This window comes from Hippoglossus stenolepis, chromosome 24 (assembly GCF_022539355.2).
Source record: "Hippoglossus stenolepis isolate QCI-W04-F060 chromosome 24, HSTE1.2, whole genome shotgun sequence".
NCBI classification, from domain to species: Eukaryota; Metazoa; Chordata; class Actinopteri; order Pleuronectiformes; family Pleuronectidae; genus Hippoglossus; species Hippoglossus stenolepis.
Genome location: NC_061506.1, coordinates 6,172,630 through 6,455,318, shown reverse-complemented (window position 1 = coordinate 6,455,318; position 282,689 = coordinate 6,172,630). Strand labels below are relative to the sequence as shown.

At 43.5% G+C, this 282,689-nt stretch overlaps 21 protein-coding genes and 1 non-coding gene across 37 annotated transcripts in view; 11 read left to right on the top strand and 11 right to left on the bottom strand.

Annotated features, from left to right (window-relative positions):
• Nucleotides 1-4,847, top strand: part of gucy1b2 (guanylate cyclase 1, soluble, beta 2) — a 6,978-nt gene extending 2,131 nt beyond the window's left edge. The window contains exons 5-18 of the mRNA XM_047339213.1: nt 11-171; nt 1,013-1,112; nt 1,243-1,415; nt 1,510-1,606; nt 1,871-1,974; nt 2,064-2,165; nt 2,289-2,382; nt 2,462-2,658; nt 2,737-2,860; nt 2,942-3,090; nt 3,226-3,372; nt 3,738-3,892; nt 4,038-4,246; nt 4,458-4,847. Coding sequence (XP_047195169.1) covers nt 11-171; nt 1,013-1,112; nt 1,243-1,415; nt 1,510-1,606; nt 1,871-1,974; nt 2,064-2,165; nt 2,289-2,382; nt 2,462-2,658; nt 2,737-2,860; nt 2,942-3,090; nt 3,226-3,372; nt 3,738-3,892; nt 4,038-4,246; nt 4,458-4,600 — 1,955 coding nt within the window. The 3' untranslated portion in view covers nt 4,601-4,847. The remainder of the gene's footprint in view (nt 1-10; nt 172-1,012; nt 1,113-1,242; nt 1,416-1,509; nt 1,607-1,870; nt 1,975-2,063; nt 2,166-2,288; nt 2,383-2,461; nt 2,659-2,736; nt 2,861-2,941; nt 3,091-3,225; nt 3,373-3,737; nt 3,893-4,037; nt 4,247-4,457) is intronic.
• Nucleotides 4,848-37,095: 32,248 nt separating this feature from the next.
• Nucleotides 37,096-46,478, top strand: LOC118103176 (muscarinic acetylcholine receptor M4). The gene is made up of 6 exons (XM_035149807.2): nt 37,096-37,695; nt 37,936-38,090; nt 38,675-38,876; nt 38,987-39,076; nt 39,484-39,753; nt 41,689-46,478. Exons 1-6 carry the CDS (start codon nt 37,225-37,227, stop codon nt 41,932-41,934), a joined length of 1,434 nt encoding a protein of 477 aa, XP_035005698.2. The 5' UTR covers nt 37,096-37,224; the 3' UTR covers nt 41,935-46,478.
• A 10,154-nt stretch (nt 46,479-56,632) lies between these two features.
• Nucleotides 56,633-71,378, bottom strand: LOC118103680 (midkine). Its single transcript, XM_047339217.1, has 4 exons — nt 71,253-71,378; nt 64,049-64,122; nt 62,956-63,123; nt 56,633-62,045 (listed from the first exon to the last, which is right to left on the bottom strand). The coding sequence occupies exons 2-4, from the start codon at nt 64,119-64,121 to the stop codon at nt 61,795-61,797; spliced, it is 492 nt and encodes a 163-aa protein (XP_047195173.1). The 5' UTR covers nt 64,122; nt 71,253-71,378; the 3' UTR covers nt 56,633-61,794.
• Nucleotides 71,379-75,101: 3,723 nt separating this feature from the next.
• On the bottom strand, nt 75,102-153,101 carry LOC118103520 (diacylglycerol kinase zeta). Of its 9 annotated transcripts, none has more exons than XM_035150565.2 (37): nt 152,633-153,101; nt 151,439-151,551; nt 123,574-123,682; nt 123,081-123,176; nt 122,287-122,364; nt 121,801-121,863; nt 119,345-119,401; nt 119,146-119,214; nt 118,848-118,919; nt 118,596-118,712; nt 118,414-118,485; nt 117,867-117,965; nt 116,719-116,801; nt 116,228-116,288; nt 116,008-116,121; nt 115,732-115,869; nt 115,064-115,142; nt 114,909-114,964; nt 114,458-114,520; nt 114,295-114,368; nt 113,472-113,583; nt 112,882-112,968; nt 112,680-112,792; nt 112,490-112,590; nt 108,771-108,850; nt 108,453-108,497; nt 99,006-99,072; nt 95,984-96,024; nt 95,180-95,322; nt 89,386-89,475; nt 87,919-87,975; nt 86,955-87,004; nt 81,965-82,005; nt 81,501-81,621; nt 80,736-80,772; nt 80,223-80,322; nt 75,102-77,446 (listed from the first exon to the last, which is right to left on the bottom strand). In XM_035150565.2, exons 1-37 carry the CDS (start codon nt 152,753-152,755, stop codon nt 77,330-77,332), a joined length of 3,138 nt encoding a protein of 1,045 aa, XP_035006456.1. In that variant the 5' UTR covers nt 152,756-153,101; the 3' UTR covers nt 75,102-77,329. The 9 variants fall into 9 exon arrangements, 8 of the variants coding, with proteins under 8 accessions (XP_035006456.1, XP_035006449.2, XP_035006450.2 ...); XM_035150558.2 differs by lacking the exons at nt 151,439-151,551; nt 152,633-153,101 and adding exons at nt 125,504-126,724; nt 136,186-136,291; XM_035150559.2 differs by lacking the exons at nt 151,439-151,551; nt 152,633-153,101 and adding exons at nt 125,504-126,724; nt 136,186-136,291 and having other exon boundaries at nt 81,501-81,615.
• Nucleotides 153,102-158,108: 5,007 nt separating this feature from the next.
• cryaa (crystallin, alpha A) lies at nt 158,109-160,652 on the top strand. Its single transcript, XM_035150479.1, has 3 exons — nt 158,109-158,662; nt 159,054-159,176; nt 159,941-160,652. Exons 1-3 carry the CDS (start codon nt 158,465-158,467, stop codon nt 160,148-160,150), a joined length of 531 nt encoding a protein of 176 aa, XP_035006370.1. The 5' UTR covers nt 158,109-158,464; the 3' UTR covers nt 160,151-160,652.
• A 153-nt stretch (nt 160,653-160,805) lies between these two features.
• LOC118103481 (heat shock transcription factor 2 binding protein) lies at nt 160,806-165,130 on the bottom strand. Its single transcript, XM_035150478.2, has 9 exons — nt 165,000-165,130; nt 164,470-164,605; nt 163,905-164,008; nt 163,523-163,672; nt 163,278-163,416; nt 163,002-163,119; nt 162,104-162,207; nt 161,459-161,658; nt 160,806-161,068 (listed from the first exon to the last, which is right to left on the bottom strand). The coding sequence occupies exons 1-9, from the start codon at nt 165,039-165,041 to the stop codon at nt 161,039-161,041; spliced, it is 1,023 nt and encodes a 340-aa protein (XP_035006369.1). The 5' UTR covers nt 165,042-165,130; the 3' UTR covers nt 160,806-161,038.
• Nucleotides 165,131-165,409: 279 nt separating this feature from the next.
• LOC118103480 (ankyrin repeat domain-containing protein 10) lies at nt 165,410-173,157 on the top strand. 2 transcript variants are annotated; one of them, XM_035150477.2, is made up of 6 exons: nt 165,410-165,658; nt 166,560-166,712; nt 167,396-167,487; nt 171,800-172,029; nt 172,360-172,440; nt 172,588-173,157. In XM_035150477.2, the coding sequence occupies exons 1-6, from the start codon at nt 165,410-165,412 to the stop codon at nt 172,917-172,919; spliced, it is 1,137 nt and encodes a 378-aa protein (XP_035006368.2). In that variant the 3' UTR covers nt 172,920-173,157. The 2 variants fall into 2 exon arrangements, with proteins under 2 accessions (XP_035006368.2, XP_035006367.2); XM_035150476.2 differs by having other exon boundaries at nt 172,585-173,157.
• A 789-nt stretch (nt 173,158-173,946) lies between these two features.
• LOC124851408 (coiled-coil domain-containing protein 14-like) lies at nt 173,947-175,817 on the bottom strand. Its single transcript, XM_047339131.1, has 6 exons — nt 175,533-175,817; nt 175,257-175,395; nt 175,078-175,151; nt 174,839-174,982; nt 174,598-174,700; nt 173,947-174,503 (listed from the first exon to the last, which is right to left on the bottom strand). Exons 1-6 carry the CDS (start codon nt 175,669-175,671, stop codon nt 174,092-174,094), a joined length of 1,011 nt encoding a protein of 336 aa, XP_047195087.1. The 5' UTR covers nt 175,672-175,817; the 3' UTR covers nt 173,947-174,091.
• LOC118103479 (extensin) lies at nt 175,761-178,006 on the bottom strand. Its single transcript, XM_035150475.2, has 6 exons — nt 177,866-178,006; nt 176,793-176,848; nt 176,625-176,697; nt 176,442-176,514; nt 176,235-176,339; nt 175,761-176,071 (listed from the first exon to the last, which is right to left on the bottom strand). Exons 1-6 carry the CDS (start codon nt 177,959-177,961, stop codon nt 175,761-175,763), a joined length of 714 nt encoding a protein of 237 aa, XP_035006366.2. The 5' UTR covers nt 177,962-178,006.
• Nucleotides 178,007-178,566: 560 nt separating this feature from the next.
• ddx4 (DEAD (Asp-Glu-Ala-Asp) box polypeptide 4) lies at nt 178,567-185,088 on the bottom strand. Its single transcript, XM_035150706.2, has 23 exons — nt 185,002-185,088; nt 184,127-184,157; nt 184,005-184,053; nt 183,833-183,880; nt 183,704-183,754; nt 183,408-183,428; nt 182,552-182,605; nt 182,158-182,202; nt 182,031-182,057; nt 181,870-181,926; nt 181,749-181,781; nt 181,619-181,654; nt 181,495-181,539; nt 181,266-181,408; nt 180,750-180,902; nt 180,518-180,672; nt 180,279-180,408; nt 180,032-180,198; nt 179,785-179,930; nt 179,603-179,702; nt 179,262-179,532; nt 179,054-179,161; nt 178,567-178,968 (listed from the first exon to the last, which is right to left on the bottom strand). Exons 2-23 carry the CDS (start codon nt 184,145-184,147, stop codon nt 178,885-178,887), a joined length of 1,944 nt encoding a protein of 647 aa, XP_035006597.1. The 5' UTR covers nt 184,148-184,157; nt 185,002-185,088; the 3' UTR covers nt 178,567-178,884.
• A 975-nt stretch (nt 185,089-186,063) lies between these two features.
• Nucleotides 186,064-196,219, top strand: LOC118103309 (ubiquitin-protein ligase E3A). 2 transcript variants are annotated; one of them, XM_035150110.2, is made up of 11 exons: nt 186,064-186,309; nt 187,022-187,066; nt 187,683-187,987; nt 188,104-189,353; nt 189,467-189,611; nt 190,134-190,339; nt 190,432-190,596; nt 190,772-190,927; nt 191,028-191,101; nt 191,535-191,678; nt 192,221-196,219. In XM_035150110.2, coding segments are annotated over exons 2-11 (2,568 nt in total). In that variant the 5' UTR covers nt 186,064-186,309; nt 187,022-187,064; the 3' UTR covers nt 192,342-196,219. The 2 variants fall into 2 exon arrangements, with proteins under 2 accessions (XP_035006001.1, XP_035006000.1); XM_035150109.2 differs by having other exon boundaries at nt 186,064-186,361.
• Nucleotides 196,220-196,647: 428 nt separating this feature from the next.
• On the bottom strand, nt 196,648-201,135 carry LOC118103310 (cyclic nucleotide-gated channel cone photoreceptor subunit alpha). Its single transcript, XM_035150111.2, has 8 exons — nt 200,873-201,135; nt 200,354-200,407; nt 200,147-200,245; nt 199,642-199,698; nt 199,243-199,329; nt 198,858-198,962; nt 198,665-198,771; nt 196,648-198,579 (listed from the first exon to the last, which is right to left on the bottom strand). Exons 2-8 carry the CDS (start codon nt 200,401-200,403, stop codon nt 197,225-197,227), a joined length of 1,860 nt encoding a protein of 619 aa, XP_035006002.1. The 5' UTR covers nt 200,404-200,407; nt 200,873-201,135; the 3' UTR covers nt 196,648-197,224.
• Nucleotides 201,136-205,771: 4,636 nt separating this feature from the next.
• Nucleotides 205,772-205,844, top strand: trnar-ucg. The gene has a single exon. It is a non-coding gene; the product is annotated as a tRNA-Arg (tRNA).
• A 2,816-nt stretch (nt 205,845-208,660) lies between these two features.
• atp1b1b (ATPase Na+/K+ transporting subunit beta 1b) lies at nt 208,661-215,071 on the bottom strand. The gene is made up of 6 exons (XM_035150614.1): nt 214,828-215,071; nt 211,918-212,046; nt 210,852-211,007; nt 210,577-210,761; nt 210,358-210,441; nt 208,661-210,213 (listed from the first exon to the last, which is right to left on the bottom strand). The coding sequence occupies exons 1-6, from the start codon at nt 214,916-214,918 to the stop codon at nt 209,956-209,958; spliced, it is 903 nt and encodes a 300-aa protein (XP_035006505.1). The 5' UTR covers nt 214,919-215,071; the 3' UTR covers nt 208,661-209,955.
• A 14,700-nt stretch (nt 215,072-229,771) lies between these two features.
• Nucleotides 229,772-232,553, top strand: LOC118103426 (DDRGK domain-containing protein 1). Its single transcript, XM_035150357.2, has 8 exons — nt 229,772-229,991; nt 230,432-230,581; nt 230,756-230,883; nt 230,974-231,075; nt 231,174-231,296; nt 231,378-231,416; nt 231,500-231,605; nt 232,123-232,553. Exons 1-8 carry the CDS (start codon nt 229,904-229,906, stop codon nt 232,281-232,283), a joined length of 897 nt encoding a protein of 298 aa, XP_035006248.1. The 5' UTR covers nt 229,772-229,903; the 3' UTR covers nt 232,284-232,553.
• A 234-nt stretch (nt 232,554-232,787) lies between these two features.
• On the bottom strand, nt 232,788-237,435 carry cars2 (cysteinyl-tRNA synthetase 2, mitochondrial). Of its 2 annotated transcripts, none has more exons than XM_035150354.2 (15): nt 236,971-237,435; nt 236,841-236,891; nt 236,625-236,742; nt 236,351-236,422; nt 236,072-236,177; nt 235,908-235,988; nt 235,562-235,691; nt 235,289-235,422; nt 235,009-235,076; nt 234,844-234,910; nt 234,353-234,491; nt 234,053-234,176; nt 233,684-233,782; nt 233,115-233,303; nt 232,788-233,027 (listed from the first exon to the last, which is right to left on the bottom strand). In XM_035150354.2, exons 1-15 carry the CDS (start codon nt 237,183-237,185, stop codon nt 232,932-232,934), a joined length of 1,689 nt encoding a protein of 562 aa, XP_035006245.2. In that variant the 5' UTR covers nt 237,186-237,435; the 3' UTR covers nt 232,788-232,931. The 2 variants fall into 2 exon arrangements, with proteins under 2 accessions (XP_035006245.2, XP_035006244.2); XM_035150353.2 differs by having other exon boundaries at nt 233,115-233,306; nt 236,971-237,433.
• A 32-nt stretch (nt 237,436-237,467) lies between these two features.
• Nucleotides 237,468-242,158, top strand: atg3 (autophagy related 3). 2 transcript variants are annotated; one of them, XM_035150356.2, is made up of 12 exons: nt 237,468-237,663; nt 237,917-237,958; nt 238,054-238,103; nt 238,619-238,689; nt 238,814-238,921; nt 239,051-239,094; nt 239,250-239,340; nt 239,433-239,467; nt 239,556-239,708; nt 239,803-239,930; nt 240,322-240,390; nt 240,557-242,158. In XM_035150356.2, the coding sequence occupies exons 1-12, from the start codon at nt 237,592-237,594 to the stop codon at nt 240,636-240,638; spliced, it is 945 nt and encodes a 314-aa protein (XP_035006247.1). In that variant the 5' UTR covers nt 237,468-237,591; the 3' UTR covers nt 240,639-242,158. The 2 variants fall into 2 exon arrangements, with proteins under 2 accessions (XP_035006247.1, XP_035006246.1); XM_035150355.2 differs by having other exon boundaries at nt 239,042-239,094.
• A 522-nt stretch (nt 242,159-242,680) lies between these two features.
• On the top strand, nt 242,681-248,643 carry slc19a2 (solute carrier family 19 member 2). Its single transcript, XM_035150269.2, has 6 exons — nt 242,681-242,916; nt 244,267-244,827; nt 244,929-245,175; nt 245,369-245,561; nt 246,096-246,237; nt 246,619-248,643. The coding sequence occupies exons 1-6, from the start codon at nt 242,794-242,796 to the stop codon at nt 246,784-246,786; spliced, it is 1,434 nt and encodes a 477-aa protein (XP_035006160.1). The 5' UTR covers nt 242,681-242,793; the 3' UTR covers nt 246,787-248,643.
• Nucleotides 248,644-248,974: 331 nt separating this feature from the next.
• Nucleotides 248,975-250,735, bottom strand: arl6ip6 (ADP-ribosylation factor-like 6 interacting protein 6). The gene is made up of 4 exons (XM_035150271.2): nt 250,452-250,735; nt 249,834-249,887; nt 249,484-249,616; nt 248,975-249,368 (listed from the first exon to the last, which is right to left on the bottom strand). The coding sequence occupies exons 1-4, from the start codon at nt 250,636-250,638 to the stop codon at nt 249,275-249,277; spliced, it is 468 nt and encodes a 155-aa protein (XP_035006162.1). The 5' UTR covers nt 250,639-250,735; the 3' UTR covers nt 248,975-249,274.
• A 586-nt stretch (nt 250,736-251,321) lies between these two features.
• On the top strand, nt 251,322-263,678 carry arhgap1 (Rho GTPase activating protein 1). Its single transcript, XM_035150270.2, has 13 exons — nt 251,322-251,443; nt 255,649-255,892; nt 256,282-256,380; nt 256,573-256,660; nt 257,438-257,569; nt 257,705-257,791; nt 258,725-258,823; nt 259,010-259,117; nt 259,327-259,403; nt 259,507-259,584; nt 259,693-259,821; nt 260,191-260,294; nt 260,377-263,678. The coding sequence occupies exons 2-13, from the start codon at nt 255,769-255,771 to the stop codon at nt 260,542-260,544; spliced, it is 1,293 nt and encodes a 430-aa protein (XP_035006161.1). The 5' UTR covers nt 251,322-251,443; nt 255,649-255,768; the 3' UTR covers nt 260,545-263,678.
• Nucleotides 263,679-265,873: 2,195 nt separating this feature from the next.
• On the bottom strand, nt 265,874-279,260 carry LOC118103527 (calcipressin-1). 4 transcript variants are annotated; one of them, XM_035150574.2, is made up of 6 exons: nt 279,028-279,260; nt 278,577-278,737; nt 268,784-268,957; nt 268,504-268,663; nt 268,240-268,412; nt 265,874-266,080 (listed from the first exon to the last, which is right to left on the bottom strand). In XM_035150574.2, exons 2-6 carry the CDS (start codon nt 278,697-278,699, stop codon nt 266,063-266,065), a joined length of 648 nt encoding a protein of 215 aa, XP_035006465.1. In that variant the 5' UTR covers nt 278,700-278,737; nt 279,028-279,260; the 3' UTR covers nt 265,874-266,062. The 4 variants fall into 4 exon arrangements, with proteins under 4 accessions (XP_035006465.1, XP_035006464.1, XP_035006466.1 ...); XM_035150573.2 differs by having other exon boundaries at nt 278,882-279,259; XM_035150575.2 differs by having other exon boundaries at nt 265,874-268,412; nt 278,882-279,258.
• A 680-nt stretch (nt 279,261-279,940) lies between these two features.
• cenpl (centromere protein L) overlaps nt 279,941-282,689 on the top strand; it is a 2,890-nt gene continuing 141 nt past the window's right edge. The window contains exons 1-5 of the mRNA XM_035150570.2: nt 279,941-280,102; nt 280,853-281,027; nt 281,121-281,375; nt 281,609-282,181; nt 282,290-282,689. The exon at nt 282,290-282,689 is cut by the window's right edge and continues 141 nt beyond it. Of these exons, the coding sequence (XP_035006461.2) occupies nt 279,978-280,102; nt 280,853-281,027; nt 281,121-281,375; nt 281,609-282,181; nt 282,290-282,364 (1,203 nt within the window). The 5' untranslated portion in view covers nt 279,941-279,977 and the 3' untranslated portion in view covers nt 282,365-282,689. The remainder of the gene's footprint in view (nt 280,103-280,852; nt 281,028-281,120; nt 281,376-281,608; nt 282,182-282,289) is intronic.

Here is a 282,689-nt window from a genome sequence, read left to right as displayed (position 1 = left end):
GTGTTTTCAGATGTCCCTGCGGACGTGTTCCTGAAGCTTTTTGGAGAACACTTCTTTGTTTTCTGTAAGAAAGCGGGATACGACACCATGCTCAGGACCCTGGGGGGAAATCTGTTTGATTTCATCCAAAATCTGGATTCTCTCCACAGCTACCTGGCTCTGTCCTATCGGGTATGCACGTGTCAAGTCAAAGCTCATTTGTGTAGCACAACCAACATTGACAAAAGTGCTGCAAAGGCTTAAGATGAAAAGAAAAGATATGAAATATAAAATGCAAATTAAAAAGGATGAAGAAAATGCCTGGACTATTTACATAAGGCCGGTTGGCTCCATGGTTTAATTTGAAACTGTGCCCTACCTCCCTTAGAGGGATTTTGTATCAAGAAGACTAAGACTCTATTTGTCATGTGCACAACTATTCCATACAGCAGTCACTGGCTCCCTCTAACCATGCTTAAATATATTATGGAAAGAGAACCACACAAGCAAAAAATAATTGATTAAAGAATGAAATAAATAGAATAAAGCTAAAGTAATAAAATACCGCTGGTGTTGGTGCAAATATTACAAGGTGCAAGAGGAGTTTAACAGTCTTATTGTCAGGGGTGAGGTGGACCCACTATGCAGCAGCAAGGTTGACAAAGTGTGATTTGCAGATCTGCATCACCAACATTAACATCATGCACAGCTCCACTCCACTTTTTTATCCTAATGCAGCCTCCATTTAAAATACTGTGGCACTTAACAGGTTTCATGTAATAGTTTGTGTAGCATTCCGCATTATTTTGCACAATATTATGCAGAGATGAGTCTGTGTGGATGCTATGGTCAGAGGTTCGTCATCTCTTTATCCTCAGCTTGGTCCTGACGTTTCTGTCTGTTTTAAACAAACAATATCAATAGGATTGGCCAATCTGCAAAGTGGCACGAAAACACAAAAGATGCATCCACCTCTCACCAGGAGTTAGTGTATGACTAGTGTTACATTTTCATAACTTCCGTTTTTAAACAGGAAATGAATGCACCATCTTTCCGGGTGGAGATGACAGATGACGGGAATATGCTGCTTCACTATTACTCGGACAGGAAGGGTCTGCACCATATTGTGCCTGGTAAAAAAACAACCACACCGAGTGACGTCCTCACTCCACTGCATTCAGGATATATGTCCTGCAAAAACATACTGATCCAGTGTCTGTTACTCCTTTTCATTCCCCCCCCCATGTTTCCTTCCTGCTGCAGGCATCATGGAGGCGGTTGGCAGAGACCTCTTTGACAGCACAGTGACCATGGAGGTTCTGAACCAATCGGTAGAAGACGAGCGGACGGGGAAGAGGGAGCACGTTGTGTTTCTGGTCAAACAGACCAGCCGAGCCTGCAAGAGCACAGTCCAGGTCTTCTGCAGTCACAGAGAGGTGAGTGTATATGTTCGGTCTTTATATGCGCTGTGTAGATTATGTGTGTTTCTGATTCTTGGCCCACTTATGGTATGTGTGATTTATTCCCCAGGAGGAATTTTTCAAAAGAATGAGGGACAGATATGCGTCACTGGCTGGGAAGAAGAGTGGCTGGGGCCTGATCAGAGCATTGGCTCTCTCAGAAAAAGGTCAACTCTATATATTTGTTCTTAGAATTAATGTCTTAAACAAAAACAAGCCGCACTGACTGACCTTATTTCGTAACCTGGGCTGGAGAGGAGGGCTTAGCAGACAGATAATCAGTTGAGTAAACAGCTTCGTGTAAGACATGAAGAACAACTACATTAAAATGAGTCTGCTGATGCCTGACGGAATGGAGTTATGTTTACACAGTATATATTAAGAGTAGATTATCCAGCCACGATTTAATTGGTGTTTGATTTACTTCCTAGGCCGCCACCAGAGCACCTTCAGTCCATGTTACCCAGACAAGCTGTGGATGGAGGAGAAATCTTTCTGCAACGCTTTTCCCTTTCATATCGTCTTTGACAAAGATGTAAGGCTCCATTCAACTTTTTGGAAGCACTGGATCTATATATTTATCTATTAAATTAATCGGCGTATTGTCCGTCTGCTTGTGGACAGCTGAAGATAAGGCAGACTGGCGTGAACATACAGAAGTTTGTTCTGGGTCTTCAGGCCACAGATGCTACACTGGACCAATATTTCATCATTGTACACCCACAGGTAAAAGATGGTATTTATCTAAACCAATATGGAAAATATACATCTCCTCTTCCTCCAATTTTACAATCATGAAGCCAGAAATATCTTGGATTCGGGAGCTTTAAGATTTTCTCTGTCCTCCAGGTTACCATCACCATTGAGAGCATCAGGAAGTTCATCAACAGTCAGTTTGTCTTGAAGAGCTGCAAAGACACAAACTCCAGCCTCCAACTAAGAGGTGACCCTGCACAGCAATACATAGAAGAAATGTAAAATAAAATCTAAATGTGTACCCCCTGTATTCATATAATGTGCAGGTCAGATGCTGTGGATGGATTCTCTCGGCTGCATGCTGTACATGTGTTCTCCAAAGCTGAGGAGCCTCCAGGAACTTCAAGATGTGGGCCTGCACCTGGCTGACCTGGCCCAGCACGACGTCACCAGAGACCTGGTTCTTCTCAACCAGCAACGCCTAGCTGAGATGGAGCTGACCAACCAGCTGGAGAGGAAAAAGGTAGGACAGTAGTTTTTTTTTGCGATAGTATGATCTCTGTGGTGTGATGCACTCTAAAATCTGACTGCGTGTCCATAGGAGGAACTAAGAATCCTGTCTCGGCACCTTGAGGCTGAGAAAGAGAAGACAGAGACTCTGTTGTATGCCATGCTTCCACGTCATGTAGCCAATCAGCTCAAAGATGGCAAGAGCGTGGAGGCGGGTAAGTCGGCCTGCAACAACCCAGTCGTCCATATCATGCATATCCGTCTGTTGCTATGTTAAATTGTTTTGTCTTTTCCAGGGGAGTTTGAGGTGTGCACTATTCTGTTCAGCGACGTGGTCACCTTCACAAACATCTGTGCTGCCTGTGAGCCCATCCACATCGTCCACATGCTCAACTCCATGTACTCCAGGTTCGACCGACTCACCAGTATACACGACGTCTACAAGGTATCATCGCTCCTCTAACATTTGTTCTAGTCTTTTTTCTTTACTAGCTGAAGACATCCGCAAAATTACGATTTAGAGGGAACACAAAAGTATAGTTGATTTATAGAATAAAAGGTTTCTTCACTTTCTAAAAAGGTTGAAACTATTGGTGATGCCTACATGGTGGTGGGTGGCGTTCCAGTCCCGACAGACACCCATGCTCGCAGAGTGGCAAACTTTGCTTTGGGTATGAGGATAGCGGCCAGAGAGGTCACCAACCCTGTAACAGGCAAACCCATTCAGGTGAGTGTGTCGAGTGCTTTTTAATCTGACTTGACAGAGCTGGGTAGTAGCTCTCGTTCCAACCACATAAAAAATAAGTGTATAAGATGTATGATCTGGCCTGGTAAACTCATGCAACTGGTAACTCTCAGATCTCCTGTGAACCGATATCACGGCACTACTTCAGTCCAGACTATGCTACACCAGTGGTATATTATATAATCCACTTGAGATCTTTACCTAATTAGCTTCCACTCTCTTCAGGCCTCTGAGAAGAAAGTGTGCATTAACCAGAAGCAAGAATCAGGGCCACATGGGACGTCCCATTGTTTTCTTGTTCTCCGGCTTGTATTTCTGTGCTGACACGGCATTACTGTGGGTTTCAGATCCGTGTGGGCCTGCACACCGGCCCGGTGTTAGCTGGCGTGGTGGGGGAGAAGATGCCTCGCTACTGCCTGTTTGGAGACACTGTTAACACGGCCTCCAGGATGGAGAGCCATGGACTACCTGACCACATTCACCTCAGCCCTTCCACATACAGGTGTGTGTGTGTGTGTGTGTGTGTGTGTGTGTGTGTGTGTGTGTGTGTGTGTGTGTGTGTGTGTGTGTGTGTGTGTGTGTGTGTGTGTGTGTGTGTACATTTATCTTCTCCCACTTCTTCCCTCATCCCCTCACGCTTTCTGCAGTGAGCTCAGAGATACCGGGTTCAACATACAACAGCGCGGGCAGATTGAGGTGAAGGGTAAAGGCCTGATGACCACCTACTTCCTGCTGGGGAACCTGTTGGCTACCGAAGACGACATCATGGGAAGAGAGGCCGGGAAGACGTGTCTCTACAAGGACGTCCTTCACGGCCAGAGCGAAAAAGGTAAAGAGGAAATGGTTGTTGGAAGTTGTTCATGTCTGTCTTGAAACAATCAACCATATTCCCATGTTAGAGGCTTTTCTTCCTCTGACATCATGCTCAGGATGGAAAGCTCAAGTCATACTACTGTGATTCAGGTTTCGAAGTCATGAAAACACAAGGAATCTGACATATGGTTCGCTAATGGTTCACTCAATTTTAAAACTTTAAAACGTCTTTCATTTAGACCCTGATTCGAGAGCTGACACGCCCACTGATGGAACGAGCACCCCCCAGGCCGTCACCCCCTTCGCCTGGGACATCAGCCCCCCATATGCCACCAACCAGAGCAGCATCCATACGCCTGAAAACAACTTCAACAGCAGACTCTGTGTTTTATTCTGACAGAGGATCACTGAAGTTTGACCTTTACAGATTCTGTCTTTATAAATCCCTTCTTGAAATGATTATTTTATGAAAGCTTTGACTAAAGTGGGACATTGGCTCTTAGTTACACTGACTAATCCTATTTTTGTATTGATGTCAGATTTCATCGTTCACTTTTCTCTGCCCATGTACCATTGGTTCATTGCCACCCCACCAAGGAGGTTATGTTTTCACCCCTACTTGGATTGTTTGATTCTAAGCAAGATTGCACATAAACAACTTATTTTTATTATATAACTGCAGATATAGGCTAAATTCTTAATGCAATTAATAATCTATGAAGACAGATAAACAGGCATTTGAGTATCTGGATTACAGTTGCCTGTGTTGATGTATTTGGAGATAATGTTTCATTGCTTTTTCTTGCAATAATTAGTACAATGTGTCTCTCTGTGTCTGTCCCTGTTTATTAGCATGAAATTGCCTGTCCTTTGAGAGATGGATATCAGCGTAGGGTCACTGATGATAGCTCTGCTCCATTTGCACGTCCATTTGTCTGGTACAGCCCACAGATGTGTTTACAAGATTAACTGTTGGCACTTTTACACAGAAGGTTTTCCTCTTTTTGGGTGTACCTCAGTGGGTTCTTTCATTTTGAGCATGAAGGTCAGTACAGTCATCCCTAAGGTTATTACACCACCATGTGGTGACTGGGTTGAAATACATATAAAAACCAGACGGGCATCGAGATGAATACAATAATATTTCTAAATAAACATATCACATGAGTGTACGTGTTGGTGTGAGGACGATAAGAACCATGACAGGGTTCTGCACCAGGTCGGCTTTGTTTGAGCGGCTTGTGGGTTTTACAGGGAAAGTGGTTGCTTCAGTTGTGTGTTTCACACTCGCACACTTCATCAGCTCAGCAGCCCTGCTGACAGAGAGGGGCCAGGAGCGCTGCTTTATTAGTGTGCAATTTTAGAAATGACTTAAAATGGCACATAAGCACATGAGTAGTGTGGGTGCACGCACACACACACACACACACACACACACGCGCGCGCTCTGTCTCTTCACTGTAGTGGGTTGTATAAGATGATAATGGCTGAGCCAAAATCAGCCCACTTCAGTCCATAATGACACGTGGTGTGTGTGTTTTGTTGCAGAGGTGAGTAGACCATAGAGTTTCTTATGTAAGCACGTCGGCTTGAACAGATACAAACACAAATTGTTACTCCTGCATGGAACAAGAAGTGCGTGTACCTTTATAATGTATGAAGCTCTTACAGTTCTTAGAAATGTACGAGCATCCTTTTGTCACAGCAGTTTAATTAGATCTTGGCCTCAAGTTTCAAAGAAAACATTACCTCCCATCGGACGCATTAATAAATTATTAAAAGTTTATATTTTGTCCACCCCCTCTCTATGACTGAAGGAGATGAGAGAAAACCCGTCTGTATAATCCAGTACAGCTCAACAGCAGCAGATTATTTCCACCACATTAGATTTTTGCAAGGTGAGGTTTGCCTACAACTGTCAAGCGACAGAGTTGGGATTTTACTGAGAGAAACTGAGATGAGCTGAAACGTTATACAGATGTCATGAAGCATTTGACAGCAGTGGTTGTCCGTACTGGTTTGTTTGGAGTATATGAACAAAGCGCTCCTAGAAATTGAAGAGGGAGAGAGGCAACAGTGACGAGGGACAACGGGCTGCTGCATCTCCTTGAGCGAGATGTAATGTCACCAGACTGCTTGGCAAACACCCAGAATACAAATTTGAGCCTTTTATTGGTGACCTATAATGAACATTTCATGGACTGTCACTGGTGTCCCATTAGATTACATTGTAGCCACAGAGGCAAACTGCTGGACCAATTTCAAAAGTTTATACACCAACAGTTATAAAAAGAGCTTAAAATACCCCAAAACTTGGCTTACATGTGTTGGGGGTTTAGGTGCTGCCCAGTATTCTTTAGCTGTGATGCTTCTTCCCGAGCAAGTCAAAGGGAACATGGGGAGGATGGTGTTGAACAGGGCCTGTACATGACCTTGGTGCTGGTGGCCCATTCTATAGCTCATTGTCCAGTTAAGTGCCCGTGTCCTTGTAGGACTTTAACTTGTCCACATCCCTGGAGAAGGTGGGCCTTTTCTCTTTTCCCTGAAATGGATCTCAATATCCTCTGTTGTGGCCGGATTCAGCTGCAGATGGTTCCATCCATCCATTCCTTATCTCCACTAAATCCTCTTGAGGGTGGCAAGGAGCAAATCCCAGCTGACTTTGGGCGATAGGCATGGTGCACCCTGGGCGGATCTCCAGCATAATCACAGGGGCCAACGTACAGAGACTTCACACTCACAATTAAACTCTGATTAATCTGACCTCGATCTGCAGAAATGCCACGCAGACACAGGGAGAACATGCAGACTGAGCATGGAAAAATGGTTGAATAATGTGAGAAATCATTAAACGCAGATTAGAGCAACGCCCAGCAGATCAAATGATGACGTTAGATACTGTGTGATACTGAACAAATGATGAATGGTACGGTTTCACACCAAAATATTTAGAGAGCATCCGTGTACAGATAGAAAGCTCAGGAAACACTTTAGTAGTAGTAGTTGGGATTGTCTCTCACTCATGTTACAGACGAGAACTTCTCTCGGGCTGGAGAAGAACTCCCTTGTCTCAACAGTATAGTATTTCTTCCCTCTTGTGCCCCCCCAGCCTGTTCCTATTCCTGTACGTTGGATTCCCATTTATCATGCACCAAAACCCCACAGTAACTTTTTATCTGATTTCCCTGACTTTGCTGCTGCTGCGTTTGTCGAGCACGACAAAGTGATTATGTTTGCTGATTTTAATTTGCATGTAGATGATACAACAAATCCCCCAGCGAGTGATTCTTTCTTATTGGTGTAGCTGAAATCATTGGGCTTGACACTGGATGATTCTATCTGTGATCACAGACGTTTTTTATCTTTGATATCATTTTACATCCGACTCTCTCACACTTTAAAATGACACCTCACTGGCAGTTAGTCTTCAGATGCACTCTCTCTTTCTTCTTCTTCTTCTTCTTCTTCTTCTTCTTCTTCTTCTTCTTCTTCTTCTTCTCTCTGTGTTCAATCAAAGTGGGTCATCATCTTTGCATATTGATGACACGGTTAACCACTTTAATGATATATGTGCATCTGCTCTAGAAGCCGCTGCCCCTCTCAGGACCACATCGGTTTCTAAATCCGTCACATCTCCCCGGATAAATGATGACATCCACATGCCGTATACGTGGAACACCGCATGCTTGTCCACTGCACTTAAATGAAAAGACTTGATGATCCTGCTGAGTGAAGAATAATTAAACACGTGCAAACTTCTTCTTTTATTCATCTCATCGCCTCCAACAAACACAATCTCGGTTTTTCTTTTTTTAAACCTGCTGACCCTCTGTTAAATAAACCAGCCTCCAGCATATAATCCCCACCTTTAGCCAGATTGTGAGGATTTTTTCCTTGTAGATAAAAAAATAAATATCAACAGAGTAAGAGCATCTCTCAACACCCCCCAGCCTCACAAGCCCCAAATTCTGTCCCAGCTCCCTCAGGGATTTCATACCATTTCCAAACATGTATTCTTGTCCCTGTGACGTTAAGTCTCCCAAATTACTTTAAAATAAGACATTTACATTATGGCTCAGATCTGTCAGACTGTGTTCCTGCAGTGCTTACGTCCAGTCCCCTTTTTAAATTTAGGATACAAGTCCATATCCAGCCCCTTAAATCAATAAGACCTTGAATAATCTTACTCCAGGGTTCATCGGTGAACTATGAACTATGCCTGGAACCTTCGCTCCCTCAGGTCCTCTGCGCTGCCAGGCTGGTTGCACTTCTTTTCAGGCTGAAGACAGAGGGGGACTGTGTGTTTGCTGTCCTCAGTCCGAGGCAACTAATTAACGTTGCAGTCAGACATGCACTGAACTCCACAGATTCATCCGGAGGAGGTGCATGTGTGAACGCAAATGTCCGAGTTAGAGTCCATGCAGTTTCTGAGGACTTTCTCCACCTGGCCTCCAAGTATAAAGTCGGTAGAAATTCAGGAGAATACGATGTGTGAACACTTTCTTAATAAAAATGGTTTTAATAGAGTTGTATCCAGAGTTGTGGTGGTGTTTGATTGGGGGGTGTCATCGCGGAGCAGTTGTCCAATAACGCCCCAAGCAAAAGGGACCCTGGTGGGCTCCACATCAAAATAACCCCAAAAAGAAACGCATGATACAGAACCACATCTTTCCAATCTTCAAATGATTGGTATCAAAATGATATTTAAATAAGGTCCATACTGTGCACACACACACACCTAACAGTAAAGTTGAAGTGCACCATCCCAGGCTCATCACACTCACACATTTCGACGTTGTAGTATTTAACTAAACATTTAAAACGATGGAGCTTTTGGCAGAGGACTAGTGGCATGGGGCCTCATTAGGAGGTTTCCCACCATGTTGTCATTGGAGTCTCCTGTACAAAGCCAATCACAGACTTTTTAAGGAGTGTTCTCACAAAATTGTTGTTGCTGTGGACTAATGTAATCAGCTGTTCTTGGCGGTCCCCTCAGGCAATTGCCTACTTTACATTTACACAGACATTTATCAACTGACTTTGGTAAAACAGTTAGAAATGCGAGCAAAGATAGAATAACCACAACAAAACCTGGATATTCAGTAGAAAACATTGATCATAACATTGCAATGCTTTGTGGATGGTAAGACAGGAGGAATAATGAGGTGAGAAGAATGAAAAGACCAGCACACGGAGCACGATCCTCACTAGAGCCCGAGGGAATCACCAACACAGCCACACGCAATTAACCTCCACAGGTGAGGGTCAGTGTCGCCTGTTTGCATCCCTTGTTTTACTTTACCGGCTGAATAGAGTCTGAACAGCGACCAGCACTGGTGCACTGGGACCAAAAAGGAAATACTGTGGTAACTGTGTGAAAAATGAAATTGGATTTGTGTGAAAATTCATAATTCTTATCAGTCCCACAGACGGCAAACATGAACACTGACACAATAATCGCTGATCTGTGTGCAACCCGGACTTTCTGGACTCTGCAGGAGATAGAGGATGATGATGATGATGAAGATGATGCCAGGGTGCAGCTCTTAAGTTCCTCCTCCTCAGTCCTGGGTTTCAATTCACTTTTCTCTGACATACTAATTGTGATGACAGTAAATAGTTGTTATTACCTCAGCCAAGCAGGTTATGTCCTCAGTCTGGATTTACGCAAAAGGTAACATTGCGATATAGCATATTTTTCAACATTTGAACACGAATGGATCTTCTTCTAACGCTGCTACACACAGTGCATGCTCCCTGCACATGTGGATATTTTCCATTAGTCAAAAGTAGTTGGGATATTCACAATGTGATTTTTGGTAAACGCCGCCCCTCCGAACCTCCTGCTGCTGTGGGAAACAATCGAAACCAAGCAACCCTGGCATCACGTCGGTTCGATCAATAATCCTACATGGAACTGAAATAATGAATAAGCTGTGTAACCATAGTTACGGTTGTCATCATATTTTGGGTTATATTTCAATCATAAGTTATTGTCTTTCTTTTTGAGCTGTGTAGTTTACTAGTTTCATTGTCATTCAGCACTTTAATCATTGTTTCAATTAAGGTTAGTGGTACATTTGTTTTTGACAGATACAATTTACAGATCCAAATGACAGTGAGTAAATGTGTGGCCTCGGGGCCCCCGGGCTGTTTCCCCATCTTGTTGGAAATCCAGCCTTGGCCCCAAGAAATGTTGGCATGTCACAGTCCATCAGCAGTTTCCCACAACACAGACGTGCAGTGGAGACATGTGATGGTTCGGAGAGGAGGCTGGTGGGACAAGGGCCTCATCTGCACAGTTGGCTCTCATGATGCTGCAAAGTTGGTGGGAGCAGCCTTGGAGGCAGACCTTGAACCTCTCGGGCTGCAGCCAATGCTCAGTGGAGCTTACAGCAGGCCACAATGGGTATGAAGGGTGAGTTGCTAGGCAACGCTAGCGCACAGAGTGTGCTGTTGTAGCGGGCGAGAGAAGCTTGCAGCCAGTGCGAGTCCATGTCGGATTGGTGCAGGTTCACTGGCTGGGCTCTAGCAGGCTTGAAGAGCTACAGCACTCACACTGTTGGCCAAGAGGCCAGAGGTGACCAGGGGCCATGACTTTATAAATGGATGAGAGAAGTGTGTCTGTAAACCTTGTGCTGGAAATATGACTTTAACCTGCTACACAGTGCAGTATAATTGTGAAACTTGTTTTTCATTGTCATACATCTTTCTATTCCACAAGTCACATATTCTTAGTTCTTCTCCCTCAGTGGAAGTGTCATGGAGGTGTCTGATGCAACAGCCCAGTGGTTTAGTTTGTCTGAGCACATTGTAAGAACTGAGGTTGCAGTCCAGTTTTGGTTAAGGCCTTACTACCCTAAATGTTGCTATTACATAACCTGTAGTAACTAGAGGACAGAGGAGGGTGACGTCTGTTGCCCTCAATAAGGGGCGACCGGACTGATTGGATGAGAGGTCAGTTTAACTAAGCTGTTGTTGAGTGTACTTCACTGAACAACCATTTGTCCTGGCTTTAATGAATAGCTTGCTTATTGGCACAAATTGGGCACTGGATTAAAATCAGCATAGGTTTAAAATCAGCATTCTGATACACTTCAACCTCAGGAGTTTAGTTCATGATGTGTGTTGTCTCTTCAGGACCCCATGTTCGTCACTAAGGCTGAATCTCAACGTCTGCCCCTAAGGACTCAAGCCCTAAACCCTCATAGACCTATACGACATCAGCTGGTAAGTGATTGAGTGTGAGAGGCAGCAAGGGCTCGAAATGGTATAAATAGATTTGGACAGCTCATTGGAGCATGTTACGCTACCTTGACTGCAGCAAAAAGACCTGAGCCATCGAGGACACACAGCAAAATGTGAGCCTGAGAACCAAACTCAGCTCAAGTCAGTGTTTGTAACAACGGCAGCCTCTCTTTTTGCCTTTTGAGTCCACACCTTTGTGTTCAAAACTGTTGGCCATATTGTATCGAGTGGATTGTCCCAGTTCAGGAAGTTCTCAGAGCCATGGGAAGTGCTCTCCATGGACAGAAGACCTGTAGCTACATACTTCCATCACAGGCAGCCTTCTGTAGATCTCTGCTCATCATACTTAGCCGTTCAACCAGCTCTAGCCTGCGGTCTATGGCATATCGTCCTCCAGCCAGCTCTTTACCCCCCAACTGTTTCTCCCAACTCCCCCTGAATGTTTCTCTGGTGTGTTGATTGACCTCCTTTATCCCTGCTTGGTTTCCTACACCGTAAAACATCTTGGGCTGAGGCATTTGGAAATCTACTTGTCTGAGAGACTGGGTTAAAGAAGGTTTGTGGTCATAGCACACCGGGGAAAGAAGCAGCAGGGGTCTCCTCACGCTTCACCATGTGGGATAGTTGGGGTCTGGACCTTAGCTGCTGAGAGTGGGTGGAACACTTCCTCTTTGTTTGATGCAGTCATCCATGGACTTCATTAAAGATGAAGAAGCTCTCCACGAGATCCCCATCCCCTGCTGTCCACATTAACATAAGTCTCCAAGAGAGAAGGAGGGAGAAATTACAGGAAGGTTCCTTCTTCTGCTTTACCAGCTGCCAGAGGGAAATCTTCACCGAGCTGTCATCTTCAGAGCCCCGGAACTCCCTCACCGGGGGGCTGGAGCTGTGTTAACGACAGGGGTATCTGAGGGGGGAAGAAGACTAGTGCATGACATTAGTGCTAAATTAGAGTCCTTTCATTCTATGGGTTAAAAGATGGCAGTTCTATTTAAATAGTCCTTTCATCCTGTTGTCATAGATGTATGTGCAAGCAGTTGTTGATGGTGGACCAGAAGAAATGCTGAGAAATGTTGCCAGCTAAGCTAGGACATCTGATAGTGGTATGAAGCCTACGTCAACGTGTCTTTAGTCTTGTTGTGTATACGCTGACAAACAGCTCAAACTTCATGTTGCAGCTTCTTAATCAAACTTTAGCTGCTGTCCTTTGTGTGCGTGTAGTACATTGTCTCAACTTGTCAAACTTACTGCAGATCTTGCATGGAGGTGACAAATCGGTGTAATCTGCTTGTTTCCCCATTCAACTGCTGCCTCTACACACAATGGGACAGCTTCCACACACATCTCTGGATGTGTACAATAGTGTGAGCAAGAGTGGAAGCGGAGTCAAGGGTAGTTTGACGATAGCTCGCTACAGAAAAGTGTGCTTGTCAATCACCCATCAGAGATACCAGGTTTAATCCTAAATGTGCAAAACAAAATGCCAAGGAAAAATGGAAGAAACAATGAGTAACACAAGCTGGAAGTCAAGATAACTTCCAGACACGACAGCCTGCTGTCACCACAAGTGAGCAGTAAATTACAAAATGTATGCAAATAGGAAACATCAGGTCCTTTTGTAGGACAGAATACTGTTCTGAGATCAGATGTAAGGAGAGCTACACCTCCACTTTGGTGTCATCTAACTGATGTCCATGTTTACCTGTAATAGAAAAAGGCGCTGATTGACTTCCTTGACACGCCCCCTGGTGTGGAGGAACTCATACAGATCATGGATCACTTCAGAGCATGTTGTTGCAGGAAGGAGCTAGTGAGCATTGATTCTTACATCATCATTTATATCTTAACTCCATCCTGTGGCTCGGGGGACGGAGCAGATCGGCCACAAACCGGAATGTCAATGGTCCCTGACTCCTCGGGTCTGCACGCCACAAGAGTCAAACATAAACACAACCAACAGCCAATTAGTAGAACAGACACAAACACAGGGTTGTATTGCACATAAAGAGAGTTCTTGTCACAGTCTATAGATTGGATGGGACCCATTGATTTACCGACAGCTGCTTCATCATTAGTGTCCATCATCAGTCATTAAACTCAAAGCTGTAATAGTTGGATTCAACCCCCCTCACTCTCTCTCTGTCTGAAATGTTAAAGATTAACGTTATGGGAGCACCGACATGTATTTTGGATTTATTAAGCATCAGCAGGGTCTTTGTTCACAAATGTTTTATTAGCAGCACTGCGTGTGAGGATGCTGACTTCACAGCCTGGAGGATCTTTTTAATTAATTTAATACATTTTCCATGTCTCTGTGTGATGGGTGTGGATCCTCCACGGGTGGAATGATGCATCACCCACCCGTCACCAGCACAGGCAGCTGAGACCACCCTATGCTGCACACGGGTAACTTGGGAACACGGCAGCTGAGATGAACACGTACAGTTTCTGGGTGAAACATTTCAGTGTTTTTTTTCCACCATATTTTGATTTAGAAATGAGACGCTGACTGAGATTAAAGCACTGACTCAGCTTTAAGCCTCGTGTGTTCACATCCTTTCTTTCCTCTTGGCTCAGCGGTCCATCTGAGCTCTCAGCAGGCCGTGCACTGTGAAAAGTTCAGCCACACAACGCAGCACGGACAGCTGTTGATGCATGTATAGCCTGAGCAACATATCTCTTCCCACAAACAGTAGGGCGGATTGATCTTTGTTTTGGAAGATCGAGTGCAGCCTGTGCACGCTTTGCTCCTCCACTGCTGTTGTTGCGTTGTGTGCACACAAATATGCATCATGCATGCACGGGTCATGGCTTGAGGAGATGACGAGCTATGTTACAGCTGTATATGAAAGCATTGCGAAGAGTGATGTATGTGTGGAGCCCGTTCACTGTGGCAGTATTGGCTGATTGTTTGAATTTGTTGCCAGGACGACCGCAGCATGTGAGGTTTGAGCTGATTGGAGCTCACACAGAAGAGGAGAGAGAGACGCTGGGTCTGTGCTGTGGACAGGTCAGTGTTAGGCCTGGAGAGCCCCAAGGCACTATGTCATTAACACACACAACACACACACACACAGACACACACAGACACACACAGACACACACACACACACACACACACACACACACACACACACTCCAGTATCTGTTGTTGATTAGACATGATTTCCAGCTTATAGGCTGTATTTGTACAAAGCACTTACTTTGACTTGGAGGACCAGAACTGCCAAAATTAAAGAACGAATAAAGAAATAAAAAAACAACAACTCCATAATATAAAAAAACAAATGCAGATAGAACAAATAAAATTCATGAATAATGTAATAATATAAACATTGATTAAATCCTGTTTACTTCGTGGCTGTGGCGAACAAAAGTGACAGCTTTTGGTGAGACTGTATATGCAGTACATGTTTTAAATAAACACTAATATGTTGCGCATGGTAATATTACACATTACTGGAACTACTTCACATGAATAATATTAAACATGAATGGTAATACTATGAATGGTAAAATTGCATGAGTGGCTGTATTGTATATGAAAGGTAATATTGCACATGAATAGGTAATATTGCACATGGAAAAAGTAACATTGCATTTCTATTGTATCTTATTGTTTGTATATATATATATATATATATTGTATATGAAAAATCGACATAACAAATACATATTATCAAACCAAAACAAAGATTCAATCAACGAGGATTGGCGGAGGGAAAATGACATCACAAGTCTCTCTCTCTCTCTCTCTCTCTCTCTCTCTCTCTCTCTCTCTCTCTCTCTCTCTCTCTCTGTGTGCGTGCGTGCGTGTGCACGCGCTTGCCCGCCCGCTCGGAGTGAAGCGCGCAGCTCTGGAGCGTCTGGAAACGCGCGGCAGAAGCGCAGCGGACGCGCACATGATTCCGGGAGAGTCGCTCAATGGCGAAGAAGTGAAAAAGGGACGAGTTGATATTTTGTTCTGCTTTCTATCATTTGCTCCTGTGACAGATTCTTCATCATCTTCATCCTCATCATCATCACCAGCCCCAACAAACTGGTTCTAATCAAAGAGAAGAGAGATGATAAGAGAGGGATCAACAGTGAGGAGGAGCGGATGAGCGCGTAGAGAAATAAAAAGGGATACTGGTGGAAAAGTTGGAGGAGAGAGGACCAGGGTCTCAGGTCGGCTGCTGCTGCTGCTGCGCCATGCACCATGAGTAACGACAGCACCGGAGCTGAGGGGGTCGAGCCCCTCTGGAACTTCAGCGGTGAGTGATCGACTCAAATCATTGAAGTTCTCCATTTAAAGCGTGGACCATAAAGACCATGCATGGAAGTGTGGGGGGGGGGGTCAATAATGCGTGGCAGGTGGGATTCTAACCCCAGATTATGCATAGAAATACAAAAAAAAGTTCTAATAACACTGGTGCATTTCTGTGTGTTGGAATAACCACCATGACCCTTTTAATTAATATAGAAAATTAATATGTCTGCATTTATCAAATGATTATTCTTATAATACTGACAGGGAAGACACAGCATTGTGGTAATCTTTTGAATAATTGAACAAGGGACTGTGTGTGTGGTCCATGATTATTCTTTATTATTATTTATTCATGTTCAACCCTTAAAACTAATGGTTGCGTGATAAAATCCTCTTAAAAGGGCTCAACAGGTAAAATATAATCTGACACAATCCCCAAAATATCAACATCTATTTTTTTTATGTTAACGGTGGAAGTTATTATTTCTTTTCTTTTAAAGGCAGCTCAGGGCAAAGAGAAGAAGAAAAAAGGGAGAGAACGGAGCGCAGGCAGGCAGGAGGTGGAGAAGGAGGTGATAACGAAGCAGAGGGAGAGAGAGGAGCAACAGAATTAGGTTTTGGGGAGATTAAAAAGCCTGAATAATTACCTCCTCCACCCTTTTCCTCTCTGCTGCGCTCCTCTCTTACTTTTCCTCAACACTTCTTCTTTCCCCTCATCCCGTCTTTTCCCCTCCTCTTTTCGTGTCTTTACCAGTAACAAGGTTTGAAATGAGAAAGGTACACGAAAGACATTAGTCCAGAGGGAATAAATGCATATATGCGGCTTTTTTAGGTGTAAATACAGTCGCACTGTGCAGCTCAGTGCAGCTGATTGACATGTTGTGAGGATCCCACAGTGTGTGTGTGTGTGTGTGTGTGTGTGTGTGAGAATCACAGACCTAAAGAGGTGGGACTGTTGTTGTTGAGGCTGTTACTTCAGATGTGTGAAAACAACTCAACCGTATTTGTTTTTAACGTTGTATTTAATGGTGTGTTTGCATTAAGCTGTAAGATACTGGTGCATTTTTTTTCCTAACGCATTTATATTTAGCCTACCGGGTGGAGAATATGCACAATATTAGACACACCCGACGACGTAGTGCCGTCCAGCAATCAATACAATCATTAACGGTAAAAAGTCAATAACCTCAAAACTAAAATAAGTGTCTCAGGGGGGTTTGTTTGGATTGGTTGTTTTGATTTTGTGCAACTTGGTTTTCAGTGCTTCTGTGTCACCATGTTTATGATAGTGTGTAGGCAAAGGTATTCATCACTTCCCCTGGTGACATGGTGACACATACAAACGACAGGTGAACGAGTTACTACTTTGTTATACTCAAAAGACGCCTTTTTTCCTCCCGGAAGGAGAAGAGCTGCAAGGCTCTGTATGATCGAATGATTGACAGCTCTGAGTTCTGGATAAAACATCAGGGGGTTGATGTAACATCCCCCCCCTCCCTCTTCTCCTTTTTTTTTTTCCTTTCTCTGATTCCTCCCTCGTCTCCTCCCCTCCATCAGTGGCTCCTCGCCTCCCTCGTTCACCTCTAACATCTCTTCCTTCTGCTCTCCTAATTCTCTCCTATTTCCATCCTTCGCTTCTGCGGCAGAAAAGATCCCCGCGGTGTAAAGGCGTGTTTGTTTGTGCATCTGTATGCTTCAGTGTGAATAAAGAGTTCTGGATGGGGGGGTGTGCACATGATTATATGCATAAAGCATGTAGGAGGGTAAATGTGTGTTTGTGTGTTTAAGCGTATATCTACTGTAGCAGGCATGTGAATTTGTTCATGGACAAGGTCATTTTATGATGAGTTTTTCTTTTTCCCTCCATTTAAAACAATCCATCATGTACATAATTGATATTTATTTTTTAATTATGTTGCTTGTATATTCTGGTACAGGTTATGCTGCCTTATTACGATTTTTTGATGGTGCATAATGGTTTAAATTCACGGGAATTGAAATTGTACTGCACCAGCATGTCCATCAACAGCCGCCTCTGCACAGGGAGCACGTACACATGTATTTATTTCAGCAGCAGCCATTCAGCCCTTTCTGCTCGTGATGGAAACAATACATGCACAGAGGGGCACAGGTCTGAAAGCTGCCTGGGACCAAGGTCCAGAGCAACGGACCAAAATATGGTCCGACCAAAAGAGGTTGGATCAGTTTGGATCATTGGCATTTTTTGTTTTGAATTAATAGAGCAGCATAATTTGATAATGCTACACCCCAAGGCTGTGGCCATTGGACAATATGAAGCTCAGACAGAAACAGTATATATCTTGGTACATTCTTTCATCAGACGTAATCTCTAGATCTGTTTTCTGTCTGACCGTGTGTGCATATACTGGAAGTTGCACCGGACTTTTACCAATTCCTCTTCTTTTCTATTTTGTACATCGCTTTCGGTCATTTCATTGTTTCCAAACAAAACCGCATGGGCTATCCACCGTTTTCCACACAGTTTGCTGGTGAAAGCTGATGACAATGGAAAGTGGCGTCTTCCTCTTCTCAACAAGGCACGGTTTAGTGCACCGCTGCCTCCCACTGCTGTAGTTACATCATTGCCACTTAAGCTCCGTGAGGGCTCTATCAGTCAACACGATATTGTCTAAATCCACACCACAGGGCACATTTATTTTTGGTGTACTTTCTACATTGTTCTGGCTGGGCGTCAAGTTATTGTTTCTGGAGCCTGGGTGATTGGAGTGAGTGAAACTGAACCCGCTGAAAAACAACTGGTCAACACCACAAAAAGGTGACTCTAACTAACTAGTCGTTCCACCCCAAAGCCTTTCTTGTCAGATAACTGCTCCTAGTGTCGTAGTTCCTCGCAATGGCTTGTGGGAGGATAAGGCACAGGGATGACGTTTCATCCATGATGACCACTGTCAGAGCACTGCCTCCACCCGGGCCACCAACTGGCAAATGGTGTCGGGACTGGAAAAGAAAGAGGCAGGGGTGCACAATGCACCTGCTCAAACCACAGGGAGCAGCATTGGTATTGTGGTTCCAGTTGAAGTGCCCATACTGTAGAAGTTGGCAAAAGCCAATAATCACTGAAGCGGCTTTCGGGGATGCAGGAGTCATCGACATTGTTTATTATGGGATGGTTCATCGGGGTGCTTCCATCATGTTCCCAGGAGGGACAGAACACACACTTCTTTGCTATTAACCGAAGCATGGTTCTCCAGCAGGACATCATTTGTAAACATGTTTCACCAAAGCCTGCGACACATTGTGGACATTGTGGACTCCTTAAGGCACGACCAGGTTCTCAGAATGGTCACTAGAGGTGTTGAACACTGTTTTCCATTAGTCCCCTTCTTGAATGCAGTCTAAATGATATTGTGTTTCTTTTCAAGGAAGAACCAACCCTCAGCAGGGGACTCATTTAGGTACTTTTCTATGTGTTTGGTTTTGCGGCAGGACAGGGAGTACAGATCAATTTGTCACTTTTTGATGTTTTCATTATGAAATAAATATCTTTTACTATTGAGATGTTGCTCAGACAGAACAAGATATCTGAACATGTTGCCTTCGGAAGTCAGAACTTATTACTGGTATTTTTTATTATTTTCCAATGCTTTTATAAATTGATTCATCAAAGAAATAAGATTGCAAATTAACTGTTAGTTGCAATCCTAGTTGAAATGCCTGCTTCCTGTATTAGAAAGAGAAGAGTAAAATGGAGGGGAACAGAGCTGATGGCTCTGACCCACATTTCTTTCCTCTAATTAATTTGAAGGAATTATTGTGTTTTCATCTTCTGGCGCTGGGGCAGAGGAGAGCTGTACATAGGAATAATAGCATATTGTAATGACGCCTTTACAGTACCAGTATCATCTCATACAACCGGTAGTTTTGCTGCAACTCTATTAATTTGTTTCCAATGTGTAATGGCCCCAGTTGCCACGTGTACATGTATGTTCTATGGCCGCGTCTGTGTCCAGGAGTGACTGAGTCAGCCCCAGATGTTATTACTGGCACGTTCCCTGTGAGCTGGCATCCAAACGGGCACAGACGCGTGTGAAGTTGGAGAGAGTGTGTTGGATGCAGGGGGCCGATAGAGGAATTAAGAGGTAGGGGTCTGACGAGAGGCAGATGAGGATTTATTCCAACTGTTCACAGCAAGAAGTGACAGCTAGTCTGCTATAGGATTAGAGCTGATTGTGCAAACATTGCTCATATCTTTCTTAATTCATTTACCCATCATTAAATATAAAACATTGTGCCTATGTGTGTATAGATGTAATAAAAAAGGGCAGAATGGGCTTCAGAAATATGAATAATACTAATTCTCAAATACTGACAGATACCTCAACAGTCAGCGTTTGAACCTGGGATTTATTTGACAGTCTTATCTCAGCGACATGCCCCCCCCCCCACACACACACACACATTTCCATGATTCATAGGAATAATTTATCATATTTCAGGGAGAAACCTGCTTTTCAGATGCAAAGTCAACGTTTCCTCCTCGTCTGCCTAATTTCTGGGGGAATTCATTGTGATGCGCGTTCTCGGAATCCAACGTTTTGTGCGACATTGACGGCAACCTCACAGCGACTAATGGATGGAAATGAATAGGGCAGGATAATGGAGCTGTGGGTTTGACTTAATTCTGTTATAGCACAGATAGAATTAGTGCTACGGAAAGGTATTTGAATTCCAGCTTAACTGAATACATTCTGACGGCTTATTTACAAATATGTTATATACCATGCATTTCCAACAGTTTTCATAAAGAGAGAAAATGATTACAATAATTATCAACATAAAATTGTCTATAATGGTAATATAATAGAAGAATTATGGATTTAATGCACCAGTTTAAAGGTTCAGTGTGTAGAATTTAGTGACATCTAGTGGTGGAGTTGCATGTTGCAGCTGAATACCCCTCACCTCACCCTCCCAAAGAGGAAAGAGAACCTGTGGCTCCTTCAGTTGTCATAAAAACTGTTTAGTTTGTTCAGTCTGGGCTACTGTAAAAAAAATAATATGGCAGCCTCCATAGAGAGGTCCCACTCCAGATGTAAATATAAAGTATTTTAATATAAAAGGGCCATTATAGGGTGAAGGGTCAATTTCAACAATTTAGATGATTACACACTAGTTTTACACACCGAACCTTTTGCAAATATTAAAAGTATTTCACAAATCTGAGGAAGAGCACTGAAAACGATTGTCTCCTCCCTCAGTAAATCAAAAGTTTGCGGACCATTAGCCGGTGCCTAATGACGCCCAGTGTATAAAGGCACAGACACAAAAACGATGGAAGCAGAGAACTGACTTTCTCTGAGGACACTGACATGAAGCACTGTGCTGATTTAATGCAGATAAGGTCAGCTTCATTGGAAATGAGTCTGTGCAAACCTCTGAAGTGACAGAGGGAGTTCAATGGAAGAAATAACGCAGCTAAAGTCATCTCACTCGGCTCCGTTAGAACTTGTGCTGCTGAAATTGTTGCCATTGATGTTAATCACAGAGCAGCACTTTCACAGCATTAAGAGTATTCTGTTAAAACGGCTCTAGAGGAGTCGAGCATAGAACAGAACACGGCTGATTAATGGCTTCTTGAATAATGTTGCCATAATTACCCCAAATCTAATGTGACAGTTCTGCTGGACTAAGTTTAGCTCCGATATCAAACTTGAGATCCCGCGAGGCAGTGTTCAGGCACCGGCTCAGTAGTTGTAGAAGGAGCAGCTGAGTGTAACAGTGCAGGAGTTTGTGCGTCGGTGCTGCGTATTTAATTTCGAAAAAACGCTGTTTTTATGTGAAAACTATTTTTGGTGGTGCCCCAATGTAGGGGCTGCATCTTTTGTTTGATTAATTCTACCCACGAAGACCACCTCCTTCAGGGCAATGATGGGATAGGTCGGGCTGGGATAGATCCACCCCATTGGAGCCTTAGTTTCTCAGGGATGGAGGGACGCATTCGAAGGAGCCTTAGAAATAGGACGGCCTAGTCGCGCTGCTGTGATGCAATCGGTCCTCAAATGCAGCCTCTGTGGACACATGTCTCTCTAGCTGTGGCTTCAGATGCGTCCAGATCTCTTCTTCTTTGCCCTCATTTTAGCTGGCAAGGAAAAGGAGTGTTGCACTGCCAACATCTGGAGCGGTGAACAAACAGCTGGCTGAAAACATTCAATCATTCTGGTAAAAGACGTTGTTTTACAAATCTGAATAAATGCTGATCAGTGTCAACAGCTGTTATATACAATGGGATCAACGTGTAAAATACTGTATCTGGTTTTTTTGTGACACCTCTACACACATTGTGTCTGTTATTGTGTTTTAATAAAAGTTTTCTGCTATCACAACTGACCAAGGACACTGTATAGAGAATAGTAATCTGCAGTCATTTTCAGGTGGAGGTTAGATAATCACATCTTCTAAGAAAATAAACATCAGACTTCCATATTAATGAGAACAGCTCTGTCTTTTTTTTAGCTTTACTGGCTCACAGATTCTAACCCACTGGGCTGGCTTATGCCATCATTTGGAAAAAGCTCTGTTTATCCAAGGAAACACCAAGCTGGAGTTTGAAGGATTTACACACTCTGGAGGCCGTTGTGGAGAAGCTCCAGATTCGGGGGGGAGAGGAGCAGTCAGAGGGATGAAACCGGCTTAATGTGGGGGTGAACCGCTGATTCTGTTCACATGGGGGACTCAAGGATGAGCTCCTGGTGGCTGGTGAGAGTGTCTCCAAGGTTCAGCCAATACACCTTTTGTTAAATTGGCAAACCAGTCATGGGCAAACCAGTCATGCCGATACAAAGATGGGTACACACACACACTGCAGACAGGAGAGAAGTACTTCCCGCAGATTATAACACAACTTTACCAGAATCGCTTATTGACCAGTGGAGTAATGCTCATCCTTGCTGTCGAGGGGTAAAGGCTATAGATCCAGCAAACAAGTCTAAACTGGTAGGATGTCAAATCAGTGTGGGGAGCACTCAGTCTGATTTTGGATTTGAAATAACAGCAGCAGTCTAAAATAAATCATGAGGCTATTGAAGATGCACACCACTAGAAGAAAAAACTAAAATCATTCATAGAAATAAAAAACTGTAAAACAAAAAACCTTTGCGGGCAGCTTCAAATTGTCGTCTCTCATTTTAACTCGACTTCTTGCTGTAAAACAAATACATTCTGGCCGTGCTTGTCTTGGTTGGTTGTTCCGGCACATTTCAACAACTATTGGATGGCTTCTCTCTTTTGTGGCCATTGGCTCTTTGTTTTGTTTTGCAATAGACGCCAGCAAATGGAAGTCGGTGCAGAACCCAGTGTGTGAGACAGATGAAGCACATTTTAAACAGCATCAAAGATGTTGCTCTGACTTGAGGGAAAGCCAGCCATTGTGTTGAGGGATTATGCACTTGTGTGTGTGTATGAGTATGTGTGTACGTGTGTGTGTGTGTAGTGGCTGCACTTAAACTCAGGGAGTGGGGGTGTAATTGGGCCACAATACAAAATATTTGGGGGGGAGATATGGGTGAGAGAGAGAGGGAAAAAAAGGTATTAAGTAAGTTATCTGGAGAAATAATGCTTGTAGTGAGGTAGAGAGGCTCCATTACTGTGTGTGACTGTGTCAAATAGAATACCTAATGTTGCTGTGCGCGCACACACACACACACACACGCAGAGAGCAGATCGCTGCTGGCTGCACTGTGAAGTATGGATTGGCAATGCTATGATGTGCTTGGGGGGTGTCAACTCTTTCTCCCCCTCTGTCATTCTCTCTCTCTCTCTCTCTCTCTCTAGCCACACACACACACACACACACACACACTTTTAAAATTCAAAGTGGAACATGAACGAACCAGTAGCTTTGCCTTTGCCAGAGGAAAAAGAGATGAAGAGATGAAGCGAAAGGGAGGAGAGAGTGGAGTGTGTGCAGATGGAGAGACAAACGGAGTGAGGGGGGGGGACGCAGAGGGAGTAGGTTCCTGATCACAGCATCAAATTTTATCAAACTCCCTCTGACCTCGGTCACACGTCATCAAAGTAGATTTCATTGTTTGAATGTGTGATCAAAGGTGTTGTCTTAAAGCTGAGGAATATACGCCGTCACGTTAAATGTCAAAATATTCAAATATAACCTACTTATTGCTGTGAATGGAGCAACAGCAAGATGAAAAAAAACATCCCCCTGTCAGGTGAGCACATTTTTCATTTGAAATCCCGGCTGAAAATGAGCACAACTCAGATATTAAACTCACCTCTTTTTAAAATACTCACAAATACTGACACGGGAGGAAAATCCAGCAAAACACAATATTCCCTCTCATCAGACATACCAGCCTGTGATGATATAATAAGCATGGTTTCCTGTAGATATACTGATGGCAGCATCGGTACTTGGTATCTTCCGATCCACGAGGTCTAGGTATTGTAATCGATATAAGAAACTTACTGTAAACTCGTAACTCACATACTGAGGATCAGGGGCCGTTTGTGGTGATTGTGTATAATTAACAGTCACTCTCTCACTGACTCCTTTTACTCTGAGACTATTGGCCAGGATGGATTTTTTAACTTTTTTAATTTTTTAATTTTTCTTTAACTGTTCGGTCCGACCGCTACCAAACTGTGGATCATTTGATCAAGTGTCATTACAACATGTTCATAACAGAGTGGAGCCATATCTGTGAAACTAATTTAGTATCACTCAACAGGGGGCGCCACTAAGTGCACGAGTCTGGAATAAATTGTGCAAAAAAAATCATCGAATCTGTCGAATCATCGCAGAAACGTAGGTGTTATGCCCAAATAAAGTAGAATTGGCCAACAGCTTGCACCTCAGATGGTTTCCACATGGCCGTGTATTATTTCTGTGAGGCTTTTATTTTGAAACTGGGCCTCTGTCCAATTGGTCTCGGTAAGTTAAGCATTACATTTGATGATTTTATTTGAGGAATTTATCTTCTTCTGTCTCGCCATGTGCAGTTTGCCGGTCTTTAGAGTAGTGAATAGACATATATAAAATCTTATGTATATATACACATAATAGAAATAATTGTATGGATGTTGTGTGAGTGTGATTATTTTCTCTATTTGTTATTCTAATAATGTTTTTTTAACTTTTGTGCTAGACTATACTGAGCAGCGATTGTTTTATGTGGGCGGCGCATTATCCACACTGCCACCCACTGCTTCCACGTTGTGAGGCCCTGGTCCACACAAGATAAGTGTTTGACAGTTGTCGGATAAAGAAAATCTCTTCAGCTCATGTGCTCTTAATGACGCTAATGAAGTTTCTTCTCCGGCTGTTATCAACTAGGATGCAGGCGCCGCCTTCGACAATCTGTCACTCAAACTGCAGCGCAGGTGGTCTGTGTGAAGCCGTAGAATCCTGCCTGTGCTTTTACCGCCTCTCTCCATTTTGTCGGCTGTAGTGTTTTATAATATCATCACTGGTGGCAGCGGAGGAAGCCGCCTCGCCTCCTCAGTTTGTTTCTAACTCAATTCTGGTTTTATTTTTACTTCCTCCTTTTGGGATTGTGGTTACCCATCATCACTGAGCTGAAACCCCCGGATCTGTGTGTAACACTGCCCTGACGCCTGAAATACCCCTCGTGTTACCGAGCCTGCACTGGCCCCCCCGGCCGCTGCAGCAGAAGCTTTCAGGGATTATGGATGTCAGAGGAGTCGAGTGCTCCCTACGAGGCTCACAGAGCAAAAAATACACTCCAAATAGAAATAACATTATTAGGGAGACACGTGTAGAAATCTGAGCAAAACATGTAATTAAACACATGTTTTTTTAATCTAGAAGAGTTGAAAATCCTCTCGTGTGCACCAGGCCTATAATGCTCAGGTTGTGTAGTGTGATACAGACTTCTCATGCCCACTGATCATTGTTCCTGATGGCATCGGAGCAGCTGGAGTCTGATCCGGTTTGATAGCATGTATGAGAGGGTGTGTTCTCCCTCCTCTGATGTCTCTATACTGTCGCAGGTAATTCACGTGCTGTGTGTGAGCCAGTGGAAGCAAATGGCTTCACTGAAAGGGAATACAACCTCTGTGTGTGTATGTGCACAATCACTCATAAAGCATGGATGGGTTTTTACTGAACTTGGTGATTAACTGTAATGGTAATATAATAGAAGAATTATGGATTTAATGCACCAGTTTAAAGGTTCAGTGTGTAGAATTTAGTGACATCTAGTTACACTCCACATAGATGGTCCCAATGCAACCACTAAGATTAGAGCTAATGTCCATAGAAATCCAGGAGAAGTCGATGTGAGGTTCGCATCCCCCTGTTTATGTGCATGTTCAAATATTTTGTAATAAGCATCCAGTCTTTAAAGACACTGCTCCATTGTGCAACTAGAAGTCAACAACTCCACACGGTTGTATTAATCCGAACTGTTACTATAGTTGTGATGAAGAGGTCAGACCCGTCTTCCTCCTCACTGCCTCTCTCCCTCTCTGTATTCAATTCTGCCGTAAAGTTTCCACCTGCTACACCCACACTTGTAATTACAGTTCCCTCTGCTGCAGCGCTCCCACTAATAAATCTGTTTAAATTAATTTATACTCCTCTTTTCCACATTTTTGCACCCTTCACCGAACACATTAAAATACTGTAAATGTTGCACTTTTTTTGCATATGAAAAAGTGCTGCAAATCTGTAATCAAACTTTTTTTTTTATCACTCCCTGAAAAAGAAAAACTTTCAGCAACCTCAGTCATGTTCCAATCCCAAAAGCGTCTGCTGCTCAACACGGTTTGATTTTCTGCCACTTCTGCCTTCTGGCATTTCCCTCTGGCAGTGCTTTGGCTTCATGACACTTGGGCATCTCCGTTACCTTCATCACATCCGTGGTAACAACCCGGCACCCTTTTCTTTATCGATCCACGTTCCCCACTCCTCGTCCCACAGCTCCTGAAGGGAGAGGATACGCGAGACCTTCGTTCACCGCAGAAACTGCATCACCGCCAATTTATACTCCAGAGTTTTAATAAAGATTTTGATTGGCATGGTGTCGTCCAGCAGCAGGAGCGAGGGGTGGAGGTGGAACTATCGCCATGTTTATCTATAATTACCTCGTCTCTTAGCCCACACTCATGCGGAAATGTTGCAAAACTAACTTTTCCCTTATTTGAACCTCTCATCCACAAACAAATGGTCTTTTAAGTCACTAACACTGAGATTTTTTACGAGCACATTCCAAAGTGCAAATTTGTATCTTACCCTAAAGTCCTTCACCTTCTCGCCTCCTCCTCATCCTCCTCACCTCGGCCACCTCCAGCTCCACCTCCTGTCTTTTCACCAGCACATGTGTCAGTACAATCTATTATCCGTCTGTCGCGAATCGCTCCTGACACTCCTCTCTACTCCCCCACCATGTCTGCACTCTCCTCTACATCTTTCCTTCCACCAGTTGACACCCAACTCGTCCCCCTTCCATCTTCCCCCCTCCGTCTTTGCTCCTACTGACTCCCACAGCTCCGCCTCACCAGGTCTCCCATCAACTTGCTCCGCACTCGCACTGGAGATCGCCGTGTCGTCCGTGAACATCACGGCCCATGGAGACCCCTGCCTGACCTTGTCTGTCAACCTGTCCATCGCCAGTGCAAACAAGAGACGGCTCAGAGCTGATCATTGTAATTCCACTGGCACAATGCAGAACTCCTACATGCTCCTGTACCACTATACCCCCTCTGGCACCAAACGGCCTTATACTTTCTCATTATATATATTCATATAGTGTATATTAATCATTCAGTCTGTAAAACTGAACTGGTATTGTCATTCTCTCTGCTCCAGTTGGCTTATTTCCTTATGATGAATAAAATGTACTCGCATTCCTGAACGTATGAGGCTCTGGTCTGATCGCCACATGTGTTTCCCCCTGATGTTACTGTGATCAGTTCAGTGCCACGACAAATGAAGATGAAAGCCACAAAAATAAAGGCAATGTTGTAAAAGAAACCAAAGATTATACTCTCATCATGCAGCCACGCTAATAGAGACTAATCTTATTTCACATAGTTACTTTTTACCATCTGGTAGGAGGTAATAAAATGTGTTTTCTTGTTCTGGCAGAACAAGCATTGTTCACACCAGTGGTCTCTCTCTACCAGTGACGCCTGCACACAACAGACCCATTGGGCCAATAATTAGTTTGATACTGTGGGCTGTGCATTGGGACCCTGTGGGTTTCGTGTGGATTTGCTCTAGTCCACATTTCTGAGAAAGAAAAAAAACAATAGTGGCCCCACGGGGGCTTGTTTGCTAGAAAATTGCTGGACCAGCGTTCTTCCCCGAGGAGCATTTTGGATCTCTTCTTCATTTTAAACCTTCTTTTCTCAAATTTAAGATGAATATTTAGCTTTCAGCATTGAGGTGTAAAGAGGGAGGTAACCTCACTGCTCACCTCTTCCTCCTCTGGGGAGGAGATTGGGAATAAAGACAAGAAAAAGATGCCGGGAGCGGTAACAGAGCAAGGAGCATAAATATTCTGAAAACACATCCAAACGAAGACAAACCTCGCCCTTACAAGATATCAAAAAATGATGTGGTGGCAAAGTATTTATTCCAGGATTCTTCAAATGCATCCTAATATTCACAGGTCATTCTATGTTATTTGGCATAGACTCAGATTTTTCTTTTCAGATCCACAGCTGCAGGAGGTGAAAGAAGTGAAATTGGAACATCTACAGTTGTATAATTTAATATAATCTCTATTTTAGATGAATATTTCAGTAGATTGTTGGCTGCTAGTTTTCTTCACAGTGTGTGTGTGTTAATGTTAGAGAGATATAAATGTTGCAACAGTGCGCTGGCTCGAGTCTGGTTTCTGCGATGTTGTTTATGTATAGACGAGTGTGTGAGATGATGGTGATGAAATCAATGGTAATGTGCTTCTCATCTGCCTGTGTTGTATATTTCAGAGAAGATCTAAGGCAGTTCTTCTGTGGGCAGGGGCGTGTCCTGTTCTTTTTATTTTGGGAAAGAACCAAAAGAGAAGACAGACGTATTAGACCATGTCTTCTATGGATGACAAGAATATTGTCCCTGAATAGTGAGAACATGAAGTGTACAATCCAGACTATTTGGTGGCTGTGGCAGTAGACCGTGCCGTGACACAATGAGGTGCTAATAGACTGTAATTGAGGCAGACTTTAGGGGTTATGAACCTGTCTTGAAAACATAGCACATTACGAATGAATGAATTTAACTCTGCTTGCTTTTGGATTTGCATCTCACCACCTCTACCTGTTTGTGGTGTTAATGGGAAGCCTGGGTGAGAGAGAGAGTCTCTGGTCTGGTAAACCACATAATTCGGTGGTTCTGTATAGGGTTCAGCAGACTGTGACCTCCAGTCCTCACTGGGGCGGTTGAAGTGGTTTGGGCATCTTATCGTGGAGAGTTGTATGTGCCCTTTGAAGAAGCTCCGTGTCTCTAAGTCAACACTTACCAAGTTTAAGTTTTGTACTCGACCAATAGGATCCTGGCTTATAAATCCAAACTTAATAGCTCTCGAACAATCAGATCTCGAATTACAGAGGGTTAATAATGCTACCGGCTCCTGCGGCTTATCCCGCTGATCTTATTTTTCTTATTCTCACCAGGTAAGATCTTATAAACCCGAACATTGTAGCATATCCAATTGGGTGAAGACCCCATGGTAGACTCAGTACAGCTGTCTACAGGGGGTCCTAGATGTCACAGGGAGAGACAGGAAGAGGAGTAGAATAGAATAAACATATCAGCTGGGTACTGACAGCAGATTCACCATGTGAACAGTGAAAGATCAGAGAAGTGGACAAAAGTTTGTCTGCCACTGTCTGATCTTGGTTTCAGCCTAAAGACGAAAAGCTTAGGCGCTGAAAACAGTACTTCAGGATGAACCCAGGTCAAAACAACAAACAAAAGAAATTCTATTAAATCAAAAAGTAAACTTACTAACTCAAACAAAGGATAGACATATTCAACTTAACTTCCAAACAGTGCCACAGAGAATTGCACTTCACTCCCATGTTTCAGTGCTATTTACAGAGGGAAGTAATCGATATACACAGAGTTAAATCAAAACACCTTTTAAGATAGTCCAAACAGAACCTCACGCTAATAAGGAACAAGCTGGAGGCCGTGATCAGTCAGAACCGGGGGTTAGATGCTGTCCAATCTGTCTCTCTGGGAGTTGGAGATCTGGAGATTTTTTAATTGGATGAAATTGGATTTGGAACCAATCAGTGGCCGACAGCTACTCAGGCCAAGGCCATGGATCCGGCCCTTTGGGGGGGGGACCCAGAGGTGGAGCCGAAGACCCCCACCTGTACACAGAGCAGCCGCACACACAGAAACACACAGGAACAGAGCCCTAAAGCCTGGAGGCCATTCCCAGATCAACCCTGAGGCACAACAGGTCTCTATAAGCCCCCGTCATACATGTCCATACCATTATTGCAGGTCACATGACAAGTGAGCAAATAACTGAGCATAGAGACTTGAGTATTACATCAACAACAAAGACCGTGGCCGACAGAGTTAGCTCCATTAATAATGCATGAGAAATGTATGTGGCTCTGTGTGGACTTTGGAACATCACGGACCCAATGTCACTGAGTAAGAAATTCAAACAGAATTAACACGGATCTAAGATTATTAAAAATGTAAGAACGTCTTCCTAACACGGTCTTCCTCCATGTACCTGCTCTGAGTACTAGTGTCCCCTTCACCCCTCAGTGTCCACGTGAACCTGGTCTCCAGCAGCAGGTGATGTTGTGGAACGAAAATGCATTGGCTTCCTCCTTTTTTCCACTTGTCCACGCAAGAAAGAGAATTAGAAATGCTCTGCAGCTTAAACATTTGATCTGCAATGAAAATGAGTTCTTTTAGATTCTCTTATTCATCCTTTATTTATAATATATATTCTTCCCTCTCTGTATTTCTCTCTTACACTAATATATGTCCAATTTTTCCTTTTTATACTAATGTTTAACCTGTATTGAAGATTTTCTTTGCAATGTTTGGGTGTGGTTTTCTAAGCCATTACTGGTTTCTACAACACCCCACAGACGTATTTTCCTTTATACATCTCCTGCCCATTAACCAAACAATATTCCAAATATGCACATAAGCATATAACGTATATGCATCTGTGTGCGGTGTTTGTTTTGTGTGCCGCGTTGGCATCGTTTGTGGCTGCACATGGGCATTGGCGCACGTTGTTAATTACTATTCCAACCATGATGATTATGTCTAATTACAGCTTGCAGTACATCTCGTCCGGGTCCGTTCCATCTGTCAGCAGAGAGCGTCTCTCGTCTGTGTCCTGTTGTTATTAGACTGTTAACCTGCAGGTCAGCAGCTTTATTAACGGGACCCAAATATGTATTTTGAGTAAACTGTGCTGCACATGAAGCACGAGCACTGATGAAGAGGAGTTCATGTGAGCTGTGAAGCAGTCGGAGTATTAAAGGGGTTGAAAAGAGAGAACAGTATCATAGTTGTGCACAGAGCTCGGTCACACTGTGCCAGACATGCTTTGATGTTGAATTTCACATGGCTAATGACTGTTATAGGCAGTATGCCTTTCATAATGAAAAACACTAAAAGACATAACTGCATTATATTGTTTATGCATAATGAGAAATAAAGCTTTCACCTAAAATTCAAACCAGCAGGATCCAATATATTATATATAAAGTATTTCTCCGTTTCATATTCAGAGCTGACCTGTCCTACCAATTTTCTGATTTATTTAGGAGATATGGCTGCTGTAACTATGTCTAACTATAACTTAATGTATAAATATGTGTAGATAAGTAGGAGGTGATTAGTTTGTGAGGTGAACTCAAACATGTTCCTTTCTTTTCCCTGGAAAATAGAGACATTTTAGTCGGAGCAGGTTTATTTTATTTGGTTTGTCACATGAATTACTAATGATCAAGCAGCTCTGTAGTTGTAGTGTTTAAGATTTAAAATATATGCAGTTTCCCCGGCGCGTGTATCATTGTGACGGAGCAGCATGGCGCTCCTCGCACATGCAGGATACACATACATGATTCAAACACTGCGGATACATTACATCCATGTTTAAACACAGGCTCGCTCCCCCCACTCTCACTCAATGCCTTTATATGGTTGCAGTACCAGCAGGGGTGTGTTGTGCTGATCACCTTCTGAACTGTGTGTATGATGTCCGTGCTTTCAGAATGTGCTCGTACTCCTTCACTATTTACACACTTGATTTTGTAATAGAAAAAAAAAATTCCCCACTGATCTACAGAGAGACAGAGAGTGGTCCACTGACGAGAAGGTCGGTGGTTTGAACCCTGACTCCTCTTGTCCATTGGACATTAACAATCCCCATCCACACACATGAAAACGTATATCAAGTGACCATTCACGTGCACTGGGCATGTGCGTGCTGGTGTACACAGGAAGCAGATTGTCCACTCTGCAGTTACTCGCTTAGTGACAGAAAATACTACATACGAGAAAACACAATGGGGAAAAATTAAAATGAGGGATTTATTTTCCGGGACCAGCGATGAGGTGGAGCTGTTTACTCACTGCTGGTCGTCCCATGACGACTCAGAACCAATGGGAAGGCAAATGCGGGGGTGATTGCGTCATCGTTTCCTGCCACGCTGGCCCCGCAGTTCAGACACCTCGTCACGGGTTGGAGCCCTGAATACTTTTATCAAATCGGCTTTCAACCTTTTATTATTTTGTATTGAACAGAGTTGCTATCGAAACAGTGAACTGTCTGTGTGAGCTGTCTGCCGCGATGGGAGAACAATGGACACCTGCACAAAGCCCCTTATCTGCATCAGGAGTACAATCAATGTTATTCTTACATTGAAGGTTTTTACATTGTGTGAAATACTTTATCGGAGTAGGACAGAAACAATAGACGTGTTCATTTCTCACACTGTCATTCTTGAAAGATTAAACACATAGGCTTGAGGGTGTTTTTAAAAATTGCTTTATCTATTGCTTTTCGATCATTTGGCTTTTTTGATGTAGACTTGATGACGAAGATTGATTGACTCGCGTATTTAACAAAAGCAAGGCGTTCTTCTGAAATGCAGAAATGGTGGATGAATGATTGACTCTGATCCATGTGGGAGTCATTGCAGAATGTGGGAGAAGCTGAAATATTAATTTCTAGTGTGACTGTTGAGGGAGAGACCACAGAAAATGGGGCAGGACAGGGATTCACCTCTTATTTTATAATGAGCACATTTGTATTTTGGACACAAAAAATATTAATTGACCACCACGAACAGGAACACTGCAGGGTTTATGCTTAATTCTCAGTCGCTGATGAATAGCTGGAGTGTTGAAGATACCACGTGTAAGTCATTAGGCCGACCTGCCTGTGTAGTGTGTTGGCTGGAGACTGGTGTTGTGGGGCTGTGACATTAGAGACAGGCTGGAAGTGTTTCAGTATTAATGTAGAGCCATGTGCCGGTGAGGGATGTAGAACTAAAAAGGCAGAAAATCCAAGAGTTACCCAATTTTTAGTGATGGAAACAGTAGGAGGTAACTGAAGCGAGGGCAGAATCATTACTTGGTGATGCTAATGGAAACAGCAGGTGGCTACTGAAGTGAGGTGAGATGAGTCCGATTTACTGGCAGTCTGGTGGCGGCAGCGGTAGGAAGTCAATACATTCAGATGAAAGAAAAGCCGATTTGATAAATGGAACGTCTGTCAACCCGGTGAGAGCAACGCAAAGGCCAGGAAACCACATTGAAATCTGACAACCAGCAGGTCGGCAGTTCGATCCCCAGTCTTCCACATCTGCAATTGAATTATAATCAAATTGACTCCACTCCCATTGCCAGTAGAGGAGTTTGTCTGTCTTTCTCTAGTGCTGTAAACTTTGAGGCTCTCTCACCTCGCTGTATTTGCCATGACTACGCAAACTTTGATGGCTATTTACAAACCAATGCCCCGGAAGTTCAATTACTGCTGTGCAAAAAAAAAAGTGCTGTGTCAGCATCTAGACTACAAAAATAAAGTCGCTAAAAACCCATGTCTACTCCAGAGGCTTTAAAGACTTAAAACGTGTCAGTGGCAGTTATTGGTGGGATTTGGGTTTGTTGCAGAAACATTTCTGAAAACACTGAGAATTGGAGGTTTGGAGATTTTGTGCGGATGAGAACAAAAAGGGCACGGGAGCAGGACGGCTTTATTAATATTAGAAAAAGTGACCCTGTGCCTGAACCTCAGCTACAGTGATTTCCAATAGGCGGTAGAGTGATGCAGAGGTTATTACTGTTGCATGGTAGCAATTTGCATGACTCATCTGTGTGGGTTTCCACTGGCAGCGTGAACACTTGCCTTGAGTTTAAATGTGAACTCGTCCTTATGCCCAACGTGAGTGGTCCTCTCGTGATCCTGCAGACATCGGGTTTGAAAACTGAATGTTCGAATTGAAGATTAAAATCTAATCTAAATGGGGCGGCTGTGGCTGAGGGGGTAGAGCGGTCATTCTCCTCTGACTAGAAGGTCAGCGGTTCAATCCCAGTCTTCCCCCATCTGCATGCCAAAGTGTCCTTGGGCAAGAATGGGCAAAATGTGATGATTTGACAAGCTGCGGAAGTTTTAAGCAAACTTTCAGAGACAGACGTCGCCAAGCTTGGTCTTTGTAGTCAATCCTATTGTGTTTAAGTCATTCTGCCTCCATTTGAGTCTCCGTCTTGTATTTTCCACTCCTCTCTGCCTAATTACAAGATCCCTTTGTGCAGATTTTAAAGTTTTTATTCAGCCTTTATCTCCACTTAAAATCACTGCCTTTGTACATTTAATGGCAGTTTTAACCTCCGTGCCAACCAGTATGAAGCAGTTGATTTTGAAGTGAAGGCGCAACACAGTGATTATAATAATAGAAAGTTTCTTAATAGAGGGTTCTCTTTGAAAGCACAGCCCGTTTGGTGCAGTCAAAATATTTCTTCTTAACTACATGTAGACAAATTGGCTGTTTTATGGCTTTTGTGGGTTTTAAGAGAAAGCAGTGATTTATCTCAGGTTACATATCCTCATATGGTATTCTTTATTAGTCATTACTATAAATTTACCTCAGTATTAACCTGTGATCTGTACCTGGATGTGTTACTGAGCTCAGGAGGAACACATGCACTGTTGGGTATGAATGTCGGGGGACTGGACTGTGATGGGATCTGCCAGACCGCTTCATAACGTGATTGGACCTCAGTCAGCTAATCGGTTAGCCAATCAGAGGCAGGGTAGGGGCAGCAGTTATATGATATAAGCATTTAAAGTAAAACAGGTGAAATTACTACAAAAAGTGACAGTTTAAACGTTCACAAACACATCACAGCAAATTCCTTGCATGTGTAAACCTACTTGGCAATAAACCCTTGATTCTGATTGTATATCGTTGTGGAAATTGCCATTTTGGCAAGTTTTTAAAAGATAAGATTTGTTTTTAGTTGGCGTTTGGGAACTCCAACCTGTCCATTGCTCTGTGGTGTTATTGTAGTCGTTTAAACCTTTGGTGCCTCGCTCAAACACTCTCCCAGAATGCTCGGCAGTATATCGGAGAAGACGTCGAAGGTGGAAAATCAGAGTTGTGCTTTAATGTTTAAAAAAAAGGAAACACGACCATTCCTCCTGCTCTCCATCACCTTCTGCAGCATTTGTTTCTTCACCAAATCCACCCAGTGAATGCTATCAGAAGCAGCCAGTCTCTCCCTGTTAAATGAGTTTGAATATCAACTGAATGACTCTGTTGACTCAGCATCTTGTTAAAAAAAGAACCATACACTGAATTTCGACCACAGCATGAAAGGAATCCACAGCGCAGATTGGATGGGGGCTGTGCATTAATTGCCAGTATATGTGTAGTGCTTTGAAGTGGTGCCGGCCATGAAAGCGCATACGAATAGATTTGATTAGCATGATGTGTTGGAAAGATTTGAACATTTCATTTCAGCCATTGACTGATAATATTATAATCATGTATATTCATATAGGCAGGTTCCTCCTCAATACGAAGCTGGGAGTGTTTCCAATCAAATACTAGACAAACATATGCAATTGCCAACACTTCACACCATTAAACTGATGAGGGCCCGTGAGTCATGACTAAGCTGCTTGATTAATAAAAATACATTAGAATTAAAGCAGATTCACAATTAGTTTTTATTTTATTTTCACTACCTAACTGCTCCCAGCAAAACAACACGACTGTAAATACTGTTAAACGAGCAACAGAACAAAAACCTACACCGACAGTGACTGAGGCAAACAAACTGGCAAAGTATCAGCAAAATGCCTGAAGTGGAAGAGCACGCTCATATCTGCTCGTGTGCCAGGAGTATATTTGATTGAACAACTCGTCGATTCGGGGATTTTTACACTGGATCTCTGTCTGTCAAAAAATCAATTAAAACAATGTCATGTTGGGTTATGGATGGTTATGGATGCGACCTTTCAGATCGCGCGAGGGAAAGTCTTCTGTCTCCAGAGGCCAAACTAAACCTGGAGTCACAACATCCACAGAAAAAACTCATGTCTGCGACGTCTTTGAAATCAAGGCTAAACTCTTTTCCGTTCCCACTGCCCTTTGTTAAATCAGAATTAATTTCCTACGCTGCACAGTAACCATCACTTTTCTATTTCCTTTTCAATTTCTTTCTTCTCTCCACCGTCTTCCATCTCTTACGTTTTGCCTTGATGCCGTTTGATGGAATGAAATGTGCTGTACGAATACAGCCGCCTTACCTTGAAGTACCAAGACATAATGAATACAGCATTGACCCATTGTGTCCAATCACTTGTCCATTTGATCTGGACAAATCCAGCCACTGAAGACAGACAGTAAATAAGTACCGTCATCATTGGCGTCCAAACACACCGTTAAAGTATAAAACATATTTTGAAGTATGAAACATATTTTGAAGCACAGCCGTCGTGATGAGGAGAGAGGACTGTGAAACACTCAGGATTCCAAACTGGATTCAGACCAGTGACCTCGCACAGTCAGGGTTTCTCCTCATACATTTGTTGAGCAGCAATTGCAGAGGCAAACTCAATTCGACTGCCTAAAAATCAGCTCACAGGCTTCACTTTATTCTTTTTAGTCGTGATCAGACGATCAAACAGAACTGAAACGTCAGATCATTTCCCACAACTGCCGGTAAATCTAAATCCAACGCTTACTGTGCATTTACATGCTCCTTTGCATAATAGCAAAGATCAGGTGTGACAGAAGATGCATGTTAATCATAAAAAGTTTATATTGGCCAAAATGTTTGGTGTTGGGTGCTTGTGAGAGATGGACAAAGAGGTAGTTTTGAAGTTAGAATGAAAATGTCCTTTGTCTATCCTCTCCTGTCTCTCCTTCTCTCAGGGTCATCGGTCAACCAATCAGCTGACCTGTTCTCCAACTCAACGTGCAACGTGTCCACCAATGACTCGTCATCCTGTTCTCCGGTGGACGATGGATTGGGCGCAGGAAGTCCATACAAGGCTCTGGAGATGTTTTTCATCGCCCTGGTGACGGGATCTCTGAGCTTCGTGACCGTCACCGGAAATATTTTAGTCATGCTGTCCATCAAAGTGAACCGCCACCTGCAAACTGTCAATAACTATTTCTTGTTTTCGTTAGCCTGTGCCGACCTGATCATCGGCGCGTTCAGCATGAACTTGTACACAGTCTACATCATCGTCGGCTACTGGCCACTTGGGCCGGTGGTCTGCGACCTGTGGCTGGCTTTAGACTACGTCGTGTCAAACGCCTCGGTGATGAATTTGTTGATCATCAGCTTTGATCGCTACTTCTGCGTGACCAAACCCCTCACGTACCCGGCGAGAAGGACCACTAAGATGGCGGGGTTGATGATTGCAGCGGCGTGGATTCTGTCGTTCATCTTGTGGGCTCCCGCCATCTTGTTCTGGCAGTTTATCGTGGGACAACGGACAGTGCCCCCTGGAGAGTGTTACATTCAGGTACGGTGCATCACACTTTTATGGATTTTGTTTTTGACATCAGGGACAATTTAACTAAATATAAACATGAATAATCTTCTCTTGCTAGTTTCTCTTCAAGTAAATAAATAAAAGTGTCATCGTTCTCATTACATTGACAGATTCCGAAATACCGATAAAGCGTCGGACCTGTATCTGCATTGCACTGCCGCCCCATGACTCGGTGACTGAGGCATTTCTCTCCTCCCTCTGTTTCCACAGTTCCTCTCTAACCCTGCAGTGACGTTTGGGACCGCGATAGCCGCGTTCTACCTTCCTGTCATTATTATGACTGTCCTGTACATCCACATCTCCCTGGCCTCCAGGAGCAGGGTCTCCAAACACAAACCAGAGAAGAAAGAGAAGAAGGGAATAAAGTAAGAGCTTCGAAGGAATTGAATCTTGTCACCAGTGACCAAAACATTTGGAAAATATGGCATGAAAAATACATATAGCATATGGAATCACATTTTCCTTATGCAGCTACTTATGTTTTATTCCGTCTAAGGATGTAAAAGTTGTTGTCTCCAGAGATTTCTAACACCGACTTTGGATACAAGGCAATCTGATGATGACTCGTTGTTTTTGAGGAGAGAAATGAGCCAAAATGTCCAAATAACCTTATTAAACTGCTCCTACATAATATTATAATGATCTACACAGTTAACTACAGTATCAGCCTTCTTTATATTTTAAGGAATGGCCGGACTGAATGGGCTGAACACAGGGAGATCGACATGAGAGCAGTAAAAAAAAAACAAGAAGTTATTTACTCCAACTCAAAAAGGAGATAAAATATTCAGATATATTATATAAATGTTCATATTTATATGTGTGCATCATACTAGAACATAACGGCCAGTGTCTTTGGCACGTGCAGAGAATTCCATAACATGCAGGGGATTTGAGCAAACAAAAAAAATCTGTTCTCTGCTCAGTTTCATGATTTTTGTTTTCCCAGAGCTCCCAGTTTGATGAAGAGTCACCTGTTGAAGCAGAACAACAACAACGAGACCAGTCCTCAGGCCAGTCCCCGCTCCACTCCCAAACTCAGCCTGGACTCCACCACCACCGCGGTGGAGGCCGTGAAGAACGGCCGAGTGGAGGAGCCGCAAGCTGCTCAGCCGCACCCTGCAGCACAGCCCAGTCCAGGCCTCACACAGGTGTTGACTCACAACATCCCTGCTTCGGTTTGTTCTTCAGTGGGAACACACCAGTATTTACAGTGTTTGAGCTGTGGCTAATCAATCAATATATGTATTGATCTATCCAGGAGGAAAAAGAGAGCTCCAATGATTCGTCCACAGCTTTCATCCCCCCGACAGAACCGAAAGACGCCGCCAACAACAAAGTGATCTCTGAGGTCGGTGCAACTAAATTCATGTCCCTTTCATTAAACTCACCTATATTTCGATCTGCCCATAGTCTGTCATCCTGTTACCTTCTGATCAACATATTTTGTGTTATATATTGTGTTAACTGTGCTGAATTTGATTTTACTACTGGTTTATACAAGTATTTACAACAAAGCGTTTTAGAGTATACTTTCACCTCTGACAGTCTTAACTTCAGTTATGGGGGAACATGTCGTTTTTTTGTTAACAGTAATGAACTGAAGATTAAATATTGACAAAAAAATATATACCATGTGCTGCAGTTCTCTCCCTCTGATAAAGGATTATAGATTTTAGTTGAGGTGCACATGTTTTTCAAAGTTTAAATCCATGAGTCATGCGCCCTACAAGGCACAAAACATTATTCTCCTTACAGGCTGCAACAAATCCAAGCCCGGTTGCCACGACAACAACCAATCCTTCAATGGCCAAAATGAGTATCAGCTCGCGGTGGTCGAAGATTAAGATCGTGACCAAGCAGGCCGGGGACGAGTGCATCACGGCCATCGAGATCGTCCCGCCTGTAGAGGGAGCCGAGAGGCACTCGATCCCGATCAGCCGCCCTCGCACCGTGGCGAGAAAGTTTGCCAGCATCGCCAGGAGCCAAGTGAAGAGGAAAAGACAGATGGCCGCCAGAGAGAAGAAAGTATGTTTCATGACAGACACACTAACGTACTTGTATTGTTTGCATTGCTGTGGCTTTAATTCACGAGTTCTCTCTGTTTAATTCAAACGGTCCCTAAAAATATAACTCAGGTTCCTCTAAAGTCTGACGAGTGGATGATGGACGCGGCCTGCAGCGATACTCAGGTTCCATCTTTACTGATCAGACAGACAGAGCAGAGTGAAGTCATTCATCATTAGAACAGAGACAGCTGAGAGGAGCGTCCCTGCATGGCAGCATCTGCTGCTGCTGCTTTACAGGTGGGACTCGATCCACCCGACTGTGGATTGCACGAAGCAGCTGGTTCCTAAGACGAGTTGCAGTCATTCCACTTAATTACGGCTCAGATTGACAAACGTTCCACTGAGACTTTAAAATAACAGGATGCATCCTCAACCACTCCCCCCCCCCTTTGTTTTAGACATTTCCTTCTGGCTCACTGGCCATGTTTTGAAAGTCTCCATGGGTCGAATTCAAATCCTCAGCAGCGAGAGAGGATATTTGTATTTTGGGGGATTTTACTAAATCAACAATCTTAATTATCCCGGACAAGTCTTTACACCGACTTTAAACTTCCTGCATTCATTAAAAAATGTCCCGTTTCATGAGAATTCAACCGTCTGCATTTTAAATTCAGTCCCACCAATAACAATTAATGAGCATTCACTTAGTGTTTCTGCAAAAGTCAGGCACTTAATCTTAAGTGCTGACGCGCGCTGAGAGAGTCACTTGGCATATTTATCTTTGCCTTGAATAAATTGAAGCGTTCTACTTCAAAAAAAGTCAACTTGTTGAGCGGCTGCTGGAGGGAGACGTTGGCACTTTTTCTAAATGTTATGAATATGTACATCAGAACTCTGCAGACCCAGACAGCGAGAGGGCATCCAGACAGAGGAGATGAATGTGTACACGCAGCCTCCACCTCGCCCTCACTAGTACCTCACTGTTTTATTGATGATGCAGCCACCACCCGCAGAATAAGCACAAATATATTGTTGTACTTTTACATTTGTCACACCTTGCCCACCATTAACCTTGGTTTCAATCACCTTCGTTGACAAAATACTCCATTAGTACCTCGCATATTTGAAATGCACAGTCCTATGGTATTTATTTAGTTCAGAATTTGCGCACATAACCACACCCGCACACATCAGAGGCCACACAATAGTATCTGCCGGTGCAAAGCCATACTCAGGATGGGAGCATTTCTACTCTCCACGTGCACAGAACAGTATCTGAGAGCGGAAAGGCATACTCGCTGGTAGCCAACCATTTCTGCTCCACGTGCACTCGTGCACGTGGAGCGCGGTCCAGCGCTCGTCAAGTTGAATTAATGAGACTTTGGAGACGGGGATAGTGGCTGATGCTCCCCTCCTCTGATTGGTCACTTTGAACCCTCCAGTTCCCCGCCTCTCTCTGATCGTATCGCATGTTTTTACACGAGCACATTTTGAGACTAAACAAACAGAATACAGTGCTGCAAAATGAAAGCCTGAAAGTGGGAGTTACAGTGCATCACATATAGAACCTGAAGGAAACATCTCTTCAGGTGCTAACACATAGACAGTGGAACACACGGGGCTGTGCTCCACTGTGCGTCTTCACCAGCAGAGAAGAAACTGATCAATTACACGAAAGAGAATAAGCAACATCAGCTTCAAAGACCATAATCACATCATTAACCATTCCCTTTGTAGCTGGGTGAGGAGATTATTCTACAAGGTGGATAGAAGCAGTGTGTTAAGTGAACAATAATAATAATAGACTGTAAGAGATCAGGCACAGTACCCACTCATTGATTAACTACCGCCAACAAGTTTATTCTGGACTTATCCGCAAATAGATTTTCATACCCCTGCAGTGAAATTAAATCTTTGTTCTGTTCTCCTCACTCTTCCTCTCCATCTCTAAAAGGTGACCAAGACTATCTTTGCCATCCTGCTGGCTTTCATCATCACATGGACGCCATACAACGTCATGGTGCTGATCTCCACCTTCTGCCAGTCCTGCGTCCCCGACACCGTGTGGGCGATCGGCTACTGGCTCTGTTACGTCAACTCCACGATCAACCCGGCTTGTTACGCACTGTGCAACGCCACATTCAAGAAGACTTTCAAGAACCTGCTGCTGTGCCAGTATAAAAACATAGGTACAAGATGAGATGGAGGGAGAAGACTGAGGGTGGGATGGATGGGGGGAGAACGGGGGAAAGAGGAAAGACTGCCGACAGGTGAGTGAAAGAGAGCTGAGGAGAGAAATGGATGGAGAAATGGAGTTTAGCACAAGGTTCCTTCTACAGAAAGCACACATCAGTTTGCTGGGGATGAGCAACCATTGTCTATCTTGCAAATGAATGCCAGTCTTCCCAGTTGGTTCCTATGGACTCAGAGTGTAATGCGAGTGCAGACCAGGGATTGTATAAGCTGCTCAGCTTCCACTAAATTGGAACAAACACACACTGGGTGGAAACATAGTTTCACAGAAACAGGGAAAATAATTGCAGCGGGCGAATAGAGGTTTATGCGAGCAGAGGGATGAGAGAATGGAGGAAAAACAAACAGATGGGTGGAGGGATGGATACATACATGATACATGGAAGTGGTCTTTCTGCATAGCTTGGATGTACATACGATTTATAGATGGATTAATGGATGGGACTGTGTAAAAGGTCACAAATCTGATTCAATTAATAGCAATAAATAAATAAATATGAAGGGTGGAGGTCAGCAACATATTTTGTAGGAAGAACACAAATGTAGACGATATGGATGGGTGGATAAACTCTGCGGTAATGGAGGATGTAGAAAATATTGGGTTGTGAGTGAAAGAGATTGGTGGCACAACTCACTGAAAAGGGACATCTGCAGGGGATGTGAAACCATGATTTATTCCACAAATTAACTGCCAGTAAAATGAGACCGTGCACCAGGCGTTCTTTCACCTGCACAGAACTCATCGCCATAGCACAAATTACAGCTGTTTCCAGCTGTGTCCGGGCACAGCTTGGCCACCAATTAAAATCTGTGTGTCTCCACTATCAGAACAGCGGAGCCGTGGCCACAGACATAATCACAGCTACAGTCTGTCACAGTCAGCCAATCAGTACAGAGACGCGTGTTAACAAGCTTCTGCTGGTTAGCTGCACAGACTCAGACTGGACCCACCACAGCACAGGCTGCTCGTTCTCACACTGTGGTCACAGCCACTCATTTTACACACTGCACAGCATCATATGCTAATGTGTCCATGCTGTGAAAGCGCAGTATCACCAGTAGCATAGAGGAGAAGAAGAAAAATGCGAGATCGGCCCCAGTATTTAGAAGATAATTAAAGCATGGCATGTTTTAACAGGAGGTAAAGGATTTATGGTTTGAGGTAGATGACGGGTGTAGACTAATGCATGGGAGCTTCAGAACTGGAGAAGCATCATGCTGCAGTGTTCACTCTGCATGGGTCGGTTCAGGTGCCGTGTTTTGGAATGGGTCCAGTTTTCCGTCGGTTTATTTCACACCACAGTTCAGTGAACTTGTTTGATACAGAGCAACAAATATTCAATGTTACTCCAGAGATGATAAAAACGTATTAAATTAAATGTGTTGGTTTGCTTTGATTTCGGAGCTTAAGCAATGATTTTTTTCCCCCATTCATAACAATTTCCATTTCACAGCTTTCAGTTAAAATACTATGAAAAGCAGATTATTGTGCAGATTATTTTTCCAGAGATGCCAAAGAGAAAACATCTGGGTGACAGGAAATTACAGGCGGGAGAAGGGAGAAAGAGACGAGGAGGAAGGAAGTCAAGAAAATTACGAGCTTGTGGGAGAAAAGTAGGACACAGAATAGATACACAGGAATTCGTCATTTAGTCCTGCGCTCTATTCCTAATGATCAAGAGGGAGACGAGTTATCAGGATATTATAAACTGTTCTACTGGCTTAATGATGCTGCCGTCTGATGTTTCCCAATGAACGATCGGTGTTTTGGTTTGTTCTCACATCGTTCGTTATTTGTATAAACGATGGAGGGCATGTCAGGTTTTTGTGCGGATCTTAGGATTTTTAAGGACACTGGCATTATTTGCGCTCAACGCAGATTTGTAAAAAAAAAAAAGGCCCATCCCAAAAGTCCGCCAAAGTGCTGAGAAATCTCCCATGAGTCAGCAGGACTCGGGTCGGGGTGCTGCGTATAATGGGACTGGTGTCGGCTTAGCATGGCTCAGCAGCTCGTCAGGGAAGTAGTCAAGCACCTACAGCTCAGACTGATGAGAAAAATGGTGCAAGTAAGAAAATGATGACACTCCGCTCATGCATGCTGGGACAGAAGAGGAGCGACCAAAGCATGGGGCATACTCGCACCGAGCACTTTACTGGGAATACCTGCGAGGAGATAATCAGCCAATCATGTGGCAGTGGTGCAACGTATGAAGTCTCGTCCGTCTGAGTATTGTTGCCGACCGTGTTCATTCCTTCATGGCCGCAGTTCACCATCTTCTAATGGCTACTTCTCCGTCTCATGAAGAGCGACAGTGAGTTCAGTGAATCCAGCAGAAGCTTTGTGACGTGATAGAACACGAGAGATTGTGCTGCTGACAAATCTGCGGAGACGATGTGATGCAGTCGCGTTAACGCGGAGCCGAACCTCACAGCAAACATAATGTGGCCCCTCTGGCTGAAGCGTCACTTCAAACTCCGCTTTTTATGTTCATTAATGATCAGGACCACTGCTGCCGTCGCTTTGAAAACTTTCCTCTGATCGTGTCTTAGGGCCAAATGCAAAGTCTTGTGTAACCCAAAGGGAGGAACGACCCAGTGTTAGCGTGGCGCTCCTAGTTACGTGAGGATGTTTCAGGCACTGTTTAAGATCGTGTTGCTCTGAAAAATAAACGTACAGCTGTTACATCAAGCAGCTGTCAATTCAAACATTCACACCAAGTTGTGTTCATGTAGCTTCACCCACTACCTCAAGATGTTTAAAAGGGGGAATTCCGATATTTTTCCAAACTATCCTTCTAAATTTGACGATGTAACTTACAAACACTTTTGGAATTGGTCCGGTAGAGCGTCTCAGCCGCAGCACAGTGGCAGTAGCTAAAATCTTGTGGAGCAACTGTGAGAGTCCACGAAAAGTTATTTTTGTCACCAATAAATTGCAGCAGCCCTCTGTCCCTCCTCTGCTTGTTGCCTCTCTCCATCTCGTTGTTTGCTCTCCGTCAGGCTCAGATAAGTGGGGGCCGCCCTCGGTCAAATGCTTCATTGTCCACATGCGAGACGTGCAATGTCTCTTAGCAAAGAGCCAGAAGAAGAATTTGAGCATTTTATTGGTGGACTGCCGCGGTCGCCCCCGTAAGATTACCTTGAGCCACTGCCACCTGCAACCTGTGGTTATTCCCCCCCTCTTTTATCACTCTGCTCCCCACAGGGTCAAAGCAGCAGGACGGAGGAATCATTACACATTTCAGCAACTCTTTACACCTCAGTGTGTTTAGTGTTGGGAGCTTTTCCTGCCACAAATTAGAGCGATAACGGCTCACAGTGGTCTTTAATGTTTTGCCGTCGCTGTTTTAAAGAGGGCGAGATGGAGCAGAGACGTTTCTACTGGAGTTCACACACAGACGCGAGCGGACAGGACTCTAGAGCAGTGTTGCCCAGTAGGAGGAGCTATTTTGGGCCGCTCAGGTTCCATAAGTGGGTCTGCAAGTAGTCAGTGGGAGGTGACTCACAGCTCTCTATAATGGGCATGAAAGTCAATATGCTCTTGTTAATAAATGCAAAGTTACAAAATGTACAAACATGTGCATAAAACCACCACTTCTAGGTTGTAGTTCAGCCAGAAACACACGATCGTAGCTTTAAATTCTGTGACAGGCGACAATCTGCAGTTTAAAACTGTTTATTTTGGAAATCTGGCTACATTTTGGAGGAATTCAGCAACGATTTGTTCACAAATTTAACAGTGAAACATTTTGAAAAACAGGCTCGTCTGAGGATAGTTTATAATTCAGTGTCTCCTGTCGGCCGTGTCTGAAGGACAGAAAGAGAGCCAACAATTCAAACTGGAGATCATGTAAAAAAAATGGAATAAAGAATAAGAAAAACACAAATCTACCATCTCTCCCACTTTAGAACTCTATTATTCTAAAACTTTTGAATTGCTTCAGACAGAGTGAAGTTAGGACCAGAACTAGCAGAGTATCTCTCCACAGCAGCTTGACAGCAGACACTTTCCCGGCTGTAATGACCAGTGTTGCTGGCAGATTTTATCGGCTGTCACCAGCTCGCTAATTAAAATGAACTTCACATGTTGGTTGAATCCGCCGTCTGACGGAATTAGTTTTAAAATGAGGAGACTGCAGCCGCCAGTCTGCACTTGATGGACGTGATTCTGTGCAAACACAGAGAACTACAGCAAAAACTGGGACGTGCTGTTAGATCAGACAAGGTTTCTCTTGAAATACCCCAGTTGGCTGCTTATGATACATAGATTATAGATTTGCACTTTGTTTTACTTTTGAAAGAAGAGAATATCAAGTATGCTAGACAATTGTAAATTGACTGCATTTATAAAAGTATAAATTTATGTAACATTTATATAGAGCTTTTCTAGTCTTAGCTACCTCAATATATTTTACATTAAATTTAGCCATTCACACATGCACTTGAACAGCACCTCTATACATAGACATACAACACAAGAAAAACAAAAGATAGAATAACAGAGAAATTGGACCTGGAGTCACAGAGAACAGGGAGTGAACAACACAAAACCAACAACACAAACTCAGCGGACCAACTGAAGGTGTTGATCCTCTGACAGCAAACAACCAGCTGAATAAGGAAGCCCCCCCTCCTTATGAAGCCTCCCAGCCGCAGGTGAATGCCCCCAGCTGAGGGAGATCCCAGGTGCAACCTGTTGCTCCAGATGAGCTGGGGAACCCGTGACCTGGATCTCCATGTGATCTCCATGGCCAGGACTTAATCCTATCTTAAACCTATTTCTAACACTATCCTGAAAACCAAGTCTTAAAGGTTCAGTGTGGAGCATTAAGTGAAATCTAGTGGTGAAGTTGCATGATGCAGCTGATTACCCCTCACCTCACCCTCCCTTCCAAACATGACAGAGAACCTGTGGTACCTTCAGTTGGCATAAAAACTCAAAAGGTGTAATAAGGTTTGTATTTAATTATACAGGGCCAATTCTAGGGTAAAGCAAATAAAACAATTTGTACAAATTTAAATGAAACACACTAGTGAAAACATCACAAGGATTATTTTATATTCAATACCTGCCTGTAGATTCCTTTCACCTGAATCCTACACACTGAACCTTAAACCCTCAAACAGCTTAAAATAGTCCTCGCAAAGATATCTGTACAAGTACACACAAGCACAAATGCACTCGCACCGATGGTACGTCATCAGGGACAGTTCGGGGTTCAGTATTCCAGTTGCACATGCACACTGGAGGAGGATGGTACAGAGATTAGCCTTAACTAACCAAGTGGAACTCAGGAGACTTCCTGGTTAAATAAAGACTAAATAAATAAGCATGAATATTGTGCTGCAGTGGCTGTTACATTCCTGAGGAGGCAAAGATGCTGGTGTTAGAGCACACACACACCTTACATTACACAAACAAGCCATTTCCTGACAGACACAGTGTCTGACACCTGTCTCACTTACTGCTTTACATCCAATTCTAAAATCTGAATGGACCAGTCCTGAGTCTTCTCTCAGTTTCAGAGTCTCCTTGTACTGAGCAGGTCTTTTGGACTCTCAGCCTCTCACTCGTCCCCTTATTACTCCGGTTCTCCACTTGTCTCAATAGATTACGCTGCTGCTTCCTCTTCAATATATTAAATCCCATCTGACTCAGTCACCTCTGATCGGCCGGTCATCTCACTCTGTAGAACAACCAGATCCTAAATGGTTCTGACACATCTTCATCCACTCGATTCCCCTGGAGTTCTGACAGACAGATCGTACCACATCTCATTTTCTGTCATCTTCGGAGTCTTTCATTATCCTCCCATCTCAGATTTCTCATCTGGTGCTTCCTCTGATACTTTATTACTCCCTCTCACTCATTTGTGTGATTTTCTTCTTACTGAAGAGCTCTCCTTCTTGTTGGCGCAATAACTTTGATGGGTCTGTTCATAGCTGTGTCTCAATCCAGTCTGGTCTACGAAGGCGTTCCATGATAAGCATTGCGACAAGACGAGAAAGACAAGAACGTTTTAGTGCCCTTTTGTTTTTTAATATGTGAATCAGTAGCTACTTGGCTGAGTTGAAGTACTGTATATTAGTTGAAGTCATTGGATTGCTTAATTAAAAAACATGTCTTCACTAAAGCGGTTGTATCAGTAACGGTCCACCCATCGGAGCCTTCGTTTCTCAGGGAGGAAAGGAAGAATTTTCCGGCCGCATTTGAAGGAGCCTTCAAAATGGGACAGCCTGGTCTTCAAATGCAGCCTCGGGAGGATGCAGCCCCTGAATTGAGACACAGCTTATACCTTTTGGTCTCAGGTAAAGAACAGGGAAGTGTTGTTTTTTTTTATCTGACTCTGCACAACAGTAGAATTTAAAGCCAACTTGTTCTCTTGTAGTCCCAAGTTCTGAATCAAGGGTTGGTCTCCAGACAATAGCCTCTGAAAAACAAACCTTCTGGTGACTCATCTGCTTATTACTTGGATGCCTGCTTGGCACCAATGGATTCTGCAAGTTCATAAACAATTCCTCGTGTCTGTTGAGAAAAGTTTCTTGTTGTAGATCCACAGGCAAACCTGCCTCACGCCCAAACATAAGGTCGTACTGCAGTAACCCGGTGGCTTCATTAGAGGTGCGATTGTATGGACAAGATGTCCAATATGCTGACTCCACTGTTTCTTCTTGTTTGTCTCAAGGGTCCTGAGCTTGTTTAACGGTGCCCTATGAAATGTAAAGACTGGGTATCCCTCTGTGGTGTAGCTCCCCATTTATCAATCCCAAGTGCACACAGCAACTCCTGGATAAGGCAACTCTATAAGTCTCTTCCTTGATCTGTGTGGCTTTCCACAGTGAACAAGGTGTTTCTCTACCAACACTTATTGAAGAGGCGTTTTGGTTGGAAAGGCTTGAGTGCAGCACGGAGCGTGATCGGTAAAGACCAGGACATTTTCTGATAAAAGAATCAGATGTCTCCCCTCCACTTCCTGTCACCTTTATTTCAAATCAAAATGTAAAGTTGAGCAACAACACCCCTGTGCTGTGGTCGTGCACATCTTCATCCTCATCAGCAGTTTTCCGTGCTGTGTCACAACATGTTTTATTCCTCAAAACTCATCATCTAGAGTACGAGTATAATTTAGACATAACTGCGAGAATGACACAGAGGACGTGAACGCAGCAGAGACGTTATGAAGTGGAAACAATTCCCTTTATTATCAGTTGTTCTCAGAGAGTCGGCACGAACATTTGAAAAGCTTTCGGGTAATTCGCTCTGTTCCCTCCTCTGCACATATCTCCTCAATTAATCATTACTCTTCATGCTCTCTTCCACCTCATGTCACGTTGTGTCTCTCTCTCTCTCTCTCTGGCTGTGTTTACATTTGTCTTGCAAAGTTTCTGCTTTGTCGATGATCGGAAAAATTACTCTAGGAACATTTCCGAGCAATATACAACCAGTAATTTCACCAGCAGATTAAAATCATCACTCTCTCTCTCTTGTTTGACACGTTTACCAACATAGGCCATTGGCAGATAGTAAAATCCCCATATAAAGAAGGTGGCTGCAAGACTGAAGTAAACTCATTTCCTTAATCTCAGCTCTGCTCTCTCTGTTTTTGTCTTGGGGATATTGTCTGGTACTTTGAACCGTTGGAGACGACTCTGGTGCCGGATCTTTTGTGGATTTCCAGTTTTTATGGTCCTAATCAAACATCCCACTTTTAACTGTGTGTGTCAGGGATGTGGAACCTTTTTCCTTCGAGGGCCATGCCAAACTATTGAACACATATATCACACTCGCCTCTGTCATGCGAGGGCTGGGACTGCGTCTCTTCGGTGAGATGTTTGGAGTTGTATTCACAGCAGCGTTTTGTCCCAAACAGAGATGCAGACTTCATGTAAGTGGAATAATCCTCAGGACGCTTACGGAGCTCAAGCAGTGGGAGGCTGTTGTAGCTCTGAGCTCGTTGCAGCTTCGCAGCTCAGTGATTTCATGTTGTACGTTGCCATGCCCATCAGCTGGTTCTGCATTTAGCAGCGTGTTCACTTCCCTTTCTTTCATTTTCGTGTCCGGAAACCTCTTGTCAAATGCCTGAAACAGTTTCACACGCTCACTCAACAGAAAATACAGTGTTACCTCTTTCCAGTCGCCCTCACCACAACACGCATGGCTCGCTGAAACACAATTTCTCTCTCACATCAAACTCGAGCCGACACACACAAATGTCTAGTTTTTTTGTATTTGTTATATCTGCTGTTTGATCGCAGGCCACAGATAAAATGTGGAAATGTCTTTCCACGTCCATCAGTGTTTTTTAATATCGACTTTGTCCTTTTTATCACTTTGACCATGTCCCTGTAAACTAGACACATTGGATTTAACTTCATCATTCCACAGCCACCTTTGCTGTATTTTGACCATACTTGTCAGTGATGACAAATTTCATTCATGCAGCACCTTGTAGTTTTGGTTTTGAAAAGCGCCACAGAAATGAAGGATTATTACCAACATAATTATTGTTATTATTATATATTCAAGTAAGAACAACTGAGGCTCATTACTGACTTAATTCTTCTATCATCAAAGTTGTTTGTCCCTCATAACTAACTTTGCACGTTTACTTGTTTTCCTGGTCATGAAAGGCACCGATTTCCGTTTGTGTTTTCACAGTGAGAATAAATCCTGTATTTAGAACACAGCTTTAGAATGGGTGCAATATAAAAAACAGAAGAGTGTTGACAGAGAAGGAAAGTGAGTGGCTGTACTTTGTTTTTCAGGGACTTTACGAGGACAAATAGCTCAGACAGACAGAAGGATAAGGGGGGCACCGGTTGGTTAGCTCATATTCTTAATTGACATTGTGAATGGTTGACAGCAGAGTTTAAAGAAATTGGACGTGACTGCCTCGCTGCTTTTCACTGACGGAAAGAGTGAGAGCTTCACCAGGCAAAGTATTCATGAGAACCTCCATCCATCCTATTAACCTAAATTGTAAAACTGGGGTGGAACCGACGAAGGGGCCAAACATTTACCCTAGAAACTGCTGGGAACACTGGGATTCGCAGTCATGAATAAAACCATTACCAATCAATATTTTCTAAATCTACCACAAAGATAATGGAAACACTCATGGTCCAGGTGAAAAGAAGACAGGTCATCCTCGTGGTCTGGCAGTTTAAGTTCTGTTCATGAAGGGACCAAGCTACAGTATCTCTGCCTCCATTTCTCGCCAGCTCTCTTTCACCCAGTGCGGCACTGCTCTGTTCAGAAAAAGCTGAACTTTTTAACTCCCGTGGTTTGCCGGTGTAACTCTCCTCAGTTTGGAGAGCATCCATGACACCACTTATCCCTGGGAGCCCCGGGAGGAGGGGAGGAGGTTTGTGGTGGTGTGGTGGCGGCCGGATCAGGCCCAGAGTCCGACCCACAGAGAAGAGGAGGCGCTTTGAACCTGTGGCTGCACAATAAAGTCTAATAACTGTGATTGAGCTTTTTTCTCACAGCGGAAAAACAAATCGCCGGACACTTCCAACAAGCCCTCGCCAGCTCTATTGGTCTGTCACCACACACCGCCACCAGGAGCTCGTGGCTGCAGATGGGTATGGGATGTTAATGTTCTCTGAGTATTCATCGACTGCACTAAAACCTTGAGGACATTCTCTGATCAACCAGTTTCGTGGTGTTATTACGTGGTTTCATTACGTTTGTGTAAAGAAAAACAGGAAAAACCGAGGCTGAGCGATGCTAAGATTTTACAAATGTGTTTATGTCCATGAAAGTTAATTTTGAAAATGCAATTATCTTTTAAATATCACGACAAAAATCAAAACTCAACCCTACCCATAGCTGAGAGTCCATGACACATTTATAAAATACAATATACACTCAGTGAGCACATATTCTGCTCCATGTTGACATGACTGCATCACATCGTCTCTACTAAAGTTCCACTGGATTCACAATTGCATGAATTAGGAGGCGTAAAGGTGTTCCTAATAAAGTGCACGCTGAGTGTATATCTGCTATGTGGAGAAACAGGAGCCGTTGACTATGTTTACACCAATATTCCGACTATTGACCGTACTCAGGATAAGAGATCATTTCAATTGTGGAGTTTACATGAGTTGCCAATAGAATATTCCACTATTCAGACAGTTGGTTATCGGCCGTTAGTCGATGTTTCGCAATTATTGCTCATTCAGAGGATGACATTATTCAGGTTTAGATGATCAGAAACTGCTCTTTACATGGGCATGTCTTTTTCAGACCATTGGTTTAATCTGGTTATTATAGGAATATTGGTGTGCATGTAAATATAGTCAGGCCCAGTGGGTGAAAGTAGCAGAAACCATCCATAGACATCTGCTTCCAAGAAAAACTACAGTGAGTAATACATTTGAAAGCACAGTATTATAACAGGTGAGAGAACCAGTGGCCAGAACGTTAAAATCCCAGTTTTAAGTGCAGTTTTGAGTGAACACATTTATTTTGTTGTCCTCCTAAGTATTAATTAAGAGGAAGAAAAGCTGAAAAGGTTGAGAAAGGTTTTCCACTGTTGTGTGCAGTGGCCTGTAAAAAGCCGACGCACAGCTCAGGGTAGTTCACACTGTCTCAGAGGACGATGAAGAACCACGACATCTTGTTTCAGAAGATTGTCTGGATACACAGTGATGACCGCTGATGACGGGTTCGATCTTCTTTCCACAAGAAATCACACAGAATGTATTTTCCCTGATGGAACAATGTCACGACAGCTGAAAATGACATTTTTCGTAAAAAACCCAAACTAAAGGAAACATCCGGAGAAAACTACATTGCATGGTGTTTCTTTTATTTTGATAGTTTACAGTAAGACACTGTTTTAGCATTTTCTTAAGATCTCTAAGTAAAACTCGATGTAATGTAAAATACGAAAGGTAGTAACCAGTCACTAGTTTAAAAACAACATCAATGTAAAGCACATTTCTGTAAATACACAATCATTCTGAATATTTGCTCTAAATATATCACATACTGAATCATTCCAGGGGGAAGAGACGTGGTCCTTGTCTTCTTTCAGAGTATATGAAGTATATTTACCTCCCAATGTACAGAGCATGTACTTTATAGTGATCTAAAGACATTGTGAATTGTAGTCTCATTGGTTTTTTTTGGGTCAAATTATTGCTATTAAAACTCAGTGGCATCAGTTAAGTGAGAACAAAACCTTTTCTCATGTTGAAAAGCAAACTGGTACGTTCATCAATTTCCCGTGAAGAGTACACCCCTGCTTTCAATGTTTTTATCCAGAAGCTGGAAACCTGTTATACCAAAACTAAAGGAAACAGTGACACACAAAGGTCTCTGTGATGTTTCCTTTATGTTGGCAGCAATTTTTATATGTACTGTAAATGCTTTAAATCTAAAGAGCTGCCCTGCCAGACCAGAGTTCCCAGCGACTCACAGGCCACGAGCAGGAGGACTCTTTAAAGTGTAAATCAACACGAAAAAAAGTAGCAGTAGGTGTTTGGGCTTTCACACTGAACGTTTCGAAGCGAATCCATGAAAAGGCCTTTTCCACAACTCGAGCCATAACTCAAGGTGTGGCGTTTATTTCCTCCCAAAATTGATATGAAGGTCAGCTAATCTGAAAAATGTCCATCACCATCAAGCACCGCGATGAAAGTGGCTCTAATGAAAGAGAAGGAAGGCCGAGGTTTCCTCTGCAAAACGAGAAATCTCCAATTAATGGAACACATCAGTGAATCCCGGAGTTCAAGTAGCAGACGTATCTCGAGTTGAAGAGTGTGGAGGAGGCGAATTGGTACTTAATGGGCAAAGTGCTGCAAAGAAAACAACAAGAGGAAGGGAGTTACTACTTGAAATCTGTAGCTCGGCCTGATAATGACACTGAATCTTTGTGTGGGGGGGGGGACCCAGTAGGAGATTGATGGTTTGAGATGATATATTCCTAAAGACCATTGGGAGATTATCCTGGGTGACTGCTTTCTGAAGCTGGGGTAGAAAGTAGGCCTCTTTTAAAACCATAAAATATGAAACAATTGTTACATAATTCAATTTGGGTTATTTCAGAGTTTAGCTGTCTTTGGTATGGGGGTGAAATAATAGAAACAAAGGAAAAACCATTGAAATTAGAAGTTTTAAAACTTTTAAACTGCTACAGCGCTGTGTATTTGAGGCAGCGCCAAAAACATAGACTTTACCCAAGTTCACTTTAAAAACGGCTAAGAATACATAAATGTGAAATTAAATACAGTCATGCAATTTATTTTACAGCAAAAAAAACTAAAAAACATTTCAGTGTGAATTTAATTACTGTAATTCTACTTTAGTATGCTGCACAAACCTCATTATGTAATCGAGGTTGCATGTAGCTCGAACATGAACTTAACTCCAGCACTTTAGGTAAAAAGAATTTGGTTATTTCCCACGTGGGTCATAAAGCAGCGAATCAGCGGTTTACTACAGGTTTTATGGGTCGCAGTTGATTTACTCTTTAAACCGATGAGTGCGAACACAAGTCCTCTCCTCGCTTCAGTTTCCTGTGGTGGCTTTTGGGGGGAAAACCCCATCTGGTGGTTTATTTTGTCTGTATAATGCTTTTATGGCTGTTTGTACATTCTCTTATATTGTATGTATGTATTTAATGTAACACACCATTTTTCGAAAGCTGACACGGGAACATCGCCTGGCACAGTACACGGCTCGTATGACTTTTTAAATGAAACGTTCTAAAGATAAATCAGAAGCTGCTTGTGTTGATAATAAACTGTAATGCTAATAAACACCTGCTGTTGAAGGAGTGTGCACTGTGTGTTGTTGCCCACCTTACACATGGTTTAGAAGAACACGTTTCATTCAGGGGAATTATTCAAAGCAGTTTGACATTTTACATGTTATTACATTATATATACATTTAGGAACTCTCCTCACTCAGGAAATGCAAAGACAGCGACGTACCTATTTATAGAACTAAGTACATAAACTTTTTGGAAGAGTTGCACAGCTATAATGTAGGCACATATTGCTTGATGTTATATCAGCTTTACAATTGTAACTTCACATTAACAACCTGAATTTACATTTTCAACTTTGAAAAAATGCTTTGTTGAGCCTGTTTGTGTTTTTTATAGTAACAAACAACTTACTTTTGGTGCGTTTTGGGGTCCAATACATAGATATAGTAAGTGAAAGGTGAAAAAATAATAGTCTGGTCCTCCAGGCGATGTTAGCGAGATAGCAAACTACATTATGTGGTATACAAGGGCACAAGCACTGAAGATAGCCCTTCACTTCTGAAGGTGAAGGAACTTAAAGACACTTATCTGTGTCTGGTATGTTTTCATCCACAGGTTCAATCACTAAGCCCAATATTCTTGTAAACTCAGTGTCTCACACTTAGGAAAGTTTCAAAAATAGTTGTGATGGCACAAAATCCTGCAGATGTGTCTAAATCAGAGAACCCCCCCATAGCAGATTAAATAAAATGAATCTCTGCACACACATCACTCTGCTCAGTGGATTTCTAATAGAGTTTTATCTATTTAAGTGAGCATCAGTTTGGGACACCGGAGATGGCCCCTCCCACTGGCACTGTGCAGTCCACGTCAGGCTGTAACCATGGCAACACAGATAGAAGCTCCACATATCATTTATCCCGAATGTCGATTCCAGTGGAATGGAACACGGAGATCAGAACATGAGAGCTGACCTAGATCTGGAGAGGCAAGTCGTTAGGAGCCAGAGAGATGAGCCACATGGACGAAAAGCTCAGAGTCGATCACAGATGTTATTATCAGATGTTCTTATTATTTCAGAAAGCGAATGGGTCGTCTTGTCCTGGTCAGAATGGGACACATCTTCTGTTACACTCTGACCTGAACAGACACAAACAACTGCATCGCACACGGTTGTAATACAAGATGCAAAAAAATGGCAGTCGCTGGTATTTAGCAGTCACTCGCCCAGGGAGAAGTGGAGAGGCGGTGCGTTGCCATGGCGAGGGTGTGATCATCGTCAGAGTAACTGTCTTATTATGAGGACGGATAATCATCATCAGGAACGGGAAATGGTAACACACACCCCATCATAAACACATGTCAGTGTATGAATCAAAAAACGAAAGTGTGTAATTTCCATAATACACACACACACTTACGTTCTGACTACTACTTTTATATTTAGTATCATATATTAATCTGTTCTATAGTCACATATTCGCATAATACAGCAGCCTAATACTATTACTGTAATACTAGTAATTGTGCTACACTGGCAAGGTTGAGATTTCATTATACATATGACTGGGATTTTGCCTTAGTGGCGTTTTAATGGCTGAACCAAATAGTTGGATTTCCTCCTGAAGGAACCTTGTGGCAAAATCTGTGAGTCTCTGATTTCACTGTCAACTGTCAAATTCAAAACACAAAAAACAAAATGCCCCCAAAAAAAAGGCAGATCTCATGTCACATTGTCCAAGTGCAATGAGCTGAGGCAATAGTTGTCTTTAGTTCAGCATCTCTCTGTCAGTGATGTAACCGCAAGTCAAGTCTTGTGTCTGGTAATGACATCATGGGCTTCGTGCAAGAACCAGTCGTACAAACAGAAGATCAGTTTTTTCTAGAATTCTCTCTTAGGTACAAACACAATTCACAAGTAATCATAATGATAATAACTTTATTTATAGAGCACTTTTCAAATTCTAAGTTACAAAGTGCTTATGACAGGTCATAGAATCAAGAGCACAGCAAAAATCAAGGAATCACAAATATTAAAAGGCGTTATTCATTTAAAAGAACTCTTAAAAACATGAAATTCTTTTAAATGAATTAAAAAAAATAAAATTCAATAAGATAGAAATAAATGTTTAAGCTGGTAGTGTGAGTGCAGAGGATCAGGATGCAGGTGTTGATCTTTCACATTCAATCAGAAGAATTTATTCATGAAAGGAACAAAATGGAGAAGCAAAAATCACCACAGAGTCAAAAACCCTGCAACTGTGCGAGCTACACAACTGTTTTATGGGTTTAATCTTTTCATATTTGATAATGACGTGCGATGTATTTTATATTCTAATGTGTGCTTATGATGTGCATTTTATATAATAGTGTATATAAATATGTATCTGCTGCAAAGAGCAGCAGCAGCAGAAAGTAAAGTGGTTGAGCCATAAAGTGCATTATTTATTCAGTTTTTTAAATCCTATGCAAAGTGTTTTTTAAAGATTTTGAGGCGACTGTATAAATAATATGTATTATTATTATCTCCTGTTACCTGTGGCCAATCGTTAGAGCCACAGATCAGAGCCACACGTGCTAAAGTCGCCTCAAGTGTTAATTGAAACGGACGAACCCGTGTGAGCGAGAAGACCAGACCCAAGTGAGATGACGACTTCAGCAGCATAAATTCACATTGAAGTGTGGATGAGATGAGCAGAGGAAAGTGCTCCTTCATCTCAGCAGACAGACCAACACTGACCCCCACGGAATCACACACTGGGGATGGAGGAAGTCGGCTCCATGACAGTTACAGGGCCAAGGATTGTGTTCAGGGGCAGCATGTTTCTTTCTTTCCTTCTGAATGAAGCACTACATGTAAGGACTGACATCCTGGCACCTGGCATCCTTCGGTTTTGCTTTAATATAAAAAAAAAAACAAGTGTCTGCAGTGGTTGTGTCCTTTTTCCTTTTTACACCAGACCAGGATCTTTCCTTATAACCTGATCCAAGAGTCTTAACAAGCGTGAAACAGTATTTTTCTCCTTATCATTTTAGTAGCAAACACACAGATTGTGGATTTTTCACAACGGCAGTGCATTAGAACTCATTGGTGATCCACAGAGCCCGGGTTTGAGTGACACATCAATGAGCTGGAAGACATATCAGACACCGAGACACTTCACACGGGCTCCTAATACCACGAGACAGGACTTCACAACGCTGGAAAATGATCACACCGGCCATTATTTTAGTCTGTGTTATGATTGTGAGATAAAACATAATCACCAGCCTGATTCCAGACCTCAGAATGGTTGATCACGTTCCCAGTGGGTCCCACCAGTGGCTCAGAGTGAGGCCTGCGAACACGTTTCCATTTGACAGGCAGCGGAGCGCGCTGTCTTTCACCAACCACTTTCTTCACCGAAACAAAAGTGACCTCTTTGACTTTAAGTGTCTTCTATGTGCTCTTATCTAAAATCCTGAGCGTGGAAATGTAGAACAAAGGCTCATTAAATTTTGACAAGGCCGTGCTCATTAGTAAATGAGATAAAATGTCCCGCGGGGCTCCATCGTGTAAGAGTGTGTGATTTTCCTGCCAGGCTTTCTCTGAGGCCTTCTCCATGAGGGGCTCATCCCTGTAGCATAACTACTTAGATATCCCTCTGTAAATTTCTCATCTCTCTTTCTCTTCTAACCGCAGATATTATTCTTATTTACCACTGCATTCATGCATGATGTTACCCTCTGCTTTTCCAAGACAGCAAACGGATGTGGGCAGTGATGCAGCACTTCCAGCCTTCTTGTGGTCCAAACAAAATGGCTGTGAGCTGGAAGTTGCACAAAACAAGTCGGGGCCGCCTTTGGCCCTTTGCTACGGCTGATCTGTGGCCCAGCTCAGGCAAACAGGAGCAGACCGCCCAAGTGCCATCATGGTGGTATGTGGCCCAGATGTGGGATATTAGGATGCAGTATGCAGGGCCAGATCTGGGCCAATCCAATTTTGCTATGTGGGTTTGTGTGTTTGTGTGTAATTACACTGGTGTTTGAGGAAATAAGATTAAAACCCGATATGGAGAATAAAAAAATGTCGCAATAATGAAGATTTGACAACTAAAAAAGACTGGATGTGTTTGTAAACTAAAGTGGCTGTAGAGAAAATAACCAAACTTGATGTAATGATCTAAGTTTGTGAAACTATAAAAATGACTTATAAACAAGTGGCAAAGATATAACCTAACTCCGAACCATAAACAAGGGGAAAAAAGGTATATTTGTAATTATTATTAACATTATCATCATCTCATCAGTGTGTTATCACCACCGTTCTTTGCACGTTATTTATTTGATCTTTCATTCTTTCGTATTTGTACTTCCACTGCACCTTGAGTGTTTTCTTTTCTTATTTTATAATTATCACCACGTTGTCCAACAGTCGTTTCATAGAAAGCATCATCATCATCTTGCATCGTCCTGTGAAACTGCCATTTGACCAGTTCCAGTAGAGTCACTGCAGCGACTTGTCCCACTTTCAAACTTCAAACTAGACCGGACCAACTGTGACGAGTCGGACTGGAAGTAAGGGGAGAGAGCAGGGGAAAGGTCCACAGCTGGAAACCAAGCCTGCAGAGTGCTCTAAAGCCATGTACTTTTTATATTAGATTTAGATTCCCTGTAATGACTAGGTATGACTCAGGTAAAATATCTTTCTCCTGATTTAGTAATAGGCTACATGTATGAAGGGGATTTACTCAAATAGGACGTTAAGGATCAAATAGTTCTCTGTTCCTGAGTTATGGTGTAAAGATATGCCCACAACATATTGAGGTCACCGTGACGATTCTGTCATATTAAAAAAATCTTGAGTTCCATGTTTTGTGAGGTCACAGTTACCCTGACCTTTGACCACCAAAGTCTTACTAGTTCAACTCCGAGTTGTTTTTACTGAATTTGAAGAATTGTGCAGCTGAGGAGACACGTGTGCGTTACTGGATAACACAACTGCAAAAACGCCCCAACACAACAGTGAGTAATTCAGTTAATTTCATGGTCAACATCCATTTCTGTTGTGATTGTGCTTCTGTTGTGTGGTCTTTGCAGTTGGGATCACCGTTACCGCGCTCGTTTGAAATGCCTCGGCTGCGTTAGAAGAGCCCTCGAGGAACAGACAGAAAACATAAAATCAAAAGCACAACCAAGAGAATGAACTTAAAGTAGAATATTGCGAGAAAGGAAGTTGGGAAAATCTCTTGATGGGGAATGGAAAAGGTCACAAACATCTGGATAAACAACACAAGCGGCGCCTCAGCCAGATGCGAGTCGACGGCTGAAATTAAGACAGCGGAATAAATCTTCAGCGGGGAGCCGTTTATTTATTGATGAAAGCTTTCTTCTCCAACCTACATCAAAGGCATGACTGACGGATTCTAGGTGTGTGTAGGTGTGTGACAGCGTGTGTGTGAGACCGACTGTGCAGTGGAGAGACAGGCAAATCAGGTCATTAAAACCAGTTCAAAGTCACATGACGCCGTATCATCGAGATCACAGGCGGCAGAACTTAGCGTCACAGTGAGAAATGTGTCAGCCTTTAATAATAAACAAATAATAACAGTAATCGGTGTAATATTGACGTCACAGTTACAGCAACTCAACAAGCAAGAACATTCGGAAACCGGATCAAAGAGATACACAGAACTATAAATGCTTTATTGGTCCATTTTTCATACAATCGTGAGTTGCTCGACTAAGTTTTCAGTAGCTGTGTTATTTCCTAAGAGATCCTGTAGTCCCGTATTAGCAACATTCAAAGTGAAATTAATGTAATGGTTTAGGGAGAGCTGCTGTGGTCCTAAGGCAATTTTGATTAACTAGTGACAGTGGTGGTTAGATTTATAGAAGAGGACGGTGTTTATTGAGCCACAATCAGCTCCAGCTCTCCGACATACAGTAAAAGAAAAGTTTGTCTGCTACCGACACATCCCAGATTAATAAGATAGTTCCAGAACCAAAGCAAAGACGAGCTGAGACAACCTGGAAATTAAAATAGCTCCCATCTCCAGCACGGAGCGGGAGCCCACGTGCATTTATCCTATTAAAGGTTCGGCGGTGAAGGCTCAGATATTGAGAACGCCCTAGGCCAACATTTTTCACATTATTTAAAGTGGATGGTGGCGTAAAGGAAGATTAATAACACAAATATCCCTTCGATTTAGAAGAAGCTGCGATTGGTTGGTCATAAAGCTACGGGTCACGCTCGCTTCATCGTGTGGACTCCGTGCTGCTGTCATGTCTTCGTCGTGGTTGAGGAAGGCACAGGAATATGTGAATGGGAATCAGGCTATGAATCTCTAAGTGTTGGGGCCACTGTCCAGCTGTCAGACCCACAACTGCTTCTGACAGTTACTGCTTCGTTTCTATTTTTTGGGGGTGAAGAAGAGAAGAATATAAAAGTATCACAAAGCAATAAAGAGAACAAGATTATGTGTGGGTTACAACTCGATACACATAAGTACTGGACAGAGCCCAAGAACATTTTTCTATTCTTTAAAAGTCAAGTTTGCATTAGAGCAAAGTCATTTAGGCCTTTTATATCCTCATGGTTCATATCACAATAGTAGGGTTTAGCTCAGTAAACAGCTCCTGTTGTACAGTATTGTAATTGGCTGCAATTCACCAAGAGGGCGCTCATGAGACAGTCCGTAATGACCTAAAATACTTATTTACACCTGCCTCAACACAAAAAAAGATATAGATAATATCGATCATATAGGAACGTGAATGAAGTGAACGAGCCAGATGTAAATCAGGCTAATGTAGAAGCTGCTAACTGATCATGGTGGAGTTAATAACTATATTCCACATACATACATACATAAAAACGCTCGGGTGAAACTAAAATGCGAATGTGTATTGTTTTGCTTGATGTCACAAATGCAGAAATCTCATCTAATGGAACTATACATATTTTTCTACATCAAAAACATCGTGTAAATTATGTAAAATAAAAAAAAAAGGTATAACATCAAAGTTACGTTTTGGGTCTACAGCTATCATTCATTCTGGAGTACCTCACGAGCGCCCCCCCCCCTTCACATCCAATCAGCCATTAACTGCTCGTGACTGCAGCTGAGGCCAAAGAGTTCCTTCTTCTCGACTGAGACTGAGGAACGTCCAGCTGGGAACTCGTCAGTCTGGCCTTTGTTTGCTTTCTCGGTTTTCCCTGGCACGGTTTGGAGACAGAAATTGTCTGTTGACACTCTGCGTCGTAGAGGGCCCTCTTCAATGTCCCCGTTCGGGTTCTTGAGCCAGAGCTCGGATCACAATGTCCCCAACTTCCAAACCGATATTTACAGTCAGCTGGAAGAGAGAGAGAGAGAGAGAGAGAGAGAGAGAGAGAGAGAGAGAAGGGAACACAAGCGATGCAGCTTTTCAATTGTTCAATTTTCAGTTTCTGTTTGCAGGTGGGTCCAGTGGGAACTGGTGTATCAGGGGCTGTAGATAACAGATACATTTTTAACATGCTTCTAAGGTTCTGGATCAGCGTTATTTAATTTTTACCTGTCAAACATAAATCAATATCCTCTGAAAATAACCTGTTTTAACATTCCACAGTTAACTCTGGTGTACCTCAAGGTTCCACCCAAGGCCCCATCTGGTTACACATACTAATCAGATATAACTCGTGCCCCAACACTCACACATGCATATATAAAGATTTTATAAGTCTACCATCAGTCTTTAATCCATCAAGGCAGCTTTTCACCACCTCGATAGCGTTTACATATTCCATCAACTTCTATTTTATTCTGAAATGAAATTTTTAATCACATTAATTTCTTTGCGACGTATTATTGTATTATTTTCCACTCTGTCCTGCCTTAGACAATTATTAAAAGCTCTAACTGACCTTGAACCACTGAATTCTCACACATATGCCTGCATGCTACGTCCATGTGATTATGAAAATTGCTAATCCTTCCCCATTCACAGGGGGCGATTTAAAATAACTTGCATACTCTCAATTAAAACACCTTCTTTGGAAACCATATCCCACGTATCAATTGCTACCACCTACATTCTCTGTGCTGCAATGTAAAACCTCCCACCATTGCTTCCATTGTCAGTTTGTCTGGTGAGGAACACGAGAGCGAGGTCACATCTGATACATTGATTGTAGTTGCAGACTTTACATTGAATTGCATAGATTGGATCTCATCTAATCGCTCTCTCGCTCTGTGTGTGTGTGTGTGTGTGTTTGTGTGTGTACCTCCAAAGTCCTTTTTCCAGTTGCATGGTACTTTACATTTCATCTTGTTGGTCTGCTGGTCACATGACCCCTCTCTAAATCCCGCTCCACAGTCTCCGTTGCTAGGCACACAGTTGCCATAGCGCCAGTCGGTGCATTCTGACCCATACTGGGAGGGTTTGTTTTTCTCTAAGAGCAGAAGAAAAGTCTATTAACAAGTGGTTTTAGACGAGACGTGCATAGTTATAAGTATTATTCCAACGTGCAACGCCACGCGCTCCGAGACAAACGGGAGCGATGAGGTGTTTGGTGCTGTGGTGCTGTAACGGTGGAAGGAAATGTACGAAGTAAACATACATCGAATAATCATGCAAATACATGTTGACTAAACATGCATGTATGCATTGAATAGACATCCATTCATACCGTGACTAACCGTGACCTGCATACATACACAGTTTGTCCCTACAAAAGAAAATGCCGACCTTTAGTTTGAAAAGGGAGAAGAAGTGTGTCAAAGCATCCCAACAACCTCTCTGTATGTAACAGCACTTGATCCTTCTGTGCTGCGGTCATAATTCATTTTTAATTGCTTTTTTATTTTTTACAGTCAATGATCCCATTTGCTGTCACACATGACCCCAAGATGTCCCTTAACAATAAAACTTTGCTAGTGTTCCTAATTATCTGCTTTAGGCTTGACCGTCCATTTGAGTTTCCAGAGGATTTTACAACGCAAACTGTCGTTGTTATCATCTCCTTGTGTCAACTGAAAAATAACAATATTCTCCAAAATGTTGAACTATGAGGAGCAAAACTGAACCTGTGGCCAGTAAGAAATGCCCAGATTATTATCCCATAGGTCCTCATACTGGAAGTAATTCAGTAGCACTCTGCAGCCTTGGCTACCATTATAAAGATTATCAAACTTTGGCAGTATATAAATACAGTAGATATAACAATATGCAGGACATCACTGTATTCAAAATAAACAATAATTTTTAATGCATCCCACTGAATGCAAAAATATGAAACAAACATTTTGATTACATGAACTTATTAGCTGTAATAACAACAAAAAAGTGACAGAGAAACAGATGGAATGAACGGTTACCTTTGTTTTTCCCTCCAGCCACGGTGGTGATGAGAGCGACCAACAGCAGCAGCAGCAGCGGTGCAGCCCTCATCCTGGAGAAACACGCAGCAGTTGGGGACAATCAACATCCCCAAAGGTTCACATGCATCACATCTGCTGAGCCACTAGGAGTTGACCCTCAGCCCAGGGTCAGTGTGTGTGTGTGATCATTATCTGCTCCACCCACAACCTCCATCAGTGCTCGTAACAACGCGACAGGGGACTGCTGAACACTGGTCACCTTCATACAACAAGGAACCGCTCTACAGTTCGACAATATACTGTCACTTTGTATTGTTTGTGTGTGCAGAGCTTTTTAGAAAACGTCTATGGTGCAGATTGAAGTTAGAAAAACTTTGTGTTCATCATACCTGGTTTATCTGTGTTTATGTTTACATGCTACTGGAACTTGCAATATACACAACGGAGAGAGAACACGTGCTTGTGTCAGTTCTGAACTAACTCTCACTCTCTCTCTCTAGCATAAGATAAATATAAAAATACCAATATGTACAATATGAACAGGATTTGAATGAATAAGACATGAAGTTCATTAGCATGTGTAAGGGATTTCACTGATGTATTATTCATGAAGAGTCCAACACCTCCCCTACCATGATGTTTTCTTCAGTTATTAGGGTGTAATTAGAGCTGTTGCTTAGAAGGTGCGCAGATATTCCACCTGTATCCCATCACATTAACTTCTACCCACAAAATAGTATTTCCATGTTTCCAGAAACAGTCAAATACTCCTTCGTTGAGGTACAGCCTTGCTGCACGGCGAACACATCTCCAGAAATTATGCTTCACTTCGACGTTGAAAAAAATAAAAGACCATCAGAAGATAGATGCCTATAAGCGAGCCCACTTTTTTCACTCCACAAAACTGTTTTATCTTCAAACTCAGACTTGAAGTTTTCCAACAGGCATCATTAACCATCACTAGCTTTGCCCCACCAGCCAGCAGCACCAGACGTCTCCTGTATCCCCCCCCCACCACGCCGCCTCTGATCTGATCCGCGTGGTGGAAAAGTTTCTTTTTCTTTTTGAGTGGAAAAAGTGAGTAAACTAATAATCTGTTCGTAGAGTATGTTTAACGTACAGTCATGTTGACACCTGAAAACAGGACATACAAGATTCACTTGCAGTAGTTTACAATGTATAAACCTACTAATTCCACAAATATCTGTGAATCACAAAGTGAATTTGTTGCTGCAACACTACATATTGAGCTGACTTCAAAAGTTGTGAACTTGGATCTGGAGATTGTGGATTGCTTATCAGACGCCCTAAATAACTAACATGCAATGTATGAAAAAAAAAATATATATATATATAAAGTATAAACCACACACATGAATAGTAAAGACGTTCATTGCAGATAAACCAGGTAGGATGATGCAAAGTTTAAACTGTATATGAAAAGCACAGACAGTATATTGTGTAACTGCTTGAGGAGGACGCACTATAATCAGGAATAGTTGTGAAGTAGCCCCAGAGCTTTAACACACACACAAGCAAACAGCCAGGTTTAGAATTGGCTCTGAACTACATGTGTAGTTTACATAGATTTTCCAAACAGTGTCTCTGCAGCTCAAACAAAACATTGTCGTGACTTTTGTCCCAGTGTCTCTTTTTCAAGTCGGTAACACACAGTGTGAAGCAAAGCTGGTGGAGCACGATGGAGTGGATGTCTCACACACCACCAAGGCTGCAATTATGCGCTGCCGCTCTAATAGCCCGTCCAGGGACTGGAGCTGGAAAGCACCGCAGCAGCGTCCCATGAGGACACCACTCCGAGCTTTTCCAGGATCAACTGAAGTAGCAGCGAGGGGGATAGAGAAAATATATATATCTGTGGCAACAAGGGTTTTTAAAATCATGTTGCTGATCACAGAACAGTGGAACAACTGAGATATGATGAGACAGAATTGTGATTTTACTCCTGAATTTTTGCGTTTTCGCTATTGATCTTCGAATTGTTTTACTATTAATCCTTTTTGTAAATGACCGCCAAAAAAAATCCACAACATCATAGTAAATAATAAGGGTAATGATAATGAATAACAGGCTTATTAAGAGTGACGGTCAGAGGTCACTGATTCCAGTCGGTGTTGAGGGACGACCAGTGGTTAGTTTGACATCAGAGGTTAACAACAGTCTGCCCAGGATGCATGTGCAATATAAGTAACATATTATATAATATTTTACAGCAAATTTCATATCATATTTTAATAATGCAATAACAAAGGTATAACACATACACATGCACAGGGACCACGTATGAAAATAAGGTAATTAAGTGATAAAATCAGTCGCATTGTTGCTGACGATGCTATAAAGCTGCAGCAGCAGAGGTATTGTGTGCACGTGTATCATTGTCGCATCTCACATTGAAATGAACAGGACATTTTTATTAACTTTCTCAATGGCTCAGAGATAAGGGTAAATATTAGGTGTCATGGCTGCTACCAGCTGTTAAGAGCCGACGAGAGGCAGATGTTATTACCTCCGCCGAGGGATGTGTGTGTTTTCATTGCTGTTTTGCTGCCGTCAGCAAGAGGACTCGAAAAACTACCGAGCAGATTGCCGTGACATTTTGTGGAGAGGTGGGACATCACCCGAGGAGGAACCTGTTCAAATTCAGAGCGGATCCAGATAAACAGGCCCTTTTATTCACATTCACACAGTTGTTGTGCTGTCATTTCATTTGTCACTTGGAACAAGCTCCTCGTCTTCTAATTGTTTCGGGGACAAGCTCAAATATTCAGAAACGTTGGTAGAAAAAAACCATTTTACATATTTTGTCCTTCTTATGTTGATAGAAAAGTAATTCAAACTTGCGAGTTTTCCTACGAAACCGTTGCTGTCGCAGTTTAATCACAGAAATGTCACTTTAGGAAATGATATCGTTGGACCCTGGTATCTCCAGGAACAGCCCCGCCCCCCCGGTCTTTGTGGGTTCACAGAGGACCCCTGCATTGGAGGATTTGTTTGCATAACAGCTTTGTAAAATATGGCTGCATACGAATGTGTGTCAACACTGCTCTCATTTATGTCCTGCGTGTGCTGCCTGGCCGACACAGAGTCTGCACTGGGCTGATCAAACCTTTATAAGGACGCTCGGCCTACATCTGCCAAAGGTTTACTCCACATGACATATTCTGTTTCTGGGCTTTGTAACTAGATGCTGTATATATATTGTATATAGATACTGTGGAAATTATATATATTTAACATTTGAATCAGAATCTGTGACACTTGTGATGCCTGAGTTGCTCTTTTGTTCAAATCTTAATACTATTTCAACTTCTCCCCCAGACTTCAACTTTATTTGTTGATTACTCAGTCGTACCTACTGAATAGTTCAGATAAATACTTGAGATTTCAAAAAGCCTTTTTAAAAAGGTCCGTCATTTGGGATTTAGTTCAAGGATAAAGAAAAATATGATGCGCAGATGATTATAAAGATGTGGCATTTCTTTGTGTGCGCTAAGCTACTGTCACTGTGGGGATGTGAAAGGCTGGAGCGACCAGAGAGAATATCCCTGGTCATCAGACAGAAAAACTCTAAACTCCCTCGAGTGACTTCACTCTGCTCTAGATCTCTGTGTCAGCGCCTGGAGGTCCATCTGCCAGAAGACACAACAGGAAACCAAACACTCAGACTTTCTTACGAACATGAAAGCAGACACAAGAAGAAGCTTTCTTCTGGGTCGTGATGGTTATTTCCGGTGGAATAAGTTTGTCAGAGAAAGGAAATTAAATAATTCTGTTCCCCAACATTAAATCTGGATATACCCATTGGCCATTTAATCATCTCTTTCTCTTTTGTTTTAAAGTCAGTTCTGTTGAACCCTTCAGATTTACTGCAATGAGAGTGAAGTTAAAGAAAGTATTATTTTATAAACACACATTAAACATCTTCTCTCTGTATCACAGCGACTGACAGCGACTGACAGAGTGTAAACACACTGAGCCTCTTATTCGTAATGAGACTAACTGTGTCGTAAAGAGAACGACAGGTTGTAAACTCTGTTAATGTGTAATAACATCAATAAAACATTATATGATCTGATTCATCCATGTAGCGTTGATCAGTCAGGATCAGAGTTGATTTTCAACCTATCCGCACTTTTATTGTAATAATCTACAATTCTTGTGTTTGTACTTTTTGTGCTATACTTGTAAATTAAGATCACACACACACACACACACGGAGTGAAGATCACGTTTATCTCCTTGTTACATAGTTTAGTATAGAGGGTTTTGTCTGTACTGTAGAACTGGGATTATAACTAATAGCACTCACACACACACCTCCTATTAAAAGGGTGACAAAGTGAATTTCTGTGGCATGTTCATTTTTTTAATCTGACAAGCTCTGCTTAATAAGAGCTTTGAAAAAGACCAATTTTGCTCCCCAGCCACCGGAGTTTGAAGTTTGGATTCTGTCCAGCACATTAGAAGTGTGGGGGGGTTGGGGATGAGGGCTGGAGCTTTGAGAGTTGGTGACACAGCATGTGTGTGTGTGTGTGTGTGTGTGTGTGTGTGTGTGTGTGTGTCTTTCTGTTGACTCTGTAATTAGGGATTTTGACAGGCAGTCGAGTGGAAATGACTGTTTTATTGCTCCTTATATGACCCTCTATACCAGAGGGGTTGCAGACCGTTTCTTTGGGGGATCACACACACACACACTGTTTACACAGGACATGTTTTAGGCATGTTTTTCAGTTTTTTGTCTCACACCTAAAGCTACAACGCAAAAAATCTTCTTCCGGACAGAATGGACTGTGTAAAAGACAAAAGGAAGGAAACCACAAACACTTGACCATGGAACAGATAACATCTGACTCACAACCAAACAGATTACTTTGGACCTGGAACAGCAGAGACCTGCGGGTGCTGAAATCATTGCAAGAGGAACTCAACCCCTGAATAATACTCAACAACAAACATTATTGACTTATATAATAAGACCTACTGGGTCTCAGAGTTTCTATTTATATTACCCTGTGTGTGTGTGTGTGTGTGGGGGGGGGGGTACGTAGAGATAATTAACTTTTGGAGCTGGTCGATAAAAGGTCAAGGTCAAAAACAAAACATGGTCAGAAAAACACATTTTCCAAGATATCTCTGCAAATAATAGAGCTTATATTGATCGCATGATGTCATATTTTAAGTTACAAGAAGAAGTCATCCTGCATAACTTGAAAAAATCTACGCATCCAGGACTTTATAAACGACCTAAAGCTTCCCTAGAGCCAAAAGTGATTTATGATCGTATGTTGTTTATACTAAATCACACATTAGATCTAATCTCGCTGCATGACATCATCACTCCTGTTTCCCAGCAGACATTCTCTGGTCTTTATTTGTAATTAAGAGTTTCTTGTTGGTTTTGATTCTATTTAATTTAGAGATAAGACTGCTACCTCAGAAAATGGAGTGAGGCAGGACTGAGTTGGATCAGAATTGTCGAGAGCCAATCTTGCTTCATTGGGCTTTAAACCATTAATTCACTGTAATGAAAACCATGGGGTCAGAAAGTGTTTGTAGGGTTGAGTTGTTTATAAGTTGAGTTTTATATTAGTTCTATGTGTGTGGCTCCAGTATATCTTTCTATGTCCTCTCTACTTTTAGTCACTGCTCACCAGTTGTTAAGTCGCCAAATGAGCAAAAAAGCACTAATAACATGTAATTCTCTCAACCGTGCACCCAGCTGCCTGCCAACACACACACACACACACACACAAAGACACACACACTGGATATGTTCCAAATTCAACACAACCAAGCTGCCTGCATCAGCAGGAAGCAAAAACACAATGTAAACATTTTTAATCAAACCCCTAAAATGTGCTACAACAGCCCGACACACACACACACACACACCAATACCCCAAATTCCCACCTCTCTGCCACATACAGAATGTGTGGAGTGTGTATAGAAGAGCTTCACTTGCAGAATTTCAAAGTTGAGACGAGGGGAAAGGGCTGGGATGTGGCTTAGGAAATGGGACAATTATATAAAGACTAATGAAAGCCAGCGGGCAGATGATAAGCACCAAACAAAACAGGGTTAGAGGAGCAGCGGAGTGAGAGTGTACAGCACGGAGCTTTATATGAATCTGAAATGTGTGCCTTTGAAAAAAACAAAATAAGAGTCTGCTCTTCTTAACACCTAATTCCGAAAAACACAAACACAGAAACCACAAGTAATTATGAGTCTTGGTGGAGAGTGTAAGAAAACAACAATTTATCTGAAAGCTATTAGGAAAGCTAATATTTTTTCTTTTGTATTATTCAGTGCAAGTTCTAAACCTGCCTTTTTGCAAAGGGCTTGTTTTATGATATACTGTCTTTTTTATTGTTTCTGTGCTGGATGTTGTGTGCAGAGCTTTTTAGAAACACTACAGAGAGATGATATAAATCTTGTCGTTCATCCTCTGTAAATACGTTCTGCATAAAAAATGTACAGCAATCAAAGAAGACAAATTACTAAAGAGTACTGAGTGATTCTAGGAATGTTGCTGCCATGATGCACATGCATTTTACTAACAAACAGGTACGACAACAGAAAGACTAAATGAACCCTGGGAAATCCAACTAAACTAAATCATACAAGAGAAAGAAAACACACACAACGAAAACACAAGACCAAGCTACGACGCTGGGCAACTGCTGACCTCACAACTGAACCGATCTGCAAAACACACAAAATAAACGTCCTGACTGAAATGTAATCAGAGCAGCAGACTTCAGACCATTCTGAGTCAGCTGGAGTCCGCCCGGCCCCTCCTTCCTCCCAGACCTGATCATGCAAACCTGCTGTCACTCAGCACTGATCGACCCACATCCCGAAAGCAAAAAGGAGCAACATCACCAAACAAAATAAACGGTCAACACAAACTTGCTGGTAAAAGAATACAACACACAACTCAACGCACCAAAATCAGCAGTGCACCTTCTCTGGCAATTTACAAGACATGCCAACTGTGAGGCTGATAAGATAAATGCTTCGTGAGATATGTGTTCCACAGTTAGTTGGTAGCTGGCTTTTCTAAGGGTTAACTCCATAAAACAAAGTAAAAGCATTGCTGATCACTTGGTTTGGTTTTGCAGCAGCTACAGTTCAGAGGATCGCAGGCGAACGAGGAGCAGAAGAGAGCGGAGCACTTACTTGTGTATCAGGCGGTCGGGTCAGGGGGAAACTTGTCTCTGGTCTCCTGCCTCTCTCCACTCGTGCACCTCCTCAAGCCCCCAGCTTTTGTCTCCCAAACCAGTTCATTCTGGTTGCATTAGCCTCGTTCACCCCACATCCTCAAACACACACACACACACACACTATTGACCCAGACACACTTCACACTGCAAAGTTTGGTTCCATGAGACCAAGCAGCCTCTGCAGGCCGTCAGGGCAGGAGCTACAGGTTCTCACTTTTAACCGCTGCGAGTTCATCTTTTCACCCACTTCGCTATTTGTTGTTTTCTATAGATCTGCAAATGATAAAAGCATCGCTGGAGAAATCCCATTTCGGCGTCTGTTGTTTCTTTTGATCATCGTGTATCTTTGTCTCATATCAGCCGAATCAATTCGAGCGTCTCCTTTCATCTCACACCCATAATTTGGGAGAACGACGAGAGAGACAAAGCAAAGCACAAGAAAGAAAGAGGGACAGTAACAATCTTAAAGTGATAATGCATCAGAGTTCGATGGTATTTTAAACAGCTTTGTGGTAAACTTTCTGGAACTAAACAAAAACTAAGAGCGTCACTCTGAAGACTGAAAACCCCGAAACACAACTGAAAGCAAAAACATAAGTCCTAAGTCATAATTCTTTCATGAGCCGGTCCATAATAACCCTTGAACCATCAGTTTACAGTGTTATTAAGAGTGTGTGTAACAAGTAGCTGCTACAGTTGCCATCCCCTGCTGCACAGGAGATAATAGAGTTTGATTAATCTTTGCAAATGAGCATAAGAGCAGCTGGCAGCGTGTCAAGCTCCTGATCAAAGACGCCACAACAACCTCGGAACCGGCGCTTCAATTATTCACGAGAACTTAGCTTGCACTCGTCAATGGGAAAATGAGGAGCGATTTCACAGGACTGAGTGCGGCGGCATGCATTATGAAGTGCTCTCGCAGAACCACAATCTGAAATCATGTAACGTCTGTGCCTCATCCCATCACTGACATGTGCTGCTGCATCAATCGGGACTCAAACCCATGTGTCACAGGGTCAATTTGAATATCGACTTATTTCTCGCCATGTACGTAGCATCTTTTTTATGAAAATTATTAGTTATATGAAATAATAACAGCGGTTGAGTAGTTAAACTTCTACTGTATGTAAGGCACACATGTTAGCAGTATAAAAAAACAGTAAAAACCAATAAACCAGGTAGGATGAACACAAAGTTGTCGAACTTCTCGAAAGCTCGCAACAAGTCCTGCACGAAAAATAAAAAAAAGGATTATTGTAGAACTGTTTAAAGAACTCACTACGAAAAGAATAATTCTGATGAAGGCTATCGAGCATCAACACAGGAAATTCACCCCCCACCCCTCTTTGGATTGGTCTACATTTTGGCCCTGCAGCGAGGTTTGGTACATTTGACAATCAACACATCACAGTAGCTTATTGTGCTGTAGTTATTATGATAGAGATTCAAATGTTGTGCCTCCGCTGCACTAGCCGTCATTGAAAGTGGAATCAGTGCGTCTGTGCCTCAGCAGTGAGAGTGGACTGTCCACTGACTGTGCTGGTTTGATTCCCAGCTTCTGTCTGTATGCAGATGTCCAAACAAGATAGTGAACTACTGCTCCCACAGATTTGACCAGTGCAGTGTGTGTGTGTGTGTGTGTGTGTGTATTGTTGCTGAACCAAAGCTGAAAGGAGGGTGAATACAGAAGTTGGAAGTACACTTGAATAACACACACATGCCACAATTCAGAAGACATTCAGTGTGTGAACTTGGATACACCAGCATCCTTCATCCTTCACTTTGTGCCCCTGGTGTTTGGCCTCCTCTGTGTACACTGGCAGATTGGCATTTATATGCTTAGTTCACTGGCATAATTATAAGAGGGGAAATGTCAGAGGTCTGTACTCGACTCATTCAAACAGCAATTGATTTTTGGACTCGATAACGCCCGGTGTGTGGATAGAAAGACAGTGTCCTTTGTTGTAGAAGCTGTCCTCTGTAAAAAAAAAAAGAGTGAGACCTCTACACCGCTCATAGAATAACACTTACACAAGTAATCAATGAAGAGAAAATAAGCAAAAGAGGATATTTGCTTCGGGGAAAACAATACAGCTGCTCATTAAGTACTGACAACAGTACGCCGTGATCAATACATCTGATCTGGAGGGAGGGTGTGAATGATTAAGTGTGAAGTAACCAGCCTGCATGGACTCATTAGGAACTCTATTGGCAAGTGGTATTTAAACCAAGCTCCTCTAAAGGTGAGTTGGTCCAATTAAGGATCAGAACAGAGAGGAAATTGTTCTTTTGCGAATAAACGACTAACTTTGAGAAGAACATTTCTTTGGTCACTGAAGGGACCTTGAAGTGACCTCGGCCCGGCTTGATGTGGCGAGTCACCGGTGGCAAATGCAAATGTGGGTTAACACAAAAGGCGACAGGACTCTGGTTCAGAAAGACGAGGTTGAAGAAAATAAGTGAGACACTAATTGGCATTTATCTGCTGTTCTGTGAGCAGCAGGGATCTGATTTGTTGCCGCACAGTGAAAGGAGCTTGTGTCCTGGCCGAGGAGTCGGAGGTGAGCCGCCTGTCGCCTGGAGCTCTTCATCTGACAGCTGCTCCTGATGCTTCCATCACTTCCAGGCATATCTCAAACTGATCTGCTGTCAGGACAATGCACACATTGCAATGTTTTGTTTTGTCTTGCGGACGCATGGCAAGTGCTGAGGTCACTGAAAAAAAACCCGTTGCAGTTCCATTCAGTATTTCACAATAAAAGTCAACTCTGGCTTTTAATGTGACGCTGCAACAGTAGGAACCGAGAAGAAACGGGCAAACTCTGAAGCCAAAGAACTGTCGACTAACAAGATGGAGATTTTACAGAGATATTACTCCCTGGTTTGGCTATTGACATTCTCCCCCATTGTAAGTTCGTGCAATCAATATGATTGTCTTTTCTTTGCACAGCTTTGAATCATTCACCCACATTTTCATAATACAACAGGGGATAAAAGGGAAGAGAAGCTCGATGCTAATTGTCCTGTGTCTCTTCACAGCTCCCCCCGATCGATACCATAATCGATGCATATCACACTTCATAGCTACACATGTTCTAGTCAGTTGTGGCTTCCTGATAAAAACAAAATAAGACTTTTGTTCAATTCACAGTCTCTCAGAAGAAAACAACATTTACATTCACTTGATGTTTGATGTCGGGGAGAAGGCACGTGTCTCTCCTCGCTTCAAACGCAGCCTGACAGACGGAATCAATTACCATTTTTATTTGCACTTGAATCTCTGACTCACCAGTACGAGGGTGAATCAGGTAAAAAGTCAACTTTAATGCTGCAATTTTACCGTAATTCAAGTGATAAACAAAAAAAGTTATGCACGTTTGACTTAAGCTCAGACTGTTTGGATTGAAGCACACGATTTATTGGGGAGATGAGGCCTCTCGCAGACGAAGCCCGAGGGCAAAGAGGGAATGACAGTTTGCAGGACGCAGCCACGGAATGCTGAGCTGTGAGCGGGGCCGGATGACTGAGCAGCAGGCGGGGGGGAGAAGGAGCCGGGGGGTGGGGGGGGCAGACTGACGATGGCGAGCTGGTGACCAGTGGAGACGAGCTGGTTATCTTGAGGCACTTTATAGACTGAGGGAAGTCATCACCTTATATCATCGTGAAACAGGGATAATTAAATGCTAAATTAATAGTGTCTAATCCCATTTCTTTTATTCTCTTCATAGCGACTGCAAAACAAATCGTACAAATATCAAAGAAGGTAAAAACAAGTGCGGAGAGGGAAATATAAAGAGAAAGAAGATTGAAAATTAAAACCATTTATTTTATCACAACTTGTTTACAAAAAGCAGAATCCTAAACATGAGAGCATTAACATTATATGGTCCTCAGATGTAATAATAAAAAAAGACCTATCGTGCTTTAACCACTGCGATGCAGAACATGTAAGAGTTTACTGTCAAAGCAAAACGAATCTGAAAACACCAACACGGTTCAAACGCTAAATTCCACAGGCAAAACTAAACAAGAAAAGGTCAGTGAAGTTAGTTTTTTCTTCGGCAGCTGCTGTGTTGAATCAAAGTCAGAGAATCTTTTAATAATACACTGTACAAAACAAAAAAAAGAATATCATCAAACCCTCAAAACTCTTGGCGCACAGAAACTTTTTTTTTTTTTGCCATAACTATAAAAGAATTGGAGGTTGGTTCACTTGCTGCTCAGCTTTGATTTTCATCCCAGCAGCACGTCAGAGTTTTGCATCTCGGAGCTGTGTGTGTGTGTGTGTGCGTGCGTGCGTGCGTGCGGTGCGTGCGCGTGGCCTTCGTCACCAGCAGGGTGACATGATGGCTGACAACACACTGGGAATGAGCTGGATCTTATTGTGTTCAGTGAGCAAGAAACCTGTGTAAATTACTTACTTGTAAAATAAAAAGCAAATATTTTTGAAAAATGTTGATCTTAAATAAAAAATGTAATTTGCATTTCAATGTGTGATCGCGAATAACAGCAGAAAACGAGGAATTGTCTGAAGTGAAGCTTTGAGCAGAATTACACCATCGCACGTAGAGACACAAAACCCTCAGGCTCCGTCCACACTACTGCGTTTTATAAAATGTAATCTCTGTCCACACAAGCGTTTTGGCTCCATAATCAATACCAACATACTTGAAAATGCATATCACATGACCACTCACATGCACTGGGGCATGTCGGTGTACGCTGGAAGCATTTGGTTGTCAGTTACCGAATTGTTGCATATTCCTGAAATATAAAAGCTCGTCGCAAAATGCAGAATTTAGGGGGTCATGTGATAGGAGCCTGACGAATCAGCAAAGGCTACTTCATGACAGAACCAATCAGCTAGCGGTTGTGTCTACGTCCTTTCCAAACATTTCAGTTTCTGTGTCACTGGTAGAGATCGGCATTGATCTGGATTTCTTGTTGTACATTTCTGTGAACTCCACGTTTAACTGTTACGACGATTTAAAGTTTGGCACAACAAAATATAGTTTGCTCAAGTTTAACAAAACCATAATCAGACATGTCTATTTGATCCATTGCTGTACCCCCCCCACCCCCACACATAAATAATAATTATCATCTCTACAATATGTCGACAAACACTGTCAACAAATTACAGTATGTACAATAAAATTATAATGTTGAATAGGTGAGGTAAGATAAAGAAGTAAAGCAGGTTCACAACATAACTGATGGTCGGGTTCATGCTCAGTGGAAATAACCACACAGCTTCATTCCAATATTCACTTCTCATGGCAGAATAAATGTGATCCTGATGATGGTTATGGTTTCACCTGAATTTATCCCCATCATATCAAAATGTCAGCACTTTGGTCCATTGCAAGGTTTTTCATAGAATGCTGGTCTGACACCAACCTGAACTCAGCTGTGGATATTCATGGCCCCCTGAAGATGAACCCTTCTGGTTTTGACCCTGTGATATTCCCGTCACTGTCTTCTAAAGTTTCCCAAGAGGCTGGATATTCAGTGAACTCATCCAGTCTATCGCTGCGCTCACTATTCATTTCATAATTCCGCCCCAAAGAAAAACTCTGATTGGTGCGTTTGGGTTTTTTAAGGCTCAGCTCAGACATTAACACAAGAGAGACGGTCTAACCCCACCAAACGTTGCAGTATCATTAATTCATGGCAGATGATCACTTTTAGTTGGAATTAGTTTGAGATGAAAGAGTTTCTATCAAGTTTCTGTCCACGGTCAGAGTTGGCTTGGACTTTCTTGAAGACTTTTTATCACCAAGCTGCTCAAAAAGAAGAGGAAGGACTTTACATGTCTTCGTCTTCACCCTCATTAACACAAGCTCTGTGTCACTGTCACTGTCATCATATCCGGTAAACGCATATTGGGATCAGATCTGGTCCACCCCCACTCCTCGGCCTCCACTCTGGAATGACACGTGGAAGCCTCAGTCTCATCGTGATGAGGAGGAGGAGGAGGAGGAGGACGACAGCATCTTCATCTCTGCCCTGCTCATTGAGAGTTTGACAGTTTCAAACAGCTGTTTCCTGGTCCTCTCTCTGTATCATCTGGTAATGCTGTCTGTTCTCCAGATAGGCTGCTAGCTCAGCGTCTTGAGCCTTCTCTGCTCGGTTCTTTGGCGTATCACCCTGAAGGGACACAGAGACACTTTCAGGAACAGACAGTTACAGATCTGTTATTGGTAATTCAAGCTCTTTGACCTGCAGCCCAACATTTACAGTCCACATCAGACTAACTCAGCAGCAACATGAAAACCCCCTGTCCTGTCTGTCTTTTAGTTTAGTTACAGATTTGTATGGGCTGGATACAATTTCTCAAAATTCACAAACCATGTTTCATATCATTTCTTATCAATTTTATGCACATTTTAAATATACTACATTCGAAACTTGAGGGAAATGTCCAAATAAAAAAAAAATTGCAATTAATATCAAACTGCAATTTCACAGACACACAAACACCAGTAGTAAAACAAAAAGGTAGTTTAATCAAACACAGGTTCTTGCAGAAAACAAGGGTCAAAAGCAAGCACGGCCCAAAAAACTAGGTTAGAAGTACCAAAATAAAACTGAAGATCAAAGGAAACACTAGAGACACCATGACACTGGAACGGTAGAAGGGATAGACACTGACTAACTGACAAAGGGAAGCACAGAGACTTATATACACCGGGGTTGATTGAACACAGGTGAAACACATGAGGGACAGGTGCAGACGATCGCAGGACAAAGACAGGAAGTGGAGAACTCGGGGGAACAACTGAACACCAATCTAAACACAAGGCAACACAGGTAAAAGTCAATAAACCAAAAGAGTCCATGATCAAAAGCGATAGAATCCTCATATCATTTAGTTTTAAACTCAATAAAGACATTTGAGTTTGCAGTATCACTTCAACTGAAGCTCCTGACCTGTATCTGCAGGATTTCTACACAGCACTGTTGCCACACTGCTGGCTGATTGGATAACTGCATAAATTAGCATGTGTACAGGTTCCCTAATAAAGTGCTTGGTGAGTGTATCTCAGTATAAAGCGGGAGCACAGCCCACCGGCTGCCTCCCTTCATCTAAAGAAGCCTGTTTTTTGCTCTGAGCTGAGCGGTGAGTGCTCTTACTCGTACTAAAACTCCCCCTTATTACTTAAAACCTATCTGCTGAACAAACAGCGCAGACGATTTGTCCAATTTGAGGTATCTTAAAGTCTAATGGGCAGATTGGCAGCGTGCTGAACACGCTCATGCTCCTCAAGACGTGGATTTAACGAGCCCGTCGTCTTTCCTCTTTTGACGGCCTCACCACGAGCGCGGTCGGACCTCCGCTAAGCCTCCGACAACAGCATCAATATGTTGTTCATTCTGTCAGACGCTAAGCCTTCGGGCTTTGATTCCTCCTCATAACAAAATGCGCTTTTGTTCCAGTCTGGCTCCCACTTGCCACAGTGACCAGTCTCTACTCGGCGCTGGAAACACACCGAGGTATTTCATTAGGCTCCAGCTGCCTGTGTGATAGTGAGTTTACAGGCCTGTGTCGACAGCTTTTTCCATTTCTTATTTCTGGATAATTGAAAAGTGCAGTTGTTGTTGAAGTAGCAGTGTCTCCGACTGATAAAGCGGAGATAATGAGAAACAGCTGAATGTGAAATGAAATACGCAGCGTGTGTCCTTGGAAAGAAACGGAACACAACACGTACTGTATTCTAAGCGGCTGTTTATGGGGAAGGGGCCACTGAATTTAGAACAGACACTAATTAGTTGGGTCCAGTGTGTGTGTGTGTGTGCACATTTGTCTTTGCCGTTTATTTGGAGACATTCCCAGGGAGAGAGCGAGACAGACACCAGCACAACACAACTGTTCCTGACGCCACAAGTTTGCATTAAGCATCCAGACAATGAGCGAGTATCTCAGAGCGAAAAATGTTAAAACCATGGTCTCCCCAGGTCATTTGTCTCTTTCTCAGTGTCTCTCTCTCCTCTGCACTGTCTCTAACTCGCCCTCCCTACTGTCTTTCTTTCCCTCTCTCCCCCTCTTCCCTGTATCTAGGTCACTGCTGAGTCCAGACAGTTACAGGAGCTTTTCTACACGGTTGAAACCTCCGTGGAAAACCCAACACAAACGAGGGAGGACGCAGCACCGCCACGCACACGGCGTCGCCGCCAATGCTGAACTCTTAATTTCTGTGCCGCGTTCATTTGTTGGGCCCACAGTCACGTACAGTGCTCCAACTCATCCACATCCACTATGGTGCTCGACCTCGCTGAACTGTACAAAGGAGTGTTCTCCATAAAAACACACACACACACAAAAAAAGAACACTACAAACTTTTCCGAGGACAGCAACGTGAGCTCGGGGAAATAGTTCCAGAGTAAAATGACTGTAATAAATGTATGAATGCAGTTAAAGACAATTTCACTTCTTTCTATGCTTCTTGTAGATGTCAATGTTCTGAGCTTCATCTCTTTCTGGTCTGATCTCTTTTTTTTCAGGTCAATACCTGTATGGGTTTCTTCAGTCTCTTTATTCAAGCGTGTGATCTTTCAGTTTGAGAGAAAGACTTCTTGATTTCACGTTCAGATTTTGTAATGCTTTCACTCGAAACCCTCACAATCGCCGACTTCACACTTGGCTGCAAAAAACCATCCCAGCGGCTGCAGACGAAGTTAGAAGAACTTCATCGTGCACAAAAGAAAAAAAGCAGGAATCCAATCTCAGGTGCCCGGTTACAGGTCACCACACCTGCACAGTTTCAATGCACAGGCAGATGGAGATGTTAACCAGCTCCAGCGATCCCATTTAGCCTTCAGCTGTTACTCTTGGCCTCAGTGAACAACCCGTGTAGTCGGTGTAAAGCTCACCCAGGAGCTGCTTTCTTCTTGTGTACAAGGGTAAACGGCGGTCGAGCCTACCTGCAGGTCTGTTTTCATCAGGGACGCCCCCGCTTCCACCAGATAATGACAGATGGTCCTGTGGCACAGAGACGCAGCTCGATGAAGGACCGTCTCCCCACTGGTGGTCCCCACAGTTCAGACACACAGGGAGAGAGAAGGAGTGAGTGAGCATGAGGTAACGGCGGCTCACGTCTTCCAGGAGTCAAACGCCACTGACAGGCGGGCGCCCCGCTGCTTCTGTTTGCTTTCTGATGTTTATTCTCTTTAAAATTTGCTTTACTAGTTCAGCTGCCCCGGCACATATAGACAGAGCAGGGCCCACCGGCGCTCTATCAAAGCTGCTGCAGCAGTCACACAGCAAGAGTTTCTCCCATGTCCATGAAACTATTTGAATTTATTGTGACAGAATAAAAAGAAAAACTATTTTAAGATAGGCACTTTAAAACCTCTTTATAATTTATTCAAGTTAACATTAAATATTTGATATTGTTGCATGGTTTAGATGACAACAGTAACCATGACGGCACTTACTGAAGTTTTTCCGTGACATCCAGCAGGTCGTTTGGAGCTGAAAGACACGAGGATCACACTGTGAGTCAAAACATCTGCTCTTACAGGATTTATCAAATTATACGTGTCCTCTCTCCCTTGAATTCTCTGTGTCATGTTGTCAACTTCTAATCAGTGTGATGGGGAGCAATGATTATTTAGCTGAGACAATGTGATTTATTCTGCCTTCAAATGGAACTCATGGGCTTGTAATGATGAGCGTGTGAAGTCGTGTACACAGCGTGAGAAACACTGCTGCTAGGCAACAGCAACATGGACGCTAATGTTAGTTTCTGTTGGCGTCTAGGAGCCACGGGAGCTAAATATTTAGCAAGCATGCAGTCGAATGACATGACATCCATGTTGTGAAATTACAAAGAAAAACTTTATATTAACCAATTAACCCTTTTCTGAAAACATCCATTAGATACAGTAAGCACGGCCCCATTTGAAGGCTGTATGAAAGCTGATTGTATATATTTTCTTTTCAAAGTTAAAATGTATTTATCTAGTGATAAGCGATATTGTTGCTGCTTAAATTTTTTCGGACCAAGGACAATTCTTTCCTGGTTTCACCTCTGACATGTTCACATCTAACCAATCACAACCATCACATTTTGAAGAAGCAATAAAAGAAAAGCATCTTCCTCCTCTATCCAGTCTGATCAAATATATTTGTCGATTTATTCAATAAATGGTTATGTGGTAATCTGTAATTCACAATGGACGCTGGTTTGCTGCAGTTACCGTTGTCCAGGATGTAGCGGACCGTCTCTTTGCTCCCCGTGCTCACGGCGTGGTGCAACAAGCTGCAGTCCGATTGGTCCAGCGCCGTGAGGTCCGCCCCCTTCAGGTGCAGCTCCTGCAGCTTTTAGTGAAGGAGGGTCAGATGGGCTTTGAAAATGAAAACAAGATGCAAGTGTCGAGGCAACATTTTTGACGGACAACTACAGAGACACAGAAACATCTCTCCTCTTAAAGATGCATCAGGTTGTTTGGCCACTATCTGATGTGTGATCCTATAAAGCTGACATCCTGAATGTGCTCTGTGTGCCCTGTTCACTCTCCTATATTAAACTGTATGTGCCTGCAGTGTGGTGCCGAGCAGCAGGTGTTTTCCAGTAGCCTAGAGCCTCGGGCCGAAACGATGCATGTCGGGGATGAGTGTCAAAATGCAAGATGGGGATTGGGTTAATGAAACTGTTACTCACCCCCTTCACATCCTTGTTCTTCACACACTCAATCAACATCTCTGGCAGGAGAGAGACAGAGAGGCTGTTAGAGAGGAGTTGTCATGATGCCAATGCAGTTTATGGTTTAAGAACATGTATGAGAGCTTCGTGCGGATAAATCAGGGACAGAACAACAATCTTTTGAGCTTAAGATAACATGAAGTCACAGGAAATGATGGCAGGTTAAAGAAAACAACACACACACACAAAGTATTAGTCCATGCCCTCAAATGAAACGTATCTTGAATTCTATTGCGACAGTGAAAGCAAAGAGCAAGCTGGCCAGAGGGATAGAGTGTAACTACGCCTTAAAAAGGCCTAGACAAGCCTTAAAGCATCAAACACCCGATGGTGCGTTGCCACGACTATACTATATGATATTATACATTATATCATATTCTTGTTAAAGCTCGGCATCTCTGTTTGAATTACTTATCTCACATTGATTGTCCTATACTGTAACTGATTGCTTTCTAGGAATAAAAAAAGAAATGCCAAGTAGCAGATATTGCTAAAATGAATATAGTTTACAAACTTAGTTGCTTTTTATTTCATTTTATTTAACCAGGAAGGGACCATTGAGATAAAATATCTCTTCTACCAGGGAGTGCTGGTCACGCAATGAAATAAATAGTTTCAATTATAAATACAAGAAGGGATAAATAACTAATAAATACAGCACAAAGGTGAGACATAAAAACATACAGGAATAAATAACAAAATGCTAGTTTAAGGAACACTGTAGTCTGTATAATACAAGGGTCCTGTATTAAATCCCCTTTCATGTAGGGAGGTAATGTTCTAATTTAGCTGTTTGGCCGAGGAGCTGATTCAACTGGATGATCCACTGAGGTGTTCCCATTATTTTGTTCACCCCCTCTATGCCATTGGGGGCAGGTTCAAAACATCCCCGTGCAAACGCAACTCAATTTAACACAACACAGCCTCCACCTGCCAAAAACAGCATCATGACTGCAGCGTACAGGACATCCTAATCCACACCACTTCACACACACACAGACAGACACACACAGTGTGCTCATGTCACTGAAACACACACCGCGTGCTCGTGTGCTGGAGCACATTGAAACACAGGCTGTGTGTATGGCTGAAGCCAGGCTGGGATACGAGATGAATGTTTATTAGGCTGACCTCAATACTCGCTCTCACTCCTTCTCTCTCTAAATAGCTGAGTCCTAATCCAGTTATGTTAGGCTTAGTGTGTGTGTGTGTGTGTGTGTGTGTGTGAGCGAGAGGGGGGACTTCAAAAAATCTCTAATAGCTTTTGTGGCTGCAAGACAAATCAAAAACAACACACAAACCACAAAACCCTACACACTCCCTGAATGTAGAAATTAAATGAATTTAGCCCAGGGACGGAATTAAGGAGACAGGAGAGGAGAAAGAGGAGGAAGAGGAGGAAGAGGAAGGATTTATGAAAACATAGGAGCAATGCATAGACCTCCCAGACTTATAAATTGGACACATCTCTCTGTCTCTCCTCCCCCTCTCCCCCTCTGTCTCTCTCTCTCTCACACACAAACACACAGGCGTCACTTGCTCCGTTGAGCTCTTGAGTTTGATGCAGTCAACCTGTCTGACCCTTATGGGAGATTGTGCGTGTGGATTAAAGTGAGAGGTGGAGAAACAGAAGACGCGTGCGCGGCAGGAAGAAAGAAAGATAAATAAAGGATTCTGTAACTAAATCTGTTCCTCGGAAAACAAATAATGCAAATGAGGGAGAATAGAAACAGAGAGAAAGAAGAAAAAGAGTTGTTTGTTGTGTGTGAAGTTCAGCTGAGGCTAACACGAGGTCTGCAGCCATGTTTACAGTTTCTTTTACGTTCCTATTCACCGAGGGATTCCGTGCCACCTGACGTGTGTGTTTTGTATCACGGACAAGGATCCACACTCCCAGAATCCCATATTACCCTGAGCTGAACTTTAATGTGACTGTGTGAGTGTGTGCTACTCTGTGTTTGTGTTTCACCACCGAATATAAACTGAAATAACAAGGAGCCCCAAGGTAACAGTTGTATTATTGCTTTATATTGAATCCTGTAGTACGGCACAGAAGGTGAGTCCTGAGTTCAAATCCACTTTTAAAGCCTTTATCATCGAATTTATATTAATCTTACACGGAGCATATATAAAGACTAATAAACACAACATGTCAATAGTGGGGTTTAAATCAATACACATACAGATGCACCTAAAAGATTGAGAACATGAAAAGTAACTTTGTTGTAGTAATTTATTTCAAAAAAGTAAAACTTTGACATATTCTAGATTCATTACATGTGAAATGAAATATAATTTTTTTTTTAACTTTGAAGATTACGGCTTACAGCTCATAAAAATCGAAAAAAATCAAGTTGCCCATCTCTAAATATTCAAATATTTCCCATGCAAGATCAATCATAAAAATAGATTACATTTAAAATTCAGAAATGTCCGACTTCTGACAAGTGAGTTCATGCAGTCGCTCCTTTAGCACAAATGACCACCTCGATGTGGCGTCGCGTCTGAAAAGACTTTGGCCCCCCGAGCGTCGGCCCAGGTCAGACACCTCTGAGGTCTCTGGTTCAGGACCTGATACGATAGGAATGTGACAGTCGTCGTCCATTTGCTGAAGACGTGTTCTCGATGCACTGACTCCAGCCTCAGTCCAACTTCCCATGAATATGCTTTGATGAGGAGCTCAGCGATCAGCGAGGACCTTATGCGACTTGTCCTCCGTCTTCTAGACAACTTTTAATACAAACACTGTATTTATACGATATAAATAGAAATGTACTAATGAAATATTGTAATATTTTTGATACTTTTTTTTCCCAGCTGTAGGCCATCATTATCAAAATGCTTGACATTTTACTTTACATGTAATGAGTCTTTCACTTTCTTATATAACTGACGGAAAATATGTAACTTTTTCATGATATGCAAATTGTATTAATTGCATCTGTCCTGATTCTCAACCAATCACATTACTGATCTCATGGCTCTGAAACATCTGAGCCAATCGCAGTGAAGTGTGACCACCACGGCTCGACCAATGACGAGCCAGGCCTTCTCATTGGCTGTGTTCGAGGTGGACTCGGTCTGACTGGGGGGCGGATTTTCATGCGACAATGTGATATGGCGGCGGCAGGAGGGTGGAGTATAAAACAAACAGCCGTCAATTCGGACACTTTCTACTTCCTGTCGCGCATCAGACAATCGATCTAAAGTCTTTTCACATCTCAATTGAATCAAAGTACAGTTTCACTTAAAGACACAGGGTGATGGGTTAAGTTATATGAGGGGAAAGTTACACATGTAATAACTGTAAAGGTGTACTGTAAAAAACAAAACACAAAACCCCTCTAATCTATACCAAAGATATAGAAATATATAAGTATATATACACATACACGTACTTTCATACATGTGCTTTATGCCTTTTTTCCTGCATGAAAATGTTCCTTGTATAGTTTGTTTACCTTCTCAACAACTTCCAGTTTGTTCGAATTTAAGATTCAATAAAAAAAAAAAGTCAAAGATAAAAATACATTCCACGAGAGCATCACTTATTTTTACAACTAATCCGTTTTAACAGCTTGAAAATTAAAATCACTGTATAACGTGTGTAAACAAATAACTGCCAGAAAGAGAACGAATACATCACAACCTTTTTTTTCGGAGAGAAATAAACAGCAGATAATGGAACTGGATTTCTCAGGATAAAAAATGTCAGACGGGTCATGCGTGTCAGTGAAGCTTTCAGCCAATCAGGGCGAAGTTGCGTCGTCACAGAAGCGGCTCCCCTGGTGCTGCAGTTGGAGGAGAACATGTTTTTAAGATCGCGTCGACACGCCGACGTTCTGCAGCGCTGGAAAAAGTCGGACAGTATTTCTAACCAGCATGCATTGTGATAAAGTCCAGCATGCATCACATTAACAAAGTCCAACGCCTCTTTTGGGTGGATGGTGCAGAAAAGCATGATGGGAACTCAGCCATCACATTCATCCACAGCATGAGGAGTCCTTCTATGTACATTTTAAGCAATATTTTGTTACGACTGTATTTTCTTTAAGCATTGAGTTGAAAAATAAATTGGCAGTCGATAGTCGTTGGTTTGGGACTCTGCGATCACCTGTTGCACCAAAACACCACAGACGGGCACGGCTAACTTACAGGTGAGGGAGATACCAAAGGGTCGGAGCGCTGCCTCTTCTATCAGCCTTAAAGGACTATTATATAATAATGAGCGCAATCATTGGTTCAGATAATCTGGATAAACTGTTTCCTGTCGCTGTAATCCTAGATATTTGACTCTGGGATGTCTAACTAACACATTATGGACTTAATTAAAAAACAAGAGCCACGTTATAATTGTCATTATCCTTAAGGATGCCACTGTTGATGTGTTCACAATGCCTTCCCATGAGGCAGCTGGCTCTTTCAGGGAGCACAGCAGGACTGTTGCTGCAGAATGGGGCTGATTTCCACAGTGGCACAGGGAACTGGGTTACACTGGGCTCACAACAACCAGAGCTGGAATCAAAAAAACTCACCACCACGACAGACACAACTGGAGACAATGCAAGCGCAGGCGCAGACGCAAATTGCGGAGTGAAAAATGTACGTGTTCCCGAAGAGAACAAAAGCACGGCAACACTGACAGACAGGAACGAGGGCTCACACACACAGACTCCCAGCATGCACTGGGAGCGCGGGGAGACAGAAGCTGGGACGATATGTGTCAGAATAAAAGAGTTTGTCTGGAGGAACAGATGCTGTCTTACATCTCTGTCCCCCCACCTTTCAGGTTCAAATCAGGTTAGGGTTTTATCAGTGAGGGTGTTGACAAGTGTTCAAAGTGAGTGTGTGTGTGTGTGTGTGTGTGTTGTGTGTGTGTGTGTGTGTGTGTGTGTGTGTGTGTGTGTGTGTGTGTGTGTGTGTGTGTGTGTGTGTGTGTGTGTGTTACCTTTCTCAATCTCTCCGTCGGTGTCGCCCGTCTTCTGGCTCTTCTCTCGTCTGTAGAGACAGCGAGACTGTCTAACCACTTCCTGTTTCTGTTCTCTTCCCCACACAAGTTACACAAACTACACAGACCCGATGCATCTCATTCCTCTCAGGATCAGTAGCTTTATAGTGTCAAGCGTCTCTTTGGCAAACTTCAGGTGCAGGGATGTTTTTAAAAAAAGAGTTTTCCTGACATGGACTCTGTGATAGTATACATGGCCAACGGAGACGTTAACCAGCTTCCTGTGAGCCACACAGTCTGCAGTTATCAACAGTCTACTCTTTGTTGACTTTACAACCAGTAACCGGTCATGCAAAGCAACAACTCTTCTGAGATCTCTTCTTAGCAAAAATCATAAATCAACACAGCTATTCGGGGTTGGGCGATATGCTAAAATCTTCCAATAGGCCAACATCAGCTCAACAACCATTGTTTTACATTGTGAGCATGTGCAATTATGGAAGAGCTCTCTGCAAAGAATACAAACTCACTCATTTGGGATTATTGTGGCTTTTAAATTAGACAAAACCAGCAAGATTAAGGACCTAAGTGTAGTAATTTGTCTTTAACTTTATTATGGGATGTCAACTCCCTGCTGTATATGCAAATAATCACGTATGTCATTTGTATTCACAAGTGGAGTCAGGAGGGGAGTGAATGAATATATAATAAGCACCAGTTCCTAGATAAATTGAATGAATGAATTCTCGAGGAGGCACCTCATTATATTAACAAAGTAAAGCAACAAATCCACAAAAGAAACAACCAACAATGGACACAACAATGAAACAACCCTAACAGCTCTAACACACATCTCAAACCGTATGAAGCAGTAGGACTCCGTGTTTTCTAATGACTGACTCCACTTAGCTCTTTGTTGAGAGCTTCACACCGGTGTAAACAAACAGTTTGCAGGTGTACTGACCTCAGTCTTGGTTTAAAATCGGCAGCAGTGGTGTTGGAGCGGTGGATGCAGCCGGCCCTGCAGAAAACAAACCAGTGACGCATTATGACAAATAGTAAGAACGGGGAGAAATCATCCACTGATAGCAAATACAAAACAGAAGAGTGTGTCAGTGCCCAGAAGCTGCGGCTTTTGAATCACCTTGTTCCAGATATCGTCTCCACGGCACAAGCTGACATTTGGTGTTGTCAGTAGAACACAGATTGTAAACGAAGATTATATAAGTGTATATATAAGTTTATAAAGAAAGATCACATGCAGTATCTCCAATTCCTCACACCGTACAAATTTGAAGCCAAGTTATCTCGGGTTGATACAGGTGCTGCCATCTTGTCAATGTCCTGCTGAATTTATTTTTATAGCATCAAATAACTAAGATTATCTTGCTCTCTGGTGTTCGGCAGGTACTTCAACCGAGTTAGTGAAAGCAGTGAGAACAACCTTTATACAGCTTCCTCAGGCTCAGGTCTATTATTTGTGTCGGCCCCTCTTTGGTTATTTCCTGGAACCGAACCAGCGTTCGTGTGATGTGGGGACCAGAGTCGAGGCCGAGTCTGTGTTTGTGATGATTAGGCAGCTTGGTGTAAAGCTCCTTTTAACACCAAACTGAGTTTCCCCTTTAGAAACCTGCTCAGACTCACCTCTGGTCTCAGCAGCGTGACTTTGTGAAAGAGCGTATTTAAATCAGTGGACGTGGCGACAGGTCAGGATCCGACATTAAGTTTCAGTCTGTTTTTCTAAACTCATAGTCCAGCGGCTCATGAGTCATGAACTCCATTAAACTCAACCAATGAGTATGTTTTGTTTTGTCAGCAGAAAATGATTAATTAATTCGCATTTTGTCTTTGTCTAATATACAATAAATATTGGCCGTTTTCAGTTTATACTCATAGAAGCATATCCATGTAGTAAACAACATGAATCTTCAATCTCTCAACATGAATCTTCAAAATCTTCAAACATGATATTAGGGCTGTTTAATTTTCAAGGTATCACTGGATGAAATAATAAATATTTTAACTGTATTTTAAATTCATGCTGAGGAGGAGAGCCACATATTTAAATCCATTAACAGCTGCCCCACTCCAGTCACTTGGCCATCGTCAACTTATTCGGAGCAATGCATGTTCAGTTTAAGAGTGTTGGGTAGAGTGTTTATTTAAAATGTATTTAAACTCTCTTCAGAGTTGCATCCTGATTTGTAACTCTGGTCACAGAAAATGCGGAAAACAAAGCCCTTTATATGTGTGTGTCTGAGAATACAGTCCTTGATTTAACTTTGATGAGTGGGAGGAATTTGGGGAATCATTTTTTGAAGCAGGACTCCTCAGAGAGCCGGGGGTGGGTGGTACTTTTCTGTGCTTACGTCTTATTTCACTATACAACCAGCAGCTTGGACACGTAACACCACACGTTGAAGACACTAACCTGGTGAGTTTGCTGGCCACGGGCGCCTTGTTGAGCGCGAACGCTTCGGCTGCGGAGCTGTCGCTGTTCACCCGCTGTCTCTGAGAGCAACTGCAGCAGAACACAGAGGAAACGAAGTCAGTGAGGTGAGCTCGCAGCCTGGACTCAATGTTTCCTACACGGAGTTCTGGATGTTCACCGAGGCCTTCAGCCTGCAGACAGCTCGGGGACTGTTCTGTACAGAGGGTTTGATCCATGTGGCCTGTTTTAAAGGAGCCTGTTCTGCTCATTTGCAGCTTCCTTTTTGTATTCTGGGATTCCGCCGGAGCAGCTTTGCGTGATTCACAGTTCAAAAAGGTGCTTATTGGTTCCAAAGTGCCTGTTGTGCTGCCCCTCGGTTTAGCTTATGACTGAAATAGGTGATATTAGCCCGGGCCTGCTGAGGGGCAGCACCACCTCATCCTCTCGACAGGCTGGGGGTTCTGAAAGCAGACTGTTAAAACATGGCCCTGTTCAGACCTGGTATTAATATCTGTCCTGAGAGATCCGATCACAAGTGGTCCGCGCTAAGTACCCGCGTTAACGCCCGGTGTTAAATTCGTTTTCTGAAGTGTCTCCTGTGAGCACTTGTGATCGGATCCCACTTCCCCGCTCTAGATGCAAATAATCCCAAAAGGTCATTTGTGTTTGTGAAGACCAAATGGTGTTATTTTTTTTACCCAGTCTGAGTTTACGGATGTGTAGGAAATACAAAAACTAATGTTGTGAGGAAAATGTTATTGAATTGTTACAAAACCAGTGTTATTTGCACATTATACATAAGGTAAGAAACAAGGAAAGGTTTTTCAGGGTCAATTTAATTCTTCTAAGACTTTTAAATGAAATGTTTTCCCATAATAAATGTATCTCTATTCAATAAGGGAACATTTTCACTTTGAAATCCCTTATAAGGTTAATATGCTGTGTATCAGGATGCAACACATTTACAGATACTGCACTTGCTAAGATGAAATGACGACCTTATAATGACCATATGTGAGGTAGATTTGTGTTTTAGGACTTTGGCGATGCATGTCCGCCTTCGAGCCTATTGTGTCCTTGCGCTCACTTAGTGGTAAAGCTTGGATCCTCGCTGGATAAAGAATTAGAGAGCTGAACACTGGGATAACGAGCCTGAGCGAGATAAAGGCAGGAGGAGAGAAAAGGAGAAAGAAGAGAAAAGCATTTCTTTAAGGGCATTAATGCAGGATGAGCTGAGGGAAAAGCAGAAATATATGAAATTCTCTTTGAATTTCAAGTACGTGAGGAAAGTATCACAAAAGAGAGCCTTTGGAGAATTCCACCAAACTGCAACACTTGGAAAAATTAATGGAGTGAAGAGGATGTATATGATCTGAGTCTGAGTGAGGTGCAACAGGTGTGCAGGAGCTTCTCCACCCTCCAACGACCCGTGGCCATGTTTACCCCGACGAGAAACCTGTTGTGGTAACGACCGTCCTCTCTCAGGAGCAGAGGTGGAAGCAAAGTGATGCTGTTCTAACAACGCCAATTACACAGCAGTATCTGACTGCTTTATAATTACAATCACGTCTTTCTACATAGTTGTTACAGGACATTAAACAGGCCTGTTTGATCAAATCAAGCTCCCCTATGTCCACTTTCAGGGGATCCCTCTATACCTCGGACCTTTTTGTGCCGTTTCAATTGTGTATGGGCTCCACATATGTACAAAAACTGACCAGGGGTTGGTAAATATATAATCGTTTAAAACGCAGACATCCCGAGACACCACCAATTGAAACTATACAACTATAACTATAAGGATCTCACTAGCAGAATGAATACGTTACGTCTGGTCCCCTTTACACCCTTGGAGATTTCTGTGGAGAATCTCCTGCTGCGTTATTTACATGTGAAAGACAAACTACGGAGAAAGTCCGGACCCAATTCTACGGCTATCCTCTGGAGTTTATGTCTGAAAACAGCTACGCAGTATAAATCCAAGAGAAAGTCGAGCATTTGTTTTGTTTCGCTCGACAAACTCGAGAATAGTGGAAAAACACACAGGGAAGTTATTTCTCACTCGTGTGAAACCTCCCACAATTAGTCCGAGTCAGGTTTTCTTTCCTGAAATAACCGATCGACAAATTCTCCGTCCTGTGGAGATCCAGACTCTCGCCTGGTCAGATGTTCACCTGACGCCGAAGTGCAAACTGACAGCATGTGAGGCTAAACTCATTTTCCTTTTTAAAAAAACAAAATGTTTTGTGTGTGGGCGGCGTTCCGTGTGTTTGACAGAGAGTCAGAGAGAAGCAGAAGAGAGAGAGGTAATTACAGTGGGAGGAATAACGTTCACCTCTGGCCCTGCGTGGGCACACTGCTGCACTGTTTGAGTGTGTGTGTGTGTATGTGTGTGTGTGTGTGTGTGTGTGTGTGTGAGTACAGTAGATTGGTGTGACTCTGGAGTGCTCTGACATGTGTTCCATCTCTCTCTCTCCATCCACTGTTTTTCTGACTCTTCCTCCCAAACCCATCTCTCCCTCACTCTGCCCCTGCCTCTCGGCCTCATCTCTCCTCCTCGTCCTCCCACTCAGTGCACTCAGCATTGCAAATCAGCCCGCCAACACACACGCACGTACGCACACACACAAATAGCCAAGGGGAAGTGATGTTGGGATCAGAAGGTTGTGTTGTTCTGCCTGTACTCGCATTGTACCTGTTTATTTATTCCCTCTTTTGTATTCTGAAGACTGATCTTCCGGCACCAACATTAAAAAACAGTTTCATTTTAAATCCGCACGGGAGAAATATCGTGATCCTGAAAGTGTCCGTTTCACAGCGGAGTTGTTTTCCAGAGCCGGTGTTCGCGTGTTCAACTTGAGGTGACCGCAAAAGTAAATAACAGATCCTGGCTCTGAAGCAAACACGTAGCTGCTCGCTCGGGTTAATTAAATAAAGCTCCGCGCCCACTCGTGTTTACACTGATAACCGCCATTAATTATTGAAATGGCCGCAAAGAGCTCTGCTGCTAATGTGTGAACTTGTTACATCCCGTGATCAGGAGGGAGAGCAAGTCACGTTATCATGTTTAACGGACCAGTTCTCTCTGGCAGTTTGATCACTGGTCACGTTACAATGTGCAGTGATCACCTATTAAAAAACAATCCAGGCTAATGTGCAGTTTTCTGAGCTACAGTTGATATCGTGAGGAGACAGTAAACACCCACTGCGGTGGCATGTAAACTCGCTTCGTTGTAAATTCAAAGTGATTGTTCTCATAATTGCTTCGCTTGTGCTTTTTCCTTCTCCTCCCACACACACACACCTCATCTCTTGGGCGCGCCAGTGATCGACCGATGTCATGAGCAAAGATGGAAGTATTGGGACATTGTGATATATATATATATATATATATTCTAACAGCTTTTTAGGTTTTAGTAGCATTTGTTAAAATCCACAGTGAGTGAGAGAGAGAGAGAGAGAGAGAGAGAGAGAGAGAGAGAACATCACCTAGCAGCTGCTCTAACTGGTTCCTGTAGGTGAGAATTTAATCTGTGTGAGAGTGTGTGTAAATATGGTTAAAAGGATTTAATATGGAGGCAGGGGATGAAAAATATGTTATCCACAAACACACAAACACACACACACAGCAGAAAAATGCAGACAGAAATATTATCATTAAATTAATATTAATAATATGTATTTATACATGTATTTACATACACCTACACATAAACATACAGTACACACGCACACACACACACACTCTGATGCAGTTCTACTTCATGCAGGCTTACAGCTCTAACAGGCTCAATAGGCAACACATTACAATTTGCATGCACAAGCTTGACCAATGAGAGCGAGCGAGCCCATCCCACACTGCCTTAGAGATGATGTCATAATGCAACTATACAGTGTACAGTATGTGTTTTCACCTGGGAACAGAGGAGGAAGATGAAGGAAAGGAGGAAGAGACAGGGTGAACAAAGATTACAGAGTTCTGATTAGAGGGGCCCTACCTAAAAATGTGTTGTCCATAGTAACTTTTAGTTTGGGATGTAACACTAACTTGTGTTACATTATGGATGCATTTTGACACAAGTCGGGTTTTACAGACAAAAAGGCAGGGGGGTGTCAGAGGAAACAGGGAGTGGAGTAGAAACCAAAGACTGGCTCATTAAAATGGAAAAGTAAAGGTCAAAGATTGACAGTGATGTAAAAGTGCTATTAAGTCTGATTACAATGCTGCTTCGCTTTCCTGCCTGCTGGTTCCACTCAGGCTCCGAGTCGATATGATTGGTTCACGGTGAAAGAAAAATGTGTTGGGCACTATCTTTGCACTGAGCAGCCCCCCCCCCCTTTTTTAATTAATTATTACATCATTTGATCCTATAGACACTCCTATAAGCCGAATACTGTTGTTTGACATAATATGTGACGACAGCAAATATATAAAAAGGGCAAGAATAAAGACGTAATATTACAAGAAAGTTGTTTCATTCAACACACACACTAACACACACACTGGTTTTATTGTCGGCCGGACAGAATCAGGATTAACAAGTGATTCTTACCAGCTCTGTAATCCTCATCAGCTAGTATGATGTTATCTACAGGACATTTCTCTGACGAGTCTGTTTACAAAGAAGTTCTGAAGCCAAGTATCTCTTCCATCTGCCGTCTCTAACACAAGTGATAACGCACACTATCGAAACCACAATCGGAAGCCGCAGATCTGCTGGGCACGTTTTACACGGATGTTGCCTCACATCCACAAAAGCCTCCTGTGGACATCCAACCTGTTGCTTCTCGTGCTGATCAACAGGCGTGTCGGACACTGATTCATTAAAATCTTTCACTGACGCCTCCCTCAGGACTGTCCATCCCCTGCTGGTGTTCCCGCACTGTCTGAAGCCCCTACATTTAAAATTTGGATGGACAGAATGGGATTTTCTCCCCTTATTTTTATTCAAGAGCTTGGTTTTTCCAGTTGCAGAGCAGGACTTGTTTGATTTCACATTCAGATTCCGAATTGATTTCACTCAAAACCCTGCGCTCGCATTCAAATAGCCTCTGCTTGTGCTCAAACTGCGCTTGCATGTTCTACCTGGAACTTTATTTAGACCCTGGTTCCTGTGAGTTCCTGCAATGGTTCCACGTTCTGTTTCCCTTTTAGAAAAGCCTCCGAAACCTCCTATGATCATGTGTTCTGTCTGATCCTCCCCCCCCCCCCCAACCAGGTTGCAGGTGGGCCAGGCTCACCAAAATACCACAGTGAATTTAGCAGTAGCCTGCAATCTGTGCTGCGCTGCAGGGTTCATGAAAAATACAGGCCGCGGTGAGACTCTTCTTCTGTGATGTGCCCCCATTTCAAAATGTCATCCAAAGTATCTCTGTAGAAGTGAGACAATCAAAGAGCCATTTTCCCACCATCTCCTCCATTTCGGTCTGATTTGGGATTCATTTACAAACGGTAGCGCAGTCTGTTTTCTGTGCCTGCTTCGTAATCAGTTCACTCTGCTTTTCATTGGGCTGGTTAACAGGAGTTTCACAGTTGCAACCCTTTCCTGCAGGTGTCCATCAAACACATCTGCAGACTGTGTAAATACGTGATTTCCTGTGAGCGTTCACATTAGCACTGTGTCTCTGTGGAGAAGAGATAAACTGATTCTGGAAACTGGATTCCCTCTGTAAAATCACAGCTGCCCTTTTTTTGCCAGGGTAGACAGTGGCTTTGAAAATGTTCAATATGATACGATAATGTTCTCTAGCTTTTTTCAGGGTTAGGGTTAATCCAGTGGGGAGGCTGACTCACCTGCTGTTCACCAGGCTGGAGGCAGGGGTCGCTACGTCAAGACTGGCAGAGGGGGAGGTGCCTACGGTCGTGGTAACGATGAGCTCAGGGTCCAGGATGAAAAGCTCTTCCTGGGAGATCTCGGATACGTAGTTCAGATGCTCCTGATGAAGCAAGACAAACAGTTTTATCAGATATTATTCCTTAAACGATTTCTATAGAATAATCAACCTCATTAACCAACCACAGAAACATCTGGAGCTGAAGCAGAAGTCACTTCAAAACTGGTTTTCTGTCATATTTTCTTGTTTTATTGGCTACATTTATAATAAAATATAATATTATTTGGTATCAAAATGAATAAAATCCTGTATCACAGTTTATACACATAATACATTTGATGTTTTGGGCTGATCTATCAAATCAAATGGTTCATTTGTCACACTGGGACAAAAGTCATTAAAAATGATTAAAAACAATAACTCTTATTCCTCTTCTACACCAGAAGTATCAGGTTTACACCGGCTTTTGAAAAGGGTGATTATAATTCATTTCCCTTTGCCAGTAGAGAGTTTGGCTTTCTCAATTTGAACAAAACAACCATGCTGGAAACTCTGAAGCTTTCTAACTGTCGCATTTTGCATGATATAAAGAAAACTAATTGTCGTTGCATGTTGTTCCCAAGTATAACATTTTATAACTAAAATGTTCATGGCTAGTGAATCCTGGGTATTAGTGGGTTTAGGACTCTACACACCTCAGTCGTACTGTACATACTGAATATGTAACTTAAAGCTGGAGTCAGCTGAGGAGGGACAGACGTACCTGTGCTCTGTCGATCCTGTAGAAACGATCCGCTGTCGTAGCTGAGGAGACAAACGCAAAAACACACGCCGTTAACCGCCGAGCACAGGAGACGACTCCCAGAGTTCATCGGCTTCTAAAACAAGAGAGTTGTCAGAAGTTGTTTATCTGCTTTTTTTTACTTGACAATCTAAAAGATCCCCCGCTGTGATGTGGAGCAGGTCTGTCGTCTGATACTACAAATGTGAGTCAACGTGTCACGGATCGTCAGCGGCTGCTACAGACGGTGAGATAACGTCACGCTCCTTTATATGCACCCATTCAAACAAAATACACATTTTTCCAGTGTGATTACTCTGAAATGTTATGCTAGTCTGTGCTTTAAAATGAAGATCAGGCCTGGTGCTGTCATCAGTGTTACAGCTCATATACGGGGCCTTTACTAACAAAACAATGTTACAGTCACTGATCTCATACTTCGCATCTTTTACGTTGGCATGCTTGTTAAGCAATACATCCACTAGAGGGCAGCGCAGAGCCAAGAGTTCCTTAAAATAAACATGGCGATGGTGGATGTGGTTGTGAAAACGCATCCCTTTGCCAGGGTGAAGTAGCATCATATGGACGCATGTAGTATCTTACCAACCCTTAAAGGTTCATTGTGTAGAATGTGGTGAAGTTGCATGTTGCAGCTGGTGTTATTGCTCTGTCTCGTCTGTTTTGTCCGTATCCAAGAAGATGTGCACAATTACGGTAGAAATGAAGAGTATGGGTAGAAGACTCTGTTCTTTCTCAAAAAGGGATATCTAATGTAGAGCATAAATGAGCCTTTAAAGGACCAAGACAGGTCAGAGGCGAAAAACAGGAAATGAACATATCTTACTGCTGGTCCAACTGTGTGGCTGATGTATGAGGTCACATGGTTAGAAGAGGTCGTAAAGAGGTCACTTTAAAAGAATGTATGTGAATGTAAAGCACTAATATTGGTTGGAATGTCCCTGTGTAAACTTTTAACACTTCTCTCTTCTCGCAAACTCGGAGCGATTGTGTCTTTTTTAGTCTCAACTTCTCGGCGGAAATTCCACCAGGACTCTGCGCTAGAGGAGTGTGTGTGTGTGTGTGTGTGTTTAAAACCCAGTTTTTTTCTGTGTGATATTTTTGGTAAGCTGATATTAATATTCATGACTGTCACCAATAAACAGGAGCTGATGAAACTGTGCTTTTGTTATTTTTGAGGGGAGAACCACAAACAACTAGAAATGTGATTCAATGTCACTAACGACACCTGAACCACCTTCGCAGTCGTGGCCATCGCTGCTACTGGTCCTAATAACCCTGCTTCAATCCGAGGTTCTGCTTCACAGAGGTTTTAAACCATTAAATCAAAACTACAATGGATCCTTTGAGTATTACTCAGACTATATTTCAGTTTTTTGTTTGTGCCAGCCAGAGACTGTGTGTATCTGTTTCTGCCGGTCTGATCTAGTGGTAACAAGACTGAGAAGGTGGGGCCGCAGAAAAATAATGATCTGTGTGGGTTGTCACTCTGCCCCCTTCCTTCTCTCAGCTACTGATATAATGAACCTCATCATCGTCTGTAATGTGAACTATGGCTGAAGAAAGCCTACATGAATGCATTTTAATAACGAAAACATTTGCATGTCTTCTACTGACTTCTGCAACTTCTCAATTTATATTATCATTCTTCTTTAGCGGGTGTAGAGGTTAAGTCAGCCCCCCCCCCCCTCAACCACTGCCTGCATGATGCATTACAATGTGTCTACAAGTCAGTCTCTGTCCAGGTCAGTGAACTGCTGCCATTGACACGTCAGATGTGTAGTTGTGCTTATTTTTAACTCCATTTGGAGGAGTGCCTGCACAGTTGGTGCCCTGGCAGCACAGTGGCCACACAGGCCGACGTTGAAACAATTGCAGAAGAAATATCGAGATGTCATATGAAGCGCAGAAAAAGTTATAATTTAATGAGAAAATAAGTAAATATTAAGAGAATTGAGAAAAAAAATCAGTGGAAAACTTGTGCTCACCAGAGTTTCATTCCTACTGGATCTAAATCTACAAAATCCCTTAGAATAGAACATTTCCTCCAGAACAAAAGAGGCGATTTCCTCCAAGTCTGTTTGGCTCTTTCTTCAGAATAGACACAGTTTTTCTTATAATAATAAGACTTTTTTGTGCCAAGTTTTTCTCTTTAAATGGCCCCAATACTGCCTCATAGAAAGTTACAGTCTATCTGAGTCACCCAAGGTTACAAAGTCCAAAACTGGTCTCATGAAAGTTTCCAAAATCTGGTAGAATCCAAAGTGAGTACGACCCAGTGTTAGTGTGGTGTTCCTAATAAAGTGAGTGTTCACTATACCTGCTTTCTGACCTCAAAAAAGACACAACAAATACAAAGAGGTAAATAAGTGAAAGCAAATCAAATTGCTGAAATTATCTTTTCTGTTCTGATAGTTCACAGATAAGAGTCGCACTGAAATTAAGAAAATATCTTTTGTTATTATCTCTTATTATTATTTATTTGAAAGAGATCATTTTGATGTAATAAGCTGTGATCGGTGATTTTAGCAGTCGCCCAGGCAGGAAGCCCTAACTACCAACACAGGACCACGAGCAGACAGTGATCGTGTGGTGACGGATCAATGCTCCATCAGGATTTAGGACAAATTGTGTCCTCCGTCATTTCAGAGTGATGCAGTCGTTGCCACGGAGACTTCATTCTCTGTGACATGGGATGGATAATGGATTTGCTGTGCTTTCAAATAATTGTTTTCAACATTTTTCCTCATATTAACATTGGTTTACATGTGAGTATATTCAGTACTCAGGCGCCATTCTTGCCTGAAATCAATGCACACGGTTCCTGCATGTAACCCTACAGTGATTCATTAGTAACTTCCAGCTCACTTTTCATTTAAAAAGCTCTTTAACATTGTACAAGAGCTACTGAGGCGAGGGAGTCTCAGTAATGAACAAAAATCCAATCAAGGGGAAAAGTGCTTTATTAAAAATGGGATTTACTTACAGTCAAGGAAACACCACTTTGGAGATAACCTCTGCGAGGAGAGGATCTTTGGTTTGCCGGCCTCCTCCTGAGTGACAGAGAGACAGAACAGTGAGATGCAGGACGGCGGATCAAGCGGTGAATACAAACGACCGGACCAACGAGGCCACTGCCCAGGGGCCTCTGATCGTTGGGCTCGCATGCTAACTGCTAATGCTGGTGGTTTTGATCAGCTGCGCCTCCTGTCCACACATCCTACAAGACACACAGGACCCCAACCTGCGTTTTCTTTCTGTGCAACAAATCTGTCAAAATTCAGAATGCCAGGTGTATTTCAATTTCATCATGCAACAGATTATTTGAGCGCAAGCGTGTAGCTTAAAGATCTAAGCACAAGCGGGGGTTGTTTGAGGGATATTTGAGTGTGAGCGAAGGGTTTGATGTGCAAGCATTACAAAGTCTAAACATACAAAATAAATAAGTCATGCTCTCAAGCCGAAACACCAGGCGCTCGAATAAAAATAAGGAGAAGAACCTTTGCACATCACGTCATCATGTGATTTTATGAAATCTAAAAACAAATTATCTCATCAAGAGGTACTATCCGTGAATATCTTTCCCAAAGGGTGACGTGCTTTCTAAAGCTCTCAATAAACTTTGCCTTAAACATTTCTTATAACTGTTTGGAATCTTGATGCAGTGTTTTTCGTCCTCGTCTCTCTGTCTCTCTGTCTCTCTGTTCGCTCTTGGAGTTTCAGAGTGCACGCTCTGCTGCGTCCCTGAGTTGAATCAGGTCACTGCCTTGATTGTCTTGTATGTGAGCAACTTGCTGTCCTTGCTGGGATCAAGGCCTCCAGCAGAAGCGTGTCAGTAACATTATACTACTCCTCTTCTCCATTCATGTTTTACTCTACATTTACCCACACGATATCCCTTTTAATATCTCCTGTAGCTCCACACACACACACACACACACACACACACACACACACACACACACACACACACACACACACACACACACACACACACACACACACACACACACACACACACACACACACACACACACACACACACACACACACTTGCATAACACAGTTGCCAAATACCATTAAGTTACAGTGTGTGTGTTTCCCCAAAGTAAATACAGGTGAAAACTGCTTAAAGTTATTACGGACATAGTGATTAACAGTTTATATGGATTAAAAAGCTTGGGACAGAATCGTTCCTAAAATAATGACTTAACTAAATTAAGTTTCAATCAGCTTTGACAGTTTACTTCAAGTTTTGGTATTTTAGTATCATCCAGACTTTTAAAATTTGTTTCATCCTGTCTCCAATTAGTGCAGAATGCTGTAGGAACACTTTTAACAAGATCAGAAAACAGACAGCCTCCTGCTCGGCTGCCTGTTATGTGTAGATGCCTGTTATGTGTAGACGCCTGTTTAAAACCCTGCTCTTTGTTTGCAGAACACTAAATGTTCTCCGCCTGTGAAGTCCTGCCCCCGCAGCACACTGCAAGACTCCTCAGATCCTTGGACCAAAGACTCTCGTCCGTCCACAGGTCAGGGGACTAAATGATGTGGTGCTGGATCTTTCTCATCATGATGCCAGAGAAAGTTATAAAATCCTCCTCCATCATTTTCGTCTTCTCACTCGACTGATGATTTCAACTTAAAAACACACTTTCGCTTTTACATTTCTCCTCCAATCTTTTCACCTGCATTGTTAAAGTTAGTTACAGCAGTTCAGTAAATCATTCAAACTAATAAACTTATATAAACCACACACATGAACAGTTATAAAGCAAATTCAGTTATATTTATAGATAAACCAGGTAGAATGAATAACAGTTTTCTAACTCTGAAGTGGCCCTGAAGCATTACCACAGGCCGAACAAAACAGGCACTGCACTGGTCCTATCAAATTGTGATAATCGAAGGGGTTATGTAAGTCTATCATACAACGGTGGCGGGGATATGTTGTCAAGATGCTGTCGTCATAGAAACGAAACCCACTCGCTCCCCAGCGTCCTGATAATGTTTTGGTTTTTTTGCCTGAGAAAATGCACACTGGCTTCTCCACAGTAACAGAGATAACATCCTGCAAGAGGGAGATTCAGCATAAAACTCGGCAAATGTAAAAAAAAAAAGCATCAACACAACACAAAACCAGGTATTTCAGTTCAGCACAGCAAGAAATATCTGAATGTAAAAAGTCCCACTTCAACAGACGTGACGAGACGGAAAGAAGCCAAAGAAAGTGAAGTTATTTTCCTTTCAAAGAGCAAAGCTTTCGTGCAGACTGTGACAGAAAGTCTGGCTGAAGTAAACACCTCGACTCTCGCTCTATGCGTTTGTCTGTATTTATCTAAATCTGCTGTCGGGTTCAGCGGCAGTCTCGAGCCGAGTAAAACGCCGGAGGCTTTTACAGCAAACCTACAAACACTGAATCAAACGCTGAACTTGTCTGGCTGACTCTTTTCTTCTACACCTCCTTTCTTCCTCTGTCTCTTCTCCATTCACTCCCGCTCGTCTCCTCGCACATGAAGCTGCCGAGTTCCTCCTCTGCTGTGGTCAGCGTTGGTTCTCCCAGATTCGCTCTGAGCGCGGAGTCGGACGTGCTTTTTATCAAAGGGGCCATCGAGCCCTGCAGTGCAGCTGACCTGTCAGTCAGGTGTCAGCTGTGAGACGTATCCCTCTTCAACTCCGCTTTCTACTTACAATGCCAGACAAATCCTCGCTGCATCCACAAGTTCACGCCATTTTCAAAAGGCCTGTTGTAAAGAAGTGCAGCTAAAGATTGAAGTGGTGGTTTGAAATAACTCTGAATATTAATAATTACAATTTTCTTGATAACGTTACTGCTTTAGGAGGAAATAGCACCACTTAGGTAGAGAAGCTGAGTATAAAATAAAACGTACTGTTTGAATAAATAGGATTAGTCAGTGTAAATAAGAGCCAATGCCAAGTATTTGTAAAAGCTTTCACAAAAATAAGAGCTTGAAGAATGGATTTATAAGAGTGTAGACTTTAGTATGTCTCGGTTCAATGGATAGGGAGTTAAATAATGGGGGGGACAAAGGCAAAGATAGGTGACCCCTTGTTACGAGAGGGACACCTGGATGTAACCAGCAGGGCTCCATCCGCTGATCCCATTGGCCGAGAGGGAACATACCCTAATCAATTTCTCAATTTATTTTAGAGTAAAATAGAAACTAAATCATTGTATACATTGGGGCGTGGATACCGTGTGATTGACAGCCTGTACCGTCCAATTGGTGCATGTCGCAGGTGTTGGTGTCCTCAAGCTCTCAGTCAAGCTCCACCCCCCACTCCTCCCCATATGGTTACTTCTGGTTTGAAAATAATCAACGAAATGCCAAACCCCAGGCTACAAAACAGCAGTTCACACACCAATGAATTACCACTTGCTGTTTTGTTTGAATGTAGCCCACTGAATACCCTGCAATCAACACATACACTCACCATCAGAAATAAGCTTTTCCTCTCAGTCACCAGCGAGCAGGCGAACAAATGTTACATAACTTTGGTTGCTATGCAACACAAAGTCTGACAACAACTCATGAGCTGTCTTCTCAGTACCTGTGATCTAACACATACCGTGTTTAAAAGTAGTATATTTGTGTTATAAATAACATTGATAGAATAAAGTGTGGCTCCTGAAGAGCAAGATGAAAAGCTATCTGGGAGATGAAGGCTGTGGGAACATGACATCCACATAAAGAGAAGAGACACAGAGTTTCCTCTCATCGACGGCATCTGCCTAAACACAGCATGTTGAAGAGCTGCTTTCACCTTCACTGCAGTTACATGTACTTCTGTAACGGGATTATCTCGGCTTCTCAGCATTGTGCCGAGGTTTGGGTCGTTGTGTAAACACAGTAAACAGCGTTCTGCTGGATTAGACGCAATTACTCTTCACTGGGCTTGTTAATGTGGACGGAACATATCACTGATGAGAAAAACATAACAATAACACTGACGTTTCACAGACTAATTTACTGAGTTGTCTGGCGGAGGGTTTCACCTCTGACCTTTGCTGACACAGCCTGGAGTTCACACCTACATTATACAACAGGAAGTTTAATTAAATTCAGATTCAATACAAGCTTGTTGACTGTAGTGAAAACAGTTCCTGCCAGTTTTAACAAATTCAATATGAAGGACCACAATGAATGAAATTTAAGATCTATGTCAAGTACAACTGAGGAAATATCAGAGTCACAGAATTACTTAAGCCTCCGCGCAATTGAAGATAAGGTGAAGTAGGCAAGTAGAGAATAACTCTGAATATGCCACGTTATCTCTCAAACTACAGGCAGAGACACATTGGTCTTGTTTGTAGTTTTATTATAGATAACATTTAACATTTTTATGTAGAAAAGTTCCATACTATTCCTTAAAGTCACTTTCTGTAAAGCAGAGCATTTAAAAAGGACTTCAGGGGGTTATGCTTTGCGAACACCTCTCAGGTTGCTATAGAGCAGCAGGCTGTAAAAGCACAGCAGCCCCATCCCCACACCACACGTCAGGGTGACAGAGCATAAGAGTACAGAGGCTCCGTGTCCACTGAGAGGTCAGAACCAAAGGGAACAGACAGTGGAAAAAAAACAACGAGAATCTTAGAGAATGACTCACGGGAGCGGTGAGCAGCTTCTCTTCCCTCTCCTCCACCACTAGATGCTGTTTATTTCAAAGAATCTTAACAAGGTCATCGCAGATTGTTACTGGCCAGTTTATAACAAGATACTGCTAAACATGTTTTTAAAACATATTAAAAAGCACAATACTCTTTGTATTCATATTCTCCTACTAAGCCAGGGAGTGCATGATCTTTCAAGAAAAGGGTTTTCTGTAGTGTCTCTCGGGTCCCAGGAGAGAGAGAGAAGAGTGGGAGTGAAAATGTACTGGATGACCTCGGGGTGGCTTCTCATCCACACTGCCTACACTGCAGCCCCACTTGCTTCAATCTTTGGTAAATGTTTTTTAGAAGTTATTGTGCAAATTATTATGAATTCATCTTTGCTGTCAGGGCCCTAAGCCTGTGGAATAGTTCACCTGAGGGTCTTGAAACTTAACTGTCTGTTTTTAAATAATCTCTCAAAACTCCTGATTGGCTATTACGACTTCTTTTTAGCTATTACTATTATGCTTATGTGTCTTTATTATTATTAGTAGCAGTAGTAGTAATAGTAGGCAACTCTGTATAATGTGTGTTCATTCAAAATATCAGATATGCACATATGCTGTATATACCCAATTAAAATTATTTGGGAGAAAATCTGTCTATGGTATTTCGTACAGCATCTGTAGCTTGTTGTGTACATTTCACCGTGATTAATGCAACGTCGGGAAAAATGTTTGGGTGAAACAAACCTGGTGCATAACCAAATGTTCTGTGACCTGCTGTGCGTTTGAATTCGGTGGCTTAAAGCTTTGATAACATGACACCGAAAGCATTATTTTTGGTAGCGGTGCAACGACCAGCGTGCACCGCGCTCTAATCGTTTGGTATTTTCCTGAGCTTGAAATTGGCTTTGCCTACATGGGCGCATTTGTAATACGAGCGCAGGGTGCAGGGGTGTAAATAGGTGCAAACAGGTGGGAGGTTCATTCAAATGAAGCCGCACAAAGCTGATTTCATTTGACAGAAACGACACTGTGCTGAGTTGTCTGAATTATGTCCGTTGATATGAAATAATATCGTTATGGCTACAGCTCCTCTTACAGATCATACCGCCTGTGATGAACATGAGGGAAATTGGGAAAGTTCATGTAATAAATGGAGCTCGTACTTTGAACGCAGCACAGGGACTAATTAATCCTTAAAATCTATAGCCTGTGAAATAAAATGAATATGAAATACCCTCTCTTTTGTGCAGAGGACATTGACATCCTGTATATTATTTTATTAAGTGTGGTACATGGTGAATTAAAAGAGCAAAAGAACAACCTGGTGCTGCAAGACTTCATTTTGTAGTCAAGATTCAACATCAAAAGAAACTTCTTCTTTGAGTTTGATTTCTCTCATTTATTAATAGGTTTTCTTTGTCTGTTCGTGTCTCTCTGCTGCCAAACAGTGAGTTTCCCTGAACACAACAATGAAAAGGCGTCAAACTTCTGACGATACTGGGACCTTAAGAAAGACAAGCGGATTAACCTCGTAATTAAACCCAGGAAAAAATAAAAAACCTGACTGACCTTTCTCTGCACTTCCTACATCTTTCTTCTCTCCCTCTTCAGACCCAACAGGATAAACCGCCTCCACATTATCGGACAAACTCACACTTTCTAAAAAAACAGGTCACAACAAACGCGGCCACACAAACACACTCGCACATCAAAGAATATAGATTCCATGAGCACACTATACAATCAATACACTAAGCAAAGGTCTCGCATGCAGATGCTCAAACACAACGGTCCATGCATCGTGCGGTAACACCGAGACACACGAGGGAAACTAACCTCTGAGAGTTTAAGTAATATGGTGTCACCTGAAAGAGTGTGTGTTGGTTCCCTCTTTTCAGTTTGACTGAAGTGGAATGTGAGTCAGAGTCACGTCACTTGAAAGATATGTACTCGAAAAAGGTTTGCAAGTGACAGTGGAGCGTGATGAAAAGGGGGATAATCAAAAGCAGAGGAAAGATGGTTTCTCCATGTGTAAAAGTGTTTGAATGGCTTTTGGAATTGGTCTTTTCAAGTTCAAATCTTTGATGCAGATGTCTGAGCGTGTCATTAGTTCATTACCGTGCTCCTGACAAGATCACGAAGCTGAGAAAGTCAAGTATTGCTGTATATCTTGAGGTACCATTTGGAGGATCCTTTAGAACTCAGATCCTAAATAGAGTGGAAAGGCCCCTGGGGTGTTGAACAGGCCCCTGTCAGAGCCACCGTGGTTTGACCAGGCTTGGGTTTAGTCAGATAAAGTTTTGGGACAGAAACCGTCTCTGGGACGCGAACCAAGACCCTGGGCAAGGTCCTCAAGTCAGATCTGACCGAACTGGGAAGATCAGGGCGTCCATGAACATTCAAGGCCTGGATCTGTCAACATGGAGACCGAACACAGACTCTATGATCCCTGCTGATCTTCAGGCTTCAAAAGGAAGATCAATCACTTTTTCAAAAGGTGGCTCATACCCCCCCCCCTGAAAATAAAAAAGCCTAGCCAGCATCACCGGGGTAAAAGAACGAGCTCTGGCTACCCTTTAGCAGATTGACTGAGGAGTTCTCGGTTGCCTGCGAAAGGGAGGTGCTTTATAGAGGCTCTTCAGAGGTAACAGTCTTCAGTGATCGCTTCGAGGGCAGAGCAGGAAGTTAAGCTGGACTTGCTTGACCAAGTCTTGGCTGCATTGCTGCATGCTGGCTGTATCAGTGGCATCTGTGCAGAGAAGTCAGCAGATTTCTTTTATAATCAGGCCTGAGCCCCAAACCTGAGGTTGTATTGTCTGTGTTAGTCTGACACATGTAGATCCATATATTTTGTCTCGAGTTCAGTGAGAGCACTGTCTGGACTGGGTTTGGCTGAATATAGCCACGTCAGGACATCTGTAACATCTCTCCTTTCATTTATCTGCTCAAGTAATGGCCTTTTCAGCCATGGGTCTCCATTAAGGAGATGTTACATAATGACTGCTCCAACATGAAAGGACCGTAATGGATAGAGCTGCAATGCTCATGTGATATTTAGGGTCTGACACAAGACAAAGGTCTTTAAAGGTCCAATTTCTTTCTCCTCGCCACAAAATAGACCCCATTCGATTTTGGCGCAGGTCTGGTGCATATCCACACAGATCCAGGATTGTTCCTTTTTAACATTTTGATGTTTTCACCGACTTCCCAGGGAATAAAAGTATGGATCTTGATTTCAGGGCATATTAAAGTAAGAGGCACGAGTCGAGTGTCACGTTGGTTAGTTACCAGCATCTCTGGAGGTCTCAGTAATGTCACTGTGTTACCAGATCTCGAGGAACTGAGAGGAATGGTGGTTCAAACTAGAGAAACCAGACCCAAGTTGTCGAGTTATTCTTGAGGTGGTAGCAGACTGACTGTGCAGCTACACGAGCAGTAACAAGCCCATTTTAATGAGCGTTCTAGCACCATACAAAGTTAGGATATCTACATTTTCCTCGGATGTGAAATGACTAAGAGGGTGTTTTATTATTTTTTTTACCTGATGCCTAAAACATGTTTTTTGTGTATTTGTGTGTGTATATTGTGTGTAATACAGTAGCTGCTCTGTTGGTGTGTGGGTGTTTTTTTTTTTTGTGTGTGTACGCGTGGGTGTGTGCTTGAGGAATATAAAGCAGGATTTCATGCTGGTGGGACATTTAGAGCCTTCAATAACAGACGTCTTCAGCTGCCAGTCTCAAAGCTCCGGTGTCAGGTGTCACCTTTCTACCAGAATCCACAACTGGATTCAGAGACAGGAGGCTTCATTCAGGAGTTTATCTTTTTTTTTTTCGGGAAAGGAACAGCAGCAACAAAAGTGAAGCAATCTGAATGTTTCCCTCCACAGATTGAATAATATTGCCTGCACGTGTTTTGCAGAAAAACAGTGTATAATCTTTGGGGATACTTTGCCCACAATATTTCATGTTATTATATAATGTCTTGTTTGGTAACTACAAAAAAAACAATATACTGACACTACAGTAACTTTCTTAAGGGCCTTTATGATAGAAAGCGGTTTTCAGTTTCATCTCCTCCAGTGAATATCCCTGCAGAGCATTTTGAATGGTCAATAAGACTAGAACAGTATATAAATACAGTCAATTGACCATTTAGATAATGAGAGTCAGGTCTGCAGCCACTGATAAACACCAATCGGCTGCTTTGACCCTATTGAGTCGTTTCGTCTGCGATTGGTCCGATCGGCGGCTCGACAATATGCTGGAAGTCAATTTTACAACCAACTGAATATGTTTTCAATATCCAGTGTTGTGTATTAAACCCGACTGCTCTCCGTTTTCAAAATCATTAAAAGACGCCCACACCAATATTGATAGACATGTTGTGTTAGTGCCAACACACCGATGTAGAAGGTATTGTGCGTATTCCTCACAACTGAATAAACTGAATATAAGTTAAACTAGTTTTAACTGTACACTGTTGCATGTACATACACATTTAATATACTATTTCTTTTATCCTGTAAAGCACGTTGTGTTTGTACGAAAAGTGCAATAGAAATAAAGTCTGACTGATGAATTGATTTGCTCCCTTGATTTGAAACCTTTCAACTCTGCCATCCAAAAAGTCTGTTCTGTGTGTGACTTTATTTTCTGCTCCTTGTTTGTGATCGTTGATGCCACAGAAATCAGTGACTGACTGTTGTGATCATTGTTGTAATCGGAAGTGGGAGTGGTAGCTGTTAGTTTCCCGTGTGCCTCTGAGCCAAACAAAAACCACACTGCGAACTCGCGAACGTACAACCACCAACCTGCTGTCCCAAGCACCTAAAGGGAGGATGGACAGAGCAGAAGTCCTAGAGAAGAAGACAGAAGCGTAGGAGGGTGGAAAGTAGAGTAAGCCAGATATTAAGAAGGTTAGGATACACACACACACACACACACACACACACACACACACACACACACACACACCCAGCTTAATTGGCTTGGCTTCCAATTAATAAAACAAAGTTTTTCATGCTTCCTCTCTTCTCGGTGTCACTGCCTTTTTTCTTTTCTTTCAGTGACACGGAACCGTGACCTTTTCATCTCATCCCCTCCCCAGCTCCCTCCCCTCTCCGTCTTACCTCCTGCAGGCGCTGGATGTGTTCTCGGCAGGTTTCTAAGTCACTGTCACCAGGAACCACGATCAGGCCCAGAGGAATGGCTGGAGAATACAGAAGGAACAAGACAATTATCCAGCAGCACTTTGACTTCACACGGTCCGGCCCTCAGGAGCCCGGAGAGCGCCGGCGACTTTTCGCTCTGCTCTGACGGAGACACGGGACTCCAGATGTAATTAAATAAATGATGGTTGGGGCTGCCAGCAGCACTGAGGGTGCCGAGGACCCCCAAAAAGTACAAAAAAATTACCAACAGCGACACGTCAACTGATATTCAATCTTGCTGCTTCGAGTGTTGCGGGACACAGAAACACAGCAGTGTTACTTTGAGGGAAAAGCGAGTGATGGTTGAATATTTTCTATTTGTGAAAGAAAGACAGAAATTGCTGATGAGGTCAGAACCAGAGCTACTCAAAGCCCAGCGGCAAATTACAAGTCAAGGGGGATTTAACGTTCTTTAAATTCGGGTGATGATGCAGCTATGGAGCTTATTGTAGGCAACAGTGTTGATCCTGTCCACGTCCTCATGTCACTGCTGCTACAGAGACTCCACTGGGAGACTGCTGCTGCAGGTTGTTTTCTCTTTTCAATGCCGTCGAACCGTTCACAAGGATCGGCTGCTTTTCAACCAGCACGCGTCTAACAAAGACGTCTCAGCTGCAATGCCACCATCACTGCTCGGCATCACAGCCGATAAAGGAACGTATACAAGCGTCTTCCCATTCAGGGATGAGACAGAGCTGTAAAACTCCAGCTCTGGATGAGCCAAGTTGATGTTGGCGCGGCTGTCTTTTATTTTACCAAATGAGCCTGACTAAGCCGGCTCGTCATCAATGAGCCAACGTAGGTCGCCGGAACAATGGAGACAGTGCCTTCCCCGAGGATGCGCGGGCCGGCCGTCCGCCCGACGCACCGCTGCTGGCTGAACATCACACGGCTCATTGTGCTGGAAGAGCTGTCAAATCGAGCGAGGAGATCCTGAACCCACACACAGACGCATACACACACACACGCCTCTCATTGATACTAAACACCTTTGTGAGGAAAACAAAGGCTCCACTGGGAGTGAACAGAAAACCAGTCCGATTTGAGAGCTTTTAGTGTCACTTGTGTTTTTTGTTAATTCACGTATCTCAAACTGTTCCTCAGAGATGGCAGAACAGCGTTTCCTCATTTAAACAAGGAAAAATATGAATAATAAGTTCAGATATTCCCAGAATGTGCAATAAAACACTGTACGTACAGTTTACCAGGAACACATGTAAGTCAGTCGAGTACAACCTGTAATTAATCCTCCTTCATTCAGGTTGTAATGGACAGTCTGTCCTCATTTATGTCATGGAACCGAATGCAACACACACTCGTGATCACATAGTCAAATCAAATGCAAACTCAACATTATAATCTCCATGACGCAGGATTTATTCAGACAGTAAGCCGATGATATATGGACTAAACCAAACCTGCACATTTTTAGGATGATAAAAACTGAATATGATACAGATCAGGGTGTTTTCCCTTTGACTGTGGAAACTCAACGATACGTTAACTTGGAGGATTCATTCAACTTGTAGAAAGCCAGTTTCATTTTGTCCCTTGTGTTTAATAAAATACATTTAGATTTGTAAAGCCCATATTCACAAAGTACAGTTTGTCTCATAGGGCTTAACTATCTGTAGAAGGTGGTGCATCCTCTGTCATTAACACTCAACTCGGGTGAGGAAAGGGGGGAAACAAAAGAAAAAGGTTTATATAGAGTCAATTTATAAATATGTAATAGTTCTGTATCTCTGTGTGTGTGTGTGTGTGTGCGTGTGTGTGTGTGAGAGAGTGTGTGTGTGTGTGTGTGACTCCTCTCTTTTTCCCGACAAGTTTTATAAATGTTCCACTGTACGTATATTAGGTTTTTCATTTTCATGTTAATTGGCATGAATGGGTTATATAAGGATATATATATATATATATATATATATATACACACAAATATATATATTACTTTATTACTTTGACAGTCAAATTATAACCTGCTGCAGCATTTAGAATTAATATGTCAATTTTATCACTTGCCTTCTCTTTAGACATCTGACATCTGCCTCATTTATCATTTCAAATCTTTAAGTGACTGAAGATCAGGAAGCTGTGTTTGTCCTGGTCGGTTGTTAACTCGTAAACTAAACCTCTTACATGATAAGAAAACTGTGCTCGTGACAGGTTTAATCCGAATCTCTGCTAATAAAGAGTTTGTATAATCGCTTCATGTTCGGGGACGGAGAGCACGGTGAGAGAATCGGCTTTGAGAGACGACAGAACAGCGGTGCCTCGGGCTGAGAGACGTATTTTTACCATCTCCCCGAATGCTGCACATCCACCAGTTGAGAAGCAGTGATTGATTTGCATAATGGGGGAGCAGACTCAGACTTCAAAGAGTTAGAACAAAGGATGAGCCTCAAAAAAAAGATAAGAATCGTTTCGAACTGATAGGAAGAAAAAAAAAACATTTTGGAAATAAAAACATGTGATTATGAATTATTGATGTAAATTAGGGAGAGATATGTATCCATATATATTTATTTCCGACACAGATAACGTGGGCTTAAGTCCCAGGATAGATGATGTGAAATAGAGAAACAAGAAGAATAATGTCTACTTTACCAGTATTATAAAACATGCTGTGTCCAGGATTGTAAAAGGAAATAGTGCCACCTTGTGTCAACACTATGTACTCATCCTGACTGTGTGTATACATGCTGTGTGTGTGTGTGTGTGTGTGTGTGTGTGTGTGTGTGTGTGTGTGTGTGTGTGTGTGTGCGCGTGTGTGCTGCTGCTGCAAGACCAGCTGAGTGTAACTGTTCTTAATGAGAGAGACAGGGAGCTTTCTTCTGCTATATTCCTCAAACATGTGCATGTGTGTGTATGACTGTGTACGTGTGTGTGTTTGTGTGCATGTGCGCGAGTGAAGAGGATGGAGGGACAGCTGACAATGATCTCCTTGACCTTCACATCACTGCTCCACCCTCCAATCATTCCCCACTTGAAGCTGAAGACGCCGCCGTCACTCAGGCGGCTCCGCGTCACAAAGCTTTTCCACAAGCTGACGAGCAACAAGCAGCCGAGTGTGAAGCGCGCGGTGACGCATTCGTCTTTTCACGTATCTAAAATCGGACGACTGGGAATGATCAGCACCACTCAGCCTCTTGATCTTTTGATCGGCGGCGGGTCAGATCGTCAGCTCGACAATACGCTGGAAGGCGACATCACGGCTGATCAGAATATTTACTTCAACAGGCATTATTGTCTGTTAAAGCCGACTCAATAAATGTTTCTCGTTGAGATTTAAAGTACTGTTCAGGTCCTAATAACTTCTGATGAGTGTAAAATTTTGCGCAGGCCTGCAAGGTACTCCTGCACGGTAAAAGGCAACTTGGCTTTAATTAGCTTTTGCCCAAATCCTGTGGCAGCTGCGGTAATAAAATATGACCAGAGCTGAAACCCTGCACGTCACAACTGAGTAGATTAAATTAACTTCCTGTGAACATGCTATAACCTAAAATATGTAGTGTTTACAGTTGTGTTATTAACTGAACAGTAACAGCATGTGTCATTTTTCATGTTGTCTTGTGTGTAGCAGTAACATCATTGGCCGCACTATGTACATGGACGAGTGTGTGTGTGTGTGTCCTTACATGCTTGCCGTAGTTTGTCCTTGTCGTAGTGCAGAGCCTCATAGTCGGTCATACCGATCCTGCTGACTCTGATCCTCAGCCTCTCGGGGACCTGCTGCTGACTGACACGCAAACGGCAACACAACGCTTTTAACAACACATACATGTACACGCCATAACAACATAAAGCTAGTGTGTGTGTGTTTCTTACTCGTTGAGGTGTGGCAGTGAGGTCCGTCGTTTGGTTTTCAGGACCATGTTGGCCTGGTTCCTGAGGCTGATGTGGATGACAGAGGGAGCCAGTCTGCACGGTTCTCCGTCCACCTGAACATAACCAATATCAACCCATCAATCAATAGCATAATAATCATAATAAACAGTCATCATCATAGACGTGTATGCTCAATGTGTACCTGTACTGGGAGAGGCTTAATGGTGGTGAGGGTAACTTCTCTACACTGGTTCAACCTCTCGCCATGGCCGCCAACTTGGAGAGTAGCCTACACACACACACGCACACACACACGGATCCTTCAAATGAATGAGTATTTATCATATACTACACTAATTTATGAACTTGTGAAGCTTTAAATCTCTGGCTCCATCTGTCCGACTTTGTTATTGTGACATTAAAGAGCACAGCATCTGTTTTTCTAAAAGATAAATCCTGTGTTATTTAAAAAACTCAACTCGCTGCTGTTTTTTTCCAAAACTTCTCAGAAACTTTTCTGGCCATCTGGAGAGAAAATTATTCCTCCCACTGCACAAAAAATATGATTTTCCTCTTTTTTTTTACATGTTTTCCAAGTTGTTAAAGAAAATATTACAACTTCAGCCGCTGTAAGGGAGATTTTTGAGAATAAAGACGTAATATTAGGAGAAAATGTTACATGTCATCACAAAGTTGCATTACATTAAACAGTATATTTATACACCAGTTGTCCCACTACAGATTATGGGCCCTAGTTCCCACGGCTACCATGTCACGGCGAGAGCTCCGTACCAGTGAAGTCATAGTGAATCCGATGACCTCGATGTATCCGTCGTCGTGGCGTTGAGGTTCAAAGTCATGATGATCACCGGGATTTCCCCACGGTGTTGTGCCCGCACAGTACCTGAAGTTCACACACAGACAGACACACACATTCAGGTTAACTTCATCAGAGGAGCGACAGTCACCCTCATCATCGTCGTCGTCTGATTTGAGAGATTTCAGGAGAACTCTGCCCATCAGAACACGGACGTATGACGAGGCTCCTCCGGCCGATCACTGCTCCGACACCACACAGTCATTTACCAACGACAACAAAATAGATTTCACACACACACACACGAATGGTGGCTTCTTTCCTCAGTGTCATTACAGCTTGTGTAACATCAGGCTCTTCGCAACAAAACACAAGCGAAACAAGGGAATCAACTCATTAAAACACAGCAGCAGCAGCAGCAGAGAGGAAGCTACAGCTGAAGTAAAACACACTGAATGCTTTCGGGCTGACTGCTCTCCCTCCTTCCTGTGCTAAAAATAAACAACATGAACCACAATTTCATAATTTAAATGAATAGTATCCCCCTTTACAACTTGATGGAAAACAGCTGCTTTCTGTTGCAGCTGCTCCGAGTGACGGGAGAGAAAATATTTATACAGAGCCCTGTGGATTCCAGTGAACCGATTAGTCTGATGGTAAACAAAAAGCAAGGACGCACACAAGTGCAATAGATGTTGCGTATAACTGAGAGTATTTATAACATTGATGAGAAGTATAAAGTTAGTGTGTGAAGTATCAGTGACTGTGACAGTGTGACTTTTAACGGCACTGGCTGACCTGGGGATGTTGAGGAAGACCAGACACTGCAGCTTCAAGTCCTGAACCTTCGATGTTATATCAGTCCCATCACACTGGACACAGAGAGAGACAATCAGAGAGACAGACAGAGACAGACACAGAGCAGATTCGACAGCTACGTGCTTGATTGACAGCTACTCACCACCACTTTGATATGCTTCGACAGGTCTTTGGAGCTTCCCATCAGGAAATCTGAGAACGCTGTCTGTGGGAGAGACAGACAGGCAGACAGGTGAGCAGGCAGACAGACAGGCAGTCGAGCAGGGCGCACTCAGAGGACCGCATCATTAAATAAAGCCACAGTTGGATGCAGTTATCTTCCAGCGCCTCCGGCAAAGTCACAGACACAATGTGCTCCCAAACGGCAACTGTCACCGCTGCAGAGTTATCATGTAGTTGTGTATCTTTCAGCACATGCAGCAGCCTGACTGTACCACACACACACACAAACTGAGCAACAAAGATGTAATTAAGTCTGAATAATAATAATAATAATGTCTCCCAACTTTAACCACATGTTCCTTTAAAACTGAATACTAGCGGAAATATAGAGGATACCATATAAACAACATGGATATTTCACATGAACTCACCCCAGCATAGAACATCTTATTCCTAAATCGACTGTTAAACTTCTCTGGGTTGGCCTCTGAAACAATGACAGACAAGAGTAAATCACTTCATGTATACACTTTACAATCAATTCACACATCAGTAATAATGTGGACAGTGTTAGAGCACAGTGTACCTCTGGATTCATGGAACTCTAGAGTCACATGGGCATCGAATCCCAGACTGAAGTAATTGTTGAAAACATCTAGAGGAAGCTGAGAGAGGACACACACACACACACACACACACACACACACACACACACACACACACACACACACACACACACACACACACACACACACACACACACACACACACACACACACACACACACACACACACACACGGGTTAAAAATCGCATCTTGTCATAGTCTTTAGTGCTTGTCAACAAAATATTGTGGTTTGCTAGTGGCACTGACACGTTGACACTTCCAGGTTCATAACAAAAGTTTGTTTTCTCTCCCACAGGGGGCAGCTGTAAAAATACATTTTTCACATGAATGTGTGAGCAGAGCCAACAGGAAGCCAGAGGCGGCCTCGACCAGCTCGACTGCAGGAGGACAACAGTGCAAATGCTTTATGGGCCAAAAAATGAAGATATTTATTGGCATATTACTCAGTGAGCAACTTTTATAGGAAAGACTGGACACTGGCTTTATACACACACAATTCAGTTTGAGACAAAATCCTGAGAAACATGTGGGGAGTGTGTATGGAAAAGATAAAGATACAGATAAAGATACAGATACAGTCTGAGGAGTTTCTCAGAGTTTCAGACTCTGTGCTGTACGTGCACCGACCTTATCAGTTTGTTGTTCGTCCAGTTCAGCCGCTGCAATGAGGTTCGGTTCCACCTGCAGATTCCACCTGTCGAGCTGGACAACGGTGCCGTCCTCGACGTGGGACAGGATCTTAGACAGAGGTTCGTCTGTGTAGCCCTGGAAAAGACACGCACGGTTATTTATAAACATATGAAACAGGTGAAAGTGAGGTGTCGCATGGAATTGTGACTGGACTCTGTAATTCCTCATAGAGTTTAGTTGTGTGAGGGTTGTGTTTGTCAGTCTTGTACACACCCCTCCCCAGTTGAGGGTCCTAGCGAGGTCATTTCCTGTCCCGAGGGGCAGCACGGCGACAGGAGGCTGAGGGTTTAATGCCAGCTCGTCCAGACAAGACAGGATCCAGCCCACCTGTGTTGAAACACACACACACACAGATATTGTGCTTTTTGAATTCACAGTACATGTTACTATTAGCTCATATAATCAGACAACATGATATTGATTCATTACTCACAGTGCCATCTCCTCCACAGGCCATGATCCTCAGGTTGTTGACTTTACGATACAGCTCCAGGCTACAAGATAAGTAAATGGTCTGTAAATGGTCTTGATCACCCCTTAAAGCACTTTACAGTTCAGCTTTTTGCCATCCACACATTTACACACACGTTCACTCAGTGCATCTGTGGGCAGCACATTTTCTATGAGGCAATTTGGGGTTCAGTATCTTGCCCAAGGACACTTCAGCATGGGGAATGGGGGAAGACTGGGAATCGAACCGCCGATCACAAACAGTTACAAGGAGCTCTGCACTAGGCCATTTATTTTTATTTGATTAAGTTGGTTTGGTGGGAGAGAACAAGACAATTATGTCTTGTGTGTGTGTGTGTGTGTGTGTGTGTGTGTGTGTGTGTGTGTGTGTGTGTGTGTGTGTGTGTGTGTGTGTGTGTGTGTGTGTGTGTGTGAGAGAGTGTGTGAGAGAGTGTGTGAGTGTGTGAGACCTACCCTTCCTTTGGTCCTCCTTGGTTCAGGTCAAACACCTGTCTTGGGTTGAGATACCACATGAAGGACTGCATGATCTTAGTTCCCTGTGAGACAGAGAAACACACATGACATCAGACATGACACCTAACTAACTAACCAACCAACTAACCAACTAACTAACTAACTAACTAACTGACACGTTGTTGTGTAACTCTTCAGTCCAGTTTCAATTGAGGGAGTAGATTAATGTCTAAGGCCTAAATGTTGGGATTTCTACATCAGCTGGATCCTCAGATCCGTCTGTCATCCTGACAATAAGGTTGTTCTTCATACAGCTTGTGTTGCTACAGTTTTGACCTCTTGTCTTTCATGTCATAAACACATACACATGCTCTCACACTCGTTCATATTCTTCATATTCTTCTGACTCGACTTAGATATAAATCAAAAGTTGCCTCCAGCTCGTTCAGAATGCAGCATCGGCTTCATAGACGACTTATCAGCCCAATCCCGGCTTCGCTCCATAATTCACTCCCTGTCTGGTTTAGAATTGATTTTAAGATTTGACTCTTCGCCTCGGTCTGGCATCAGGACCCTTCGGCTTTGACACGACCTGCCTGAGGAGATGAGGCTTGCAGATTTTCTTTTAAATCACTTAAAACACATTTTTAGAGACTTGCCTTTCTGTGAGGTCATCTTTTTATTAAATCTTTTAATGTTTTACTGCTTTTATTCTTTTTCTTTGTGTTCATAAGCTTTTGATGCAATGTCATCTTCTTTTTCTTTGTAGTTGTAATTACTGCTTTTAACGTGATGCTGTCTTGTTATTGCTTATTTATACATTTTTATCAGTGTAAATGTCACATTGTGAACACTGTTTTTGAAGGTGCGGTATAAACAAAGTTATTATTATGATTATGAGGTGCATGTAAAAGTGTATGTGCAGCTTTTAACATGAGTCACATGATTTTGAGTCTAAACCTCTCTGATTTATTGGTTTAGTGCCTGATGACGTAACTGGCTGATTACAGATTTGCAGTCTGTTCTGGTGTCACCAGGACGTCACAGCTAACAAGTCGTCCAATTTGCTTCCAGACTGAACAACTGTGTGAATGGACGAGTGACGAGCACAAACACAGGAAGACCCAGCAGCTGACCAACATGAATACCTGGTTCCCTCCACTCTTGGGGTTGACAAACACCAGCAGAGGCTTCATCAGCGGTGAGGGGATGGGTCGGATGATAAACGGCCTCCACATGCGTCCTTCCTGTCAGAACAAAAACATGATCCGCTCAGAGACTCTGCGGCAGGACGTCGAACCTGCAACTGGTGTCCGAGCCAAACATGGAACCCAGGAAAGATAACAAACAGCTCTTCACCCTCATCTGCAGTTCTATGCATATTACGAGTGACATATACAGTTTCACAACAAGTCGTGTCCCAAAGAAACATCTATAAATGCATACACAGTTAATAGGAGTATATAGCATGATGCTTATGAGGGGTTCTTACTATAAAAGTAATGAAACTGGGGGTTCATTTAAAGATTACAGTTTGCAGTATGTGATTAAAATACTATTGCTCCGCATTGGGGAAACCTGATCTGTGAATGAGAAAACCTGATACAGCTGAAGTGATGTGTAGCGGTGTGAGGATCCGTTGTGTGGTGGCACAGACAGAGACACAGTCGTATCATCACACAGTGCAACACTGACCTCTGCCCCTTTCTTGCTGCATTTTCTCTTGAACGACGTTCTCTTCTTCTTCTTGCTCGACTTCATAGACGACTGTTAGAGACATTGGAGTCAGAGACACTGGCTTAAACATATACCCGTACTTTTGTTCTCCACACATTAAGGTCACTAGCAGATAACACGGTGACTGACGGCGGGGTTACCTGATTGCGTCGGACCCGGATGACCCATGTGGGCGGAACTATGAGGGCAGCGTGAGCTCCGATTGGACAAGCCTCCTCAATTTGCTGCAGCATGAAGCAGGAAACCTTGTTGTGGTACTGGAGGGAAACACAAAATAGAAAAAATATGTATTTATGAATGGAAAGACCATCATTTGGGTTATGAAAAAGATGGTTTTATGGTAGTTGAGTTCAAGTTAAGTGGCAGGGTTTTTGTCCCAGTGAATAACTCACAGCCTGTTTGCACCAGGAGCAGCTGATGGCGACTATCTCTTTGCTGTGAAAAGCAAACTTTTGCTGGAAGCCCTGCGAAGACAAACAAGAAGAGAAGTTCTGCTGCTCTGCTTTTTTAAGTACCATTTACTTATACACCCACATATTTAAAAATGGGGCCCACACCAGGATTCCATTATTCGACATAGAAAAAAAAAAAGGTTTAAACTGTTTTTACTAATGTAAGATAAGCAACAGTTGAACAAATCCGAAGGTAATGGATGCTCAATACACAAATCCTCCCAGAAAGACCACTTACCTTCCCACATTGTTTGCATTTGCCTTCTTGCCGTCTCCGATGCACCCAGTGATGACGCACCACAATGGGCTGAACACAGAAATGACAAGCAGAAGAGCTAATTTAGGATCAGACAACAACAAAAACATAGTACAGAGGGGAATGAGTTCCAGCAGCAGCACTGTTATGACGCCAAACAACAGGAAAGCAAAGAACTCACCTCTCGAATGTTCCTAGAGCCCGATTCTCTGAAAGATGGTTTACACCTGAAATTGATCTGGAGGAGAGCGGAGAGAGACAGGCAGGTGTAAGAACATGGATGACAACTGGGTTTGTGAAGCTGCTGCACGGACCACAGTAGAAACCGGAGGAGGTTATGATGGAAAAAAACAGACAGCTGCTTCCCCACGGACGCACCAGTAGATGATTGCAATGATTTCAAGTGATCATTGTCAGGTATGACGTGTTTGAGGAGGAAGAGGCCAAAGAGAAAAAGACGTGTGGCTCTGTGGCAGTGGAGGTGGAGGTGGGCTCCATGATTCCCAGTAATGAAGAGTGCACGGAAAATTAGAACCAGAGGAGGTGTTTCTCAAAGCCAACGATGTTAGACTGTATGTAAACAGCCTTTTTCCAGGTTTATCGGCCACTCAAAATACTTTAAAGTAAGTTGCATTCATCTGATCACACACACACACACACAGCCATCAGGGGAAATTTGGGGTTCTGGAGGAGTTTGGGATCGAACCTCCGACAACCCTCTTTACCTCCTTATCCACAGCCGCCCATTGATCGTTCACACGATTAATGTGATGACAAGGGAAACAGCTCACTGGACCGAAGACTCAATAAGACAACACTTTCCTAAAGGTATCCTCAGGCCCTGCATCAACACACTCACTGCGAATTCACAGAAATGATCTGAAATGTGTCCGACTTGAAAATACTCGATATATATTCAATAATGTTTCCACTAAGTAATTACAAACAAGGAGTCTGAACCTGTAATGTTTCCCATGAAAAACTAATCAATGCTGCACAGAGGGAAGGGTTTTATTTCTGTGTTGTACACTAATTGCAAAGAGGCAGTAACCATGGTGACAGGATGGGTCTACACAGGCTGCTGCCTCTCTAATGTGATTCTGACTCTTTTCATTTGATAACAAACACGCTTTATGGTCATTCTGCTTACTGCTGATGGATGTGAACAATTAAAAATGATGATCCCTATACAGGGGTTTCATTAGGTTTTCCAACCACTCAAGACTTTAATCTCTCACTGACAAACTTATTCTTAATGATAAGTAGTTTGAGCAGAAGTAGGCAGACATCAGCACAAGGAATTCATGGTGATGGGCAAGTAGCTTAAGAGTTGCTGATTATTTCTTTAAAAAATAACCAAGTCTCTTTAACAATTACTACATAAAAAGTAAGTAGTCATTCAAGAAACGCTCACATTACTTGTGAGCCCATAAAGTCAAGTGACGAATGCATTTGTCTGCTATAATCATTACATCAGTAGTTGTAACTATGATACCTAATCTAAAAAGGTTAGTTAGTCTATAAGTTATTCCCGAAAGCAATGGCATTACAGTGACGGCTTTATCCCTAAACTGGTCACAGAGACGGTGTGGTGGTGAGTGTGAAACATCATTTATGGGAAAAGGGAAGACAAGAGGTCAAGGGTCATGGACCAGGAGTCAGAGGATGTGCAATTAAATATGGCTCCACTCCAGTTAAATCCTGAACCTCTGCTATGATACACCTGCTCTGGGTCTCAATGTATGTCTGCTGTTAAAAAGGTGTGTGACACGGATTACCTCTTAACAGCGAAGCAGGTCTGTCAGTATGTTGGATACCGTAGTCAGAGCAAAATATCCTAAACCTCCCAGGGATCTCCTCACTCTTACGGAGCGCACGCATGGCAGCTTTGGAGGCAGTGTTAGCAAGCAGCAGAAGTCGGGAAAAGCTCAGGTTTTCAAGCAGCAGCGTAGTTTATGTCCTGTCTGCTTCCCTTTAGCATTGCACAGGGAGCTAAGCACTGCACGCTCATATGAAGCCCGGCTATGTTGTGTGTTCTGAGTGGGAAACCTGGGTCGGTCGTTGTTATGATGATCGCACCAGCACCAAGCATCGGGCACGCCCCAAAGACACGGCCGTCTTTGAACCAACACGTTTGTGTGAGTGCTGCATTAAACCAACAGAGTGAATAACTGTACCACTTTGATCAACAAGAAAATCAGATGGAGAAACAAAGGATTATTCAAGATTATTAAAAGATTTGATAAAGCCTTATTAAACAAAACAAACAAAAATCAGGAACAAAAGTTGTTCAGAGGGTGTGTCCGACCTGGATCAGATTCCAATTCAATTCACTCATTTCAAAAGTGGATTATCCACGAACCATTAGAGCCTTTAAAGAATAATCATTATATCTGTGTTGAAGAGTTTTTATCAACCACCTATAAAATATATATAATGTGAATATATATAATATTCTTTTGCACCAAATATATTCTGGCCCGGGGGAAACACTATCATCATTTTGTGCAGTGATTTCCTCATGAATGGATTGAAGTGATGTCCAGACACCCCCCCCTGCTCTGTGGATTTCTCTCAGATTCAGATTAAGGCTCACAGAGGAGGAGAGAGGAGAGAAAGCGGCGTTGTGTATCTCACTCTAAAGCTGGGGTCACTGAGGGGCGGGCTGGCCTCCAACAGAATGGCCTTAGAGCTGGGAAACTGCAGGTCAGACAGGAGGGACAGTTCAAGATAACCTGCTGTCCACTGCTTCAGAAATCAACGACATTCATTTAATGTGACAAGGGATAAATAAAGAACAGTTATTAGATGAAAAGCAACCGTCCCTGGACCCAGTTTTAGATTTCCTTCACGGCTGAGGGTTTAAAGTAATCCTCCTTTCCTCTTCCTCTCTGATCTTGCCCTCATCCTTGAGGACGGAGAATTTAATCCTCCTTTATTCTTGCCTCCATCACCTTTTGTCCCTCGCGAAAGACGCTTTAAAACATCCTCCTTTTGTCCCCCTTATCCACCGTTGTCTGTTATCGCTGATGTTTTACACCTTTTTTTTTTATCTCCATACATTTACAAGGGTCAGTCAGGTTTTCATTTAACTACAGTGAAAACACAAGAGAGTGATATTACCTTCTCCAGTTGTTCTATACAGATGGTGTGGGCGACGATTTTGCAGGCGGAACACTTCCTTCGACTGACAGACTTTTGCTGGAAAGAGAATAAAAAAAAGTGAGAGAGGGATCATGACACGTTTTATACAAGAAAACAGAAAAATCACAGGGACAAGAACCAAGGCTTTATGATCTTCAGCAGCAATCGCAGTAGTACAATCTCTCACCTCTGGGGATCAGTATTGTACCGTAAAAGATGAATGTTGAAAGCACCACAGAGAGAAATGATATGATATAACAGTTTTTGGAGGTCATTTTTGTACATTTTAACATCTATTTTTATTCAGATATAGAGACACTTACATGTAGAATCTTTGTTGGCAGCAGTTATAGCATAACTTTCTACAAACACCTAGTTTATCTCATTCTTCCTGACTGATCCTCTCAATCTCCGTCAGATTGGATGGGAAGCATCTGTGAACTGTCTATATATATATAGAATAATATCTCCTGAAAAATCCTGGATGGCTTGAAGCTTAATTTGACTGAAACAGAATAAAACTGAGGTCCTAACTTTCAGCACTAAAGACACCTCCACAACCAGGATCACTACTGTCTGTCATTAAACGTCATTCCTGTATGTTAAAGGTTTGTAAGCAGTCGTTCATGCTTTAATCTCCTCTCGCTGCATCAGTTCATCGGCAGCTACTTGATACTCTTACCACACTTTCAAAACAGTGTGTTGTTAAAGCACAAAGGGGGAGAGACAAAGGGGGAGGAGGGGAACAGGAGAAACAAGAGGGAGATACTAACCAGTGCTCTGGCAATACAATGCTGTTCTCCCACGTAACAGTAATCACCGGACGCATTCGTCTCAAACCAGATGTGATCTCCGTACACAGCTGATTCCTGCAGAGACAAACACACAGAGGTTTCAGGGGAGCAGAGAAAATGAAAAATCATGTTGAAAAACATTTTCCACGAACATTTATCGTCACAAAGAAGTTTAAAATAAGTGAAGGATGATGTAGATATAAAACTACTCTCAAATCCTTGACAGAAAATGATTGATACAAGGTTGTGTCACTTAGAATCAACTCTTGTTTTCAACCATAAAGATCCTGGCACATTGGTTTCTTCTACCTCAACTTTCACATGTAGTTTTTTTATGAGTCACAGTTAGAAAATGAGTGTTAGTCTGTGTGATATCGGAGCTTTTCAAGGAACCTCTCAAAAATGAGAAGGTTCCTTCCAAGGGGTTTATCGTCTTGAATAAAGTAAGGAACAGACAGATGCCCCCACTTACAGTCCAGTCTAGAGTACTGCGGATACTTGCTTCTGGGTCGGCCCTGTTCAGTGATGATGTGCTGGGTTGACAGGCCAGATGGTGCAGGCCAGACTTGGAGATGGCTTTCCTGAAAACACAAACACAGTTTAAGTCCTGGAGACAGAGGAGTGTGAAGTTAGGTTTCATGTAAATCTAAGATATCTGAGTAGGGTGCAGTGCAGGTTGTGCATGTGCAAGGCAGAGAAGCACAGCACACTAAAGCATATCACAAAAAAAAAAACACAAGACAGTTTTCATTTGGTATCTTTGGTTTTCTTGATTTTTAGATTACAGATTTCGGTATAAAAACAGGAAAACAAGAACATTTGGAATCGATCACTGTAGATTTGTAGGTCTATAGGCATATGTACTTTTGCGCCAAACTTTTATAAGAGCACCCACACAAAGTATTGTCTTTGAATTTGAGCTGGAGATATTTTCAGTAACTGGAACGTGTCCGACTATGTTTCATTCGTCGAACGTAACATGAGAACATCTTTGAGTCGAACCCTTTAACGTCAGATTTCAGAATTAATCCAGCGCTAACTCTCTAATCTATACTATTCTGATGCTTTAGTCTGAAAGAAATGACTTTTTACACAACAGCATGGCCTTTTTTCAACTTTCTAATACTTGATTATAACGAAATGATGACAGATCTGATTGTTTCAAAACAGTTTCACTCCATCAAGCATCCTCTCTATGGTTATTGACCCAGGCACAGTAATAAAGAAACCATTGTCAAGGGGACGCTTTGCCAGTTGCCTGAGACCAACTATATATCACCCACATATAAAGGCAGTTCATGCTCCTCATAGCCCCTTTGTTGAATATCACAAGACCACGAGGCTCAGGGGCAATCTCAAAATAAGAGTGGAGAGCAGGCATGCTGTTATGTGCCTGTGCTGTATAATAACACACTGGGTCTGTCAATAATAATAAAAATAACCCTGGTCGAAGAAAGCCATGATAAAACCATCCTCCCGAAACATAAAAAAAAAATATTTTTTATGTTTCTCTTTGTAATAATTTTAGCTAAGGCTACTATTTTGATAAGTCGGAGAGTTTAAACATTTTAACATGTGATCAAAGCTGAACTGTTAGACCACATGAGGAATCAAAATGGGAAAATGTTGCAGCCCCCCCAGTCAGTGGTCAAAATAGCCCAGAAAGGCCCAAAGCATGGAGGTGACAGATCTGCCTCTGATTATAAGATAACTTGACATTTTTGCCTGTTGGCGACAGTACGGGGAAGGTCAGGGGGTCACCGCTAACATAATATGGGCAATGAATACCCGCAAGTAACTCCACTGAAATCTGGGTTTTAGTTTTCAGGATAATTGACAGAAACACAGAGTCTACCTCAAGGTCATGTAAATATCCAATATGGCAAAATGACCAGATGCTTCTCTGACTGGCAAGATCAAATCAAAGAAATACATTTTTTATTGAAATGGAGATATCAGTTTGACATTTGTGAAAGGAGTACCGCTCAGAACCAATGTATACAAGGAGAATCTGATCCTAACTCAAGTTAAAGACAAGTCAATAAGCTGTGTCCTTATTCAGGGGGCTGCATCCTCTGAAGGCTGCATTTGAAGACCAGTTGCAGCACAGCAATCAGGCTATCCCATTTTTAAAGCCTCCTAAACTATGGTGAATTATTCTCTGGCCAACCTATCGTAAAAAATTCACAATTCAATGGTGAGAGAAAGACAAGCTGGTGCCATAAAACCCCAGGACCAGACCAGACCGTCTCATTTGGGCTCAGCCTTCTCAGACTACTGGGTCTACGGAGGCCACCACTTCGTAGACTGACAAGACCCTGAATTGGGACACAGCTCATTTTAAATCAGCAGGTGTCACATTACACAGTGTTTATGCATGTGTGTGTGCATGTGTTACATACGACAGGAAGTTCTCCCACGTATCCAGATAAGGATCGTAGTATATGGTTCCCTCGTGGCCCCCAAGAGGTGAAGAACAGCTTTTATGCAGCGTAGACCCCGAGGAGGTAGCACTTGTCTCAGCAGCCCCAGGATCAGAGCTCAGGCCTGCTGAGGCCAGCTGACTCAGGCTGGGGCTGGTCGTGGAGGTCTGGATTGGTTTATTCGACATCTGGTAAGGTTCATTAGAACTTCGTCGATTATATTGACCGTAAACTCCATAACCAGTTTCACTGCTGTGAAACACAGAGTCTGCTGGGAGGAGGTGGGAGGAGTTTCGTCTGAGACATCGAGGAGGTCGAAGCAAGGGGTGGGGTTTAATGGTTTTCATAATGACACCCTGAGTTAGATGCATCTGAATTCGTCCGTCTCTGTTGTCTACTTCTTCATCGCTCGGCTCTTCTCCATCTGAATCAGAGGAGCAGCACAGGGAAATATCCAGCTCCTCGTCTTCCTCTTCCTCTTCTTCCTTCTCTTTCACTCCCATATGCACCACACTCGCAAGTAACATAGAGGACCCAAGTAAATGAGGTTCAATGGATTTGACTTTAGATGGACGTCGATATCGCAGCGGTAGCCCATGATGGGCATGGTGAGGTTTATGCTGAAATGCTCTTCTTCCTCTCTTTATTGCTAGATCTCCTCTCTCTGCTCCTTTTCCAGATTCTCCCGATGTTTCACTGCTGAGTGTCAATCCCAGCTCTATAAGTGATCGCCGCCTCGGCCCACTGGCCACCAGTAAGCCAACACTGGGGCGCCTGCGCTGGTCAGCACAAACTGGAGGCAACCCAATAGAGGAACGTCTGGACTGTGATAGTGCTACAGAGGGCAGACCAACACTAGAGCGCCTCCTGGCTTTACTGGTCTGAACAGCAGGACCAGGCTGACGTACTGCGGCCTGCTCCTGTCTTTTTCGGCGATAACCAAAACGCCGCTGGAAGAAGAAATCCATCATGACTTGCTGCAATGTGGACGTTACTAAAAATGTGCCCCTCTCCTTTCCAAATTAAAGGTCAACAGTCACATATAATTTCAGATGATGTTTTAGTAACCATGTAACGAGAGATGGTATCCATGACAACTGGGCTTTGTCCACGCAAGCCAGTATCAGACGATGGTCCAGCGTCTGCTGGTCACCTACTAGTCCACCTCCTCTCCTTGTCTCCAGTCTTCCTGTAGAAATGCTAAAGGGGCAAGTAGGCTGAGTTGTAAATTAAATTGATGTTGTACCATAATTATGACATCAACAAAGAACTGTTAGTACAATGGATCTCTGATGCAGTGCTGCTTTCTTCAAAGTCACTCAAGCCATTAAAATGTCACCGGTTCCCTCATTCACAGTGTGATAGATTGGTTCAGTTGTTCCTTCTACAGAGTTTAGAAATTAGAAATTAGAAGCGAATAAACTCTGGGATCTGGTCTGTTTAATTCCTTCTCAAACAGAATGTGAAATGAGGAATATCCCACGGGTCAAGACGCCAAAAACATGTTTTGCGAGGCCGCCTCTGCCTCGACCTTTGACCAACCACATCTAATTAGAAAACATAACGCCACAGGCTGTATTAATTTAATAATCACTTATACTGATGAACCTAGAGTGAACTCTCGTGTAGCTTTCCCCCAGTTTGGCTCATTTATTGGGTTTTATGACGCATTCACTGTTTTGGTTCAATCTCAACCAACTGTTCTCAAAGAATAACAACGGATAAAGCCAACTGTCCACTAGCTGCTCAGTAGCAGGCAGCACAGACACAGAGCTGAGCTCATAGGTCTCTGTTAGTTTCTGGTGGACTTGACTCAACCAGCCATGCTGTCACTTATTTTATTTTAAAGGAAAATGTCCTCTCTAGGTAGATCTGTCACTCTGAGCCCTGAGGTATCTGTTGAACCAGATTTTGCCGAGTCGGAAGTATCATGTTCTGCTGCCGGTGCAAATGTTAAGCTTAAGGTAAATTGAGAAAGCATTCCATCTGTAAAAAAACAAAACACTTTTGAACTCTGTAGTCTCACGTTACACCAAAGCCAAGGATATAACTGCAGAGAAATGTCACATCACTCTCAAGATTTTGTCAAAAGATATTGTTTTCATCTCCTCTACATTCGGCGATGACTGCAGAGTGCTGATAATGTAGAAATAATTACAAAGAGCATATACAAAAACTTATCATTCGGACTTTATGAAGGAGGATTTCATGAAGGACAGTTGCGTGACACTGAGTTCCTTTCAGTTTAGTGGACACAATAAACTTCAAACTGAGTGTATCTGTGCTCAGGATATGACACATTTCAATGAACCGGAGTTCTTACAGTAAGACCAATGACTTATTTAACCGTGGGAACTCCTGACTACCTGTCAGCAAAGCACCAGTTTAACACAGTGTACGATTAACGTGAGGATATGCTCGAGAGAACATGGACAGCGATGAGCTCTAAGATACTCCTTGCATCAGTGGAGTTACAGAATCTGCAACCTGCAAAAGCAGATGATGATTAATTTTCTTTAGTCGTGTTGAGCTTTTTTAATGATGAGAACAAAAGAGCTCTGTGGTTGCCTTGAATGAGGGGGACAACGAACAAAAGATCCTTTCGGTATTTGTTTCCCCTGTGTGCCACTGAACTTACAGGAAACACAATGACTGAGTCAGGGACGCACAATACAGACGGCTGCGGACCACAACGCCTCAGACAAACCGAGTCCGTCTAACAGAAGGGCACCGAAAGCATGACATGCGGCGTAATCGGTCACATTACTGAGCGTATACATGTTCAACAGGTTTTTATGTAACACAAGACATGAGATGAGAGCAGTGCACGATGAAAGCTGGGAACTCCTCCACTTAAACCACCACACAATCTGACAGGAAGTCCCATCAGCGCACTGAAACCTCCGCCGCTCACTTAATCCCACCCCCACTGACATTTAACTGAGAAGCATTCTGTTTCCTAATGCTCTGTCGGAAAGGTCAGGGGTCGTCACAGTGATGGCTGGCCGTCATAAAGCCACGCAGCCAAAGTCTGGGGTGATAAAAAAACGTTTCCAGCTCACATCTGGAACTCGGGTCATTTAACACAAAGAGCTTCTGGCTTTTCCTTCTCGCTTCACTGAAGGCAAACCTGCTGAACTGCAACCTGTAACACACTTTGAACAAATAGGATGTCGAGAGGCCGTGTGGCTGAATATCCATCATCCCTTTTAAAATATCTGGCATAATTCTTTATAGTGGGTTATAAGACACACGAGAGGCTGTAGTTTCCGTAGGTGGAACGTGCATCTCATGAACCGGGGCTTCACACTTGAAATGTGTTTTAATAAAAATCTGATAAGAGGAGGGCGCAGGCGGTGTGTCTTCTTCTACGTCCTGCGATACGCTGCGGTTGGAAACTGTGTCAAACCACCACCTGATCATTTTGATGATTTGTTTCTTCACCAAATGAGACTGACACTGACACCGAGGTTCTCCTTATAGGCACCAAATCCACCATAACAAAATCACCACTGATAATTCCTTAATTTCCATTCTCATTCACATCCATGGTTACATCCCGCATCCATTACTGTAACTCCTTCATAAATTTCAAATTACAGAGCTTCTATTTTGAAAAGTTATGAACTTTGGTCAGAAGATTGTGTAGATTGCTTAACAGACCGCTGAAATAGCTGACATATTATGGAGAAAATAATAACAAGTTCAGTCAATCATTGAAAGTTATATACAAGACACAGTAATAAAGCAAATTCTGTTTTTCATTTTATGAAAAAAGTGACTATTCGTTACAGATAAACCAGGTAGGATGACCACAAAGTTTTCCAACTTTACTCTGACTGCACCATTAATTGTATCTTTTTTTTATAACTGCTCACAACATCCAGCACGCAAACAATAAAAAGGTACAGTGTATTGTAGAACTGTCTAAGGAATGTGTTTAAATGTTGACCAGCTGTGAACCACAGCTTCATGACTCGTACTGTTATATATATAACTATATCTGTTACAGGGAATGAAGTGATGTTCATTTATCACTAACTAACACAAACACATGGATTTTTAGCGAAGAGTCCCACAACCCTCTCACGCATAACATCTGTCAGAGCACTTGCACTGATCAGGGATCAGATAAGCAGCATGGCTTCTGTGCATACGTGTCGAAGTCGCTGGAGTCACTTCCTTCCTGTCGCTGTGATGTGACAGGAAGTACAGTTAGTGACTTTTCCCACAGACCACTTATTGACTCGGGCGTAAACAGAACACATGTGTCTGCGTTAAACAGATGCATGAACATCTGTCTTCCAAACCACTTAAAACACATCAAGATTTTTAAATGGGATAATACAGAGTAAAGCAGGTGAGATGTTAAGTATATTAACTGGTTTCAGAACTCATCAGACGTCAATGTTTCCCATCTATTATCTAGAATGTGGCCGCCTACCATATTCTAATTTGTCCCACAACAGTTTCATAACAAACCAAAAACTGATGTATCAGCCGATAATAGCTCTTTCGCAGTTGCATCTCATCAGCCAATATGTCGCATCAGCCAATAAGTAACAAGGAAAAGCAGACATTACAGTTATTTATATCTGACATGTTAGCAGAGAGAACCGAGGAGCGATTGAGGAAACTCACAGGAAATTATTTGAGGTGTTTGCATACAGTCAAATATCAATGTCAGCCTCAGAAATCTGATGTTGCGCTCCAGTCTATTTGCATGTCCTTGTTTGCAGTGTAAATAATGAAAGTTTAAAGCCTTTTCTCTGGTACTCTCCTCCCTGCCCCTCCTCTGAGGGTGTCACTGTTACGCAACAGCTTCCACAATGATAATCCCTTACCATAACGGGGGAGAGCGAGGGAGACGTGGGTTGAGAGGACTCGCTAATAAAAACCCTATCCACCTGAGTGTGCGTTGACACGTCAACACTGCAAGCACTCTCTGGCGACCGAGACACACACACGGGCCTATTTCAAACCGCTCACGGAGGCAGGCACTTCCACAAATAGAGAGGTTGTAGTGAAGAGGGCAGGACTCCTTTTATGGGGGATGAAGCCAACAGAGGTGCTTCTCAGTGATCTGCAAGCGAACTCACTTCACAGAAAACCTAACATCCTGAGTCTCCACTGACTTGTTGTGCGTTAAGAGGCAAGAGCTGCTTTCTGACCTGCACTGAAGTTCCCGCACATGCTCATTTATTGGGAAGTTCTCCTACCAGCCCTCAAGTAAAATGTCCAAGTAAGCCCATGTAAGGTGTAAAAAGATGTAGAAGATGCATTCAAAAGCTATTTTCTGCAGCGGAATTCAGAGATCGTGTCCTGCAATGCTCAACACGCCTGTTTCTTTTTTTCCTGTAATGTAAATGTATTATATCATACACTGTGGATTTACAAGTTATGATGTTTACAGCCGGTAAAACAGGGCACTGAGTGATAAATCTCGTCATAAAATCAAATTCCCTGTCAAAACATGTATTAATTCCTCTCAGAGCCTAAATATCCATGTGGTGAACAACATGTCGGGACTGTTAATAACAACAGGAGACTGTTAATAACAACAGGAGACTGTCCTCATATAAATAAGACCAGGTCCAAACACGGTGCCGTTAAAAGAACTGCTGTTACCAGTCCCTTCCAAAAGGAAAGTGGCTTCATCCTGCACGAAAAGTCGCTTAATGTCACTAGATGATGTAACGGGCTATTTTGCATATTCATGAGGCCGTCGCCTCATATTTGCATTCTGCCTGGAGTCAGTCAGCTTCAGCTTCTGTTTGCTTCTCTCCTACTCACGTATTCAGGTTTTTTGATTTGCTAAAAGGGCTCGGGGGGTAGAGCAGTTATCCTGGTTCGATCCCTGTCTTCCCCATTCCCGCACGCCGAAGTGTCCATGGGCAATACCGAACCCCCAAAAACTGCCCCTTCTCATAGAGAAAGTGCTGCACGTAGATGCACTGTGTGAATGTGTGAGAACCTCTTTGAGTGGTCATCAAGACTAGAAAAAGCGCTGTGTAAATACAAAACCATTTACCATTCAGACACCCACTCAAATGACAGAAATAGAATCTGTTGATGTCAATTCATTTTCAAATAAACATCAGCTGACCGATGGTGTAACTTCACAAGTCAGCCAGTGAGGAGTATTTGGAGATGTAGTACAAACCAGTGGCCAGACCAGCCCAAGCAGGAAAACATGGTTTCTGAGGTAAAAGGCGGTGTGGCTGAGTGCCAGGATACAGTCAGAGAGAACAGAGGTGGTGTCAGAGTGCGAGAGACCAACCAGAGCTCTGTGCCACTGGATTAAATATTTACATAAAACATAGTGGTGGACTATGCAAATGCACAGGCATACAGAGCGCTCTATAACAATGAGCCTTCCAGCTGTCTGCAGCTGCCATGAGAGCAGCTCAACCGCTACAAGGTAGATGTTGTCTGTAGATAAACTCCATCTGCCTCATACTGCAATGTGATGTATGCTGTATGCAGACTTGCTATTTGCTATTTCTTCAATGCTGTTATTCTTAAAATATGCACTGCCCATGGACTACAGAATAAAAATAGCCTCTGTGGCTAACTCTGGCATATTTTCAGAAATGTTATTAATAAGCACTGTCCCTGTGTAATACAGTAATAGAGGAAAAGAGGAAGCTGAAGAAGGAACTGCTTCTGCTATCCAAAATAACCCATCACATATTTATGGGAAGAGCGCCTCTAAAAGCCGAAGGAACATCTGAATGGTCTTCACGCTTTTCTATTTGGTTGCACAGCATGAAACTGACGAAATTCAGGCGACTGGTGTCCGTCAGTGATTCTCAAGAAGTCTGGACGATTTCCTAGAACGTTTCCATCCAGCCCACAAGTAAAATGTATGGAAAATGTCCGTGTGAGCCCGAGTGAGAATAACAGAAAATATCTGGGAATAAAAATTACAACAGGCAAAGAAAACCATCTTTTCCAAACAGTTTAGAACGGGCGCTACACTAGTTGGTATCAAACTCAAAAGTCATCCTGAGAAGTACAAAAAAAATTAAACACTTCCAGGACCGGAAAAAAAAAAAATAATGTAATCGATGCAGCACTTGTGTTTCCTCCACATGTCAAGAAAATGAGTTGTGTAAAAAACATGATTTTCAGAATAAAGGCAGTTGAGTTAGACCTTACAACCTTCAGTGAATATGTTTCTACAGTAATCTCTATCATACTTTGTATACACCACCTTTTTACATAATATTCAGTGTGTGTTTACCGGACCCACACGTCTTATTTGTGTGTGTGTGTGTGTGTGTGTGTGTGTGTGTGTGTGTGTGTGTGTAGAGATGTCAGTCTAAACAGAAGCCGTCTCTCACGCTCTTATTCCAACTCTCATGGTGACATGTTTGTTGTCTAAACAGCTGCTTTCATGTCAGACTCGTGACGGAAATTACACACACACACACACACACACACATCACGGCATCTTGAGAAGTGGCACAAAACAGAATACAATATTGAAAGGCTGAGACAAACTACACAACATGTGTGTATCTCCCGTGTACTGAGCTGCTGAGCTATGCTTTGATACAACCTCCCCAACTTTTCTCTTTATTGACAAACTGTGCGTTTGGCCTTGCCATCACTTATTTTCAGACACAGATTAATTAAGTTTCACCAAGGTTGACAGAGCCCTCAAGAAAACTACTTTCAATATGGATATATTTTAATATTATAAAGATTCTCATCTGGGTTTTTTTTATTGGACTGTATAATAGTATTTTAACTTCACCTTAAACAGCAATCAAATGTTTTTAAGATTTAAAAACACATTCTCGTGTTAGGAGACGGATAACATTTGCACATGTGACCTAAAATTCCTCAAAAAATATAGAATATCCTGCTGAAATATTCTCAAAACATGCATCTGATGGAGGTGGAGTCATTTAGCTCTCAAAAATAAATAAATCAATTACAGCATTAAACATTAGCAATGTTCTAATGAATTCTTTCATTCGAACATTATGGAACAGAAGGGTTGACTCCAGTGACGGACAGCTGGTATTTGTTCCACACAGCATTCTGTCTCTGCTGGTTCTCGGTGAATCACTGGTTGTGCTCGTCTGTGTTTTCTGCTCCAACTGCAGATCTGCTTTCTTAATTTGCTCTTCTCTTTTTTGGCCGTTTCTGAGATTTATGTTTTTCATTTCTCTAGAACGTCTCTGCCTTGATTTGACCCCCCCCTCTTTTCTTGCCTGTTTGTCGGTGGTGTCTCATTCAAGTCATCTAACGGACTATCTGGGGGTGTTGGTTGAGTCTGTCTTCGCTTCCTTGATTCTCTTTGGCTTTCGCTGCCAATTCTTTCTCCTTTTTCCTCTTTTCTCTTTCAGTCAAATCCTTATTTTGCTTCATTTTGCCTTAACTGACTCTCCGTCTCCCTCTCTGTCTCTCCTGTCTGACAAATTCTTCTTTTAAGTCGGGCTGTGTACTGATTTTCTCTCTCCACTTTTGTTTTGATACTCTCTGTTCCTCCGGTGACAGATTTTGCCTCGCCATGCTGGACTAAAACACAAAAAAGGAACACTCTCAATATTATGACCCATATGTTCCTGTACTAGAGAGGGAGTGTGTCTATGTACCTTCACCATTATGTGTGTGTACAGCCCCATGTTCCTTCAACTAAACCCTGAGAGAGTTGATGACTATCAATGCACAAAAGAAAAAAATTAATGCTGATGCAAAGTAATAATCTATTTCTATATTTGACTCAAATGACTCACAAAGCCCATTACAAAATGACGCCTTCCCATTGAATGTCAACTCCGTGATTTGCGTGTCACCACCGTCAGACAGAAGATCTGACCGATTCGACACAATAGGAATTTAGTTTTTTCGCAAAACAAACAGAGTTCATGTAGCAGCCATTTTCTTTTCAGCTTGATGTTAGATGCTAAAAGAAACTACTTCAGGAGAATAAAATTATTTAAACATTCTGAACAGTTTCCTCAGAAATTGGAAGACGGTGTTGACATGACATGGTTGTGACACAGGAAATGTTAACATTAGGATTTAAAATACTATAAAACTATAAAACCTACTTGAACCTGTCTGCCTTGGATTAACTCTGCATGGTTCGAATGTCAAAATGGACGTGACCATTTACAATTGAAAATATTTAAACCAAATATCAGTTTCAACTGCTGGACGTATTTTGTCCCATGTCTCAGGAATCAGTGACATACGCACGTTTAATGAATATGACGTGCACACCGTGAGAAGCACAAGAGAAAATGACACTGAACTTAAGCTCAACATTTCACTTAACATTCACTGACTTGTAATTAATCTTTCATTATTTATTGACTCTCTCCTCATCGTTTGCTTGTCTTGGGCCCTGTGTGTAGAACACGATTCTTCATTTCACTCTGTTTTTAGTCTCCGCTAAGTCCTGAGAAAAAAGATCAGCTGAACGCTCCACTGCGTCGCAGCTGCTGCAGCTGGACTGTGTGCTGTAAGCACAGCTATAATATCCGTAGTGTGTTGACAGCATTCAGTCCACTCTGTTCTGTGGTTATATCAGATATATCAGCTTTAGCCTCTTTACGTATGCAAGGAACTCGCTTCTTCTGTTGTGTCATGATGTTTCAACCCCAAAGGTTTAAGAGATTACGGAATATACTGCAAGAGATTAAAAGAGAAAAAGTCTGATTCAAATCGATCTTCGTTTGAATAATCTGATATTGATCTTTTAATGTATGGGGCGCAAAACATTGCTTGACAACGCTCATCAGTCTTTGACTCCGTGGTAGAGACCCTCATCCACTTCTACATCCCCCCTCATCTGGACGACTGCAATGGACTCCTGTCTGCGGAACCCAGCAAGAGAGTCCAACTGAACATTTGTAAATGCCGGCGCAGATGCATTAAATAAATATATAAATATATTTCTAACCTTATTACTATTTAACAAAATCAGATTAAAATCAAACCAGAAATCGAATTCATTGCGGACATTGCGAATTGTACACGATCCGATTTGAGGATATTCGGGGATATGATATTTCTGCAACAGAAACTGTAAATTCTTGGTTCACTGTATTTCAACTGTTGTTCCATCTTGATTGTTCTGGAGGTACCAAACAAATGAATGTCGATGAAAAGTTTCAGTTAAGTAAAAAAAACTAAAATGTAACTGCACCTGCGAATGTGGCACATCATCTAAACGCTCGTTAAACCACAACAGAATTTGAAATCTAACATTTTACAAACTGAGCAGGGGAAAATGTCACACTCGGTGTCAGAGAGGGCAGCAGCATTTTCAAAAACGTCGATGGTTTCAAATCAGAGTGATACATTGTGACATTTCTTCATAAAGTGACTTTGTTTAGGGCTGTTAAGGGCATCGTCCGTAGAACTCCACCCACAGTGGAGTCCAGCACCACGAATCAAACCCACAGTTCACCTCGAGGTTGTCAGGACTTCATTGTCAGGAGCGTTCTGTTATACGACTGACAACTAGGAAGAGCACAGCACTGCATCAGTCCACACTTCATACTAAACTCTCTATAACACAACAGACACAAGAACAAGATGATTCTATCCCTGCCTGCTACATTCAGCATGTTCACAATATTAAATGAAGTCTATTCAAAAAAAAAAATCTAAATAAAAATAATAAATTTAGAGCCAACCTGAAAAAAGGAGGGGAAAACTATCCATCCATGCCTCCACTCCTCTTTCTCATCTATCTATCTGCCGAGCTCACACTAAACCCTGGTGTGCAGTGACCACTAACAGGGAGGGAGGCGGAGGGAGGGGTGAGAGAGAGGGTGAGAGAGAGAGAGAGAGAGAGAGAGAGATCAAGTGGGTGTGGCCCTGAGAGCGAGAGAACGAGAGCGCCTGAGAGATGACTAAAATAACTTTTGTGTACTTTCTTGACAAGATGAGTGCAATGCTGTCTGATAAATATTCACACGCACGCACGCACACACGCACACACGCACGCACGCACACACGCACGCACGCACACACGCACACACACACAGTGAGTTACATCCCCTCTCCATTGCAAACTGTTTATAAGTAACTCATGAGTGAATGACATCAACTGCAGGTGCAAATATAGAATAGATTCATGGGAATTAACCAAATCATTACACATTTTCATAACCGACAACCATACAACGCGTGCATTATGCCACAGAGATACTAAATTTGTTTATCTTGAAATATTGTCAAAACACTCAAAACAACCAGATCATTTTGATTATTCTCATGTCACCATATCAGACAGACACAGACAGGTGCTGCCGCTGCTGATCTCCGACATGGCACAACATTTATAGAAACACTTCCTGTCGTGCAACTTGTCAACAAAGTCAACAGATGCTTTAAATCGAGCTGTATTACAGAGCTTTTATTTTTGAAAAGTTGTGAACTCAGGCATTATTCACAATATGGAAAGGGGAAATTAATCAGAGATCCTTATAAACATTTCACGATTGCAATAGGTCAACAATGTTATCCATTCCCTGTGTAAACTGTGGTATATGGACGAGCAAGGAGGCTTCATCCAATGGGTGTTAACATCTCTGGCACATCTCTTCAGATTTTTGGGGAGTTACTCACTGCTCAGCAAAACCAGCCGGTAACTGTTACATCTGCATCTCCCACATGTGTGAATAGAGACACGAGCCAGATTAGGTGTTATTACATTTTGAACCCCGACACACAACTCAACACAACACAACTCATTGTGATGACAGTAACAGTTTGTCACAATTAATAGTAATTTATTTTATTAATTTAGCTTTGGAGGATTTTCTTGCCCCATCTACTGGCTTAGGAAAAAAATGCCACAATAAATAAAAAATGCCATGACACAAATAACAAATTTAAACCAAACTCACTGGAAAAAATGAATCATCAATGGAATAGGCAGCAGCTAAATGTAGTTAATGTGTACTTTGACTTTTTAGTTTGGTCCGTGTCCCATCAGCTAACACAGAGGAGGTCATGTCATCCATCTTTATATACGTCTTCTATGTCTAGAACCTTAATACAGGCCTGGAGTAATAATTCAATGGTTCTACTTTAATCATAACCACAATATTGTTCAGAGAAGTTACACTTTAAATGCGATCCAAATATACACTATCCTCATATTAGGCCTTTGATAATAAATCAGCATAAGTTGATAAACCAATAATGAACCTCGTGTGACACAGAATCACAGAGTTTCAGACCCAACTGGTCCCAGCTTCCCACCCGTGAACACTGACAATGGTTGTTTTTTTTCTCGAGTATCTAGTCAAGCAGGAGGCAACACTGTCATCGTTGTTTCTGTTGGCATGACAACCGTGGCCCCTGTTGCTGTGGGAATCGTGTCCCCTGTTCACATGATGACGACTAGTGACCCGCTGGCAAGGTTACACACACACACACACACACACACACACACACACACACACACACACACACACACACACACACACACACACACACACACACACACACACACACACACACACACACACACACACACACACACACACACACACACACACACACATATAATCCGTATCCTGCCCTGACTTACCGGTACAGCAGTAAATAGCACTGCGGGAAAAACCCAGATCATTTCCCAAATGTGTGAATGTTTGATGGGACAGGATCATATGGGCTCCTTATCTGAAGTCTGTGGAGGTGGAGGGGTGATGCTCTGCAGCTTATATAATAAATGTAATATAAATGTGCAAGGTTAGAGTTACAACAGCAGTGTGTGTGTGTGTGTGTGTATGTGTCTGTGGATAAGGCTTGAATGATGTTAGAACAGTTGTGAGTCTCAACTGTTCACATCCTGTCTAATCAGGACGGAAGGCTGAGTTTTCAGCCAATGGCTCCACCTGTCGGTCAATGTTGGTTACTTCAACCCATTCAACACTTCACTTTACACCTCACTGTCTTCTCTCACTCGTGCCATCTTACCTCCGGGTGAAGATCTTGAGTCCGGTGAACGACTTGGAGCAGCCGCTCATCATCTCCTTCTCCTCTTCCACACAGAGTGGTGGCGGCGAGGAGGACGGCGCAGGGAGGGTGGAGGAGGAGCGCAGGGAGGCGTTCGATGAGGAGGACTCCGAGCTGAACTCTCCATCGACTCCTTTCACATTTACAAACCCTTCTCCTCCTTCTCTCTCCGTCTCCAACTCTTCTTGTTCAGTTGTGTCCGCACAGGTCGTCGGTGCTGCCCCTTGTCCCAGATCAGCATCTGCTCCCAGCTCCAGATCCATGACAGACAATAAGCTACTGTGATCTCATGGCCGGTCACATCTTGCCAGGATAAACCACAACTCCTGAAATTTAGGCAGTCCGTGTAAAAACTTGGCCGAGACAGAAGAGTCTTTATGCGACTTAAGTTCTGAATATCATGTGCAGGCTGTCCCAGAGCAGGCCCCCCAAACGTCACTTTAACTATTCCAAATATTCCCCAAGGAATTCTGGGTGTTTAGAGGAATCCCACGTGGAGTAGTCACACTCCTCCTGACTCAGGGTCCTGAGGGCTTTCTGTAAAACCAACTCTCTGACCCCGGCTGCTTCACTGCGGTCAGGTCATAAGGTTTTCATGGAGCGAAATGTGACCTGCAGCAATTAGGTCAAAGGGCTGTTTTAAGAACAGCAAACAAAGGAGGAGACATTACTCAAACCAGTGTTTGTTTACACTTCAAGTCACAATGAGGCCAGTAAAAGAAATGGCACAGGAACGACAGCGCTGCTAACTTCCGTTAAAGCAAATAAGGTGTCGAAGTTGATCAATTATGAAAGTTATACAGAGTCTTATTATAAAGATCTGAAAAGTTTTACACAGTGAAGTAACGACAGTGAATGCTTACTATCCATAAACTGCTCTAGGACTTCAAACATGGCTACCCTAATCCAAAGGTCTCTTTACAAGACACACAAGGTGTGTGTGTGTGTGTTTGTCTGCGTGTGTGAGTGTGTGTGTGTGGTGAGAGATTAGTGTTGAGTCCTGAGGGAGAGATAATCCCCCCCAGCATTCCTCTCAACGTCTCCGCTCAGCGTTGGCGGTGTCAGCCGCCGTAGTATCAGTGCGAGCACAGCAGTCGTCCAATCTTCCTGTGGCTGTCACTCACTCTTCTTCTCTCGTCTTTGTTTGTTCTCCAGCTCTTCACTTCCCCTTCCTCCTCCCTCGCTTCTTCCTCTTCTCCTCCTCGTCCCCTCTGCTCTGCGATTAGCCTGTTGGCCTCCTCCTCCTCCCTCTCTTCTTCTTCTTCAGTTTCTCGCCAAGTTTAATTACACTCCACTCCACGTGAGGCGAACACACACTCACACACACACACGCACACACACACATGCACACACACTCTGATCTTTTCCTGCTCTGCCCGCCCGGCAACAACCAGGAAGTGGATAATGACAACACAGAGGGCCTCACACATAGCTGCTCAGTCACATGCCTGACTGAAAATGTTTGACAGAATAACTGCTGCTCACAGACTGCTGCCTCTCCACCACAAGAGAAGTTGATGTGACTTTGATTTGAGCATTTTTTCAAAGCACTTTTTCATGACTGAAAAAGTAGTTGAACTGACAGAGGTCAAAAACGTGATTAGTGAGGCTGTCATGATGTTAACCTTTGACCTTTGACCACTAGAATATAATAAATTAATCTGCAACTCTATGAGGAGTCTGATTTGTGACTAATTTACAAGGACTCTCTTCAGAAGCTTTTAAACTAACATGTTGACGAGGCAACAAAAACAAATTCTCAGAGGTCAGAGTGTCTTTGACCTTTGACCACCAGTCCAGGTGAAACTCTCTATTCTCTAAGGGTGTTCCTGATCTATTACTATCACAAGAACATCAGAGCACTGTGACCGTGACCTTCGGCAACCAAAATAGAATCAGTTCGTCCTCCAGACTAAGTTAATGTTTGACATCTCTGGAGATATCACTTTCACAAGAATGGGACGGACATAAACGATCATACCAGAAGAACAATGCCTCCCTCCACTGGTTGTCACCTTCTTTATTTGTAATACTGTAAATGATCACATGAGGGCGCTGTCTGACAGGCAGGAGCAGCTTCCCAGGCTCCATAACAAGGTTCCCTTGAGTATATCAATGATAATAATACATCTTATTTATAGACGGCTTCTGAAGAAATGAAAATATACTTAAAATAGAAGGAAAATATTACATAATATAAAATGTCTTTGTAATGTAGTTTGAATAAATGTGGATATGTTAGTAATACGCATGTTGATGCTGCAGCAGTTGATGATAGTGCTCTTCCTCATATACTGATGAGTATTTGAACGTATATCAATGTGTTCACTTCATCTTTGTTTGTTTTGTTTGGCCGGGATATAACATGAAACAAGAGGACAGACATTTACAGGAAGCGTGAAGAGGATGTGTGTAAATCTCAAAATATGATGTTTGTCTGAGGAATGGAATGCAATGGTCTGAGGAATGGAATGCAATGGCCGAAAACTGTACTGTGCTTTGAGTGGGCAAAAGGCAAGAAAAGCACTATTTACCATCTTTAGAGTTCTGTTGGATCATTCATCCATCTGCTGGAATGTTGCACAACGATACCAAAACACGACAATGCCATAGAAACAGCAAACTTATTAAACCGAACTTTAACAGAGTCAGAATGCTGAACTTTACCACGGACCTTTTTGCCCTGAACGTGACCTTTCAGGTTGCGTCTAATCCCCGGAAGTGTTCACATTTCACCGAAACAAGTTCCATATAAGAACTATAAGACAGTGGAAATATTGTCATCTTCACAGCCAAGTCAAGTGTAATGAAATAATATTATGTTTGTAGATCATTGTAGTTTTATCAAAGCATGCTTATATCTGTATCATGCAAAAGAAACAATACATTCCTTTAAAAAAATGTTAAAACCCCATATAAAGTGTGACGGAACCAACGTTAAATGAATGTTAACATAATTGAGATCTATAGAAGAACTAGTAGATAATATACATGGCAGAAACTTTCATCCTATTATTATTATATATATATATATATATATATATATTTATTTTTTTTTGCTACAACAGAGCTTAGTTAAAAAAAAATTCACAGTTATACTTTTGTAACTGGGGTGACGACATACATCCTGAATTCTTTCTCTGGCAGGATCACAGAATCCACGACTAAAAATAGACGTCTCTATTGGAATTATGATGTAAGCATTACTTAACTGTACCCTGTCCTATTCCGTCCTGAGCGTAACATTAAAAGATTTATTTTTATATAGCATTCACATATCTATATACTGTGTGTGGGAGCAGGAGGAAAAGCAGGGAGGAATTATAAGACTGCTGTTATGGTGCAATGTGATTATCGCTCCCATCCTCTCCACAGACAGAGCACATCCCAATACTTTTATGTGTATTTGCACACACACACACACACACACACACACACCCACACACACACACACACACACACACACACACACACACACACACCCACACACACACACCTGCTCCTTACCACTGCTCCCTCGCATCCGCCGCCCACTCCCTATTTCCATGACAAATAAAATGCCACTCGACAGCACTACACACAATTCAGAGAGAATCCTTTTAACTTACCAACACCCACAACTGACCTATTTTTCCCCCCCGTTTCTCTGCGAGTGAAGCGCTGATTATAAATTATAACATTAATCCTAAACCTGACCCCAAAGCAAACAATGTCCCTAATGAGGTGCAGGAAGCGGCGCGGCACAGCGCTAAGCCCTTCTCTCTCCTTTGGAGTCCTGCAGGGACATTTACATCTGATGACACAGTGGAAATGCACGACATGTACAGGCTGCTGCTGCTGCTGTGCTCATCAGAACCACGGATTAAATCATGTATGCTAAATAATACTTGACTATATATATATATCTTGTCCAAATGTATGTGTCAAGTTGCAGAAATGTGAGTCGGAGTAAAACTGTTGGAGTTGCACGAGTAGCTGTAGGCAGCAGTCGTGCCGGGAGTTTCCAATGTGACGTTGCCTCTAAATGTATTTCAAGAATTTGGAATTCTTTCTGATTGGTTGTTACCTATTACCTTTCAAGAAATACAAGTTCAAGAATAAGCTCTTAACAACTAGCATAGTATGCCTCATCGTGAAAATAGTCAGCTGTAGGCTACAAAAAGCTCGTAACACACGAGACGTCAACTTAACCTACTGCGATCAACAATGTGCTGGTGCTTTGTCATAAGTTAATTTATACTGTATGACAAAGCATGCGCTCATTGTGCTTATATATCGTAACCCTGTCACTATATAACAGAGCAGTGTGGTTGCCAGTTTGACTTGCAATCCTTGTGTGTGTGTGTGTGTGTGTGTGTGTGTGTGTGTGTGTGTGTGTGTGTGTGTGTGTGTGTTGCATGTGACGTAAATTGCTTTGTGCTACATAAATGCCGCCACTTAAATTGTTAATACTTGACTCTACTCAGGTTTCAGTATTTGCTTACATGTAACTTCTATCTAGAGTAGCAATCGAGAGCATATATAATGGGCTCTGTTGTGTAGGTATAACAGTTTATCAGTTATCAGCTATTAGGAATTGATATTAATATTCAAATATCAATATTAAATAATAACTTAAATCAATATCGATAATCAATCATATTAATAATTCAAGTCACCTCAGAAGGGAAAAGATTGCCAATCAATCAATTCATAATTCAATCATCAATTTGGAACTCTTAATAATCATAATAATAACTACAACCAAAATCACCCCATGAGCAGTAAGTAACATTAAATGGTGCCCGTTTGTCAAATGCTAATTAGATAGTATGATTCAATATTATTTCTGATAGTTATTCGTTATTATATGATGCTACTTTTATTGTGAATGTGTGGATCACCAAGGCCCAACACAGTCATAGATATCAGTCCTATAAATATGCCAGATTTTTTTGATTATTCCATAGTAAAAGGGGAAAAGAACACGAAAAAGAAAATGTTTAATTCAAGTTTTTGGTTAATGCTGCTAAATCAAAGAAACAACAACGAAATGCAGATAGAAACATCCACTCCTTGGTGGAGGTGACAGCGCTGCAGAGCTCAGTCTTGTCAAGCCTCTGACGTGTGACATGATGCAACGACAACTCTGTCATCAGCGATGAATTCACTTTGTACGAAAACACCACAGAGACATGAAAGAGGTGTGACACGGCCGTGCATCATAAGTGACTCCATCTGCTCTGCATTGTGGCGGGTTGGCACTGATCAGTGACAGTGATTAACCTACTTACCGCACTGACCCTGTAAACTGACAGCCGACGCTAACTGGAAGTTAACATCACTATATCGTTTAATCCCAGTGCTGTAATGGAATGGAAACTTGTATTAACTTGTTGCGCTGGTTTAAACAAGTGGCCTGGTGATAAAATCTGCCCTCCCACCTGAATGATTTGACTTTATTGAGCTAGACCTATCGTGGCTACATTATCAATACAACTAAACTTATAACTATGTTAAAATACATAAGGAAAATAACCACATTAACCAAGTGAGATCATTAACACAACAAATTAATACAATTATTACTTAACGAGGACATTTAACCGATTGCTACAGTAAACAGTAAAATCGACTTAACTTTCAATTCTAATAAGAACTAATTGTGAAAGTAGACAAAGTACAAACTGACGCTGTGTCACGTTCTACCAGATCGCACTGTGACAGAACAGACGATTCCTGCTGCTGAGATGTAGTTCGCTCCTTGTTAACATCACTGAAGACACACTCGGCCTGGCAGTGGCCAATGATGAGAGCTGTGAAAGCTGTGAACGCAGCACAGCCTCAGCAGCCACAGATAATGGGATTACTTTCTGTGTTCAGCAGGTTATTTACAAAAGTGAACGAACCAGAGGAAACATGAGTAGTTTTTTGTTTTCTATTCAGCGTATTCCATTTTCAAAACAACAGAAAAACCTGAGAAGCACCTTAGTGCAGCACATGGCGTCATTGTCTACTGTCGCCCGCTAAAAATCAGGTCATTAGTGCACCGTGTACAGCAGAGTCGTGTCCTGTGTTAGATTTACACACACAAAAAAATATAAATCCCACAAACCTCAAATGTGGGGTTTGAAGACACAGTTGGGAACATTTTCACGATTCAAACCAAGACGAATCCACATTTTCCCAGATCTCCATTTCCACAATACTCATTAAGCTTTTGCCAATGATTATTTGAATAAACCGGTTAACCTGAATATAAAACATAGTTATATAAATGCTTATATACCTGAGTATGATGAGATGAAACGTTTTTCTCTGTCAGGAGGATTCATTCTCCAGGGGACAGACGACAACAATGGAACCGTGTGTGTGTGTGAGATACGTGAGTCGTACCCACACCACCACACAGAGTCCCAGCATGTGGGACACAAATCTGAACATCGCAACTGTGCAAATGAGATGTCTGTGTTATGAATTCTCAAATAGCTCAGTGGCAGAGAGCTCTTTACTCAAAACAAGCTTGTTTCCCTGGTAAAGCGCAGTATCCTCCTTGTTTCTGCTGTTTCATTGAGGGATGCTAAACATTAACCGAGAAAGAATGCACAGTGTATACACTAAAAGGGATTAAACTGGTATTTGTATTATACATCCACGCCTTATCTCTCCCAGACAATATCCTGCTGTACTCTCACATAGGCTTTATATTATTATCCAGAGTTTTTACTAGGGGGCTGCCAGGAAAAACTCGGGAGAATGTCCAGAGCCTCTGAATCGGACATTTGAAAGAAGCTTAAAACAAAAGCACAACAAACGGGATCCTGCACACCTTCCTTCAACTGTTTCATATTGAATGGACTACTTTTTAACATTTACTATCCAACTGGTTTTACAGAGAGACACGGTGATTATTATCTCCATTGGAAAGTCTGGGTGAGCACATGCTTTGGTCATGTTCTTCATCGAGATGCAACATCAGCATTCATACACACTCACAGTGAAAACTACTCCAAGTCTAGGGACAGGAGGAGTTTGGGCAGTTTGGGATTGTGGGGCTGCAGCTCCTGTCTGTTCTTTTGGCTGTCTGTCTTTGCCATCTGTGTTAGCTCCACCATCTGGTGTGCGAACGTGCTATATTATGCAACTTTTTGGCTTTAGGCAGGAAGTGCATTGTTCTTTCCCTCCCACTCCCTCAGTTGGTCAAGTCAATGCATCAATACGTGTCGATGGCGATCATCAGCGGGACCATCAGCGTGTCGCCGGAGGCTGAGGTAAAACCGCCGCAGACGGCAAAGCATCATATTGCACAAAGGATTTAAAGATGTAAGGCTTGTTAGCTGCTGCTTGAGGCTAGAAAATTCACGGTCGAAACAAAAAAAATATTTATTTTCCCGTAGGGTGTTGCTAGGGTTTAAATTATGGAAGACGATGAGCTCATTTGAGTAAAAGGGTTCATTCTATGCGGCTCAGGAATGTTGTCAACCTCTGCCAGCCTCCAATCAGTGACCAATTTAGCCTCTGACCTGCTCCTGCACCAGCTAGGTGACAACAGGAGTCACCTTTCCTGGGTGCTTTCTTTGCTATTTCCAGGATGTGTGTACATCCTGTACATCCATGTAGCCGCAAAGATCCCAGTCATCATCCTGTCTACTGAACGTCTTTCAGCATCTACCAACCCAAGCTCTGTGCTTGTCCTCATCTTAACCAGACCCTTCCTCCTCCCTGGTCCAGAGGCCATCCATCAGAAGCCTTCTGGTCCGCTGGTCTCCAGACCATGGGCCATTCCTCCCCAATAATCATTATCATCATTTATTCTATTATCTGACCAGTTTGACTAGCAGGTCCATGAGTTTAAAGGGTTACTACATAACCAAGAAGTACCCACAGGTTTACGATTCAGTGAGGAAGCCCTTAACAACTCTTTGTTTTCAAGTTATCGTGTCATAAGTGATTGAAAGATAAATTGTAGTTTAAATGTATCGGACAAGAATTGGCTCCAAACTATACTATGATGTCATAAATGCTACTGGTATCCAGCTGTCTGAGCCATGAAGTGGGATTATTGTTCAGAATTCAGAGTTTAGTCGATTTTATTCCGTGTGTACAGATGAACATTTTGTCCTGAATGTATACGACACAAGTAAGTAAGACGGAAACCTGTGTCAGCAACAAACTGCGAGTGGGGGTTCAAGGCCGACTGCACATCCACTGCTGCCTGCTCGTCAACAGGGCTCAAGGACATGGCACATCTTTGTTCTGGGCTATTTTTATAACTGTAATCAACTGATTACAGTCAACTGACCGCAAACTCGACACAAACCCTTTTTAGTGATGTTTGTTTTATTTCCAGTACACATCCTGCAGACTGTAGACATATCTAATCATACAGCATAAACACAATTTTATTCCAATTAGCCACATAACTGCCAGGAAGACAGACACGATTCTTATTAGCATCTGTCATCTGCGACAATATACTATGTATGAAGTCCTTTTAAATTCAGTTAATTTAATTTCTTTGCAGCCATCTGGAGGCAGCAGGTCTGGGTTCCATCTCCAGCCTCTGTTGTCAGTAACAACCAACATGTCCTTACAAAAAACAGATACAGTGGAAACCTTTGATTATTTCGTTCAAACAGCCTCTGTATCGCTGTCATGTAAAGCCGATGAGTCATATGTAGGTATTCTTTAGCTGTAATACGAGGTGTCTGCGATTAAATTTCATAAAATGTTCTTCCAATAGTTTATACCTGTAACACAGCGAAGCTCAAACTGGTCCGACAAATAAAATCTTCCTGTTGCCAATGATTTCAACCATAGACTGAAAATAAAGATGGACAACGTGTCTCCACTTCCTGCCACTATCTAGAAAGTAGCAGTAGCAATTCTGGGGATGAAACTGTGTTAACAGAAATACACAAATACACACAAATACGACAAATCGTAGGTTGGTCTTAGCTGTCAATGACTTTTTTACCCGTTTTCACACCATTTTGATATCAAATTACTCAATAAAACCAAACTAACGAGAGAAACTAGCACTTGAACATACGTTAGTGTGGTTAAAACTACCTAAAGTGACAGAAACCTTTTTTCCACGTTTATTTACAGTCCATGATCTCAACATGTGCTTTGTAGAGGAAATCCTGACCTTAAATCTTGGATAACATCTTGGATTAAGGTATTAAATATTAGTGTGTCACTGAGACCGTGAATGTGAAAATACATTTGTTTTAACTGCTTTTTTTTAAATGATTGACAGCCTTAATAGACAAGGCACACGATTCACTCAGCACACAAATAAAATGAAAAGATAATTACTTCTTCTCTGCCTGCCTAGAAATGTCATGGTTCCCTTAAATATAAAGGTGCTTCCAGTTTCCCTGTAGTAGAGTGTGGGACAGATTTAAGGAAGTGGAGATCCCTGCTGATGTTTTTTTCAGAGCTTTGTAACTTGGAGATGGAGAGGTCACCTCGTGAGAGAAAAGGCAGCACACACAGACACGGATACAGCTGATCCTTATGCAAAGGGGAATTGACAGCTGTGACATCTGGCCTCCCCCCCCCCCACCACCCACACACACACACTCCTATCTGGATTACTGATTATACTAAATTATATTGAGATTATGCCTCTTGCTGGCAGTGACATAAGAAGCCGGCTGATGAACCGTGTCCTGCCTGTCGCTGCACTGTCTGATCTCCAACGCAGTGATGGCAAACTCCTGAAATCAGACACCGGCCGTGGAAAGACCGAAACCTGCTCGGCATGTATTTAATTGTCACGACCCAGTTCAATATCAGACAGGCTATCGTCTGCCCGTCGATTCACACGCCTCTTCTTAAATCATGAGTGTTCTGGTTAAATCTCTCTCTCTCTCCTCCCAAAACACAGACACAACCCTCCTCCTGCCAAGGAGAGGGACAGGAAGAGGAGGAAACAGAAAGGGAGAAGAGAGGGAAGGGCAAGCATAACATTCAGAAGGCCTCTCCTGACACCTTCAGTACTCTGCTTTAATAATCCAAAAACATATTATAAATGTATGAACATGTTTCATTTCAAACATCAAACTGCTCTGCACACACATGCATTCAATCCTAATGCGACATCCAGGTGCTTATATTGCAAGGTGGGATTAGTGGGATATCTTTGGCTCACTTTTAACCGGGGTACATCACCATGGTAGAGCTGTGCACACGCTGTGCGACTTTACAAATGTTGTTGTTAAATTCCACGTCACACTGTATGAGTAAATCTACTGCGATGTGAAGCCAAAACTAATAATTCATGTGCTCATACACCTTGATCATATATGTGTCATCCAAAAGAGAGGCGTCTGCATACGGACACACTGGTGGCTTGGAAGAAGTGGGGATTTTGTGTTTAGCCATTTTGCAATCTACTTCAATGTAGATGACACAAAGGACACGTGGAAGAGCTGGAATTTGGTCTGACTCTAAAATGAGTTTAACACTCGCCTTAACATTTTCATGGGGGTCTGAAGGTGTTGGAAACTCCCAGAGGAAAGAGTGGCCCCTAAAGATGGTGGTCATCTCTTACGCCCAGAGATCCAGGGCTTCGCTAGAGCCTCCTCTCCCGACACTACTGCCAAGCACAGGGATGGAGAAGTGTACTCGGGTGTGGTCAGAGGGGCAACGTTCAAACAGTTCAATGGAACAATGGCATCTGGCTTGGTGTTGAGTTCCCCTCTTAAATAATTCAGTCTGTGTATTCCCACTCATCTGTGTCTATTTGTCTGTGTTGGTGTGTTTGTCCATGAAATGAAACATTCAGGTAGGGAGGGTCAAAGTGCGAGGGCAGCTGCTCAAGCTGTCTGTTTATGAGGAGGGACAGCAATTAGGTTAGAGATTCACACACGCCAACCGTCTCCAAGGCAACGGACAGGCCAATATTTCATTCATAGAGAAGGCAACAGCAACAGTGTCCTGGAAAAACCCAGCAGAAAAACTTTAGATTACATCAAATACGTGTATCAAAGTACAAAGGACTTCGCCGTGAGGTCGTCCCACTCGGGTTTCTCACCCAGTTTGGAAATGGGTGCGACATTGAGATGAAAAACAACACAACAAAACATCTTGAATCCTTTCAAAGAGGCTACATGTGGAAGATGACACGTGACACATGTCAGCGACCTGGCAACAGTTCACAATGAGGTTGAATAAAGTGACGCAACGGAGCTAATTAGTGACATGACTGCTGCGTGTTTGAGAACAATAAAAACCCGAGGCTTTGACGGTAATTATAAAGCATCTCGACTAAACTTCTGCATAATCAGATCTCCAGTGGACCCTTGTTGGGTTGCCGAGGGATTTGCAGCACCCCTTACGATATAACACTGGTCTGGTTCCTTCCTGAGTGAACGATGCATGGTCTGAATAATGAGGATGTTCCGTCATGGAGACAGAGAATAGCTGAAGAATATGCATGGGGAAAAAAAACGAGAATATTTGATGCCACTGTGTTTCAACAAAAGACAGAACAAACCACATCATCTAGTCTTAAGCACCAGAGGAGGAGAATAATACCAGTTTGAATCCCCATCCGTACTAACACCCTGGAATGAATGTCCATGTACGCTGGGCCTGCACAGGAAGCATTTGGTTGTTTGTTGCGGAAAAAGCTTGGCTTGATCTTGTGGGAAAGACCTTAACCATAAATAACAAGGCTTCAAATAACCAAATGGGTACAAAACTACTACTTCAAAAATAATAAAATGAAAAGATAAATCTGCAAAAACTCATGCGCACTCTCTGAGGGCACACACATTCCCACTGTATATTCAGATTGTATATAAATAGAAGTTTCTGTGTAGGATGTGCTGATGTACGTTTCAGCCAAATGCATTTTTTCTGCATCAGGTCCGAGGACTCATCCAACAGACTGAGAGAGATGAAGGGGACCAAGCAGCTGCTGTCATAACTTGAGATATGTAGGTCACATGATGTGGTTGCATATGATGGGGGTGATCAGTAACATTCACATACGCAGAATATAAAAGGAAAGAAAAGGGTTTGGATGCTAAAGTTAGGAAGATAGGGCAGGGATGTTAGAGTTAGGATGCTAAAGTTAGGATACTGGCATTACAATGCTAGAGTTAGGATGCTAGAGTTAGGATGCTAGAGTTAGGATGCTAGAGTTAGGATGCTAGAGTTACAGAGCACTCACATGGCTGTGTTAGAGCCTTCGACTGAGGTGCTGCTCATTTACTTTGAATGAGGAGACGTCCTGTATTACCGAGCAGTGTTGTTGGTTCCGTTGCTTTGCGCTGTGTTAGATGTTTTTCAATCAAATTAATTTAGTTACAAATACATAAGTGCAGGCGCTGGGTAATTCAATCAGGTTACTGACAATGCAGGTCCTGCCAGAGATCAAACATGAGCCTTGAAAGAGGAGCCACAGGCAGCTGGTGAACCTGGTCTGGATGGATTTGTTAGGACGGCATGAAAGGCAGCTATGGTGTGTGTTCTGAGGGGGAGACTGTGATTGGTTGTTGTGGTTATGCAATCACGCCAGCAACAGCACCAGGCATGTCTACTGTCAAGCATTAACGTAATGCATACATGTGAGTTCTCAGTTAGGATGTCAACCCTAGGATCCTAACTAGGATGCTAGACTTAGGATGCTAGGATGCTCTCTAAATAGAGATTTGCTTGCACATGCAATCACAGACACAACACACACACACACACACACACACACACACACACACACACACACACACACACACACACACACACACACACACACACACACACACACACACACACACACACACACACACACACACACACACACCGCCATGTTACTCACAGTAGCAGTAAGGACGAGAGAGTATCGTTCAGGTAAAACAGGTTAGCATGAAGTGGGACGCATACCATGTTTTCTGTTTATTGTTTTTTTTCTTGAGTGTTTCCTACCTGTAGGACACTTGCTTCCTGAGGTTCAGCTGGACAAACTCCGCCTCCATCCGGGACATGGTCATGTGGCCCTCGTCCTCCTTCGCAGCCCTCACCTCCGTCTCTCTAGGTAGCTACAAAATACAAACATGGATTAATTACTATTCTTAATGTGCAGTTTTTCAAAGCAAGTTGACAGAGGTCATATGAAAACATCCCTCCAGGGACGCAGTGTAAACTTCCTTTACTAACAGGGCTGCTTTACTAGTTCAGCCAGAGATTAAATCAGTAGTGGATCCAGGATTTTTTGTAAATCAGGGGCCACAATTTACTCCGAGGGGCCAAACATTTAAGGCGAACATTTAAGTCATTCCTTGTTCACTGTTTGCTCAATACCTCTCAACAAAGCAACGCATCAGCAACAGGCAGAGGCAGGAAGTAACGTCCGCTGCAGAGATCACGTGATTGTCTTGAAAGCACACCGGTGTCGGCTGTTATCACCACATCTTTGTTGGCGCCGTCTACATGTGCGGCTCCGTTTTTTCACCGGGAGATATTTGCTTTATTTTGGTTTTATTTTCATTTTTGAGTCTGTCGCATGTCAGAAGCATCATCACCCCCTCGCTCGCTCTGGGTGAATCCAGAGGCGTATCCCCTGCTGTGCTCTCACAGCGGCTTCTCCCGACTGCGGCTCTCACTCGGCAAACACACATGCAAAACACACATGCAAAACACACATGCACCTCCTCCAGGACGTGCTGAGATCAGTGCATGTCTGGAAGCAGCTGACGAGTCCGTTTGAACAAATTTGACGTGACACACAATTTGCTCTTATAGATTTGAACCCCAACAGCCTCACCTTTGATTTTTTTACTTTGCCGTCTATGCACACAACCCACAATACTTCCCCTGGAGACGGCTCTGCTTGCCAGCGATGGAATATCACTGACTTACTTAAGTGAAAGGTCAAGACGGCATGTGATCGGTCAAGCTGACAGTGATCTCCCCCCCCAGTGATGGGCCCTACTGACAGGACAGGGGCCAGTCAGGGCTGGTGCCCCCCCTGCCCACGCTCCTAGACTCGCCCCTGAGTTCATCAACACTTCTGCAGAGGCTCCACAAAGCAGAGGGAACACACAACTCTGGAGATGATGACAACACAGTGCAGACATGCCTCTCAGGTAAACACACAGGGACAACAAATGAAAACACTACCTGGTAGTTGTTCGGCTCCCGCGGGATCCTGAGGCTCCCGTCCGCCGCGAACACGTCCTCCTCCTCGGACACGTCCTCCAGCCCGGGCCGCTGCAGCAGCGGAGCCGCGGCGTCTCTCATCATCCCTGCGGTTGTCCCCCCGGTTGTCCCCTCGTGTCTCCTAACGACAGACAGATGTCACAACGTGCGCTCACCAGTCGCCTCGGCCGCTTCCTGTTGGTGTGTCCCCGTGTGTGTTTGTGAACAAGTTCCTTCTCTCGGTGCGGGTGTGAACGAGCTGCGGACCGAGCGGTGCACCGGCCCAGCCCGGACACCGGAGGAGCGGACACGGGGCGGAGGAGCAGGAGGAGCAGGAGGAAACACGGAAGAAGATTCACGCAGTCATGAAAGTTACCGAGGCAGGTGACAGGAAATCAGCTGTGGGCAACCTCTCTCTCTCTCTCTCTCTCTCTCTGTCTCCCTCCCTCTCTCTCTCTCTCTCCCTCTCTCTCTCTCTCTCTCTCTCTGTCTCTCCCTCTCTCTCTCTCCTCCTGTCATAATACAACTGCTGGTGACGACTGAAATGACGAGATCCTGCATTATTGTCTTCTAATCTTTCCTGTGATTGGACTGCACGACACCCTGACCCCGCCCCCATCGTATGATTGATAAACAGGTTTTATGTTGCCAGGTTGTGGGGGGGGGTGTCCATGTGGATGCTTTTTATCCAACATGTCTTCATCATGTGCACAAACACCTGCAGAACACCTGATTACAGTTGTGTTGAGTGTCAAGGTCAACCAATCAATCAATCACATTTTATTTGTGTGGCCCACATTCACTAATCACAGTTCATAGGGCTTAAAGGGTCAGTTCACCCAAAAATAAAAAATCCCCTCATCATCTACTCACCACTATTCCGATGGAGGGGTGGGTGAAGTGTTTGTGTCCACAAAACACGTTTCAAGGGCAAACAGCGTTGCAGGCAAATCTGTCTGTAAGCCCCGACATTCAAATTCGACTCAAACAGCATAATTTACACCATGTTGTTCGCCTAAATGTCCTCTGATACCCTCCTCCTAGTTACTGCTGCAGTCACTGCAACTATCGTGATACTCACAAGTTCTCACAAGGCAAGAGGAGCAGCAACTAGGAGGATGACTTGGACATTTAGGCTACAAACACAAATGGCGTAAATGTTACTTCCAATAGATCCCTTTCTCCTAAATATTACACACTGGACCTTTAATTGGTGAGGACACTGAAAACAGTGGTGTGGCTGAGCTCAATTTACTCACGAGGACAATCCACCATTATAATAATGGCTGACCCTTGCAATGATTATATAGCTCATAGAAAGCTTATACAAGAAATATCAGCGCTAACGTTTTTTTATTTTTAAATCGGAGCTGTGCAACCACACACTTCCGCAGGGATCCACCCACAGTCCTCCTCCGAGCCGCATGGGCCTGGAAAGGAAATGCTAAAAATAACACAGAATACTGCAAGTACACCTGGTTTCATAATGTATGTGAGAGGATGGTGCTGGGGGGGGCGCCTGGCGGTCAAAGGAGATGGGGAAAGTATCGTGAAGCGCTTTGAGTGATCATCAAGACCAGAAAAACACTATATAAATAAACACAGAGCATTTACAGACTATTTATCATTTAATGTGGACATGGTACATGCTACACACACACACGTTTACGCAGCTATCCTTATAGGACTTTGCATTGACCTCCATTAATGTCCCTAACCTTAACCTAACCCTAGTTCAGATCCTACTCCAAACATTAACTAGGACCTCCAAAGGACATTTTGGACGATGTTATCATATATAAGGGTTTGTGAGACGATAAAGTTGTGGTAGGGCTAGGATAACTCACCAGGAAATTAATGTAAGCCCCCAAATGTGCAATTTGTCCCCAAACACACACACAAATATTATCAAATCAAACCGAAATATGTGTTAAACAACATAACTGCACGAAGCCTATTTGGGGCAGTAAAACCATGAAAGTGAATCATCACTATCACAGACTCCCTTTACATAAGCACGTGTGTCCTGGAGGCGTTTGGCTCCGACACGCCACCATCAGCAAGGTCTATTTTTGTGAATGAGGCATGGTCGTACACGGTGAGCCGCTTCACAGACTTAATGTAAAACTGAAATCAGGGAGGGTTGTGGTTCTGTTCGACTCTAGATAAACTCCGGTGTTTGGAGGCTTTAGGTTCAGGGAGGGTGACAGAGAGTTCAGAGGGGGACAGAGGGGATATGGTGTCAGTCCAGCTGGGGGCAGCAGAGCCCAGCTTCTCTGACAGGGTGAAGAACAGAAGGGATATCCCAAATTTCAAATACTTTTATTTACATACATATACATTCCATTAGCTCTTTTTACCTGGCAGCGAAAAATGCGAAAAAACACAGAAACCTCATGAGAAAACATTTAAGAGAAAAGACAGTGTCATAAAAATGAATACATGTATCAATATTAGATTGTTTTGTAGTAAGTAAGTAAGTAAGTTCATGAAATAAAAAGTAGTAATAGCAGTAATCAGAGGAGTTTTTGAAAGTGCTCTAACTATGGACATTTTTACTTTTTTCATTTTCATATCCTCGGTCCAGGCTCTGGTCAACGACTGGTCAACGAAAAAAGGCAAATAGATTACAGGTATAACTTTGTATCTGACCTCAAAACAGATTTTCATGGTTACAAATCTTTGTGCCTGCTTGAATACTGACATTTTTGAGGCATACTGTCAATAGGGTGTTTTCATGTGTGGATACAGGACAAAGGGGGAACTGTAACCTTTTTTAACGTAAACACAAAGGTAAACTGTGTTATCAACTCTACCACGACTAAAACTTCAGTATTTCAGTTCCTTCATTGTCCCTTGCAGTTGTTACATCAGAGTCGATGTGCTGTACACAAAATCACGTGATCTCCACAGCGGAATTAATACTTTACATCCTGCCTCCGCCTGCTGCACCACCCCTCACCACCCAGAGCAATCAATTAAAAATGAAATCGTTGAAATCATTGAAATCTGCAGAACGAATGTATTAGAGTAAATTGTCAAATTAACCAAATACATATACAATGAGAGCACTCAGTACAAAGACATGATAAGAACAAATAAACATGTAATATATGTGAAAGGCTGAATACTTTCATTTTGTGTGTGTTTGTGGGTGTGTGTGTGTGTCATGCGTGTTGTTGCATTCTTGTGATCTGCGATAGATTCCTGTCTGTCTATCTGTCCATCGATCAGTCTGTCTGCCTGACTTCCTGTCTGCCTGACTTCCTGTCTGTCTGCCTTCCTGTCTGTCTGTCTGCCTGTCCGTCCGTCTGTCTGTCTGCCTGTCTGCCTGTCTGTCTGTCTGTCTGTCTGTCTGTCTGTCTGTCTGTCTGTCTATCGATCAGTCTGTCTGCCTGACTTCCTGTCTGCCTGACTTCCTGTCTGCCTGACTTCCTGTCTGCCTGTCTGTCTGTCTGTCTGTCTGTCTGTCTGCAAGCTTTAACTATCACCACCTCTTCCATTAAAATCACTGAAGCGTTACTGCCTGTCTGGTCTGTGTCTGTATTCTGGTTCACCCTCCATGTAGTTTCCAAATTTAAGGGTAATTATAACATGACATTAATTCCTGATATTCCAAATATATATAACACATATTTTTTTGTTTTGCCCCTTATGAAGAGTAAAAGATCAATGAATAAAAGTCGGCACATCCACAGCGGGTTGCCAGGTTGTCCGCCAAAACAGCTTTTCAGAGCTGTGGACAGACTGAACACACAGCCTTTGTCTGCCCCATTGATAAAAACCCAGAATGCTGACTGGGCTGGACTGCAGTCAAACCGAATCTACGTCTGGTCTGCGGCACCTCGCAAACCCCGAACCCCAACAACCTCCCCAAACTGCCCCTGAAACAGCCCCTGGTGTCCAGCCCAGTTTCTCTTGGCCTGTACATGCATGGAGCAGCTAAGCCCCCGTGCTAGCCGGCCAAAGCCCTGCGGGATTAGACTAATGCAGGCGGCGGGAAGCCATTGGTGGTGAAACAACAGGCATGGGAAGTGAGCCTTATCTTAAATGAACTCTTTTTTTTTCATGCGACAGCACTCATCTGTCTTTTACTCTAAAATGCATCTTTATTATTGTCTTTTGGTTCTGAATCATTTTTCACATATCCCTTTGGTGAGAAAATGGGCTGACACTGATAATGGTTGGTCTAGCTGGCCGACAGGTGAGGGCGGGGGCGTCTGCACACTGACCTCGGCTAATGAAACTGTCATGGTTTGAAACTGCTGCGGGAAATGGACGATATAGCACTTTTCTACTCTTTTCTACTCTTATCAAACACATTCATAGAGCACATCAATACGCTGAGCTATGCAATTTTGGGATTCAGTATCTTTCCCATTGACACTCTGGTTAGTAGACGACCCACCGGAGCCATGTAATACTTTAATTCGTGCAGTTTGCAGTGCAAATGTATGAAATGCTGTGGTCATGTTATGAAGCGCTTTTCTAGTCTTGATGAGTCAAAGCGCTTTACAGTACAGTTTTTAAGACCATTGACCCATTCACACACATTCATACAGCACTTTTTTCTATGAGGAGCTATTCAGGGTTCAGTATCTTGCCCAAGGACATGTCAGCACGCATGTGGCTGGGATCGAACCCGCCGACCTTCTGGTTGGAGGACAATATTAATGTTAATGTTAATGGACAGCCGCCTGTATGCTGCAGATAGAGGTCAGAAAGTCTGGTCATATGCTCAAAGCATCATTCAGAGGCCCCTCATACAGATGTTTCAACTCTGTGCTCCATCCCTCATCAACACCCCCAGTGTGGGAAGTCTCCTTCAGATCAGAAGCTGCTAATACATAAGATCTCTTCCATGGTGTTCTACTTCCTGCCCGGGTCCAAGCACCAAAGACTATTTCACAACAATTTATTTTTTAATCTTTGCTTTATTCTTTGCTTTTTTGAATTATCTTTCTCGTCAGTTTCTCGTGTGAATACAAGTTTCTCTATAAGTATCTCCTGATTGAAATGCTCTTATTCCTCTTTGAAACCGAAAACAAGAAAGTCAGCTCTGTGTATCTCAGTGACTGTACAGTCAGTGAATATTATATATATATATATATATATCGTAATCTGTAAATCAAGAGCACGTCCTATTAGCTCCCTTTAACTGGGCCGGTTAATATCTGTATTATCTCTATTTTTGATTATAAAACATTTGTCCCTGCAGCTATCTGCTCTCATCTTGTTGTGGCTGTGTGCAGCATTGTTTCTAAATCTGCTCCCTGTCCAACCACACCGGCAGAACAATACGGCAGCATCATGTCGCTGACAGACAGACAGAACACACGTGTGTATGTGTGTGTGTGACGGATGATCACTCAGGTAAAAGCCCTCTGTGTCTTTAGTTTGGCTTCCCGACCTCATTGTCTCTGTCATGCGCTCCTTCGCTGCAGTTTGTTTTGGCAGCTCCGGGTGTCTGGTGTGCGGGTGGCACTGGGTCGCAGCAGGATCTGGACCTAGTGGTGCCCCCCCATCCTCAGCCCCGATTCTGCTGACGGGGCCCAACCCACCATGAGATAATGTCATTCCAGAGGGATCGTGGCTAAAGCCCCTCTTTCTGGCTCTCAGGTATATAAAGAGGAGGCGGCCGTGGAGCAGAGGACAACGCACCCTGGGAACACACTTGACTCGTTGCTTTTCGTCAACATCCTGCTCTCTCTATCTTTCCTCACCTCCCTTCCCTTCACCTGCTGGACCCCGAACTGAGCAAGTACGACAAACCAAGCCGAGTCGAGCCAGATCCAACTGTCTCCTGCAGTCACTATGGATATTGCCATCCAGCACCCCTGGTTCAGACGTGCCCTGGGCTCTATGTACCCTGCCCGACTCTTTGACCAGTTTTTTGGAGAGGGCATGTTTGACTACGACATCTTTCCCTACACCACCTCCACCATCAGCCCCTACTACAGACAGACACTGTTCCGCAACTTTTTGGATTCTTCTACCTCCGGCATGTCTGAGGTAACGACTCTGACTTCATCGAGCTGTATTTAAGTTTGCAGGAGAAGAAGCTCTTCAGTGATGTTTAACAGCAGAGTTCATAATTCAAAGTAGTAGCAGCATTAAATGTCTTTATAAAGTTGCACTTAGAGAACGATGCATAGTTTGAGAGATTTTAAGATGGATTTTATCACAAGTATTTTTATTTATGATAGTTGTAAGATTCTTCTATCGGCTGTCCTGACCTTTATGCAGGTATTACATTACTTTGTACTTCTATTTTGTATTTTTATTCTGTTCGCGTTTGAGTTTAAGCAGAACCTTTACTGAACTTAACACACAAAACTACAAAAACTCATTTTTTTAACGCTTTTTTTGCCTGTCTCTGCTTGTGTGCGTGTGTGTCCTTCAGGTGAGGTCTGACAGGGATAAGTTCATGGTCTACCTGGACGTCAAGCACTTCTCTCCCGATGAGCTCAATGTGAAGGTCACTGACGACTACGTGGAGATCCAGGGCAAGCATGGAGAAAGACAGGTAGTGCTACACACTCACCCACACACACACATTGTTGACGTTAGAAAATTGTCCTATTTCGCAATATTGAAGAAAGTGAAAAAAAAAAAAACTGCATTCTGCACCAAAAGTAGTTTTTGCATAATCCTGCTAACAATAAAAAAAAGGCAGATGAAACCCTTGTTGAGATATTTCAGCCCTGTGATAGGCTGTCGACCTGACTGGGGTGTGACACGCCTCTCAGCCAATGTCAGCTGGGATTGGCTCTCGCCCTCCCTCCCTCAGAGGGTGTGTCTCACTTAGATTCAGACATAAATATTGTTTTTTCAGCTCTTGTCTGGGGGGGTGGGGGCTTTGGTTCTAGCAGAATGGTGGATAATTACATAGGAAAAGAGCCACAGAGGTTAAATGCTTGGGCCCCCTGCTGGTTGGTTGGGGCTGGAGAGGCCTCTTGGATGGGGGGTGGGCGTTCATCTTCTGTTTGTAGTTGCCTGTGGGCACTTGTCAAAGTCCTGAAGGTCGGTGAAATAATGTTTTCCTCACTTCCTTCCACATAAGACAGTTCTTCTAAATACACATCTTACAGTTGGACTTTTATTTTGAAGTACAACTGTGACATCTATGGCGTTTCAAAGCATCAGCAGTGACTTGGGAGGAACATTTTCTCACTGTGTGCTCCTGGAATAAAACCAGTGTGAAATGAAGGTTATTTATATAAAAGAGTGAAGTGTTCCTTTAAACCTCTGATCCCACCCTGAGTGTGTTAATCCTGCTTTTTTTTTCAGGACGACCACGGTTACATCTCTCGCGAGTTTCACCGCCGCTACCGCCTCCCCTCCAGCGTCGACCAATCGGCGATCTGCTGCTCCCTGACAACTGACGGTCTGCTGACTCTGACTGGGCCAAAGGTCGGCGGGGGGAGTGAATCTGGCCGCAGCGAGCGCAACATCCCCGTCACCCGTGACGAAAAGCCCAACGCCGCTCCATCCTCTTAAGAGGCCCTGTGGTTGACCAGAAGTCGGCAACCTGCGTCTGCTCGCAATTCTTCCTCTCTGTTTCCGAGTCCTCCTCGCTTCACTTTCTCCTCTCTAGATTCTGCTTAGCTCCCTCTTACAGTTTGAGTAGCATTTGAGTTTAACAAACCTCTGCCTGTGAGGGTGGTTCGGTGAGGGGCGGCTGGAGTGTTTCAAGGAGAAGAGTCATCCAAGGGACGAGACGTTCACACGACCTGACGCTTCGTTCTGCTGATTGTTGTTGATTTGTTTCAGAGTGGTGCCTCTGATGGTGCAGAGTTGAGCTTGGAGGTAAATGTCAAACACCTCCGGCCCCCGATTTGCCATCAGTGAAGTCCTCTGAGCCCTGGCTGCTGCCGTTCTTCTTCTTCTCTCGTCTTGAATATGTTCTGGTACTGTAGTCGAAGGCCTTGTTCAGTGGAGACCTGCTCGTTACTGAGAAGTCCATACTAAAGAAACATATAATAAAGCTGTACAATTAACAAAAGGCAACTCCTGTGTGGATTTGAATTCTTGTCCGAAAGCAATCTACAGCATAATAAAGGTACAACAAGTGGAGGGGTTTTATAAAATCTAACATAAATAATCAAATTGTTTTAAGTGATCTCATACTTTCAAATAGACAGTGCTCTGAAAGTATGCAAACATTATCTTTAATAGATCTTGTACAAACATGTATCATCATATTCACAATATGTAACAGTAACAAGAGATAACAGTGAACAAATCTTAAGGCTGAAAAAGTTTAAAGTTTAAGCTTTTAACTTGAACAAAACCAAATTAATCGAAACTATTCTTTGCACATGAAGTGTTAATAACAAACGTGAGAGACTTTCACACAGAACGAGGAGTGAAGAGGCTGAATCCACATCAGAGGCTGTTCTGTTTACATCCCTGACCCTGGAAACACACAAACACCGACTAAGTCAAACTAACTCACCAATAATTTTGAATCAAGTCTCACGTATGTGTGAATTTTAGATTTTAGAACAGAAAGATTGACTTTTACTGGCAGTTGCCCGTCTCGCCTGTAGGAGCACCAGCACAGCACCAAAACATAATGGCTAGATATGGAGGAAAATCCCTGCTGAGCCGGTTAAGACTCACCTTCACAGAAATGAGGCTTTCCCAACTTGTTCAAAGACAGCAGGCCACTGTCTGTCTTCTTCTTACAACTGTTCTCACAATTTAGGTCAAAAACCTACTGTCCTGCAAACTTGTATTTGGACACTGATCCCTAAAAAGCCTTTGCAGGAGCAGATGGTTCAACATACGATGTGTGTGTGGTACCTGTTGGAGGGCGTGCAGATCCTCCAGGGTCTGCTGGGCGGCCGCTCTCAGGCTCGGCTTGGCGCTGGACGTGAGGTGGCTGACTCGGGCCTGGAGGTCCGGGTCGAGCAGAGAGGAGCCCAGCAGGAGCAGCGCCTCCTCCTCCAACAACACCGACTGCAGGAGACGCAGAGAGTGGAGACACACCTCCCAGTCTCCATCTGTCCAACAGAGATCAGAGGTGTTGTCAATGTCAAATTAAATTGTCTTGTTTTGTCAATAAAAAGCCTGAAAAAATAGAATTGCCGCCCTGTGGTCGTATGCCTCCACCAACCAGTGCTGTTTCAGTCATCAAATATTATTTTATGAGCTCACTGTGACCACTGAGATCCAATCATCTTTGAGATATGATGTTCAAGAGGCCGTAAACTTGATTTCACCTCCCAATTCTAATTAGGTCATCCTTGAGTCCAAGTGACGGTTTGTGCCAGATGCAATGAAAGTCCCTATGAGTGTTCCTGATATATCATGTTCACAAAACCATTAGCTCAAAGTGACATTCCTGATTTAAATAGATCTGTCATATGTATTTTCTCAGACCTGTACAGATCTTTGGACTTTCACATTGTAAAAAAAGGAGCCTCTCCACATGCAGGGTGTCCTTACCGTTCAGCAGGCTCCAGATCAGAGTTATGAGTCTTGGGTTCTCACTGATATACCTCAGCCCGCTCACACTGATACTGACGTTATACAGCGCCATCAGCATCAGCCTGCAGGACACAAGCACAGTCAGTATAACAAAACAAGAGAACAACACTGACATCTGCTGTCCACATCTAGATACTGACCAGACAGACTGAATCGCTAAGTCATTTGAGTTTATGAGAACTAGTTGGTGGTGGATGTGCTTATATATAATGTGGTATGTACGTTTCCTTATTCTGGTTCCTATTTTTCGGTGTTTTTGATAAGAACACTGTTGTCACTGCAGCTATGAAGCTTCCGTTAAGTCATTCTTTAAACACTCTGGTTATGAAGTGGTCTAATTTTAATATTGCTGCCTCTTTATGACCTAAAACAACAAATGAGACAATCTTTGGCTTTTTCTATAAACTATTCTCAATGTCTATTCTCAACAATTTACGGCGAAAATCCAACGTATAGGCGGAGGGAGAGGACACAGAAGCGGGGGAAGCGAGCCGGGCCAAAGTCTAACCCGTACAGACCAGCGCTCCTGAGCCTGTTCCTCGCCAACTCCAGGTCTCTTACAAACAAGATGAACGAGATCAGAATGAGAATTACGTCTCATTGTGTGACTGTCATCACAGAGACCTGGATGAACAGCCACACTGAAGTAGCCGGCTGTTCTGTTTACAGAGCGGACCGAACGAGGGACTCTGGGAAGAGCAGAGGAGGGAGGGACGTTCCTTTATCCACAATAAGAGGAGGATTTCTTGTACCTCGTTCATTCTGATTAAAAAAATGTTTACGAAGACAAACCTAGAAATTATACGACAGTAACTCCCAGTGGTTTGTGTTTGTATTCTACCACAGCTCCACGTACACTTTGAGTTTGGGGAAGACCCCCGGCTTCATCTGCTCCAGAAGCTTCATCAGAGTGTCCAGGAGGATGTGAACCGAGCTGGACAGGAAGTTCCGCCCACATGGTAATGCTGCTATGTCTGATTGATCGGGAATAAAGACAAGGCAGGTGACGTCTGGCCTGCAGCCACGGGCACATTTTACATTTGTGTGTAATAACAAAAAGGATGCACCCAAAGCAGATGTACTGGCAAAGAATGGTGAGTTTAGTAATTTGATTTAACAACAAGGGACTCACTAGTGATGGTTCCAGCCAGAGCCAACACAAACTGGTGCTCCTGGGAGTTGTGGTCCTCGGTTTTCACCTCCGCGTCCAACGACCCGACGAAGCTCTCCAGAGTCTGAGCAGCTACAGCCAGAAAGGACTGAAGCTTGCCCTGCACCATCAGCACACACACACACAACAATACAGCTCCACTAATCAGTTGCCCGATATTAAAATGTGTCCCAGTTAAATGCCGTTTACCGACTTTTACAACTCACGTCAGCCAGCCAGTGTGTGATCGTGTCCTCGGAGGCAGAGCAGCTCCACAGCAGACTGCAGGTGGCGGATCCCAGAGCAGAGCAGAAGTCGGCCTGCTGCTGCAGCTCTGTGCCGCTCTGCCACAGCTGGTCACGCAACAGCAGCTTCTCCTGCAAACACACACGTACAAGTTGTACGTCTCTTTTGTTTTGTTTAGCTGAAACAACCCTTTATAGGTCCAGTGTGTAAGATTCAGGGGAAAGGGATCTATTGGCTACCACAGGCAACGTGCAACTTCACCACTAGATGCCACTAAATTCTACACACTGATCTTTTCAGGTGTGATCACTGTATAAAGGAATATTCACACACACAGTTATTACACTGCCTGCCCTCTCTCACCTCTCTCTCTTTCTGACACTCAGTCTGCGCTGCGTCCAGTCGCGACTGAAGGTGCAGAAGCTCCTGTCGCAACTGCTCTTGTTCCTTCACAAGCTGCTCCTTCACTGCATGCACACGCACACACACGCACACACATGTTACACACTGTCTATGCACATGCAATACACTCAACAAAATGATCAACCGAAGGTGTAGATTCGGTTAGTTTGGCGGTTAAAGGTGGTTCAACTACACCACCTGCGTTTCTACATGCAAATAGAACAATATACTAACCCTAACACGTTTAACTGGGTGAAATATTTAGAAATACCACGTTAATTTGTGGATTATTTATGATGTAAATTTATGGAACATCATTGATTAATACTGTAAATAAACCTTGTAAATAAACACAATAAAAATCCACTTCTATGACATAAATCAACTAAGTGGTCAGCCGCATCGATCAAAGCTGATAGGCCAAGTGTCTTCAGCTGTCATCACTTCCTGTCTTAGTTATAACTATAGTTATTATTGACACACGTAAGCTGACGCTGTGACAGGTGATGTTTAACTGGAAGCGTACTCGTCTGGGCTGTTCGAGCTTTGTGCAGCTTCTCTACCAGGCCCCGGTTCAGGACCCGGGGCAGGAACTCTCTCAGCTGCATGACCTCGGTGGTCAACTTGTCCAAGTCCCGTTTCCTCACTCTGACAAAGTCGTCCTGGGAGAAATCGAGAGAACATATAAGGCAAACATGAATCTTGTGCTTTTTCAAGTTTTCACTAATGAAGAGGGAGGCATGAAAGTAATTCAGTTGCAAATATCTGCAATGGGAGGAATGCTAATCTGCAACTGAATGAAAGACCCCGTATGCATGAAGGACAAAAGTTCTTTTAATCGGTCAAAACCTAATAAAAGAAATCTTCATCTTTGATTCTGCCTCGTCAAAAATACAATTATCTTGAATTAGTGATCTGACCCAAACAGCTAGCCATAGCAGAAACACCTGTTATCTACCTTGACAGCAGTGGGAGGAATTTCAATGGCTCAACCACACATGTTATGGTTTTTTGCGTGACTCATCATCATCGACATGATCAATCATCGACATTTACCTTTGCTCCATAACTCCGAGCCACAGGTTTCCCGCCTGACATCTTCCTCTGGTCGCAGTGCTGGTTCCTCCTCCTCTTCCTCCGCCTCCTCCTACTGTCTCCCTGCGCCTGTTAGCATCGATGCTACATGCCACAGCTAACCTAGCTACAAATGTGTCAGTGTTTACTTGTTCGACTCGTGACAACAAAGCACATTTTAAGATGATGTATTATTGATTCCTCTTAGTTGTAGAACCAGAGCATCCCTCCGACCTCCAGAGGGGGCACGACGGGGGATGTAGTTCCCGACCGGCTCCAGGCGCCGCGGTGAGCTCCACTCCAGTCCGGGTTTTGTGCTCCCCCCGGCGGCCGCAGCAGCTTATCTCCGCTCCCTTTGTGTTTGAACCCTTTTCACTGTGGTTCACGTTTATATGGAGCCGGGAAACCTGCAGGGAAACGTCTCCGTCCGCCTCCTCCGCAGCTCCCTCATGTCCGCGGGACAGGAACCAGACTTCCCCGGCGATGAGGTGTTCATGGGCCGGTTCCCCGTCCACCGCGCCTGCCGGGATGGAGATGTCGGGGCTCTGGTGTCCCTGTCCGAGCAGCACCGGGCTCACCTCACCGCTGAGGACCCCTGTTACGGGTGGACCCCCGTGCACTGGGCGGCTCACTACGGACAGGTACGGATTAAGTTCCGAGAGATGTACCGATCGCCTCCATTTTGGCTCAAACTGTCCGTGATGTTCTCTGATTTATTAAGACATTCGCTCCTCACAACTTAAACACAGTTAGTTTCACACGCAGCACGTATAGCACCTGTAATAATGGCTTTGTTTGATTCTCGTGTTTAGTGACTGAAGTTAATATTTAATGGAAATAACGCGCTGTTCGTTCATTCTGTCGCATCAGACACGCGGGGTTTTCCTGTCTGATCGGCTACTGTTATGTCTAATTATCACTGTGCAATAAAGTTTTACTGTACGATAAAAAAAAAAAAAAAATTAAATAAGTGGATTGCAGAAGTTTCATTGGTTCCGGTGTAGCCAATGGCCGCTCAGGCGCCAAATCACCTGAAGGTAAACAGGAAATGTAGAAATATACACAAATATATATAAACACTTAAAAACTACAGGTGCCATGATCCAAGCTTTAAAAATGATGTATCATTAGTAATAATAACAACTTTATATATATATATATATATATATATAGTACATTTCTGCACAAAGTACTACAAATTTGAAAAGAAAGTACAGAAGGAAGTACATCAATATTAATGGCAATAATAATAAGTATACAGATAAAAGAACAATGATAAACTGGCCCCCCAAGTAAATTCAGGAATTTTCCTCCTGAAAAAAAGTCTCTAAAAATCTATATAATCTATATTTGTGTACTAACCACACATTTCTTGTAAAAACACACTATTCTTCAACAAAACAACAAAATCTTTTTCTACATTTAGGCCTCTATCCTTCAGCTCTGCGTTGACTCGAGCCTCCTGGTTGTTCGACGACTCTTTGGTTTTTCAGTATTTTACTTGCCACTCCTCACACTATTGCCTCGCCCTCTGTGTTGCAGCTGGAGTGCGTGGTGCGCCTGGTGCAGATGGGCTGTGGCGTGAATGTGGGGACCAGCCGCTTCAACCAGACACCGACGCACACCGCGGCGTTCGGAGGGCACCCCCACTGTGTGGTGTGGCTGACCCAGGCCGGAGCTGATGTCAACAGGCAGGTCAGTGGTGGATGTGACAGATAACCTGTGATTCACATAAAAGTTTGTTTCTTTGGGCTTTTTGCATCATCGTGTAGGATTATGCTGTAGCTGTAATGTAATTTGACACTAAATCAATTCTGGAAACAAGATCAACATCAAACTTCACTCCAGTGGTGGAGAGCCACACTGATAATAATCATGCAACCATCCCCACCACCCGTCCCCTGCATGTTCAATGTTCAGCACCAGAGGTGTTTTCACACCACTCACAGTTTTCCTCTCATTTCATCCCTCAGAGTGTGTCTCTTGAGATTTGTTTAAAAATAGTCACATTCCTTTTGTTCCTTATCCAAACCGCCCTCGCTTCGTTCCAACCTGACAGCAGTGATCTGAGGATCCTCATCACAGCGACACTTTTTCTAGGTGTTTTGCGTCCACATGACATTTTGGCTAATCTCTATTAAAGCTATCTGAATATGAGAGCAGATAAATTACAAGGCCATCGTTGCATTTTAATGTGTTCCTCCTGTTTGGCTTTCCACATGGACTGTTTACCTGCGGGCATCCAACGCCTGCTCGAATGGGATTGGTCCGACTAGAAATGGATATCACAAGGCTTCCATACCCAAAACCCTTGTCCCCCCCCCGCCTTCTTGTTTGTAATAGCCTTGAATAAAGCCTTCTCCACATTGTGTTCTCAGGACTTTGTAGGTGAGGCCCCCATCCACAAGGCGGCCCGGTCAGGTAGCTTGGAGTGTATCCAGGTCCTGCTGATAGCAGGTGCTAAACCGCAGTAAGTATCCCGCAGTCTGAGCCGTGTGTGCAGCAACACAGCAGTTCTGTCACGCTGAGTGTGAACCACAGCAGCAGGTACACTTCTCTTCTCACGGGGGTTTGTTAACGAAAAAAAATCAAAGCTCCCGTCCTATTATAACTGTTTGAAGACACTGTGGGGTTTTGCACTGCTGCTGGTGTCAGATGTCCGTTTAGCTATAAACTAACAACAGTGATGATAAATACATAAAATATACACACTAATTTGCATTTTTCATATATACTGAACTCTAACATCAACTAATTCAATGTGACATAGATAAAGATAATCCTGAATATGCAACATAGCTTTTACATCTGTGCATTTACACTGTGTTTCCTAACATGATAGAAACGCTGCTGCTGTGGTGTTGATATATATTGCTCATGTAACATCAGCTGTTTTGGAGGAAACTGGCCGCACTGGTTTACTTTCCCTTATCGTCGTCTACTTCTTCGTAAGAATTCCTTATAATAGGAATATTGGACTTTGTACCAATAAACCAATAATACTAATAAACAAAAATTTGGAAATATCGCGAATGTTTTGAAACCTGCACCAACCTAAGTGTGATAATACATTGTATTATCTGCAAAAAAATTACAATCACGTTATTACACCAGCTTTAAATCCCCAAGCTGAACAAGTTTACTGTACCATATACCATTCGGGGTGTTTTATTTCTAATTTTGACAAAAAGCTACTACTCCTTTTTATTTTTCCACCTTGTTCACACCCAGGGCAAGTAGTTGGTAACTCTGCAAAATGTCCATACATGTCTACGTAATGCAATAAAGGTCAGAATACTCCACATGTCTTAATTAGCCTATTGATTAGTCTGAGTATGACCTTATTCGGGTTGTGCTGTTGTGACCCACATCTACAACCCAACCAGTCAGAATACACTGCTTACATATAGATATCAGCACTGGTGTGTGATGCTCAGCGCACAATGCGACATGGAGTGTCAATGTCCCTTAAGAGACTGACTCATTTCTAGAAAGTTTGTGAGGAACAGAAAGCTGCAGGGACCACGGGGCTTTATCTCACTTCAAAACAGAGGTGTTGGGTTCAACACTGCCTCACATGATCGGCTCCCACACACCAGGGGTCGGGGGTGTATTCCAGATTTCTACTGGCAGCTCTCCTCCAAACCAGCTGATTTGAAAGTCGTATTTAATACAGTTGTGTAGTTCACAATGAGAGTAATGTTATTTGTGTGTGTTGTTTTTTTCCCTTCAGGTAGAAATGTTCTAATAGTCAAATGTTAGTTTATTCTTGAGAATGTTGACATGATGCAAAGGCTGAGAAGCTCACGTGTTTACATGTGGCACACTGACAAAAAGGCGTTGTACTGCATTTATATACATTCAAATATAATCATATAACTAAAATATTTAAATTGTTCTCCTCAACATACATTATATCATAACATCTGGGGAGGGGAGAGAGTGAGATCAATTGTTTCTGATGATTTTGTTTTAGAAAATGAAATTTGAAATCAGAAGACAAGAACACTATGACTGAAGCGAACAAGCTAAATGTTTTAATTTGGAGTTACTTTATCCTTAATGTTGAGCACACATAAGAATAAAGTTAGTCCACAGACAGACAGACGGATCAGGCTGCTGCTGATGATGCTAAGAGTAAAAGTGAAAACTTCAAATAGCTGCCGCCAAGCCTCTGTCCTTACATTTTACTTTAATGTGGACAGGCTTTGGATTTCTCTCTTATTTCTCTTGAACAGCAGATGGCCCTCGTACTTTGGCATATTTAGTAAATGCTTACTTTTCTTCAGTAGAGCTGGTAGAGGATCGAACTTAGAACGATATCAAGTGGTTCCTGGTTGATTTGAACTTGGAATCCGTGTCAGTAAACACACATCGTGAGCTTTTCAGCCTCAGGGGCTTTCACAATCAGCCCCAGTGAATAGGTTGTGTAGAAACTTGTGCTACATGTGACTTTTAACCTGACACTGTATGTTACATTTTGTTGCTTTTGCATCATGTTCTCTATTGTGTAAAGAAAGGATCGACTGTGCTGGCCGAGACAAACACCCCTGCACGTTCTGATGTTTTGCAGCTATTGAATTTGAACATGATTTTCTCAAGTAATCCCAGAAAGAGGGAGCAATCCATATAGGCACTGCAGAATCTGGCACACGTGCATCAGCGAGCATCTTTACAGTTGTGGCAATGAGTGTTCACTATCGCTTCCCACAGTTTCTGCAGCTGGCAAACTGGCGAGGTATTTCCTGCAGTGATTGGTTTCAATGCTAAGACAGCCCTGATGATGATAGCCATGTCAAGACATGCATGCCATAGTTTACCACTAACTGTTTTCAGACACTGTGCTAACAAACTGTACTGGACGTGTCTCAGGAGTCAGCGTAGGAGTCTCAGATGGAGGATTATTGGGCTCTGTGAAGAATCGCAGCATGTCAGGAGATCACACATGAAATGAAATGCCTCCTTGAACTGTTTATTGAATCAAGATTATGATTAATTATAATTGTTTAACTGATGGATTGTTATTAATACAGGGTTTCTACACAGTCTGGAAAGTGTTGTACGAGACCGTTCATTAAAATATTCAGTCATGTTATATGTGACAAAATAATCCCACCTCAAAGGTCCACTTGTCTGGACTAATAACTGTATATAATGATGGATGATGGCTCTTAAAGTCAAAACATCAAGATCACCCCCTGGTGGCTGGCTAGAGTAAGTCATAAACCCCACCACCTCCATGTTAGTAAATGGGCCACGGGCCAAACAAAAAAATTAAAGTCCTCAACCATTGTCATTTTAGGTAGTTCTTATCACACTGATGCATGTTCATGTTTGGTTTTAATTAGTGATATGATGCTGTAAAGATGGGGTGAAACGTGATGATTGACAGTTAAACTTGAACACGAATGGTCGAGCGTCTGCATCGGGGGCCTCACTAAAAGCCTCCATGCTCAAAAACACGACTGACTCTGAAACTGTGTAGGAACTCTGAAGCTTCTCTCAACACCAGACAAGACACATTCTTATATAACACGAAGAAGAGGATCAAATAATAACAAATTGGTAATGAGTTAGTTTTTTATCTATTGTCTGACAGTAGAACAAATGTGTGAGTAACAAGCCTTCATCCTGTAGCTATGCTGCTTTTGCTTTAGAGGATGTAAAGGTTGCCAGTCAAGTTCTAATTGTGCTGATAAAATAGACGAGCACTAATAACAAAGCTAAATAAAGAAGTACTTGACCAATCTGGAACTTAATGAAGAACCTGGTCCCTGCAAAGATTCCTAGTTAATGGAGGAAGTTCCTGAGGTGGAAACACGGCTAAATATTCTCATTTACTCTTGATACTTAAGAGAATTTGCAGTTTCCAGTTTAACTAAACTGTGTTTTCGTTCTGTCTCTGCACAGAAAAACTCCAGCTGGAGACAGTCAACAAATTCTAGCCTGGCCGTGAGGTGCGGCGAAATGAACTTTAAATGATTAACTACATTAACTTTGAACCACACCCATTCATAAATCATCCTAGGTTCCGCCCAGTTTCAGTGTATTTCTTTCAAAATAGAGCCTGATCTATAAACCCATATATATTTGTCAACATCCTTCTGTGGTCAAATAACCTCTCACAGTTCGAGTTGTGTAGGACAGAAACTGAAAACAGGGCTTTTCACTTCCAGCTCCATTTGCCCTCAGCTAATAACCTTATTACAAATACTAAACTTTACCACATTAGACAAACTTTATGTTATCCCTTTGTTAATGTTAGCGTAAAAAAGGCAAATAAAAATATATAAGTATTGGCCCTCATTTTAATTTTGTCTGGTTTTGAGGAAGATTAATTAATAACTGAATTTGATTATCCCAGATCCCAGTTAGGAGACATTTCATTTGATGTAAATGACCTAGAGTGAGGATGTTTCATTTACCAGGACAGTGTTATTTAAAACTGAAATGTACTTGATTGTCTTAAGCTTTTTTTTTTGTCATAAACCCTGAGATAGCGTTGATGTTAGAATTTATTGATTTAGCGTTGCGGAGGGAGATCGTCCCGACCGGAACACGTAGAGGAGACGCTGTGTTTCCTCTCGGCTGTCTCTCGTGACCACTGCTCTGTTTGATGAGCACAGGGTCCTGACAACCTCTCTCTGCAACACGTAGGCCCTGTTATATGCGATGAGAGCTGGTCAGTGATGAGTGTAGGAGGCAGTCAGACAGTTTGAGATGAGCTGCTGTGACATCTCGACAGGAAGTGGTTTGTTTGACTCGCCCCTCTTCTCGTTTAGTGTAAGAAATGCCAGTGGGCAGACGGCAGCGGACCTGGCCCACGCCCACGGCTTCGCCGACTGCTTCCGCTTCATCTCCAACGCCCAGAAACACCTGCTGCAGCTCGGCGGCCTCCACGTGAACGGCGTGCAGAACGGGAGCGTCCCCTGTGGTCTCGGCCGGCTCAACAGAAAGAGGCTGCCGACCACCGTGGAGCCCGGACACCTGAAGAAAGCCAGGAGAGCGGAGGGTAAGAAATGGGCTGGTTTCCTGTAGGTCTTGTTATTACACTACAGTTATTTTCATTTCTGGTTCATTCACTTTAATGAATCGTTGCATCAAATGCAAAATACTGAAAACCACATCACCTATTATATCTCTTCTCAACCATTAAAGCACACACATCACTAGTATTTATTTGTAAATAGCCCTAACCACATAAATCCCCTGATTCCAGACCGTAGACTGTTTTTAAAGACGAATGAATAAAATGACAGAAACTGTGTTTGATGTGTATTTTGACTTTTCATTTTGATCCCTGTCCCGTCCACTAACATGTCCCTGTGTCTGTCCCTTGCAGATGTATTGGTGCAGGTGCACAGCAGTGGAGGTGAGGCGGTGGAGAGCATGAACATGGAGTCTGCACAGGGCCTCAGCTCAGGTGGGACTGGAGCTTCTGTGGCTTTCTATCATCTTTATTAGATTTTTGCTGATTGAGCTTAACTTTATTATGTGGAGATCACAAATAGAAAAGTAGAGTGTTGCTGCTTGTGAAGAGATTTACTGTGAGATTTATTTTTAAAAGCAGACGATGACACCAAAGGCGTCGCCAACGGCCATCACCACGCGCTGCCTCGTGCTGCCCAGGATGAGCCTGAGCCCCCCAAAACCACCCCCCCTCCTCAGCGCTCGTCGGCCGACATGTGCGGCTCCCTGCATCTGACCGGCAGCCCCAGCAGCTGCGTGTCCCAGCGGCCGGCCTGGTGGGGGCTGACGGGAGCCGAGCGCGGGGACTTTCAGCATTACGGACACTACCACGGCTTCGGAGACACCGCGGAGGAGCTGAACGACAGCATCCAGGCTGAGCTCAGATACAAGCAGGCCGTGGCCAGCACCGTCCACCTCTACCACGGATCCTAAACAGAGAGTCAGCGTCCCGAGCCCGGCCCCCTGGAGACACCCTCTCTGACACGCTGTCCCGTAACTTTAAAGGATCACTTATATTTTGGGAAAGATCCTTTAGCCGCTAAATCTAGGGTCACTACTACAGATAAGTAGGTCATTTTGGATAATCTTTAAACAAAGACCCCAGTTCAGACCTGGTGTAAACGTCCGTCCTGAGGGATCTGATCATGGGAGGTCACAGGAGGCATTTGAATCCCAGGGGGTGAAGGTACCATACTTACTGTACCTGTTTTGAGACAACTTCGATGTTTTGTATGTTCCTTTAGTGACCACACATTGCACAATATACCCTACTATGTTTTATAGCCTTTACTGCTTTCCAGGATTTTTGTAAGAGTTGACCTGGGACTCAGTATCTAAAGTCCTGTCCTCGTCGTGGGGTTGCCAGGTCTGTGAAACAAACAACAAATCAGACAAGCTTTGATTTGGAAGGTTTCACAAACACACGATTTCCTATTTTATTCCACATTTACAACATTGATTTTTTTTTTGGTTTGTGTACTGCTACCGCTGGCTGTTTTTCACTATTAAGAGCTATTTAGTTGGATTGTATGCCGTGTGTGTGTGTGTGTGTGTGTGTGTGTGTGTGTGTGTGCGTGTGAGTGTAGTGTAGTGGTCGAGGTGTGTGTGTACGTTGAGGCTGTCCTCTCTGAATCTGCCGTCCTTAAGCCAGGAGGAGCAACCGCACGGAAAACTGAAAACCTCCCCAGCTCGCCTTGATCTACCAAAGGGAATGTGTTTTGCAGCTTTTAATTTGAAAATCATTTGTTTGTTGTATTTATACTTTAGAGCAGGTGAATGTACTGTCATGTTTTTATAAAGGATACTGTTTGTTGGGACATGTTGGGAAACTGCACTAAGTGCCAAAGGCTGTTTTATACTCGTTCTGGTTTAGCCTCTTTTCCTATTAAAACTTTTTTGCAGTTTGATAAAAAAATATTGGAGTGAGTTTTTGTTCTTTTACAAATGTGTCCAAGAAAAATACTTTCAAAAAATGCTTTATTTCTAATCTTAAATATCACTTCAAATTATAAATTATTAAAAAGGAGCAAAGTGCAGGTTACAACAGCAGCTCGAGCAGTTCTGGATGAAAACACAATGTGGAGAGCAGCTCATGTAACAGCTCGTCACCTCCTCAGATCCAGCTGCATTGTCTTCTGCAGACTGGCTATGCTGGCGTCCAGAGCCGCGAGGCCGTCCCTGAACGCCGCCTCGTCTCTGGTGTCGAAGGTCGACCCGGATCTCATGCTGCAGTCGGACCACAGAGACTCCACGTCGCAGTGGGACAGCGTGGCGTCCAGCCGCCGCCCGCACGGCTGCACTTCACTCAGACGCTGGGACTGGTCGGTTTGAGTGTTTGCAGGTTTGTCTGAGGTGCTTCTCTCCCTCTCTGCGACCACGTGCTCGGCGGGCGCGGGATCAAACCGGCCGAGAGACATCAGGTACTGGGTGACGCGCTCGTTGAGGGGCTGGTGTGGCGTCGTCGGCAGAGACTCGACAACTGTAGAACAAACTGATGACTCCTGACTCTGAAGCATCCTGAAACAGACGGGGCGCAGAGAAGAGAGATCTCCCAGTTATAGAATCCATTGCCCATTACTCTCAGCACTGATATTACACATCAAACACGCACCTCTTCAAGTTCCCTATCTCCTCCAGTCTTTGTTGAGCAAGTGAGGCCCACTCGCTCTTCTGTCGCTCCGCGTCCACCAGCCGGCTTCGAGTTGCTTCCAGGTCTGCACACAAACACATCAGCACAATAAAAACACACGTATACGGCATCTCCACCGCGTCAGCCATCTTTCAGTTGAATCTATTTCGTCTGTTATATCTAAACGTTGCTGGTAAGACGGACACAGAGGAGATCACAGAACCTGTCCTGACGGCTGCGTTCTCTGCCTCTCGCCCTCTCAGCTGGCTCTGCGTGTCCTGAAGATCCTTCCGGAGCTCCGCGAGGTCATGCTGCAGTTCTCGCAGCCGGCACTGAGCTGTGGTAACCTCCTCCTGCAGAATCGTCACTGTGGAGACACACGGGTCAAATTATTCACATTCCCCTTTTAGTCCCCATCTGTGATCGTGACAGAGTGCACACACACTCACACACACAGATTACCTTCCGAGTTACTCTCCGTGTCCCTCTCTGCTTTCTCTTTCTCCTTCAGCTGCTGGTTCAGGATCCTCACGCGCCTGACACACAGAGACACACAGAGACACACCGTTTAATGTAGCCTACTTATGTGGGGAAACACACACAAACACACAGAGTCTGTGAGGGTCCACGTGCTGCGGTACCTGCAGAGCTGAAGGTTGTGGTCGTGCAGCGACGACAGGTCTGGAGCGCTCTCAGTGTGGATGTTTAAACCACCGTCATTCAGCAGTGGTGAGGACACAGCCTGCTCCAGGTGATGGAGCAGCCTCTCTGCTACACTGCCTGCACGCACACACACACACACACAGTGGATAAGCTGTCAGCTGTAACATCTCTCTCTATGGGTTAGAGTCTAATCACCACTGGACAGACAGGCTGAGTCTAAATGTGTGGATTTCAGGATGTGTACTGCAGGTTACCTTGTCCAGTGATCAGAGCCTTGAGTTCTCCCAGCAAATACTGAACCGTCTTCTCCTTCACCTCTTCTCCTGCGCTGCACATTTCCCTGCTGTGAGCGTCCTGAGGAACTTCCTGCACCAGACCAGGTTCCAGATGCATGTCCGACACCTTCGTGGTACAACTGTGTGGATATGAGGGTGTGTGTCCGGCGGCTGCATCTGTGGGAGCGCGTTGGGTGTCGGTGTCTCTCACGGGAACAAACTCCTGCTCGTCACTAGACAGGCACTCTGCCTGACCAGGAGGTGGCTGAGAGGATGACTGGTGCACAGACAGGAGGACAGTGGTGTGGGGTGGAGGGATGGAGGCCTGGGGCTGGGGTGGAGGGGGATGGAGGGATGGGGCTGGGGTGGAGGGGCATAGGGGGAGTGGTGAGCTTTGGTGTGAACTCGCCTCAGAGTTGGATGCAGCTTCACCCCTGAGTGTGCAGCTGGAGTGGGGGACTGGGGTGTTGGAGTGGTGCTGCCTGCTCCTCGCTGGCCTGACGGAGGATTCTTGTGCACTGGAGGTGGAGAGAAGAGAAATGAGTCAAATTTATGAGATGACTGTGAAACCACTGGTTTCTAAAGCATCACCACTCACATTTCTGCTACTATTCCTGTCTGCTCCCACAACCAATGTATCAAAGTAAAACTGTCAAAACACACACACACACACACACCTACCTGTCTTTTTAGGTACTTTCTTAATGGACTTCTTCCCCAGTGAGGTGGATGGTCTTGATTTGGCTGCTCCACACGTCCCTGCTCTATGAAGTCTTGGCGAGGCTTCTACAAACTCACACACACACACACACACACACAGTGTCATTATGACAGAATAGGATTTGTATACTTGACTAACGACCATCAGATTAATGAAACTCATCCGACCTGTGGTGTCAGCCTGGAGGATGCCGCTGAGCAAGGCAGCACAGCGGTCCAGACCCTGGTGGAGAGTGGTGACCTGAGAGAAGAGGACACAGCTGTGAGCATCACATCTGTACCGACTCCGCTTTGTAACATTGTTCAGGAAAGTGCTTTTCATTAGTCATTCTCTCTTATGTCTCCATTCACCTGCTCCTCTGGGTCTGTGGAGTACAGGGAGTAGGCCGGCTCGGGGGGGCGGGCGGGCGGCCCCGGATTCACTCTGCAAACACAAGTTAGACACCATGTACTGTAAGAACACTGAGGATGAAGAGTAAAACGTTCAAAGAAATTCAAAGAAAGGGCCGACGTGCTCACTGTCGTCTGGGCGGCTGCACCTTGGCTCCTCCCGTCAGCCTCCCTGATGTCACCGCCTGCCAATCACAAGCCACACGCCACACATTTCAAACTGACTCTTACTGTTTAGTTTAGTGTACGTGAGACACTGTGGAATTTAAAAACACAGTAGACACCACCCTCCAGCTTATGAGTGGTTGAACTAGATATATGATTTATTGATTTTTTAATGTGTCATGCACAAGGTGTGCCCCGCCTAGGGCAAGACACCACTGTTTCAAAAAAGAGAAAGTACAAAAAGAGAGAAAGCAGAGTAGCAGCATCAACACTAAACAGGTTTTTTGATAAGAAAACATTCAAATTAAACATCCATTACATTCTGTTATCATCAGTGCACCAGGACGTCCCTGTCGTCGTCAGGAAGGTTATTAAATCAACCAGTTTTCAGTGTTTTTAGCATCGACCCCTTGATAAGTTTGCTTCAACATAAGATTCTGTGTCATAAGTAAGCTTGATTTGAATATGTTTGGTTTCTTCAAATTCAGCAAATAACTTCCATCTAGTTGTGTTCAAGCGGCATGATACATTATAGTTATGCATATATTGTGATTCAGCTCTGTAGCCCATAGAGAATCTTGTGATTGACTCTTATTGATCCAGGAATCCATTTGCAGAAAAATATAGTTTTTGCACAGTTCAATGATCATCACTGTTAATGCAGACAGTGTTTATTGTTTTTAACCCCAGGTGGTTCATGAAGTGTCCCTTCACCCAGCCCTACATCCCATAATGTGAATTAACAACCAGCAAATTCACTATATTATTGAAAGTGCACGGTTTTAAACAAGCATGCAAGTCCCGGTCATGGGATCTTTGTATGTTCATGATCTTAACTGTCAGGAACAGTATAAAAAGGACCTGTTTCCAGTTATAGATACGTTTGGCCTTCATCATTTTACTGATAACAAGTAGAAAGTAAACACACCGACTCAATCCTCGTCAGTAGTGTTGACAGCAGTCTGTTGTCACTACTGACACACGAGCAGCACGTGTCAAACATCCAGAGGCACTGACAGTTAGCTCTCCTAGCTTACCTTGTGTTTAGCTGTAGCTTTCATGGTGAACGACGCTTCCTGTTCTCCACCAGCTGCTGTTCTTCTTCTTCTCCCCCTCCGGAGTGCTCCCTTCATCCACGGCTCTGCTCCGTGCCCACAGCTTCCGGTTTGTTTGAAAAATTGGAAACATGCGGTCAGCCAATCACAGGGGAGCAAGGCGTGGGCGGAGCTACAAAGGCAGGAAGCGTTAGTTCCGTTGGTTGAAAACGTGCGTGACCTCAGCTCAGACTAAACGTCACTAGTTCATCTTCCATTACTGCGTTTTATCCGTTGTTCATCCCACGTTACTCATTACTGCAGTACGCATGCGCCTCACTGGCCGTTGCTATGGAGACCCCGTCAGGCCTTTCCTCAAGTTTGGGGGTGTTTTCTTTTTCAGAAATCAAATACAATTTTTAAATGATTATAAATTCTGTATTGGAGCCCACAAGTTTTACACCAGATTAAATATTGTATTTAAATTATAACCATGCAAATAAAAATGATCAGCCCTCAGATATTCTGTCCCCACATGACAGCATCAGTGCTGAGGGCTGGAATGTTTAGAAACTTCTCTTCTACTGGAGCAGTTTACATTTTGGTTTCATGTTTAATTTGTTGAGCATGAAGTGCGGTGATGACTCATTATATAAAGAAATGTTTTCATTCTAATGATAAATGGATCAATCAGGACACATTTATACAGTTGAACTTGTTTTTAATCTTCAAGTCTTAGCTTGGAACACAATTATTAATTGTTCTCTCTCCTCAGACATATTAACCATTTTCATGCAAGTGATAATTAAAAAAAGAATAAAACAAAACAAAAGCTTTCCACAACATGCAGGTCTGAAGACGAACGCTCAGGAGAAATATCTGGTTTCTCCATTTAAACACCTCACTTGACATATTCCATTTTCTATTGAAACAAAATCAGTGATAAAAATGCAACAAGCTTAACGGCAAATAAGAGCAGCTCAGGTCGATGTGTGGGAGGATGTGCTGCACCAACAGTCCCTCTACCCCCAGTCTTCCTCTGCAGCAGCACCTGCCGCCACCTGGCTCTGCACTGCACTGTCCTGAGAGAATCCTCCGTGGGGACCCTGAGGACAGAGGACAAAGTGAGTACACTGAGGACAGACAGCCACACTGTCAAAGATTATGAAACTGAAAAGTCAGCCCTGATACCTTTCTGGAGTCTGTAGAGGCAAAGTTCCTCCTGGAAGAGTTGACATCATTGCTACCGGGGGCATTGAACGCATGCTCCTCTAACCACGAGGGCACGACTTGCTGGGCCTGTAATTCCAAATCATATACAGACAATTAGGGCCAACACTGCACATCAAGTCCACCCACTAGTGATGCACAACCTCTGCACTGTGTGATGCCATCTTACCTTGGACAGGATTGTAACCAAGGAGCGAGCCAACTGGCCATCTGCATCTGGGTCAAAGAAAGACACAGCCTTCCCAGTGTTACCACAGCGGCCAGTTCTCCCAATACGGTGGACATACTCGTCAATGTTGTTGGGGATGTCAAAGTTCACCACATGCTGCACATCTGGAATATCCAGACCTCGGGCAGCTACAGAGGTCGCGACGAGGACCGGACATTTGCCAGAGCGGAATTCTGTCAGGGCCAGCTCTCGTTCCCGCTGCTCACGGTCACTGCCAGACAACACCACACGTTAACCATGTGCATTAAAACAAACTGTAGAGTCCTGAACACGTCACCTACCCGTGTATGCTGGTGGTTGGAACTTTCTCCTGGCACAAAAAAGCAGCAATAAAATCGGCTTGTCTCTTGGTCTCCACAAACACCATGGTGCGTTCCGTTCCTGCAAGCACACCAGGATCACTGATCAACACCAGAAGAGGCAAGCTCATCCCATCATCCAATAGCCGCCAGAAAGAAATTACCTGTGGCTTTCAGCAGATCAAGGAGCTGCTCCCTCTTGGAGAATTTGGTAACTTCAATAAATGTCTGCTCTACATCACTGCAGGCTCCGCCCACCACACCCACAGCTAAGAACAGGTAGTCGGTCTTGAGGAAGTCACCTGCCATCCTGTGAGAACATGCTTTAGGATTCATAGATGCAAACCAACAATCCAGCTCAGGTAGAGAACAAGTAAAGCAGTAAAATCTGCAGCTGATTGGGGTCCAGACCTCTGGATGTCCTCAGGGTACGTGGCACTGAACATCAGAGTCTGACGGTTCTCTTTGGTTGGCATTCCAGGCGAGCCCACCAGACGGCGCATGTCGGGCTCAAAGCCCATGTCCAACATGCGGTCAGCCTCATCCATTACCAAGTACCGCAGCTTCTCCAACCCGACCTAAAGCACAGACATCGACCACTTACATGTTTGAGACTTTAGCTGAAGACAGAAGAACTGAAAAATCTTAATTCATTTACCTTTCCTCGTCCAATCATGTCCAACAGTCTTCCTGGGGTTCCACACAATAGATTGCATCCGTTTGAAATGTCTCTTATTTGGTGTCCAGTACTGACTCCACCATAAACAACCACTGGACGCACACATGTCCTACAACATTCAACAAGCCAGGAAAAATGTATTGTTTCATTCATTCATTCATACATGTTAAGAGACAATTGTAGCGTTAAATGATTCTTTATCAAAATCTAAACTATACCCAAAGGCAAACTTCCTGGCCTCCAGGTATATCTGGCAGATGAGCTCCCTGGTCGGGGCCACGATGATGGCTTCAGGCTCCTGCAGCTCACTGAAGCGACTGGCTGCCACACCATCTGCCATCAGCTGCTGCAGGATGGGGAGGAGAAACGCAGCCTGGTGGAGGGAGGACACATTTAAGCTCCACCCACACTTACACTTACAGTTCAGGGGGCGATTCACTCTCATCTCACCGTTTTACCGGATCCAGTCTGGGCACAGGCCATGAGATCTCTGCCAGCAGAGATGATTGGTATGCCGTGCTTCTGCACAGGGGTCGGCTTCACGTAACCAGATTTGTTGACGTTTTTTGCCAGGGAGTCGCACAAATGTGCCTCTTCAAAAGTCTGAGCAGAACACATGAAACAAACCAGCTTAACACACTTTCAAGAATATTTAATGGTTTAAGATTTAATTATTTGACATTCATTCAGTTTAGACTTGTTTGCTGCATCTTTATCCTTTACTGTATCAGGGTGGCTCCACCTGGTTCCCCTTGGCAGCAAAGAGGCTAATTACTCTGCTGGTTAAGACATTTTGCACCTCTCCTCTTTTCTAATCAATCACTTTGAGCTGATCTCTCCAGTTTAAATTGATATGTTGACCTTTTGTAAATCAAACTTATATTGTCTTTTAACTGTTGATTTTGTTAAATAAACCTGTTATCAATTGTTAGTATTTTATCAAATGATTAGCTCAGCACTTCTTACCATGAGTGCCTGCGGTGGGTTGGTTCCACTGATGTCCACCATAATGTCATCATACTTGTCAAAGTTGATGCCTCTTTCATAGTGGGCAAAAACAGCCTCTTCATCCTCAGAGAGAGTTGGTGGAATGTAAGTGACCTTTGGTCCTGAGGGTGAAAAGAAATTCAACAGGTGGAGAAATCAAACTCCTGGACTGTTTAACATATTGACAGGGAAACATTCATCAACTTACTTTCCCCCTCAGTTGCATCCTTCTGTTCTGGATCTCTATCTTCACCTGTATCACACACACTCACATCAGTGAAATGTTTAAAATTATATTAAGCAAATTATGAAAAAAAAAACACTGATGTAACCTTGAGAAAAGATTTGTTCGTCTTTTCCACGGTAACCTGCACACACAAAACACCCAACATTAACAAACGTTAACAAACATGAATACAAAAAATATTATTCTAACAAAAGGTTTAATGGTTTCTCACTAACCTCCTCCAAGTCCTCCTCTGCCACCCTGGTCACCTTCAACAAATCATCAACTATTAATCCTCTGCTCTTCAAAATTCAAACAGAGACTATATAACATTTCTACCGGGGTTGAATCAAATACCTTGTCTGAAACCTCCTCCACTGCCGCCTCTTCCTCCTCTGCTTCCTCCTCTAAATCCTAATCATGACGTACAGTGATTAGATGAAACATTCACATATGGTGGAGAAAATGTACTATTTGTGTGTATGTAGTTGGTGCTTAACAAAAAACAATACACTTGCCACTTTCACACGCTCTGTCATCGTCTCCTGTAAAATCAAGATAGTTCACATTATTTTTAATCTCTTCAGGAGGACTTCAAATTGATCTGATTCCAAGTTGCCTCTGATCCAAACATGAAAACATTACCAGTCACTTCACTTCTGTCACCTCTGCCAAACCCTCTGCTACGTCCTGGTAAAATAAACACATGAATTCATGACTTCAGTTTGGTTATATGGATGACTTACTATGATGTTTCTATGAATGTTGAATTACTCTTGTGAATTCCGACTTTATATCTGTAAGCTTACTATAGATGAAAGTTTTAGAGCCACCTTTCAGGCCTACAGGGGACTGGTGTCTGATATTTAACATGTTTTCAGAAGCGTATCACTCAAAACAGAAAGTTAGTTAATTATTCACTATTGATAAGTTCCTGTCTTGTTGTATTTAGCATTTTGTTTAGAAAACTCAAATCTGAGGCAGAGCAATAAATTCTATTAAAAGTGGGTCGATTAGTTTGTAAGAGTTCGTGTTTCACCTCTTCCTCTGAAACCACCTCTCCTGTCTCCTGTGTTGTTCCAGCTGTCGCCATCTATAAAGAACAAATTGGAGAATCAGTAGCATTCAGGACTGAGCTGATAAGGTAATATTCTGAGAAAGGAGAATTTGAAATAAAGAGATGGTGTTTGCTTGGAGGATTTATATATTTTTTAAAATAGGTGTAAGTTTTATTTATTTTAAAATAATGATCAATGTTTTGCAGCACCTTTCATGCCATTAAATGGTGGGCACGGGTTGAGCAACTGTCCTGTCAATCTGGTGCGGTGGTCAGAAAAGTAATAATGAATCAGAGCAGCACTCAAAACACACAAAACAAAAAAGATTCAGACTGTTTTCTGGGTTTCAAATGTCTATATTTAACATATCAAAGGGCTGCAAAGACAATTGTATGCCCTGCAACATGAGAAATAAGACATTTGACATCCAAACTACAGTCTGAATTATTTCTGTTACAACAATGTGAGTTGGAAAATCACATCTGAGGTGCTATACTGCCACCTTGTGGTAGAAAACGGTAGAGCAGCAAATGGCAGCTCCTTCAAAGCTTAACAATATGACATTTAATCAGCATCAAAAATTGGATTCCACTAAAGCTCCAAAGTTTCTACTGACTCTCCACCTGGCCGGCTAGTATAAAGCTCGTAGAGAATCGATGCGAGAACACATCAGGGGGTTTTGGTACATCACTTCCTGCCGCTGTCTGCTGCATTCAGCCTGAATAATTATTGCTGAATTGCTGTTGTGATCCCGCTGCATTGTGCATGTGTGAAAGGCAAACTCTCCAGACTTTATCCACAGGTCATGTCTGAAAACGATATGGAACTGGTACTCACCACTTCCATTCTCATCCCCGCCTACAAAAAAAAAAGAAAGGGCAAAGAAGCAAAGTTGATTTCTCTCCACAATACTAATGGAGGTCAAGTCCTCCTACTCAGGGGGTCTATCTTCATGTCCATACAATATCATATATTACTACATTCCTAATGTATGGATCTGATTGTGTAGAAGCACCTATTGAGCCGCCTAGTTTAGAGTCTTCACAAGTTATTAAGCCAAAGTGACGTTGTCTTATGTTCAGTCAGTCAACTAACATTCTCCTACTTATCAATAACATGTGATCAATGGGCACCTGAGGAAAAGGATCCTGAAAATCCTCCTCGGCTGCCTCTTCCACCGCGGCCTGGAGAGAAACAGGAAACAAATATCTATCCATGTACCCAGGGTAGAGATAATCACTGCTTATCCTTTCTTCAATTACCTTGTCCAAATCCTCCATGGTCACCATTCCAGGAGTCTCCTTGTGGGGCTAAAAATATTTAGATCATTTTTAAATAATGCATTGTTTTAACTTGATAAGGATTTTCCTTATCAAGGGCAGAACTAGTCCTTTTTACAGGTTCAACGTGGATGTGAAAGAAGAGTGAACATACCTTCACTTGATGCATGGCTGGTTGGTGCATTGCAACCTTTAGCAGTTTCCTACAATCAGGAGTAAATGTTAGTCGGGCAAATGAGTACTTTTCTTTGGTACTTAGTGAGTAAACTGCCTTACCGTTTCGTCCCACTCGTCCATTTCTGTTCACCTGAAAAACACAATTATACATTCAGGTTCCCTTTCAATAATATATTATTTAGATTTTCTGAAATGTCAACAGGGAAAATAAAAGACATTTTTCTTCTGGAACCAGGTGAACTCTATCGCATTTGCTTCAAACATACTGTTATAGACACATTTTATAATATTAACCCCCCTTATACTGGCAAATAATCAATCTGTAGAAAGGTTATTAGAGTTAGTAGAAATGTACAAACATGTGAAGTGTAATGTAAAACTGATTCGCAGAGGCGTGTAGCTAGCAGCCTTTCGTTAGCGACATTTGAGAAGAACAAAATACCGCGAGACTTCGATGAGCAGCGGGAGCCGTCAGCCTCGTGCGTTTTCTTTGCTAACTCGCGCTAAGCTAACCCTTAGCTAAAGCTACCAATTCAAACTGGGGGCGAATTCGCTGGGACAGATATTTAACAGGTTGTTTTTATTGCCCGGTTCTTTCTCCTTATTCAATAACCACCCCCCTCCCCCCAAAGAAACTTTCAACCCACTAAATTAAGCTAACCCACATGTAGCTAACACCATTGCTGCCATTAGTTAGCTAGCCTGGTGGCTAATTGCCCCGCACACACGAAGAGCGGGACAAGCACCTGCTACATCGATTGAGCCGCATGAACCAACGAAAAATATACAAGAATTCACGCAGATTTCAAAACCACGGACGAACAAATACGCAGAAGTGACGCTAAGTAAAATTAGCTAACCTGGCACTAATAGCAAAAGACAGCGAAATATGAATTAGTTCGGTCCTGTGTCTTGACATGTTTCACGAACTTATAGCGGGATAAATAATTCGAGTAGATGTATAATTTATTTACCAAATGTTCGTGTGGTGGTCGGGTGGTCGCCTCGTGTGGTCGCCTCGTGCCTCGACGTGCAGCTCAGCTCGCGGGTAGCGTCTAGTGTCGGGGCCGTGTGCAGAGCGCGCAAAGCTACAGGTGCCCAGGGTTGCCAGTTCCGTTGCTTTCCTCCCCCCTCCCACCCCCCAACGGGTCTGTTTTCAGAAAAACCGATAAAAGTTACTTCCACCGCAAACTAAATACACTGTGGTGTCCGATGGTTGTATGACTCGTGTTGATTTGAGTTTTGCTCGCATGCTAAACACCTCCGGAGTGAATTGTCCCACCTTCTTGCTGATCACCCCAATTTTACTTTATTTTGAAAAAATGTGTCAATGGCATCCATGACAAGATCCTCAGCTCTCAATTGTATCTGATTCTTTAATAAAATCATTTCATACATCTGAATTAAATGAATTACTGTTTCTCTATCGGCAGTGCTCTTCTACCAAAATAATAAAAATCTCACCTTAAAGCTCAGTCTACAGAAGCCCTAAACGGACATGGAATCAAACATTATATTTCCTCTGTTTTCCCTTGATAACGAGTCAAATTTATTTCTCAATCAACGGCTGATGGATGACACGAACACTCATGTATACGGGTTAGCCTATTTCTGCATTTGTTTTGTGCTTTATAAATGCTTTATCCTTAATTCGATTTGGAGTAAATTTAGTAATATTACATGATGATCAAGCTCTTGCTCATGTGACATTGCTCCACTGAATGCAGGGTAAAATATGTGTGGCCCTCTCTCTCATTAAAGTTGCCCATGCCTGGTGTATGTAATCTGCACATGATAGGTGAAGACATGTTATATAGTGCAAAGGAAATGGAAACAATGGTGTCAATGGGGCTTCTGTAGGAGCAAACAGTGCTTATTGAGATGCATACACATATTCCATGCATTCCACAGTGGGGGAGTGGGGGGGGGGGGGTTGTTAGGAGCCCACTGTATATGACAGCCATGATGTTGTGATGAACGTGGTGACTCCAGGTCCTTGTAGCATCACGATCCACTTCCACTCCGCCAGGTCTTGTGGCCAGGCCCCAGTGCATTGTGGGACGCGGGCTGACGGTGAAGTCAAGATGGCTGTGGACCTGAAGCAGGGTGAAGAGCCTGCAGTGGAAAGGCCGTGAATGAAGTTTTAGACCGAACATCTGTCGTCGCTGCTGGTGAAGTCGTAATCGAACCCGCCCCAGACTCGGCACGTTTGCAAAACCTGCAGCAGAATCGCGATCAACCGAGGAGGAAGTGTCGTATGAATTCCGACGAGGAGGAGGACTGTGAGTGTGCGCCACCACAGGCCGAGACCAGCCCCGCAGGAGGACCCGATAGGTGGGGAGGCCGGGAGGAAAGAGTCGGGGATGCCGGGGATGCTAGGAGAAGCGCTGGGAGTTAGCCAGCCAGCTAACTTAGCTGCTGCTGGTAGCTGCGTGGAGGCTGTTGCTCAGTGGTTTTTAGTGATCTATTTAGGCCGAGCTCCCAGTAAGCACGGGTTGGCTAAAGAATTAAATCGTTGCTATTTGGGAAACGCCAGGATTTGCATGAATAATATTTGTGCTAAGGCTAGCGGGCTTGCTACATTAGCATGCTAAGTCAGCGTTAGGATGTGCAGGTACCTGACATTTCTCCTGCCTCGCTGCCCTTTTGTTTGCATTCAAACTTGTGCTGTGGGCTTTGTGCTTCGTCACCTATTGCAACAGTCAGTAACAGGGTGCACTTACTAACGATGATGGTTTTTGCATAAATCTTTAGAAAACACACTGATTACGACCCCTAATCTCAACCAGAGGAACCTGGTGGTTTCCAGCCACAAGGCTCAGATGTAGCTCTGGAGCCAGCATGTCATTTCATCACTGTATTGCTTGTTACGCAGTTTCTAGGTCCACACAAGCCCTGATGTTCGCCTCGAACGCAACCGAGCCAAGAGCATGTGCTGTAATGATCATCAGTGCAGCACATTGTACCAACTGTTATTGTTTGTCGTCCAATCAGAGAATACGAGGAGCCTGCAATAGAAAACCCAGAAGCAAGCCGAATGTAAGTCCTTTGAATTTTCTACTCGTGTTTGACACTGTTTTTGTTGCCTGTTATAACCATGTACCTGATGAAGCATATGCTCGAACCAACGGTTCGACACCAGATTGTCAGATTCATCCTGCTGCAGCGCTGGGCTCGCTTTACTTTGAATAGTCATCTGAATTATTCAAAGATCACAGTTCAGTTTCCCACGATGTAATTTTTTGCCATTAACCCATTCACACCCACATGTATACAATCCATCTATGTGCCGCACGTTATCACACATCCCTCACACACTGTCAACACATTTGGGGTTCAGTATCTTGCCCAACGAAACTTCCTGCATGCTGAATGGGGGGGTAATGGGGATCGAACAAACCTTGTTTGTGGATGACTCGCCCTATCTCCTGAGCCATAGCTGCCGTTATCTCACATGGGAGCTAATTAGCCTTCTTAGACTTGTAAGTAATGTTTGCCTCATTAAAAAAGTTAAAATCTCCAATATAGCTGACTCGGCTCTTAAAGTGCGCATATTTAGTCCATGTACAGGTTCATCCTACATTCAATTTACTGTGATGAGTAAATTGAAGTCACGCTGTTCTTCTAACTTTTTGTGTCTCACCTCTGAATGCAGGAAGCGAGCAGCTGCCAAACATCTAATAGAGCGCTATTACCACCAGTTAACAGAGGGCTGTGGGAATGAGACATGCTCCAACTCATGGTGTGCCTCATCAGTCGGCTTCAACCGCATGGATAACAATGCGGCGGCGGTCAAAGCCCTGGAGCTCTACAAGGTCAACGCTAAGCTATGTGACCCCCACCCCTCGAAGAAGGGCACGGCCTCTGCCTACCTGGAGAGCAGCGCCCGCAGCAACTCGGCCTGCCTCAACAGGAAGATGAACCATAAAGATGTCCACTCTGTACGGGACAATTTCAGAGGTGAGTTCGTGCACAACATGTATACACTGTTGATGAGTGAAATATACTATTCCATTTATTCTTTGTTTTGGTTTCCTTTTCATTTTTAACAATGCAATGTGTGATTCTGTGTGCAGATGTGAATTACCTGACAGAGGAGAAAGTGTATGAGATCTTGGACATCTGTGGAGAGAAGGAGGATTATTCGCCCCTGATCCGAGTAATAGGGCGGGTGTTCTCTAGTGCTGAGGGCCTGGTGGAGAGCTTCAGGAGATCCAAGCCTCACACCAAGGAGGAGCTCAAGTCCCTTCAAGGTAAAGATGAGGACAAGGACGAGGATGAGAAGGAGGCTGCTGCCTGCTCTGCCACAGCCATGGATGACTCCCCAGCCTCCTCCTCCTCATCAAGGCTGGGTGAGGGCTCTTCAGAGAAAAACGATGTCCAAAAGCTGGCCCCTGATGAGGTGTCGGTGGACATCGAAGCTGTGCGTCGGGTCTACGAACGCCTGCTATCCAATGAGAAGATTGAAGCCGCCTTCCTGAACGCACTGGTCTACCTCTCACCCAATGTAGAGTGCGACCTGACGTACCACAATGTGTATTCACGAGACCCGAACTACCTTAACCTGTTTGTTATCGTGATGGAAAACAGCAACCTCCACAGCCCAGAGTACCTGGAGATCGCCCTCCCACAGTTCTGCAAGGCCATGAGCAAACTCCCGCTGGCAGCTCAGGCCAAGCTAACACGCTTGTGGGCGCACTACAGCGCCGAGCAGATCCGGCGCATGGTGGAGACCTTCCAGCAGCTCATCACCTACAAGGTGATCAGTAACGAGTTCAACAGCCGCAATCTGGTCAACGATGACGACGCAGTGGTGGCGTCCACCAAGTGCTTGAAGATCGTCTACTATGCAAACGTGCTGGGCGGCGACCTCGACATGGAGCATAACGAGGAAGAGGATGAGGAGCCCATCCCAGAGTCCAGTGAGCTCACGCTGCAAGAGCTGCTGGGCGAGGAACGGCGGAACAAGAAGGGCCCGCGGGTGGACCCCCTGGAAACGGAGTTGGGGATCCGCACCAACGATTGTCGGCGGCCTCTCATTCCCTTCGAGGAGTTTGTCAATGAGCCTCTGAACGAGGTGCTGGAGATGGACAAGGACTACACTTTCTTTAAGGTTGAAACTGAAAACAAGTTCTCCTTCATGACGTGTCCCTTCATCCTAAATGCCGTCACCAAGAACCTGGGCCTGTACTACGACAACCGCATCCGCATGTACAGTGAGCGGCGTATTACTGTGCTCTACAGCTTGGTGCAGGGCCAGCAGCTCAACCCCTACCTGCGGCTCAAAGTGCGCAGAGACCACATAATTGACGACGCTTTGGTCAGGGTACGTGTCAGCAAGTTAAATACAGCACACTAAATGTATTGCTTCCTTTTTAATAATTGTGGTTTAGCTGAAGGCTCATTTCACTGATCTGTTTTTTTCTTTTGACTCCATAGTTGGAAATGATAGCGATGGAGAATCCTGCAGACTTGAAGAAGCAGCTGTATGTGGAGTTTGAAGGAGAGCAAGGTGTTGATGAAGGAGGCGTTTCCAAAGAGTTTTTCCAGCTGGTGGTGGAGGAAATCTTCAACCCAGATATTGGTAAGAAACCACACGACGATCATTAGTTAGTAAAGTTCAGTATAGAAACCACATGCTAAAAGCCCCTGACAGACGATCTGACCCTTTTCGACAGTTGTCGCTAATTATACTCGGCTGCTGTCGCTTTGTGTTTGTCTGCACGCCGCTGACACTTCCTGTCAAAGATGTGTGAGAAGAACCTCCACTCTGAAACAACACTGTGTTTCTGCAGTGTCCACAAATCAGAGCGAGGCATCTTCTTTCTAGTGGATCACGTCACATCACTGTCTGAGGGGGTGTTCTTTCAGCTGAGCTTTCACTCATGTATCAGATTGGATCGAGGAGCTTATCAAAAACAATGTGTCAGATAAACAGGCTGTTTAGTTAAGTATCAGACAGGACTCGGTATCAGCAGATCCTTGATCAGGACGTCACTGATAAAAATGTTACAGCTTTAAAAACCCTGTGTACCACTCTAGGTAATGATTTCAACATTTCACATCTGCTCACAGAACTCATTTATACATTTTTTTCCTCTTGCAGGCATGTTCACATACGATGAGCGCACCAAAATGTTTTGGTTCAACCCGTCATCTCTTGAAAACGAGGGCCAGTACACTCTGATCGGCATCGTCCTCGGTCTGGCAATCTATAACAACTGTATCCTGGATGTCCACTTCCCCATGGTGGTCTACAGGAAGCTGATGGGCAAGAAAGGAACGTTCAGGGACCTGGCTGACGCCAACCCGGTGAGAAATGTTGTGATCACATAGTTCAAGTTGCAGCCATGTTTGAAACTTGATAAGAAATGCTAAATATGAACTGTGCTTGTGTCGGGAAGGTTCTGCACCAGAGCCTGAAGGAGCTTATGGAGTACGAGGGCAGCGTGGAGGAGGACATGATGATCACTTTCCAGATTTCCCAGACCGACCTGTATGGGAACCCACTCATGTATGATTTAAGGGAAAACGGGGACAAGATTCCAGTCACGAATGAAAACAGAAAGGTGAGGAAAAAGACATCTTTCATGCATCTGCTTTGTGTTGACAGCAGTGAATGAACAAACTGTGGCAAATATTCAAAATCCACTAGGTTAAAAGGGAGGATGTAGCTATGAAAGGCTAAAACCCCCAGTCAGCTTTTTAAATGGCCATTAACTGTGTTGTTGTGTGTTGGCGCAGGAGTTTGTGGCGCAGTATGCAGAGTACATGCTGAACAAAAGTGTGGAGAAGCAGTTCAAAGCCTTCAGGAGAGGCTTCCACATGGTCACCAACGAGTCGCCGCTCAAATACCTGTTCAGACCAGAAGAAATCGAGCTGCTCATCTGTGGAAGCAGGGTGAGAGATTTTTTTCTTTCCACCACAGATTTGATTATGTTTTTATATTTGTTTAAATGCTTCATTAACATCTATATTTTGTCTGTGTCACATGCTGCAGAACCTGGACTTCCTAGCACTTGAAGAAACGACAGAATATGATGGCGGTTACAACAGAGATTCTCGAATCATCAAGTAAGAATATGAGTGTGTGTGAGAGGGAGAAAGAATTTCAAGAAATGGTCAGGATCACGGTAAAATAATTGTGTCTTTGATATTACAAAGTATCACATATACACAAAGCAACTATATTCTATCGCTTAAATGTTGATTGGACCCTGATGAAGTAAAGAGTTGTGCTATTAAACAGTAAAACATGCTGATAGGTGAGAATGTAGAAGCCAGAAGTGACTGTTTGATGATAGGACTGTTCTTGTGTACATTGCACACATTCTAACCTGTCGTGTGTGTGTGTGTGTGTGTGTGTGTGTGTGTGTGTGTGTGTGTGTGTGTGTGTGTGTGTGTGTGTGTGTGTGTGTGTGTGTGTGTGTGTGTGTGTGTGTGTGTGTGTGTGTGTGTGTGTGTGTGTGTGTGTGTGTGTGTGTGTGTGTGTGTGTGTGTGTCGCAGGGAGTTCTGGGAGACGTTGCACTCGTTTGGGGAGGAGCAGAAGCGTCTCTTCCTGCAGTTCACCACTGGCACGGACCGAGCACCTGTGGGTGGGCTGGGCAAGCTGAAGATGATCATTGCCAAGAACGGCCCTGACACAGACAGGTGAGCTGCCTCGCGTCACAGTGGGAATATTAATGCGACACACTTCTTTTTTCTTTTTTTTTGTTTCTTAAATTGTTCCATTAACTGCATCACTCTGTTCCACTGGTTTTTCAATCACTTCACTGCACTTAATTAAAACTAATGGAGCCTTTTCCAAATCTGCAATCAAGGGAATAACTCAACCTGACTGACTTGCTCTTATTAGACGCCTTAGGCCAATCGTGCTGAGGAGGTTTTCAAAACAGACCTCCATGAAGAGCACACACTGGTAAAAACATCACTAGGATTATTTTATACTCTATTCCTGCTAAAGGCTCAAAGCTTTTTCCTAGGACTTTCGTGTAAGATCATGTGACGTTTGACATCTTTTGCTCTTAATTTGTCTCTTTTGAAGAGTGATATGATTTCCTCTTTTTTTCACATTGCCTTTGAGCGCACTGAGAAGAGAGATCAAACGGTGCCCCTCTCTGACGATGCATAAATGTCCCCGTCTTGTCTGTGAGAGGGAAACTGACCCGCTGTGTGTCGTCTCGTCTCGTCAGGTTACCGACGTCTCACACTTGCTTTAACGTGCTGCTGCTGCCCGAGTACAACGACAAGGAGAAGCTGCGAGAGAGACTGCTGAAAGCCATCACCTATGCCAAAGGGTTTGGCATGCTCTGAGCCCCTGCTCCACACACTCAGCAAAGGGACTCCTTCTCAGAAAGCCCACCAAACCCTTCCCCCCCCCCCGCCCTTCCTTTATCAGACACGATCCCAACGGTGACAAAGAGTACGTTCCGAGGAAAAGCAAGTCAATAATGCGAGAGGAGACACGGTTCCAATAGAGCGCTCTGGTAGTTCTTCTGCTGTGCCTGCATCATCCTCATCAGTCAGTGTGAGCACAGACCTCCTGATCAAAGTACCCCCCCCCACCCCACACACACATCCACATTAAGTGAATGTGCCGCAGCCTCCCCTCCTTTTTTTTTTCTATGTACAGAGAGGATCAGTTTCCTTATTATTTATTTGAAGGCAAAAAATGGGTGATTATTTTTTTTTTTCATGCCTGCCTGTTTCTTCCCTACTTGTGGAAATGGATAGAGGTTAATATTAAACGATGTAAATTTAGGATGATACATTAACAAGTCAATATAAACCCCCCCCCCGTTTATTGAACAAGAAGCTGTTAGTGTAGCCCTGAGTTCACGGAGCGTTGACAGAGGAAATCTAGTTCTAGAATAGTCTTGAATACAAAATATTGTATTCCCCAGTGAGAAGAAGAGCTCTCGCTGACCGTTCCCCTCACAGCCGTCACTTATTCTTTCTACCAAGGTAAGAAATCTGGAAAATTACTGTCATTTGCTCCAAAATGGCATTATACAATAGCAATTTTTCTGTTTTTTGTTTTTGGCCTTTTTATTTCCTTTTGGGGAGGGGGGGGGAGCGGACACCGCAGGTTAGATCCAAACCTTGTCAGAGCTGTGTAAGTGCACTTAGACATTTTCAGAATGTTTGTTTTTTGGCCACAGGTCGCCACGATTGTTTGAAGCATTTTATTCCCATGTCTTCCTGTGTTGACAATTCTAACTAAAATAAAATTAAAAAACAACAGTATTTATATATCAGTGGGGTTGGAGCTATGATACCGTATCGTGCATGTTCTGGAGGATGTCCACATGTAAACCAGTCACCGATGATGTTCTCAGATGAAGACCTAGAGCTCTTCTTGTGCCAACCTATAGTCAGATCCTAGGTGAAACCCCAGTAAGCACTTTTGTGTTGTCTGTTTCTGGCTTAGTCTTGTCTGAGTGGACAGCTCACACTGCGGCCTCTGTTCAGTGTAACTCCAGTGTATCTCTCATACAGTCGGGTGGGCGGTGTGCACGAGAGGAAACGTCACTGACGAGCTTTGCTAACCTTGTAACCTTGAGTCCACTGGACCCAGATCTCTGGCTTTGGTTACACCTGTCATTTTATCACCTGGCAGCATCACTGGGGAAAGTGCGATCACGTCCACCAGCCCCAGATCCCAGTACGGGCTGGACGGCTCTGTGATCGGACACTGGGCACATGAGGACAGCAGTCTGAGCACAATCTGAGCAAAGTGATTGTTCCGTCCAAACTGCAGTGAAGGGTCAGTCTACCCTGAAGCCCCTGAAACGTTCCCATCAGCCCCTCCTTAGCCGTTAGACCCACTGTCTTAATGTGTAGAGCTGTTGTTTGATCTGCGCTTATGAGAGGAGGGGGGGAGACAACATTTAAGGGAACAGCGACGTTTTGATTGAATGCGCTCACTAACACCATGAAATGAGAAGATGAATCTAATGTAATATCTCGTTTAAGTCCACTCACGGCCAAACGGTCAACCTCGCTCTGTAGAACAAGAGGATGCGGTCACGTTTATATTGTATAGTTTTAGTTATAATGGATACACAAAGGCGAGGGTACCTGTGTCCCCCCCCCCCCCTGTACACAGAGACAACACTGATGTGGATTGTCTTCTGCGACTCCGGGGAGACGGTACTGTGTGGACACATCACTGTGATCACATTTCAATTTGGATCTGTGACATACGTTCATTGAGAATGAAAACAGGTGTAACCACTGTCGATGAAGAAGTCGTTTTTGTGTGTTTTGTCAACATGAATTGGAATATCAGCTGTGAAATCCCCCTCTCAAAGAACAGGCAGACATTTTCTTTTCTTTTATAATTCTTTGTTTGTTCACTTTATTGGGCTGTAATTTTTTTATTTTTGACCTCTGCTATTTTCAAACTCTGTCAATCGAGGGCAAGTGACACATGTCATCAGACGCCCCCTGCTGGGTTTGAAATGACTCGACAGTTGAACCAAGTTATTTAAACCACTTATGAGGAAGAGAAAAAAAACAAAGTGGACCCAACTGAAATATCAGTTCATTGAATTGTTGTATCGTGCACATACAGTAACTATGGATTTGTACATTGTTTCTAAGACGATCCTCTGCAAAAAGCATTGTTTCTTTTCTTTTTTTAGCTCATTTACTAAAAAATGATATATACCCAGATCCTTTCAAACCACGAGCTGTGTTCTTGAAATCTAAATTTATTTTCCAGAGTTCCAATCGTTCAGTAGAAATTGAGAATCAATGTAAACCATCGCATCAAGGTGCAGCCAGTCTTCACTCAAACTTGAGATGGATCACAAAGCTCAAGCACAATGTCAGTTTAACATGGTTTTACTTCCAAAATAAGTGGTTGAGATCATTTGGGTAAACTGGATAAATGCATGTTGCTGTAATGCGTTCGAACAGTTTCCCCCCCTCATCTCAAGTGCTGGTGTGAAATGGTACAGCTCCTATGTCACGGTCTGCTCACCAGCTTCTCTAAACTTTCAACCACAGCTCACTGTCCTTAAATCAGTAAATGAAGCTGGCTCATCTGTCAATTTGTCCAGTCACAGGATACCAGATGGTCCTACGTGGGGGGGGGGAGTGTAACCCCTGCCTCTGTTCAGAGATGGTTCTCCAATGTGAATGTCCTTGATCTTTCCTTTGCTTTCTCGGTGTCAACTTCGAGGACCATCCAGAGGTCAAAGATCAGTGGAGAGGCAGGGTTTTCCATTTCTCCCTCGTAACCAGCCGCCTGTTACCGTGTGACCCACGTTTATTTTCATTGGCGACCGAGCCGAACTTCAGGACATCCCAGCAAACTCCATCCACTGATGAAATCCAAGAGATGTGGTTGAAAGGCCCGGGGGAAATTGCTAAGTGGACCGTCAGTTAATATTTCTTAGGGATTATTTAATGAACGTTTCCTTGAACAGAACCTTGTTCAAAGTGTAACCTTGTTGAAAGCATCAGCGCAGGGGAGGAGCGATACAACGAGGCCTGTCTGCTTCGTGTTGTCATGGGCACTTCTGTGGTGGGAGGTGGGAGGTTGAATCTGTCCTGTGAATCAAGACTACCTGATACTTTGAATCTCTGCTCAGCCTTGGGGGGACGTGATGGCGCTCCGCAGCACGCCACTGAACCACGGTGCTCAGACCGCCGCCGCACACGACAACCCTGAGCCATTCTTTGTGTTCCATTGCTCTTTATTTTCTTCGTGGTCACGGTTTCAACCAGATCTGGGCGAAAATGATGAACTTTCCTTCACTGCTTGTTCTGGCCTGCGACGGAGGACAAACACTGGACTGTGTTGCAGAGTCACCACAGCACTGTAGTAAACTTTGCTCATGTTGCTCTTAAGTAAACCTCAATCATGTGGAAGGCTCAAACAAAGGGTAAAGGATTAGTTCCAACAGTTATCGAGCCCAGATCTGGTTTCAGCTGTTTTAACATTACTCTGTACCTCCGTTTTGTAATGCTGAAGATGCTGCTCACCTGGGCTCCGGAGCCTTGTGAAGGTCAAAGGTGAGAGGGCAACCTGATCTTGGAAAGGGAAGCGGTTTTTTCTCGTGAATTGGTTTTACTCGACAGTTCCAAACAGTTTCTAAAAAGATAAAGGCTAAACTGATGAAAGGCTAAAAGTATTCAGTGTTGTGAAAACATGCTAAATAAAGATGACTGCTTTTTTCCAACTTGTGTCGCTGTCGAACCCTGATTTGAAGTCCACAGATTTGTTGATGTCGTGAAAATGAATGTCGTCATGTTCGGCTCTTTAACAGCGTGTCAGTCGATATATAGCTTTGACTAGAAAATGATTTCTGCTGCTTTCTATATAAAGTAACTTATATTATCTAAAATAGAAAATGCCCGGAAATGTGAATAAAGGTTTGTCACTGATCAAGGTGGACATAGAGGGGAAAGAAGATCAGTGGTGTCCTTATCCAGCCATAAAGGACATAAAGGAAATGGAGAAGTTCTCACACTGAATTTTGAATCTTCCCCAAAAAAGTTTAATGATGCAACATTTTGACCTGGAAGGGAACTTTTCACCCAACCTGAAATTAAAGCAGTGCCTTGTAGTCACATGCTCTGCGGTGACGAATCAGACCGGTGTACACAGTTAAAAGAAGTCAGGCAAATTTTATTATGATCATTTGAAAATGTAGTTACAAGCTGAGCATTTTTTACACTTGGTCTCTAGAAGGTTGAAGGTGTGACTTCAAATCTATTCATTTCAAACTGGTCTTGAAAAACAGACCCATCTCATGCTCTTATTTAAAAGTGTCACTTTTAAAAATCCATGCTACAAATAGGACAAACTGAATGCACAATACATTTTTCATGGTTTAAATTTTTACAGGTGTTCTTGTCAAACTTGGGACAGGTGCGCGGAGGGGAACTGCATTTTATGGAAAATCTAGGCAAAGTGGTGCTGAAAGTTCTGGTTGTGTAACAGATTGCTTTATATGCTCACATGAATACATACTTCAAGTATTCTTTAAACATTTATTTCCAGGGCAAATCAAATGACAAATTTCAATTCTGACATCAAAACAATACCTTATTTTACCTTTTGTTACCCGGTACTATAAAGTATATTTTACTTATGTACAAAATGAGTTCAGTGATGATTGGTGTGTACGAGGTGTCCTTCATTGGATGACCCTGGAAGAAAATGGAAGGTGTCCCGCCGAGCTCTACTCGTCTATCCTGAGGGTTCGGACCTGGTTTGAAATATTACTGAGCCGCTGTTTGAGTTTACGCTGGGAGGATTCATACTGGTCTGACAGCTTTCGGAATTTGGTTGTCATGACTTCCATAGTGGATTCGATCTTGTTGACTTTGTTCTCCAAGTCTTTGGCATCTGAAGCGGTGACCAGTGACTCGTCGATGAGATTATCTTTCATCAGGATGGACCTCCCCTTATCCTCGAGGGCATTTTTAGCATCAGGATACTCGGTGAGCGCCTCCATCAGATCGTCTTTGGACAGGGCGAACAAATCAGAGTAGCCCACACTTCGGATGTTGGCGGTTCTTCGGTTTCCTGCCTTACTGCCCTTGATCCCTAAAATGCTAATTTCGCCGAAGTATGCCCCGTCACTGAGAACCACAAACTGGGTAACCCCATCATCTGCTACTACGGCCAGTTTTCCTGCTTTGATGATATACATTTCCCTGCCGATGTCCCCCTTCTTACAGATGAAATCACCGGGACTGAAAACCTGAGGCTGAAGCTTGAGGACCAGCTCGATAAGCAAACCTGCTTCACAGTCCTGAAAGATGCGCACTTTTTGTAGGGTCTCCAGATGCACGTTGATGGCTATCTCCGCCTTTAGCTTGTCCGGCAGGTTCTTCAGCACTTGCTTTTCATCACAAGTTTTCTCCTCTGTCCACAGGTAGTCAAACCACTTCACCACCCTCGCCTCCAGGTCCTTGGTGACCTTCCGGAACTGCATGTACTGCTTGATAGAGTCAATCTTAGCCTGGAACTCTACACGTGCCGCGTTCATGTTAGAAATCATAGCGCCGACATTTCCTACAATGGTGGCAAAGATCAGAACCCCAGTGAGGAAGTCACACACTACAAAAAAGTATTCGACATCTCGGACTGGGGGCGGCGTCTCGCCAATCGTGGTCAAAGTAAGAGTGGACCAGTAAAAGCAGTAGACGTACTGTCTGGCCAGACGTGCAAACTCTGGATTCTTCATGGATGGATACACCCAGGTGTCTGAGCCAAAGCCAAGCACCTTGGAGAAGGCAAAGTAGAGGCAAGCGTTCCAGTGGATGATGATGATGATGTAAAGTACAAGATTGCCAATACGGAATATGTTGGGGAAGTTGGTTCGCGTCTCAGTCCGGTCGAAGAACTCAAAGAGTCGGCCCAACCGAAAGAGACGGTTGAACCTCCACTCGGGGTTGTTGAGTCCAATTTTCAGGAAAACAAAATCAGTGGGAATTAAGGACATTACATCTAATCTGAACTGCCGTGTCTTTATGTACTTCTCTTTCAGGACCTTTCCGTCCCTTACAAGCAGTCCTTGCTCCAGAAAACCTGTTGACACATCAGAATGTGATCAGCATTAGGGTTTCCTGAAAATCACAAACGTCACACAATCGGCCAATGTCCCATCACTGACCTGTTCTGGATCTCACAAACGTGTCGGCTAAGTACATGACGTCTGAACCGTAGTCCAAAACCAACCACAGTGTTGTGTCAACAGACTGTAGTTCATTAAAACAAGCCCTGCAAGGAAATAGAAACATAAGACAAGCAACTCTAGGACAACATTAAGATTAATGGAGGAAAAACCAAATGCCATGAAGTCCGACCTGGCCACCAGCAACATCAGGTTGTAGAACACTGGGATGGAGATCAGGCTCAGCCAGTAGTAGTACATATCTGTGGCAGGGTCCATGATCCACACCTCTTTCTTTCTGAATGAGAAAAAGTAGATTTATGTCGTGTTGGAAATGACACAACCCAGTTTAGAAAAGATCAACTTCTGGCAAGCGTCGCAGTCTCTGCAAATGAAAACTTATGATGGAATAGATTATTTTCTTTATCACATAGTAATAATAATAACAATAATGCATCAGGTTTATACAGCGCTTGTCAAAGCTCTCAAAGATGCTTTACATGCTCTAGGATATGTTAAGGAAACAATCAATAAACTCTTTAATACAAAGAAAATGATTTGAAACTTATGAGACTTACGGCTCTTCCTTCTTGACATCTTTCTTGTCGTCTTTCTTGTCGTCTTTCTTGTCATCCTTCTTCTCATCCTTCTTCTCATCTTTTTTGCTGTAAATATCCATAAACAGAGGCAGGCTGGGTTAATATGTTTAATCTATAGCTGCCACACAGTGGTGTTAGAAAGCCAGAGGGAGGCGCTGTGACGCTGTTAAACAAGCAGCCGTCCTTGTGATGCCACTTTAAACAACTGATTTGACATTTTCTGAGCTCAGACATAACATAAACACCCAACCTTTAATTTTAAGAGTGACACTACAGGGAAAGATTCTAAGAATGACAATATTTTGAACACATGTATTCAGGAGAACTTGGAGCTGACACCGTCAATTAACCAGGTAGTGTTATGAAACTGTAACTTACTCATCCTTGTTGTTGCAGTTGTTCGTGTTGTGTGCAGCCAGAGGCCAGCGGCTGTCACTGCAAGAGGAACAAGGAGACAGAAATAAATATATATTGTGTTCGAGCATAAGGATAAAAATGAGGCCTTTAAAGAATTAAGTCCAAGTGTCGTTAATAAAGTCAAACTACTGAATAACTACTTTTTATTTGAAATGTTTTCAAGAAGATTTTGAGCAAACTTCTAGCATTAGAGCATATAACCTTCTACAAAATGCTTAATGTAGATTCCTTGATGAAATTATACTTTGGCATTGGTTTTAGTAACAAGGAACTTCTTTGTTTTCTACCCAGTGTGGTGATCAGTATCAGGTCTAAGAGAAAAACTATACAGCTCTCCATTTATTTCACACACTGTCTGGGTGACATCTTCAAACCTTTTTTTAAATTTATAAATGTTTGAATTTGAGGATTTAATTGTGCATCCGAGCTTTCAGAGGCTGGACCTGGCTGCAGGTTCACAGCTCACCTGCTCCTGCTCCTCATGTCGCCCTCTGTCCTCTGGCCGCCGGAGCTGGACTCCAAGGGGCCGACACTGCTCCTGCCCCAGTGCATCATGCGGGACAGCCTTGGGAAAGAGATGAAGGTGAAGTTACTGGCAGATGAACACAACACCTGTAAATCCTGCAACATGGACTTGCTTTGTTCTGGGACTGCACTCAATAGTGGGACTCACCTTGACAGCAGCCCTGTTCCCGCAGAAGATGTCTGATCCTGGGTGTCCATCAGCCTGGAGACACGGAGCAGGACAGTTAAACCTGAGACAGACCTGGAGACCCTTCAGAGACAACACTGCCCAGATGTCCTGGGAGCACTGGAGGTTCCCTCCCTGCCTTCACATTTGATTCATTAAATTAAATATTTTGAGTTTAAAACCCCTCACTACAATAAATGGCCTGGCCTCATTAATAAATGAGATCACACACATACACACAAAACATAGAGTAGTTATACGTTCGTACTATAGGTATACAAAGTGAAGACAGACTGTCAGTTTGTGTTTAGTCTCATTAGCTCGCCACGTTTCTTCTTTAGCACGTTAACTCAAATCCTCCTCTCCCAGATTACATCAGCTAAAATTAGACTTTCAGCCGTGTGGGACTTTGAAAAGCTCAACTTCAGACAACTTCTGTTCTTTCAGTCCCACTGCAACATGAACAACAATCACTCTCTGCCCCCCGAGGGTGTAGTTTACCTGAATGGGAGTGATGAAGACGAGTCAGGAGACGTCAGGGTGAGCTCTGAATCGGTCTCATGCTGCTCCTGGTCACTTCTTCCTCCGTCCAATCAAACAGGAGTCTGCTGGCCACAGGATTCAGACGCAGAGATCACACTGTTATCGTGTTATATCCTCTAACGTAAGACTCAGCAGAACACATTCCACTCCCGCTTCTCCAGAGACAAACTCATCCTCTGCCATGGAGCAGCTGCTTCTGTTCATCCACAGTGCACCACCTCCCAGCAGGTGATAGAGGGAGGAGGAGGGGGAGGAGGAGGAGGAGGAACTCTTCTACATCTTTGAACAAAAGTACCTGGGAATGCTTAGTAGAACCATAAAGGGTTCTTTGGCTTGTCCCAATAGGAGAACCTTTTTGGAAAGGTTAGGCAAACTGAAGTTTGGTGTTTAATATTTAAAATTACTTTTTGTTTAACCTGGTGGTTTAAGCTGGGGGTGGGGGAGGGGTGAAGGTGGAGTCTGATGTCTCACTTTAGCTGCACATGCTCTAAGAGGATTTACTCAGACTGGGAAGGAATATAAATAAAGACTCGGACTCCGGGCTGTCCTGTTTATCAACCAGGGAAAGGGAAGATGTATATTTATCAGTGCTGGGACATAACACACCCATGATATAGTTTCCTATGTCAGTCAATATTAAACTGTAACAGCGTAAATATAAAGGTACACACAGATTTCTTTTTCATGTAATACATTGAGTCATTAAATGACATACATATGTCACGATATATATATATATCGTGATATATGTATGAATGTGTGTCTGTGTATCATTGCCACTGGGGCTGGACTGCAGCCACACAGCAGAGTCAGATTAGCTGCCGTACATGAGATTAGCTGTAATCTGTTGATGCCTCTTGTGGAGCGGGCGGAGGAGAAGTGATGGATCACAGCTCACACTGATGAGCACTGGTTGGTCTGTGAGAGAAACAGCTGCTGTCCTCAGATCATCCCTGTCATCCTGATGATGAGCTTCTGTAGACATAATAATAATTAAAAACATAATAACACATAATTCCTAATCCTCAATTTATTTTTACTTCAGTTTGTTCCTGAACTGAAAAAACATTTTCACACCTCTAGTATAAGCCATTGTTTGAGTGATGTTTGTCCAGTATGTTACGGCTTTTTATCTTTCTTGAGAAGTAATCCTTTTGTATTCAAAGTATTTTTACACCTGTGACCACTTAAATTTATCTCACTTACTCCATTTAAAGAGCAGCTTAACTCCCTGTTCTTAGCTTGAACACAACGTTATTAAAAACTGCCCTGGGTGTGTTGGAGCTGAACACGTCTGAGTCCTGTGAATCAGGAGCACAGCATCTCAGGCTAGATACTTATGACTCCACATGTCATTTAGGATTTAGTGTCGAGTTCCTCTGTAAAAAGAGGATGTGAACTTTGTTACTGCTACAGCCTCGCTCCGTCTCTGGTGCCTAAGAGCTGCCTGCGACACTCACTTCAAGACACTGTCGATGACCCATAGATAATCGCTGGCCCCATGTGCATTTATAATTGCTGAGCTGCCCTGGATTCAGCTTGTTGTCTCCAGTGCCTCCTAGGGTGCACTGCTCAGCAGCTCAGAAAACCATTGGACTCATATTTAACAGCATGTGTAAATAACTTGTGAATTGTGGGATATAATAGACGTTTAGAGCAGGCACAGTGTAGAGGACACTGGTTATTAATAAGTCTGTTATAGTAAAGGAAAAAGAGTTGGACTCAGGCGTCCTCCACTGCATAAAAAGTCACTTTCGAGAACAGACGACCTGCTACGTCTCCAAAAAGAACGGGGAGAAAATGGTGTGATGCCAATGAGACTAATCTTTCGTAATTATTGCACGTACTATTGGCAAATGTTCACGAATAAAAGGTTATGAGTAAAAGTCTATAAATCTGGATTCAGGCTGGTCCTCTACAAGATTAAAACAGGTTACAGAGAGAGGCTCAGTCTCAGCACATCCTCATCATCACTGTTGATACCAACTCCCAGTGCTGCTGATGTGTTAACAACCTGCTGACAGCCGCCGCTGATCTGACTCACCAATTAAACTGGTTCAGCCTGAGTGCCAGCTCAGCGTGTGCCCCCCCCACGGGAGCTCCGCCATCATCTGGCATCTTCCGGCGTCTCTGCTCATGTTCACCTCCGCGAATGAGACGGTCCAGCCTCACAGAGGACAAAGCAATGGTGCGTTCAGGCGTTCATCATCCATCTGTAAAATCACCACCAGGGCACCTTGTGCTGATGAGGGTAAACAGGGATGAGGTTTCAAGAGTCGCATTCACACACTGTCACACATCATTCATACATCCTGTCAGGACAGCCATCAGGGCCAGTATGGTGTTCAGTCTCTTGCCCGTGGACACTTCGGCATGGAGGAGTCGAACCAGCAACCCTCTGTTTAGTGGAAGGCCCTCTCTAGCTCCTGAGGCAAAGCCGGCCGATGTCTGGCTTTCAGCCACATGCATGGTGAGGAATTTCAACCACAGTCAGGGGGGTTCTATCAGAGTAAACAAAGCAAACAATGGCCTGGGGCCCCCCGAGCTGAGAGGGGGGCCCCGCAAGACCGGCTGTCCACATCAACAACCTCATTAAATTCTATGATCGGCTATCTACAGGATACTGCAACAACCGCATGAAACCACCTAACGAAGTTTAATGTAAGGCCCCCAGGTGCATTTAACCTTATAGGGGCCCCCAAATCCCTTGAAACGCCCATGACCACAGTTCTTAAACTCATCACAGAGGAGATAGTCGAGATTCGGCCTTAAAAAAGTCAGAGGTCCTCTGAGTCCAATCTGTCTGCAATAAAGTATTTGATTTTAAATAAGCCACGTCATGATATATTAACTTTAAATGTAGTAAACTAATCTTCCCAGCATCCTTCTGTTTCCTCTTGTGTCAGCTGCTGTTGTCAGCTGAGGGACATTCTACCCGCCCTTTGATTTATCAAGCGCTGCTGCCCTCTTGTGCTCAGAAGTAATACAAATATATGTAGTTATGAAGACACCTATACATCATCCAAACAGCCAATCACGAGGCAGCAGTGCAGAACGTCAGTCAACATCAGACTTGTGAAAAATGTGATTTCATGTATGTAGTGAGGGGGGTTCTGAAAGTATTGCCATTTTAATGTGGGTTTGCAGTATTAGAAGTCTGATTGTCACAGTCTATGTAAATATTGTTGCCGACCATTTTCATTCCTTTAAGGCCACGGTTCTCCATCTTCTAATGGCGACTGCAAAAGCCTCAAATTGGCCTTTAATGAACGTGACAGTGAGTTCAGTGTCCTCCCCCACTGTCCTGCATCCAGCAGAGGCTTTGTGGTGTGTTAGAGCAGGAGACTGGCAGCATGAATCTGCAGGGATGACGGAGTGTGACGTTCCTAATAAAGTGCTCGGTGGGTGTGCGTCTCAGAGAAGAGCTTTGAATGACGGGTCTCAGTAAACCAGATTCTGTCATTGTGTGTGTGTGTGTGTCAGTAATTCCGCAGTGTGCGTTCCCACAGTCCGAAAGCTAATCATGTGCAGGATATCTGAGCGAGACAGGGACAGAGCTATCAGAGGGACAGTCCCCTCCTGCCTGCCAACCACGCAGCACGTGTGCGTCACATGATGCAGTGTAATCAGCGGAGATGACCTTGTGATGCTTGACAGTGTGTGAATGAGAGCGGGGGTCAGGAATATGACTCATCCTGACATTGCGACACATGCGGATGAGTTTGACCGAGAATGGAAATGATGAAAACATCCCCCCAGTGGTGGGCCTGGCTTGTTGCCATGGAGCTTGCTAGTTGGTGTATGGTATACATTGTGTGAGTGAATGAGCTGCAGCCTGCAGGATGTGTTGGGTGGACACCCGGGGGCCCAGCAGGCCTGAGGGCCCTCGCATTAAGGTTATAAATCCACGCCACCAACCAGGACACATACATTACTAAACCATGCACCCAGGGGATAAGTTGTTAGAAAGTAATAATGTGCTGATTCTGTATTTTTGTGTGCTTTTCCAGTACTGCACAGTGGTCATTTATGACGATCTGATCTTTATCTTGAGAGAAAACAAGGCCTCCATCACTTTCTCTATCTTATCTCCTTAAACTCCTCTGTCTAACTCCTGCGAGAACTCAGCTGCCCGAGAACATTGTCCACGCACACAGAAAGAATACAAAGAGAAATGCTGATTAACACGTCTACCTCATTTCAAAACCTCTGATGTGTTAATCTCATGCCTCCTCTCTGTCGTGAGACGACCCCTGGCCCTTTCTCGGGTGCTTATGTTTCCGTCTGCCTGCATGTCAGGTATCTGGTGGGTGGGGCGGGGGGGCAGGGGGGTTGTGAGAGCGGCTCGTCCACAACCCAGTCCCCCCCCCCATTCCATCTGCCTAATTGTACTGAATTTCCCTAAATTGCCCCTGGGATGTTTGATAGAAAGTGCCACACAGAGACGCCCTGTGTAGATGTGTGGGTTGATGGCAACACTTTACTGTGTGAAGTGCTTTGAGTGGTCTTCAAGACTAGAAATCCTCAATATAGATAAGATAAGATAAAACTTTATTGATCCACACACGGAGGAAATTCAGCTGCAGGCAGGTCAGACTAATTAATAATTAATTAAAAACCAGGGCAGTATTTTATTTCTTAATAAGACCATTACCACCAAGCAAACTATTCAGGAATTAGTGCCTCCTCGCGTAGTTGAACCCTCAGTGATCCACGTAACAATTTTCTCAAGAATTCTCCATAAAGTTAAAGAAGACGGAATCACCAGTTACTCCACTTGTATCGGATCTGGCTGTTTACCACCTGAAAGTCCTGAAGCGCTTTCAAAAGTCACACAATGAACCGTGCTTACCATGCGACCACGTGGCCTAATGGATAAGGCGTCTGACTTCGAATCAGAAGATTGAGGGTTCGAGTCCCTTCGTGGTTGAACTTCCCTTTTCTTGAAAATCCTCGTAGCGAGAAAGGTTATGAAATACAGATCACGGGTTCTATACGTGACGTTCTGCAGAAGGGAAGTGAACTTTTTAATGTCACATTTTTGCAAAACAGGAAGTCAGCCCGACTTGACAGAGATACTCTTGATAACATGATGCATCATCAAATCTTTAACCGCAGCCCTGAACAAATCAAAAGCAACGTTCACAAAGCAAAGTTAAAACACTTTGTTGAATGCATCATGTTTTAAGGAGAGGGGCTGTTTTTATATGTGTTTCGTGCAGCTACTCTGCGAATGCTGGCAGCTGGTGATTCTTGTGAGTATGGAACCTGAGACTTTGGCATAATTAGCTGCAAACTTGACCCATTTGGGCAAATTGAGCAATTTTAAGGGGAAGTCCTGCCTGCAAGGAAAAGAATAGCTGATATGCTACTTATGATCATGTGGTAACCATTTGGGTATCAGGTCGCCCACCAGGTGAATGATCTTCACAAGGGGTCAAATCATATCGCCCATTCAACTAGTTTTGGGAGCGTCTCCCCCCAAACGAGGCTCGCGGGGCGGTGAGCAGCTGCAGACTGCGATCCCGAGGAGGGACACGCTATGATCATTGAGGCACAAAAACGACAAAGGGCCATCCTGTCTGATCCAGTCTGACAGAAGGGAGGCATGGGAGGAATGTGTCACAACACATGCTGCTCATTATCTTGTGGTTCATCAGTGTATGTGTCACAATCTAAAACGACAAGGGGGCTTTGTGGCGAGCGCAGACAGAAGATCCCCGTCTTTGTATCATCTACACTGTTTTGTAAAAATATGACTCTTGCCGGAGCTTGTTTTTGTTATTTGTGTCTAGTTTATTGTTGTTAAAATGTTAAACGCTTACATTTCTCTTTTGAAAATCTCCTGAACAAGACGTTTGGTTTAAGAAAGGGCAGGATGTGACTTTCGGTATTCACATTAAACTATGCTTGGATTAAGTTAGATGGAGTATATCGACACCCTTCCTAGTGACCTATGTGTCCTACAGGGTCAGTCTGTCTCCTTATAGCGCCGGCTTGTCCGCTCAGATTATGTTTTGCAATTTGGTATAAAGTTAACCTTAAGAAGAGCGTGGTTATGATTGCTTAAACCAAAGCGGATTAAAAGCTAAATTTCCCAATTTCTTAAATATTGGACCAAGCACTCACAGTGGTGGACAAAGTAAAATATCTGGGTCTATGTTCATTGTCTTGTTTCTGTTTGTGTCTTAACAATTATCTAATGTATTGGAAAAATTAACCAAGTGTGGTTGAAAACTATTTTGTAGTTGAGTGTAAGTTTTTGCAGACCTGTCTAAAGACTTTATGACCTGAGCTGTTTTATGGTCTGAACTGTTTATGACCTGAAAACTGCCAGACCCTTTTGCCGCTTATTTACCCTCCAAAGAACGGAATGTATGTCTGATTATCTCCTTAGGAAACCCATGTAAATCAGTTGTTTGTGTTTAGATTCCTCTCTCTCCTGCGCCCACAGAACCAGTCTGGATTGGTTCAGAGAGACAGCCCTCAGTTCTCCTATATAGGATCCTTGTATTTGGCTGTTCTCCATCTTCACTCTGAGATCCTTGTGACTCTCTGTGTTGATCCTTTCTGCAGAAAGCCCCTATTAAAATACACGTGGATAACTTTGGTGTTTCCAGCCTTTTGTATTTCCAGATTTCCATCACACTAATGAGTGAGAGAGTTCATTCTCATGCATTCAAAGTTTGTGATGAAGACCAAGACGTGAGATGAAAAGCTCCAGAAAAGGTTAAAAAATTGGAACCGAACACACAAGCCCCTGGGTGGAGGTAACAGAAAGAGCCCCCGAGTTAATAGACAGCCTCTGATTGGTCGGCTCTGCTGGTCCCTCTGGCTCTTGGTGACTTTATACCTGCTCTGTGGTGGAGCCTGAAACAACAACCCTCTGTTAGCTACTGCACAGCGGCGGCCTCCTGTAATTACAGAGCGGCGTGTCTGCAACCGATCCGGCGGCCGCGTCCTGCCTGTGCACTGAGAGCTGACTGACTGAACAGTAACAGAAATTGTCCGGTCACTCTGCTCCTCTGCCTGAGCCAACAAGCGCTCATTTATTCATCTCTGAGCTCAAACGGGACTGTGTTAGAGAGAAGAAAGAAAGTGAAGACATGGTGCACTTGTATTCACTGAGTCTCCTTGTGTTCTTCCAAAATAAAGGACTGCTTTAAAGGAAAAAACACCATGTGACATTTGACTCAGGTGGATAGAGTTTGATCTCTTAAGGCTTTTCCTCCTGGACAGCCCCTCCCACTCCTAATGGCTAATTTTGAAACTGAACTGTAGAGTTACTCATGTCTTATATTACTCATTGACCAGACCAGTCAGAGTCCTCCTCACCCACAACGCTCTCCACAACCAGGCCCCTTCCTACCTCGTAAACATGGCACCGCTAACACACCCCCTCACGCAGCCTACGCTTCTCTGCCGCCAAACTCCTCTCCATACAAACATCAGAGCTGCCCCCCCAACACATTAGAGACTGCACTGACCTGTCTGTTCTTCAGAACTACTTTCAATGTTTAATGTTATGGTTTGTGTTGTATCTTTAGTGTCTTTTATTCTAATTATATATAAAGTGTTGGAGTTTATTGAAAAACGATACATAAATAAAATATATTGAAGTGTTACCTAAATTACCTTATCAGCTCTCCCACACATTTTCATGGACGATTGTGTGCAAGGTGAAATGTCTTCCTGTTAAAACATTCGCCGAGCTTCGTTTGTGACGACAGGAAGAAAAACACGAGAAAAGGTCCATTAGGATTTTATTTGTTTCTATCTCTGAATGACAGAGGTGGATGAACAGTTGTGGATGAACAGATCCCCATGAATATTAAAGCCGACATCTTCTAAAGCCTTGAGCTCTGCAAGAACTCTTGTTTTTTTTAAATGCATGAAGATCAGGTCAGTGTGGAATTAAACTGCCTGTTACTACATTCATGGCAGAAAGATGAAACATTGACTTATCACTTAACATGATGAGATCCTAAAAACGAGTACTGCATTGCTTCCAATTGGACTCTCTCCAACGTGTCACTTTGGTATTGCATTTATACATTAAAACATTCTGCGAAGAAACAAAATGTACAACTGCATAAATATAAAATCCTTCCACTGTGTTAGATGACATTCGGGTATGTACAGCACAACGCTGTGACGAGTCCAGCAACAAAAAAGACAAGACAACTTAAAAACGTGTTTAGCACCACTGCCCTGACAGCAGGCTAAAGGCTGGACACACAACTCTACATTCAAGGCAAAATAATCAAGAGTAAAAGGCATGAAACCAAGATTTAAAAATCCCCTTCACACACTTAGGTGATTTAACAAAGCACAGAAAGAAAAAAGGCAAAAGTATAAAGAGTCTCCCTTGATCAAGTGTACAACAAATAAAAAGAGGAAAAGAAAATTCCCTGGAGTGCAGCTTTTTTTTCCCTAAACACAGATCAGAAGAGTGTATCATGTCAAACCATTTTAATCATTAAGTAAGTGGGAGTGTGTGTTCCTGTCGGAGACACACACACACAAACACACACGTGCGCGCTTATAACTGCTAGAACGACGTGGGTTGGAAGGACCAGAGTTTGACGACTGCACGCTCCGGAAAACATCTACTAAAGCCACGGATGGCAGCGATACGCAGAGGGGACGAACACAGCTCGCTACACATCAGAAATGGAATTACACTTTACACAATTCATCGATGAACAATGTCCCATGGCTTGTGGAAAAGTCTCATTTACAGCAGAATAAATACTTTTATTAGGCCTAATCGCTACTCTTCCTCTAAATTACATTCTAAATGCTAGTGACAGTAGAAGCTAGTGATGAGAGCAAGACGGATACACGTCGGTCCTCTATCAGTTTTTTTCCTTTCATTATTAATTTCAAGACTAGTTGTGATTGCCATAGCCGCTACAACCTACCCCCCCCTCCTCCTCACTTATCTCCTATATTAGATCGGTATTTAGCTAAGGACAAAGGGGCGGAACAGGTGGGGGTGGTGGCGGTCAGACGAAGTATTATGGTTCTGGTGCCAGTCATTAACTGTTAATCAGGAACTTGATGTCAAAGCGTCCCTGGTAGCGGTCCTTGTCGCTGTAGTCAATGTTCTCTCCGAACACTTTGCACTCGATGCGCACTTCGCCTTTCAAGGTCAGGTTGGTGAACTGCAGCGCCACCAGTGGCTGCAAGTAGTGAGGGTGCAACAGCTTGCCGTAGTAGGGGTAATACTGTAGGGGGAAGCCGCCGCCGATGCCGTAGTACTTGATCTCTCCGACTTTCCCAGCATCCTCCTCTTTCTGGAAACCCGAAGAGATGAATACATGGAGTGAGAACACTTCAGAGCAAGAACAAAAGAGCTGAGACAGCTTCTTAGTCTGAAAATGTGTGTGATTGGTCACTTTTAACAACAACAACAAATAGACATGTCAATAACTGTTTACCTTGTTAGTGCAGTAGATAGGAATCACATTGGGCTGCACCTTTGGCTGAGCCTCTTCAGGGATGCTGTCATTCGTGGTTGGAGGCTGAACACAGAAGACAAGTTAATGGTTTAGCTTGTGAAAAAATCAAAGCCAAATAACACTTTGTTGTTTTCAACCATTTGTAGTTTTTTCCTCTCAAAACACAACTTAGATTGTAAATAGCTTTTTAAAAATTACCCTTGGGCGGAAGGAAACGATCCTGTTAAGCTTTACAATCAGGCAGGGCTTGCCCTCCTTGAAACCAAACTCGCGGTCCTCGATGCCGGAGCAGGGTCCCAGCCAGGTCCTGGAAAAACGACAGGCCCTCCTGACGCCCACATCGCTCTCCAACTCGTCCCTGTGCCTGGACTCTGCAGGCTCCTCTGGGGGGGGAGGTAAGGGAGAATTAACCAACACACAGGACATCTAGATTATATGCATTTTATATTTGTGAAGCAGCCATGAAATAATACCTCCACAGTCCTCGAATTTCATCTGGTCCTTCTGCTTCTCGTCATCATACTTTGCCAGGAACTCCCTCAAGGCTCTGGTGTAAGGCAGATATGTCTCCAGTTCCCCGGTGTTGAAGGCCAATTCAGATTTTTCTGACTTTGGGGTGTGTGAAAGGCCTGCAGAGACAACACATCCATCACTTTAGGGATTTACAGTTAGTCTGTTTGACAACACGTAACATTTTTAGATCACGTTTCCTTCCGGGTTCAGCGTTGTCGTTTTGAACTGAAGCTGAAATATCCACAGCGGTTTTCTTCCTCTCCAAAATAAATTAACCCGACAAGCAACTCCAGTAAAAACACTGAAAAACCAGCTTGGCAGACACAGGGTGTCAGGGGAGGATTCATCTCATTAAGAGGATTACAGTTATAAGGCTATAAAAAGTGACAGCGATGTGAGCGGAAACAGTAAGAATGAAGGTTGAAACATTTTGTTATGTGTAGTCATCTGGTTGACAGCCGGCGTTAATGGAAAACATTAAAAATGTCCCGTTTGCACACAGTCACAGGAAACACGTTTAGGAACACCAACTATGTGGGGAAACTTCTGCAGCTGATGTGATGAATATTAATGGCAGGTCTCACAGATAGTGTTTCCTCCTGCTTCCAGTCTTTACGTGAAGACAGGCTGAACAGGCGGAAAACGGTCCAAACGGTTTTGTAGTTGCAGAACCCTTGATAAATCCTTTTAAAGAATCAGTGACACTGTAGCATGTCATCTCTTAAGATAAATCTCTGATCACTGTCAGTGGATAACGTCTGATGTTCAAAGTTCATTCTTGACCTTGGATACAGCAGATGAGAAGTCCATTTAGTTTGTTTTTGAAACTGAAGTCACCATGACTGAAACTATAAATTATTCAGGCACACTGTTGTTTAAAATAAAATGTTATTTATATATTTGTATCCAAGGACATCTTGTTTTAGAACTCACTATAAGACATCAGAGCACAGTCCCTTGACCAGTTTGTATTACATCTGTATTCATCCTAACTATGAGCAGGTTTGCGTGGAAACCACTTCTTACCGGGGGGTGCAACTCTGTCCTGCCAGGTGGGCTTGTAATCGCTCAAGGTGAGCAGCAGGGCCTGGATGGTGCCGATGAAGATTCCAGCCAGGCAGCCGTAGAAGATGACGTAGAATGCGAAGATTTTAACTGTGGAGGAAAACAAAAAAAGAGAATGATCATTTCTGCCATGAGGGGAAAAAAAATAAAAAAGACACAACTGGTCCATGAGGGCACAGTCACACACGAATAAAACATTTGCCTTCTGTGGCGAAGCAAATCAGCCGCGCGGCTTTGTCAACTTTGACCGTGATATTCGACCTATGATTGAAATCAATATCTAGGAATACACACCTGCCACCACGGAGCCTCTGAGCCCATTGCTGGGCCCTATAAATATGGGTGGCTCTTTTAATTTAACTCTTTGAGTGGTACAAGTGTGCAGGCTTCATTTAATTTCTGTTGAAAAACTTCCGATCGCCTTGTGATGTGCGTACTGTTTTTTTCTTCCCCATCATCATCATCATCATCATCATCACAGCATTAGAGGCTGTCGTGTTCAAGAGCTCTTCAGCCTTTAATGAGGCCAAGTCTGGTTGCGATCTCTGTAAATTGATGAAAGATGGACTAAAAGCCAAGAGAAATGTCCTGGAAATGTGCAAAAAAAGTTGCCGTGAGCTGCAAAGTCGCCACTTCTAAGAAGAGGGCAGAAGATAACGTTATCTCAGGCTTACCCCGGGTCCAGGTCTGCAGCTGCTTGATCCCGTCCCCGCTCGGCGAAGACGTATGCGGCGGGATCAAGCAGCTTGACGAAGGGGAATGATTTTATCTGTGGGACCAGATGTGAAAAAGAGGAGCTGTGTACTTCTAAGAACCCGTAAGTGCACTGAACCCTGACTGACCTAGGGGCCAGCGTTGGTACCCAGTAAAGGGGAAATGTAATTCGCCATCACAGCTGCATGGTGGAGCAACTGCTAAAAGGAGGAGAGTGGCACAGAGTGGCAGGTGATTTAATGGTCTCATAAGACCATTAAATTATAGACCACATGTAATTCAGTTGAACTCTTTGGCCACTGAGCCGGAGCTTTGATTGGTTTATGGTACAAACCACAGAGAAATCCCCGCATGAAGTCCGCTAGTGGCAGCGAGATGCAAAGACTTGGGGTCAAAAGAACGCAGCGCAGCAGAGGAGAACCTCAAGGAGTGTGAGAAGACACCAACCCAAATAGAAACCCAAAGTTAAACAAGAACAGCCTCATCTGCATTTGGAGCAGCATTCAATCCCCATGACCCTGAATCGTTGTGCAGAAACAAACTCTGCACAATGCAGATTATAAATGCTGTCAGGGGAGCTTTACTGAATATCAACTTCTACTGATAAATACTTTTGCATGTTATCCTCAGGCTCTTAAATCTATGCCAGCCTTTAAGCAGCCATCTACACTACTTTGCGCAGATTCTCCGGCTCCGAGGATTGTCTGCCGGACATGCTATCAATGTAAGAAAGTACAAAGGTAGCATTCATAATAAAACAGTAGCAGCCATTGTCTTTACAGATTTACAGGAATTCAGCAGTAAAGCTCTGTGCACGCTAGACAGTAATCACCAAAGGCACGGCCGTCTCTGCTTTCTAATCAATTTGGAGCACGAAGACGGTTCAGCGGAGCATTGGAAATCTATTATCTGCGCTGCGAGGGAATACATAAAGCATGGGTGAAAGTCAACCAGGCAGCCATACGTTGCTTTGGCGAGGGCCGCTGCTGCTGCAGGAGGCAATGTCAAAAGGTCACGGCTGCCTGAAAAACGCAACACACGACACATTACGTGTTAGATGCAAGGACGTAGATTAAGGGGACGGCTGCAGCGAAGGAGGTAGAGCGGGTCTTTGAGTGGTCATCAAGACTAGAATAGTGCTTTACACCTGACGTGCAGATCTACAGCACCTGATCTGAGCTGCAGCACGAAAAGGACGAGCCACATTCCACTCGTGCATGTCAAAAAAACTACAGAAATGGCCAAAAAATACATGCGACACGTTCCAATCTCATGCATTGAGGTCCCACATGTCCTTTCCTCAGCACAGCACTGCGCATGGCACACCTCGCAGATGCATCAGCATTTTTCAGATGACCTCAGAAGGACAAACATGATCCAACACCCCCCCCTCCATCACCATTCTCCTCCTCCTCAGCCTCACTCAGCTCCTGCACTGACCCAGCAGACATGGCGTCACTGAAACAACATGTTACCCAGGTGTTAGTGTCTCCTCGGCGGCCGGGGATGCGTGTTTGACATTGGGAGGTTGGGGGGGGGAGGCGGGACAAGGACACCCCGGGGGCGCACCGTGCGCCGCTGCTCGGGAAACGGGAGAAGAAAGGTCGCACACAAGTTAATCAGCGGGTATTGTTCGTTAAGATCACAGCGACATCCGATCACTGGAGGAACCCGACACGGATCGATAGTCAAACCCCCGGCTCCCGTTTCCCGAGCGGGGCCCGATCACCTTGGCTCACCTTGGACGGTGATGCATTTTTAACCCTTTGCGGTGCCCACTTCCAAAAAATAATTAAAAAATTAAAAAGACAGAGAGACAAGTTTCCCCAACGACAAGCAGCCAACGTGAGGTCCCCATCATTCATTGGCTTTGAGCAGCGTCGACGCAGAATGAATGGAGATCAGCCAGAACTAGCGACACACACATTCGATCACCTTTATTTTTTTTTAATTGAACCACAGCTTATTCTTTTCAATTAGTGTCCAACACACACAAACACGGGTCTCAGCTCCTGACTGCAGCAAAGTCAAATGGAACAGGTGGTGGGGAGCACGAGGCGGACCGGCAGGCGCGCGACAGGTGCCGGGAGCGCGCCGGCCCCCCCAGTCTTATACCGTATTCTACACGAACAACCGCGAACACGCGTGTATACTCACACCAACTCCCCCCGGTGCGACCGAGCAGCTCCCGCTTCTCAGAGTCCCACACGAAGCTCTTCCAGCCGCCGCCTTCTTTATTCGAAGGCATCTTTCTATTTAGCTTTTTGGGGTTTTTTCTTCTTGTTGTTGTTGTTGTGTTAATTTCCTCGGCGGACTTCCCTCCAGTGTTGTCAAGCCCAAAGTCCCCGCAGCAGAGGCACCCAGCTCGGTCCTGTGCAAGGCTCCCGCATATAAACCCGTCCCTCCCTCCCCCGACTCCGCCCGAAAACTCCCGACGAGTGACCGGAGGAGGAGGGCGGGACCGCGGCGGGCTAATTGGCGGAGCGCGGAGGCCGTGCGTAGCTCCCCGCGTCACGATGACGGACAGGCGGCCCCGCGGAGGCCCCCGCATGCGCCGGCCCGGCTCTGCAGATACCGGGAGCCGTGTGGAAGTGTGCTCTCTCTCTCTCTCTCATCCACAATCAGGACACCATCATTTTGTCACAGCAGCACTTTAATACCAATTAGGGTTTTTTAAGATTTTAGATGAGTTCACCCCAAAATGAAAATGCACTCATTGTCTCCTCATCCCTATGCAGATGGAGGGGGTGGGTCCACAAACACACTTTGGGGAGTTTCAGGGGGTAAACAGCGTTGCAGCCAAATCTAGAACGATTGATTTAAATGGTGACAGATTCTTAAAACGTAATAAAAAGCCTCATACTGCTCCTGTGCTGTCATCCAAGTGTCCGTAACCTCCGGCATTCAAATTCCCCCTGAAACGGCGTCTTTTACACCATTTGTGTAGCCTAAATGTCCTCTGATGTCCTTCTGTGCATCACAGAGGACATTTGGGCTAAAAACATGGTGTAAATGACACCGTTTTGAAAGTTGGGGCTTACGGACACTTTGATGACACCACAGGAGCAGTAGGTTTTTATTTCTATTATTTATTATAAGGTCTGAAGAAGTGGTCCCAAGCTACTTCATTTGTATTGGATTTGGCTGCAACTCTGTTTACCCCTGAAACTCCAGAAGTGGTTTCACCCACCCCTCCACGGCATGTGTGAGTATATAATGAGTGCATTTTCATTTTTGGGTCAACTATCCCTTTAAATTTAGTTTTTGTCTTCACATCTTGGCATCACGATGTGAAGACACGTGTTTCTTTCACTTTAACATGTTAGCCTATGGATCTTCTTTGTCTTATTGTCTGCTAATCCATAAATACAAATCAATCATACACACACACACACACACACACACACACAGCTGACAGTGTATTCACAAATCCTCCTTCCTGAAGGTTAATTTTTCTGAAACTGCTTCTAAAGAGGTGCTGGTTCAACCCTGTGAGGAAGTGGTGTGAGCGGGGCAGCGGTGTATCTGTCATGTTCGTCTGCCCTCGGCGGACAAAATGACACAAGCGCCCTCCTGTACGACACGACTAACTGCAGCACGAAACGATGAATCAGCAGCTCTAAAAACAGTTTCAGCACAAAAAGAACATGAAGGAGGATTTATTACAGGGCTGTCACATTCATTTTTTACTAGGTGTTAAGCTATATAATGTGCAATGTATTGTCACGTATACATGCATAAATGCACAGAGGTTGTAGATGATTGTGAAAGAAAAACAAGAGGAAGCCATGGAGTGCGGTGAACATATGTCTTTTTCCATTCACCCGTTCACACACACATTCAGACAGTGCCTCTAAGTGCAGTACTTTCTGACGTCACTGCCGTTAGAGGCACTTTGGGCTTTAATATCTTGCCCAAGGACACTTCGGCATTGAACCGCCGACCTGAACCTCTCTCTCCCGAGCCTCAGCTCAAAGTCTGACTGAAGGTGTGAATGTTAGTGTGAGTACTTGTCTCTATTTGTTGGCCCTGCCACACACTGGCCACCTGCCCAGGGTGTACCCCACCTCTTGTCCAACGTCAGCTGGGATTGACTCCAGCTCCCCCTGTAAGGCCAAGGTCCTGGTTCACGTTGGGGTGTAGTGGCGTTTATTGCGTAATCTGGACTACATGCCAGCAGCCGAATTGATCTGTTGTGTCAGTCAGGAGTTCCCGCTGTACATTCATATCAGGTCCTTAGGACAATGCTCAGCAGCTCTCGCACAGCTAATCTTGATAAGGATCTAGGCCCTTGGAATCCGTCACACCCCCCACCCCCTCATACACCTACCCCATCAGCGCCCACTATTCCAGTGACCCAGCCACTGGTCATGAATACTGAGCGCAGCTAAGTACAGTGACGCCAGCCTGAGATATTCCAGGACATGCATCCACATGCATCCGTCTCAATCCACAAAGGGACAATAAACCAGACAGACTTTCTCTTATGAGGCTAATATCTGTTAAAAGATGCATTTCCAGGATGTTTCCCCCTGAGAAGAGGCTTCAATTTAACCACAACATCACTATCCACACAGAATAAACCTAATTTTGGACCCTGTGCTATACCAGCAGAAACTAGATGCTGGCTTTTAGGACTTTATTCCAGATTTGACCTTATTTTACAAACCTTGGCATAGGTGACATTACATGTCCTCTTTTTTTGTTCGAAAGAGCCGAAGCTAAAGGCTCATTATTCAGCATCACTGTTCAGGTTGAGTCACTGCGTGCCGACAATTACGTCAAGTCACATGCCGAATACCAGATTACAGTGTGCCAACCTACAATTCTGAATAAAGTCAGTTCATCTTAAACAGTCATTATGGCAAGAGTTTCATCCCGTCCACTAACACATCTGAGCTACAGGCCTGTGTGGCTCACACACAGATCTGTTCCCAGTTTAACTTGGTGGGTGTCCTGTGTTGTTGTGTGCAGTGGACCCCCCCCCACACACACACACACACAGACACACACACAACACAGGGATAAAAAGCTCTAGTTACACAGCATTGCCAAGTATACACATACAAACCTGTATATTTATCCTTCTAGCTACAGCCCATAACCCCTCTCTGAAGCCGGCTCCAAGGGCATTTCTGCTGCCAGTGCCAGGTGCCACTCGATGACCCAATTTTCTATCTGAGCTGGATTTAAATTACCCAGCGCTAAATGACTGTGGCTCCTAAATGGTGCATATGCCTCATTTAAATTAATACAAATAATAGTTTAAACATTTTATTTACAAGAAATGACTCAAACTGTTGATGACCTGCCCCTCAACCATGCAGTGCGTGCTCACACACACACACACACACACACACACACACACACACACACACACACACACACACACACACACACACACACACACACACACACACACACACACACACACACACACACACAGACGCATGTAGATCCTTCAACTTTCACATTCTTGTCTGGCTGTGTGAAGTGTGTGTGTGTTCATGCATGCATGTGTGAAATCGCCCAGCAATGTGCTGCCACCCGTGTTTCTCGTGCTGCGTACATTTGTTTGAATGTAAACACGCGTGTGTAGGTGTGATCCGTCGGGATTACGCAAAAGGGCGTTTTGACCTTCAAATACCAGCCCAAGGACAAGACAAGTCAAATCACTAATGTTGTCCAACACTTTAAAACCACCATGAAGGAAATACTTATAAGTATCCCAAGGGCCAATTTTCCATATGTCAACCCGACGCAACTGTAAACCCAGTTATACATAAAGGAAGTGAACTAAAACAACCCATCAGCCCAAAGGAGGCACATCCCTGTCCTATGAGTGTGGCCATTAACCAACGAGGGATGTATCCCACAACTGCCATATTTTATTCCTCTGTGTCACAACCCTCAATTTTTGTCCAAAAACTATTATAATAAATACAGTATGTATATTAAAACAGATCTAGTCAACTCGTCCTATGTTGATGTAAAGTATAATGTATCTATTTGCAGTCTGATCCATCCCTGCAGATATAATCAGGCTCTCGGTATTCTGGGATGGACTGAAAGCTGCTTTGTGACCGTGAGAAAAGCGTGAAAGAACCACATCAATGCAAACTATTACAAAATGTCCTTTTTACACTTTGCCTGTCAGCATTCTTCTGCCTTTTGCAGAGGTCATCAAGGAACAAAATGAGGCACGGGGAGTTTAACACGGCCCGAGCAGGAGTTCAAACATTATTTCCTTTTAGATGCACATATAATTTGTGTTATGTGAGCAGCACGTGCACAATTGGCAGAGTTCTGGTGGTGGTTGAGTTTGATTGACAGTGTGTAAAGTGTTTAAACAAGTGATCTAAAAAAAAACAATACATTTTCATCATCATCATCATCATCATCATCAATATTGTTTTTCCTAAAGTGCTCGTAGTGAAGAACTTTCAGAGATTCATCACCAACTCTCCCTTTAAGGAGCTTTTCAGCCTTTTAGCTGAGATCCACCGAGACACGGACCAACACGATAGTTTAGGTCTTTTCATGGGATTTATCGACAATAAGAAAATTATAGCCTACAATATCTTGAGGCTTATCTGCTCACCATAGTTCACTTGAGAGGATACTGAAGTGTGGGAAAAAAACATGCGAATGTCGTGCTCGATATACATTAGACAGAGGACTTTATTTCAAGCTACACCTATTTTTATTTATTTTATCTGCAGTCATAGTGGACTCCCTCTTCTAATCACTCAGAACCATGCTGGTACTGCGTATTTGTCCTGATCCAAAAGTGGGCGTAATTTGCACGACTACAATGCTCATTTCCTGTGTTTATCTGCTGAAGGTAACCATCAGGTTGGAATCACAGAGGCAGGGTTTGCGGAGCAGCCGCTAAGATAAAGCCTGCCATTTTTTCCCTAATGATACAGCCGGGCGTCTAACAGCGACCACACCCAGACAACTGATGCCTCTTGTTGGTGTGTGTACACGGTAAACATGTGTATGGTGTAAGGTTGAGTGGGGGGAGGGGAGACTCGAGGTGAAAGTGAGTCTTCCTGTTTTAGTTAGGGGTTTGCTGTCTGCGCAGGTGGCAGACAGCAAATGCAGGTTTCTGTATCCGATCAACTCTCACCATCATTTTCCCCTACTCAGGCCTGCAGTAGTATTCATGACTGGCAGGGGTGTGTCACTCTGATGAAACCGGAGCGAGTCCCAGGTCAGTCTGACCTCTGTGGTACAATCCTGCTTTGCTGGAGAGTGACAGTGAAAGTTGACTCTCACAATGTAAAATAGGTGGATTTTATAACTTAACTCAAGGTGGTGGAAACTGACCCACTACCGGGTCTTTTCAGGGTGAAAGAGGTTAATTACTGATTAATTAAAACAGAACTGAGGATTATAACTTTGTACTATAGCACTGACCCCTGTTAACTGTCGTTCTTGCAGCTTCAGTGTGAACTATTTTTAAATGCCAGGGATACGCTACATTACTTTTGTATTATAATCATGTTTTATTTAAAACATTTTTTTTTATTAAAGTAGCAGATTAACATTTTGGGGAAGAAATTAATTTTTTCCCTTATTACATAGAGATATAAACCTTGAATGCATAATGGAATAGTCAACAGTTTCAGCATAATTGTAATTTTAGCCACGTCTACCATCTGTCTGGAGTGTGGTAAGCGTAAAGACTCTAAGCAGGTAGTCAGGCAATGACCGAAGTTCACACATATACCTATCAACACATCTAAAGCTCACTAATTGATATGTTGCATTACATTTATTTTAGACCATAATGCATGTCTGAAAAGCAGCTTATGCTCAGCGAAAACAAACCGTGGCATCAGCTTTCTGTGCTTGGTGCACAGACATGAGATTAACGGTCATCAGAGCAAAGAAGTGACCTTTGATTGCAAGAAAACTGATGACCTGAGAAGGTGACAGGGTTTCCAGGTCCATGTTTTTTTCCGTGGAATGGGACTATATCTTTGAAGAGTTGCCACAGGCTGAATTGTTGGTCCGCTTGTTGTGTTGAGCTGCTTCTCATGCAAACTACATGAATATCCAGGGGTTGAAGAGGGCCAGAGCTATCGGTCCCTATAACTGATGACTCATGTTACATCTTTTTAACTTCTATTTCCTTCTTGTACAAAGAGTCATTTCGAGTATAGACAGAATACTACAGGATCACGTTTCGGGCTCAGTCATTTCCGCCTGTATCTGTGCCCACAGACAAAGCTCCTGACCTTGACCACGTTGTGCACTCTGATAGCCGACTGTACTCTGTAGCTGTTTATAGGTGAAACACTGAAAGGAATGCCATCGTACACTTTGTTGCAGAATACTGGTGCGTGGCATTTTGGTGGGAGGGAGTAGATTGATGGAAGTAGATTTACAGGCAGTGGGTAGGTGTCACCCAACTAAAGATAGAATAGGACATGTGCATTTCTTGAGAAGATAGTTTTGGGGAAACTTTGTCGCTTTAAAAACAGTCAACAATTCCTTTTTTCCTTTCCCTGAACAATTGTCTCCATGTCAACCAGTCACCAAGACTACACTGGTCCAGAGTTCAATTGATTTTAATCTTATTTGTAGGATATGAATTACTTTGTGTTGAATTGTAACCACACATCAGACTCATACACAGTATTTGGCATCCCACAAAGCTCTCTTCTATTCACCATCTCCATAGTCTCACGAGGTCAGATAATGGAAAACGACCACACACAATCTTACACAGATGAATATATGTGATTATTATGGTCGCGTAAAAGCTCTGAGTACGTGCATCGAAGAAATCAAATCAGTCCAGACAGATAAACGTAGACAAAACTTAAATGAGCAGTGGAAGACAGTGACCTTTGGTTGAGTGAGAAAATAGTTCATTCATCTTGAAAGTTGTAAGTGATCCACAGTTCAGTGACAGTAGCAAAGTGAACTGTGAACTGTAATAACATTTAGTGCCCTCCACGCTTTGGTTTGACTGTTTGTGAAAACCCTGTTGTGATATGGTACTGCTGTATTAGATGTATAATGTGGCTGATTATAAAAAGACCAGAAAGGGAGGAGAAAATCTCAGAGTTTGGTTGACGTCATGCATTTGGAGTTGTGTACGATTGTGATGAAAGAATTACGTTTTTGCCTCATTAGGACAAGGCTTTGGTCTCCATGAGGTCGACTGGTCCTGACAAGGTCAGTGTTTATGCTGCAAAAGGTCCTACAGAGGTGACAAACACACACACACACACACACACATAACTTTATCTGCAGCCCGGAACACTGTCACATTCACCAGAGATACAGTGCTCACCTTCAAATGCTCTCTGGTTTAACAGGTAACTACAGCATTGCACTTCCTGGGATCTGTATGTGTGTGTGTGTGTGTGTGTGTGTGTGTGTGTGTGTGTGTGTGTGTGTGTGTGTGTGTGTGTGTGTGTGTGTGTGTGTGTGTGTGTGTGTGTGTGTGTGTGTGTGTGTGTGGAGACTTTAGCAGAGAAGTCCAAATTCTGTGAGATTGTGTGTGACAGACACACACAAGCATGGTACAGAACCTGTGATTGAATTCTTGCGTCTCAAAGAGAAACACAGGAACATGTTAATGCTAAAGCCGCACGGTGCTTCCCTTTAACTTTTGCTCTATAGAACGTCTGAAGTCCTTTAGTCACTCACAACCCAAGGCCACACCACAATGTCCCATAGGTCAATAATTGACAGAGGATCATTATGGGAAGTCTGTCAAAGGCACTGGTTAATGTGTAAAGCTGTGGGATGCATTTCCTGACGACTGACTAAACCTAAGTATAAGCAGTGAAGTTATATGTCAGAGGCCTCAGCGACCAAACAGGTACGACCTGTTGAACTCCAATCAGATGACAGAGTTTTGGGGTGTTTGTCAAGGTGAATGTGCAAAAATACCAAACTTCACAATTTGTCTCACGGGGCTTAACAAGGTGTGACATCCTCTGCCCTTAAGCCCCAAGAGAAAATACAAACTAGCCTATCACAGGCCTGATATGGATGTATCTCATTCCTCCGAGCCAAAGAGCTCCATTGCTATAATCTATTTAAAAGACATCAATAAGCCACACTGTTGTAATGGATCCATGTTTTCCGAATGTGGATTCATCAGATTTGTGAAGTCATTTTTGAAGATTGACATCGTCAGCAGGATCCAGTGGGATTGGAGCCGGGAGCCACAGTCAGGGTAGAGGATTTAGGAAGAACTGAGATGTACGCAGAACAAATGAAACCACATTTAAGGAAATACTGGTTTTACTATTCAGTGATTGTACTAAATAGATAAAAAGATGCATTTTCCACATTTTGAGATTATAAACCTGCATAAAACTAAATCTGATCTTTCCCCATAAAGCTACAGTATTTAAAAACACACAGCGTCACTCATACACCTGCATCTGTGCTGCCAATACAGAGTCAAGCGAGTGTTTTTCCTGGTATGACTCTGTTACCCAATCCCCTGAAGGCAGGGCATGATGTCACAACGGAGCGAAGGTGGGAACAAGATAGGGCTGCCTACATTTCATGACCTCCTTCACTGTCATCCACATGCAGATTTGCAAATAAATGGGATGTAGAGGAAATGTATCAGTGGGAAATGGAGCGTGTGTGAAGTAGAAACTGTAAATGAAAAAATACATTTATTCGGTTATTTTGTCTTATATTCATCTGTAGGTAGTTGGCGTGTGGTTTAGGTGCTGGTGTCCACGGTGTAACAACACCCTCCCTATTAAACTTTCAGTGTTCTCTCCTCTGTCACCGAGCTCCGAACCTCCCCAGCACATCACACGTCCTGGTCGCTCACCGCGGCTGTGGTAGGCGATTGTGAAACTTTTGCGCTAGTTACAAATTAATCCACATCTCACTCATATTTAGCTGCCGCTGACCCCAGTACAAAGTTTACTACTCATTCCGTCCAATAATTCATGTGATGGTTAATATTTGAGCCGGATAGATAACCTGAAGCACAGAATTAGACTCCGGCTCTTTGAACTGGGAACAATTTAGCACTGCATGGTCACCCGTTAGTGATTATGCAACTGGTCTTTTCCAGATAAAGGCTCGATCTCAATCCAGTGTGGCTCCAAAGAGGAAACACCTGTCACAGGGAACAATCAAGAGCTCTGGAAAATTTGCTCGTGAGCAGTCTGAGTGTTTAGTGACTTTCCGCAGCGTCTTGTCCTCACAGGGTTGTTTGTCAGCTTGGAGCTCTGTGTGCACTCTGAGCCCCTGACTTCACCTAAATCATGTTTGTTTTAATCAAAAACAATATTGTGTATGTTTCTCCAAATCCTCCAGGAAACATTGCACTCAAAAGAATTCAGACCTTTTCACATTTTACTTCCAAATCTGATTCTATTATATGTTTGCTTAGTTTCGTTTCAGAGAGTTTACGGAAAAAAGGTGGCGTTACATTGAAGAAAACATAATGTTATTTCCTTGTGTTCTTCTATTGTATGCGTCAGTGTTATTGATTGATTGTTATGAAAAGAATATCCGAGCAGATAACGCTAATAATGATTAAACACTAATTGAAGCGCAGTCACAGTTGTGGACATTGGCCACTTTGCTGTGATGAATGGGAGCATTGACACTTATGAAGGGCGTGTGTTGACTGAAGGGCAAAGAAGTCAGTGATGGTCTGCAGGAGGAACTGTTCCACCAAAACACAGGTCAGCAGTTTCCAAACTTGGTGGGAATATTACTGAGTCTCATAAGTCCTTGACTTCATGACATTGAAATGAATGTGTCCTCTCTGTTACAGAGGGGTAACGTGGGCAGATCCCAGTCCTTGGCGTGTCTGCAGCAGAGCCCCAGTCCCCGTGGCGGAGCGGAGTGGCCTCATATTAACACCTGCTGAAAGGTAGAGCGACGTCAGAAACACTGGGAGTCTACCTGAAGCCATGATGTCCTTGAAGCACAAGGGGAAAGTAGCCCAGCGCACCCTGTCACAACCGCTCTGACCTGCAGTCATAAAATCCCCACAACCATTAACAGACTCTGAGGGAATTTTATACTGTAAAACACTCTACAACAGGTTTTCATCATGCGGCAGCACAACCACACACATCGTGAAATCAGTCTTAAGAAACTTCTATTTCCTTTCATGAAATCTAATAATGAGGTTTTCGGGTTTTAATGACATTGGATGTCATGGGCTTCTATTGTGACGACAACCAACTGGTTGTTAGGGATCACCAGGCAGCTGTAGTGTCAACAAAGTCTGTTTTTAGAGGAGGACAATCTGCCCCAACCTGTCCTTCACCTGTCCCCTGGGGGAAATGGCAGCATGTGGCTGGACTGGTTGTCAGGTATGTGCAGTTAAGGAGAGAAAATAATCTTATTATTATTTTCCATCCGGGTGGATTTCCATCAAACGCTGCCCAACACGGCCAAGAGATCTGAAGATGTCAAAAGATGTGAAATCATGTCTGTACAGTAGAAAACCAATAACCAAGCTGTCAGTCACTGCTGGGTTGCTATAGGTTACAGGTATAACTTGAAGGGCACTCAGCAGATCTGGACACTACGGAGGCAGATTTCTTTCAGATATATCTTTTGATATCTGTGAGCACGTTGCTGAATCAGCACCACCTCCGCTACACAGAGACTTTCAAACGCAATAGAAATCTGCAAAAATAGTGCATATTTGTAAAATGATGCTGATTTTGAAGCATTCTCTACTTTTCAAATGCTTTTACTGTCAAAACTTGAATGGTGACCCCCATTTTTTAATGCCTCTTAATAAACAGAAGTATGAAGGGGGTATATATTTGTTAGAATCTGCTAACTGTCATCTCTTTCTCAAGACAGTGGCTTTTAAACATATTTAAATCAGGTTAATCTGGACTGTTATTCCGGTCCACACCGATTCGTACACCGTCATACATATTTTTCATCGAAATCCATGAAATATCCGGAGCAGTACCTAAATCTAATGGATTATTTCTTGGCCTATGTCCTGTTCTTCTGTCAAGTTTGGTGGAAATACATTTGGTTGTTTTTCTGGAGTCTTGTTGGCAGACAAACAAACTTACAGGGGTGAAAACATAACGTCCTTGCTGGAGGTGAAAAGGTTTCACTTGAGGTTACATTTCCTTACACCTGTCACTGCTCCGGGCTGTTGCTCTCCCTCTAAAACCTCACAGGGATATTATTACATTTTTTCCTTTGTACAATAAAACAAAAAGTTAATCAATAAGCTTTATAGCTGCGGGTACATTAAACAAATCCGATGAGCAGATGTGTTTATTCATCTCTCAATACTTTCCTTCCCACAATTCACCAATATACGGTTTCATTTAAAGCGTTGTCATTTTCCAAACCAATAAACAAACGCCGAAGGAGATGACACATTTGTCGGGGACTATTTCCTGTGGCGGATGAATCCACATTTGCTGCTGTTGGGTGTATTTAAATGATGGCGTGTGTGGAAGTGAGTCAAAACAAACTACAGTGTGTGATCATGCAGGAAGATGTCACCCAGTGCAAGAAAACGAGTCAGGCATTGGATCAATACACACAGAGAGGGATTTACTGACAGTGCACAGGCATATCCTGTAAGGTCCAGTGTCTTTGAATGACGTGTTCAACAACCATATCCGGCTGTAATGTTCTGAGTGGGAGTGGGATACTGTCAGCCATTATAATGTCTGACAGCTGATCCACCCATGAGGTGTGAAATATGTAATAATGCAGGGGGGCATCATGTGCATCTGTTAAAAATTGTGTGAAATGTGTGATGCAAACATTTTGTGTGTCTGTGCAGGTGTGTGTGGACTTTGCTCAGGTTGCACTCATTAACAGATCTGTGCCTGCATGCAGAGGAGTGACCTTGTCTCTGCACCTCTTCCTGTCTTCCTCTTCCTGCCTCTCCATTCGCCACCACTTCATCCTGGTGTCTGCTTCTTGCTCTGTCCCTGCTGCTGCACCTGCACGGCCGTCACGTGCGACTGAGGCCACAGTGACCTCTAGAGGTTGTACACAGAAGGAAGGGGGGGGACAATGGTGCTTCTCTAACTGTACATTGCAGCTTTCCTCTGCAAGGACGTCCCACGAGAGGACGCTCTGCAAGCTCTGCACCCCTCCCCCTTGTAGATCACCTGAGTGGAGAACCAGGAAGTAAGAACTGCGGCAGATGTAGTGTCCTTCGATCGCTCACCTTCAACTTTAGACCGTCTCAGCCGCGCGCTTCTCTCATTCTTAGCAGAGCACAAGACAGCATCTGATGGGCAGGTTGCAATGAGAATCTGTTCCCTAAATGCAATCATGCTCATCTGACAGCAGAGGCACATTTACAGCTCATAGTAAAATGTAATGCGGCGTAGGGGTCTGCAGGGACAGACTCATCATCCTGACATCATATGTCACTGATCATACACACACACACACAGACACACACACACACACACACACACACACACACACACACACTTGCACTCTTCTTTTACCAGCATGATGAAATGTGTTATTAGTAGCAACAAAACATTTCCCTTTACAATACTGAACACATAGACAAACACTGACATACACACACACACACATACACACACACACTCATATATAGAGAGAGGGGGGGGGTGTCAGATTGCAGTCGGTGCTCCAGAGCGAGGCTGTGTCCTCCAGATGTCACTGTTGATGGAAAAGTACCATCACAGCCAGCGGAGCCTCACATCCTTCTCTGGGAGAAGGGATTATACGATTAGGCCGTCCTCACTTTCAATTTCTCTCCTCTGTCCCCTTCTTGCGTTCGGCTGCTCTTCTCCAACTGAAAACCTAAACTGCTGACTGGGACATTCTTTCAGCTCCTGCTGTGCACGCACAGAATGAGCTCATTGCACTTCACCGTCCCACGTTCACATATATACACCCACATCTCTTCTTAAGCACAGGTGACCCCGTTTCCTTGTGCAATTCACTCTCTGGCCATCACTAAGCCAGATACACCTTACATTTCAGTGTGTAGCCCCAAAAACACGGGATCCTACACTTCCCATAATGCAACTGATCAGTGTCCTTGAACTGAAATTGTCCATGAGTGGTAAAAGCACGTGTGTCACACACATCACATCTCCAGTTCGAAACAAGTTACTTGTTCTAAATTAGTATCAAGCCAAGTTGCGATAAACCTGATGACATCACTATGACATCATTGGGGTTATTATAAAGCTTTAACTATAAGAATGTCAAGCTGAGAGGGGCCCTGCCTTTATTTGTTTAGCTGGTGAAATGTCCCTTAAACCCCACTCTGCTCTACCTTCAGGCCAACTTCAGTGATGACAGAGCCACTTCCTATTGGTGGATGAAGACCATGAGATGCTTTTAAAGGCTCTGCATGCAGATAAGGTTCATGTTTTTTATCCTATGAGGGTTTAACCAGTTTTTTTGTTGCCACCAGGCAGAGGTGGAGCTTCGAGGATCCTGTTGATGCCTTGTGTAAAAAAAGCTCATTTATCATAAGCTTTCAAGTTTTAATGTCAATAGTACTTTTATAAGAATGTTCTTGTTTCAACGATTATGTTCTAACTTTCTTTTTAATCTACTGGTACGGGTCACTTACCCTCAAAAATAAGAACGCAGGGTATTGCAAAATGGCTGGCACCACCCTGACTGACCTTCATCACCTGTCCAAGGTCAAGCTTTTAAAGAAGGCCTGAACAATCCTAGACTGTCCTCACCACCCTACTCCTCCAGTCTGCCTGCCAAAGTGTCTGCGAATGATGGGTATAAATTAAATGCATTTACCATAGTGAGAGGAAAGAAACTCCACATCACGGGAAATAGCCTATTGTGCCCGAACCGCATAAAAAACCAACAATGCATTGCTGATGCACAAGTTCTAGTTCTGAAAAAGTGCAAACAGTAAAAGCACTGAATAAACCTGGGGATTATGGGATAGTGTTCATATTGCTCACAGAGGATTGAAAAGGCTCATAGTTCACATTCAGGGGCCCCAACGTTTCATTTTGTCTGGCTGCAGTTTTGTCATAGTGTTTAGTGTGATGGTTTAATTACTCACCATGCATGGAGCTGGGGATGATGCATTCAGGTGTGAATCACTGAGGAGAGAGCGCAGCACTGTGAACATGATCTCCTCTCCAACTGGATGGATGAGGTTATGCTGGTTCATTCTGTGTGTGTGTGTGTGTGTGTGTGTGTGTGTGTGTGTGTGTGTGTGTGTGTGTGCGTCAGAGCTGGCCACAGAGAACCTCAGTGAGCAAACACATACACACAGACACACACATAAACACATTCAGAGAGAGAGAGAGAGAGAGAGAGAGAGAGAGAGAGAGAGAGAGAGAGAGAGAGAGAGAGAACCACAGGAACTGTACTGCTCTAGTTTCCTGTTAAAGGAGAAATGTAAAGATCAGCACTTCAGCATCCCTGGCGAATGTGACACCGCTCCTGTCTGCATATAAAATCATGTGTGTGTGTGTGTGGGTGTGTGTGTCTGTACTCATTTTGTTAACTCTTCAGGAACAGTAGACCTCATGGGGACCAAAGTCCGGTCCTGATGAGGCAAAACGTCTTTTCTGAGGTCCTGGTTAAGGTTAGAAGTAAAATGTTAATTATGGGTTAGGGTTAGGCATGCATATTGGTCATGGTCAAGGTTAGGCTGTTTACAACGATAGCCAATAGAAAGTCCTAATAAGGATAGCTGACCAGAAAACCTGTGTGTGTGTGTGTGTGTGTGTGCAGAGAGAACTTCTCACAGGCTGTTCACACCCATGTGCACATTAGTGATGTGTGAGTAGATGCCTGCAGTGGCAGCACGCCTGCCACCTAGTGAAAGTCAGACTGCACTGCGTGTGACCTGAGAGTGGGACAAAGTGCTGAATTGTTGAACTGAATCTCAGATCTGCTCAGGTGGCCTCCTTCCTGCCTACCTACACACTTTTATATTCTATTAATAGATAAAAATGTCCAAGCAGAACATAAATCTTTTTTCCAAGGTGCAGTGCAAGAATGAATCATAGAAAAAAAGAAAAAAAAACAGAATTTATACGTTCTCCATTGATTTATTTCTTTAATAATGCTCAAGTGCCAGAGTGCATGTCCTTACTCCGGACAGTAGGTGGCAGCACGCGTCGTCTGTGCTGGTTGTGCGACGCTCACATCGACAGAGAAGCAGCTGAACACCGAGGAGCAGAAGACTGAAACAAACGTGGAGGATTGTTTAACCCTCGCTGGGAGTTTATTGTAGGAGCAGATAAAGATGGACGTGGCTCTTTATATAATAGCCGCTGCCATCCTGATTGTGCTCATCGCGTTCGTGCTGAAGGTGCGCAGGAAAACACAGGAAGGTGAGCTAATGCTAACACTTGTGCTAACAGTGTTTACCAAGCTGCTGCTCTGACGTGAGGTTTGTGAGACGTGCACGATCACCTGTGTCACGTGTACCTTTTAATGTTCTGGTAAACATTGAAGCACTGGAAGGAAACAGAGGGGATCGAACCTGTGAACTTTTTAGGCTACGTCAGCTTTGTGCTGTCAAACTACGGAAGCTGCAGTAGGACATCCCAATCGGGAATCCTCCTTTACTACAGCCAAGCTTATTCCAGTTCTAACTGTAATATACAGCAAAAGAGGAAGTGCTTTTAATAATAAACACTGAGTGGAATGAATACAAGTTCATTGTTTTATACTTTAAAATCTGTCATGTAATGTATTTCTGTATCAACATCAGCTCTATGAAGTCATGGTTAATGCAATAATATGATATGACTCTATGTTGTGTGATCAGAGGATGAGGAGCAGCAGCGGGATGTCGTTCGGGCAGCGGGGCGCCCTCAGCTCGCGGCGGAGGAGCGAGGAGCGGGCATGCCTCGCAGGAGGAGGAACCTCGCCACGGTGATGGCCAACAGACGACCACAGAGAGAAGCTGTGGAACAAGGTAAACCCCCGTAACCTGTGTCATGTCACTGTTAAGACCAAAGGTTGAGATCAGGTCATCACATGTTGGGCATTTTTGGGCTGAATGAAAAGTTTTTTCAATCAGATTTATGCTTTTTTATAGTCACAAAATACAAGGGCATGTGATCTATATGATGTGTGCTGTGGATTTCAGAGGAGGAAGATGTGGAGGGAGAGGAGCCGGAGCCGGAGCAGGAGCAGCAGAACTTCCAGCTGCCAAAGGTTGGAGCCAAGAAGCAGAGGAAGCTGGAGGAGAAACAGGCCAAGAAAGCCCAGAGAGAGGTGAGAGAGATGCAGTGCATGCTGAGCTGCTCACACTGGGAACGTGACAAAATGATGGACACTTGTATTGAATTGGGTTTTTACTTCCAGTCGGAGGTGGAGGAGAGGGAGGAGAGGAAGAAAATGCAGGAGCTCAGGGAGCAGGAGCGACGGCATGATGACGAGAGGGAACGACGGCTGGAACAGAAACAGGTGACGCACTCGGACCTCTCGACGTCTCTTTTCTCCTTGTGTGTTCACGACGAAGAGACGTTGACTTTAAAACTGTCTGTGGTGGCATTTAACCGCAGGAGGAGGAGGAGCAACGAGCTAAAGAGGAGCAGGAGAAGCGGGAGGAGGAGGAGTACTTAAAACTCAAAGCCTCCTTCACCGTAGAGGACCAGGGAGAGGAGGAGCAGCTCACTGAGGACCAGGTCAGACTATTTTAAAATTTGTACTGAACAAATAAACGTGTTTGAAATATGACATAATAAATGTTTGTGTTTTATTCTTAGTCCCGCAACCTGCTGCAGGAATTCATTGATTACATCGAGGTGAGACTGACTCACTCTACACTCTCCAGCCTTTACTGTCGTATGTGAATATATTGAAAATAATAAGTCCCTCCGTCCTGCAGAGCTCTAAGGTCGTCCTCCTGGAGGACCTGGCTTCTCAATTCGGGATGAGGACTCAGGATGCGATCAGCAGACTGCAGGACCTGTTGGCTGAAGGCTCCCTCACAGGTGAGTGTGAGCAGGGCTGATCTCGATGTAGCTGCACAGAGTAAAGACAGAAACGTGAGCTCTCATGGTTTGAATCAAGAGTTAATAAGAGAGGAATGTTGCCTTGTCTTAGAGAGAATCCCTTCCTTCCAGAATGTGAGCCGAGCCTCTCGCTCATGGCTCTTGGCTTCACTCCAGATCCACTGTAGCCAAAGCAGCTCTTATCTCTGAAGCCTACTGTGAGCTGTGTTTTCATCTGAAGCCTGTGAAGCAGGAAAAAGTTAATGCTCCAGTTCGCAGCTCAAATTTATACAACACAGGAAATACAGAGAAATGAAGGTCTGATGTCGACAGTCTGAGTGGTCAACTTTTTCTTCTTTTTCTTCAGACGCGTGGTTTTTGCAGTTTGAGAGCAGGACCTATTGATTTCACGTTCAGATTTTGTATAAAAATGTGTATGTTTATACAGTATATATTTATATTCAATACACACATGTATAAATGTATGTTGTAATTTGCTGGTTTACGTTTTCTGCAGGAGTGATTGACGACAGAGGGAAGTTTATCTCCATCACTCCAGGGGAGCTGGACTCCGTGGCTCAGTTCATCAAACAGAGAGGCAGAGTGTCCATCACAGAACTGGCTCAGGCCAGTAACTCTCTGATCAACCTGACGCCTGAGAGCCGCAGCTCCGCCTGACTGCTGCAGGACCACACGGCACAAAAATCTGGTCTCAGATCAGTGTGAAGATTTCGCCCGACAATTTGTGGACAGCGCGTGCTGCTTCTGTTCAGCGTCTGGCTTCTAATATTATTATCTGCTGTGCTTCAAGTACAGAAGAGATGAGATGTCAGGCTGCACATGAACCAGGACTTATGTTTGATAAATAAAACAAAATAATATAAACACATACTGACACACTATATGCAGTGTGTGACATTAAAAAATTCATGAACATTTGAAAGCAAATACTTGCTTTGTTGCATCATGTCTGAGTTGGGTCTTATTAGTCATGTGACTTTTATGGTGATGTCATCTAACGGAGCATCACCCCTCCCACACGAAGCACATGTCTGACACCTACGTGGTGACCCCTGGAATCTATTCAGCACTTCCTACAGGACGCAGTGTTCAGAGTGCGCTGCTAGATCACTGCTTTTCACATGCGCTTATATTAATGTGATGAGTCAAACATTTGCACCGTTATTTAAATGTAATTTTATTTGCATTGATTCAATGAATATACTCTGGTATTTACAGTTAACTTAAAATTTATTACACCTTCTAACGATGAGACAATGAATTTAATCAAGATCTCTGAGTGGGTCTCAGAGCCAGAGGCCGACTTCAGCTGGACGTCTCCTGTCCTTGATCTTGGACTCTCTGTTCAGTCTGTCTCTGTTTTCCCTCAGTTATCTCCCACGTAGAGGTGGCTCCTCTATCCTGAGAACAAGAAACACACATCAGTCTCACAGTAAACATGGAGGGAGATGCTAAGTTTTCATTTGGATCAGAGCCACCGCGGCATACCTTTATCAAAACACCCAACGGCGCCAGGTCCTTTCTGATGGTGTCACAGGCTTTGAGGAGAGGGTTTCTGAGGGATGCTGTAGCGGGATCGTTCCGATGAGCGAGTGCCAAAGCTCTGACTTCGCTTCGGAAGTGAGTGAGCTGCTCCACGACGCCCTGCAGATTTCCAGAGCCGCTCGCCACTTCAGCCTGCTGCACGTGACGGCAGAGAGAAGAAACGTCCGGTGATAATCTGACAAAAAACAAAGCTGTCCCACTAACAAGTGCAATGTGTGGATCCCAAGCCTCATATACACTCACTGAGCACTTTATGAGGAACACATGCTGATTCCAAACTGCCTCAGTGGCCTCCAGAGATCTCAAGATTGCAAACAATGTGAAGTGTGAAGAGTTCAGAGGGAGCTCGGAAGACGGATGGGGATGGATAGATGGATGGCCAGTGTTAGTGTAGTGTTCCTAATAACCTGCTCAGTGAGTGGGTTTCTCTCATGTGCACACATACACCATCTCCCTGCCAGATGAGAATCTCAAAATCTGCACATCTGGATATTTCATCCACATGTTCTCACCGTGCCGTGCAGCAGATCGATCCCGAACATGTCCAACACCTCTCTCATGTAGCTCACCATCGCTCCGAATACTGCAGGGCTCCGAGCCACTCCGTCAGCCTGAGCGCACACACATTGCTATATCACTTTTAAATTGCCTTTGGTGATAAGCTTATTTGCTAGTCAAATACACAGTAGGCCTATCTATCCAACTTTTTAATGGTAACGACCCCATAGTCTTTCTTCTAGCAACTCCCCTTCAGGACAGGGGTTACGTGTTTAACTCCACTGCTGGTGAGAGACACTGACTTGCCTGCAGAATCAGCAGTAACCTTTATTCTCTTATGAAATCCCAGGAGAGTCACGTGTGCAGTGAGACAGTAACTTTACCGTAGATACAGGCTGCAGCTGGCGGTTTCCATCATGAACCAGATTCATCACAGCGCCGATGGCTCGCTGGGTGTCGAAGTCGTCTGCCAAAGCTTTCACCACACTGGATTTAGTCTCAGCCAACCTGAAGAAACACGATTTATAAATAAGAATACGGAATACATCTCATTCATCACAGGAGACACATTCAGGACACAGGTCAGGTGTGAACAGATGAGCTTAACGCTGTCTGCTTGTGATTGGATCTCTCAGGACGGATGTTCGGTTTAGGTCTGAAAAGAGTGAGGAGAAAGCTACTACCTCTCCCAGAGAGAAGCTTCGTGTACAGGGGAACACTGCAGCTGACCCCGCATGTAGGCCTGAGCATCATGGAGGAAGGTGAAGATGGTTCCCAGGGACGTCCGAGCCTCTGACATGTTGTTGTCACTGTAGTCGATACCTGAGGAGACAGCACCGGAAATCAGGAACATTCTACTGTTCAGACAGGACTCGATGACAGGGGGGTGGCTGGACTGTGCCACTGGAACAATAAGCTACTTTTATAGTCAACTACATTACATCACATCCAGTACTAGAAAAACAATTCGTAAGATAATTGATTAATTTTGCATTTAAATCAAATTCAAGGTTAAATAAATATTCCTTATGGTGATACGCCTTGAGCAGCGGTTTTGGCTCGACCATCTCATTCCCCTACTCTCTCACCCTGTTCCCTGTCTCTCCTTCACTTGCAATATCTAAAAGGTATAGGCCCAAAAATATATATATATATAAAATTATTTCTTTCGTACCTGATCTGTATTTCGTCATAAGACAAAACATCCGAAATTCATTGGCAGAGTACGACTGCAGGAAATCCTGATGGAGGACAAACCAAACAGCACTGTTAGAAATACAGGTCCTTATTATCACAGCAGTTACTGGGGAAAGAAATGAGTGATCCACAATGACCGTACCTTGATGGTGATATAGTTCTTTAAAGATTTGGACATTTTCTCGGCACTGCCTTTGAGGTGCAAGTGTCCTAAAAACAACGACAAGAACAAATCAGGCAAACTCTTCTTGGAAACAGAAACATGGAGTAGATTAAAGTCATGATCTATTAGGGGGGGATATGATCACTCAAAAAGTCTCAGAGTCCTTTCCAAAATGTTCAAGCTAGGTTTGTCCTTGTTCAGAAACAGAAACGAGGATTTCATAAAAGCAGAATCTCCTTCAGAATCAATGTGGACTTACCCGAGTGGAGGAAGTAGTTGGCCCACTGTCCACACTGGTGATAGGCTTCACTCTGAGCAACCTCGTTCTCGTGGTGAGGGAAGGCCAGGTCAATGCCTCCAGAGTGGATGTCCAGCTGACTCCCGAACACACCGCTTCAACCAGCACAGAGACAAGCACACAGTTAACTCACTGGTCTGACAGGTTCCAAGAGACTAAATTGAAACATCTGTATTATTATTATTATTAATCTAATAACACTTTTGACGCAGACAGGTTATTATGGATCCAAACCTAGCGATGGTGGAGCATTCAATATGCCAGCCAGGTCTCCCTCTGCCCCACGGAGATTCCCAGTAGGGTTCCTGAGGTTTGGACTGCTTCCACAGAGCAAAATCCCTGGAGTCTCGTTTGTTTGAGCTGCCTGGAGAACCACACAGTTTGTTGTCCATTGGTTAAATGTGTCCATACAGTGAACTCATGCAGGACAAGCAGGGCCAGTAATCACAGAGTGGGGGAAATGGACAGAAATTCTCAATTAAGAACCCAAATTCAAATCTCAAACCTGAATACGAGTATATTATGTCTCCTTCTTCTTTCCTATAATACATTGTAACAAAATGACTGACACTCCACTCACCAGGTTCTCCATGAGAATCCACAGCTCCCGCGAACTTGCCGTAACGATCCCCGATGGACCGAATGTCAAAATACACATCACCTGCAACCAAAGCCGTTCACAAATGGTCACTCGGGTGCTGTGGAGATGGCAGCCATTCAATTCACGAGTTACTTATCATTCACCTTCTTTTGTGGCATAGGCGTGTCCATTTTGGATGATGCCTTCGATGAACGCGACAATATGATGCACGTTCTCAGTGACTCTTAAATACACTGCAGGAGGAATCACCTTAAAAAAACAACAGAATACAAAACACACGTTTATATCAAAAGAGAGGTGCGGTAATAACGTACGTAAGTAGTATTTTTGCCATGTTGCAAAGTTGAGTTTTAACATTCTAAACTAGGAGCAGTAGTGAGTAAATGATTCTTTAACAAAAATAAACATGAAGCATGACAAACCTTTAAGGACAGCATGTCCCTCTTGAATTCCTCCTCATACATTCTGGCTATGATGGTTGGAGATACATTCTCCTACAAAGACAAAGATTTTCTGAATGAACACACTTTTATTTTAATAACTGATGGCACCAGGCAGAGACAAGAGAACTAAGAATGTCATTGCATTGATAACTTCCTATTTCTGCATATGACAATAAGTCTTTGAACCTTGACCTTTTGAACCTTGAACCTAAAACCAGCAGAATCACTGGGAATCGCATGCCTGTGATCTCACCTCCCAACCTCTTTTGATGATTTTGTCATCGATGTCAGTGATCACCATGGCATGGATGACAGTGGTCCCAAAGAGCCTGGACAGGACCCTCTGCAGGATGTCAAACCGGACATACGAGCTGTGACAGCACACACACACACACACACACCAAGCTTTTTAAGACATTTACTGAATGGTTCTCGTACAAAAAACAAAGTTGAGAGTGTGAATGTTTACCAGGCGTGACCCAGGTGGGCATGGTCGTACACGGTGGGTCCGCAGCTGTACCTGAGAACACCAGTGTCAGGTTATCTGGATCTCTCTGCGGGTTTAAAGCAACATGGATCACATGTGGATGTTTCCCTACCAGGTAGCTACTCCCTCCGTGGCCACGACCAGCGGCTCCTTCTGTTGGGTCAGGCTGTTGAACGTCTTCACGCCGGTGTCAAACCCGGCGGGTTGAGTCCACTTCTTCCCCGAGACACCGCAGCGGGGTGTCTGTGGTCCGGCGACGGTGCCCAATGCCCGGCGGAGGAGCCTCGCCTCCCGCAGCACCGACCGCACCGGGTGCCCCCACATCATGACAGCTGGCTGGGGGCGAAGCGGCACCAACACCCTTAGCTTAGCTTAGCCTAGCCTAGCTGCTTGTCCAGCGTTGGCAAACAGCAAAACAGTGAGTAAAAAAGTTTGAATTTAAGCTATTTAATTTGATTTAGTATAAAAATGTTCAACCTCCATTGACACATGTTCCCGGAGATATTTACTATTACTTTGCTGTCACGCTAATTCGCGTCGCCGCCGCACGTCTCGCGAGACTCCGATACCGGAAGTGTTCACGCGTATCATGTGATCTCGCTTCTCCAGGCACACACACACACACTCTCTGCTCGTGAAGGCAGCCATGGCCAAATAAGTGAAACGACACTGTGAAGGTTTATCGTCTCGAGAAGGAGGAACGTCGGCTTGGTCCCGCGGGAGGCTGCGGAAGATGCAGAACGTCATCAACACGGTGAAAGGCACCGCGCTGGGAGTGGCGGAGTTCCTCACCCCGGTGCTGAAGGTAAACCCAGCAGCCCTGCAGCAGCTAGCTTGTTGATAGGTGGTGGCTGGTGGGAGCTGTCAGGAACGCGGCAGCAGTAACACGCCTCACACCGCTTGTTTGTGTCGCTGTCATTCGGGATCAGGAGCTAATGGGTTGATCCCGCTGATTGTGTCCCGTCAATGCGACACCACGAAACCTCTGTTGACAGTCAGGTGCTAATGTTGCAACTCGCCTCTGATGTGCTTTTTGGTTTTTTGGTTTTTAATCACAGGAGTCGAAATTCAAAGAGACCGGAGTCATCACACCAGAGGAGGTGAGGACATATGTGGTTTTTTAGTGGCTTCACCCATCACACAGCTCATCAGGAAGTGTAATTCATATGTGTGGTCACTTCTGTTTGTGTGCTAGTTCGTTGCAGCTGGAGATCACCTGGTTCACCATTGCCCCACATGGAAGTGGTGAGTTTCCCTTCCGTACATAGTTTGAATTCAACATGGCTTGTTTGTTCCCCTTCTGATGAGGATGACTTTCAAATATCTGGTGGTCTAAACTTTGCTCCTCTCACACTTAAACAGTTGTGGGTTCATTTTAAAGCCAGTGCTTTTCAGTAACAACACTAGAATGGCCCTCAGTCGAGCACATACCTCTACCAAGGCCCACAATTCCCCTTAAATTCAATCAACAGCTCTAAATTACACACACAGATATCAATCCCCTCAAGATTCACACTCAATTCTCTGACAAATCGACACAAATGTGGTAAATTGCCCTATAAATCATTTCAATGTCAAAGAAAGTGGTAATCTGGATCCATAACAAAGTTTATCGAGTTTTTCCCTGACACCATACTGCATCCCTACCAAGTGAACAAACGCAGATGAACACACAACATCCTTGGCAGAGGTAACGACGAGCACCAAACCTATGGCCGGAGAAATAATAATAATATGTTCCTGATTCCATCTCTCTGTAGGGCCGCAGGAGAAGAGGTGAAGGTGAAGCCATATTTGCCGCAGGATAAACAGTTTCTCCTGACACGCAATGGTAAGAGGTGGATTTGTTTTCTGATTCTTCTGTCACTTGTGAATTGAAGACTGTCCCCTTTTACTTTTTCACATTCTGTGTTCAACCCCTCGTCCCTGTGTGCTCACTCTGTTCGTGGTTTCAGTTCCCTGTTACAAGCGTTGTAAACAGATGGAGTATTCAGACGAGCTGGAAATGATCATAGAGGAGGATGATGGAGACGGGGGATGGGTGGACACTTACCACAACTCAGGTCGGACTCAATATCTTTGTCAATATCCATACTTTACATTACATTGTTATTGGTTGGAAGACTTAATGCATTATTACACAATTTGTATTACAAGTTTCTAAAGATGATCCGTTTCATAAGGTTTGTTAGGAGCCACAGAAGCTGTACGAGAAATTTCCTTGGATAATAATAAGGTATGATGTCTGTATTTTTTGTGTTGAAATCAATGTGAAACCCAAAGCTTCCAAATGTACAGAATTCACTTTCTTGGTCGTCTCAAAATGATTTCTGACCTTTTTATTTGACCCAAATCTACAAACGGGTTCCTTTTTAATATGATTTCCTGCAGGACAGGAATATGAACGCCAAATCTGCAGCACGCGTTGCTAATGATGATGACGACGAAGATGAAGATGGAGAAGAAGCAGCAGACATGGAAGGTATTCATATCTCACTCACATCCTGGCAGTAATGAAGCAACCTGACACAGGCTGCAGTGCAACTCATGACGTCCTTCACGTTGTCTTTTCAGAATACGAGGAAAGCGGCCTGTTGGAAACAGATGAGGTGATGTTCTGCAGCACGTCATGTGTCTTGTGATGTTATGTCTGTGATCATCAGTCCGACTGATACTTGACAATTTGCTCGTGTGCAGGCGACCCTGGACACCAGCAAAATGGTAGAAACAAAACCCAAAGCAGACCCTGGGAATGAAGACGACATCCTTCAGACTAGAACATATGACCTGTACATCACATACGATAAATACTACCAGACCCCTCGACTCTGGCTGTTTGGATATGATGAAGTATGTATCTGGTGGGACTTCAGATAGTAAGTAACTAAGAAAGTAATGTCTTACTTAAGAGGAAACTCTTTGGCTCTGTTGCGGTGTCTCCCAGGACAGGCAACCGCTGAGTGTAGAACAGATGTACGAGGACATCAGCCAGGATCACGTGAAGAAGACGGTCACCATCGAGAACCACCCGCACCTTCCTCCACCTGCCATGTGCTCTGTCCACCCCTGCAGGTGAGACACTTTTGGTTTCACCATCATTATTGTGGGTTTTATGTCGATCCAGTGCGTTTTCTGGAATCTGCAAACACCCTGGTGGATCCAGGCTTTTTTGTCATTGTGAGATAGGGCATTTAAAACCATTTTTTTTTCATTTTGTAAGACAATAATTCGTGGATTGGATGAGAAAACCCCAGGCATATTTAGGGAAGTGATATTTGTGCGATTTGGTGCAGATCCAAATAACAAATCTGTATCTAGTTTCACTTAAATGCTGTTTCATAAGGGAATTGTTGACTCTTTAAGTAACTATTCAGTCTGAAACTGTGACTGTGTTAATAAAAATGTTATTTCCACCCTTATCAGAAACACTTTGAGAAGAACCTGACTTAAGTTTTCCTTTCAGACATGCTGAAGTGATGAAAAAGATCATCGAGACAGTGGCAGAAGGCGGAGGAGAGCTCGGCGTGCACATGTATCCTTTTCATACGAATAACCTTTGACATATGCAACAATTCTGGTTGATGGTTATTAAGATAGAGGGCACCCTTTATGGAATTTGTATGTTTGTAATTCTAGTTTCTCAGGTGTTGTAACTTTGTTCCATGTTCCCACGTGTTTCTCTTAACTGTGACTTTCAGGTATCTTCTGATTTTCCTCAAATTCGTTCAGGCCGTCATTCCCACAATAGAATATGACTACACGAGACACTTCACCATGTAGCTTCATCAGCGTGCCGCTTCATCTGTTTTAACATCTTGTACATGGGGGAAAAGATGGGAGATTGTGTATGGGGTCTGCTCGGGTTGCTGCTGGTGTGTGGAGTGTTTGTGTTGCTCTGAGAGACTTTGTGTGGGCGCAGGACACAGGGAACGTTCAAGGCATGTTTCTGTTAAAGGAACAGTCCGATGTTTTCGGGACACAGGCTTGTTTTCCATTAAAAAAAGTCAGAGAAGGAGATTAATATAAGTTCCATCAGTTTGTGTCCAGTACAGAGATGGGTGTGTTTTGTCTAAACAGTTTCATGTTGTCTTTTTACTTAACGTAATTAAAAAATCAACAAATTTGGATATATTTGTTTGAGTTCTTACTTTGTGTTCTTCCCACTTTTGTGTATAAAGCTGACTAGACTAACCACATCCTAAACGTATCTCCGTACCAGACACAGAGAGATGAGACTAACATCCATCTTGTCACCTGACTCTGCTTTAAGACTCCAGACAAGGCTGTGTCCTTAAAGCCGGCTTGTTCCTCTGATATTTCTCTGCAGGTTTAAGGTTGTGACCACCGCACCAAGATCGTGTTAAGAAGATTACAAAACTCACCCCATTCCGCACTTATACTTCCCTGCTTCAGAAAAACGAATGAGCCCTGGTTGTTCAAAGTGTCTGTCCATTGAGTTTGCTTTTGCGGGCCAATTAACACAGAGCAATGTGAGCATTAACTTTGCTGCATCCAAATGATGAATGTAAGTCCAGTACCCCTTTTGCTTTTAGCTCTGTGTTTGGTCTCCACCGCCTCCTGAAGGAATTGTCTGCTGCTTGGAAGGTGGTGGACACTGGCTGTTTAAGACAATTTTCCCAAAAGATGATGCTGTCAGATATATTAATATATATATACATTGTATCTGACAGCAGCATTGATGAAAGATTCATGATTATTGACCGTTGCTCCCATGCTTTACTGCAGTGATTATTATTGCTTTCATTCTTATGGTCTTTGCAGGATTCATGTCATCAGCCCCTCTCATGCCAGTTTGTCTTAAATCTTCATTCTCTGAATGTGGCGACGGACGGTTTACTCAGCTCTGCAGCTTGTGTCGGATCAATGAGACATTTTTTTCAGCCCTGCTTGTACAAGTGTGAAGAATCACCCATGACTGTGTCTGTGTGAAGGTTGACTGTGACCTCGGATGTGCTGCACTTTCACAAAACAACCAGATTTGTCAGTGGACATCTGTAAACCCTTCAATGAATTTCTTGGGCTGTGTCGTTCATCAGATTGTGGATTATAATCTGCATTTGGCTCATTACAGTGACATGTTTCTTACAGAACTTACTCAACTAAATACAATAATAAGCTTCAGTGATTCCTGCTTTTATTTCCTTGTCTGTTGGTGGGATAGAATACTCTCTCTGTACCGTCTGTTGCTCCAGTGTCCAGATCTAACATGCTCAGTGGTAACACATTTTAAACTAATGCACATTTATCAATAAAGAGTTTCCCAAATATTGTATACAGAAGGTTGTCTCTGCATTTATTTATTGGGATGTAAAATCCTCTAGTTCCTACTCGTCGCCATATCTCCTTCATAATAAACACATAGATCTTAGGTATATGCAAAACGTATTTCTACATTTATTCATTTGTTTATTTCTGCATTTCTACATTTATCAATTAATTTCTACATTATTCAGTTATTCCTTCATGTCCGCCTTCTTGAACTAAATACCTACTCTGACAGGCAGCAGCGTCAAAATCTGTGCAGTGATTTAACTGGCAGCCAGTGAAGGGATGCAAGGATTGGGTGTAACAAACATAATGAACAAAGCGGGGAATTAATATCAGGAATAAAAAGGCGAAAAGCTAAATATTACATTAGAAAGTGTGTTAAGAAAAACATCAAGGAACATACACCATCTTCTAATGAACTACTTAACAGACACAGGAATAAAGAAAATCATTTAATTCCAACTCCAGCATCTAAAATATAAGAATGGCTTCCCCTTCCATATCGAACCAGAGGGGGGCGGTGGTGCGCCTTACAGACTCACGTCACTTCCACCAGAGAAGAAGAAGCAGAGAAGTGCGCGTGTTGTGGTTGCCCTGAGCATGAGTAGCAGTGAGTGTGTGAGTGTGGAGGTCGCGCTCGCCCGACATGTCTGTCCTCTACCCGACTCTCCTGCTGTGCGCGTACGGCTTCTTCTCCAACCTGCGGCCGTCGGAGCCCTTCCTCACCGCCTACCTGATGGGGCCGGACCAGAACCTGACGGAGAGCCAGGTCAGTAGCATCGTCTCGAAACCTACTGACGCAACAACGCTCCTGTCTGTGTCCACACAGGAAGGACGATCCCCAGGTTGTGCGCCTCAGTTAATAGTCGTGTTAAAGGTTCAGTGGTAGAGTTTAGGGACCTCTAGTGGGCAATCAATCAATCAATCAATCAATCCACTTTTAGCTGTCTAGCCCATATTGACGAATCACAGTTTGTCTCATAGGACTTCACAAGGTGGGACATCCTCTGTCCTTAACCCCTTAACAAGATTCAGGAAAACACGTAGAGACCTCCAAGAGAGAGCCACATGTGAGGGGTCCCTCTCCCAGAACGGACAGAAGTCCACTAGATGCCCCCTGTAATGGAGAACATCAGCAAAATAAGAGTCTTTACAGTTTGTAATAAAAGAAATACTTCAACGGAATATCTTCAAATTTGGACTTAAAGATAAGATATTGGTGGTCAAAGGTCAAGGTGACCTCTTAAAACATGTTTTTTTTTATGACATAACCTGAGAATTTATACGCTCATTATGACACAGTTTAACAATTTGTTGAAATGACGAAGGGATGACATTTTATTTAGAAAAGGTCGAAAGTCAACTTCACTGTGGCATCTCGATGTTCTGCAAAAAAACACTTAATCGGCCGTCACTCAGGAAACAAAGGGGAGATTGTGACCGTACATCCTGTCACCGAGCAGGTTGGCAGAGGCTGCGGTTCTGGTTTCTTGTTTCGCCACATCTAGATCCGCTTGTGTCAGAGCTCGAGTTGCCTTGCGCAGAAAAATCCCCCAGGAACACAAGGCTCAGATCCGTTGGAATTTCCTCGTTAATCCTTCTTATAATAAGCTCCATCAGCTTAATAGAGGAGGCCGGGTAAAATCATTCAAGAGGAGAAGAATTTGCCCAGAATGACCGTGCTAAGATAAATCACTGGCCTGTATCTGTGTTTTGTGTGGCATCCAAAATCGTGGAAAATTGGATCAAAGACAAAGTTCCAGGAAGTGAAGAAAGTGGTTCAAGTTTCTAGCGTCATCAAACTTTTTTTCTCTATAAAGGGAAGGAGAAGGTTTCTTTGTTGTCCCGTCCAGTTACAGTTTGCCACAGGGACATGTTATCATGTACAGACCCTAACATACAAATTGCTTTCCCACACAGCTGAGTGCAAAATCTCTATGTATGCAGATGAAGGACAAAAACTGAAGACGGGATGTAGGGATTAGCTGTTCCTAAACACACAGTTAAAACTGATAGAGGGAGGGTTGGGGAGGTTGGACGAACTCTCCGACCTCCCCACACTTCTACGATGGCTGACCCTGAGTTCTAACCACTGTAAATCTTTATCTGTTTTCTCCAGATCGTCAGTGAAATATATCCAGTATGGACGTATTCCTACCTGGCGTTGCTGTTCCCCGTGTTCCTGGCCACTGACTACCTCTGTTATAAGCCTGTACTGGTCCTGCAGGCCATTAGCTTGGTGGTTACCTATGTCATGCTGCTGAAGACGCAGGGCCTGTTGGCCATGCAGCTCCTGGAGTTTTTCTTTGGGCTGGCAACGGCCTCGGAGGTGGCCTACTACTCTTACATCTACAGCGTGGTTGAGCCAGCACACTACCAGAGAGTGACGGGCTACTGCCGCAGCGTTGCCTTGTTTGGATCGGCCGCGGGGTCTCTGATCGGACAGCTTCTGCTTTCCGTGGCCAAAGCTCATCTGCGCCACCTCGTCATTGTCACTCTGGCATCGGCCGCCGTGGCGTTTGTTGCTCCCTGGTTTCTACCAATGCCCAAGAGGAGCTTGTTCTTCCACAAGAGCTCAGCAGCAGCAGAGAAGAGGCCGCGCAGCAGCAGCACGCCCCTCATGGTGAAGGCGGAGGAATTGGAGAGCAAAGTGCCTCTGAACAGCCGTGATGACTCCACGGTGAGAGACAAACTGCTTTGATCAGGTTAAATCAGGGTCATGATGCATCTGTTCAAATGTGACTCGCTCGCTCTGTTTTACATCCACCTCTTTCTGAGCAGATATCCAGGTCCTCTGAGGCAGAAAGCCAGAGCAGCGGTCTTGTGGAGGTGATGCAAATGCTGTTCGCCGATTTCCTGGAGTGCTACAAGTGTCGCCCCCTGCTTGCCTGGTCGGTGTGGTGGGCTCTGGCCACGTGTGGCTACTTCCAGGTCGTCAACTATGCTCAGCCACTGTGGGAGAACATTCGTCCATCCAAGGACTATGAAATCTACAACGGCTATGTGGAGACACTGTCCACTCTGTTAGGTGAGGCTGCTTTCGGCTGCCACTTTGTGAGAATCTAAACTCGCCAGCTTTGTCTGCGGCTCAATTGAGTCGACAAATTGCCGACAGATACATTTACTCTCAAGTGTATAGAACAGATTTCAGACTTGGAAGCAGTCACATGTGTCTGCAGCGATGTGTGAGTGAACAGTATCTAACAGCTGCTCTCTTACAGGGGCTCTGGCAGCTCTGCTGGTGGGCTACCTACCGATATGCTGGGCTCTGTGGGGCGAGCTGGTTCTGTGCGTCCTCTCCCTGCTGATGGCTACGTGTGTGTTTGTCATGGACACACTGAGGCAAATCTGGCTGTGTTACGCCTCATACATCCTCTTCAGAGCCACGTACATGCTGCTAATCACAGTGGCCACGTGAGTGCATAGAAAACACACAAACACAGTTGTGATTAATCTGAAACTATTGTGTGCGTGTGAAGGTGAGGCATCGGACATCTGTAAACTCCGACTGGGTTATAGCAACATTGTTGGCAACAAGGAATGACGACATCTTAGAGGAAGTGATTAGAGTAAAGGGAAGAGAGAATCTTGTATAACTTAAAAACAAACCTATAATGTCTCATTCATCCATTGTGAATATGATCTGGTTTGAAAAGTGTGGGAAAGCTGAATCACCCCGCCAACCAAAAACAAACATGAGCTTAGACAAATATCGGGCTGCAGGATGATGAGGGATCATGATGTTCTTCCTCTGAGTTTTTCCTCTTGTGTATTAGGTTGAGGGAGGATTTGGATGTCAGAGGTCGTACTCACCAGAACCAACATTTACTTCAGTGCTTTTCTTTCACTGTCATTTTCTAAACTGCTGTATAAATCAAGAAAAGACTCGTCCATAGATCTAACCTGTAAACCCTCCTCGTGATGTTTTACTGTGCTCTGACCCTTCAGATATCAGATTGCAGCCAGTCTCAGCACGCAGCGGTACGCCCTGGTGTTTGGAGTCAACACCTTCATGGCTCTCCTGCTGCAGTCTCTGCTCACGTTCGTGGTGGTGGACTCGGCCGGCCTCGGCCTCGACATCTTCACTCAGGTGAGGAAGTAGAAGCCCGGCCCCCAAATATAGGCTCATCGCTTTCGTTTTAATGCTTTTGATGGAAAGTATAATTTTTTTTTAATTCTGCATCATTTGGTCCTGCTCACAAATCTTTTTTTTTTCTTTCACTCTGTTTTTAACTTTATTTATTTTATTTGAAGTAAGAGTGGTTTACGTTGAATAGTCTTCAAACTATTTATATGTCACAGTTTAATTTGCTCAAGCATCGGTGGTAGAAATAGTCTTCAGAGGGGAACTTCTTACTTTTATACTTTGAGAACATTTCAGAGCCTGTACTGTTATACTTTTACTTGAGTAAAGAATGTGTGTACTTTTTCTACCTCTGGGACTGATGGTTGCCTTGTTTCCTTCCCTCAGTTCCTCATCTATGGCGGCTACTTTGCAGTCATTTCCACAGTCTTCCTCATCGCTGGCCTTTTCAGACTTGCCTCCAGGAGGCGCTGCGAGCAGGACGTCATGGCCAACAGCCGAGCAGAAACGGAGTCGGACTCTCCTCCCATCAGCGATGCGTGCTCCAGCAGATAAAACATAATCAAACTGGCGCAGTAAAGCACCAAAGCAGAGAGATCGCATTGACTCACAGGGTGAGCATTAACTCTTCAGCTGCACTGTAGTAGAAAGTAGAGACTAAAACCTACAGTCTGTAACGACTGCAGGCTACTCACTGTTTCTTTACCTACACTTATTTAAACACTTCTGGCCACTAGGGGCCAGGGGAGCGTAGAACAATCTGACAGTCACAGCCGAAGCAAATTATTGTGATGGACTCTTGTGTGTAGAGGACGACAAACAGACGTGGTGGCCCCCCCCAAAAGTGAAGCCAAAGAATCTCGATCGCCACCTGATGGCTGGCTGCAGTATTGGTCTTAAATCCTGGCTCCTCCATGTTAGTGGAGGGGACATGGACCAGACGAAAGAAAGTACTCGTCAAAGAGATTTTTCCCAAAGATGGTTTCTGTCAGTTTAGGTAGTCATTACCACACCGACACTTATCAAGTGTTCATGTGACCTTTAAATTTGGTTTTGATTAGTTATTTGATGATCTAAAATCATCTCTCAGCCCAGGCTCCATGCCTTATGTCGTCTATCTTTATATACAGCCTATGGTACGTAGTGGGATCGTTATGTCTGAGGTGGCTGCTGCTGGTTACTCTGTTAATACTTGATAGCACTTAGACTAAACACAGAAAAGGTGTAGTGAGCATATTAACGCACAAACGTCATAACATTGAATGTGATCATCAGGTGACACCACTTTACAGATGGACAGGAATCCATTTCTGTGCTTTTCCTTATTGAAGCTGATGCCTTAGACTTGATGAACTGAACTAAAGAACAGATATGAATGGTACTTTGTTACTACTACTTAGCTGTGTTAAATCTTATACCAGCCAAAAGATATGCTTCTATTTTTCTATTTATTATTTTCTCCTTATAACTTATAGATTGAGTATTGTTTTGTCAATGATAAGTATAGGCACTGATAAGCTGTATCAGGCTTATCTATATGTACTGTACTACACAATACTGATGAGGCCTGGAATGTTCCCTTCTCAACCATACCTTTTTAATACTGTTTATGGGCCTGTTCATGTGAGGTGCTCGGTTCCGTTGAAAGACGAGTTGCTGTGTTTTGAAGAAGTGCCTCAAAAGGTCAAAGAATACCTGGAGCTGCTTCCTTTCTGCAAAATATATTCAGGAACGTTTTCAGGGCACGAGAAGATACATTTCTTGAATATAAAGTTGCGACCAAATCGCTGCCTCGAATCAACTGAATGAATTTTGAAGAAATTAACATACGGCCAAATCGTGTGTGTGTGTGTGTGTGTGTGTGTGTGTGTGTGTGTGTTCTCTTCTGGCCAAATGTTATGTTTTCTTTTTATTCATGTCAATATAAAATCCTGCTAGAAGAGTTGGATTTACAACTTAATAACTCTCACTGCTGTAGAAAAAACATGGTTTGTTTTGTAGTTAAATGACAATGTGAAGTGAGGACACTGTTTGCCTGGTCAGTGAAAAGACCCAGAATACATGATGATGATGATATGAATAATGATAATTCTTATTATTAAGGCTTCACTATAATGTTGGGAATTAATGTATTGTTGTTTGAACATGTGTTCTCCTACCAAGAAAATACTGTATCCATGCAGTTGAAATGAAATACTACAAGTACAACTACGATAGTGTTACTTTGAGTCAAAGTGGTTGGAAACACACATTTGTCATTAATGCTAAGCAGCTGAATGTGTTCATTCTGTGTTTCCTGGATAACTTGTGGTCACATATTTGTGTGCCCCCACTAAAAAGTTTATACTTGAAAAATTAAAAGTTGATGTCTATGCAATACTTATCACAAATAAACTTTTCTAATGTTCTCTATAAGTGTTTGTTTTCATTGTCTTTCTTATTTTAATCATAAGTATTTTATGTTTTCAACAAAGAAGCTTGTTGGAATTAAAGTAAAATTCTGTGTTGGGTACATGAGACACGTCAGGGAATTTAATAACAATTTAGTTCCATGCTGCTAAAGTACAGGGAATTTAAATACAGTGAAGGTCAAGCTTATTAATGTCAGATTTATTATTAGTTTATCTCCAGATTTATCCCAAGCTGTTATTACTGCAGCCCCTCTGAGGACAAGCTGTTTTATACTGCCACCTGATGGAGATGGTGACATCTTTTTTTGATACAAAGGCACTCTTGCTGTGGAAAAATTTAAAAGCCTTTATTAGTGTGGCTAATGCATGGTACACCTAAAAAAATACACATACACATTGCAGCACACTGGTCTTTATCGTGGGGTAAAGAAAAAGACTTATATGGGCCTGATAGATACATAAATGAATGTAGAAATACATCAATATGAAATGTAATTAAATATAGAAATATGCATAAATAACATATTTCACAACCTAACTGAATGCTTGTTATTTTTTATTTATATATCTTCAAGTTGCTTATGTAATCCTGCAGACTTACAGAAGCACAAACAAAAGAAACAGTGTGTGTGTCAGGTGAGGATCCAGAAGACGGTGAGCATGGCCATGATGCCGTTGAGGCCGACAGCACCATAACCCACTTGAAATCCATGGCCAGATTCATCTCTATGAGGAAACACAGAAAGGCAAGGCAGTTTTCACCATGATGTCATCATCTGCTGGTTACCAGTGAGTTCAAACACAAGGGACCACACCACACACTCATCTGACACACTGTTACCTGAGGGGCGCCAGTGACAGTGGTGACAGGAACCCCGTGCCCGGCTGGTACGAGTCCAGGTAGGTGAGAGTCCACGAGAAGACACAGCAGATGCATCCAACGACTACTGACAGCACAAGGATGCTCCAGAAACCTGCACACACACACACACACACACACCAACAAATGCTTTTTATAAATGATTAATAAAGTTATTTTCAAAGCAAAATAGCAACGCACCATCAAATTGGTTAAAATCTGTATTTATTTTTGTTATCCCAACTTCAGCCCTTTATTACTGATAGAGGATTATAGGGTGACTTCATGTAACTACGTGGAGATGACAGAGAGAGAGACGTCCTGATACTCACCCAGGATTCTCTCTTCAGTCCCGTCCTCTCCTCTCACTCTCCCTGCCCGCAGCTCTGAAACAGTCACACTCAGTCAGTGTCCCGAGTGACAAGCAGCAGCAGCAAAGCAAAACATCATTCTCATAAACCTGATAAATATCACTGTTAGAGCGTTTGGGGTCATTTCATGACATAAACAAACCCCGTAGTACAGACAGTATTAAAATTTAGCTCGGGCGAATTTAACAGTCACTGCCATTCCGAGAATAGACTTTTCATATGGGATACCAGTAATTACATATATATTTTGTAGGTTTTATAGATTTATATTGTGCCAACTTATGTCTGTTAATGTTGAACCTTTTAAAGTTTTTATTGTTCCTTATATTTTGAAAATTGGAAGGTTTTAATGTTCTTTATTTAAATGTAATCATGTAAGTGAAACATTTGAATTTAAAAACACTTCCTACCCAAGAGTATTTATAACATAACATTGACTAATGTTGTTTGAGGCCCCCCCCCTGGGAACTTTTGCTTGGGGCCCCAATAGCCAAGAAAAACTTCCACAAAGTTACTTGATAGTTATTAAAAGTTTAAGTTTCCACAGGATTGTGTGAGTGAGACACGAAAACGCGTTACCTTTCAGTATGGGGTAGATGAAGGCGCACAAGCAACCGACAGCGGACACACACGCCGCGGAGCCCAGGACGGACAGGGCGACCACGGACCAACGTCTGGGGCCGGGCCGGTGGGGGAGCGGCCGATCCGCGGCCCCTGACCCGACCCTCCCGCCGGGTCCCACGGAGGAAGAGCCTGGATGTTCCATTTCTTTTAAAAACCTCCGTGTTCCGCTGCAGATCCGAGTCAGGAACTCCTCTCACTTTCTGCTCTTCCCATATTCAGGCGGCACTTCCGCACTCAGAAATGTCCCTCGGGCTGTTCCGTATGTGTAGTTCTACTTTATTTATTTATTTATTATACCAGGCGCTTAGGTAAAGGGTTAAGGTCAAATACAACACAAAAAATAACAACAACACAACGTAGATTAATACACACAAAAGCCCCAAAAGAGAAGGAAATAATATCATAATGTGTGTAATAATTTGACGTCAGATTAGATTTAACTTTACTGCCATTACATATATTACAAGTAAAATGAAATGCAGTACAAAGCCAGGACATTTTATACATGTATCCTCTTTGGTGCTCTAAAATACATCAAACACATATGTATAAATACATAAATTGCCTGTTTCATTACCAAACTGTATGTATTAAATTTTATGTATTTAAGTATTTATTTTAAAATTTACTTATTAATTCATATATTGTCAAGTTGTTTATTTAGTTTATTTTATTTGATAAATTATTGGTGGATTCATATTTTAATTTGTGTCGCTTCATCCCCCTCAAACGACCACGAGAGGGCGCTAGAAATCTTCTACGTGCTTTTATTTTGACACGCACAGCACAAGGGGTCGTAAACAGAAGTGCGTGCGCTTATTTTGAAAAAAGAACCGGAAAAGGCGTTGACGCAGTCGGTTGTTGTCAGTGGCGCTGCCGGAAGTCCCACAGCGAGCAGAGACGCCACAAAGCCCGAAGACCGACCGCGGAGCACCGACGCTTTCACGGTAAATAAAACGCGGTGACTGCGCCGTGAGTTCGATGCTGGCGCCGAGGAAGCTCGGTGGGGTCTGGGTCTGAGGAACCGCCAGCAGCGGGTCCTGCTCGCGTGTGTGTCCGCTGACAGTCGTGTGTCACGGGGCTCGTCCGCCGCGATAACATCGGTGTGTTCCGCTGCGGAGATGCGCTCTTAGCTTAGCGTCTCTCCCAGTGTTTCTCTGTTTAGCTGCGAGCTTCACCACGAACACACAAACACACACACACACACACACACACACACACACACACACACATAGTGCTTCAATGAACCGGGCGAGCTTGCTAATGTGCTTTAGGCTAGTGGAGTTAGCACGCTGACAGTTAAACAGATTTCTGGGAAAGTTACCTGTTACCCACTTGTTGCTTTTACCTGCCGACACCTCAGCTCGTGTGTGTGGGCAGCGATCGGCGAAACTATATTAAAACCATTTTAATATATGTCCCATTTTACCAGTAAACACAGTTGATTACATCCGAAGGCCCCACTTTCAAATGCCCGGTTACACTGGAACCCTCCCATTTGTTCTGTCAATAATCTCCCACTGTGCGGTTTGATAATGTGGGGTTTAATGTGACTGAACAGGCGGATGCATACATGCACAGTAGCTACATTTCCCACTGATCGCTGTAGAAACACAAACTGGGACCAGTAACATCTCATACCTCGAAGGCAGCGGTGACCTTTAAGGTCAGGAGAAGCAGGCTTGTGATTGGACGGAGATCATGAGTGAAGGGCTGTCGACACCAATCAGGAAATCCAAATATAACGTCATACCTCGGTCTCAAATGGATTATATGGATGTTTCTCAGCCAGGAAACAGTTTTTCTACAAACTGAAAGGCAAAGGGAGGGAGAGGGTCGTCCACTAACCAGAGGGTTGGTGGTTCGATTCCCCGGCTCCTCCAGTCTGCATGCCGGATTGTCCTTGGCAAGATCCGGTGTATGAATGGTGTGATAGAACAAGCTGATCGTGAGCTGCGTATTGAAGTGCTGTGTGCATGAATGCAACTTGTTAAGTGCTTTGATAAGACTGGACTATATAAATACAGTCTATTGACAGAAAGCATGTGTGTATGTGTGTGTGTGAGTGACAGCTGCTGCATTAGAAGGTAACACTGAACATGGTATTGTCGTATGTGTGATTTGTGATCGTGCCTAGTGAAGCAGCAGTGTCACGAAGATGGGTAGGATGGAGGGTGCAGTGTTCCAGATGTGGAAATGATACAGTAACAACTTCCCTGTTTCTCTTGCTTACTTTGATCTTTGTGCAGGAAGTGATTGTAGGGGAGGAGGGGGGGGTGTCTGCAGTATAATTTTTACTGGGTACCAGTGTTCAACCCCCCTGGAGGACACTAAGCTGCTTTCCTCTGCTGCTCTGCAGTGCTGTGATAGAGAGGAGAAATGAAGGGGGGCAGGGTGCTGCTGCTGCTGCCTAGCCTTCTATAAACTGCTCATATGTATACACACAATGGCTGTGTGTGTGTGTGTGTGTGTGTGTGTGTGTGTGTGTGTGTGTGTGTGTGTGTGTGTGTGTGTGTGTGTGTGTGTGTGTGTGTGTGTATTGCACCATGATCCTTCAACGCTGACACCTATAGACAGGTGTTGTGGCTGGGCGTGGGTGGGGAAGCACCGGATGCTGTACAGCTCCACTGCTGCAAATCCTCCAGAAAGCAAACGCACTGTTTTACTGTTTGTCTGATTCTCTGTCTACTGGGATGTGAGTTTTAAATCGTAGATATGAGAATGGTTGGATTGTAGCTAACCGGCGAACAACTTGAACTTATTTAGATGTCAGTATGCTGACCGACTGGCTCAACAGCTAACTGGATGACTGTCTCCCTGACTGAATGTGTGACATCAGTCATAACGCATGACTTTGTTGGGTGGTTTTAAATCTGCCTGACTTGAAGCAAACAGTATGAGGCTTGCAAAAAAAACCCAGCCGAGATTGTTTGTCTAACAAATCAATAATAATCAGGTTAATTAGTTTATCAATTCATGTCAATGGATTGGATGATAATGGGTTCAATCGACATTCACTCCCGTGTCGAATGATTTGCAGTATACACAGGTTTTTTATCGACTCCGATTGACGGTGATGGAAACGTCACACCCGGGTGAACAAGCTAATTTCCTCTATTTTATTTAGCACATTGAACTTTAAGGTGCTGGGGCGTAAATATCCATTTTTACATCTTAGGAACAATGTGCAGCAGCTTTTTTTGTGTGTGTTAAAGATGTATAAGTCTCATTTGATAGCGACATCAATTAGGGCTACAGCTAATAATTCTACCAAGTGATTGATATGTCAATGAATTGTTTCATCATTAAATGATCAGAAAATGTTTAAAAATGTGCACCACAGTGTTTGAAACAGAGGTGATGATGCACGAATGTTGTTTGAATGTTCAGTCACATAAAAGCACGACGAGGCCTCAGCGGGCTCCGTTCACTGATGCAAATCACGAGATGTGGATGAAATGTCTGCAAAAAAATAGCAAGTGACCTTTTCAAATCCGATCGTCTTGCCACTATTTTTGCTGAATTGGCTTCATGGTATCAGCCTGATGGCCGATAATGAAAAGAGAGACATTTGTTTCATATGTGGTGCCGGTTAATTTCTCTTTTCAGATATGAAGAGTAAGTGTTGAGCTAATGCACGACCACAGATGAGCTCAGAGTCCGGTGGCACGTCCTCGGCCCTCTGACCTCAACTGGTTGACCTGCTTTCGGGTGCACGGTTCAGGAACACACTAAGCAAGAAAACAGGAACCTATCATCCAAAAAGCCTAAGCAACGTCGTGTGTGTGTGTGTGTGTGTGTGTGTGTGTGTGTGTGTGTGCGTGTGCGTTGGTCAGCTGCAATAGGCTGATTGTGCCCGTTGGTTAGTAGCAATATTTATTTAAAGCAACATGCTGTCATCCAGCATAACATCACAGAGCAGAGAGAGAACAGAGGCCGTGTGTGTGTGTGTGTGTGTGTGTGTGTGTGTGTGTGTGTGTGTGTGTGTGTGTGTGTGTGTGTGTGTGTGTGTGTGTGTGTGTGTGTGTGTGTGTGTGTGTGTGTGTGTGTGTGTGTGTGTGTGTGTGTGTGTGAGATCGAGAGAGAATACAGGGTGAATAAGTGGGGGCTGGGCCAAAGGAGCTAGTGTGAGTAAGCGGGGAGCGTTAATATGTGAGAGGAGGCAGAGAGATGCAGTCATTAACTGGAAGCAGATACATGATGCTGCTCAGTCAGTGGAGCTGCTGGAGGCAGTACTGGAACATAAACCATAGTGATCCCAGCTATACCCAGTATCCAGCAGAGTGTATACAGTGAATAAACATAAGCATTAAGTAGCTCCTTGGAAGACATTATATTGAAGTGCAGGAAGTCGGAATTTTAATGGTTTCTTTTGACTGAGTCCAAATAGTCTCCCATTGACGTTGTCACTAATGGTGCTGATGCTGCACAGCTTCTAAAGGGTCTGATTTGCTCTTAACATATATAAATAGCTCTTGTTATTATTAACAGTGGTCTTAATTAAGTTTCAATGGTATGTGTTGATTGTTTATTTATGCTTGGGATGACTTCATCTAAGCACATTTAATTGTAACTGCACGAGAGAGAGAAACACAGATGGAGCCCCCCCGGCTGCATGAATCAGTTTTAGAAAAATAGATGTGATTGGCCAACCCTGATTGTTTCAATAAGCAAAATGATATCCTCAGCAGTTTATCCAATCATCCAATTCCAGATGTTTTCTGCATCATTATATTAATATTTCCCATAAAATCAACATGACAGATTTTTTAAATTAGAAATGAAAGCTATGACGTAGTTGTGTTTCCACACACTGCGACTTTACACTGAGAATATGTATTGCCTGAGTACCACAGTGACTAGTCCGCTGTGTGGGTTTCCAGTTTCTCAGCTCTCTCTGTTCTTCATTCCTTACATAACTATATCTGTTATTTAGCTTGTGAATGACGGAGGAGGACACTCTGATGGTGTCAAGCAGAGAGGGTCCTGAAGTATGTTCTGTTATCTCCATATTTAAATGATATTTCAGCTCTCCTCTCCTCTCTCTCTTGAAATTGCATATTTGCATTGATAATATAATCATGTAAATAAATGACCCATCACAGCAGCTTGTGAACTGTCAGCTGACCCGACGTCTCTCTGTCTCTTGCAGGACTCTGGCTGCTGCTGTGTGGAAGTTGCCGCTTTGTGCGATTTTGTGCGTCTGAGGCGTCCCTGTTGAGCGTGTGTGTGTGCGACTTGGTGCGTGTAGCGCCGTTCTGCAGCGTGCGCGATGTCTTCAGAGCTGCTGGTGGATTTCGGAGATGACCCTGCGACTGCACAGCTCGGACAGCTGAAGCTGGCCACGATAGAGGACCAGCAGTGGCCCACCGATGAGTCGACTCTCAGCAAGTCAGGTGAGAGCGATTTGTGAGCACGCATCACGAGTTTGTGGATCTCATGTGGAGTCGATGGTTCCTGAATAGTTTTATTCATAAAATCACATTCCTTTTATGTGCAGATCAGCACGCCAGACACTTTAGATTTACACAAGTGTGTCTGAGTTAGCTATCCACTCTCTCTATCACCATATACTTGAGAAAGCACATTAATAGAAAGTTCTCCCTTCACTTCTCTCGATGCATCGCTCTGTGTCAACCCCATAACAAAAAATACAATGGGAGGAAGCACTTAGCAGTAAGCTTCCCAATGACGTAAGGCAAATAAGATATACTTGCACACAGAATTAAATGATATCTACTGTTTGTTGTTCATGCGTGTGTATTGGTGTGTGCGTGTGTTTCAGAGACGGACCTGTCCCAGCGCTTTGACAGTGGCTCTCCCCACCTGCCCTGGGACCATCCCTTCTATGACATCGCCCGGCATCAGATCATTGAAGTGGCAGGTCAGTCCTCACAAAGCTCGTCTGATGGTTTTTCTGTCAGTTGTTTGGCTCCTCTCTTCGTTCTCGTCTGTGACATTAGTCTTCCACCAATATTTCTTCAGACTAAAACTTCCTCATTTTTTTTTACAAGTATGAACATCTTTAAAGAGTCAATACAAGTGACGTTGAATCCATGTGTCCGTGTGTCTGTAGGTGATGATAACTTTGGCAGGAAGGTGATAGTGTTTAACGCCTGCAGGATGCCCCCACAGCATCAGCTGGACCATCACAAGCTGCTGATGTAAGTATTAATGTGACCTCAACTGCTGTAGATGTTCACTTTGCTTGAGTTGGTGCTGTAGTTTACAGTAAAGTATGTTTTGTCTCATTAATCATGGTAAAAAAGCGTGAAATGAAAAAAGCTGAGCTAAGATCTTGCAGAATTGCATTTGCACAATAACTAGCATCAGCTGTTAGTGAGAGAGTGTAGGTTTCCTTAATTCAGGAAGTATCAGTGCTGGGAAATATTTTTTAAAAGACATAAATATATATAAAAAAGTGATTATCAAGCTTCTATAGCTGATTGCTTCTCTCCATGGACTCGAGCAGTCGACAACTCCAAGTATACAATACCCATGTACGTCAGAGCCCATTAGCAAAATGCTTGATATTGAATAACAGCAGAATAACTTCACGTGACTCCTGTGACTTTGAATGCTTCTTGCACGAGGCCCGATGAGTCCTGCTCTTCCACTGTGTAACAGGTCTATAGCAGAAAGGAGATGTTGGGATTAACCTGCTACAAGCACCAAATAACATTACAGGTTATTAAAAGTCACTGGTTTGACTCAGATCAGTGATATTTTGGTTACACAAACTGCTGGCTCACCATGACACAATCACATGACTCAGTGAGGAGAATGTTTCTCTGTCGTCTTCAAAGTGAACAGTTTTTCTAAGTATCTCAATTCCATAAAAGGAAGCAAAAGTGCTACTTCAGCTTTTTTTTTCTCTCCCTACAGTGATGTTTTCTAACCACATTTTGGTGAATAACAATACATTTGTTGTATTCTTGCAGGTATCTCAAAGGAACACTGGACCAGTACGTGGAAAGTGACTACACTCTGATCTATTTCCATCATGGGCTGACCAGTGAAAACAAACCGTCTCTCAGCTGGCTACGAGATGCGTACAGGGAGTTTGACAGAAAGTGAGCTGAATAGCGTCACTGGACTTGGCACCAACACATCATAATCATAACGACACAACCGCGTTACACAGCTCCACTGATCTCCACTGTCTGTACGGCACCTTTGATCCGAGTATCTGCTGTCTGTGATTTCAGGTACAAGAAGAACATCAAGGCTCTGTACATTGTCCATCCCACCATGTTCATCAAGACTCTGCTGATCCTCTTCAAACCTCTCATCAGGTTCTTCTATTTTTTTTACAAATGACTCAACATGTTTTTGAAGCTGATGTTAACACCTCATTTAGCTATGACTTGCTGGTGTAGGTGTCATTTTAACCTTATGAGCCGTTATTAGTTTCAGACAAATAAGTCGTGATGAGACTGGCCTGGGTTTTTGTGATCAGACTACCACTACCAGGATTAAAATGAAACCACTGAAATCATTAACTTGCAAACCAAATGGCAGCGCTATTTCTCTAGCTTTGTGGTTGTAGACTTCTGTTTTTCCTCCTGTACCTTGTTCTGTGAGCAGATTATTCTTGTGAAACTTGTGAGAGTTCTTTAGAAGATTACAACACACAAGCTGTTGTATAACAATCGGTGTCTGGTCAAGTGGTGTCGACATTCAAGAAGCATTCGCAGGCCTTCTCACATAATTCTTCCTGTGTGGGTGATTGTGAAGTACAGATACCACAGATACTAAGTCTTGTTTTGAGCACAGTGTGAATAAGATGTATATAAAAATAATCTAACATCAGATCTCACCCTGATGACACTTTGCTGCCCTTGGCTTCTGCTGCTGTTGCCTGTGATTAAGTTATTAATTATTAATAGTTAAAAAAAAGTGCCTGTTTGGCCGATCACCCAGCGGAAATAAAAATGTCTTCTAAATCCCATTAATAATGCACTATACTCATAAAACGTGAGGATGCCTTAGCTGCTGTCACTTTACTTTGAATTGAGAACACGCTCATTTCTTATGGATGTGAGGCAACTTCATGAACAGAAGGGACAAAGTCACTAACATGGTTCTAGTACCATCTAGTGGCAGCTGTAGAAAACTACAGAAGCAATCGATTCTTTGGATATGTGGATTATTTCCGTTTAAAAGTCATTCTCCAACCGAAACTAGCATCTTTTCAACAACCGGTCTCTGTTTCTCCCCCTGTGCAGTTTTAAGTTTGGCAGGAAGATCAACTACGTGAGCTATCTGAGCGAGCTGGAGGACGTGGTGAAGTGTGAGCAGCTGCTCATTCCAGCACGCGTCAAAGAGTGAGTGCTGAAGTAGGAAATTATACACAGGGAATATTTCCATTTGCATTCTGTACATTTAATCACATTATGAATGGTAATATTTCTTCTATGTCTTGTTGTTATACATTTCCATCCAGAAATAGAACTTGGTTTACTTACTTCAAATCCAAAGCACCTAATAATCTAGCATGGTCTCTGTGGCAGGTACGACAACAAGCTGAGAGCGTCTCTGAAGCCGAGCGCTCAGCCTCCCATGTCCCCTCCTCGCAGCCCTCCGCTCCCCAACCAGGTGTTTGGGGTGCCACTTGCATTGTAAGTCCCGGAATGTGTTTGGTCTGACTGTCCGATTCTGCTCTGGCAGATTTCACTCACCTCTGCCTGTGTATGTGTGCGCGTGTGTGTGTGTGTGTGTGTGTGTGTGTGTGTGTGTGTGTGTGTGTGTGTGTGTGTGTGTGTGTGTGTGTGTGTGTGTGTGTGTGTGTGTGTGTGTGTGTGTGTGTGTGTGTGTGTGTGTGTGTCAGGCTCAGACAGAATAGTCCAGACGGTGATTCAATTCCTGTGGTGATGAGAGACACAATAGGTTTTCTATCAGAGCAAGGTAAGTTTGGTTGTTGTGCTAGACACACATTCATAGTCGACTATACTAAATTGATCCCTCGGTAAGAACCACCTTTTTTACCCTGTGTGTGTTTGTTTGTCAGGTTTGGAGATCGAGGGGATCTTCAGACGGTCGGCCAACGTCACTCTGGTGAAGGAGGTCCAGCTCAAATACAACTCAGGTAGGACTAGCAGGCATGTTTATCTTGATTTGTGGTGATGATAGACTAAGACAATTTCTTTTCGGATGGTGTTTCTTTTCTTACTGCACGTGTTTGCGTGTCTTGTAGGTGCGCTGGTGAATTTCAGAGAGATTGAAGACGTCCACTTGGCTGCTGTGATTCTGAAAACGTTCCTGAGGGAGCTGCCCGAGCCCCTGCTGACCTACCAGCTCTACAACGACATTGTCAACTTTGCCAGTACGTTCAAACAAGTTTTGATGCACCCTTTACACTGTAGGTACATGGATTATCTATTTATCCTGAGGGAAATTCCCATTGTAGCAACGGACATAGGACCAAGAGATAAATTACCTACTTTCATAAGATACAATTAAATGCATCAACATTTGTGCAGTTAAGAAATATGTGAATTGAAGGTGTGAACAGGTAGTTTTCAATTCACAGATAGAGGAAGTTGTACATAGTATAAAAAGGAAACGAACACTGACACACGCAGAGGGAAGAGAATCACAAAAACCTCATTCCTCCCTGTGACCTGGGTTCTGACTGTTCCACATCTGAAATGAGCTACAACTCAGAATGGTGTTTGTGCTTGGTGTTGTGCAGCTGTGCCCAGTGACAACCAGGTGACGGCTCTGAAGACGCTGGTCGAGTCCCTGCCAGAGGAAAACCACACGTCGCTGCGATACCTCATCACGTTCCTAGCACAGGTACAGCTCCTGTTCTCCAGAGCCTCTCAGGCCTGTGTGTCAGACTGTTACCAGCAACAACAACTTGTGTGTGTGTGTTCAGGTGTCAGCCAACAGCGAGGTGAATAAGATGACCAACAGCAACCTGGCTGTGGTGTTCGGTCCCAACCTGCTCTGGGGGCGGGACAACGCCATGTCACTGAGCGCCATCGGGCCGATCAACAACTTCACCAGAACCCTGCTGGACCAACAGCATCTGATCTTCACCTAAACCAGCACACCACTGGGACCCGCCTTCTCATACAGCATTTAGTCGGACCAATCAGCAGCTTCATCAGGGTACTTCCCCCATCAGCAGCACTTAGATACAAAAACCACTTCATCTGCTTTTCAATTAAAATACCATCAAATACTTTCATAATATCCTGCAATAGCCTTCATTTAGTCTCTGACTGTTCTTCCCAGTCTGATTGGCCCATTTGCAGTCATGTGGCCGTGTCAAGCTTGTGATGCCATTTCCATGAGCCTCCCTGCATGAGTGGCTGGAAATGGAACACGCATTAGACCAGCCAATCAGATGGGGCCTGTTTGACTGACAGAGACGACAACTGACACAGTGGCTTTCCAGTGATTTTACTGTTGCACTTACTTAAAGTCTCACAGGTCATGGCAGCAGAGGCCATGATGTCCTGGATACGAATCCCTTCCACCAATCTCCAAACCACCGCATCCATGTTGTACATTTCCCAGAATGCAGCTTATTGAAATCTCTTATCAGCCCCTGTCTAGTAAACCTGCACTTTGAAACCACAGTATTCCCCCAGTTCACAACACAGACTTTCCGTTATAAATCTGATTATGAAGCACTGAGATAACCCCGAAGAGTACACGGCCCTGACACTCTGTCGTCTCAAACATTCACAGACAGGTTCACACACGTTTTCCAACCTGCTGGGAATGTTTGAACGGTGTTTTCATTATGGACCAAACAACACAATAGTTTGTGTGTTATTAGTTAAATTAGATTGTAATGTGTTCAGACATTTTCCTGTCGCGATATTACATATTCCTGAATCTACCACCTCCTCCTCACCCCCAACCCACCCTTCAGAACCCCCACTACTAAATACTAATGCATGTGTTTGTACCTGTTTTCATGTGTTTCTCAGGCCCGACCTGAACCCAGTGTGGCTCGTCCTCTTTTATCTCTGTAGGGAGATTACTAGCGACTGGACTTAGACCTCCTCAGTCTCTGTGTATATGTGCTGTGCTGTGTTGTGCTGTCAATCTTCCTGCCTGCTCCTTTCTAACAAAACAAAAAAAAATGGCCTCCAGCTTCACAGAAAGACACAGAGAGCCGGGTGGTAATATATATAAATAATGATAATGAGAGAATGCAGGTTTTGAACCTTTTATGATCCCAGAGTGAAGAGAGGAGCGAGTCTCAGGTTAACTTCTAACTCGGTGAACTTGGTACCAAACGTTGTGTGTGGACAATCTATGAAACGCTGTAATGAAGTGGAGCAGAGTGTTCAAGCTCAAACCCAGATTTGTGGACGTAGTTTGGGTGTCAGAGGACTCACTGCTGTTCTGTTCTATATCCTGCTTCTTCATAGCTCTTTCCTTACTATATTTGATTCAGTATTAATAAGAAGATCTTTGACTTTCCCGCTGCCGCAACATAACACTGACTTAACTCGTCGTAGCTCGTCACAGGAGCTGTTTTGTGTTTTAATGGTACTGGATAAACAGCTGACACATCTCCACAGAATGAAATTCAACATTCAGTAGCACAAACACAGAAAGTACAGGACCTTCATTTACCTCAAGTGGCAGAAAGAACCAGTTCTTTACTTTCCAGTTAACGACAAAACAACACCTCCACTTCGATGTGTTGTTTAAATACACAAACACATTTCCTCACCACTTACTCCACTAATGCTCGTTTTTCTTAAGTTAAATTAGCAATTTTTCACAGTCAAAAGTATTTTCTATATTATTGCCTTCAAGTGTGGCAACTTTGCAGGAGGAACTGAGGTACATTGTGTAGGTCAGTGAAGAGCAGGGTATGAACACAATTCATCACAAAATGGAGCGACACAAAGTTTTTTGATAATTGAGACAGATAATATTTAGTCCTTTAAAACTCTTTATCTAGGGCAGCTCTTCCCCTTCTGTACCATCCTATCATGTAGCATTCAGTGCAGATGTAACCAGGGATTTGTGGGTATTGAAGTCTAAAGCATTTTAAAGTATGACACGTTAGTAGTCTCCAGGAGCTGCTGCGTGTCTGATACGGGCTCATGCACCTGATACACTGACAGTGGTCGTGTGTGAGTTATTGTCGTTAGTTGTCTTTTATTCTGGCTGCCATCTTAAGTCGTGCTGCATCGCCGCTGTGCATTCTGGATCTTTTTAGTCCCTTCATATAGCTGAGGAAAATATTTCCCATGAGGGAAGTCGCTGGTGGGAGTTGTGAGGTATTTTTGCTCTGTATTTGCCTTATGTTGTGGTTGATGGTGCACAGCTGATGTATGATGGTATGTGGGCATGTGCTCTCTCTTCAAAACAATATCAATAATAATCACAAGATAACTTTGATCAATAGCAATGTAACAAATCAATATAGTTGTTATGCCTTGTGCCAAGCAGCTCCTTAAGAAGAGACAACCTTGACTCAGGAGCAAAAATCTGTCTTTTATCCAAGTAATACAATAATGTGGCATTTATTTGATTGGAACACTAATATTGCTCTACTTGCCAGTCGTCATTTAAAGAGGAATTCCAGTAATTTCGAACCTGGGCCCCCATGTTTGTAAATGTATGTAATGTGTGTAAATGAAAGGTACTTACAAAAAGCTTTGGGGAAACTGCGACAGTCGACAGAATCGCCACTAAGAGTCTTTGCTAAGAGTCTGGTCCTCTTCTGCTCTCTCTCTCCTCGTTTGTGCTTCAATTTGTAGGAACTCTTCTTCCGTTTCTTCTGGTTTAAACAAGTTGGGAAGATTGTTGAAGTCAGAGGCTTCATTGACGTTGTCCACGTCCGAAAAGGATTCCGCTTCTCTCAGTAAAATCCAAACTCCTCTCAACCTAAGTGAGACTTCTCATTGCTGTTGCCGGACTCGTAGCAAAGACCCCAAAATAATAATTAGTAATTTGTCTCCACCATATCTAAGAGAGACACGCCTGGTTGTACTCTGAGGTGCATCATCAAGCTTTATACTTACTCGTCATTCCGTTTCCAAAGCCTTAATTTCAAGACCATTTCCCGCCGCCTGTCTCCAAAGTGAGCTCATCCAAAGCTTTGCATTCTGTGTCAAATTCAAACAATTATTCAGGTTTGAGGAGCTCGGTGTACTTTGTTGTTGAGGAGTGAGTGTGTTTATATATATATATATATATATATATATATATATATATATATATATATATATATATAAAAAACTTTGGCTGCAAGTCCCAGGAACAGAACCGTCACCTATTTGCCCTTTTGGACCCTGATCACTTTATTCCTGCGGTTTTGTGTGGAGACTCAAAGGGGCCAAACACTATCGTTGTCCTCTATGTCGTCGGTGGTGAAAACCCTTGCAGTGAGTAAATACTAGTGTTGTAACGTTATGGTTGTTATGATGCGACGTGACTGAAATCATCATCAGGTCTGAGATACAGTTTGACTGAAGCTGAAAAAAAATCTCAACTGTTTAACCTGTTGTATCTCCCGGTCGTGTCAATGCCGTGATGGTAATCGACAGGCTATTGGTGTATATATGGGTGTGTGTGTGCAAGTGTGTATTTGTGTGTAATTCATATGGACCCAGCACATTTGAAAATATGTTGGGGTTTAAATGTATAGCTAAAAAAAACTAGGGCTCTGTATAAGGTGTGTGTGAGTGTGTGTGTGTGTGTGTGAGTGCATGAGAAAGACAAACTATGTTCTTTTTTGTGTGTGATTTGTATGATTTGAAAAAACAAGCAAAAAAAACAAGATGAACCCAAAACAACTCGTTAAAATTTGACAACTTGGAGGTACAGTTTTATTATTTGACAATGTGTCTCTCTGTGTGTGTGTGTGTCTGTGTGTGTGCATGCTCGTGCCTTATCTGTTAACCCCCAAGTGATAGTGTGTGATTAGCCATCAAAGTGCCAGTGTGCCCGTTCTGCCATAGATTAACACAACACGAGGTGCGTTCAACACAGCTCTGGTGTTGGACCGTGTTCACAACAGGAGTCGCAGCAAAGCAGACAAGTGGAGCTTCCGTCCAAACTCGTCAGCTTGTTGAACTCAGGCCAGCTGTAATGGAAACTCACAGGCTTAAAGAAATCCGTAACGTCGGAGGAGGATTAAAGGTTCAGTGTGTAGTGTTTAGTGACATCTAGTGGTGAAGTTGCATGTTGCAGCTGAATACGCCTCGTCTCACCCTCCCCTTCCAAACATGAAGGAGAACCTGTGGTAGCCTTCAGTTGTCATAAAAAGTCAAAAGGTTTAGTTTGTCCTGTCTGGGCTACTGTAAAAAACATGGCGGCCTCCGTAGAGAGGACCAGCTCCCTATGTTAAAGTGCCAATTCTAGGGTAAAGAAAACAACAATTTATACAATTTAGATGAAACACACCTGTGGAAACATCACTAGGATTATTTAATATTCAGTTTCTGCCAATAGATCCTTTTCACCTGAATCTTACACACTGGACCTTTTTAAAGCTGAATCCAATCAATTCTGACACAACAAAAATACGCGAGAGATTAGAAGAGTTTGATTTAAATAAAGTCCGAACTGAGGTATATCTCATTTCTGGATTCTCAGATTCATCTCAAAAGCTTTGAATCCTCTTCTAGCACATTATCGTTTACTTTTAATCTCATTAGTTCACACGTTCAGGTTTCAGATACTTGCGTTCACACTAAATACGGCCGCATACATTTTCTGTTTCATTTCTCTATTACAGTTTTTCCTTAACTCTGCTGGTCCATTACAGCCCCCAGTCTAATCTATGGATTCTTTGTACTGTAATTGTTGTCATGGTGACAGTGAACAATATTTCTCCTGAGAGAAATGATTTTGGTTTCAGGCTGATCTTATTGATACTTTGTGACTTTATTTTCTTAACTCTAAAATCTTTTTTTCATCCTTTTACTTTTGATATGTCGTGGATCTTTAGTCCTATATATGTATGATATAATGATAGTATACTGTAATATCAATGTGTGCAAACAATAAAGAGATGGTGAATGAACGCTCGGGCCACGCAGTCCTACTCTTATCTAATCACTCACATGAAAGGCTGATCTTTAGAATAATCACTTCATAAATTATTATTTAAGTATTTCCCCTACTATGGGATTGCCTATGAACACAGGGTGATGTAACCTCTCTTTCCAAACAGCAGAGGGTGCTGACGCTCGTTTTTTGGACACAGAGGGCAAACTGCCTGGTGGCAAAGCATCTGAGGAGAATATTCCCCCAATGGCACTGAAATATGAAGTTTAACGCAATGGGTTTTAAATTAATATTTCTATATTTACATTGACACACGGTCGAAAGGCACAATATAACCCAGTAAGGTGAACTTGAGTGGAAAACACGATACCAGACGCACCAACTTCAATGGTAAAATCTTTTATTTAATGGTAACTCAGTAATGTTATTTCCTCTTGGATACAAATCAACTCAAAATACCAGTAGTACAAAAGTAGCCAAACTTGACAGAGCCTTATGCAACAGCGTGGGACAGATGAGCTGTCGGACTGGCTGGCAGTGCCGTCGTGTTTCACAGTGCTGCTTCCACAAGCTCACATTCTGCCTTCACCCTGAATGAAGATCGTCGGAAAGAAACAGACAGAAAAAACAACAGCCGTCCGTTTTTTAATTCACACTCGCAAGTTGGTAGATTATGTAAATCGTTATGAGATCAAAATGATAAACAAAGCACGTTCGAGCCAAGACGACATGTTTACAGTTGATTCTCCTTATTCTGGTAAATTGACGCGTTTAGTTCTTTCACTGTAAAATATGCTGGAGCCTCTTCAACACAAATTATTAGGATAATATGTCGTAACCTCTTTATTTTTGTATTTGTATTTATAAAGCGCCTTGTAACTGTGATTTGAAAGGTGCTAGACACATGTAAAAGGTTATTATTATTATTATTATTGGTGAGGAGTTTGTGTCAGCAGCATTAATATATATATTTATATATTGGTGCAGATGTGAACAGACCCTAACAGAGGCCCCTAAGGAAACGCCAGTAACTCTTACTCTGTGTGTATACTCTATAAATGTAGTATTTATTAAAATGCAACCACAGTATAAAGTGACAAGGCCTTAAAAAGACATTATAGACCTGAAAGTCCTCGTCTGTCTTCACCGTCCCTGTCAAAGAAAAGCATAAAAAACATGGGTTCCTTCTAATTTAGATCCTCTCTACGACCCAGAGCCTCTTGATGATATAATAATGAAGATGCTGCTTTCAACCTCCAATATTTCATTCCAGTATAGAATGTGTTTTAGTGGTGACACACAAACAGGCGTCTGTTTATACTGGGGCTTCCTTAAAAAAAACCAAAACTCATGTTGCAGGGTTTTACTTTCTACACGGTGAGTGAAAGAAGTGAGTGTTTCCCGCGGACACACCTCTGACATGAAAGAGAGCGGTTTGGACAACAGTGAACAAAGTAACAGCCGCACACACACAGAACATGCTTCTGGTGCGTATTTGCCCACAAATGTTGGTTTTAACATGCAGACAGCTTGTGTGAATACAGTGAGACATTGACTAGAAGCCACACACACACACACACACACACTAACGAGCACTGTGATCAAGTGAGGACCCACAAGAAGAGGCTGAGAGCTGAGCTGGGCCCGGAGTCACTGTGCTGCACTTTGATTTTCTCACACATTGTCTGAATATTATTTTGCCCAGGTGAACACACACAAAAAAATTAAAAAGACGTTAGCCCTATTTTTTCTTCTTTTTCAAAACAACGAGATACAATAGTTTTCCCTCGGGCGACGGGCTTGGCGTTAAAACTACATTCCAAAAAAATTTTAAAAACCGCTGCGTAAAGCCACTGGATTTGAACAATTCTTCGCTAATCTACACGCAAACCACAGACGCAGAGAATGGAAAGAATCCACAAATAACACTGTTGGACATCGTTACGGGAACACTGTCGTTTTTAAAGGAGCCATGTTTTTAGTGTAAGCCTGTCTGAGTGCGAGGAAGGCGAGCCTCCACCGGGCTCCTCGTCCGCCGCACAACAGCCGAGGAGGCGCCGACACATCTAACAACGGTTAAGAGTAACAGGGAGCTGCGGCGCCGACGTGACCTTGGAGCTAATGAGCACGCAAACCGAAGGGGAACTGAAAAAAAAAAGCACATGCCAGCGGTGAGTTAAGTTTAGATCCTCGACTTCGACAGCCGGATCATTTTCTGTCCGCTCGTCACATCCCAAACTTTAGATGAGCAAAAAACGCAAACATGATTTTCCCAGAATGATGCTGCATTCATGTCGTGTGGGAATAACATCCAACATCCGCTTCGAGGCTCTTGCACAGACTTTATTTTCACCTGACCAGCTTCATCTCACAAAAACATCACCACAAACCAAACCTCCAGCAAAGTCTCCGGCAACACTACAATAAAAAAAATAAAAAAAAGTGGTATACATCATTTCCTACAGTTCCATCTCCAAAAAAACGCAAATTCACACAGTACATATCAACTGATGGCTACACAAACTATGTAGTTCATATCTCCTGTCTTTCCCATGGGACATGAATGCAGCATTCCACATTATGTTTTCTCTCCTTCTTATGAAATGCTTGTCTACGGGACGTCTCAGCACCCACGGGCGCCAAACCCTCAAAGCTCAGAGAGTGAGTTCAGCTCTTGACCAGTCTCATCAGGATGGAATGTTACAGTCATCACACTGCTGCCCCCCCGTGCCGTCGCTCACTGCTTGACCTCGGGGCTGTAGTCGGGACGCCGCGTCTGGATGATCTTGGGCCGCTGGGGGCGGGGCTTGTCGTCCTGGTCGCTGTCGTCGGGGGCCGAGCTGTCGCCGCGCTCGTCCTCGCAGACGTGGACGACCACGCTGGGGGTGGTGGGCGTGGCGGTGTGGAGCTCATATTTGTCCCCTGGGAATCGCACGGGGGAAGAAAAGGCTCGGTGAGAGATGTGGGACAGTAAAAGCATCGCAGCTCTGTCACATTGTGTGATGCACCATACCTGGTCCGAGCTTTGAGATGGCACACAGCAGGTCGTAGTTGACGACGGGCATAGCGTCTTGAGACTGCTCCCAGCCGACGGGAGGGGAGGCCGGGGGGGAGATCAGGAACTGCTTATCTGGCTTTGGAGGCTCCAGCCGAGGACTCCCTATGTGGACAGACTACAGGACAAAGGGGACAGATTTGAGTTTTGGGTCCCAGTTCTCAAATAAACAGAATGACACCCAGGAACTGTGAACTCGATGCAGTTGGAGGAAAAAGATGCTTTTCAGAGACGTTACCTGGGCAAAGTAGAGTCTCATCTCTTTGCCACTGAAGTCAGTCTTATGCAGCCGCAGTCTGGCCTCCGCTGCAGCCAGAGCATCACTGAAACTGATCCTGACCCGCCGGAAAGACCTGAAGTACTGGAACTGCACTTCTGGGTCGAACGAACGGAACAAGGCCTCAAAGCTGCCCTGTGGGGGGGAGACAGAAAAGGTGGAGGGAGGGGGTGAGAACAGAAGTGACCATCGAAATCAGGATATTGAGACCAGCTTCTGCATCCTCCTCCTCTACTTCCACTCAATTTATTCCCTTGAGCTCTTTTTTCTCCTCTTATCTAAAAATACTGAGCACTGCCAGCCACAGGCCGCCATGAACACAGCTCTGGCACTTGAAGCCGCTCGGAATAAAAATGATAAAAATAGCCTCTTCTACCAGCCGCTATATCTGACGCCTCGCTTTGCTCAAGACAGCCTCTGTGTGTGTGTGTGTGTGTGTGTGTGTGTGTGTGTGTGTGTGTGTGTGTGTGTGTGTGTGTGTGTGTGTGTGTGTGTGTGTGTGTGTGTGTGTGTGTGTCTCTCCTCACTTTTAAATGAACAATAGCTACAGAAGCTAATTAAGAGAAAAAAAAATGTACTTGAAAAGTGACCTTGGCTCCAAGAGGACGCACCCCATACCACTATTTCATCAACTACCAATCAAAAGCAGTCAGGGTGCACACAACAAGACAAAGGGATGAGCTGTAGTGGAGCCCAGTCATGATGCTCGGTTCCCACAGTATCATCACGTCTGCCCAGCGCAGCCACACAACTGCTGGTTAAGTGCTTCACAGCTTCACTTCAGCTCCTGTGACTCTTTCGCTGCATCCAGTCATACGAGTTTGGAGAAAGATTGGCTGTTTGTGTGAAAATATAGAATCTTTAGGGGCTGGCAGCCTTCTGGTTTCAGTTTCTAGATTGACCAATCATGTGTGAGCAGACTTGGATTGCCTGCTGGTAAACAGTTCATGTGGAGAGCAAATAGGTGGAACATATTGACCGATATGCCACAGCTATCGGCTTTTTAATTTATGCTGATAGCTGCAAATCGAGAGCAGCTGAAATGTTGTCTGGACCTAAAACACCTAGAAAAAGTATCGAGGTTTGTGTTTTGTGTGGAGAAACTTTAGACTCGGGTGGACATTCAATCTATAATAAAAAAAAAAAAACGATATATTTTTATCAAAGAAAAACAACATGTCAGTGTAACATTATATAATTAGAACCTTTATCAGCAGGACTGTTTTAGCTGAATTTGTCCAATAAGCGGACTTAAAATGATAAGTGGTGTTTCAGTCGTCACAGTTCGAGGATGTGGATAAAAATAGTGTTGCCTCCTACAGTCATCAGTCAGCATGCTGTGCCCACTGCACTGCAACACAAGAGCAATCACCGAGCGTGGACTTGTGCACTGAGTCATGGACGAATCAAAGGAGGAAGAAGAACAAAGTGTGGCCTTAGGAGGTCAGGTCCCTCATTATCCCAACCCCTCGCCACAATCTTTATAGACGCTCCCTGCAGAGTCTCCACAGCAATTCACAGTACATGACAGAGTAATTCAACATGAGTAGTGTAATTGTATCCGACCTATTTAAATGTGAATACCTATGACACCTCGACCATTACTTCACATGATGACTGCTGATTCAGTCGTTTTTCGGACTTTGCGTATTATGTGAGCATGGAGCTGAGTCTGAATCAAGCACATGACTCAAAATGGCAAATAACCTTCAACGAGCCACTGTACAATCCTGTTGGAATAAAATCTGGATGAGTTTTGATACGATTGATTGAAAACGAAAATAGCTGCGGGCCTTTTGACACTGAAAGGAACTAGGTTCAAGGAAAACATGACGTGCTCTTCAGAACTTGTGACATGATTCTGGTGCAGGTCAATCGCATTATATCGAGGGCTGAGCCATAAAAACAGCACCGATTCAATGATGATTCATTTCAAGCTTGACCGCTCTCTTACCTGCGCCTCAGGACGACTGAACACTTCCTGGTTAGTCACGGAGGCGACCAAGCAGAAGCGGTTACACTTCGTGGTCTTGATGTGCATGATGGGCGATCCCAGGAGCCGAAGCCGTTTCCACCTGATGCCTGAGGTCAGAGTGCAACGGGACGCTGAGACGGACTTCAACGGCGGTGAGGGCGATGGGGGTGATGATGATGAAGAGGAGGGGGGGAATCGGTGGAGCGTTGCCTTCCCCAGGGTGACAGACAAGCAGGAAGTAACAGATGCTCCCCAACAGGAAACAGCTCAGCTCTTGTCCACCTCTGGCTCCCTGCACATGGATCTTCTTTTGTATCCGTAAAAATGTTCGTCTTCTTTTGACGTCACAAGGGAAACGTTGCGAGACACACTACCCCTGCATTCAAACCTCAATCAACACAGAGCCTCCTAACCCACATTCCAAGGTTATCTAGTCATCTGCTGCAACACTCGCAAAAAATAGGCAAAATCCTGTGTCTGTCAGTCGGCCTCGGGGAGCGAGCTCTGCAGCCGCCTGCAAACTGGAGGAATTTTCCAGAGATTTGGGTGTGGAGAGCTGGAAATGTCACTCAGTCTCTACTGAGCTCAGCCTCTCTCTCTCTCTCTCTCTCTCTCCTCCTGCTACACAGCCGCTTAAATGAGCCCCTGCCAGTCGATGACGCATTACCCACAATCCCATCCCCTCCTCTTCCTGTGTCATTCAGCCGTTCTTTCATGGCAAGCCAATCGCCTGTGGAAAGGGGAGGGACAGTCTGGTACTTTTTTTTTTCCATCCTATCGCTCGACTGATAGATACAAGCTAATGCTGACTAATCAGACATAAAGAGGGCCTGTGTGTGTGTGTGTGTGTGTGTGTGTGTGTGTGTGTGTGTGTGTGTGTGTGTGTGTGTGTGTGTGTGTGTGTGTGTGTGTGTGTGTGTGTGTGTGTGTGTGTGTGTGTGTGTGTGTGTGTGTGTGTGTGTGGAGAGAGAGAGACTGGAAAATAATGACATCACTATTGAGCAAACAAAAAGCCCTGATCCGCTTTCTGTTGCATTTCATCTCAAGACAAAAAAATCCTTTGTTTGAACGGAAACTATGTGACAATGAGCCTTTCACCTCCCGGTTTCCCACAGAGCCTCATCACCTGACTGCTGAGTGCACGGGGCAAGATGTGGAAACATGTCAACCTCAGTAAATATGAATGAGGCAGAGAGAGCAAGACAGAAAGGGGGAGAGAGAGAGAGAGAGAGCAGCAGCAAACAGACAAAGGGAGAGAAAGAGACGGCTGGTAGGAAGAATGTAGGATGGAGGGATGAAGGGATACAAAGCAAGAGGCGAGCGCGCTGCTGCTCATGGAAAGTATGCAGTTTGATAACATGCTTTTATGAGGTATTAATAGCAGAGAGCTTGAAGTGGAGGGAAAGTGTGTGTGTGTGTGTGGGTGCAGTTGGAAAAACACAGCCAACACTTGCACCTGTGTTGGAGAACTTCGTGGTCGCGAGCAGGACAGCGACACGTTCCGGTTTGTTGCGTCTGATCCTCTACAAAGTCCGACATTTAACATCTGGAGGAGATAAAAGCTTTTATGCTCACACTTAGCGGAACATTAATTATTCAATTAACGGCACTAGAAAGGCATCTGGCATGTATTAATCTTGGATTAGCATGTGGTCTGTGAATTGTTGGCCCATTAGAAGATGTCATGGGGTGGATCTAACCACAAGTCCTTTATGGTATATCTTGCACATCATTTCCTATACATTTAAATGAAATATTGAGATATATATACATGTTTTTCCATTCGACCGCCTTCCACTTCTTTTATTGACAGATTGATGGATTCTGAGTTCTCGTCTGCACGGAGATATTTTGTTAGAGGGAGGTCGCGTGGATGGAGCTTTTTATTTTGTTGCCCCTTGGCAGGCTTGCGGCTGTTCAGCCAATCAAAATGAAAGCAGGCTTTTAAGGAGTCCTCTTAAGGAAAACAGATAATGCATGTTTCAGTCAGAGGTTCATCTTGAGGCTGCATCACAGGCAGTTTGAGATAAATAACTCAAAATCCTCTAAAGCTTCTCTAGTAGACTGGCAGATTCAGTATAGTATACCATATACCTATATATAAATCGTAAATGGACTGTATTATAGAGCACTTTCCGTCTTATAGACCATTGAAAGCACTTTACAGGGTGAGCCTGGGATCAAACCACCAACTTTCTACTTAATGGAACGACCCTCTCTACCTCCTGAGCAGCAGCCGCCCGTGTTCAACTTCTGTTCACACGGAAACCTTCTCCCCTTCGGCCTTTAAAGATCAGCTTCCGCGGGGACCTCCTCCTCGTTGTGGAGGAGCCTTTGAGGCATAAAGCTTCCAACTAAACCCGGACATGCTTTCCTGGATATGACATTTCACTGCAAGGCTTTTTAAATACATTGTATAAATTCTAGTTTTTTTAATTGCTGATGAGTCTTATTTCACTGGTTCCTGTAGCAACACATCGACATCAGCACAATGCCTTTGTGTTCTGTTTACACGGGTCTGTTTTCAGTCTGAACACTCAAATTCGCACGAGCAGACACTTCAGAGGACGAAGCTGCCTGCTCCTTGACCTGTTGGTGGAAACTGGAGCAACTGGAGGAATCCTGGACAAGACACACAAAGACAAAGGGACCTCAGGGGAGTTGACCCTGGGACCTTCTGGCCATGAGGTGGCGGCTAACACAGACTGCGGTGACCTAACAGTCTCCGTGGCTATTTAGACGCTTGAGTAAATCTCATCCATGTACAGGCAGTGACACCTGGCAGGTTGTCTGGCTGGAACGAGTCTATCCTTTGCTATTAGACCAACGTGTAGACGTTCTGTTCAGGATCACTAAGGCCCCTGAGCGCGGTGTTAATACACAGTGAATTGACTAAAAGCACTGTCCTGTGTGTATGTGTGTGTGTATGTGTGTGCTGAATGGAAAATGTGTGTGTGGAAAGTAAAGTGGTGTAATGTTGATGAGCCTCCTGACAGTGAAACTGATGCTCTCATGTAAGTGCTGTTTGTTGATGTTAAACATTACCATGTGAGTAAGTGTGTGGAAGGTGCTAATCATCTCCAGACCTCAACCTCACCCTGGTGTGTGTGTGTGTGTGTGTGTGTGTGTGTGTGTGTGTGTGTGTGTGTGTGTGTGTGTGTGTGTGTGTGTGTGTGTGTGTGTGTGTGTGTGTGTGTGTGTGTGTGTGTGTGTGTGAGAGAGAGAGTGTGTGTGTGTGAGAGTGTGTGAGTGTGAGAGAGAGCGCGCATGTCCTGCATTTTTTCCATCACGCTGTGTTTTTTTTTCATCTTCCTATTTTTTCCATTCCCTCACTTGACAGACAGGCAACACCCCCCCCCCCCCCCCCACACACACATAAAGACAGGTGTGCACATGCACAGTGCACACACGAACAAATCTCGAATGCTTACCACATACTGGACAGTGTTGTGTTACCAGCCAGCTGCTACATTGTTATTGCATCATGCTCTTCTTTCCAACGCCGAGGCGATGGTTGATACTGGTGGGAGCCACAGCTTCGCCCACACTGGCAAATAAAAAATACTGAATATAACTGAAATAGCAGCAAGATGGTGGATCACACTGATTACCATCGAGCGTTAACTTATTTGATGACTCATGTTTCTCACAGTCAGATTGATGGAGCTCTGCAGTGATGGTTGTCTTTCTGAAATCAAGCCACTCCAGCTGCATCTGGCAACATTCATCTTATAACTTTTGGACCAAATCAAGTTTAACTGTGGCTGATGCCCCCCTCAGCGTTGTCAGTTTCTATGTCTTTGTCTCCCCAATTAAAATTCCAGCTACACCATCTTTATTTTTAAACCCCAACCACTGTCCTGACACAAAGCCCGGTCTCATCAAGGTTACACAGGCCTGACTCCTGTGACAGGCTCCTTCCTTGTGGCTTGAACAAAATCCCATATCTGAGCAGGAACCGAGCGCCTGCAGCACAGTGACACATCGGTGCCTGTTCCAGCTCTGCCTCTGTGTCACTGAACTTATGGAGAAAAACAACAGCAGATCTAGATAATGCAAACGCTGAGTCAGCGCTTGTCCAGCAAAACATTCCGATTTTCCATTTGGGCCGAAACTTCCTTGTCCCATGTGGGTTACCTGGTAAGGGTTCGTTTACATACTTGTCATCAGGGTGGTTGGAAACATGATTCACATCTATCTTTGTTTAACCCGTTTATCCTGTTGTGTAAGACTGTCGACTAATGCTGATATTCACTGTGCTGAGAACTGTGATCACACATTTCATCACACACACTCTCACTCACTGTCCTGATTAAAATCAGAATAATAAGTCTGAGATTGGAATTTGATTACATCTCTCGTCTTGGTGACTACATCCACAGCTGCAACAGGGTGCGTCCGGCTGGAAAAGTCCCGGAAATTTGCCTGACTTTCCAGACCTGCATCAGAGTTTTCCCTGACCTGAATCTGTTCTTCCATGCTGGTTTATTAATACTGGCGGCTCTGAGCTGAAACCAGTTTAACTTGCACATCACACTGGAAAATATATTCCATACTTTCTGTTAACGGACCTAAAATGTTCTTCTCTCTCCGGACAATATATTCTCAGACTTCCTCTGCTATATATATATATATATATAATTATCATCATTATAATAACCACTCTGACAGTGATTGAATAAAAGATGCCCACCCGGACTCTGTTCTCTTTAAACTCACTCTGTAAAGTGCCTATACAATGTATGTAGGTTTATAAAAAAGGGGAATTGAATTACTGAATGTGTGACATCATATGTCATTTCTGCCATTTCTTGTTACTTCTCAGCTGAAAGACAAAGTCCAGACCATGAGTATTATCAGAGTTTTTCAGGTTCTGAGCTTCAGCACAGTCGTTTTGTAATAAAGTATAACTTAAAGTGCCATGTCTCAGCTTTAAGTCCAGTAGGTTTATACCAATATATAAAAGAACAGTGCAGTTAAACTAAATCATTATATTTAATATTTGTCAGGTCAGGTCTGTATGCATTTGGACAGTGACACCATTTTTGGAATCTGCCTCTGCACTCTCTGCTCGACAAACAGCTACAGTTAGCCATCTTATCTTATTCCATCCCTCTCACCCAACATTTAAGTACAACCGTTTGTGTTTTCACAAATTCCATGGGCAGTCACACACACCTCAGTGGAATATTCTGCCATATGATACATCAGCTGACCTTCAAAACTTTGCCAATGCCCCGTGGAAAAGCAGCAGGATCCTGGAATAAATGAAGGAAGAAAACATCTCCTCTCTTCACCTCGTTGTTTTTCCTTTTCCATCAACGTCAGCAGACTCCACCTGGCTCATCTCACAACCCCCCTGCATGCATATGTCTGGCAAAATGCCTGTGTGTACCAGCAATCGGTTAAGTATGTGTTTAACGGGCTGTCGTGTTCCCACAGGATCCCACAGATGAGCCGTGACTGTTACGGTGGCTTTTGTTGGGCGACAGCTTGGCAAGAAACATTATATTTAGTGCAAACCAAGAAACCAGAAACAAAGAAAGGGTAGAGTTGTTTTTCCCACTGTCTGACTTTTGTTCTCCAGTCTTGAATCCTGATATTTTTTAAATCCACTATCGATCATGAAATGCCCACAGTGGGATTAATAAAGTTGTTTGAATTGAATAAAATTAAACTTTAGGAAGTTCAGCTTTTAAGCAACTCACGACTGAAGTGTTTTGTTGACATAACAGTGTGTGTGTTTTAACTATTACCTCCATCTAGTGGTCTGAATGACTGAAAAGAAATCTCAATATTGTTGTTGTTTTGTTTTGTTTTGCCTCCCACCACTTGGGGGAGTAGTGCCGCTGTCAGCCAGGAAAGAGGTGTATATAATCAGTGGGGTTATCTGACCCAGGTGTTGGCTGAAGGTAAGCAGCAAACAGTTTTGACCGTGTGGGAATGGATGCAAAGGAAAAGGTTGATTTGTTTGTGTATGTTTTTGGAAAATACATTTATCAAGAGTACAAGTGGTTCTGCTCTCTTTTATTTGGAAACTGGACAGAACAATTACTCAGCAACCATGGTAAGTAAATGTGGAGCCTCAGGACAGCAAAAGGAACGTCTCAATAGGCAGCAAGTCTACGACATCATCTGCACGACTTCAAGCAGAAGGGGCTGCACTCATGGCACTGGCTGCAGCGCTACAGGAAAAACACACCTTGGAGGAGCAAGTGGAGCAACTAAGAAGGAAAAAAGAGCAACTTGAAACTGAAATGGCAGCATCGACAGCAAAATGATCAGAGTTAAATGCCTCATATCATGGCGGTGTTCCAAAGGCACATTCGACAACAGAGGAGATTGTTTGTACTATCTGGAGCAATTCACTAGGGGGCAGCCTAGAGATCTGGTGAGCAGCTGCCAACACATGGCTCCAGAAAGAGGTTATGCTGTGGCCAGAGACCTCCTTGGAAATTAAAGGTCACAGCTGCCTCTGTGGACAAAATCATTGGATGGCCTGCTGTTAAGGCAGAAGATAGTAAAGGGCTACAGGCCTCTGCATTGTTTCTACGAGAATGTTGCAACGCCATGGAGGAACTGCAGTATTTAGATGAACTCAATGTGCCTGCAAACATGAAAACAATAATGCAGAAACTTCCTTACAAGCTCGGAGAGAAATGGAGAGTGACTGCATGTGACATCTCTGAAACCCAAGGTCGCAGATCTGTTATCAAGTTCATTGAGTACCAAGTCAAAATCCTTTCTGATCCAATCTTTGGCGACATCCAGGAGACTCGAGCTGGTATAAATAAAAGAAGCAACAAGGCAAAGTTGGAGCAGTTCAAAAGAAACCTGCTGTCTTTATGTCTATTGAACCAGAAACAACACAAAGTATCACACCTACAATCTTAGACATTGTTTCCTGTCTGTACTTTACCAATGGACACACATTGGAGCATTGTCTACAATTAAGAAAACAAACTCATCGGGGAAAACTGGACTTCCTGAAGGAGAAAGGAGTTTGCTTTGGTTGCCTGCGCATAGGACACATGAGCAAGGATTGCGATAAGCCCATATCATGCAAAGTTGTCTTACATGTCAATGTTAAGTGTACAAAGTGAAACAAAATCATTCAAACTTGTGTGTTTCTGGATCCAGGAAGTACAGACACTTTCTGTTCTGGAGGTTTCAATCTCACAAAGTGGATCAGCAACAGTCATGAGGTGCTATCGGTAATTCCAGAAGAACACAGATCCAAGAACTTAAAGGAGTTGGATCTAGACCGAGACAAGCTGCCAATTGAACGAGCCCCTTGGACTACAACGGTGCATTGAGATGGACACCTTCAAGTTCAAATTAAACATCCGAGAGCAACCACACACAATTTGATCTATGATCAGTTCCGTCTATGATCCATCGGGATTCGGGATGATTTTGCAAGACCTGTGTTTGGTTGAAATATGGTTGGGATGATCCAATACCCAAATCCTTTCAACAGAAAGGGAACAGATGGTTGGAAGATCTTGAAAGACTGGCCAAAGGGTGACTGCAGCTGTCACTCAAAGAGAGATACAGGACGTGTGTGTGGGCGTGCACAGCAGCTCACCAGACTCCATGAAAGAAATGACGATCAAGCGTTTCTTTGCAAAATAACACAACAGACTATTGTAATAAATGCGTAATGAATCCGAGAGCACCACTCTTACACTCGGCTATCATCGGCTACACTAACGCAACACAATAACATGTTAGTGAACGGTGAGCCTAACAAAGTGCTACACAGCATTTAGCTCTTACCTTGAGGATGCCTTCCCCGAACAGGTCCTCCGGCACTCTGCAGGCGATCAGGGCGTTTGGCAAATCTGTGAACTTCACATCTACCGTCGCCTCCTCCGCGCCGCCCTTCTTCGACCGCTGCATCTCGACTCCCGGTGGTTTTCTCTTGTGTGTTCTCTTGTCTGGAAAACACAGGAGCCGCAAATCAGAAATCCACACACAAAAAGTTAGCTAGCAAGCTAACGTCCCCCCCCCCATCAATGACTTTCTAAGTGTCAAAAGCTGACGTAGTGGCTCACGCTACTTCAATTGAGTGTTCTACGCACCAATAAAGTGGTTATTTCATGTTAACGCAGCCCAGTTTACGATGTTTCCATCCAAACAGCTAACGGAGCCCAAAGCTTCAAAGCGGCTCTCGGTGTATTAGCTCACAAGCTGCACTAAGCTGGGCTAGCTGGGACGTTATGCTAACCAGGAAGCTGGAATAACGCCGCTGAACGAGCTGGACGCCCGATATCCCGCGGATTTCTCCTGCCGCGTGGCTCTGGGTGGAGGTGGTCGCTCGGCAGGAGGTGTTGTCTCAAACCGAAACACTCAGATATTCTTTGGTATTAACTATAAATAAACCTCCTGGGGTAATTTGGTTAGCATGACGCACAGGATCAGGGAGATGACGTCAGGCCAGCAGCAGCAGCTTCTTCTACTTCTTTTTGTTGTTTTAATGGTGGTTGGCACCTAACGTTAAAAGGTGCAATACCGCCACCTACTAGGCTGGAGGAAGTGTTTGGTCTTCGGAAATACATGCAAACAACAAACAAACAAAACTTAACTTAAACTTAGATCCTGTTCATTAAACCAGTTTCTTTTAAAAACTCAAACAATGTTATACTTTTTCCTTCTCCAATATTAAACAAATTCTTCAGGTTGAACTCGTCCACCCCAGATTTCCTCAGCTCCTTTTGGAGTTTTTCTCTCTGTGTGTAATATGTTTGGCATTGACAGATGACCTGCTCCACAGTTTCCTCCCCTAAACCACATTCACACTGTCCTGGTGGACGTTTCCCTATTAAGTGCATTGTTTGATTTAGTCCTGTGTGTCCTATTCTTGGCCTTGATATAACGGTTTGTTCTCTAGTGTTGTTTCCCTATTGTTTTCATCTGCATGTCATCTGTCAATGCCAGAAATATAACACACACAGAGAGAAACACTACACACGGAGCTGAGGAAATGTGGGGTGGAAGAGTTCAACCTGAAGAATTTGTTTAATATTGGAGAAGGAAAGTATTATTTACGTTTTTAAAAGAAACTGGTTTAATGAAGAGAGGATCTAAGTTTAAGTTAGGTTTTTGTTTTGTTTTGTTTGTTTGTATTTCCGCAGACCAAACACTCTGACCCACACTCCAGCCGGGTAGGTGGCGGTAATGCACCTTTTTAACGTTAGGTGCCACCCTCCATTAAACAACAAAAAGAAGAAGAAGAAAGCGCGATGTTCAAATCTGTTTCCGGTTTCATTCGGTGCGCCAAACATGGAGCCGTCTCATAACAGGTAAAAATCTTCCTGCCTTTTTCACAGTGAAATCACGCTGTTTTATAAATCGCATTTACCTTCATGACAACTTAACGACCGGGTTCAGTCCACAGCGTGTTTCTGTGCTGCTTAATACACGATACTTCCCGCTGTTACCCGTATGAAGACACGACTCAACCAAACAACATTCAGCAATCGCGTAGTTGAACTTCACGCCACTTTTTGTGACATGTGCCAAACTGATAAATGGCCAAACGAGATCATTTATAAGTCTTTAGCGTCCTTCTTTCAATTCGGCATAGATAATATACCACGGGAGAACTTAACTAAATCGAAATTGTGACAGTTGTATGCCTCTTCTCTTGTCTCTCAGGCGTGTTCCTCCAAAATAAAACAATAACAGAAGCCTAAACGGACCCTCAACGTGTACAATCAAGTGTTTTGTGTCTAATTCTACTGACGAAATCAAGTTTTAACCAAGATTTCTTATTGAATTTCACTTAATGATTTATATATAAACAAGAAAGATGTCCACGTACAGTATCAGATTGTGATGCCTCTTTACTATGTTATTGTGAGGAGAACTTAATGAAGCTTGTTACTTTATTCTTGTTTCTAAATAAAAACGAATTCAATAGAAGCCACCTGGTTTTTATCTTATTCTTGATCCAAAATATTTGTGGAATGGCTTGGTTGTTATAAAAGTGTACAAATTCATCATTTAAGAGAATAAACTGATGTCATGGTGGTGACCTGTGTGATTTCCAGTGTGGTGAGGACTCCCCTCAACAGTGTCATTGTTCAGAGGAGGAGCAAAACCAAGAGCTACCGGCAGTCGTACCGCAGCTGCTTAGGTGCCGCCTCACGGCTCGGCCTGACTCCAGCGCTAACCGCACGGAGGCTCAACACCAGCAGAAGAGCTCCAAAGTCCCATAATATCAGCGTGAGTCCAACCGTCCCATTATTATCCATGTTTTAAAATCAATCTTTGCACAAAATGTACAGAATGGTCATCCTCTCTTTCTCTTTGCCACAGGAGAAGGTGAATCCAGAGCATCTGGCCTTGCTGTTGAAAACGGAGTGGAAGCTGTCATACGTCAGTCCTCTGTACAAGTTCAGGCACACCCAGCTGAAGAGCTACTCCAGGCAGCTGTCTGCGTATATTGCTGCGGAGAAGCAGCAGGGCTTGGCGGTGGAAGTGGAGGGACTGCAGAGCGGTTTCAGGGTCGCTCTCTCTGTGGTGCAGGGGTTGACGGAGACGGACGATGACGCTGAGACCGTCCTCATACAGGTGAGCACAGGACTCTGTCGAAGCGTGGAGGCTTTTCAGGCTGACTTTGTCACATGGATTTAGTTTTTTCATTCTAAAGCCAGTCGTGGTACATGGTTCAGTATATTCCACATTAGTTACTCAGGAAAAATAATACACAATTCATGCTGCAGCACTTCAAGATCAGACAATCAGCCGAATCTGTGTGAGATCCTTGTATTCTTTGTTTATAACTGTTACCTTTGCCCCAACAGATCCATGCAAACCCTTTGTTCGCCAGACAGGACGAACCCCAGAGGTCGGTGTGGAGCGGCTGGCTGACCTGCATCAACGGCAACACGGATTACCTGCACTCCCTTCCCAAAGACTTCACCTGTCTGCCGCTCTTCGGCTGCAGCGGCTCCGAGTATCTCAGCGGTTTGGTCAAATCCTGGTTCCAGCAAACATTTGACTGCTGCTTCGGGCCCCTGGAAATAAACCACACCAGTTTGCAGTGGCTGGTGGCTCTATGGACTAACTGCCACACGGAATCCAGCATTCAGCACCTCAAAATGATCTGGACTCTCCCCGTTGTGCCACCGGTGCAGATCACCTACACGGTTAACCCCCAAGATGCCTGGGAGCTGTGGTGCAGTGTGAGGACGGGTCAGCAGAAGGAGAACGAGGAAGAGGAGGGGGGGAGTAGTATTGATATTAAGGAGGTGATGAGGCTCATGCAGGGGCTGAAGGGACATTTCTTCAGACACTTCAGGCTGGATCTGTCGGCAGGAAGTTTGAGGCAGGTCACGACAGCCCTGGGCTCAGCCAAGTGTAACGGCAGGATCAAGGTACGATGTGGCAGAAATGGCTGTTCTCGTAAAGTTTTTCACAAGATCGATTTTCGTTTCACCGTCTTTTGAGCAAACACAATAATATTTGTTCCCCTTTTCTTTCAGATCTCCAACAGCAGGTACATGATCACCACCCTGACTCTACTGACAGAGTGTGCCCTCCTCAAAATGCCCATCTGAGCAATAAAGACTTTAACAGGAACTGCAATGTTGCAAAAGCAGCATTCATTTGAGAGACAGCTTCTCCCAGGACCGGACACGCTGCTTTTATATTACAATCCCTTCGTTTTTTGTTATTTTTTAACAACCATGCTAAACTTTTTTTAATAAAATAACTTTTTTTTCCACGACATAGAGCGGAAATGCATTTTTTCACCATTTTAAAATCTTGGAGAAATTCCTTTCACCCAGACTACAATTTAAACGCATGTAATCTTGTGGTTGTAATTACTGTTACTATTATGTTTTTAGGAAAAAGTTCTTATGTTCCAGCTTCTTAACCCTG

Bases quoted from the DNA above. Each gene is read 5' to 3' on its own strand.
- LOC118103527 (XM_035150574.2), bottom strand. From the start codon at position 278,699: ATGCAGCGGTCGAAGAAGGGCGGCGCGGAGGAGGCGACGGTAGATGTG. The intron at 268,664-268,783 runs GTAACGTCTCTG...TTTGTCCTGTAG, and splicing joins TGAGACTCTACTTTGCCCAG to TCTGTCCACATAGGGAGTCC. The intron at 268,413-268,503 runs GTATGGTGCATC...TGCGATTCCCAG, and splicing joins CATCTCAAAGCTCGGACCAG to GGGACAAATATGAGCTCCAC.
- cryaa (XM_035150479.1), top strand. From the start codon at position 158,465: ATGGATATTGCCATCCAGCACCCCTGGTTCAGACGTGCCCTGGGCTCT. The intron at 158,663-159,053 runs GTAACGACTCTG...TGTGTCCTTCAG, and splicing joins CTACCTCCGGCATGTCTGAG to GTGAGGTCTGACAGGGATAA. The intron at 159,177-159,940 runs GTAGTGCTACAC...TTTTTTTTTCAG, and splicing joins GCAAGCATGGAGAAAGACAG to GACGACCACGGTTACATCTC.
- cars2 (XM_035150353.2), bottom strand. From the start codon at position 237,185: ATGATGTGGGGGCACCCGGTGCGGTCGGTGCTGCGGGAGGCGAGGCTC. The intron at 235,423-235,561 runs GTTTGGATCCAT...TGCTGGTTGAAG, and splicing joins GAATGCTCCACCATCGCTAG to CGGTGTGTTCGGGAGTCAGC. The intron at 234,177-234,352 runs GTAGTAGCTTTC...GTGTTTCTTCAG, and splicing joins GAAGCTTCTCTCTGGGAGAG to GTTGGCTGAGACTAAATCCA.
- LOC118103481 (XM_035150478.2), bottom strand. From the start codon at position 165,041: ATGTCAGGCGGGAAACCTGTGGCTCGGAGTTATGGAGCAAAG. The intron at 161,659-162,103 runs GTAAGGACACCC...TCTGTTGGACAG, and splicing joins GATCTGGAGCCTGCTGAACG to ATGGAGACTGGGAGGTGTGT. The intron at 161,069-161,458 runs GTACCACACACA...GTGTGTTTCCAG, and splicing joins ATCTGCACGCCCTCCAACAG to GGTCAGGGATGTAAACAGAA.
- LOC124851408 (XM_047339131.1), bottom strand. From the start codon at position 175,671: ATGCATCTGGAACCTGGTCTGGTGCAGGAAGTTCCTCAGGACGCTCAC. The intron at 174,983-175,077 runs GTAATCTGTGTG...GTGTCTCCACAG, and splicing joins CACGGAGAGTAACTCGGAAG to TGACGATTCTGCAGGAGGAG. The intron at 174,504-174,597 runs GTGCGTGTTTGA...CGTCTGTTTCAG, and splicing joins GAGATAGGGAACTTGAAGAG to GATGCTTCAGAGTCAGGAGT.
- LOC118103309 (XM_035150109.2), top strand. From the start codon at position 186,285: ATGAATTCCGACGAGGAGGAGGACTGTGAGTGTGCGCCACCACAGGCC. The intron at 187,988-188,103 runs GTGAGTTCGTGC...TTCTGTGTGCAG, and splicing joins TGTACGGGACAATTTCAGAG to ATGTGAATTACCTGACAGAG. The intron at 190,340-190,431 runs GTGAGAAATGTT...TGTGTCGGGAAG, and splicing joins ACCTGGCTGACGCCAACCCG to GTTCTGCACCAGAGCCTGAA.
- arl6ip6 (XM_035150271.2), bottom strand. From the start codon at position 250,638: ATGGAACATCCAGGCTCTTCCTCCGTGGGACCCGGCGGGAGGGTCGGG. The intron at 249,888-250,451 runs GTAACGCGTTTT...TGACTGTTTCAG, and splicing joins CATCTACCCCATACTGAAAG to AGCTGCGGGCAGGGAGAGTG. The intron at 249,617-249,833 runs GTGAGTATCAGG...GTGTGTGTGCAG, and splicing joins GACTGAAGAGAGAATCCTGG to GTTTCTGGAGCATCCTTGTG.
- LOC118103680 (XM_047339217.1), bottom strand. From the start codon at position 64,121: ATGAGGGCTGCACCGCTGCTGCTGCTGCTGTTGGTCGCTCTCATCACC. The intron at 63,124-64,048 runs GTAACCGTTCAT...TTCTGCTCTTAG, and splicing joins GGCTGGAGGGAAAAACAAAG to AGAAAAACAAACCCTCCCAG. The intron at 62,046-62,955 runs GTACACACACAA...TCTCTCTTCCAG, and splicing joins CTGGAAAAAGGACTTTGGAG to CTGACTGTAAATATCGGTTT.
- LOC118103480 (XM_035150476.2), top strand. From the start codon at position 165,410: ATGGAGCCGGGAAACCTGCAGGGAAACGTCTCCGTCCGCCTCCTCCGC. The intron at 166,713-167,395 runs GTCAGTGGTGGA...TTGTGTTCTCAG, and splicing joins GAGCTGATGTCAACAGGCAG to GACTTTGTAGGTGAGGCCCC. The intron at 167,488-171,799 runs GTAAGTATCCCG...CTTCTCGTTTAG, and splicing joins ATAGCAGGTGCTAAACCGCA to TGTAAGAAATGCCAGTGGGC.
- LOC118103426 (XM_035150357.2), top strand. From the start codon at position 229,904: ATGGACGTGGCTCTTTATATAATAGCCGCTGCCATCCTGATTGTGCTC. The intron at 229,992-230,431 runs GTGAGCTAATGC...TTGTGTGATCAG, and splicing joins GCGCAGGAAAACACAGGAAG to AGGATGAGGAGCAGCAGCGG. The intron at 231,076-231,173 runs GTGACGCACTCG...ATTTAACCGCAG, and splicing joins GACGGCTGGAACAGAAACAG to GAGGAGGAGGAGCAACGAGC.
- ddx4 (XM_035150706.2), bottom strand. From the start codon at position 184,147: ATGGACGAGTGGGACGAAACG. The intron at 183,755-183,832 runs GTAATTGAAGAA...GTTTCTCTCCAG, and splicing joins CCATGGAGGATTTGGACAAG to GCCGCGGTGGAAGAGGCAGC. The intron at 180,199-180,278 runs GTAAATGAATTA...TCTGTGCTTTAG, and splicing joins ACATGATTGGACGAGGAAAG to GTCGGGTTGGAGAAGCTGCG.
- LOC118103176 (XM_035149807.2), top strand. From the start codon at position 37,225: ATGTTTTTCATCGCCCTGGTGACGGGATCTCTGAGCTTCGTGACCGTC. The intron at 38,877-38,986 runs GTGTTGACTCAC...TGATCTATCCAG, and splicing joins CCAGTCCAGGCCTCACACAG to GAGGAAAAAGAGAGCTCCAA. The intron at 39,754-41,688 runs GTATGTTTCATG...CATCTCTAAAAG, and splicing joins TGGCCGCCAGAGAGAAGAAA to GTGACCAAGACTATCTTTGC.
- atp1b1b (XM_035150614.1), bottom strand. From the start codon at position 214,918: ATGCCTTCGAATAAAGAAGGCGGCGGCTGGAAGAGCTTCGTGTGGGAC. The intron at 210,762-210,851 runs GTATTATTTCAT...CTCCCCCCCCAG, and splicing joins GAAATTCGAGGACTGTGGAG to AGGAGCCTGCAGAGTCCAGG. The intron at 210,442-210,576 runs GTAATTTTTAAA...TTCTGTGTTCAG, and splicing joins TCGTTTCCTTCCGCCCAAGG to CCTCCAACCACGAATGACAG.
- arhgap1 (XM_035150270.2), top strand. From the start codon at position 255,769: ATGTCTTCAGAGCTGCTGGTGGATTTCGGAGATGACCCTGCGACTGCA. The intron at 256,381-256,572 runs GTCAGTCCTCAC...GTGTGTCTGTAG, and splicing joins TCAGATCATTGAAGTGGCAG to GTGATGATAACTTTGGCAGG. The intron at 258,824-259,009 runs GTGAGTGCTGAA...TCTCTGTGGCAG, and splicing joins ATTCCAGCACGCGTCAAAGA to GTACGACAACAAGCTGAGAG.
- atg3 (XM_035150355.2), top strand. From the start codon at position 237,592: ATGCAGAACGTCATCAACACGGTGAAAGGCACCGCGCTGGGAGTGGCG. The intron at 238,104-238,618 runs GTGAGTTTCCCT...ATCTCTCTGTAG, and splicing joins CATTGCCCCACATGGAAGTG to GGCCGCAGGAGAAGAGGTGA. The intron at 238,922-239,041 runs GTCGGACTCAAT...CCGTTTCATAAG, and splicing joins GGACACTTACCACAACTCAG to GTTTGTTAGGAGCCACAGAA.
- LOC118103520 (XM_035150558.2), bottom strand. From the start codon at position 126,495: ATGATGGATTTCTTCTTCCAGCGGCGTTTTGGTTATCGCCGAAAAAGA. The intron at 114,521-114,908 runs GTGAGTTCATGT...TCTCTCCCACAG, and splicing joins ATAAGATGTTCTATGCTGGG to ACAGCGTTCTCAGATTTCCT. The intron at 96,025-99,005 runs GTAAGTAAATCC...TTGTCTCCTCAG, and splicing joins AAAGTGGTGTTTCCTTGACT to CTACGACAGCGGATCGTTTC.
- LOC118103310 (XM_035150111.2), bottom strand. From the start codon at position 200,403: ATGGACACCCAGGATCAGACATCTTCTGCGGGAACAGGGCTGCTGTCA. The intron at 199,330-199,641 runs GTAAGTTACAGT...GGATATTTACAG, and splicing joins AACTGCAACAACAAGGATGA to CAAAAAAGATGAGAAGAAGG. The intron at 198,772-198,857 runs GTCGGACTTCAT...ATTTCCTTGCAG, and splicing joins CTGATGTTGCTGGTGGCCAG to GGCTTGTTTTAATGAACTAC.
- LOC118103479 (XM_035150475.2), bottom strand. From the start codon at position 177,961: ATGAAGGGAGCACTCCGGAGGGGGAGAAGAAGAAGAACAGCAGCTGGT. The intron at 176,849-177,865 runs GTAAGCTAGGAG...TGTGATTGGCAG, and splicing joins AAGCTACAGCTAAACACAAG to GCGGTGACATCAGGGAGGCT. The intron at 176,698-176,792 runs GTGAGCACGTCG...TTGTGTTTGCAG, and splicing joins GTGCAGCCGCCCAGACGACA to AGTGAATCCGGGGCCGCCCG.
- slc19a2 (XM_035150269.2), top strand. From the start codon at position 242,794: ATGTCTGTCCTCTACCCGACTCTCCTGCTGTGCGCGTACGGCTTCTTC. The intron at 245,176-245,368 runs GTGAGGCTGCTT...GCTCTCTTACAG, and splicing joins GACACTGTCCACTCTGTTAG to GGGCTCTGGCAGCTCTGCTG. The intron at 246,238-246,618 runs GTGAGGAAGTAG...TCCTTCCCTCAG, and splicing joins GCCTCGACATCTTCACTCAG to TTCCTCATCTATGGCGGCTA.